The 273,171-nt window shown below is 29.4% G+C and overlaps 68 protein-coding genes across 95 annotated transcripts; 36 read left to right on the top strand and 32 right to left on the bottom strand.

Annotated features, from left to right (window-relative positions):
- Window positions 1–314: 314 nt before the first annotated feature.
- Window positions 315–3,623, top strand: krz (beta-arrestin protein kurtz). Of its 2 annotated transcripts, XM_047055031.2 has the most exons (9): window positions 315–1,297; window positions 1,424–1,454; window positions 1,544–1,604; window positions 1,690–1,970; window positions 2,025–2,288; window positions 2,366–2,523; window positions 2,614–2,757; window positions 2,849–3,073; window positions 3,164–3,623. In XM_047055031.2, the coding sequence occupies exons 1-9, from the start codon at window positions 1,212–1,214 to the stop codon at window positions 3,231–3,233; spliced, it is 1,320 nt and encodes a 439-aa protein (XP_046910987.2). In that variant the 5' UTR covers window positions 315–1,211; the 3' UTR covers window positions 3,234–3,623. The 2 variants fall into 2 exon arrangements, with proteins under 2 accessions (XP_046910987.2, XP_046910986.2); XM_047055030.2 differs by having other exon boundaries at window positions 316–1,297; window positions 2,366–2,757.
- Window positions 3,624–3,706: 83 nt separating this feature from the next.
- Window positions 3,707–5,989, top strand: WDR79 (Telomerase Cajal body protein 1 homolog). Its single transcript, XM_047055052.2, has 7 exons — window positions 3,707–3,999; window positions 4,301–4,389; window positions 4,527–4,741; window positions 4,882–5,078; window positions 5,158–5,405; window positions 5,536–5,746; window positions 5,839–5,989. The coding sequence occupies exons 1-6, from the start codon at window positions 3,781–3,783 to the stop codon at window positions 5,723–5,725; spliced, it is 1,158 nt and encodes a 385-aa protein (XP_046911008.2). The 5' UTR covers window positions 3,707–3,780; the 3' UTR covers window positions 5,726–5,746; window positions 5,839–5,989.
- Window positions 5,990–6,126: 137 nt separating this feature from the next.
- LOC124492192 (atrial natriuretic peptide receptor 1) lies at window positions 6,127–11,354 on the top strand. Its single transcript, XM_047055016.2, has 15 exons — window positions 6,127–7,250; window positions 7,412–7,931; window positions 8,003–8,152; window positions 8,211–8,614; window positions 8,678–8,798; window positions 8,863–8,944; window positions 9,016–9,121; window positions 9,194–9,253; window positions 9,331–9,408; window positions 9,478–10,084; window positions 10,156–10,486; window positions 10,552–10,744; window positions 10,804–11,002; window positions 11,072–11,146; window positions 11,206–11,354. The coding sequence occupies exons 1-15, from the start codon at window positions 6,966–6,968 to the stop codon at window positions 11,340–11,342; spliced, it is 3,348 nt and encodes a 1,115-aa protein (XP_046910972.2). The 5' UTR covers window positions 6,127–6,965; the 3' UTR covers window positions 11,343–11,354.
- A 16-nt stretch (window positions 11,355–11,370) lies between these two features.
- LOC124492208 (coiled-coil domain-containing protein R3HCC1L) lies at window positions 11,371–13,017 on the bottom strand. Its single transcript, XM_047055043.2, has 6 exons — window positions 12,942–13,017; window positions 12,747–12,842; window positions 12,019–12,672; window positions 11,785–11,954; window positions 11,580–11,726; window positions 11,371–11,522 (listed from the first exon to the last, which is right to left on the bottom strand). Exons 3-6 carry the CDS (start codon window positions 12,381–12,383, stop codon window positions 11,464–11,466), a joined length of 741 nt encoding a protein of 246 aa, XP_046910999.2. The 5' UTR covers window positions 12,384–12,672; window positions 12,747–12,842; window positions 12,942–13,017; the 3' UTR covers window positions 11,371–11,463.
- Window positions 13,018–13,075: 58 nt separating this feature from the next.
- Cypl (peptidyl-prolyl cis-trans isomerase-like 1 Cypl) lies at window positions 13,076–13,789 on the top strand. The gene is made up of 2 exons (XM_047055048.2): window positions 13,076–13,172; window positions 13,226–13,789. The coding sequence occupies exons 1-2, from the start codon at window positions 13,126–13,128 to the stop codon at window positions 13,674–13,676; spliced, it is 498 nt and encodes a 165-aa protein (XP_046911004.1). The 5' UTR covers window positions 13,076–13,125; the 3' UTR covers window positions 13,677–13,789.
- Window positions 13,790–13,912: 123 nt separating this feature from the next.
- On the top strand, window positions 13,913–18,131 carry LOC124492204 (uncharacterized). 3 transcript variants are annotated; one of them, XM_047055033.2, is made up of 8 exons: window positions 13,913–14,215; window positions 15,246–15,417; window positions 15,492–15,637; window positions 15,705–15,875; window positions 15,940–16,056; window positions 16,128–16,205; window positions 17,081–17,249; window positions 17,589–18,131. In XM_047055033.2, exons 1-8 carry the CDS (start codon window positions 14,054–14,056, stop codon window positions 17,666–17,668), a joined length of 1,095 nt encoding a protein of 364 aa, XP_046910989.2. In that variant the 5' UTR covers window positions 13,913–14,053; the 3' UTR covers window positions 17,669–18,131. The 3 variants fall into 3 exon arrangements, with proteins under 3 accessions (XP_046910989.2, XP_046910991.1, XP_046910990.1); XM_047055035.2 differs by having other exon boundaries at window positions 14,095–14,232; XM_047055034.2 differs by lacking the exon at window positions 13,913–14,215 and adding an exon at window positions 14,256–15,137.
- A 684-nt stretch (window positions 18,132–18,815) lies between these two features.
- Window positions 18,816–22,869, top strand: LOC124492196 (salivary peroxidase/catechol oxidase-like). Of its 2 annotated transcripts, XM_047055022.2 has the most exons (10): window positions 18,816–19,352; window positions 19,428–19,748; window positions 19,852–20,087; window positions 20,156–20,575; window positions 20,647–20,816; window positions 20,887–20,969; window positions 21,040–21,770; window positions 21,863–21,968; window positions 22,394–22,468; window positions 22,574–22,869. In XM_047055022.2, exons 1-9 carry the CDS (start codon window positions 19,240–19,242, stop codon window positions 22,461–22,463), a joined length of 2,250 nt encoding a protein of 749 aa, XP_046910978.2. In that variant the 5' UTR covers window positions 18,816–19,239; the 3' UTR covers window positions 22,464–22,468; window positions 22,574–22,869. The 2 variants fall into 2 exon arrangements, with proteins under 2 accessions (XP_046910978.2, XP_046910979.2); XM_047055023.2 differs by having other exon boundaries at window positions 22,394–22,869.
- A 121-nt stretch (window positions 22,870–22,990) lies between these two features.
- LOC124492195 (salivary peroxidase/catechol oxidase-like) lies at window positions 22,991–26,481 on the top strand. The gene is made up of 9 exons (XM_047055021.2): window positions 22,991–23,217; window positions 23,286–23,900; window positions 23,974–24,542; window positions 24,638–24,739; window positions 24,795–25,327; window positions 25,401–25,601; window positions 25,673–25,743; window positions 25,812–25,981; window positions 26,066–26,481. The coding sequence occupies exons 1-9, from the start codon at window positions 23,204–23,206 to the stop codon at window positions 26,233–26,235; spliced, it is 2,445 nt and encodes an 814-aa protein (XP_046910977.2). The 5' UTR covers window positions 22,991–23,203; the 3' UTR covers window positions 26,236–26,481.
- A 3,356-nt stretch (window positions 26,482–29,837) lies between these two features.
- Window positions 29,838–34,251, top strand: LOC124492193 (uncharacterized). Of its 2 annotated transcripts, XM_075733749.1 has the most exons (8): window positions 29,838–29,950; window positions 30,139–30,209; window positions 30,311–31,524; window positions 31,596–31,721; window positions 31,781–31,904; window positions 31,972–32,750; window positions 32,819–33,332; window positions 33,397–34,251. In XM_075733749.1, exons 3-8 carry the CDS (start codon window positions 30,349–30,351, stop codon window positions 34,086–34,088), a joined length of 3,411 nt encoding a protein of 1,136 aa, XP_075589864.1. In that variant the 5' UTR covers window positions 29,838–29,950; window positions 30,139–30,209; window positions 30,311–30,348; the 3' UTR covers window positions 34,089–34,251. The 2 variants fall into 2 exon arrangements, with proteins under 2 accessions (XP_075589864.1, XP_075589871.1); XM_075733756.1 differs by lacking the exon at window positions 29,838–29,950 and having other exon boundaries at window positions 30,081–30,209; window positions 30,336–31,524.
- Window positions 34,252–34,418: 167 nt separating this feature from the next.
- Gpat4 (Glycerol-3-phosphate acyltransferase 4) lies at window positions 34,419–36,863 on the bottom strand. Its single transcript, XM_047055027.2, has 6 exons — window positions 36,193–36,863; window positions 35,870–36,119; window positions 35,467–35,807; window positions 35,088–35,384; window positions 34,889–35,017; window positions 34,419–34,810 (listed from the first exon to the last, which is right to left on the bottom strand). The coding sequence occupies exons 1-6, from the start codon at window positions 36,532–36,534 to the stop codon at window positions 34,649–34,651; spliced, it is 1,521 nt and encodes a 506-aa protein (XP_046910983.2). The 5' UTR covers window positions 36,535–36,863; the 3' UTR covers window positions 34,419–34,648.
- A 154-nt stretch (window positions 36,864–37,017) lies between these two features.
- On the top strand, window positions 37,018–37,825 carry RpL23A (ribosomal protein L23A). Its single transcript, XM_047055047.2, has one exon. It carries the CDS (start codon window positions 37,117–37,119, stop codon window positions 37,729–37,731), a length of 615 nt encoding a protein of 204 aa, XP_046911003.2. The 5' UTR covers window positions 37,018–37,116; the 3' UTR covers window positions 37,732–37,825.
- Window positions 37,820–38,556, bottom strand: ATPsynE (ATP synthase, subunit E). The gene is made up of 4 exons (XM_047055053.2): window positions 38,377–38,556; window positions 38,255–38,309; window positions 38,077–38,178; window positions 37,820–38,005 (listed from the first exon to the last, which is right to left on the bottom strand). Exons 1-4 carry the CDS (start codon window positions 38,443–38,445, stop codon window positions 37,929–37,931), a joined length of 303 nt encoding a protein of 100 aa, XP_046911009.2. The 5' UTR covers window positions 38,446–38,556; the 3' UTR covers window positions 37,820–37,928.
- An 84-nt stretch (window positions 38,557–38,640) lies between these two features.
- On the top strand, window positions 38,641–40,309 carry IntS14 (integrator complex subunit 14). The gene has a single exon (XM_047055026.2). The coding sequence runs from the start codon at window positions 38,736–38,738 to the stop codon at window positions 40,296–40,298; it is 1,563 nt and encodes a 520-aa protein (XP_046910982.2). The 5' UTR covers window positions 38,641–38,735; the 3' UTR covers window positions 40,299–40,309.
- Window positions 40,303–43,240, bottom strand: Pi4KIIalpha (phosphatidylinositol 4-kinase II alpha). The gene is made up of 7 exons (XM_047055024.2): window positions 41,854–43,240; window positions 41,589–41,789; window positions 41,391–41,522; window positions 41,037–41,316; window positions 40,839–40,972; window positions 40,709–40,768; window positions 40,303–40,636 (listed from the first exon to the last, which is right to left on the bottom strand). The coding sequence occupies exons 1-7, from the start codon at window positions 42,640–42,642 to the stop codon at window positions 40,463–40,465; spliced, it is 1,770 nt and encodes a 589-aa protein (XP_046910980.2). The 5' UTR covers window positions 42,643–43,240; the 3' UTR covers window positions 40,303–40,462.
- Window positions 43,241–43,498: 258 nt separating this feature from the next.
- LOC124492194 (transcription elongation regulator 1) lies at window positions 43,499–46,674 on the top strand. 2 transcript variants are annotated; one of them, XR_012832392.1, is made up of 9 exons: window positions 43,499–43,691; window positions 43,750–43,875; window positions 43,948–44,184; window positions 44,255–44,450; window positions 44,525–44,779; window positions 44,838–44,994; window positions 45,079–45,438; window positions 45,505–46,503; window positions 46,599–46,674. XR_012832392.1 is itself a non-coding variant. In XM_047055019.2 (8 exons), the coding sequence occupies exons 1-8, from the start codon at window positions 43,499–43,501 to the stop codon at window positions 46,441–46,443; spliced, it is 2,463 nt and encodes an 820-aa protein (XP_046910975.2). In that variant the 3' UTR covers window positions 46,444–46,674. The 2 variants fall into 2 exon arrangements, 1 of the variants encoding a protein (XP_046910975.2); XM_047055019.2 differs by having other exon boundaries at window positions 45,505–46,674.
- Window positions 46,675–46,678: 4 nt separating this feature from the next.
- On the top strand, window positions 46,679–47,780 carry LOC124492207 (copper homeostasis protein cutC homolog). The gene is made up of 3 exons (XM_047055041.2): window positions 46,679–47,144; window positions 47,215–47,250; window positions 47,319–47,780. The coding sequence occupies exons 1-3, from the start codon at window positions 46,802–46,804 to the stop codon at window positions 47,690–47,692; spliced, it is 753 nt and encodes a 250-aa protein (XP_046910997.2). The 5' UTR covers window positions 46,679–46,801; the 3' UTR covers window positions 47,693–47,780.
- Window positions 47,670–48,680, bottom strand: LOC124492209 (oxaloacetate tautomerase FAHD1, mitochondrial). Its single transcript, XM_047055044.2, has 2 exons — window positions 48,331–48,680; window positions 47,670–48,260 (listed from the first exon to the last, which is right to left on the bottom strand). Exons 1-2 carry the CDS (start codon window positions 48,452–48,454, stop codon window positions 47,743–47,745), a joined length of 642 nt encoding a protein of 213 aa, XP_046911000.1. The 5' UTR covers window positions 48,455–48,680; the 3' UTR covers window positions 47,670–47,742.
- Window positions 48,681–48,804: 124 nt separating this feature from the next.
- On the top strand, window positions 48,805–50,499 carry LOC124492205 (cell growth-regulating nucleolar protein). The gene is made up of 3 exons (XM_047055039.2): window positions 48,805–49,037; window positions 49,122–49,236; window positions 49,319–50,499. The coding sequence occupies exons 1-3, from the start codon at window positions 48,919–48,921 to the stop codon at window positions 49,883–49,885; spliced, it is 801 nt and encodes a 266-aa protein (XP_046910995.2). The 5' UTR covers window positions 48,805–48,918; the 3' UTR covers window positions 49,886–50,499.
- On the bottom strand, window positions 49,830–50,554 carry mRpS11 (mitochondrial ribosomal protein S11). The gene has a single exon (XM_047055051.2). The coding sequence runs from the start codon at window positions 50,494–50,496 to the stop codon at window positions 49,930–49,932; it is 567 nt and encodes a 188-aa protein (XP_046911007.1). The 5' UTR covers window positions 50,497–50,554; the 3' UTR covers window positions 49,830–49,929.
- A 104-nt stretch (window positions 50,555–50,658) lies between these two features.
- Mct1 (Monocarboxylate transporter 1) lies at window positions 50,659–54,642 on the bottom strand. 2 transcript variants are annotated; one of them, XM_075733727.1, is made up of 8 exons: window positions 54,112–54,642; window positions 52,729–53,706; window positions 52,494–52,656; window positions 52,386–52,406; window positions 51,351–52,309; window positions 51,155–51,280; window positions 51,022–51,072; window positions 50,659–50,941 (listed from the first exon to the last, which is right to left on the bottom strand). In XM_075733727.1, exons 2-8 carry the CDS (start codon window positions 52,967–52,969, stop codon window positions 50,853–50,855), a joined length of 1,650 nt encoding a protein of 549 aa, XP_075589842.1. In that variant the 5' UTR covers window positions 52,970–53,706; window positions 54,112–54,642; the 3' UTR covers window positions 50,659–50,852. The 2 variants fall into 2 exon arrangements, with proteins under 2 accessions (XP_075589842.1, XP_046910981.2); XM_047055025.2 differs by having other exon boundaries at window positions 52,729–54,642.
- A 65-nt stretch (window positions 54,643–54,707) lies between these two features.
- Window positions 54,708–57,802, bottom strand: LOC124492190 (propionyl-CoA carboxylase alpha chain, mitochondrial-like). Its single transcript, XM_047055015.2, has 5 exons — window positions 57,325–57,802; window positions 57,174–57,254; window positions 55,371–57,116; window positions 55,151–55,291; window positions 54,708–55,052 (listed from the first exon to the last, which is right to left on the bottom strand). The coding sequence occupies exons 1-5, from the start codon at window positions 57,370–57,372 to the stop codon at window positions 54,906–54,908; spliced, it is 2,163 nt and encodes a 720-aa protein (XP_046910971.2). The 5' UTR covers window positions 57,373–57,802; the 3' UTR covers window positions 54,708–54,905.
- A 76-nt stretch (window positions 57,803–57,878) lies between these two features.
- Window positions 57,879–59,971, bottom strand: MetRS-m (Methionyl-tRNA synthetase, mitochondrial). The gene is given in 5 exon segments (XM_047055014.2): window positions 57,879–58,258; window positions 58,260–58,561; window positions 58,665–59,508; window positions 59,590–59,711; window positions 59,778–59,971. Coding segments are annotated over 5 exon segments (1,668 nt in total). The 5' UTR covers window positions 59,899–59,971; the 3' UTR covers window positions 57,879–57,979.
- Window positions 59,972–60,029: 58 nt separating this feature from the next.
- faf (ubiquitin carboxyl-terminal hydrolase-like faf) lies at window positions 60,030–69,835 on the bottom strand. Its single transcript, XM_047055013.2, has 13 exons — window positions 69,605–69,835; window positions 68,473–69,251; window positions 68,264–68,391; window positions 65,885–68,182; window positions 65,702–65,810; window positions 65,490–65,624; window positions 65,016–65,422; window positions 64,161–64,929; window positions 63,595–64,062; window positions 63,266–63,534; window positions 63,033–63,206; window positions 61,155–62,965; window positions 60,030–61,094 (listed from the first exon to the last, which is right to left on the bottom strand). The coding sequence occupies exons 2-13, from the start codon at window positions 69,229–69,231 to the stop codon at window positions 60,568–60,570; spliced, it is 7,854 nt and encodes a 2,617-aa protein (XP_046910969.2). The 5' UTR covers window positions 69,232–69,251; window positions 69,605–69,835; the 3' UTR covers window positions 60,030–60,567.
- Window positions 69,836–86,336: 16,501 nt separating this feature from the next.
- LOC124491450 (mitochondrial proton/calcium exchanger protein) lies at window positions 86,337–95,977 on the top strand. Its single transcript, XM_075733637.1, has 5 exons — window positions 86,337–87,457; window positions 93,924–94,219; window positions 94,293–94,433; window positions 94,494–95,672; window positions 95,747–95,977. Exons 1-5 carry the CDS (start codon window positions 86,569–86,571, stop codon window positions 95,963–95,965), a joined length of 2,724 nt encoding a protein of 907 aa, XP_075589752.1. The 5' UTR covers window positions 86,337–86,568; the 3' UTR covers window positions 95,966–95,977.
- On the top strand, window positions 89,384–91,950 carry LOC124491451 (uncharacterized). The gene is made up of 2 exons (XM_047054089.2): window positions 89,384–90,622; window positions 90,695–91,950. The coding sequence occupies exons 1-2, from the start codon at window positions 89,825–89,827 to the stop codon at window positions 91,868–91,870; spliced, it is 1,974 nt and encodes a 657-aa protein (XP_046910045.2). The 5' UTR covers window positions 89,384–89,824; the 3' UTR covers window positions 91,871–91,950.
- Window positions 91,904–93,025, bottom strand: LOC124491452 (2-aminoethanethiol dioxygenase). The gene is made up of 2 exons (XM_047054090.2): window positions 92,417–93,025; window positions 91,904–92,341 (listed from the first exon to the last, which is right to left on the bottom strand). The coding sequence occupies exons 1-2, from the start codon at window positions 92,880–92,882 to the stop codon at window positions 92,043–92,045; spliced, it is 765 nt and encodes a 254-aa protein (XP_046910046.2). The 5' UTR covers window positions 92,883–93,025; the 3' UTR covers window positions 91,904–92,042.
- Window positions 95,978–96,228: 251 nt separating the features above from the next.
- LOC124491686 (ectonucleoside triphosphate diphosphohydrolase 7) lies at window positions 96,229–99,060 on the bottom strand. Its single transcript, XM_075733667.1, has 2 exons — window positions 98,477–99,060; window positions 96,229–98,397 (listed from the first exon to the last, which is right to left on the bottom strand). Exons 1-2 carry the CDS (start codon window positions 98,491–98,493, stop codon window positions 96,369–96,371), a joined length of 2,046 nt encoding a protein of 681 aa, XP_075589782.1. The 5' UTR covers window positions 98,494–99,060; the 3' UTR covers window positions 96,229–96,368.
- Window positions 99,061–99,141: 81 nt separating this feature from the next.
- LOC124491413 (5-taurinomethyluridine-[tRNA] synthase subunit MTO1, mitochondrial) lies at window positions 99,142–101,728 on the top strand. Its single transcript, XM_047054046.2, is given in 2 exon segments — window positions 99,142–99,934; window positions 99,936–101,728. Coding segments are annotated over 2 exon segments (2,076 nt in total). The 5' UTR covers window positions 99,142–99,244; the 3' UTR covers window positions 101,322–101,728.
- A 279-nt stretch (window positions 101,729–102,007) lies between these two features.
- On the bottom strand, window positions 102,008–106,394 carry LOC124491685 (solute carrier family 2, facilitated glucose transporter member 1). The gene is given in 6 exon segments (XM_047054370.2): window positions 102,008–102,598; window positions 102,688–102,868; window positions 102,940–103,191; window positions 103,193–103,912; window positions 104,023–104,187; window positions 105,356–106,394. Coding segments are annotated over 6 exon segments (1,842 nt in total). The 5' UTR covers window positions 105,713–106,394; the 3' UTR covers window positions 102,008–102,431.
- A 2,507-nt stretch (window positions 106,395–108,901) lies between these two features.
- On the bottom strand, window positions 108,902–110,368 carry LOC124492222 (uncharacterized). Its single transcript, XM_047055057.2, has 3 exons — window positions 109,880–110,368; window positions 109,414–109,817; window positions 108,902–109,342 (listed from the first exon to the last, which is right to left on the bottom strand). Exons 1-3 carry the CDS (start codon window positions 110,251–110,253, stop codon window positions 109,101–109,103), a joined length of 1,020 nt encoding a protein of 339 aa, XP_046911013.2. The 5' UTR covers window positions 110,254–110,368; the 3' UTR covers window positions 108,902–109,100.
- A 62-nt stretch (window positions 110,369–110,430) lies between these two features.
- On the top strand, window positions 110,431–111,418 carry LOC124492223 (protein LZIC). Its single transcript, XM_047055058.2, has 4 exons — window positions 110,431–110,569; window positions 110,636–110,870; window positions 110,950–111,130; window positions 111,226–111,418. The coding sequence occupies exons 1-4, from the start codon at window positions 110,469–110,471 to the stop codon at window positions 111,258–111,260; spliced, it is 552 nt and encodes a 183-aa protein (XP_046911014.1). The 5' UTR covers window positions 110,431–110,468; the 3' UTR covers window positions 111,261–111,418.
- Window positions 111,419–111,669: 251 nt separating this feature from the next.
- bur (GMP synthase burgundy) lies at window positions 111,670–116,082 on the top strand. The gene is made up of 8 exons (XM_075733651.1): window positions 111,670–112,003; window positions 113,250–113,454; window positions 113,510–113,722; window positions 113,779–114,076; window positions 114,165–114,330; window positions 114,407–114,951; window positions 115,017–115,589; window positions 115,649–116,082. Exons 2-8 carry the CDS (start codon window positions 113,270–113,272, stop codon window positions 115,748–115,750), a joined length of 2,082 nt encoding a protein of 693 aa, XP_075589766.1. The 5' UTR covers window positions 111,670–112,003; window positions 113,250–113,269; the 3' UTR covers window positions 115,751–116,082.
- Window positions 116,056–122,511, bottom strand: LOC124492219 (fatty acyl-CoA reductase 1). Of its 3 annotated transcripts, none has more exons than XM_075733695.1 (7): window positions 122,337–122,511; window positions 118,231–118,567; window positions 117,985–118,160; window positions 117,156–117,917; window positions 116,966–117,095; window positions 116,775–116,902; window positions 116,056–116,706 (listed from the first exon to the last, which is right to left on the bottom strand). In XM_075733695.1, the coding sequence occupies exons 2-7, from the start codon at window positions 118,507–118,509 to the stop codon at window positions 116,385–116,387; spliced, it is 1,797 nt and encodes a 598-aa protein (XP_075589810.1). In that variant the 5' UTR covers window positions 118,510–118,567; window positions 122,337–122,511; the 3' UTR covers window positions 116,056–116,384. The 3 variants fall into 3 exon arrangements, with proteins under 3 accessions (XP_075589810.1, XP_046911011.2, XP_075589807.1); XM_047055055.2 differs by lacking the exon at window positions 122,337–122,511 and adding an exon at window positions 118,782–119,686; XM_075733692.1 differs by lacking the exon at window positions 122,337–122,511 and adding an exon at window positions 118,937–119,665.
- Window positions 122,512–122,931: 420 nt separating this feature from the next.
- RpS25 (ribosomal protein S25) lies at window positions 122,932–123,710 on the top strand. The gene is made up of 3 exons (XM_047055059.2): window positions 122,932–123,037; window positions 123,112–123,198; window positions 123,285–123,710. The coding sequence occupies exons 1-3, from the start codon at window positions 123,035–123,037 to the stop codon at window positions 123,603–123,605; spliced, it is 411 nt and encodes a 136-aa protein (XP_046911015.1). The 5' UTR covers window positions 122,932–123,034; the 3' UTR covers window positions 123,606–123,710.
- A 924-nt stretch (window positions 123,711–124,634) lies between these two features.
- LOC124492220 (uncharacterized) lies at window positions 124,635–129,194 on the top strand. The gene is made up of 6 exons (XM_047055056.2): window positions 124,635–126,857; window positions 126,935–127,790; window positions 127,889–128,122; window positions 128,195–128,382; window positions 128,467–128,591; window positions 128,645–129,194. Exons 1-6 carry the CDS (start codon window positions 126,805–126,807, stop codon window positions 128,890–128,892), a joined length of 1,704 nt encoding a protein of 567 aa, XP_046911012.2. The 5' UTR covers window positions 124,635–126,804; the 3' UTR covers window positions 128,893–129,194.
- A 62-nt stretch (window positions 129,195–129,256) lies between these two features.
- Cog7 (conserved oligomeric Golgi complex subunit 7) lies at window positions 129,257–131,984 on the top strand. Its single transcript, XM_047056246.2, has 2 exons — window positions 129,257–129,361; window positions 129,418–131,984. Exons 1-2 carry the CDS (start codon window positions 129,350–129,352, stop codon window positions 131,758–131,760), a joined length of 2,355 nt encoding a protein of 784 aa, XP_046912202.2. The 5' UTR covers window positions 129,257–129,349; the 3' UTR covers window positions 131,761–131,984.
- Window positions 131,750–140,517, bottom strand: Vps4 (vacuolar protein sorting 4). The gene is made up of 6 exons (XM_075733590.1): window positions 140,458–140,517; window positions 139,692–140,393; window positions 133,442–133,553; window positions 133,290–133,385; window positions 132,435–133,255; window positions 131,750–132,369 (listed from the first exon to the last, which is right to left on the bottom strand). Exons 2-6 carry the CDS (start codon window positions 140,382–140,384, stop codon window positions 132,127–132,129), a joined length of 1,965 nt encoding a protein of 654 aa, XP_075589705.1. The 5' UTR covers window positions 140,385–140,393; window positions 140,458–140,517; the 3' UTR covers window positions 131,750–132,126.
- On the top strand, window positions 133,662–135,924 carry LOC124491522 (uncharacterized). Its single transcript, XM_047054180.2, has 2 exons — window positions 133,662–134,953; window positions 135,026–135,924. Exons 1-2 carry the CDS (start codon window positions 134,909–134,911, stop codon window positions 135,749–135,751), a joined length of 771 nt encoding a protein of 256 aa, XP_046910136.2. The 5' UTR covers window positions 133,662–134,908; the 3' UTR covers window positions 135,752–135,924.
- On the bottom strand, window positions 135,885–138,060 carry LOC124491514 (uncharacterized). The gene is made up of 2 exons (XM_047054172.2): window positions 137,335–138,060; window positions 135,885–137,268 (listed from the first exon to the last, which is right to left on the bottom strand). The coding sequence occupies exons 1-2, from the start codon at window positions 137,743–137,745 to the stop codon at window positions 136,138–136,140; spliced, it is 1,542 nt and encodes a 513-aa protein (XP_046910128.2). The 5' UTR covers window positions 137,746–138,060; the 3' UTR covers window positions 135,885–136,137.
- On the top strand, window positions 138,050–139,524 carry LOC124491519 (leukocyte receptor cluster member 1 homolog). The gene has a single exon (XM_047054176.2). The coding sequence runs from the start codon at window positions 138,171–138,173 to the stop codon at window positions 139,035–139,037; it is 867 nt and encodes a 288-aa protein (XP_046910132.1). The 5' UTR covers window positions 138,050–138,170; the 3' UTR covers window positions 139,038–139,524.
- Window positions 140,518–140,579: 62 nt separating the features above from the next.
- Window positions 140,580–141,539, top strand: RpL27A (ribosomal protein L27A). The gene is made up of 4 exons (XM_047054183.2): window positions 140,580–140,687; window positions 140,753–140,892; window positions 140,957–141,137; window positions 141,358–141,539. The coding sequence occupies exons 1-4, from the start codon at window positions 140,685–140,687 to the stop codon at window positions 141,484–141,486; spliced, it is 453 nt and encodes a 150-aa protein (XP_046910139.1). The 5' UTR covers window positions 140,580–140,684; the 3' UTR covers window positions 141,487–141,539.
- On the bottom strand, window positions 141,509–141,976 carry Polr2L (DNA-directed RNA polymerases I, II, and III subunit Rpb10). Its single transcript, XM_075733623.1, has 2 exons — window positions 141,754–141,976; window positions 141,509–141,684 (listed from the first exon to the last, which is right to left on the bottom strand). The coding sequence occupies exons 1-2, from the start codon at window positions 141,846–141,848 to the stop codon at window positions 141,573–141,575; spliced, it is 207 nt and encodes a 68-aa protein (XP_075589738.1). The 5' UTR covers window positions 141,849–141,976; the 3' UTR covers window positions 141,509–141,572.
- Window positions 141,977–142,026: 50 nt separating this feature from the next.
- On the top strand, window positions 142,027–144,260 carry snRNP-U1-70K (small ribonucleoprotein particle U1 subunit 70K). Of its 2 annotated transcripts, XM_047054175.2 has the most exons (6): window positions 142,030–142,290; window positions 142,344–142,461; window positions 142,527–142,654; window positions 142,718–142,799; window positions 143,544–143,724; window positions 143,785–144,260. In XM_047054175.2, the coding sequence occupies exons 1-6, from the start codon at window positions 142,147–142,149 to the stop codon at window positions 144,125–144,127; spliced, it is 996 nt and encodes a 331-aa protein (XP_046910131.2). In that variant the 5' UTR covers window positions 142,030–142,146; the 3' UTR covers window positions 144,128–144,260. The 2 variants fall into 2 exon arrangements, with proteins under 2 accessions (XP_075589712.1, XP_046910131.2); XM_075733597.1 differs by having other exon boundaries at window positions 142,027–142,290; window positions 143,544–144,260.
- arr (low-density lipoprotein receptor-related protein 6) lies at window positions 144,191–150,949 on the bottom strand. Its single transcript, XM_047054169.2, has 6 exons — window positions 150,052–150,949; window positions 149,520–149,982; window positions 147,041–149,463; window positions 146,555–146,978; window positions 146,072–146,492; window positions 144,191–145,826 (listed from the first exon to the last, which is right to left on the bottom strand). Exons 1-6 carry the CDS (start codon window positions 150,281–150,283, stop codon window positions 144,339–144,341), a joined length of 5,451 nt encoding a protein of 1,816 aa, XP_046910125.2. The 5' UTR covers window positions 150,284–150,949; the 3' UTR covers window positions 144,191–144,338.
- Window positions 150,950–151,845: 896 nt separating this feature from the next.
- Window positions 151,846–168,507, top strand: LOC124491511 (unconventional myosin-IXb-like). Of its 3 annotated transcripts, none has more exons than XM_047054168.2 (14): window positions 151,846–152,823; window positions 157,221–157,917; window positions 157,979–158,149; window positions 158,231–159,695; window positions 159,765–159,855; window positions 160,030–160,383; window positions 161,782–162,400; window positions 163,768–164,230; window positions 164,301–165,881; window positions 165,944–166,377; window positions 166,451–167,391; window positions 167,463–167,586; window positions 167,646–167,752; window positions 167,814–168,507. In XM_047054168.2, exons 2-14 carry the CDS (start codon window positions 157,426–157,428, stop codon window positions 168,079–168,081), a joined length of 7,110 nt encoding a protein of 2,369 aa, XP_046910124.2. In that variant the 5' UTR covers window positions 151,846–152,823; window positions 157,221–157,425; the 3' UTR covers window positions 168,082–168,507. The 3 variants fall into 3 exon arrangements, with proteins under 3 accessions (XP_046910124.2, XP_075589651.1, XP_075589649.1); XM_075733534.1 differs by lacking the exon at window positions 151,846–152,823 and adding an exon at window positions 156,878–156,993; XM_075733536.1 differs by lacking the exon at window positions 160,030–160,383 and having other exon boundaries at window positions 151,848–152,823.
- Window positions 168,508–168,613: 106 nt separating this feature from the next.
- On the top strand, window positions 168,614–170,582 carry LOC124491526 (DNA-directed RNA polymerases I, II, and III subunit RPABC5-like). Its single transcript, XM_047054184.2, has 2 exons — window positions 168,614–168,812; window positions 168,877–170,582. Exons 1-2 carry the CDS (start codon window positions 168,694–168,696, stop codon window positions 168,998–169,000), a joined length of 243 nt encoding a protein of 80 aa, XP_046910140.1. The 5' UTR covers window positions 168,614–168,693; the 3' UTR covers window positions 169,001–170,582.
- Window positions 169,052–170,439, bottom strand: LOC124491524 (V-type proton ATPase 16 kDa proteolipid subunit c). The gene has a single exon (XM_047054182.2). The coding sequence runs from the start codon at window positions 170,437–170,439 to the stop codon at window positions 169,948–169,950; it is 492 nt and encodes a 163-aa protein (XP_046910138.1). The 3' UTR covers window positions 169,052–169,947.
- A 589-nt stretch (window positions 170,583–171,171) lies between the features above and the next one.
- Window positions 171,172–172,794, top strand: LOC124491520 (nitric oxide synthase-interacting protein). Its single transcript, XM_047054177.2, has 3 exons — window positions 171,172–171,459; window positions 171,546–172,055; window positions 172,116–172,794. Exons 1-3 carry the CDS (start codon window positions 171,284–171,286, stop codon window positions 172,291–172,293), a joined length of 864 nt encoding a protein of 287 aa, XP_046910133.2. The 5' UTR covers window positions 171,172–171,283; the 3' UTR covers window positions 172,294–172,794.
- Window positions 171,503–173,187, bottom strand: LOC124491521 (protein IMPACT). The gene has a single exon (XM_047054179.2). The coding sequence runs from the start codon at window positions 173,096–173,098 to the stop codon at window positions 172,307–172,309; it is 792 nt and encodes a 263-aa protein (XP_046910135.2). The 5' UTR covers window positions 173,099–173,187; the 3' UTR covers window positions 171,503–172,306.
- On the top strand, window positions 173,143–174,108 carry Mettl5 (Methyltransferase like 5). Its single transcript, XM_047054181.2, has one exon. The coding sequence runs from the start codon at window positions 173,250–173,252 to the stop codon at window positions 173,907–173,909; it is 660 nt and encodes a 219-aa protein (XP_046910137.2). The 5' UTR covers window positions 173,143–173,249; the 3' UTR covers window positions 173,910–174,108.
- Synd (protein kinase C and casein kinase substrate in neurons protein Synd) lies at window positions 173,911–182,342 on the bottom strand. Its single transcript, XM_075733544.1, has 8 exons — window positions 181,546–182,342; window positions 176,927–179,099; window positions 176,727–176,864; window positions 176,288–176,635; window positions 175,748–175,861; window positions 175,190–175,389; window positions 174,956–175,119; window positions 173,911–174,896 (listed from the first exon to the last, which is right to left on the bottom strand). Exons 2-8 carry the CDS (start codon window positions 177,338–177,340, stop codon window positions 174,775–174,777), a joined length of 1,500 nt encoding a protein of 499 aa, XP_075589659.1. The 5' UTR covers window positions 177,341–179,099; window positions 181,546–182,342; the 3' UTR covers window positions 173,911–174,774.
- A 1,600-nt stretch (window positions 182,343–183,942) lies between these two features.
- On the bottom strand, window positions 183,943–186,348 carry LOC124493021 (solute carrier family 35 member C2). Of its 2 annotated transcripts, XM_075733526.1 has the most exons (6): window positions 186,001–186,348; window positions 185,504–185,895; window positions 185,161–185,448; window positions 184,917–185,091; window positions 184,421–184,837; window positions 183,943–184,357 (listed from the first exon to the last, which is right to left on the bottom strand). In XM_075733526.1, exons 2-6 carry the CDS (start codon window positions 185,612–185,614, stop codon window positions 184,131–184,133), a joined length of 1,218 nt encoding a protein of 405 aa, XP_075589641.1. In that variant the 5' UTR covers window positions 185,615–185,895; window positions 186,001–186,348; the 3' UTR covers window positions 183,943–184,130. The 2 variants fall into 2 exon arrangements, with proteins under 2 accessions (XP_075589641.1, XP_046912015.2); XM_047056059.2 differs by having other exon boundaries at window positions 184,923–185,091; window positions 185,504–186,344.
- A 536-nt stretch (window positions 186,349–186,884) lies between these two features.
- Window positions 186,885–188,641, bottom strand: LOC124491682 (F-box only protein 8-like). Its single transcript, XM_047054367.2, has 3 exons — window positions 188,159–188,641; window positions 187,830–188,089; window positions 186,885–187,756 (listed from the first exon to the last, which is right to left on the bottom strand). Exons 1-3 carry the CDS (start codon window positions 188,238–188,240, stop codon window positions 187,088–187,090), a joined length of 1,011 nt encoding a protein of 336 aa, XP_046910323.2. The 5' UTR covers window positions 188,241–188,641; the 3' UTR covers window positions 186,885–187,087.
- Window positions 188,642–188,717: 76 nt separating this feature from the next.
- On the top strand, window positions 188,718–189,892 carry Snp (Snipper). The gene is made up of 4 exons (XM_047056223.2): window positions 188,718–188,816; window positions 188,891–189,116; window positions 189,179–189,470; window positions 189,534–189,892. Coding segments are annotated over exons 1-4 (801 nt in total). The 5' UTR covers window positions 188,718–188,814; the 3' UTR covers window positions 189,815–189,892.
- Window positions 189,885–192,198, top strand: LOC124493146 (uncharacterized). The gene is made up of 2 exons (XM_047056221.2): window positions 189,885–190,997; window positions 191,073–192,198. Exons 1-2 carry the CDS (start codon window positions 190,016–190,018, stop codon window positions 192,083–192,085), a joined length of 1,995 nt encoding a protein of 664 aa, XP_046912177.2. The 5' UTR covers window positions 189,885–190,015; the 3' UTR covers window positions 192,086–192,198.
- Window positions 192,008–194,022, bottom strand: Mocs1 (Molybdenum cofactor synthesis 1). Its single transcript, XM_047056222.2, has 3 exons — window positions 193,744–194,022; window positions 192,766–193,677; window positions 192,008–192,657 (listed from the first exon to the last, which is right to left on the bottom strand). Exons 1-3 carry the CDS (start codon window positions 193,958–193,960, stop codon window positions 192,137–192,139), a joined length of 1,650 nt encoding a protein of 549 aa, XP_046912178.1. The 5' UTR covers window positions 193,961–194,022; the 3' UTR covers window positions 192,008–192,136.
- A 115-nt stretch (window positions 194,023–194,137) lies between these two features.
- Window positions 194,138–195,618, bottom strand: tko (30S ribosomal protein S12 technical knockout). Its single transcript, XM_047056226.2, has 3 exons — window positions 195,393–195,618; window positions 194,529–195,329; window positions 194,138–194,461 (listed from the first exon to the last, which is right to left on the bottom strand). Exons 1-2 carry the CDS (start codon window positions 195,490–195,492, stop codon window positions 194,839–194,841), a joined length of 591 nt encoding a protein of 196 aa, XP_046912182.2. The 5' UTR covers window positions 195,493–195,618; the 3' UTR covers window positions 194,138–194,461; window positions 194,529–194,838.
- A 93-nt stretch (window positions 195,619–195,711) lies between these two features.
- On the top strand, window positions 195,712–197,160 carry TfIIA-S (general transcription factor IIA subunit 2). Its single transcript, XM_047055197.2, has 3 exons — window positions 195,712–195,982; window positions 196,041–196,145; window positions 196,214–197,160. Exons 1-3 carry the CDS (start codon window positions 195,911–195,913, stop codon window positions 196,373–196,375), a joined length of 339 nt encoding a protein of 112 aa, XP_046911153.1. The 5' UTR covers window positions 195,712–195,910; the 3' UTR covers window positions 196,376–197,160.
- RpS30 (ribosomal protein S30) lies at window positions 196,614–197,187 on the bottom strand. The gene has a single exon (XM_047055195.2). It carries the CDS (start codon window positions 197,089–197,091, stop codon window positions 196,693–196,695), a length of 399 nt encoding a protein of 132 aa, XP_046911151.1. The 5' UTR covers window positions 197,092–197,187; the 3' UTR covers window positions 196,614–196,692.
- A 101-nt stretch (window positions 197,188–197,288) lies between these two features.
- Nhe3 (Na[+]/H[+] hydrogen exchanger 3) lies at window positions 197,289–201,526 on the top strand. 2 transcript variants are annotated; one of them, XM_075733424.1, is made up of 6 exons: window positions 197,289–197,840; window positions 197,932–198,491; window positions 198,563–199,725; window positions 199,803–200,359; window positions 200,438–200,776; window positions 201,169–201,526. In XM_075733424.1, exons 2-6 carry the CDS (start codon window positions 198,133–198,135, stop codon window positions 201,280–201,282), a joined length of 2,532 nt encoding a protein of 843 aa, XP_075589539.1. In that variant the 5' UTR covers window positions 197,289–197,840; window positions 197,932–198,132; the 3' UTR covers window positions 201,283–201,526. The 2 variants fall into 2 exon arrangements, with proteins under 2 accessions (XP_075589539.1, XP_075589548.1); XM_075733433.1 differs by lacking the exon at window positions 201,169–201,526 and adding an exon at window positions 200,898–201,022 and having other exon boundaries at window positions 197,300–197,840.
- ND-B15 (NADH dehydrogenase (ubiquinone) B15 subunit) lies at window positions 201,462–202,222 on the bottom strand. The gene is made up of 3 exons (XM_047055196.2): window positions 202,023–202,222; window positions 201,794–201,937; window positions 201,462–201,733 (listed from the first exon to the last, which is right to left on the bottom strand). The coding sequence occupies exons 1-3, from the start codon at window positions 202,164–202,166 to the stop codon at window positions 201,665–201,667; spliced, it is 357 nt and encodes a 118-aa protein (XP_046911152.1). The 5' UTR covers window positions 202,167–202,222; the 3' UTR covers window positions 201,462–201,664.
- A 131-nt stretch (window positions 202,223–202,353) lies between these two features.
- Window positions 202,354–203,463, bottom strand: LOC124492326 (coiled-coil domain-containing protein 12). Its single transcript, XM_075733476.1, has 5 exons — window positions 203,217–203,463; window positions 203,062–203,138; window positions 202,923–202,987; window positions 202,712–202,823; window positions 202,354–202,569 (listed from the first exon to the last, which is right to left on the bottom strand). The coding sequence occupies exons 1-5, from the start codon at window positions 203,363–203,365 to the stop codon at window positions 202,463–202,465; spliced, it is 510 nt and encodes a 169-aa protein (XP_075589591.1). The 5' UTR covers window positions 203,366–203,463; the 3' UTR covers window positions 202,354–202,462.
- A 232-nt stretch (window positions 203,464–203,695) lies between these two features.
- Window positions 203,696–211,196, top strand: LOC124492324 (uncharacterized). Of its 9 annotated transcripts, none has more exons than XM_075733461.1 (11): window positions 203,698–203,997; window positions 204,089–204,341; window positions 204,508–205,437; window positions 205,665–206,066; window positions 206,126–206,998; window positions 207,135–207,632; window positions 207,721–208,479; window positions 208,552–209,447; window positions 209,514–209,657; window positions 209,730–209,897; window positions 209,980–211,196. In XM_075733461.1, the coding sequence occupies exons 6-11, from the start codon at window positions 207,413–207,415 to the stop codon at window positions 210,118–210,120; spliced, it is 2,328 nt and encodes a 775-aa protein (XP_075589576.1). In that variant the 5' UTR covers window positions 203,698–203,997; window positions 204,089–204,341; window positions 204,508–205,437; window positions 205,665–206,066; window positions 206,126–206,998; window positions 207,135–207,412; the 3' UTR covers window positions 210,121–211,196. The 9 variants fall into 9 exon arrangements, with proteins under 9 accessions (XP_075589561.1, XP_075589576.1, XP_075589555.1 ...); XM_075733440.1 differs by having other exon boundaries at window positions 207,135–207,641; XM_075733446.1 differs by lacking the exon at window positions 204,508–205,437 and having other exon boundaries at window positions 203,696–203,997; window positions 207,135–207,641.
- A 1,289-nt stretch (window positions 211,197–212,485) lies between these two features.
- Window positions 212,486–215,077, bottom strand: LOC124492330 (uncharacterized). Its single transcript, XM_075733418.1, has 4 exons — window positions 213,660–215,077; window positions 213,249–213,572; window positions 213,017–213,151; window positions 212,486–212,940 (listed from the first exon to the last, which is right to left on the bottom strand). The coding sequence occupies exons 1-4, from the start codon at window positions 214,899–214,901 to the stop codon at window positions 212,860–212,862; spliced, it is 1,782 nt and encodes a 593-aa protein (XP_075589533.1). The 5' UTR covers window positions 214,902–215,077; the 3' UTR covers window positions 212,486–212,859.
- Window positions 215,078–217,387: 2,310 nt separating this feature from the next.
- On the top strand, window positions 217,388–226,394 carry LOC124492325 (polypeptide N-acetylgalactosaminyltransferase 2). Of its 3 annotated transcripts, XR_012832052.1 has the most exons (10): window positions 217,388–218,332; window positions 218,551–218,985; window positions 219,638–220,469; window positions 222,722–223,357; window positions 223,427–223,602; window positions 223,773–223,860; window positions 224,381–224,478; window positions 224,560–225,073; window positions 225,248–225,486; window positions 225,578–226,394. XR_012832052.1 is itself a non-coding variant. In XM_075728498.1 (8 exons), the coding sequence occupies exons 2-8, from the start codon at window positions 220,218–220,220 to the stop codon at window positions 225,395–225,397; spliced, it is 1,914 nt and encodes a 637-aa protein (XP_075584613.1). In that variant the 5' UTR covers window positions 217,388–218,985; window positions 219,638–220,217; the 3' UTR covers window positions 225,398–226,315. The 3 variants fall into 3 exon arrangements, 1 of the variants encoding a protein (XP_075584613.1); XR_012832529.1 differs by having other exon boundaries at window positions 217,388–218,985; XM_075728498.1 differs by having other exon boundaries at window positions 217,388–218,985; window positions 225,248–226,315.
- A 2,632-nt stretch (window positions 226,395–229,026) lies between these two features.
- Window positions 229,027–234,515, top strand: LOC124492323 (follistatin-related protein 5). Its single transcript, XM_075733413.1, is given in 11 exon segments — window positions 229,027–229,645; window positions 230,003–230,238; window positions 230,406–230,518; window positions 230,595–231,109; window positions 231,283–231,377; window positions 231,451–231,559; window positions 231,625–231,912; window positions 231,978–232,177; window positions 232,179–232,347; window positions 232,418–233,834; window positions 233,898–234,515. Coding segments are annotated over 10 exon segments (3,225 nt in total). The 5' UTR covers window positions 229,027–229,645; window positions 230,003–230,073; the 3' UTR covers window positions 234,052–234,515.
- Window positions 234,516–238,799: 4,284 nt separating this feature from the next.
- Window positions 238,800–262,241, bottom strand: LOC124492016 (uncharacterized). Of its 4 annotated transcripts, XM_075733397.1 has the most exons (5): window positions 262,155–262,241; window positions 259,202–259,282; window positions 255,225–256,519; window positions 246,113–246,684; window positions 238,800–240,211 (listed from the first exon to the last, which is right to left on the bottom strand). In XM_075733397.1, exons 3-5 carry the CDS (start codon window positions 256,480–256,482, stop codon window positions 239,885–239,887), a joined length of 2,157 nt encoding a protein of 718 aa, XP_075589512.1. In that variant the 5' UTR covers window positions 256,483–256,519; window positions 259,202–259,282; window positions 262,155–262,241; the 3' UTR covers window positions 238,800–239,884. The 4 variants fall into 4 exon arrangements, with proteins under 4 accessions (XP_075589512.1, XP_075589508.1, XP_075589516.1 ...); XM_075733393.1 differs by lacking the exon at window positions 262,155–262,241 and having other exon boundaries at window positions 259,202–259,521; XM_075733401.1 differs by lacking the exons at window positions 259,202–259,282; window positions 262,155–262,241 and adding an exon at window positions 258,011–258,043.
- A 3,635-nt stretch (window positions 262,242–265,876) lies between these two features.
- On the bottom strand, window positions 265,877–267,213 carry LOC124491762 (uncharacterized). Its single transcript, XM_047054461.2, has 3 exons — window positions 266,590–267,213; window positions 266,197–266,479; window positions 265,877–266,141 (listed from the first exon to the last, which is right to left on the bottom strand). Exons 1-3 carry the CDS (start codon window positions 267,182–267,184, stop codon window positions 265,877–265,879), a joined length of 1,143 nt encoding a protein of 380 aa, XP_046910417.2. The 5' UTR covers window positions 267,185–267,213.
- Window positions 267,214–273,171: the final 5,958 nt, after the last annotated feature.

Raw genomic sequence — 273,171 nt, 5'->3', positions numbered from 1 at the left:
TGTCTGTGTGTGTGTGTATGTGTGTAAATGCGGCAGGTAGTAGCGGAAGAAATATAATATATGAATGAATGAATGAAAAAGTAGAACATTAATCAACTATTATATTGACTACTACTACCAATACAATAAATGTGGGTTGAACCTATATTTGTTGTAGAAGCAAAACTTGATTGATATAATGAAATGAAAGAACTTTGTGTGTGTGTGTGTGAATATTTTGGTGTTTTATATCATGCACACAATACAAGCCTGTTTGAGGTACCAAAAAAAAAAAAAAAAAAAAAAATGTATGTGTTGGTTGTAAAATTCGCTCTGCATCATCATCAACAACAACAACATCATCATCAACATCATCATCATCATCACAGGTCTCTTGAGTTCTGTCTTCAATCAAAAAAAAAAAGTTTTCATTCTTTTTTCAACAATCCTCTGTTCTGTGTTTTTTTTTTGTATATATAAGTTATAATTGATGTTCATCACCCATCATCATCAAAATTCTGAAGAATAATATTACTGAAAATTGTATGTGTGTGTGTGTATGTTCGTTACTGTGAAAACCCGGGATTAGTATTCTGAATTTCAAATAAATTCGAATATTGTGCAAAAAAAAAAAATTTTTTGTTCTTGTTTGAGTCATTGTTTTTCGATGATGACAGCTGATGATTTTAAATTAAAAGTGAATAATCTTCAATCATTTTCCAATTCCAATCATCATAAAATAATAAAGAAAATACTCTTATGATTCCAGTGATTCGTTATGTCTTATCGACAACCAAATTTCCCTGTAAATGTTGGATAATTTTCAATTAAATCCAATCGAATCAAATTAATTAATCGATTGATGATGATGATGATCTCAGCATTAATGGTTTTTTTCTTTTGCTTTAAAAAAATGAAAATTACCAGATTGTAATTGATTTTAAATCAATTTTCTTTTTTTGCAACAACCAATCGTCAATATAGACAAACATTCGATTTTTTCCTCTTTGCTACTGTATTTACCTGTGTTATTCCATTTTCAATCTTCATTATTTTCATCTCTTAAAAATGACATAATCATCATTTTCACAGGTGTTTTTTTGTATCAATCAAAAAAAAAATTCTAATTATATATCATTACATTATTTTCGACATAAGAGAGAATATCGTCGTTTATTCATCATAATCATCATATATACAATATACACCACATACAAATATATATTATTTAAATGGATAATAGTTCAAATAATAGCAATAATACTAACAATAATAATAATAACAATAATAATGAAGACAGTAAAAAACAGGGAACAAGGTAAGTTTGGACAAAATCTTTCTTTTTTTTCAATTTTGTTTTGTTTTGTTTCATTTTGATTTTCAATTGAATTGAATAATAATATCTAATCATTCATTATCATTATATCGTTTTATTATTATTCAGGGTGTTCAAAAAAAGTTCACCTAATGGAAAGGTAATAAATTTCATTTCATTTCGATTTTTTTCCTTATAAAAAATAATGGAAATAATTGTCTTTGTTTTTGTTGTTTTTATTGTCCATAGATTACTGTTTATCTCGGAAAAAGAGATTTTGTTGATCATCTGAGCCATATCGATCCTATTGGTATGAATTTTTTTTTGTTTGTAATTAAAATTTATCATTATTTTCTCTCTTTGTTTTTTTTTTGTTTTTGTTTCATTTTATAAAGACGGCGTTGTATTAGTCGATCCTGATTATATAAAGGAAAGAAAAGTATATGGCCATGTATTGGCTGCATTCCGTTATGGACGTGAAGATTTAGATGTACTTGGTTTAACGTTTCGTAAAGATCTCTTCCTTTCAGCTGAACAATTATATCCGCTTAAAAATGATAATACGACAACGACAACTACAACAACAACAACAACAACACCAGCAAGATCATTAACAAGGCTACAAGAAAGGCTGATCAAAAAATTGGGTTCCAATGCATATCCATTCTTTTTTGAGGTTTGTTTTTGTTATTTGTCTAATGAATAAATTACTCAATTATTCAAATTTTAGCTTCCACCACATTGTCCAGCATCGGTTACATTACAACCGGCACCTGGTGATACGGGTAAACCATGTGGTGTTGATTATGAACTTAAAGCATATGTTGCCGATTCAGTTAATGATAAACCACATAAACGTAATTCCGTTCGTTTAGCTATACGTAAAATTGTTTATGCACCAAGTAAACAAGGTGATCAACCTTGTATTGAAGTTAGTAAAGATTTTGTCATGTCTCCCAATAAATTACATCTTGAAGCATCGCTTGATAAAGAGGTTAGTTTTTTTTGTTAAATCATTGAAAAAATTTTCAATCTTATAATATTGATGAAATGAAATTAACTTTATTATAGCTATATCATCATGGTGAAGATATTGTCGTCAATGTTCATGTAGCGAATAATTCAAATCGAACTGTCAAGAAAATTAAAGTATCTGTTCGACAATTTGCCGACATATGCCTTTTCTCCACTGCTCAATATAAATGTACGGTGGCAGAAATTGAAAGCGAGTATGTGTTTTTTTTATTTATTGACAATTCTTTGAAATTCAACTCACTTTTTATTTATTTATTTTTGACATATATACATCATACCTACAGAGATGGATGTCCTGTTGGTCCTGGATTTACATTATCTAAAGTTTATAATTTAAAACCATTATTAGCTGAAAATAAAGATAAACGCGGATTGGCATTGGATGGCCAATTGAAACATGAAGATACTAATTTAGCCTCATCAACCATGTAAGTTATTTGATACTTTTTTCTCCTCTTTGTTTGTACATGTAAACAAAGCCATTAATTTATTTTTTTTTTATTATTTCTCATATTACAGAATAATCGATGCTTCTCAGAAAGAAAATCTTGGCATAATTGTACGATATAAAGTAAAAGTGAAATTAATCCTAGGTCCATTGGGTGGTGATGTCGTGGCCGAATTACCATTCATATTAATGCATCCGAAACCGGATGAACCGAAAATAAGCGAAACGGTGACCAATAATAGTAAAAAAACTGAAGATAACAGCAATACGAATAATGGACATTTAATTCAATTAGAGTATGTATACACAATTGTTTTCTTTTTGGATTTTTGATTACAGAAAAAAAGTCTAATTTTCATAAATTTTTTTCCCATCTAAATCTACAGAGAAGAGGAAGACAATGATGATATAATCTTTGAAGATTTCGCTCGATTACGTCTAAAAGGCAATACTTAATCACACATGGATTTTTTCTCGTATTTTACTTTTCTTTCCAATCGAACATTGAATCTTCCCGTTTTATTACACGAGTGTTTTTTTTGTGTGTGTGTGTGTTCTTGTTTGTAAATATACCTCTAAATCTTCGTTTTTTTATTATTTTAAAAAATCTCCCAGAAATCCAAAAAAAAACAAACAAACCATAAATCCAATCACAAATAGATGATCGACCAATTTGCATTTCATAGTCTTCTTTCCTTTGCCCATTTTTCTCAATACTTTCCCTCTATCCGCCCATGGACGATTTACAATGTGACGAAAATCGATATTATTTGGAATCTTTTTTTATTGAATAAACATGAAATGATGTTTTTTTTGTATAAAATAAAAATATATTTTTTTTCCAAATCTTAATTCGTTTTTTCTCATCAAATCTCATCAATTTTTACCGAATATGAACGGTATAGTTAAAATAGTATACCATAGCGTTTCTATCACGTGATTCTAATGTGGTTTTTTTCAAAAAATTCGTTTGACATAATAATAATTTTTTTTTTAAGAAAAAATGTCATCTTTTGATACAACACCAATATTGGTGAATAAAGCTGAAAAGAATTTCACAAAATCTGGCCGTTCATTTGGCAATTGTTTACGTGGATGTAAATGGGCACCAGATGGATCATGTATCTGTACGAATAGTGATGATCATCGTATTCGTATTTTTAATTTACCACAAAAATTTATCGATAATTTAGATAATATAATCGACGAACCAGAAGAATTGGTTAGTTAGTTATGAAAATTCATAATGATTCATTTTTATATTGTATAAAAATTCAAACATGATGTTCTAAAGGCGAATTTGATTATTAATTGAATCTTGATTCGAAATTCCGATTATTAGAATTCATAGGCTTTTCGAATCCAATAATAATCAAAACAACAATAAAAGATTCAATTATGAAAGGAATTTTTTTTTTCGTTCTGATCTCTTGATGATTGCAATCACAAAACAATTCAATCTTATTATTGTTCAATCAGAAACTAATTGATTTATTTATTTTTTTTTCATTTAATTTTCAAAGCTTTCTGTACTAGAATTGAAAGAATCACAGATAATTTATGATTATTGTTGGTATCCATACATGAATTCATTGGATTATGCTACATGTTTGTAAGTGTTTCTTATAAATATATTTATTTTTTTGTATGTTTATTATCATTATCAACAACAACATCAATTTTGTATGTATAAAACGAACAAATTGAATTATTTTTATTTTTTTTTATTTTTATTTTTTTGCTATTTAGTTTACTTTGCTGTAGTCGTGATGTGCCAATACATTTATGGGATGCATATACTGGTCGATTGTTTGCATCATATATAGCCGAAGATAATGTTTGTGAATTAGTATCGGCCCGTTCTGTATGTTTTATGGCTGATGGTAAAAAAATCTTAGCTGGATATGAAAAATTTATATGCATATTTGATTTATCTAGACCGGGTAAACATGGAAATTATATCTGTATGTATTATTCGATATTTATTTTGTTTGATGATGATGAAATATAATATCGATATAGAAGAATTTATTATTAATCAAATTTTTTTTTTGCCTAAATTGGAAACATTGAATTTCCATCTATATACAATAACAATTACAAGATGACATTCCTAAAGGAATTATTTCGTGTTTGTCATGCAATGATCAATTATTTGCAACCGGATCATTTAATCGATTGATTGGATTATATGATATCGATACTATGGAACATATTGCCACATTGAAAGGACATCATGGTGGCGTAACAAATTTACAATTATCACCCGATAATATGAGACTTTATAGTGGAGCAAGAAAGGTAACCTGAAAAAAACTGGAAATTCTTTTAGATGCCATATGTCAACATGATTTTTTTTCTGTATTTAAAATGTGAAAAGGATCAAGAAATACTTTGTTGGGATCTACGTAATTATGGAGAAATATTACATATTATTCGCCGTGATTGTCCAACTAATCAACGTATCTATTTTGATGTAAATTTTCAACATAACATATTGGCCACTGGTGATGATCAACAAGTTAGATTTTATAATCTATATCAACAATCAACACTCGATAGCGATAATAAAGTATTGAAACCATTTAATGAATTTCATTCACACAATAATCGTGTTAATGGTATTAGGTAAGTGTGTGTGTTTGTTTTGTTTTTTAATGATCATTGTGATTGTCATCATTTGCATGAATGACCATACCCAATATATAGATATAACTTAATAATAATGGATTGTTTGTATTTTTTTTTTATTTGCAAGTTTACATCCTTCATTACCATTATTGGCTACAACATCCGGTGAACGATGTTTACTCGATTTCAATGATGAAGAAGATATTATTTTTGATTATAAAAAAATCTATACATATGATAATAATATGAAATTTTGGTGGTTCAAAACATCCAATATCGATGATGATGACAAATTGGAAAAAAAATTAGTTGTTTGATCATATTATCCAATGATGATGGTATTTGTTTGATATTTTGAATACAAATTTTTTTTTGTTTACGACAACGACTACGATAATTTGTTTTCTCTTTATTTCACATTATTTGACAGGCGATAGAATTTGGACGGATATTGACAATGATGATGGCAATGGCGAATAACCGGGGATGAATTTTCGACAATATTTATTATACATACACACAAACACACATACATACATTCTATACAATATTTAGATAACTAAAGAAGAAAAAAAGAAAAATTTTAGCCAGATGAAAATGAGAAAAAGAGAAGAGAGAGAAAAAAAAATTCAATCCAGGATATTGAGAATAATATCAAACATTTATGGCTCATCATCATTATCATGATGATCATCAATTTACGAAACACAGAGATCAATCGATCGATCGATTGATCTATCTATCCTATTACTTGGACTAGCCAAAATCGAACCAACAACGTATGTGAATATTATTATATATATATATTATAATGAAGATTAAATGTTTGTTTACTTTTTATCATCATCATACGCTGTCATCAATATTGAACCAGGAAAGAGAATTTAATTATTCCCCATATATATATACACACAAGCACAAGCCAAACACACACACACACATAAAAGATCGATGAGAATGGAAAAAAAATTTTTTTTTTCAACAGAAAAAAAATGAACAAAATTGTTATTTGTTGCTGTAAACCACACCATCACCAATATAAAGCCCAGGAAAGGATACAAGACCAGCGACCAACAACAACAGCAGAAAAAAATATATATACCATGTCCATTCTCCATCGGATTTATATCCTTAAATGTATGTATGTGTGTGGCATTTTGTTGTTGTACATGCGGTAATTGTTGTTCAAGGAGAAATTCTTTCTCTTCATTCATTCATTCATTTCAATGGAAAAGATATAGGTGTAATATATCTATCTAACTGATTAGATTATCTAATAATAATAATATTCTGTGTGTGTGTGTATGTTTGCGTTTTTGAATATATTGCATCACATACCAATTGGTATATGCAGAGAGATGATATCCCGCCGTTTTTTTTTTTTTTTTGATCAGAATATATAACTTTTATATTGATGAAATTGATGCTGATTCTACGGATATTTTTTTTTTGTTGTTGTTCGTCCATTTCATCACACCATTCACCAATGGATTCATTTTCAAATATTGATCACTTTCTATGTGGTGATGGTGTTGTATATTTTGTGTACTACCATAAATGGTTTTGAATATAATGAATAAATTTCAAATTTTGATTACATCATCATCATCATTATTAATGTCTATCAACAAATATTTATATCATTTTGGTGATAAAATTATCATCACAATAGTGGCCATCATCATCATGATGATGATGGTAATATCGACAAAAATTGTTATTACAACAACAACACAAAATGATATTTCCACCTATAATGTTCTTGTATTGATGGTCGATAAAAGTCGTACAAATCGTTTTGATCTTGTCCATATTGGACCTGCAATCGACATTGCTATGAAAGTTTGTTCGTTAGTTATTATTATTCACATTTGTTTGTTTGTTTGTTTGTTTTTTTGGTTTTGTTATTATCAAATAAATCACAATTTTTTTTTGTCCATTAAATAAAATTGGTCATTTATTCAATTTTTTTTTCTCTTTATTCATTTTGTTTCAACACTTAGAAATGTCAATCAAAATATAAAATTTATTTAAATCTCACTAAAGAAATCTATCCAAATCAATGTAATGAAACGGCTGCATTGGGAAAAGCGTATGATGTTATATCGAATAATAAAATCATTGCATTGATCGGTCCAGCATGTAGTGATGATGTACAAGTTGTTGGTCGTTTAGCCGCCCATTTAGGAATACCAATATTAACCGGATTAGGTGATGTTATTAATGATGATCGTTCAGCATATAGTACATTGATACGAACATCATATGATTTACGTGATAAAGCACGTGCCATTTTAGCATTTATGGCACATCATAATTGGTATCATTTTGGTTTGATCTACCGTTATCAGGATATTTATTATTCAACATTAGCCGAAGAATTATTTTCGTTATTACAACGTAATCGTAGTGAATATAAAAATTTTGTTTGCACTTGTAAAGAATCTTATAATCGTGATCATAATAAAACGATTATAACGAATCTACGATTAGTGATGGAACGAATGCGTTCTTGTGCACGAAGTATGATGATTTGAATCTTTATTTTTTTTAAATTTTAAAATTTTAAAGTGAAATTTTTTGTTTTAAAATAGTTATCGTTATAATTGGTGGCGAAAAAGAGGTACGAAACATGATGTTGATTGCATATTCAATGAACATGACAAATGGTGATTATGCATTCATCTATACTGAATTGATTGAAAAAGAAGCCATCGGCAATACATCTTGGGCTGGTGGTAATGGTAAGTATGAACCAAGTGAGTTTTTTTTCCTCTGAATCTTACCACCATATTTTATCAGAATCCAAAGAAATCAAAGAAAAACTTAAATTTGCATATCAATCATTGTTGATATTAAGTCTAAATCAACCACCTGGTGAACATTACAAAAGTTTCAGTGATCAAGTTAAATATTTAGCATTGAAAGAATATAATTTTGAATATAATGAACAAATGGTCAACTATTTCACTGCATCATTTCATGATTCAGTTATATTATTATGTAAATCATTGCGTGAAAATCAACCATATTCAATCAATCAAAAATCATCAACAATTGTCGATTTACGTAAAAAAATATTAAAATCAATGAAAAATGTAACATTTTCCGGAATATCCGGCAATGTAACAATAGATCTTGAAGGTGATCGTATTGCAGATTATGCATTGCTTGATCAAACTGATCCGGAAACAGGTCTTTTTGAGGTAAAATTCAAACAAAAAAAATGAACAATCATTCTCTCAAACATGGTTTTTATTTTTAAAAAGGTTGCGTTAAGATATTATGGTGCAACGCAAACATATGAATCGATCAAAAAAATACATTGGCCAAATGGTAAAGTACCAAAAGATTTTCCTAAATGTGGATTCGATGGAGCCATATGTAAAAGTATGTCTGTGCTGTATTTACCATTTGAATGTAATTGATCATTTTTTTTTCACTTAAAAAAAAGGAATCACATTTCTTGGCATCACAATCGTTACAATCGTAACCGTCCTATTTATATTAATCTTACTTGTTGTATTTATTTTGAGGTAAACCAATTGATATGTATTTTGATAATTTATCATTTTCTTTATATTCTATCTTTGATTTCTAAATGAAGAAAAATCAAATATAAATTTGCCCTTGCCAATATGTCATGGAAAATCCGTTGGGATGAAATTGAACAGATCAATTTAGAAAGATCAAATTATGATTTTGATCATGAGGTTTGTTTGTGTGTGTGTGTGGGTATGAAATTTTATATCCATAATAATCATTTATATATCTCAATTTTTTAGGATATTGAATCCGATTCAATTAAAACGGCCATGGATTCTGTTGTCACCGGAATCTATAAGGTAGAAACAAAACAAAAAAAATTCAGTTTTAAACTTATCATACGATTGTAATTATTTTTATTATATTATACACATAGGGAAATCAAGTTGTCATCAAAAAATTACGTACAACTAAATTTGATTTATCCAAAGAAATACTGATTGAAGTGAAAATTGTAATTAATAGTTTTAGATTTGTTTTTTTTTTCTCTTACACTCACTCAAATTTCATAAATTCATTTCAGATGCGTGAAATATCACATGATAATTTGACAAGATTTTTTGGTATTTGCACCGAAAATTGTTTGGCCATTGTAACGGAATATTGTTCAAAAGGTTCACTTAGAGGATTATTGGCCAATTCATCATTGAATTTAGATTGGATTTTTCGTTGTTCAATTATAAATGATATCATTTCTGGAATGACTCATCTACATAATAGTGAACATATCTATCATGGACGATTACATTCAAATAATTGTCTAATTGATTCACGTTTCTGTGTGAAAATATCCGATTTTGGACTTAGAAAATTAAAAAATGATGCCGGTTTAATTTATTCATGTCAATCGGTGGATAATCTTACGGAAAGTATGCCAAATATTCATCTAAAATTATCACGTAAATGTCAATTAAATTGTTTGAAAGAAGAACGTAATGAAAATCTATTGTATTATGCACCGGAATTTTTTATACCATGTAAATGTAAAAAAAATCATTTCGATGCTTATTGTTTGCAAACAAATTCCGGTAGCCAAAAAGGTGATTTATATAGTTTTGGTATTATTCTTCAAGAAATTATCTTACGACAAGAACCATTCTATCCACATCATAAACGAATGCATCTATCTGGTATATTTTGTTGTAAATGTTCTTTACTTTAAATTTCAAATCACAATTATTTTTTTTTTTAATTTGTACAGAAATTATTAAACGATCAAAATTTGAAAACTTACGTCCAATAGTGCCGGTGGATGCCTGTGTGCCGGAACTATATTCACTCATGGTAAATTGTTGGTCAACAAATCCGGATGATAGACCGGATTTTCATATGATCAAAAGTGAAATGAAAAATCTAATGAAAACATTGAGCATCAATAATAATGTATCGATTAATTCAACATTAACCGAAAATCTATTGATTCGTATGGAACAATATGCAACCGATTTAGAAATGATTGTACGTCAACGTACCAATCAATTGGCTGAAGAGAAAAAGAAAACTGAAGAACTTTTATATCAAATATTACCAAAGTTTGTATAAATTTTTTTTCATTAATTTTCAACTTAATTTCTATTTTTTTTTCTTTTATCAAAAGGCCCGTTGCTGATCAATTAAAACGGGGCAAAATGTTTGAACCAAATTTTTTCGATTCTGTTACATTATTTTTCAGTGATATTGTTGGATTCACACATCTTAGCTCGAATAGTACACCTATGCAGGTGGTAGATTTTCTAAATGATCTCTATACATTTTTCGATTCCATTATATCCGATTATGATGTTTATAAGGTGAGTAAATCAGTTCATTCAATTTTTTCATCAGAATTCTTTATTCAATTTTTTTAAAGGTGGAAACTATTGGCGATTCTTATATGGTTGTATCTGGTTTACCAGAAAAAAATGGCATCGAACATGCACGGCAAATTTGTCGTATGGCATTGAAAATATTGGAAATGATGCCCAGTTTTGTTATTAAACATCGTCCTGAAGAGAAACTTAAGCTACGTATTGGAATCAATACCGGTCCTTGTTGTGCTGGTTGTGTTGGTTCGTGTTCTAATTTTTTTTTCTATGATTCAAAGATTCTAATTTTTTTTTATTATATCCACCATCCAGGAAATATAAGACCAAGATTTTGTCTATTTGGTGATGCCGTCAATACAGCATCACGTATGGAAAGCAATGGTGAACGTAAGTGGTGTTTATCATACAATGTTCACTAATTAAATATAAATATTATTCATTTTTAGCATTAAAAATTCATGTCAGTTCATCAACAAAATCAGTGCTGGAATTATTCGGCACATTCATATTGGAACCACGTGGTGAAATATTTATCAAAGGAAAAGGAAAAATGTTGACCTATTGGCTATTGGGTGAAAAATAATGATAATAAAATGATCTCATTGATTGATTGAATGATTTTTTTTAATTTAAAAAATAAAAATTCGTTATATTGAATATAATAATAATAATAACGATTACAATGAAAACATAAAAAACAATTTTCATGAAATATTATCATCATTCCAGATATTTTTCGCTTCTTTTGTTTTTTCTTTTCTTTCTGTGATGGTAAAAAAATTATATATTATTATTAAGATTATAACGACAAGATTATTACCTTTAGCTAATCGTAATTTTTCACGTTCAGCTTGCCGCTGTTTTGGATCGATTATATTTGCCTTGTTCAATCCTAATGCACCAATGACTAAACGTCGTGCAGTCATTGCCGATGTTTCGGGTCGTAATTTCCGTGTAACGCCGCTTTCTGTTGTGATTTTGAATTAGTGAAATAAAGATTTGTATATGTAATCAAGAGAATTTACCTTTCAATTTTTTTGCCTTTTGTTTAGATTCATTGGTTGCCTGGCCAAGTGGACGTACTTTCATGATTGGAAACATTTTGTTCATTGCTTCACATGCTTGAATATTCGATTGAAATGTAATCAAAGCATGTGTATCATCGACCCAATCAATTTCGAAATTTTTAAAATTGCTAAAATGAAAAAAAATTCAGATTATTATTATTATTAAATAATTCGTCATTGACTTTTATTTACTTGAAAGACAAACAATTTGTCAGATCCTTTGTCTTGAGATCAGGTGATATATCATAGATTTCCAATATATGAGAACTATCATCGAATTTCTGTGAAATATCTGTTGATGTGGATGTTTTTTCCGAAAATTTCGAATAATCCAATTCAGATTTATGTACATTTTCTGGTTTAATATTGATCGTTTCGAATTGATTATTCAAATCATTAATTAAATCACCATTATCATCATATAAATTATCCCATGACAAATCATCATTGTTGTCATCGGGCTGTGAGTAATCTTTTTCCTGTTGCATTCCACGATTATGATGTTGATGATGATAATGATGTGTAAGAAAATCTTCTAGATTTGGAAAATTTTTCATAGAATTTCTACTTTTTGGTGGCTGATATAAAGGTTTATCTGGACGTTTATGTTTCTTTTTTTCCTGAATTTTCTTCTGTTGTAAATCAGTGATTTGAGTAATAATCAAATTATTAATCGAATCATTTTGTCTATCTATAAATGATTTCAAATAAAGTATTGGCCTTCTTTTTTTATTCTGGCCAATCGACAATGTCGATAATTTATCACCATAGAATTGAGGCACAGATTCATGAATGAGAAAACGAAGTTTCGAAGGTAATGGTGGCAAGACAAGAATGAATTTTTGGCTTTGAAAAAAAAATCAATGAAAATGAGAAAAAAAAATTCGAAAACTAATAATCATAATCGAGGTTTTAAATACCTTTTTGGAAAAGATTGAGCAAAAAATGACTCAATATCTTTTCTTATTGTTTCGATAAAATCATATTCAATTTGGCTTGGCAACCTAGAACGAATTCTTGACCGATCCAGATTTACGAATTCAAATGTCAAAAGATTAAATAAAAAAGATATTATATAATCAGTTTAAATGATAAAAATTGTTTTTTCTATTTACAAATTACAAATCAAAATTGTACTTTGATAAGCACATGAAAAAAAAAATTTATTCCGATTTTGACATGATCGAATCGATTAGGTTAATATGGTCAAACATTGATATTTTTGATTTTTTTTTTGGTTACTGGCATTTGAAATTGAATTTTTTTTTTTTTTTTTGGATTTCAAAATTGACATTAAAAATGTATGATACTGAATCAAAACCATCGAAAGTACGCATCGAAACAAGGTAAATATTTATTAAACAAACTGAATATCGATTTGATTTTGAATCATCAATAGTTTAGGCACTTTTGATGTTGAACTGTATTGGAATGAAGCACCTAAAACATGTCAAAATTTTGCCGAATTAAGTCGCCGTGGATATTATGATGGTACAAAATTTCATCGTATCATTCCAGATTTCATCATTCAAGGTGGTGATCCAACAGCCACTGGTCGTGGTGGACAAAGTATTTATGGATCAACATTTGAAGATGAAATTGATCCATCATTAAAACATACTGGTGCTGGCATATTAAGCATGGCAAATGCTGGACCAAATACAAATGGTAGCCAGTTTTTCATAACATTAGCACCAGCACAACATTTGGATGGTAAACATACTATTTTTGGTCGTGTTTTTTCCAATCTTGATGTCGTACAAAAATTGGGTCGTATTCCAACCGATAAAAATGATTGTCCAATACAGAATGTTATGATCAAAAAAGCCAATATAATCATCGATGATTGATTAATTTATTTGTTTATACTATTCATCAAATTTTCCAATTCAAACAATAACTCAAGATTTTAACCACAAATATCATTTTTCTATCAATAAACATACCTATCATAAAATCTAAACGTTTCTTGTATTTTATTTTTGGATCACTACTCTTTTCACAACAATTCCATTAAAGATTACTGTCAAATTGTACTTTATATGACGATTTTTTTCTGTATATCTGTGTGCTCTATTATGGATAAGATAACAAATATTGAATCGAACGTTTATCCATTTTTTGATGGTGGTGTGTTTTTCTTATTTTCTTTTTTTTTCTTTCTTTTGCCATTTTTCTTTTGGCCAAAACAAAACAAGTAAAAACAATTTAAGCACGTGTGATAATCATGCCTTGTAATTATTCGAAAAATGATCATGATTATAATGCTGATGATGATGATGATGTAGATTTCGATGATGAAAATTTTGATGGCCATAATCGATTACGAAATTATTATTCACTTTCATTACTATACAATAGTCATCATCACCGTTTTCAATCGAAAAATGTTTGTCCAATTATTATGTAATTCTTTTAATTAATATTTTAAATTCGAACCCCCCAAAAAAAACTTTGTCTTTGTCCTTGATAATGAACCGAAAAAATGTTTCTCTCTTTTTAAAGGCAATAAAATGGTTCGGTTTCATCACCAGAAAAATATTTTCATTTCGCGTCGTTTCTCTATAGCCATATGTTATTTTTTTTGTTCATCGTGATCACTATCTCACTAATTTAATAATGAAATTAATCATCACATTGATTTGCATTGCTTTGAAGTTCGATTTATTCATCAATCATGATTCAGATTCAGATTTCAGATCTAAGATCTGTTCATAATCAAACGTCAACATAACGATATGTTTTTATATGTGTGAGTGGTGTGTGTGTTTATGATTCAAAATTGCGGGTGTCTAATCACCGCCATCAAATTTTTTTTCCTTGCTAATGATCATGATAATGATAAACTTGAGCCGAGAAAAAAAAATACATTCAGAAAAGTAGTGAGAGTGAGATTTTTGGCTATTTTCAAGTGTAGAAAAGCAAAACATAAAAAAAATCAATTTAAATGAACCACCAGATTAAGCCAAAAATAACGATAATAAGAAAATGAAATGAAATGAAATGAAAAAACGATTCGATCAATATTCGTATTTTATCCTTTGCATATTTTACCATTTCGGAACAATTTTCGTTTCTACTATACATTCAACAACAAAATATGGTTGTGTGTGTTTGTGAAATGATTCAAACAAAAATTTAGCCGGCCATTTTTGTTGTGCATCATTTCTGTTTTTTTTTTTATTATTATTAGCCCTTGCCTTTATTTGCCGTTTTTTTTTTGTTATTTTTAAAAAATTCTTTATTTTCGTTCATTTCCGATGATAATTATTGTACCTGATTCGATCATTATAAATCGTACAGGTGATATGGTATGATTATTGGTGATGGTGTTCTTTAAATGAATATATATTGATCATCAAATTTTTCGTTTTCTCTTCTTGCTAATCAATTTTGTTTTCATTTTTTTTTTCGTTTAGATGAAAAAGATATTTGGCTACAATACCTGGCAATGGCTTTATTTTCTAATAGCATCGGCACAATTGATAACAATATTTGTTCTCACATTACTCAATTTAAAAGAATTGATCGATCTCAAAGAATTAATGTCATCATCATTCGTGGTGAATGCAACCATTCTAATCATATGTGGTATTTTTTCAATGTTTAAATGATTCATTAATTGATTAATTTTTGAAATTTTTTTTCTTCTTTTCCCACTCAAGTAATATCGATTTCATTTTTGGCATGTGGAATTTTTGGATTCAAACAGAATGAAATTTGCCTATTCCTGTTGGCAATGTCATTATGTTGTTTTTATATTGCAATCGAATTTGCTTTCACTGTTCAATATAATTCTACAATCAAATTGGTATGATTTATTTGTTGCAAAAATTTCTTGAAATTAATAAAATTTTTTCTCGTTTTGTTTTACTCAGGCACGTCTATGTATAGCATTATCATTAACATCAATATTATTGATTTCATCAAAAACGGTTGCCATCTATTCAGAAGAATATTCAATCATTGGTGTATCACCAACATTGCTTTCAATGTATAAATTGCAATGTTTTTTTCTTGTTCTATTGAAATTTGATTTTCTTTGTGCGGTTAGTTGAGTTTTTTTTCTTAGAAAAAGGAATTCATTTATTTTTTTATTCTCATCATTTACAGGTTTCATTTGCATTGTTCAATATTGGTGTACCACGTGATGAACCTAGTTGGCAATTTATAGCCATGTCAATTTTCATTTTAATCTCAATCATTCATTGGATTATTGGCCGATATGCTGTATGTTTGTTTTTTGTTATTTTGCCTTTTTTTCCTCTAAAAATCATTTTTTTTCTTTTTTGATAATTCAGGTAATTAAAGAGATTCAATCGTTTCTACTCGTGTTTATAACTATTTCAACGTTATCATTATTATGGATTCCATTACAGGTAAATATGGTTGCTTTTCTTTTAAAACCCGCTGATATCTAAAAAAAAAATTCGAAAAAAACACTCATTAATAAGGTTTAGATTTAATTTGATTTTTGATTTTTATTATGATGATGATTATTATAAGTGAAGAGTTGATGACAATGAACATAGTGAAAATTTCATTTATCATTCATCCTTAGAAACCTTCAAAACCTTACAAATAAACATCAACAAAAAAAATTTTTTATATTTTACATAATGGCTATTAACCTTGGCTAAACAGCAGCAATGAAATCTTTTTTTTTCCTTTTGCATTTCATCAAATTATCTACGAAAAAAAAATAACTACGTTTGTAGATAATTTTGTTAATAATTATCATCTAATGGAATTGAATTGATCAATGAGAGATAGTTAGGAGAAAAAATTGAGGATTTAAACAAAACAAAACAAAAAATGTTACAAACAAACAACAATACCTAATATAACAAAATGATGATGATGTATAATAATGTGTGATGTAATCACCATCATCATCTGTCAAATCAATAAAGTTCAGACCTTCAATCAATCAAATAAAAAATGATCATCATCATCATCATCATCATCATCATCATTTTTAAATAAACAAACAAAAACAAAATATTTTCAAAGAAAAAAAAATCAAGACATTGATAATGATGATTAGATTGACGATAATTTTAATTACAAATTAGCTTTTATTTCGAATCAAGGTCTCACTAAATTCTTTGTTAAAAAAAAATAAAATAAAATATTCGAACGTGTGAGATGGGCACAACGAAAATTTTTTCGAAAAAAAACTTTTGACTATTTTTTTGTATATCGTTGTTATCTTTAAAATTTTTTTTGATTTATTTTTACACAAAAAATATAGCTTGTTACATTGGAAACCTGTTTCCGTTTTGATCATTGTATAAATTCAATACTATTATTATCATATGGTTCATTGGTTTCTGCATTAATATTGATTATTGTTCGTATATGGATGTTTATGCAATTGTTAAAAGTTTATAAAAATTTTGGATATGGATTAGCTGATTCAGGTAAGTTTTTCACTGTCTATGTGTTTTTCTATGTTTTTAACAAAAAAAAAAGCATGGATAATTCATTTTTTTGGCTTGTTTGTCTTGTGTTTTGTTAAATTTACATGTTTTTTGTTTGTTTGTAAATGTGTATATGTGTTGTGTTGACATTGGCATATATTTACCTTTTTATCCAATATATATTATATAACATTGATTGATTGATTGATTGATCATTTTGATCATCATCATCATGATGATATTATTATGTGTTTGCCTTGTTTTTGTTCTTTGAATTTTTTTTTCCATTTCCATCTTTGTTTTCTCTTTCTTTTCCCATTCTCCATCTTCAATTCATAGCATTTATTGGCCTCGTATCCGAAACGACACGATTATTGATGCGATCCTCGACCTATAGGCAATCAATCGATTGTTTGTAGATTAAAGAAAAAACAAAATAAAACAAAAAGAAAATAAAGAAGAAAATTTTTCAACCTTCCACACATTTTATATTACGTTTGATGATTGATTGATTGATTGATTTTGGCTTGATATCGAATCATGTATATCAAATGTTCTACTTAACAATTTCTCTTTTTGATTTGATTTTTTCCAATGACAAACGAAAGTGTGTAATTCGGATTCTACAATTAGAAAAAAAAAGAAAATCTAATGATCAATCGATTTTTTTGTGCATTAATCATCAATCAATTATGTTTATAACAGCCATAATTAAAAAAAAATCAACGAAATACTAACAACAACAACAACAACAACAAGACTGGACGAATTGACAATTTGTTTAACAAATGAAAGTTGAATGAATGTATTAAATGAAATTTGAATTTTTTTTTTGTTGTTGATTAAAAAAAATTTAGTTTTAAATAAATTCTTCTTCTGTTTTGTTTTTTGTTTTCTGTTTTTTGATTATATAATGTCCATGAATATCCGTGTTCAACAATGACAATGATGATGATGGGAATAATTTTTACCATCAACATCAATGTTATTTTTTTTTTTGGACACATATTATACAAGAGATATTATATACGAAATTATATAATTGTGTGTGTGTATGTGTGTGTCTTGTGGATAACAAAATGGAACCTTCAATGAAACAAAAATATAATAATATTTATATATGTGAGAATGTCCATGTGAATTTTGTTCAATGTCAATATAATTGTTGTGTTCGTTGATGATGATGATGATAATGTTTTCATTGAAGACAAATTAACATATTACATACCATCATCATTCTTTCATTCTCCCGTTTTACCATTACACATTACATTTACAAATGTAATAATATTTTTTTTCGTCAAGTTTCTTTTTTTTTTTTTTTTTGAAAGAAAAATGAAAGAAAATTTCTCTCGTACATTCGATATTGAAAATAAATAAATAAATAACAAAATAGTGATGGACAAGACAGAAAGAAAGCAAAGAAAAAAATCACCGTTTAATAATAAAATATAAGGTTTCATTTCTTCCTTCCGTTTGAAAATGTTTTTCTCTTCTTGAAAAATAGTTTTTTTCACAATTAAAATGCACACATCATTGTTCTCTTCATATATATTTTTTTTTGTCATTGTTGTTGTTGTTGTTGTTGATGTTTATAATAATTGTTAGCGGCGGTGGTGGTGGTGGTGGTGCTGGTGTGGTGGTCCATAATCATGATGATGATGATGATGATGATGATCATGACACACAAATGTGAAAAATCATCGAAACACACAAACATCTTTTCATTTCATTTTTTTTTGTTTTGTTTAAACTTATTCATCATCATCATCTTTGGAACAGAACGACGTGAAAATAAAAGGTTTTTCCCATTTTTTTTTTCGTTCATCAAACAACAAACAAAATATTTTTGGATCTTGTCACCTTTATTGTTTGTTTGTTTTTGTTTTTGCTTTTGTCGTCCATTTCATTCGGTCAAAAAAAAAACATTCGACAAACAAACCGACAACCAAATCGATTTTCGATTTATTCGAACGAAATCCAACATTATATGCAAAACATGATGGCTTGCCATCATCATCATCATCATCATCATCATCATGTTCTTCATTATAATTTTTGTTTAATTATTTTAATTTTCTTATTCCTAAATTTTTGCCATTGGTATGTGAACCGTTGTTCTGGAAAAAAATTGAATTTCATTTTTCGAATATTTTCGTTTTTCGTTTTTCTTTCTAGCCTATTATTTCGTGATATAGTAAAATTTCGCCATCCACAAGTGAATAATGCACCATTTGAAAATGATGAAAAATGTTCAAAATTAATCAACAGGATTAATGATACACATTTAAATAAAGCATTTGTTGAAGCATTATCCATACATGATCGTATCAGTAATCTTGAACATGATTTGGATCTCAAACATGTTGATACGATCAATACGACAACGATAACATCATTAGCTCGTCATATAATACCAGCTAAACATCAGCATGAAATTCTTGATCTACATCATGAACAACGGCCATATGAAGAAGCATCGAAAATTATTGCCAAAAAGTTTGTATCCAATAAGAACAAAAAAAAAAGAAAAAAAACTTTAAATTCAAATTTATTATAATCGAACTCTAAATATTGATTTTATTTTTCATCAAAATTATAGTTTTTCATTGAGCTTGGAAAAGATTCGTGATCTAAGCCATATCCATGCGACTAATCTAACCATAGACCATCATCATCATCATCATCGATCTAAAAGACAGGCATGTAAACCGCCGATTTTTTGCAATAGAAATCGTTTTCGTACTGCCGATGGAAGCTGTAATAATTTACGTAATCCACGTTGGGGAAAATCTTTTGAATGTGTGATTCGTTTATTGGATCCAGATTATTCTGATGGTTAGTGGAAAACCAAAATAATGATTGATTACAATTTTTTTTTCTGTTTTCTGTTTACCTAAAAAAAGGTATTTCCAAACCACGTTTATCGGCATCGGGTAATCCATTACCTAATGCACGAATGTTATCTGGCAGTATTCATCCACAAGAAGATGCACAGGGCAATTTTACACATATGTTAATGCAATATGGACAATTTTTAGATCATGATATTTCATTATCACCTGTAAATCGTTTAAATCGTGTCGGTATTAATTGTTGTCCACGGCCAACACATCCAGAATGTTTTCCAATCGAAGTATTTCCCAATGATATTGTATTCGGACGAGAAAATAAACGATGTTTGAATTTTGTCCGGTCAACATCTTGTTTAACCTGTCGTTTTGGACCACGATTACAATTGAATAAATTAACTTCATTTATTGATGCATCAAATATTTATGGAAATACATTGGAAGAGACAAGAAATTTACGAATATTCAATCGAGGTAATGAATTTTATGAATCATTATATTTACTTTTTTTTCATTCATTCATTCATTCATACAAATTGAATTAGGAATGCTTATGTTCGATACTGATCGACGTGATAATATGATTCTACCACAAAGTAATGATATAATCAATGATCAATGTTCAGAACCGCAAAAAAATTCCATTTGTTTTCGTGCCGGTGATAATACACGTGTTAATCAACATCCTGGATTATTGGTTTTACATACTGTTTGGGTATGTGAATGATTTATTAATCGATTGGAATAATTATTATTATTTTTTTCATTCAATTAAATTCACAAAGCTTCGACAACATAATCGTATTGCATCTATATTAGGTGAATTGAATCCAAATTGGAATGATGAAAGAATATTTCAGGAAACTAGGTAAAAAAAATAAAAATAAAAACATTAACTTGATTGAATGATTGATTCATTTTTTTTAAAAAATTTACAGACGTATTATTGGTGCACAAATGCAAATGATTACCTATAATGAATTTTTACCAATTGTTCTTGGAAAGAATGCAATGAATTTTTATAAATTAAATGTACTTCAAAATGGAGTCACAACATATGATTCGAATGTAAATCCATCAATAATCAGTGAATTTTCTAGTGCTGCATTTCGTTTTGGCCATAGTTTGATAAACGGAAGATTTACAATGATTGGTGCCGATAGTAGGCGATCAACATTTAGTTTGAAAGATAATTTTTTCTCACCAACACGATTACGTAATGGTGAATTGGATCAAATTGTTCGTGGTCTGGTGGGAAAAAGTGCACAACGTTTTGATCCATTCTGTCATTCAGATCTACGTAATCATTTGTATAAATCAAAAAATGAATTAAGTGGATCAGATTTACCGGCAATGAATATACAACGTGGTCGTGATCATGGTATACCTGGCTATGTACATTATCTACAATTATGTTTTGAAGATAAAATCACAACATTCGAACAGCTAGATCAATATATGCCAAAAGAACAACGGCAACGATTTCAACAGAATTATGAACAAGTTGAAGATATTGATCTATTCTCTGGTGGTATTTCTGAATTGCCATTAATCGATGGTGTTGTTGGGCCAACATTTGCCTGTATAATTGGCGTACAATTTAATCATCTAAAATATGGTGATCGTTATTATTTTGAACATGAAAATCAAGATGGATCATTTTCGAAAGGTAACAGATCATTGTTGTTTATATTACCAAGAAAATTTCATAATCATTCGATTTTCCTTTTTTTTTGTTTTTCCTTTTTTTCCTTTGAATAGAACAATTACAATCAATAAGACAAACATTATTTTCAAAGATAATTTGTGAAAATGGTGATGATTTTGAACGAATTCATCGAAAAGTTTTCTTGCTCAATAGTGAAAGGTAAGTAAAAAAAAAGATAGATAGACATATATCAATGATGCTATTTGGTTGTTTGGTTGGGCAAACTTTTTTTTTCATTGCTTGAAGATTTACTTCGTTTGTTCGTTTGTTATCTTGTGTGTGTGTGTGTGTGTGTATGTGTGGACATGCATTCAATTTTTTTTTTTGTTTTCATTTTTTCATCGTCATCGTCGTTTATCATCGATGAAAGCAATATATTAAAATGGGCTGAAAGGATGATGATGATGATGATGATGATGTGGATAAATATTTGCCTTTTCAAGCAAAATTAAATTTTTCATTTTTTTTCTATGTGCTTGTTATTGTTTCGCTTATTTAGCGTTTATTTACGTTTTTTTTCTTGTATTTCGAAACTTTTCGATAATTTTTTTTCATCATTTTTTTTCCCTTTTTCTAAATACAAGCAATCCTGATTTAAAAGTGCAATCATGCGAAAATATACCGGACATTGATCTAAGACCATGGAAAGAATAATGATGGTGATGATAAATCGATTAGATTCGATTAAATGTGATTGAATTTTATCCACTGTTGCTGATTATGTCTTTTTTTTTATTTGATGATTTACATGGTGGATCCAACAGACAGACAAACAAAAAACGAAACACCGCAATGAAAAAAAAATGATTGACCTAATGGCCAAAAATTATCATCAATCACCACTTTATTCTCCAAGAGACTTTTATTATTAGTTGCCGCTCTAAGTTATTATTATTGTTGTTGTTTTGTATAAAGATGGAACCACCACTTGATTTGTATTTTTCATTTTTGGATTTTTTTTTTCGTTTTGTTTTGTTTTTTTGTTTGTTTGTTTGTTTGTTTTAAATTATTATCATGATAATGATTTTGAAAATAATAAAGCATTTAATTTTTCTTTGTAGCAATGGGATTTCTGAAGAATTGATTGATTTCTTTTTTATCGATTTTTTTTATCGTTTCGATAATTAATTTTTGCTTATTCGGTAAATTTTTTTTTCTGTTGTTTTTGACTTATCAATTTCACAAGTATCCAGTGTGTGCGTGTGTGTAGGATTTTACAGGAAAAAAAACTTTTTTCGGTGTCGATATGGATTGTATGTTTTAGTTGTTATAGTTGATCTATTGGTGAAAATTATTTTTCTTGTTTCCTGTAAGAAATTCGGACGACGACGACAACAACGACCGACTGACTGACTGACTGATTGACTGACTGACCACTATCAACCTGGAAAAAAATGGCGACGAAAAGGTAAATTTTTCAAATTTGAATTTTTTTTTCACTTTTACAAATTATTTTTTTATTTCTCTTTTTAATAGAGTCTTCATTTTGAACTTAATAATAATCGTTGCCTGTATCCAATTCGAATCGATTCGAACACAATCTTCAATTGATTCAAGTCTAATATTGGATTCAGATGAATTTGAACGACGTTCTCTTGCGTATTTCGGCAATGGTAATGCAGATGATCAGATAATTGATCGTAACAAATTATCATCACCATCATCGATATTGTATCCAAAATTAAATAATTATAAAACAACAAAAAAATTAACAATGAAACCATTACATTATCCATTGACATCACCATATCAGGTGATGCCTGGTACATATCGAATGACCAATGATGATCAATATTATGGCTATAATAATAATAGTACATATAATGCTATTTCCATTTATTCAAGCTATTTAAATGGTGTTTATAATAATAATCCTAATTATTATGGTGTAAATAATAATTATTGTCAACAAACATATGGCTATGGTAAACATATAACACAAGCTGATTTATATCAAGCATTTGTATATGCAAATAATGCATTGAAAACAAGATATCCAGAATATTCAAATCAAAGTAATTATATTGATGTTGATCGTAAAGAAATTGAAGGTACAATGATGGAAATGGCTTCCGAATATTTTGCTAGATAGTAAGTTGGTTTTTCCCATTGTTGTTGTTGTTGTTGTTTATTTTATTCAAATTTTTTTTTTTGCATTGTTTAGCAAATGTCTCAGTAAATATCAATTGGCCATTTATTTACCAACTATTCCGGTTAGCAATCAATATTATTCAATGAACAAACAAGGTGATTTGTCTTGTTTACCATATTGGAATGAAAAATATCAATGCTATCCATATCGAACAAGTAAATATCGAACAATGGATGGATCATGCAATAATTTACGATCACCATATTGGGGACGATCATTCAGTTGTCATATACGTTTATTGCCACCAGATTATGGTGATGGTTTGAATGAATTTCGTTTATCCAAAACTGGCAATAGTTTACCGAATCCACGAACAATTTCCAATTATGTTACATCAAATCGTGATTTAAAAACCTATTATTCAACATTGATTGTTGCATGGGGACAATTTATCAATCATGATATAACAAATACTGGAAATTTTCGACCACAACAAAATCAAGATATTGATTGCTGCAAACGTCCTGATCAAAGATGTACAGCTATCATGATGGATACGGTTAATGATTTTATAGCAACAAATTTTCAAACCAAATGTATGAATTTTATACGTTCACAATCTTGTCCACTATGTAAAATGGGTAAGTTTCCTCTTTTTTTTTTGGCACAGTGAAAAAATGTGGATGATGCAACAAGTGATTATTGTAATCAAGAATCGTTTTTTGTAAATCAACAGGTCCACGTGAACAAATGAATACCGTTACTGCTTTTCTCGATGGTTCAACCATTTATGGATCAACAATGAAAATTTCCACTTCATTACGATCATTTCAAAAAGGTATTGATTCTTGATCTGATTTTTTCTGGCTTACAATAATTTTAAAATCCAATAGGACAATTACTTGCTATAGCTGATGCTAAAGGTAATCCAATTCTACCGTTTGATCCATCGGCACAGCCTTGTCAACCACAAACATCTGGACTAAAATGTTTTAAAGCCGGTGATAATCGTGTCAATCAACAACCATTGCTGATGACAATGCATACAATATGGCTTCGTAATCACAATAATCATGCCATACGATTAAGCCAGATCAACCCACAATGGAATGATGAAAAATTATTTCAAGAAGCACGACGAATAACAATAGCTGAAATTCAACATATAACTTATAATGAATATTTACCAATCATTCTTGGTCCATTATTAATGGATTATTATCGTTTATATTCCAAAACAAATTATGGTAATAGTTATTATGAAAGTTATACTGATCCATCTACATGGAATGAATTTATTGCCGCTGCTAGTCGTTATGGCCATTCACAGATTAAAAATCTTTATACATTGAATTCATTTACAAACAAAACGGCTTTCCCATTGAAAGATAGTTTTTTCGATCCAACCCTACATTACAGTGGTATGGTAAGTTTTCGGAAATTGAAAAATAATTTATAAAAATTTATTGTAATCTAAAAATCTTCTCTTTAACTGAAAGACTGAAGAAATAATGCGTGGATTAATCGGTGATCATTCGAATACAGTGGATCCATATTATAGTGATGTGGTAAAACAATTTATGATGAAAGAAAAAAGTCGACCACATGGTTTTGATTTGGTTGCATTCAACATACAACGTGGTAGAGATCATGGATTACCGGGCTATGTTTATTATCTAAAAGCTTGTTTTAATTATGATGTATGATGTAACAAATTTTATCAATTTCAGATTTGAATTTTAAACATTGTTTATTTTGTTGTTAAAAATAGGCAAAATCATGGCAAGATTTGGAGAAATTTATTCCACGTGAAACACTTTTTAAATTGCAACGGATTTATAGGTAAATGGAGGAAAAAAAATACTCATATTAGCTTGAACTAATTAATTTTTCTTTTTTTTTTAAATCAGCACAATCGAAGATATTGATCTTTATATTGCTGGTGTTTCTGAACGACATTTTATCGATGCAAATATTGGTCCAACATTTGGCTGTTTGGTTGGCATTCAATATTATCATTTGAAATTTGGTGATCGATATTTCTATGAACATGGTAATCAAAGTGGATCATTTCATTCGGGTATGTTTTGAATTGAAATTTTGTTTTCATTCAAAGTTTTCATTCATTCATTTTTTTCTTTCGTCACCAAACAACAATACATAGCTCAATTAGCCAATATTAAACAGGCGGCAACAATGTCACGTATAATTTGTCGTAATTCACGTTATCAACAATATGTACAAGCTAAACCATTCTATTATCCATCACGATTGAATGCACAGATTGATTGTCGAACATTCCCCGATATTGATTATATGCTTTGGAAAGAATAATGGATTGAAAACACAACACACCCACGCACAAACACACATACATATGATCTGAATCTTTTTCTGGGGAAAAAAAATTCTCAAAACAAAACGATGAAAACAGAAAAAAAACTTCCCAACTTTACAAAAAAAAAACAAAAACAAAAACAAAATCTTAATCGACAATTATATCGTGCTGATTAGAAGCACATAAACAAAACACTTCTATCTGCACTTAATTTATTTAAAAAAAAATTTTTGAATTGAAAATTATTTGTGTGTGTGTGTGTGTTTTTTTTTATTATAAACAAAACAAATGGAGTAGGTAAACAAAAGATTATTTCAATTTTCCGGTAAAAATTTAGAAATGAAACAATTTTTATGTTTCAGTGTGTGTGTGTGTGAATCATATCCCAAAAATATTTTCTATTATTATAAACATTTGATTGATATTTTTAGGATTTCCGATAAAAAAAAATTGGAAATTAATTTTTGTTGTTGTTGTTGTTGTTATTGTTGTTCTTCTTGGAAGAATGTACAACCGATATAGAGAAACTATTATTTTTATCTATGGACAAATACATTGTGTTTATTTATTGAAATGTTTTTTTTTATATATATAAATAGAGTATAACTGTGTAATTGTGTGTGTAATCATCATCACGATGACAAAATCATCATTACAATTAAACATAAAAAGAAATGTGTCAAACAGTAGTGGTACCTCAAAAAAAAAAAAAAAAATTGAAATCATAATCATCACGTATGATTATTTAACGGTGTGTGTGTGTGTGTGTGTGTGTGAATGTGGTGATAGTAATTGATGGGGAAAATGGTGAAAACAACAAAAAAAAAATTATTGCATAGAAAATCAAATTTAACGCGGTTTTTTTTTCAATTTTCAATTTTGTTGTTGGCCCATTCATTTCATTTCATTTCAATCATTCACACATTATCGTCATCATCATCATCATCATCGTCCGTCATACAACATTGATCTATATTTATTTATTTAGAATTTGAAATGTTTTCAGACTACTACGAAAAAAAACAAAAACAAAAACAAAATATCAATTAATCAATCAATCATGGAAAAAAAATATATGAGCAACAGGTGAATTAAAAATGAAAATGATGATTGAGCAAGAATGCCGGAAAAAATGTTAACTTCCATTATTTTGTCTCAATTTAAAAAATTACATTTACAAAAGCATGTCTGATCGATATAACTATGACTCATACCCGCATGCACACACACACACAATCAGACAGAATGAGGTTTACCTGAACAAACACACACACACATTTTTGAACCTTCAAAAAGCAACAAGTGCAAAAAACCAGAAATCAACTAAAATTAAAAACCAGTCAAAAGAAAAAAAAATGTTCTAATACAACAACAATGTTGATCATGATCATGGTCGTCGTCGTCGTCGTTGTTGTTGTTGTCGGCGTCGTGGTGACGCCGACATCGATGGTGATGACGATGATGATGATGACAGCAGCATCAACATCAACATCAATAAACAACAACGACGAAGACGACGGTAGTGGTTTGGTAGATTTAAAAAAAAAAACATTATAATACTTGCCTCCGGTTGATTTATTCACAGTCAATTTTGAATTGAATGGAATGGAATGAATGTTGATCATTTTGTATGCAAAAAAAATTTTTTTTTTTATATAATGAAAAATTGCATTGTTTGTTCAACACCGTGCTATAACGTGTTTCTGTTGTCATCGACGTTTTCTGTATTTAATAATATACTAAAATAAAATAAATTGCCATTCTAAGCATCGAATCACATCATCATCATCATCATTATTATCATTGTCATTGATAATTTCCATAGGCATAAGATTTTTTTTTATTTACTTATATTTACTGATTGATTGATTGTCAAACAAGCAAAAAAAAAAAACCATCGTGATCGTCGTGTGGATGGCACATGTGTGTGTGTGTTTTTGTATGTATTGAGCCATTACCGACATAACGTTGGCTGCCAATGAAATTTAAAAAAAAAAATTTTTTTTCTTAAATGAATTGAATTAGTGAAATCAATTGATTTTTTTTTTTTGGGGGAAGGGAGATGGCAGATTAATTCAATCTAATTAATGATAGTAAAAAAAAAGAGATTACCCAATGTAAAATGAAAAATCATTGCCATTTACATTTTTATATATTTATTTATGGATCTGTGATGTGATCATAATCATCATATATAATATATGATGATGATGATTATGGCCATTTATATCCAACATTCCAAATACATATATTCAACAAGTGTTATGTGTGTCTGTCTATGTGATAAATTCTTTATTTTCAACGTTTGACAAAAAAATAAAATATCGCCGTTTTTTTTATCTGTGTAACAAAAATTTTTATTATTTTTTTTTACAACAAAATAATAATTTTTTTTATTGTGATAATGTTTTACAAACTCACACCAACATTCTTTCTTTCTTTCTTTCAATCAAATCTCATATCAAGTTGACGAGACATTTTTTTTTCTTTTTTTTGTATTTATCTCTCTCTCTCTTTCTCTCACTATCAACGTTTTGTTTTGTGTTTGAATGGTGGATTTTATTAAAAAAAAATCCATCCAAAAATATGTGTGTGTGTGTGTGTTGTAAATAATAAATAATAAAGAAATTTCAACATTAAAATGTAAGAAATAGATCCATCCATCCATCCATATGGTAACTGTTCAATCCTGTTGTCTATGTGTGTGTGTGTGTGTGTCTTGTATTTGTAAAACAAAAGAAAATATTTGAAAAATCTCACTATTTCTCGCTCATACATCTAATCCGTTAACGTCATCTACATTAACATCCGGCTGTTTACTTGTATTTGTGAATCAATAAATCCGGACAACAAAAAACAAAACAGAACAAAAAAAAACAAAAAAAAGACGGAATAATCCGATACCAACAAAACAAAGACGTCTAACACCATCATCATTGAAAAAAAACGAATTCAAAGACAAACAAAACAAAACAAAAAAAAAATTATAAAATGTAGAAAAAACCAAAAAGTTCCTCCAATTATTATGAAAATCTTTTCCCAATGATTTTCGTTGTCGTCATTTTTTGGTTGTTGTTGTTGTTGTTGATCAATTAATAATTACTTAATGCTTTGACCGGAATGGAAATTTGTCAACAAGTGATGATTGAATATATAAATGACATACATAAATATGCCGGATCCATCAATCCATTTTGTTGTTGTAAAGAATTTGACATCATCATTGTTGATTTATAAAGAAAAAAACAAATTTTTTAACTTAATTTTTCATTCGTTTTACCATCATTCATCCACCGATCAATAACAACAACAACAAAACTACATTTGTTTTTTCTTCGAAACCTTATCGAATCATTTCGTCATATCCTCTTTTTTTTCATTGTTTTTATTCAAATGGCGTCATCTTTTCGTCGTTGTTGTTGTTGTTGTTTTTGTTTTTGATGAAGAAGAAGAAGAAGAAAAACCAAATTATTTAATTTTATTTTGATAATAGAAGAATTTAGAAGAAGAAGAATAATAAAATATGTCAACAACTAACATATGTGTGACATGATATTTTATCATTATGTATTTGTTGTGGATTTTTTTTTCTCTGTGTCCTTCTTCTTAAATATTGTATAAAACATTGAATGAAACATTATATTCAAATCAAATCAATCAATCCATCCATCAAACATTATCATTGCGTTTGTTTTCACTCTTTCTCTGTGTGTGAGTTAGTCTATAATATATCAAAATCAAAATTGATATTCGTTATTTATATACATAAAAGAAAAAACATACAAACACACAAACACACACATCATATCATCATCACAATCATATTGATCATCGAAAGAAATTTTTTTTTTTTTTTTTTTTGATAAATAAATTTGTCATTTTTTGTTTCATATTTGCAGCAAAGACAAAAAGAAAAACGTTGACTTTTGATAATAATTATCATCATCATCATCATCATCATTACAATTTGGTATGTGTTGAGTTTATTGTTGTTGTTGTTGTTGTATTTGTATTTGTATTATCATTTGATGATTATCAATAGAATGATCTTTTTGAATAATAATCAATTAGTTTTTTTTTCATTGGAAAAAAATAGTTAAATCACAATCATGATGGTTATACAACCAGATACCACTGATACGAATATCGTTAATCATAATCCATTATCATCATCAACATCAATATCATCGAATAATAATAATAATAATAATAATATTGAACAACGAACAACAACAAGAAATCACGAAACACGTTCATCATCATTAATATTAACAGATTCTTATGCAATGGCATTTTCAACAAAAATTACAACCCGTAATATTCCAACTCAACAACAACAACAACTACAACAACAATCAATGATGTTTCAGCAACAACAACATAATAATCAACTCAATAATCATCAACAGCAACAGCAGCAGCCGCTACAACAACAACGATATATTGATTATATGATTGGAATCATATTCGTTCAAGAAACTTTGATCACTGGTGATGATAGTCGAAGATTTCCAAATGAAATATGTTTAGGTACAATTTTATTATCTAAATATAATGATTGTACATATGTGGATTCTTTACGTAAAATTATTCAACAAGAATCTATATTTAAAATGGATGATGATTATGCATTTCTCACACCATTCGGTTGTACAATAACCGTTGAACAAGAATCACAAACATTAACCTATCATCTTATAACGGAAAAAAATACGATAAGATTTCGAAGGAAATATTGTCCAGATCGTTTTTCATTGATTGGATATTATTCTACGAATCGATCATCAATATTTATTGATTATATTTATGGTACTTATTATTTAGATTTAAAAACAATAAGAAAAATTATTGACGATAAATTGAAAGATATGAAACCGGTTAATGATATGAAACTATCGAATACTAATTATTATTTTCGACAAAATTCCGGTTGTATTATTAATCCAATCAATGAATCGAATATATTTTTAATTGAAATAGTTAATTGTTTAAATATTATGATTGAATTCGAGAAACAAATCGATATGGAAACAAGATATTATGCAGTTAATCAGGATCGACCGATAAAAAAATATATTGAAGATACAGTATCGACCAATATGGTTGATGGACGAACCGATTCTGTGTTGATTAAAAATCGGCCATCAAGATCATTGTTTCGACGTAAAACATCGAAAAGAAGAAAAGGACCACAGATTATGATTAGTTATGTACGACATGAAGCGGCCGATCATGCAATACAATTGAAAAAAACATTACTTGAATGTGGATTTTCAGTGTATCTGGTAAAATTTTTATTCTTTTTTTCTGTATTCATAAAATTTTTAATCAATCAATTAATTATACTCGAAAATAGGATGTTCATGAAATTCAAATGGGTAGTGATTGGCAAGATTCATTGAATTCTGCAGTACAGAATTGTAACTATTTTGTACCGTTAATCACACAGAATTATGGCCGTACACAATGGACGAATAGAGAGGTTGGTTTTTGTTGATAATCGTTTTTAAAAGTTTGTTTAAATCAAATCACCCATAATAGATAAAATTAGCCGATGTTAAACAAAAACATATCATTCCAATTAATTTTCTTGATTTATGGCCACCTGAATGTTTAGCAATACAATTTGCAACCACACAATACATTTCATGGAATCCACAATCAGGTATGATTTGATGAATTGTTTGTCGATTTTTTTTCCATTGCTTATTTAATCTTTATAATATTATTAGATGCAAATGATCCAAATAATCGTTATGATGGTAAAACATGGCCATCGGAAGCAATATATGGAGTAACAAAATTGATTAAAGAAAGAATTTATAAATTATCACAAAGAATACAATCTTCGGCTATTGACGATATAACGATAAATAATACTGATAATAATCGACAACAAACGAATAGAAAATTGATTGTAATTAGTGCACATCCGGAACAGCAACAAGCGTCGGCAAGAATTAAATCAATTCTATCAGACAAATATGATGTATGGTGTAGTAATGATTTTAAAGATTTTGATGTTGGCACAAAAACAGTGAACAAAGATAATACATCAACATCATTATCATCATCATCATCACCATATAGAAATCGATTTGATCAGGATCTGACGACAATTAGTGAGGAAAATTCCACGATAACACGACCAACACAAGATTATGCACGTCATATTGCTGAAAATTGTAAACAACGGCCAAAATCTGTACCGAATAATGATCGACTAGAGATAAATAAAAAAAAAGAATTAAGTCGTGTATTTTCCTATGGTGAAACAACACATCATTCATCATTTAGTCCAGATAAATTGGATCATTTACAATGTTTTCAGAGAAAAGTTTCACAATCATCATTAATTATTATATTATCATCAGAACAGTATTTTAAATCAAAAACATCTGAAGAACATGTTTATTATTGTGGACAACGATTAGCAACTATACATGTACAATATGATGATAGTCCATCACCGGTTTGGTTCACTAAATTAACTAGCCATGACCATCCATTGGTAAATTGAATAATTATTCAATTTTTTCAAAAAAAAAAATTAACCAATATTTTTTTTCTCTAATTCAGAAATATAAAAGCTCCACTTTTGATGACGATCTATTGAATCGAGTTAGTCGTACATTGGATCCAGATTGTAAAGAGATTAAATATTATGATCATATGATTAAATGTTTAGCAGATATGATGAAAAAAAATATGCCCGACCAGGAAACATGTGTATTTGTATTCGGTAGTACGAATACGGATAATCTTGATCCACGAACAAATCAAATATGTCAGGAAATTGGAAAAGAATTGGCTAAAATTGTAAAGAATATTAATATTATAACCAATGGTACATATGGTGCAGGTGATATTGTTGCACATACATTCTATCAGGAACGTTGTACAAATCAACAGACAACGCAAAAATCTATTGGTTCGGTATTTCATATTGTACCGGAAAGGCAAGATGATCTGGATGTTACACCGAAAAAAGTATCCTATGGACAAACAATATTTCTTGGTCAATCGACAAAAGAAAGAGATTCGGTTATTGCACGTATGTTAGATACAGCACTTTTGATTGGTGGCGATAAAGGTAGACAAACAAACAAAAAAATCTCTAGAATTCGATAACAATCAAAAAAATTCATTTCATTTAGACGCTGCAAGAGAAATCGAAGAATTCATTTGGAATGATCATTTTGTTATACCGATAAAATCGACTGGTGGTGCAGCTGGTGGTGAATTCGAAGTACCACAGAAGATGTTTACATGTCCAATCGGTGTGGATGAAAATCGTTGGGCCGTATTATCACAAACAGATGCAACACCACGTGATGTTGCAAAAGCTGTTGTTGATATTATATTTCAATTGAAAAAAGCCATCTATGAACATGCTAGTAGTAGACAAAAAGTAGATAATGCATTGATACAGAAAAGTTCTAGTGATCGTCAGGTAAAAATACGTTTAGCTAATCGAAAAAAATTAAATACCGGTTCAATGAATAGTAATGGAAGCAAAACGGATAATCGTGAAATGAATAATCCTATTATGGTATTCAGAAATAATAATCATGATCATCTTAATAATATTAATCATCAATTTTTTCATTTTGATGTATCATCAACACAATCATCAATGGAACAGCAACGATCATTACCAATATGGCCAAGATCAAATAGTTCAAGTGAAGATTCAAGTAATTCAAGCAATAGTGATTCTGGTGATAATGGTACTACTGGTAGTAGTGGTTTTGGTGGTGGTGGTGGTGGTCGTGTCGGTGATAATAAAATAAATGGTATACAAAAATTTTTGCAACAAATACGTAAACATTTTACGAAAAAAATATGAAAAAAAAATCAATCACACAACATAACATAAAAACGGGAAATGAAACAAAAATTCTTGTCATTTTTTTTCAATATTTATCATTCCTCATCACACTATTTATATATAGAAAAAAAATTTGATACATTCGATACACTTTAATAATAATATAATAACTTCGTTTATTTTTGTTTGTTTATTAAAGATGAAAAAATTATGAAAAGTTAAAATTGAAAAAAATAGTTTTTTCCTCTGTCAACAGATGACACACAATGCAATCCAATAATCAGTTCTTTATTTCGAATCGAATTCATTGGAAAAAAAAACTAAAAGATTGGGTAAAACCAATCGATACAAACAGCAAACAAATTACTAAATAATATCGTTTATTTGTCATCAAATCAAACAAAAAAACTCTATGAGGTCAATATGTTGTAAAAAAAACAACAATGAAAAAAAATGACAAACATTTGTTTTATGAATTTTCCGAATTAAAATGGAAAATTTTATCAAATGATTTTTACTCGTTTCTCGCCTCCATGGTTGAATAAAAGAGATCGTAATCATCATCATCATCATCATGACTATTTAATTTTTTTACTAAATTCTTCTCTTTGTTTTTCTCTCCATTCATCTTTAACATTAAAACGTTTCAATTGGCCATCCCATTGTAGATCGACAAGGCCACCACGTTTGGCTATTTCAGATTTAACACGATTGGCAAAATCAATGGCACTTTCTTCGGGCTATTGATTGAGAGTAGAGAAAAAATCATTGAAAAAATGAAAAATAATCAACAACAGTAACAAAACAAAAAAACCAACCTTTTTAGTCATCGGTGGTAAATACCAAACATCACAGACGATTGCCCAGCTAGTCATCATTAACATTAGATAATACATGTAGCCATGTTTACTGCTGTTCCAGAATGGATCACCAAAACGTGAATCATACTGTGTTCGAAGCAAAAAAATAAAAAAATTCTTTTAAATTAAAACCAATTTCAAATGACAATAAAAATACCTTAATGGCGACCGGATAAACAATGTTGGCAATTTCGAATGAACCTTTTTTAAACATCATCACAGCCGAATTATTAATACAAGTACCTTCGGGAAATATTAATATTGGTAGATTTTTTGGATCATTAATATACATATTTAGACGTTTGACAACCAATTGTTTGTCTTTGATTTCAAAACGATCAAACCAAATGTGATTTGATGCACGTTGTAATGCGCCTTGTAACATGCCAAGAAAGCCACCTTGTTTTTGGCCAACTAATGCATAACAATTATCGCATGCTAATACGGCTACATCCTAATAATAAATAAGGAAAAAATTTTAAATGAATGAATGAAAACATACACATACACACACACACACACGCCGACAAACATACAATTGGACTAGTATGATTGGCCACTGTAATACCACCTGGTTTGGCCATATTATGACGATCATGAAATGTAATAATACCCGAAAATGCACGTGAAATAATACGGAAACAAACAAGACTTGCATTACAATAGATTGTACGTTTAAAATCACTATCAGGCAGACAACCAATCAGACCAGTACATATGATCAAGAATAATACACTGATTATTGTAACAATAATTCTTGTTGGCCATAATATAAAATAACGAATAATACAACCAATACCCCATAATATTGTTAAACGTAATGATAGATGTGTATATTTTTTGTTCGTACGTGTGAGCAAATTCCATGATGGAAGTTCTAACATATAAGATGATGATTAAAATTAGTTATTATAATTCATTTTTAAATTCAAATTTTACCTTCAGTATCAAAACGTTTTGTTACTTCATCATCAACAATGGCCTGTATACCATTTTTAATCAAAAGACAAATATCATCCAAATGGAAATCTTTTTTCTCATAATCCATTAAATTATCGATCAATGTATCTTGTTCTTGTTGATCTTGTTGATCATCATCATCAACATCATCATTATCATCTTCGTTTATTGATTGATTAGTTAATTTTTTATTCTTTATCAATTCACTTTCAATTCTTTGTTTACCAAACTGCAATAAAAAAAAGAGAAAATAGAATTAATCATCAATAAATATTACAAAGAGTAGTGTAATACAAACATACATCGAATATTTTTAATAATAATTTTACATAAAGCTTACGAAAACCAACTGATATGCCCAATGAAGCCAATATCAAAGATATTAATAAACCAATGAAAAAATAATATAAAAAATTAAACATAAATGTTGTTTGATCAAAGTTGCCATCATCATATTCGTTATTATTATTATTATTATTGTTGCTGTTGATGATAACATTGTTCATGACTGTATGAAGATTAATGTTGACATTATTATCATCATCATTAGTGTTAATACCACCACCAACACCACCACCACCATCATCATCAGCAATATTAGCCACAAAAATATAATCCATAATGTTTTTCAAGAATTTTTTCATTTCTAAATTGATGATGAAAAATGAATTTATTTGATTTTTATTCTGAATGACGATAATGATGATGATGAAATGAATGAATCATTACGATTTTCCATTCGACGTTAGAATGAATGAAAATAAAAATTAGAACAATACAAATCTACAAAGTTTGATGAATTCTCATATTACAGAATGAAGAAACAAAATTTAATCGTTTTTTTTTAATCAATGATTTATGATTTATGATGATAATGATGATGACAATTGATATTTGTCGTTGAAAATCTTATAACGGTGTTGATACGCGTGTTGTTGACACAAATGGCTCAGGTATCATTCATCAATTATATATTTTTATTATAGTTTCCAATGGAATGTGGATATTTTTTTTCATAATATTGATTTTTATTTTCATAAATCGAAACTAGATGGCACTTGGTTCTTAAATCATTGCGCATGTTTATTTTAATTGATGTGGTTTTGTCACAGACACACACACACACACACGCTTTTCTCTTCACACGTTGTAGATATTCCTTTTCCGTCGTTTTCACTGTGTGTGTGTTTATTTGTGTATTGAAAAGCTAAAAATTACGATTCACAATGCCTCCAAAACCAAAAAAGCCGTCAGCTTCTGGTACTTCCGGAGCTCAAAGTTCATCAAAATCGGCACCATCAGCATCGAAACCAGCAAAAGCAGCTGCTCCAGCAAAGGTTGCTGCTGCTGCTAAGTCCGTACAACAAGTGAAAAAACCGAAAACACAATCGGTTGGAAAACCCGCATCGAAGCAATCTGCAAAAGTTAAAGCTTTGGATGTACAAAGTAAGGTGAAGAAAGGTAACTTCCAGAAAAGGACCAAAAAGATTCGAACAACGGCAACATTTCGACGGCCGAAAACCAAGATTTTGCCTCGTAATCCAAAATTTCAACGCTCTAGTGCACCGAAATTGAATGCATTCGATAAATTTTCTATCATCAAATATCCATTGACAACTGAATCGGCAATGAAAAAAATCGAAGACAATAATACATTGGTTTTCATTGTGAATCTAAAATCGAATAAACGTCAAATCAAGACGGCATTCAAATCATTATTCGATATTGATGTAGCCAAAGTGAATACATTGATACGACCGGATGGACAGAAAAAAGCCTATGTAAAATTGGCACCAGATTATGATGCATTGGATGTGGCCAATAAAATCGGTATCATATAAGGCGAATTAAATTGATGAACTTGATGTATTTTTTTGTGTTGTTGGCGGAAAATTGATTTATAATAAATAAATAAAAATTTTGAAAATTAAGAAATTATCAATTTCAATTAATTTGATTTATTCATTCTCTTTATTATTATTATTATTTAACACTAATTTGAAAATCAGACGACAATTCAATCATTAAATTCCATCATTTATACTGGTGGATATTGTTTATCAAAATCATCCGGTATTGGTACATTAATCTCTTTGGCCAATGTCAATAATTGTTCTGTTTGAACAAAAAAAGATTTTCAAAAATGATGAATGTGCTTTGGTAAGAAAAATATTCGAATATTTTACCTCGAGTTCGACGATTAGCCAATATACGTTGTTCTTCATCCCAGACGATTTTTTGTTCACGAAGTTTTATACGATGTAAACGTTCACGTTCGGCCAATGTACCTTAATGGATGGTTTAAAGGAAAAAAAACGAGATATTAAAGCAAAAAAAATTGATCATTTGAATCGAATAAATTACTTTGTCGTTTCATTCCATAGAAAACTCCGGCTATGAGAAGACTCCAACGGCAAAACTTTAATTTTAAAACAGAAAAAAAAATGAAATTGAAAATTCAAACATTAAAATAATTTCAAACATACTCGAATGAATGGTGAAACACGAATCGGTGATGGTAATTCCGATTTTGGTAATGTATAATCAACAGCCATTTTTTTTATTCCCAGAATCAAACAAAAATTTCAATTTGCAATGAAAAAAAAACTTGATGATTGAAAAGTCGAAACTAAAACACAATCAACCACCAACAAACTCATGTATTTACAAAATTGACCTTTACCAAAAAAAAAAAACAGGCAATCGATACTGAGCTATAACAATCGATTGTTAAAAATTTTTTTAAACTCTCTGGCTGATTCGATTCTTTTTTTTGGGAATCTAATTTTATTTTATTTTATTTTCAATTAATTTCAATTTTTTTTCCGTCATCGAATGTCACAGAATGCCCATCATAGTGTTGTTAGATAATTCATTTTCAATGAATCAAAATGTTTCATTTACATCATCAAAATCTGGATTTGTAATTGAACAAAATCATCTGTCAAGATTACAGCTAGCTCAACATGGATTAAGAATTTTATTTCAATTCATAAAGAATAATTGTAAATTTGAATCAACAGCATTGTTAACATATTCAAGAAGTTTTCAAATCATTTCTGAATTCACTCGTGATTATGATTTTCTTCTAAATTGTTTAACAAATATAAAAACAATTGATCGTTCTAATCTTATGCCAGCATTATTCAAAGCATCAAAAATGATTGGTGATAATTATAATTTGGATCTTTTTTATCATATAATTATTATAACGGATGGTATTGCATTATTACATACGAATACTTTTAATAAGAATATTTTCTCTCAATTCGATTTGAATGATGAATATGATCTGGAACAATGGAAACTTCCACCAAAATGTAAAGTTCATATCATATGCATAAATACATTGAATAATTTCAATGTACAAAATTCTTTGCAAACATTTCGAGAAATTTTATTGAAAAATTGTAAACAAAAACCATCAGATATTCAAGTGAATGTTTGTTATGATGGCGGACAAATATGGATACCCGATACGTTAACATTATCGCCATTATTGATTGAGGATTTATTCCATAAATTATGTTCAGAAAATTTTAAATCTTATTCTGGAAAAATCATCTGTGGTGAAATGTCCGGTTTGATTAGTCTTTATCCAAATTTACCATTAGATAATATTCCATCGAAAATGAAAGATCAACAATTTGATATTATTCGTATATGTGGCTTTTTGAATGCCGATGAAATGTTTGATTCACCATTTTTTACTCGACATTATGTCATATCTGTTGCTGAGAAGAATTTAGATGAAATGAAAAAATGGATTCGATTTTTAAATTTTAAATCCGATCAATTGGATGAAGATATCATACAAATGTTTGGTGAAGAAGGCCGACAACCATCGTTTGCCGTTTTATTACATGGAAGCTTTAAAATTGCAAATATGATTGCACTTTGTGAAATCGGTATCACTGGCCAATGGTATGGTATACTTCAATCGGTGACCGATAAGAAAAAATCCAATCTAATGTTATTCACATTATATCCGGGTACTAATCCGATACCATGGTTGGCAAATTTTCGAAATTTTTCATTATCATCAGAAATAATTACAACTGAAAATTCATCAAACAATAATAATAATAATAAAAGTAATTTGAAAAAGAATTCCAATCTAAATCCATGGCTTCAACCACAATCCATAATGAATGATGTACAAAAATTATTAAGATTTATAAAAAAATTACCCGATCGTTATGATCAATTATTATCGGAAATTAATCGTTTACAACGAGCGGCAATGGCATTGAAATTTTTTCAATTAATCGATGCATTAATACAATTGTTTGAATGTGAAGCACCACAAATGCCTAATTATCAACAACAGCCACAAGTACGTGAACAAGTGGAACAAATTCTACAATACATTCGACAGACAAAACAACAGATTCAACCAACGAATTGAACAATAACAATGCCTAAAATTTTTATTAAATTTTTTTTTTCGATTAAAAATCACAGTCATTGGTTTTACAAATGATTTTTTTTTTGTTTTTTTGTTTTGCTCAAATTCAAACATTCAGACATCCATAAATTTATATATAAAGACAGCTCTATAAAAAAAATATTTTAAAACGATGAAAAGAATGGTGTTTTTCGTTGAAAAGTTTGCGTAAAATTATCTTTCATCGTACGGAAACGTCCTTTAACGGCTATACGACTTTTTTCCATGATTATCGCCGGCATATTTATCAATTGTTGTGGTGTTTTTCGATCTTTTAATGCTTGAGTTAGATTTAGAATCTATGGATAAACAAGAATAAATAAATTAATTTATTTATATTATCAAAATTAAAATTCACAAAAAAAACAAACCTGTCCACGCATGACGGACATTTGTTTTTCATAAATATTTCGATCAAATCCTTTATCAGTCTATATTAAAGTGGATGAGAAGAAAAAAAAAAATTAAATCTTTGTGAAAAAAAAAATTTCAAAAACTTACAGAAAATAGATTCCATAATTCATCACATAATTCCTGTACAAAATTCATATCGGATAATTGTGTCAAAATTAATCGACAAATTTCTTCTGAAAATGGTTTCTTAGCAAACGATAACCATGCCCAATAATATGGATCTAAATTTTCAAATTATAATCATCATCGACAATTATTCTTCAAACAAACAAACAAAACACTTACATGCTCTCCATTCATCAGGATGTTTGAATGGAAATGCTAAACCATTATCGATGGCTGCAATTTTAATAAAAACTAATCGACCATCATCATCAAACTCTTGTTTCACAAGCCAATTATCATTTCCACGATCAGTGTTTCGTATGATATAATCTAGAACAACCAATTTTTCAAATTCAAGTTGAAAACTATCCAATACATTTTCATCAGAAAGTGTTTCAGCTTTTCTTATCCAGATACAAGCATCTTCATAATTTTCAACATATTTTTGTAATGATCCGACCTAATTTTGCGGATTGGTTGAAAAAAATGACATCAATTTTTTTTGTATAAACAAAAAGATTTCCTTTTACTTACTTTTGGTGGCAAACCAATCCGATTAAAATGTCGTCCAACTTTGGGAAATCTTTCTGTTACATTTTTTTTCGTTCGTGATTTAGCCCGATCAATTGCCGAATAATTGAATGTTTCACTGGCCAATTTTACAATCTAAACATGAGATTTGTAAAAAAAAATTAATTAAATAAAAATCAAGTGGGAATCAATGATATTTACCCTTGTTTTTGGAACAATATTGAGCTGCAATTTACGATCAACAATCCAGGCACCAGCTTCAGATAGATAGCCTTGATTAGGTACTAGACATGAACGACCAAAACAACAAGGACAACAAAGTTTATGCATCCATTTAGTCCATTTAGGATTTAATCGACCATATGGTTCTTCATCTTTCGGTTTAAAAACGCCAACAATTTTCTATTGGAAAATGAAAAAAAATCAATTAACAGATTATGATGAAAAAAAGATGACAAAAACCAACCGTTCCATCACGATTTTTAACGAAATAACTGCCACTAGATCCTTGAGAAATTCGTTTTGGTAGGAAACCATTTTCTATTGATTGTTCAACTTCACGTGTAATTTGATTAAATTCTTGATCATCAGGAAAAAAATTATTAATCACTTGTAAACTATCATTATCAAAACGTCGTAATAATGGTTGATTTTCATTATCCTGATTTGAACCATAAGATGTTGAATGAATCATTGAAATATTATGTTGTTGAAGATTCGATTGCTGTTGTCCAACAATGGATGATGATGTTGATGTTGAAACACATGCAACATCAGGTAATATTGTAGTTGTTGTTGTCGCTGCTGAACATTGTATCGTTGTTATACATCCATTACCAATTATACAATCACCATTTGGTATTATCAATGATTCATTATTATCCGTATGGTGATGATTACAATTTTGAACAATAACATCATCATCATCATTATTAGTTCGATCATCATCATTATCATCTTCATCATCATTGGGTATGGAAATTAAACGTTCAACCATACAACAGGAATTTAAATTTTGATTGTTTTGAATAGTAGCTGATGTCGATGATGAATCATTATGATTATGCAATAACGAATCTTCATTATTAGCTGCTGGCGTTGTTGTTGTTGTTGTTGATGATAATGGTTGTATTAATAAATTCGAATCATTCATATGATTGTTTTCATTATTATTATTTACAAGCTGTTGAACATTGTTCGAAGTTGTACGATTAGTATTATTATCATCATCATCATTATAAAGGTCGATATACATTGTTCCAACAATATATTAAAATATGAATGGAATGTTGGTTAAATAAAAATTACTTTGCTTTGTTACAATATTTAAAAAAAAAAATCTTTGGCTTTGAAATTCATACGTATAAAAGTGAAACATTACGATGGAAACGAGAACAAATATCAAAAACAGGCAATCGATTGATTGTTGTTTTTTTTCTGTTGTTATTTAGAGGACAATGTAAAAAAAAAATGAGGTGGTGGTATTTATTTGATGATGACGATAAAAGGCATCTGTTTATATTATCATCATCATTGATAATAAACATTGATTTTTTATCGACCACAGATTTACAATAATATATATGAGATATATTGTTGATGGATAAAAAATATATAAATTGCTCCTATTTCATGGCGGTTCAATTTGGTTATGTTGCAATTATTAAATGTTATTATTATATGATGAAAATGAAATGAAATGAAAAAATGATGATCACAATAATTATAGCAGCAAACAACAGCAGCAAATAGCAGAAGAAGAAGAAGCAGCAGCAATGTATAAAACGAATGCGTATCAAACACAAACTGAATATATTGTTGTTTAGGTTGATTCATCGCTGTCAATATAGAAATAATTTTTTTTTTTCATTATTGACGAGCATTAAAAGAATGAGATGATGAGAATTTACTCATTTTTTTATATTAATAATAATTTGTTTCAATTCTGTTTCAGAATTTTTCTCTCTTTTTTGATTTAGATATTTTTCTTTCATTATTTCATTATAAATTATCATCATTATCGGGTCCGTATCATTATTTGATTCTATAATCTAATTTTCAATTTTGTCATCATAAATTATTGGCGGTAGAAACAAAACAAAACAAAAAAAATGATCCAGAATGAATTAGCCGATACATGGGTGGAGACAAAAACCGAAAATGGTAAATGTTATTATTATAATGCTAAAACAAGAGAAACAACGTGGACAAAACCAGAGAATGGTACAATACTTACACAAGAACAACTTTTACAAAATGTATTGGCAAGTTCAACACAACAACAATTGAATCAAAATGATAAAGGTAATTGTATTGAAAAAACATGCTTTCCTTTATAAATTTATCTTTTATTATTGAACAGATAAACAAACCACTACTAAACCAATGGTACCGAATCCATTAATGCCACCGATTGGTATTACACCCGGATTGATGGCAACGAATCGATTTCCACCACCATTTGCTATACCTCCTATTCATCCAGCTGGTATGTTAAACTGTTATGATATTGATTCCCTCAAAATAAATGAATTGTCATTTTTTTGTTTGTTATCAAAAGGTTTTCCATTTGGTGCCCACCCATTAACGAATCCATGGATAAATCAATCACTACTTGCAACTACTACAGGTGTCGATCCATTAAAACAACAGCTCGTACTCAAGATTGACACAGAATTGCGTTTACAGGCAGCCGAATGGATTGAATATAAAACTCCTGACGGTAGAGTTTACTATTATAATACTAAATCACAAAAATCTGTATGGGAAAAACCAGAAATTCTGACTAAATTTGATGGTAAATGATCATTTTAAATATAATAGATTTAAAATAAGCTGAAATGTTTTGTTTTTTCCATTACAAACAGAGGCATTGGAGGAAGTGAAAAAGAATGAAGCGTCCAAACAAAATGATAATAAGTCTGAGGTAAGAACTACAACAACAAAAACAGAAAATAGCGGAGATACAAACATCACCAATCAACAACAACCACAACCGAAAAAGGAAGAAGTCAAGGATAAATCAAAACCCATTTCAAGTACGCCGATTGCGGGCACTCCATGGTAGGTTTCGGATTTTTTTTTTTTTTTTTTTTGATTCATAAAATTTCATAGCTAATCATTTTTTCCAAAATAAGGTGTGTGGTATGGACGGGAGATAATCGAGTTTTCTTCTATAATCCTAGCTCTAAAACATCATTATGGGATTGTCCACCCGAACTGAAAAATCGACCAGAAGTTGCCGAATTGACCAAGAGTCCGCCGAAGGAAAAGGATAAAGAATCATCTCAATCATCCCAAAATACTGGTAACAAACGATCTCTTGATGAACAGCAAAATGGTCATCATCCTCAACAGCAGCAACAACAAGAAGAAGTCAATAAAAAATCCAAGTAAGCATCTTCATCATTGATTCTGAATAAATAATTTACTAATCATAATTGCCAATAGATTGGAAAAATCGGATAAACAACCAGACAATGGTAAAGAGAAAAAAGATGGTGATAATAATAAAAACGAGGTTGAATCATTGGCGGAAAAACAACGTGAAACCTTACCAATAACTGAACGGATCGAAATGTTTAAAGCAATGTTATTGGAAAAAGAGGTAAAAACAATAAATTCGATTTCTATTTACACACAAACACATTATATTCTTCTATTATTTTTTTAAAAAAACAAAAAAAATTAGGTTTCGGCATTTTCAACATGGGAAAAAGAACTGCATAAAATTGTCTTCGATCAACGGTATTTATTGCTTACTTCAAAAGAGAGAAAACAAGTTTTTGAACAATTTATTAAAGAGCGTGCCGAAGAAGAACGAAAAGAAAAACGTCAGCGACAAAAATTATATCGAGAACAATATCGACAACTATTGGAACAGGCAAATCTTTCAACAAGAACTACTTATTTGGAATTTTCACATAAATATGGCAAAGATAGTCGATTTAAAAATATTGAAAAATCACGTGATCGAGAATCATCGTTTAGTGAATTTTTGGTTGACTTGAAACGTAAAGAACGTGCTGAAAAGGAAAAACAACGTGAAAAGGTAATTTGGATTTTTTTCATTGTTTTTTCATTTTCTAAAAATTTTGTATTTTGCAAAAAAAATTAGACAAAGGCAAATTTTCTTGAATTACTTAAAGAACAACAAAATCATATCAATGGAACGACTACATGGTCAGAAGTGAAGGAAAAAATTCGTAATGATTCAAGATATAAAGCAGTAGAAAGTAGTTCAATGAAGGAGATTATATTCAAAGAATTTGTCTCACGATTGGACAAGAATATAACAAATGTTGATGAAGAAATCAGTGAAAGTTTAAAGGAAAAAGAAAAACAGGAAAGAATCGAGGCGAGTCTACGTGAACGAGAAAAAGAGGTACATAGAGAATTGGCGGCACATTTTCGTGAACGTGATAAAGAACGTGAAAATCATTTACATCAGGAAAATGTTGAAAGTTTCAATGCACTACTTATTGATCTCATACGAAGTCCAAGTGTTAATTGGCGTGAAGCGAAAAGGATATTGAAAAAAGATCATCGATGGGAATTGGTCGAAATGCTTTCTCGTGATGAAATGGAACAATTATTCGAAAAACATGTTGCCAATTTAATCAAGAAAAAACGTGAAAAATTCCATACAATGTTGGACGAATTGAAAGATATAAATCTATCGACAACATGGAAAGAGGTTCGTCGTTTGATTAAAGATGATTCAAGATATCTAAAATTTTCGACAAGTGACCGAAAATGTGAACGTGAATATCATGAATATGTAAAAGAACGATTATCAACAGCAAAAAATAATTTCAAACAATTATTACAAGAAACAAAATTATTAACATATAAAACAAAACAATTGATTGAAGAATCTGAACAACATTTACAAGATATTATTAACGTTTTACAAAATGATAAACGATATTTAATACTAGATGATTTTGCTGATGATCGTCGACAAATATTGATCAATTATATAAGCGAGCTTCATCATCAGGGACCACCGAAACCGATTACGGCAATGGATCCACCAACAACAAGAAGAAAATGAACGATGATGTTTGAATGATTCTTCATATATTGGCTAGCATGATAATAATAATAATAATTTGTAATATATATTATCAATTATCAATATTAACTAATCATAATAACTCAATAATTTTTTTCTTTTTTTACATTTGAATATCAATGACGACTGATTAGGTGTGATTTTCAAAACACTTTGATAACTCAATTTTGCAGTACAACATAAAAAAAATTAATAAATCGATTGCAAAAATACCTTGGTTTCTAAGTTAAATTTTTTCAAAATAATTTTGTTTGAATGACGTGTGTGTGTGTATGTGCAAATATCTTCTGTTGCTCATTCCAGTTATATTGTAGCACATTCTATTATTTGATTGACCATGGCACCAAATATTATTGAAATTTGTGTTGATAATTTTGAATCAATTGAACAAGCTGTAAAAGGTGGTGCCCGTCGAATTGAATTATGTTCATCATTGAAAGAAGGAGGATTGACACCAAGTTTTGGTTTTTTTAAATACATAAAACAATCAATTACCAAAGAATTAATTGTATTTCCAATGATACGTCCACGTGGTGGTGATTTCCATTATTCACCGGAAGAATTGAAAATTATGGCCAATGATATTGAATGTTTGAAAAATAATGGAGCTGATGGATTTGTATTTGGTTGTCTTCGATCGGATGGTACTGTCGACATTGATGCAAATCGTTTCCTGTTGGGTAATAATTCTAATTGATTTAATGTTTTTTTTTTTTGAATGAACATTTTCTTTTGTTGACAAAAATTTAGACAAAGCTAAACCACTTCCATGTACATTTCATAGAGGTAAGATTCATATGATATGGTATTTTGGCCATGATGTAATCAAAAATTCAATCAATCCTAATCACTAGCATTCGATATGACTGTAAACATGGAACAATCATTGGAAGATGTCATTGGTTTAGGATTCAAACGAATATTGACTAGTGGCCAAGCATCGACAGCTGAAAAAGGTTTAGAAGTGATTCAAAAATTAGTTAAATTAGCCAATGGACGTATTATTATTATGCCCGGTTCTGGAATTAATCCCAACAATTTGGCTACAATATTGAAGACAACAAATGTCCAAGAATATCATTGTTCAGCATCGATTGTTTGTCATTCGAAAATGATTTATCGTAATAAATCGATCAGTATGGGAAAAGCTAATGATTCGGAATTTGAATGGAAAATTTGTGATTCAAATATAGTTAAACAGTTGATTCAGAATGCTTCACAGATTTGATTTATTTGATCAATTTTTTTAATATATTCAAATAAAATTATTCATTTCATTCATTCAATTTTGAATGAAGCTTTTGATATATCACCAATACCTATTTCGATAATGTCATTACTATTGACTGGACCAACACCATCGGGTGTGCCGGTTAGAATAAGATCACCAATTTCCAATGTAAAATATTGACTAATATAGCTGATAAGATGAGGTATTGTAAAAATCATATCGGAAGTGTTTCCTTTCTGTTTTAATTGGCCATTCACTTTACACCATATATCCAATGAATTTGCATTTGGAAGTGCTTCTTTTGGTATGAAATTTCCTACCGGACAACTAGTATCGAATCCTTTTGCTATTGACCATGGTTTACCTGAACTTTTTGCTTTTGATTGTAAATCTCTTGCCGTCATATCTAAGGCTATCACATAACCACCAATTAAATCTTCAGCTTCATTCTCATTGACAGATGATCCTTTACGTCCGATAACAACGCCCAATTCAACTTCATGATGAAGTTCTTGACAATTTTTCGGTATCCTAATCGAACCTTCATTGATCACATAAGCGGTTGCTATTTTCGGTATGCACAAATTGACACGATGTCAGATTATCAATACAAAAATAAATAATTTTAAACATACGAGGTTTTAAAAATACGATCGGTGTGGTTGGTAACGAATTTTTCATCTCTTTAACATGTAATTTATAATTTAGTCCAACACAGATGATTTTCTTACCAAATTCCGTAAATCTGGCTAGTCTCATTTTTTTCACGTAAATTATTTTAGTCTTTAAACGGAAAAAAATATGGAAATATATGAAATTCGAATTTTTCTTTTCGTCGTCGTCGGTGTTGTTGTTGTTGTTGTTGATAATCAAGGTCGTAAATAAAATATTGGCAACATCAAACAAACAAACAAACACAAAAAAAAAGATTTTTAGTGTGTTTTCTATGTATCCACCAATATTAACAATCAACAATGATTGATGTGTATTTTTTTTTCTCATCATATCACGTAGTTTGCTAATGTATTACTATCTTCACACACAAATAGAAGATTGTATTTCACTGCACACACTGCACACTGCAGCTGCAGTCACACAAGAACTTTCATCATATTAAATGCAGAACACGTGTGGCCACGTGATTTGTTGTCGTTTTTTTTCTTTGATTTCAAAATAATTTTCAATCATTTATACCGCGAAAGAAGAGAACAAAACCTTCAACAATGGTATTCTTTACATGTAATCAATGTGGTGATTCTTTGAAGAAGAATAAAGTAGATCAACATTTTCGAATATGTAACACCATCACTATTACTTGTATGGATTGTTTTAAAGATTTTAGGTAAACGGTATTTATTATTATATATTCATTAATATTCGAAAACATTTGTAATTCCAAATGTATTTATTTATCATTCATTTTTAGTTTGAATAATTACAATTCTCATAATGAATGTATAAGCGAAGATCAAAAATATGGTGGACCAAATAGTAAACAACAAGAATATAAAGGAAAAAATAAACAAAATGAATGGATTACGGTATGTTATAAATTTTTTTTTGCACTTCTGATATCCGATCGATCGATAATTTAATATTTTTGTTTTTTTCAATTCAATGTAGAAAATTAAATCTTTAGTTGAACAAAATTCCTATCCCAAAGAAATCAATTCCATTCTGAATTCATTGTTAAAATATGAGAATATTCCCAGGAAAAAGGCAAAATTTTTCAATTTCATTCGAAATTCTTTCCGAATTCGAAATGATAATTTGATCGATAAAATATGGAGTATTTTTGAAGAGGCAATTAAAAATCAAAATTCCAAAAATTCTAATGGCTCAACACGAAATGACCATTCAAATGGTGATCAAGAAAAACCAAAAAAAGATGATCAAATTGTTTCAACTGTCAACGAGCAACAAAAACAACATGATCAAACCTCAAATCAGTATGAATCTATGAATGGCAATATGGAAATTAAAAAATCAGAATTAAAAAAAATTGTAATCGATATTCTTGGCAAAAAAGGATCAATGTCGAAATTGAAATTGCAGAAAAAAGTTTTACGCAAATATCATAAAAATGACCATGATAAACAATGTGATTCTTTGATACTAAACAAATTAGACAAAATACTCGCAAAGAGAAAATTTATTAACGATAATGATGTAATTACATTGACAAATTAATTAATTAATTAAACAAAATAAAATTTTGCTTTTAAATTCAAAATTTATAAACTTCTTGCTGCCGGTGGTCTGGCTTTCGGATAATCAACAATGTATGTTGAATCGGTTATGGAAACAATATCAATACCGGCCAATTGTAGTCCTTTGAATGATGACATACGACCAGGACCAAGACCATTGATACATACACGACAGGTTTTATATCCCATTTTTAGAATAATTTTTCCAAATGATGTTCCCGTTACTTGGGCAGCAATATTTGTACCTTTACGACAGTTTTTAAAACCTTCACTACCACAAGCTCTACCGGTAATTGGCGTACCATCATGAGTGGTTAGCTGAAACAATGTATTATTCTTGGTTGATTTAATATGTATGATGGGCAATAATTTGAACGGAATATTATCGAACAATCGTTCTGGTGTATCAACAGCAGGAAATTCACAAATACGATTAAATCCAGTTGTTTCCACTTCTATCGAACGTTCACCATGTGCACCTTCATCTTTTTTCGGCATTGATTTTAACATAATCCGTTTATCTTCAGCTTTCCATAATAATCGACTTGTATGAATTGAACGTAGTTGATTTTGGAAAATTGAACGAATCATTTTTAAAATGATTTTTTTGTTTTGCTTTGAAAAGGGCAAAAAACGACAGCTGATTTGAAAATCGTGCTATCATCTTCTATGTGAATGACCCAGTCAAAAAAAAATTTAAAATTTAAAAAATTGACGACAAAAATGAATTTGAATGCAGAAAAAAAAATTAAAAATAAATCAAATTTATTGAAAAAACGAAAAAAAACAACTAATACATGAGAATCGGGATAATAATAGTGATAAAATTGTAAAATTTTACAACATTAATATTTTGTGTTTATTATCATCATCATTGAACGATGGTTGATTGAAATAATGAGATTTTTTTTCTGTTTTGTTTTTTTTTTGCAAATTATCACACCAAATTAATATAAAAATAATTTTTTCATCGATTTAAAATTATTACAAATCGGTATCAATATCAACATTAATCCACTGAATGTGACTAATGATCCTTTTTTTTGGAAAAAAAAATTTGAAATTTTGATTAGTGGTTTCAGTGTTGATTTTTTTTTCATATTCAATATCACTTACCGATTACATGAAAGCCAGTATCATAAGCTCCAGAAAGATCATAGATGAATCCTTGTTTTTATCGATTAAAAAAAAAAATAATCAATTAATCAATAGATTACAACAATTAATTTATGACGAAAAACAAACTTACCGATGAATAATGGTCCCAGAATAGAGGCCACTCCTTGAAATAAAAGTATCAATCCAAATGCGTTGGTCAATTTTTCCAAACTTAATAAATCAACTAATACGACCGAGGTGAGGCTTACATAGGTACCTATGGGTATTTTTTTCGAATGATAAAATGAAAAATTCGAATAAAAAGTTTATCATCATTCATCACATACCGCAAGTAATGCCAAAAAATGCACAAAAAATGGCTAATAATTTATACGTTGTTGCAAGGGTATTTGAAATAATAATTAATCCACAAAGTGTAACGGAAAATGTATACAACCAAAGACGATTAACAAATGAATGATCGGAAATATAACCAAAAACCAAACGGCTAATAGTACTAAAAAGGCCAATAATCGATGTGAAAAAACCTGTTTCTTGCGGCGATCCTATTCGATTATCAACGATCCAATCTTTCAGAAATATAAACGGTATATGATAGCCAATAGCTGTTAGAAAATTAGATATGGAGAATATGAGAAATACTTGATTTCTCATCAAACTTAGATCAATCATTTCGGATAGATTTTCTTTGATTTCATCGGGAAAATTTAATTTTTTAAACAGACAACAATCACTATCGGATTTTCGTTTTATTTTATCCATCCGTTGTTGTTGATGATGAATGGTGCTTAATTTTTGTTCAGATTTATGTATGTTCATTAGACTTCCACTGTAGAAAGAATCTTCTCGATATAAAAATCCAGGTGTGAATGAATGTGAACGTTGTTTGATGACATCATCACACTGTTCTCCGTTTATTGATTCTTCTTGATTCAAATGAATTTCCACTGAACTTTGTATGGATGAATCTTTTGGATTTTCCATACAAACTAACATTGATTTTGTCGATTCTTTTAATTCGATTGGATTTTCATCATCATTATTTATATTATGATGGTTGGCATCCGTTGTGATTTCGATCTTAATCGATGGCACCGGTTTAAACATTGCACCAAAAATTCCACAATTAATAAGTAATGCAGATATCACTAACATTGCTCCTTTCCATCCATATAAATTGATAATATATTCAATCAATGGACTCATTATGGCTGTACCGATTCCAGAACCACAAACAGCAATTCCAGTGGCAAATGCACGTCTTTTCTCGAAATATGATGTGACACTATTTATATCGGAATTAAATGTTTTTTTTTTCAATTTTTGACGCATAATACAATAACTATACAATCAATACTTACATTACAATTGCCGGTAAATACCTAAGCCGAAAAAAGCATTTGTTTTTTTTTGAGAGTAAAGAATAGATTTTTGTTTTTAAAGAAAAAAACCATTCTTTTAAATCTTACATTAGGCCAAAACCAACACCAGCACAGATGCCGATCGTACCATAAAGTGTGAATATGTTCGGAGCAAATGTACTGAGAAAGAATCCCAAACTGGCAAATATTGAGCCAGCAATTGTTACAGCACGACAACCAAATCTGATAGTTAATGCACTAGCAATCGGTCCTATTTGAATTATTGAAAAAAAAAAATTTGAATTTTTGTAATTTCAATTGTAACAAAAAAAAAAAAAATTACCAATACAATACGTCGTTCCATTCATAATGGAAACAACCATCGATGTGGCTGTTTTACTTTCACCAAAATGTTTGGCCAATTCATAATAGAATAGACCAAAACTGTAGATGATACCATCAGCAATAACGTGTATCATGAATGATCCAAATACGACCATCCAACCCCAGCCACCATCCGGACATGGTGGATATGATCGACGTGCCGATGATGATGATGATGATCGATCATTATTATTAGCCATTTTTTAACTTAAATTAGTCTTCTTTGTTAATTATTTTCGTTCGATAGTTTAACTCATTGCGTTCATAATCGAGATTTGAAACAACAACAAAAAAAACTCTTTCCTCTGAAAAAATGATGATCAAAGATTCTCAATCACTGATAAAAAAAACTGAGTTGAACTGAAACCTGAAAAAGTTAAATTTCATTCATATATGTTTCCAGCCCATTATTATTAATGTTATTATTATGAGAATCGAAAGAAATGTTCTTAGCAACAGCGAAAAAAATATGACGACGATGATGATAGATGATGGTTTGATGCAGTGAAACTATAAAAACGTTGTGATCATCATCATCATCATCATAATCATAATTTAGTTTGACAAATATTCATCAGCACACACACAGTGGTTAGGAAATTGTTTTTGATTTTGTTTTTGTTTTTTGTTTTTACATTTGCATGAAGTTTATTTTCAGAATTGAGAATTTCAAACACAAGAATAAAATAGTGAACACACAGAGAGAACACGAACGCACACATTAATTTATGTGAATGTTTTCAAAGAAATGTTGGCAATAATTTCACATCATCACATTTCAATTCAAAATTTAAATTCATTTTTTGTTTGTCATAGCAAAAGTAAAATACGTCACGTGTTTTTTTTTTGTTTGTTTATGTGTGTGTGTGTGAATTGTGATTGAAATATTCTGGTTTTTTGTTTTCTTATAACAATGTGAGAATCATCAACCTATTGTCTTCATTCATATGTGACAAAACAAAGTTGGCAATATAAAAAAAAAAATGTAAAACGATTCAAAATATTAAAAATAAAAAAAAATATCGACATTATATCATCATCATTATCATCACGAATTTCGTATGAAAAAAAAACGAATTGACATTGGCACCAGATCAATTCATTATATTTGGCTACAAATGATTAATGTTTATAATACACTAAGTACTAAAAAAAACCTAAACAAAACTAAAATTGACTAAAATTGTAAGCCCTTTGGCTACTAATCAAAATAAACAAACGAAAAAAAAAAAATATAATGCCAACTGCAAGTAATGAAAATTCTTCAAGACATTATGAAATAATATTCTTTTAACACACAGACACACACACACAAACACGATTAATTAATTAATTATAACACCTGAACTAATTTTTGAGAATCTTTTAATGATGAATAAAATGAAATCGAATACTCTAATGTAAAATGTCGGATATGTGGAATTGACGTTGAATGCACATGTACAAACACAGAAAAAGAATAAGAAAAAAAAAAAAATACTCACAATTGTAAAAAAAAGAATCCAGTATTGACATTATCATAGAATAATATGTATATAGATCATCATCATCATCAAAATCATCATCAATGTAATAGATTAACTCCGTCATATTCAATACAATATCAATGTAGAACAATAACAACAAAAGAAACAAGAATATTCTTTGCTGCGCATGAATCCACAATTCTTTATCATCATTATATAAGTGAGAAAAAAAACATACAATTATAGTATATATGGTTACCTTGAATGTGGCTGGCTGTTTACGATTATGATGACGATGATGATGATGATGTTTACCGGAACAAAATCGTCACTGTTGTTTACCCAAAAATACATATAAATACATAAACAGGCCAATATTTGTTTTTCGGATTTTTTCAAAAAAAAAAATGTTCATAAGTACTTGCGAAAAAAAAGATCAATATTGAATTAACACTTAACCTTCATCGATCAGTTTGAAGAGAAAATGAATTTTTTTTTATTTATTTATCAAGATTTCTCTCTTTTTGTTTGTTTTTCTATTCATGCAAAAAATAAACAATAACAAATAAATTTTTTTTTTTTTTGAAAAAAAGTAATTAAAAAAAATCAAAAATTTTTATGCAAAACATTTTATATCTTCTTTTATTTTCTTTTGGTTGCCCCTCTGATTCTATTCCAATTGTAATAAAATTTGTTCCCCTTCAACAGTGTCACCAATTTTGCAATTAATTTTGCAAACTTTACCGCTTGATTCAGCAATCATACTGTTTTGCATTTTCATTGCTTCGATTACACACAGTTCTTGGCCTTCATTTACCTATATATTTATTAGTAATTAATGATCAATTAATAAAAAAAATGAATTCAATTCAAACAAGATGTACATATATTATATATAAATTTTAATCGACTTACCATATCATCAATCTGTACGGCAATCGATTTAACAACACCAGGCATTGGTGATTTAATAATCTTACTAGCATCAATCTTTGGTTTAGGTGGAATCATTTGCAAATATTTATAGGATTTTTCATTCAAAACTCGAATGTTGAACTGTTTGAAATTGAATGAGAAAAGTAAAAAAAAAAATAAAATAAAATAAAATTTTTGCACCAAAATAAAAATCACTTACAATTGTTCCTTCAAATTGAATTTGGCAATATCCATCGTGACCAAAGGAAATCAATTGTACAGTGTAAATTTTTTCATTAATCTTAAAATCCAATGTTAATGATGCAAGTGAAAAGTTTGATGGAAGTTCTGCGATAAATTCTTCGCCAATATTAATTTTAAATTGATTAGAATTTTCATTAAATTCAATATCTGTTTTCATTACTTGTTGATCGGCAATATTCAGATTTTCACTTAGATCAACATATAATGTATGTTTTTTAATTGATTCTTCATCCAATGGAATGGTATCATTTTCAACATAATGTTTGGAACGATAATATTTTCGTAGAAACATTGATGCAGCAATTGCTACCAATGAATTTATACTTTCACTATTCATATGATTACCTTTGAATCCATCTGGATAGATTCGTGGTAAATATTTTGTATCAATATGACCATCAACAAAATTTGGTTCAGTAATTATATCGCGTAATAATGGAATATTGTGCGTTAAGCCACGTATAACATAATTATCCAATGATTTGGCCATTGTTGCTAATGCTTCATTACGATCTTTTCCATATGTTATTAGTTTACAGATTAATGGATCATAATAGATATTAATATCGCTTCCTTCGGTTACACCACTATCACATCGAACATTTTCGATGAATGTTGGTTCACGATAACGTGTTAATCGACCGATTGATGGTAGACCAAAATTTTTATATGGATTTTCCGCATAAACACGTGATTCGAATGCCCAACCACGTAATTCGATATCCTTTTGTGTATGTTTTAGTTTATGTCCTTTAGCTACACGTAACATTTGATGTACAATATCAATACCACAAGTATATTCAGTAATAGGATGTTCGACTTGTAGACGAGTATTCATTTCGAGAAAGTAAAAATGTTTATTCTTATCAACAAGAAATTCTACCGTTCCGGCTGAATCATATCCAACATTTTTGGCCAATGCTATTGCTTGTTCGCCCATTGCTTTTCGTAGAGATGGATCCAGAAAAGTACTTGGTGCTTCTTCAATTACTTTCTGATTTCTACGTTGAATCGAACATTCACGTTCGTTCAAATGGATTCCATTTCCATGTTTATCACATAAAACTTGTATTTCGATATGTCTAGGTTCTTCGATAAATTTTTCGATCAATAATCGATCATCATTGAAACTGGAAATTGCTTCATTCTTTGAAAAACGAAATCCTTCATATGCTTCTTGATCATTATAGGCCATTCGCATACCTTTACCGCCACCACCAGCTGAAGCTTTTATCATTACCGGATAACCGATTTCACGTGCTAATTGAACACAATGTTCAGCATCTTTGATAATGCCTTCAAAACCGGGTATTGTATTCACTTTGGCTTTATTAGCAATCAATTTACTTTCAATTTTATCACCCATTGCATGTACAGAATGTGAATTAGGACCGACAAACACGATGCCCATATCGTCTAATTTTTTGGCAAAATCTGTATTTTCCGATAAGAAACCATAACCAGGATGGACAGCTTCAGTGCCACTTTTTTTAATCACATCTAATATAGCATCAACATTTAGATAACTTTGTGAAGAAGGTGCTGGTCCAACACAATAAGCTTCATCTGCATGTTGAACATGAAGTGTCCGGGAATCGATTTCACTGTAAATGGCAACAGTTTTAATACCCATCGATTTACATGTTCGAATTACACGACATGCTATTTCACCACGATTGGCAATCAAAACTTTATTGAATCGCTAATAATTAAAAATAATTTAGTAGAAATGATATAGATATATAAACTAAATGCCTACCTCTTCATTTGAATCAAATTCATCAGCAAAATATAATGATTTGGTAGAAAATTTTCGTGAAAATATTAATCTTTTTGTATTCTGAAGTCACGGAAAAAAATTAAATTAATCAATAGTATTAATTTTTGATAAAATCAAAAAAAAATCTTACTATGTGAATGGAATAATTTAAAAAATGACGAGTATTAGATAGAAACATTGTTTTTTTTTAAATTTTCAATTTGGTATCGGTTCCCGATATTTTGTTATTATTATTATTGATTAAATCATCAATCGATTGATTAATATTTGTTGGCTATCAAAAATTTTATTAAATGAAAAATGCTTCGATTTTTTTTCTTGTTTTCAATACATGAATATAGCATAAACATTCATACCACAAGCAACATTGAACTAATATTAATATGGATAGAACCATGATCAACATGATTGGTGGCAATTATAAGTGGCAATAAATGAAGCGAATCTGAATGATGATGATGATGATGATGATGGTGATTTTCTTCAAGTTTCTATAATCAACATTGACTATAGATTATTAATAAAGATATATGTTCAAAAACACACATCTTTTTAGTAATGTAGAACTTGTTTGATGATGATGATGTGAGGTACAAATGTGCATTTGCACAAATTACACGCACAAGTTTATACGTCAATCGAATATATTTGAAAGCACAATTTTTATCATCAACTGCAAAAATATTATCATCATTCATTCATTTTAATGAGCTTCATAGTATACACATTGATAATAATGAGATAAAAAAAACAAGATGTCGAAAGTCAACAAGTCAATTTATAATTTAAATGAGTTTAGAGAAAATTATCAATTTTTCTGTTGAAATTCTATTTACATGCAGTTGTTGATGATGACTATACAGCTCATGTTGCGTCACATTCATTTCAGCTGATTTCCATAAACAGAATTCTGGCTGAATGTTTAGTTTACGAAATATTGATGTCGATATATTGGGTATGATTGGTTTCAATAAAATTGCTGCTATACGTATGGATTCTAATGATAGAAACAATAAACATTCGAGACGTTTTTGATTAATTTCATTATTAAGAATTTTTGGCAAATTCCCATGGACGAATAATGTTGAATAAACTATTTACAAGTCGAAGACCTGTCATCACATGTGCAATACCGATATGAAAATTTCCATCCGAATAAGCTTGATAACATTGTTTTGATAGATTTTGTATATAATCAATTGTTTCCATACTTTCGGGCAGAATTTCATTCATTTCATTCAATGAAATATTTTGAGGATAATATTGTTGTGGATTTAATTTGTTCGATGTACATCTATTCAACAGGTTACCAAATGTATCGGCCAATTCGGCATTTAAACATGTTTTCACTGCATCTATATTGAAATCTAAATTGAAAAGGTTCGATAAAAGAATATAATCACATTAGATTAGATAAGAAAAGCGAATAAATTTTCAATGAAATGAATAAATAAATAAATAAATTCATACTTGAATCTGAATGTGGTGTTCCTTCTTTCAGAAGAAAATAACGTATTCCATCAGCTGTAAATCGTTCGATACAATCAAAAGGATCGACAACATTGCCTAAACTTTTTGACATTTTTTGTCGATCATAAAGCCAATGTGAATGACAATAAACTAGATTCGGTGGCTGTAATCCAGCAGCAATCAAAAATGCTGGCCAATATATACAATGAAATTTGATGATATCTTTACCAATCACATGACAAGGTGGCCATACGGTAAGATCATGATTTGGATAGCCAGCCACCGTTAGATAATTGGTTAATGCATCGAACCAAACATAAATTAATTGACTATTATCATTCGGAACTTCGATACCCCAACATAAACGTGATTTAGATCTTGACACGGAAACATCCTTGAAATTTTTAATATTTCTTATATCAGCTTTAAGTGCTGTATGAAAATTCTGTGGTTTCATTATCAATCGATTATCGATCCAATCGATAACTTGATCTTGTAGTTGTGATAAACGAAAAACATAATTCTCTTCTTCATACCATTCAAGTTTATGTCCAGTTTCTATAGATATCTTTTCTCCAGCAGAATTTGTTCTTATAAGATTATCCGGTACGAATGCTTCATCATTTATGGAATAGTAACCACAATATTTGGATTTGTAAATAAATCCTTTTTCCACGAGTATATTCCATAAATTTGTCACAGATTTTTTATGCTGATTATCCGTAGTACGGATAAAATGTGTATGTGATGTACTGGCATCATCGAATAATTGACGAAATTTTGCCGATACTTGATCACAATATGTTGAAAGATCAGTGTTTTTTGATTGAGCTGATTTTTGTATCTGTACAAAGACCGAATAAACTTGAAATTTCATTTTTTTTGATTTTAAATTTTTTAAAGCAAAAATTTGCTCATCCATTACCTTAAGACCATGTTCATCGGTTCCAGTGGAAAAAATTGTAACCGCATCAGGATGACATAATCGAGTGAATCGATGTAATGCATCTGCATAGATTGTCGTGTAAAGATGACCAATATGAGGTACTAAAAAATTTATTTTCAACAAAAAAGAATCAATAAGAAATTTCACAAAAATTAATCATAAATTACCCGAATTAACATAGAAAATAGGTGTAGCATAAAATTTAGGCAATTCTATTGAACTAAAATAACGTGATGATATTCGCATCATCCATTTGGATGGAGAATTAGATAACAGCAGAATTCTCATGGTGTTATATTTAATCCAAGAGAATTAATTCTTCGCGGACCGGCGCTAGGTTTAATGATCATAAGGCAAACTCATCATATATCTAGTTTATACATTGCACGTAGTAAATAATATATTTTGATTGTGTATAAATTAGGAAAAAATCACAAAATTTTTAATTCACAATTTCACAATTTACATAAATTTAACGGGGAAAAAAACAAAAGGCAATTAAACATCATCATCATCATCATCATTATCACCATCAGATTTGATATAATTTCATAAACATTAATAGAAAATTATCTTTCTTTGTGAATCGGAAAAAATATATCTCTGTGTGTGTGTGTGTGTCAATGGAACGGGTGGGGTTTTTTTTTTGGTAAAAAATCATAAAATTAGAAAAAAAATACATTTATTAATTAAATCAACGTTATTTCGGTGAATGGTTCCATATCTATACCGATCGCCGAATCTTTTTAATTTGTTCAACGATATTATAAATTAACAGATTTGTAAATGTGAAACAGACAAAAACAGATTGAGGCAATGAATGTATGTGAATGAATAAGAAGTGAAAGATAAAGTTCGATAGATTTAAGCCAAAGAAAAAAAAAGATGAAATTTTTTTTTTATCCATTTACCATATCAAAACAACAACAAGAACAACAACAACAAAAAAATTTGAGATCATCCGGACGATATATCCATATTTTCTATTTGATCCGATAAAGGATTCTCATCAATGACAACATTTTCTTTTTCCGATTGTTGAATTTCAACAACCTTTTCAGAATTTTCAATGATGTTTACTTCCTCCTGTGTTGTTGGTGGTTGTTGTTGTTCATCCAATGATTCATTCATATGAAAATATGATTCAACTTCGTTCAATAATTTTTTAGTATCCATATTCAATGATGGCGATGATGATGTCGTTGATAATGATGGCCATTGTAGATTATTATAATCATTATTGGTATTATAATTAAACGTTTTATTTTTTGTTTCCATTTTTAATTTTTTAACCACTTCGAACCATTCAGTTTTGATAGGATCTTCATTGACAATACTGACAGCTCGATTCGAATGTTTCAATACGTATGATAATAATTCAAGACATTGATAGACTTTTTTCTCAAAATGTATCGAATGTGTTGTCAACATTTTTAGTAAACATTTTGTATGGTTATTCTCATAGTATGCAACAGATCGTTCTCCTATTATTGAAAATAAAACATATATATCAATTTGATTGAAAAAAATAAAACATCACTTACCAGTATGATTACCAAGAATGGCTACATGAATCCTAAAATGCTGGAAAGAATCTTCCATCATGAGAATATCACGTAATGATTGAAAATAAGGTTCCAATTCATATGTAGTATAAGTATTACTTAATTGTGAAAATAATTCTTCCAATGTATATAATGAAAATGGTTGATTTTCCCAGCAACAAAATTTGATCAATGCATCATTTTCATCCAATGAAATGGCTTCCATAATGATTTGTCGTAAATAGGATTTTTTCAAGTACAATTTTTCAATTATATCCCGTGGCATAGGCATTATATATTGATCATCATTATTTTGATCACACATAAATGGATTCAATATTGGTTGATAAGATTCAGGTAATTGTGGAATGATCACCGATGTTGGATCACAACTACGAACTAAATAGCTGACCACTTGATATAATCGATTATCGACAGTTTGATTATTTTTTGACATTGAAAAATTTCGTTCAATAGCAAATGTCATGAACAATGATGGTACAGATAACATTAATAAATGTCGTCGTTGATCAATGCCTAACAATGCATATGAATGGAATAATGTGAAATATTGTGATGATTGTCGTGAACAATCCGGTACATCTTTTTGTATGAATGATACCAATATTGACATTATTTCACTGACAAATGGATTGATGACATTTGATTCTGTGGCATCTTGTTGTTGATCCATTATGGAATAGCGTATTAAAAACATGACAAGTTTACCAAATGCATTACGAACATCAATCGATGGACATTGTAAAAGAAAATCACAAAGCAATTTATTTGCATTGTTCATCAAATGATTGGCGATAAACCAGGATCGTATGGAAGAATCGTGTTGTAGATATGGTATCAATGAATCATTCCAATCATTTGCATTGAATCGTAATGATTTTTTTGCCTTAAAACCGAATCTAATCAAAAATTTGGCAGCCATATTCAATGTTTCCATAATAATTCGATTCAATTTTTCCGGTGGAATATTTGAAAAATTCAAATTTTTTCCATTACAATCGATCAATATTTTTATGAAATGATAAAATTCTTCACTAAACAATGTTCGTTGATGAATAAACAAGGTATTCTGATGTTGAACATTTTTTTTTATTGCCAACGGTATTGTTGGCCGTTGATATGATTTCGGTTTTTGATCAACTTTTCGATAAACTAATATGAATGCATTCCACCAACGTTTCTGTACACGTTGTAATGTTTTCTTCAATAATTGATCATAATAATCGTTCATATATTCACCACCAAAACATTGATTACGCATCTCTTCATCTTGATCCAATTTACATTCACTTACATCTGTATCATCAAATCTATACCATTTCTTTTGGCCATCATTTGGTGTTTCATGTAGAATGAATGAATAATAATGGCCACCACTTGCCTGACCACTATGTACAACGATACCATTCAATTCATATTCCGTTATATCATTATATTCATCATTAATTAAATTTTCTTCAATAATTTCACCTTCTTTACGGGCTAATCCATTGACCGTATATGGTTCCATATCCAAATAGCGTGGAAATTCAAAATAATCATTAAATTTTATCGATACATCACGATCAAAATCATAGCCAAATCTTTTCAATTGAATAACCAAAATTTTTGGCAAACGTTTTATACATAAACGTTTAACAGTATTCACTTTACGATCACATTTTTCACATTTATAGGCATTGTCGCCTTCCAAAAGATCACCACGAACATATTGTTCCAATGAATCATTCAATGTGTGATGATTTCTGACATCAACATTCAATGTTGTAAATGGTTCTTCACGAAAATACCTGAAATGCAAAAACACAAATGCACATGCATTCAAATCGAATGAATCAATTAACCACTTTCACATACCTATGTGGACAATCTTTGCAAACTTTTTGATCAGAAAATGATCCACCGAATATAGACGTCATGATAGGCGGTTGATTCAGGCCTTTAAGTGCTTCATCAAGTATATCGAATAAACCGTTGAAAAATTCTAATGCATCTTGTTGTTCTTTTAAATGTATTTTACCGCCAAACAATCTAATAATGTTTCAATAGTAAAGGATTATACAAAATTGAAATTTTATAAATGAACTTACTTGAAATGTTCCCAGAATCCTTTCGGTACATAATATTGCACTTGACTTAGCAATAAATGACCAAATATGATTTGTATTTGTTGAAAAATTTCAATATTATAGGCTTTTACATCCACTTCTTGGCTTGATGAATTTATATTATTTTCCATATTGTTAAGTGGGGTGATAAAAAAATTATCCAAATCATTATTATTATTATCATAAAAATTGTATGGAGAATCGATTATCACAGATAATATTCCATTACGAACTTCTGGAATCATAAAAAGCTGAAAAAAATGAAAGTAAATTAAAATTAAAAATCCAAAAAAAGAAAAAACAATACAAACTTGTTGCAAAACTGAATTCATATAGCAAGTGGCACCAGCATTTTTCAGGCCAACAAAACCATTTTCCGGACGTATAGCAATGTTGGGAAAATAATCCCATGATGAAATGACCATCGTATTCATATATGATTCTAAATTTTGGCAAATAAATTCCAAATTCTCTAGACAGCCATCACAGAATGCAGCCAATAATTCATAAGCTGCGATCAATGATTGTGTACCGGGACAAACCGGATAGATATCAGCAATAAAAACATCAGAATTTTGTCGAAAAAGGCACAAAGATTTTGAGGCAGTAAATAAATATTGATCAAGCAAAATATGGACTAAACCACGTTCATCTTGGTCACCTAGTCCAATTTTACATTTTGATTCGTGTGAAAGAAATTTGGAGACCAATACTTTAGTGATGCATAAATTTCCTTCCAACAATGTTTCCTGACATTGACCATTAATAAAAAAATTTTCCTGAAAATGGAAACAAAATTATTGAAAATAAAAAATATTTTTCAAAAGAAAATTTTCAAGAAAATTTCAAAAAAAATTTTATGAAAAAAATTACTCACCTTAGGACATCTTAGTAAGTTATATTCATAATCAACATATCTATTGATGATTGGATATTGTATATCGACCGAAATAGTGGCACAAATCTCCAATAATTGACAACAAAATCGAAAAAATTGACCAGATGTTTGATGAAATTTGAGCAAATATTTTTGTAAATAATTGAAAATCAACTCCAAAATGGATGATGCAACATTCGAATGGGTGGACAAATTGATCATTGTGATGAATGAAAATTGATCTGCCATTGTCTTTCGTATGGTTTTGTTCGATGTGATTAAAAGAAGATCAATGAAAAATTTTTGCATATTGGCCGATTTTGATAGAAAATTCGAATATTGTGGTGCTAATATCAACATTAATGTTATGGTTTCCAATGCATGTTGACAAACATCAAACATTTCATCGGATTTATAATCACTACTATTAAAATTTTCATCTGAATAACTTTTGATAAAATATTCATGTAATTCATCAAGATTCTTTTGATAATCAATATTTATCCGTTGATCACCAGTGGCCATTAGCCAAGCGATTCGTAATAATGAATTAATATGTACATTTTGGGGCAGAAATTGTTTTGATAAAGGTGATTCTTTATGTAGAATCTGTGCCGTACTACTGGCTGCATTTTTCAATACAAAATCTTCATGACAATGACGAAGAATATCACGCAATGTATCGTGCAATCCATGTGAGTATTCATTGAGAAAACAAAATGTCAACAATGTAAATTTGCTTATCTTCAGGATTAGATGCATAGCTCGACTGTATGTGAAGAAACAAACAAAATCGATTAAAAGGATTTTTTTTTCGTTCACATGTTACAACACATAAAAATACACATTACTTACATTAGACAATAATTATCCATTGTATTTCGAAATTTTTCATCATGAATAAAATTCAAAATACGTAAACAATAACCACATTCAATGAATGATTTTTGAAAACGAGCCGATTCTTTATAAAAATTATCATCAAATGGTAGTATCAAGGCAAATATAATTTCCAACATGTAAACAGTTTTTGTTGGCGATGATAATAGTTCACGTTCAAAACATTCAAGTACATTTTCACCACCATTAATCTGATTTGGATCAAGAAATGTATCGATAATCATATTCATATAGAATTTATCTGGTGGCATTGATTGTAAAATTTCCAAACATTTTTCCCGTAATTGATCATGTTTCAATGACATTGCTAAATCGGATACATTGAATAGAAAATTTACATATCGACAATTTTCGGACATTATCTATAAAATAATTGAAAATAAAATGAAAATTATGAAAAAATAAATTTTTTTTTTTCAATTTTCTCACCACTCCGGGCAATGAACGTTCAAGTAATGGATCGACAGTTTCTGGCTGCATAAGTTTTTCAAATTTATTCGAAAATTCCATATCAGATGTCCAATTTATTGTGTTTGCTTGTTGCATGACTCGTACGGAAAAACACTATTCGTAGATTGTAAACAAAAGTGAAATTCACCATTACATATCACTATGTTTTTTTTGATATTTAAAACACTTACAAATCGTTTTTCCGTTGTAAGTTCGGCCACTTTTTTGAATTTAGATAGATCAAATTTTTCTACTGATTCATACATTTCAATTTCAACATTTTCATTACTCATATTGATTCTATGTTGGTATATGGAAAATAGAGTTAGTCAAAATGGAAATTTTTATAAAAATCTATGTCAAAAAAAACTTACTTTTCCAGAATTTTTTCTCGTACAAATAAAATTGATTCGTTCGTATGTGTTTGCAATATCAATTCATCAATATTACGATTATATGCCTGTGTCATGATCTTGATGACTAATTCCACTGATTTACCACGAAAACATTGTGACATTGGTAATATTAAACGTTTATTGCCATAATAATCATTATCACCTTTTCTTATATATTCACATAGTACCGATAATAGTCGTATCATTTTTGTTGATTCAACATTTATTTTTGGTTCATTTTCATCATGACCAATCACTGTAACAGTATCATAACTACATTTTAGTTGATCAAAACATATGTTAATAAAATCTTGATGTAATTCTAAACGTGATTCAATCAATTTAGGTCCAAAATTTGTAAAAAATTCTTTAAGTAAATTAATTGCTTTATTACAAGCCGCTTCATCCGATCCAAACAATATTAATTTCCATAAATAATCCAGGCCAATTAGATCAACATCATTTGTTAGATATGAAGAATTATGATAAATGAGCTTTTCTTGATTACAATTGATTATTTTGAAAAATTTTTCAAAACATTCAACACCATATATATCGATTAATGATGGATCAAATTTTGCTAAACTTGCATGTAAAAAGCCCAAAAAAACATGTGAATAATCATCATCAAGATAGAAATCAAATTCCATTAATAATGAAAACCATTGAAAACAAATTTGACGATCAGTAGGAAATATTGCTTGTATTGCTAAACAATTCCATAATTCAGTAGCCATTTCTTTAGATAATAAACATGTTCCTTCTTGAATGATGAAACGTAAAAATCCTAAACGTTCATGTAATTCTTGACGATGAGAAATTCGTCTACCATCTAGTGCAATATTCGCATCTAATTCATTAAGTTCAGATTTTTTCGAACGCATCCATTTCATATAATTGGACAGATTTCGAACCAACATGGACATCAATTCCAATTCACTATTCATTTTCGTAATAATATAATGTCGTGTTTCACGTTTAATACGTTGTTGTTGTTGTTGTTGAATTTCACAGCTAGCATAATATTGTTTTGAACAATGTTCCGGACAAAGTAAAAGAATTTCTCGTATATGTTTCATTGCAGTAATCACATTGTTTCCATGATTTGAATCGCCAATCTCATTCACACATCGTTCGATCCAATAGAATCGTTGACTATCTTTTTCAAATGTTTTACTATAATCAAGTATTTTCAAATGAGCACCAATAGCTTGATCAACAATTTCTATATCGATTTCATCATGATTATAGGCAATATTCCATAATAATGATAACATTTTATTTGCCATTGAACCATATTTATCATCTTCAGCTAATCGTCGCATTAGTTGTAATAATTTTTCACGTTCTTTTTTTGTTGCCGTAGACCAACTGGATTGAAAACAAACAAATAGATGATCAAGTTGATTAGGAGAAAAATGCCATGCAAGTTTGGCAATTAATTCATGAATATTTTTAACAATTATTTCATGTTTTCCAAGTTGTGAATTCCAAATACGATCCAAACAATCAAGTGTTAGACGATTTTCTTTCAATAGAAATCGAAATATATTGTCCAATTTTTCCACATATTGTGTATGATGAAGACAATCATTTAATATAATTTCGACAACATTATTATCGTATAGCCATTGTGCCGTTTCATCTGACGTAGCCAATAATTCAATAGATGATGAATCATTCGTTTGATTAATCAATGTATAGTTGTTGGTTGTTTTCTCTTCACAATAATTGTAATGTGAGATAATCTTGTTCAATTCATTCAATGCATTCATTTTTCCACTGAATGATGATAATTGTAATGTACGTAGAGTGAATTTTAGCCGTAAAAATTCAAATGATTTTGCCATCGCTGGTCTCGATAATTTTATGGCAAAATTTCTACATTTTTTCACAATAGATCCAATTATATCATCAATTTGAGTTGATGATTTGAGCTCATTTTTAAAATTTTCAACAGATAAATTATTAAAAAAATTAGCCACCAGCTGTATGATTGGAATGAAATATGATTCCAATATTTGTTTGGATAAAAATTCTAAACAATTTTCAAATGGCGTTAGATAGATAAAAATCAATGTAGACGATAATTGATTATCACTAAAATAGATAGATAAAAAATCGAAACCATCATTTTGGCCAAAATAATTAATTAATGCAATCAATAATGAATTTCGTGCACGTTGTTCATCATTTGTTGTTGTATATATTGGTCGCTGTTGAATGATTGAACCATAATGATTAAGAATATTTTCATCACAATCAAAAAATGAGATTCTTGTTTTTTGACAAATGAAGAAAAAAAAATTAAAAACAATAATTTAAAGAAAACAAATCCGAAACCATCATATTACATACCGGTTGGACGGCGTGAATATTTGTGATAACAATTCAAATTGTTTAAGATTATTTGTATTCGGTCTATTCAGGCACAAGATGATCAATCGTATCAATTTAAAATGAATGGTTACCACTGGTAATCCCTGCTAACACGCGTGTGACGTGAATAAATGTTAAATTAATCAATTACTTCATATCAAAACAAAACAAAAAAAAATCAGACTTACAGATTGATTCATAAATAAATTGGAATTATCTTGAAAAAATTTCTTATAAAAAATTAGAATCGTTTCATCGATGAAATGAAAACAGTTTGATTCCATTTCATATGAATTTGTTTGTAATAAATTTATTACTATATCCAATAATTGTTCAAATTTTTGATACGGCACAATCGATAATGGTAATGTCCATGTCATGTGGCAAAATTTTTCAATTCTAATCAAAAGATCTTCAGGAAATGTTTTGTATACAACATCAGAAGCAGAATTTTCATCCACCGTATTATTATCATTTGTATTCATCATCATCGTCATCGATGGATCACCATTATTTTCATTATTCACAATAGATTGATGATGACCATTTGATGGTTTACATTGTTGATCCAATATTATTATTTCATCATCATCATTATTGATTTGATTTGATGATGATTGCTGATGACTAGAATGAATGTTCATTTCATTTTGAACAGTTGTTTTAATGGCTTTTTGATTTGTATTATCTTCAATATCATCACTATTTTTTTTGGATCTAATTTCACATTCATTTATTTGCTGTGGTGGTGGTTGTTGTTGTTGTTGTTGTTGTTGCTGTTCGGTTTCACATTCCATTGTAGATGAATCATCATCATCATCATTACGATTATTGTCATTAGGATGATGATGATGTGTATTGTCAATATTTTCAGCTGTCGATGTCGATTCATTTTCAATTAATCGATCATCGACTAGATTATCCTCACCCGTTTTTAATATTTGCATCTGGTTTGATTAAATTGATTCTAAATAGGAATGGAGAAAAAAAAATATCGATATCGATTATTAATGATTGATGAGCACAAAAATGAAATATGGGAGTATCAAACACACACACACACACACATAGATAGATGAGAAGCAAAAAAAAAAAAATTTGAGCTGGTTGGCACTAATCGGAAAAAAAATCTAACCATTAGAACCAAAAACAAAACAAAAAACAGAAAAAAAAGTGAAAATTCAATTTTCGAAATGAGAAAAAAGAAATGTCAACACTATTTTCTCTTTTCTTTGTCATTCTCGATGATGAATGTGATTTTCATTTTTTTTGTTTTGTTTTGTTTCTCATTGATAAATAAAGAAAAATTTAATGTATCACCTTTTTTTTGAATGAAAAAATCGAATTATTTACACTACTATTGATCTCGATTAAATTGCAAGAAATTCTATTCATTCATTCACTTGTATATTGGAGAGAAAAAAAATGCTTTAGAAAAAAAAAATTGTTTCAAAATGATTCAAGCCATAGGGGGGAAAATAAACGCATTGGATAATAAGAATTTTTTTGTTTTGTTTTTCTTTTTTTTTCTCGTAAAAAAAAAAAAAAATTTCATCAGTATCACACACACAGCAGAGACATACACATCACACACACACACACATTTTGGAAATAGAAAAAATAATTTTTTGTTTTTGTCTCCAAAATATCACACACACACACACACACACACACACAAATTTTGATATAGGCTCCGCCTATATTTATACATGTTTAATTTCGCCGAATAAATCCATGAACTGTACATAAATGATATGATGATGATGATCTGATGAATCCTGTTTCCAATATGAATCCATAGATGTCGTTAGATATTCCATATTATTTTTTCCGGTGTCAAAATTTATTTTTTTTCTGGTTTGTTTGATTCGCATTCGAAAAATGAATTTTTTTTCTGTGCATAGAAATAAAAATGCAGGTGTCAATATCAAATAAATAAACTGATATGATATGATAATAATTGACCTGTGTGTGTGTTTTGGTTGTGGTAAACAATGGCCGAATCAATCAATCAAGTCACAATTGGAATGTTTCAAATATGTATATATATAGGGTAATTATTATTACCTTACCTTTTAAAGTAAACAAATTTTACTGTGTGTGTTTGTTGTTCAAAGAACAAAAAATTTTTTTATATACGTTACACCTGCAATCATGTGCTTGCGTTGGTCAGCTATTTGTGATTTTGTTTGTTTATTTTGTGTGTGTTATACAGTGTAAGTAAGAAGTCATTTGATCAGATGAAATGAAAAAAAATTCAATTTCAATTTCATTGACTTTATTTGATTGAAAATTTTCTTTTCTTCATATTTTTTTTTCGTGGACAAAAGAAAATATTATTGGTTACTTTGTTGTGTGGAGCTTGAATTCAATTGTCAATGAAAACAAAACAAAAAAAATATTGAAGAAATTTTTTCGCTTCAATTCTCATTTACACTTGTGTTTCAATTGATGATGATCGATTTGATCAATATTAATCTGATTAGATCATCATCATAATATTGATTGTTTGACATTTATTAGACCTTAGGTAAACAATAATGAAAAACCAAATTTGCTTTTACACTATAATCAATCAATATATATATATATTTATCACAGTGTATATAATATGATGAGGAGATATCATTAGATCCGATTAGGTTAGAATAGAATCTAATCGAATCATTGTTATAAATCATTCGAATCGAATGTTTGTTTGTCCGTGTGTGTGTGTGTGTATGTCGTATATATTTTTATTATTTGTTTACATGAAGTTAATCTTTCAAACTAAAAAAAAAAAAAAAAAATTGTCAACCTCGACAACGACGACAAGTTTATCACCATCAAAAATATATATGATATGTTGTCTTGTTTGGAATTTTTTTTGTTTTTTTTTTGATCGTTAAAGAAAAACGTAGTCACACACTTATTCTGTGTGTGTGTGTGTGTGTGTGTGTGTGTTCAATGTTTATTTACATATCTATTAATTCCAGGAGCAGCAGCATTCAAAAAAAAAAAAAAAAAAGAAATCCATCAATAAATATTATTCGATATTCAATAAATCCAAATGTGTGAATGATGCTGTGAATGAAAAGAAAAATTTTTCCATTTTTTTCCCCTCTGCTCAAATGAATGTTTGATCAATCAATGAATTATGAATAATAAGGTATGGATCATTCATCCTAATCCAATGATTATGTGTGTGTGTGTTTTTGTTTCTCACAAGATTTTTTTCGTGATTTTCTTTTTTTGATTCATTGAACAATCATCAGAAGAAAAAAAAATCTTAAAGATTCAATTCTTATGGTACCGATTCTTCAATCAACTTCAAATCAAAAATATACGACATTTGGATGAATATAAATAAATATATAAAATCAAATAAATCGACCAAAATATCGATATTACGGCCATCATGATAATGATGATGATGATGGCGAACCAAATAACGAACAGAAAATAATGAAAAAAAAGAGAATGAAAAAAAAGAACATGCTATTTGACACTTATGAGGCTCGATTAAATTGATTAATTACATACATACACACACACACACACACACACAAGCACATTATATACGATAAATTACCATGGCCATATAATACACAAAAAAAACCTTAAACCATCTGTTACAATGACGACGACGACGACGACTATGCGATGTCATACCATGTGCTACACCACACTATTGATTCGAATGATTTTTTTTCGTTCGTTCGTTCTTTTTTTTTGCTTCATCGTTGTTGTTTGATTTTCGATTCGTCCCTTTTTTTTCACCGTGTGCATTATTGGTAAACGAAATAAAAACCAAAAAATTCCTCGTTTTCCATCATCATCATCATCATCGTCGTCATCGTCGTCAACTTCGAAAACAACATGGTCATCATCATCATCATCATCATCATGAAAACCGAATGATTGAAAATGTAATCCTAATGGTAAGAAGAAAAAAAAACAAATTCAAGCCAAATATTGGCTGACCACCACAAATACACACACAAGTAATACATACCATTGTAACAAATGTTTCATTGATTGTAATTGATTCGAATTTTTTTTTCCATTTCGTTTAGATTTAAACATGAGTTTTTTTGATTTGATTTTTTGTTGTTGTTGTTGTTTCTTCAAATAACGAATCTGGAATGTAATGACCATCTAATCTCAAATGGCAATGGCAATAATAATGATGATGATGTTGATGATGAAAAATGTAAAAATCATAATGCCCGTATCCAAAAGTTATTAATAATAATAATGATGATTATTAACAAATTTTTTTTCAAAATAAAATAAAAATGATGATGATGATGATGATTATTGTAAATTGGAAGAAAACAAAAATTCGAATATTATATGGAGAATACGACATATTTGAATGGATTGGTTGATAATAATGAATTTTTTTTTTGTTCAAGCGGATTATATCATTCGAATTTTTTTTTTTTATCAATCTTCAAGTGTGTGTGGTATTTAATGATAATGATGATGATGATGATGATCAATGTCCAATATAATCATGAACATTGATCATGTTAGATTATCGTAGTGGTGATGTAGGGGAGGCATTAATCATTCTTATCTTGTGAATAAATCCTCGAACATATTAGTAGTGTATGCCGATACCCCGTACATACACTATTTTTTTGAAAATCAAAATGATAAAAAAAACGGCCATACCCCGCACACAGGTGCATTTTTTTTTGTGTAAAAACGTTAAATTGTTAACCCGCGGGATATTGACGCATAAATACGGTATCCATCCATATCATCATCATCATCATCATTTTGGTTTTTCCGAATAATTTCTTGGTAAGTAAATTTATGTGCGTGTGTATGGAATTTTCCTAAATTATTTCATTCAATTATGATCAAATCCCAGTGATGATGATGATGATGATGAACGAAGTAAATTAGTTTTTTTTTATACTTGGCTGCAGAATACGAAAAATTAAATACTTTTTTTTCGAAATTTTGACAAAATAAAAAAATTCAATTTGATTATTATTCTAATAATCAAGATTCATCATCGAACTCATATTCATTTGATTGGAAATTATTTTCTACAAAATAAACCAATAATAAAAATATTGAAAATAATTTCCAATCAATCTGATTTGATTGACTCTATATCAATTTTAATGATTCTAGATATATATATAGTGCAGATTATTATTATTATTAGAATTCATAAATTGAATTGCTCATTATGAACATACACATTGTGTAGTCAATATAATAATGTTCATCATCATCATCATTTATTTATTTATTTCATTTTGACTGTCTCAATAATAATCAAATATGGCTCCCATTTGGATCATCATCATCATCATCATCGATTGTTATTGCCACGAATACAGTGATAACTTGATTTTGGTGATGATACATGATATGAATTGATGTGTGGTTTTCGTTTCTATGTTCATTCAACCAACGTATCACTGTATTGATGAATATAATAATGGTTCAATCGAATGTAATGGTTCGATTTTTTTTTCTTCGTTCGTTCTTTATCCACGATGGAACAAAAAAACATCATTTGGTCTAAATACCAGTATTGTCCAAATTCAATTCAATTCAATTCGATTTTTTTATATTTATAAATTTAAAAAATTGTCAACAACATCGATTGTCATTGAAATTATTGATTTTCTCCACATGAATCCATGGTGAGTATTTTTTTTTTCATTTCATTTCATTTTATTCGACTACGGCATTACCGAATTACATGAATTCGAATGATATGATTCGAAAAATATGATGAAAATTCCAATCATTTCTTCTTCTCCATTTTTTTTCCTATGGTCATTTTATTTGTAATTCACATTTGTATAATTGATTATTATAATCGAATAAGTTTCATCTATTCTCAATTCTATTTCCAATTTTCTTTTCCTTTTTTGTTTTGATGTGAATTTAATCAAACTAAAAGCCATCATCATATATCAAATTGATTGACATCATGTTGGCTGATGGTTGATGTTTTTCTTTTGTTGAATGAATGAATTGAATGGTTTTTTGCTTTTCGGATATCAAGCAACAGCAGCAGCAGCAGCAATCGAAAAACAATAGAATAATGATAACGTTAATATTTTAATTGAATTTGACAATTTTTTTTTCTGTTTGCAACTAAATTGATTCAATCAATTCTATTAATTATTGATTATTCATGAATGTTTTTTTTTGTCGATTGATTGATTCTGAAACATTAAAAAAAAGAATCTGAAAAGCTTTTTTCGCACGGAATGAATCTGTGAAAACATTTACGATTATCATTATCATCATCATTAACATTGTTCATTGTTGACTACCATTATGGTTTCATGTTTGTTTTTTAAAAAGTGAAAAAACTTTTAAAAATTCATTCAATCGTATCATCAACATGGTGATAAAACATGAATTTACCCCTCTCGCTTTCTCGTCTGAACATTTACCCGGTTATATAATGATAATAATGAAAAAAGAATGTTGAATGATCCATTATCATCATTCATTTTAAATGTTTTTTTCTTTTTTTTTCCATTGCCATTCATCTCGATTTATATTTAGTGAAACTTTTTAAATGATAATCATTATTATCATCATCATTTAGAATAGAATGAACAAAATGGGTTATATGGTTCCAATTGTTTTTTTGTAGAATATTTTAACGAAACAAACAAAAAAAAACATTTTAGCCATTTGATGTCTTAATAATCATCATCATCATCATCATTGAAGTGGTAATGGTAATGGTGTGATGATATCATCATTATCATCGTGATCATGTGAATGATATATGATGACAATGAACACACACGTGTCCGATTTCAACAACAACAACAACTTTTTTTTTATTGAAAGAATTGGTATTTTTAAAACAAGTCGCGTGTTTTAAATTAAAATGTTTTCTTGTATGTTTATAGCCGTTTATTTAGCAATTGACCGCAAATGAAAAAAAAAAAATTTTTTTGCAAGTGTTCGAATGATTGGTGGTGGTGGTGGTGGTAAATTAACATTTCCTAATCTGGTATCATCATCCAGATCAATGAGAGTTTTTTTTTCTATCTGCCTGCCTTGATAAATACCTTTGATGACTTTGTAGTTGTTGTTGTTGTTTGTTTGGTTAGTCTGGAAATGAATGAATGAATGAATGAATGATAAAAAAAAATGATAATAAATTGAATTCAATTTATCATGATTTGTACAATATTGTTTGTTTGTTGATGGTCATTCGCTGGTGTTAGTGGTGGTAGATTTTCTTTTGTCATTAAAAACATTAAATAAAATGAAAATGAACAAAACCGATTCGAAAACACAGCAACAACGACGACAACAACAACAACAACAGCGTAGAAGATTGATTGCAAATAAATCCCCAAAAAAAAAGAAGAAGAAGAGAAAAAAATGAATGTGGCGACAAAATAAATTGGCCAACCAATTCAACTTGATGTAGAGGGACCAACGAGAGGACAAACAAACATGATATAACCGAAATGAGATTCTTTTCAATAATAATTCCCATTTGAGACCTGTGTGTGTGTATAAATCATTTTGGGAATTTATATATCCAGAAAAAAATGCTATAAACTTGAACAATTTAATTTGAACAACATTCAACATCATAAATGGGGCAAGAGAATTTTTTTTCGAACACGGTGGTGGTGAGGGGGTGGGAAATATCCAGAATTTGACCATATCATTGGTATGAAAGTTAATTTAATTTAATTCAATCGTTTTTTTCAATTACAAATGAATTCATTTTGAATTTAATCATTTTTTTGTTTGTTTGTTTGTTTGTTGTTGATGGCGACACAATGCCCAAAATTATCAACAACAAAAAAAGTCAATTCCATTTTGATGTCAAAATAATTGTCTCCATCTTTCAACTGGAACGGTATAGAATTATTTTCGTATCATTTTTTTTTGCTTTGTTTTTGGATCCATGAAATTAACATCATTTTAAATGAATAATGACATGTCGTGTGATGTGATGATGGTGATGGTGGAATAATGTTTTTTCATTTCAAGTGGAGATCGGCGGGAATGGGGGTGGTGAAAAAAGCGGACCCAATTCACAATCATCAAACTATATTCAATGGTAATCAAACAAACAAAATTGAAAAAAAAAAACGACGACGACGAACCGGACAGAACGAATAAAAGTTTTTTTTGTTTTGTTTGTGTGGAGAAAATCAAATCTCTATATATATATATATTGCTGCGTGCAATCATTCACATTCACATGCACACATCATCAAGATCTCTTTCTCTGCGTGTGTGCTAATCTAATTTAGCAACAACGAAAAAAGTTTGTTTTTCAAAGCGGCTATTAATGTGATGATAATAATTCCATTATTTTGTATTTGTATCGAATGATGTGTATAAATGGAAATGATGATGATGATGATGATGATGATGAAAAATTGAATTGATAAACGGAAATATAGCTGGGGACAGGAAAAAAAATGATAATTAAATTTACATATCAAACACATATAAGCAAAAAAAACAAACAAACAAACATTGAATTGATAATATTGAACAGAACAGAATCAGCAAAAAAAAAAAGATTCTTTGAGAGATTCAAAACAAGAATATTGTAATTTTTTTTTTGGTGCCCATAGATTATGAAACAGACAGATTTAAAAATACAAAGCAGCAGCAGTTTTTTTTGCTTTTGCTTTGTTTTTCTCTTTTTTTTCAAGTTTGACAATAATAATAATAACCCATCCAATTCGACATATCATATATGACAATGGAAAAAAATAAACCGTAGAAACTCATCATTTCCATCAGACTAATCTCCATTCACTGTCCCTGTCTGTCTCACTAATAAATAAGCAGAAACGAAACGAAAAAATTGAAAATAAAAATGACGCAGATGTGTCAGTGTTTTGGATCGGTGACTATCTTCTCGCTGATTGGCTTTACTGACTTGAATATGGATCAAATGATGATGATGATGACAGAAATTGATCAATTGAACAATTTTGAAAAAAAAGGTATTACCGAATCCAGAATTCATCATTATCCATAATCATTACATTGCTGATGTTGTTATTTTTTGTCGCTGAGATCGATTTTTTTTTCTCGCTTTTTTTGGTTCCAAAAAAAATCTGGAAACAAAAAATTGATATAGATAGATTTAATAGGATAAAAAGATCATCATCATCATCATCATCATCAGCATAATTGGTTTTCACAGTAAATCAGTCATTCAGTCACTTGGAATCTTTTTGTCCATAATCTCGGTGTGTCTGTGTTGAGTGTGTAATTTATTTCATTTTTTTTAAACCAAATATTTCCCCTCTAATCTCTTCATGATCATCAGATTTTTGAAAAATTTTTCTTTAATGCATCAAATGCGTGGTAGTTGAGAATTTTTGTTTTTGTTTTAATGGAAAATTAATTAAAACCATATATATAGGAATTTTAATGAAAACCAAACAAAGGTGTACATTGTATTGAGTGGAAGAGGTGTGTGTGTGTGTGTGAGTATCGATTGTATCGATGTTGTTGTTTTGTTTTTTCATCAAAATTAAATATAACGGTACAACAACAAAATATAAAAATGATGAATAACACACACATACACAATGAAAAGCTCGATAAAACCATATGGATTGTTAGAGATAAACGACAACGGCTACGACGAAAAACCATATTTTTTTTCGATACAAATTCTATGATTCTACGAATATGATTACCACACACACACTCACGGTATCTAATAATAATAATAACAATATTACCACCAGCTGTTACCCGAATATAATAACAATTTTTATGAAACGAAATGTGAATGAAAATAAAACAAAACAAAAAAAACAACGATACCGAAATGTTGTTTTGAAACAAACAAACAGACAAACAAACGAAAATTCTTTTCTCCATATCGGTTCGTTTTTTTTTTTGGATGTACAATATAAAAAAAAACTCAACATTGTCGTTGTTGTTGTAAATTGCATTTCTTTTTTTTTATAGAATTACAGAATTTCAATCGCAAAAAAAAACAATCAAATATTAGTTATAGAGAATCATCATCATCATCATTATCATTATTATTGTTATTAACGATGGAATCAATCAAATTTGATGGAAAATATCAATAGATTGCCTGATGTTGTCGAGGCAAACAAACAAAAAAAAAAGTTTTTCTCCATCGAACATAATTTCAATTTAATATATAATAATAAACATCAAACATGTACTGAATCCTTTCGTTTTTGATGATTGATTGATTGATTATTATTATTATTATTATTATTATTATTAGCAATCAAATTCATATACATCGTGCCTTGCGTTATTATTATTAGATCGTGAATGGCCTGAATGAATAAAGTTTTCCAGTATTGGCCATATAATTTGACCAGCAACAGCAGTTGTAAAGAATGTATTTAAACATCTGCTATCAATGGCAATTTTTTTTGTTTTGTTTTGTTTTGTTTTGTTTTTGTTTCTGTTTTCAAATAGTGTGATCATCATGGTAGTGAAATTGAAATTGAAATTAAATTCAATATAATAATGATGGTCGTTGGATTCAATGATGGGTGTGTGTGTGTGTGTGTGTGCCAAAGGAGTGGTAATTCTTCACTCTATTTTTGATTGATTATTTCTAAATGAATGAATGTGAAACGTCTTGAGATCTTTTTTTTTTTTACTTTTTATTATTCATTTTCAATCGATTTTTTTTCTTTTGTAACAGATTGTATCCAATGACTACCAATTGATGATGATGATGATGATGAGAATTTGGTTAGCTTTAGCTGTATATTAAATATGTTTAATATAATGATCGATAGACATTGTAACCAGCATACACACACACACACACACACACACACTTAAATATATAGGCAACAAGAAAATCAAATAATAATTCGAATATTAAGATTATCATTCATTATGATGATGATGATGATGATCAATGATCAATGATCAATGATCAATGATCAGTGATCAATGATCAATGATAAAATATTAATAAGTAATAAAATAACTGCCATCATATATAGGGTATATAAGATATAAGATCCAGGATATATAGCATGTGTGTGTGTACAGCGTGTTTGGCGCCATTGACTGTGATTGAATGGATTTTTTTTTTGATTGTTTGCCATTGCTGCTGCTGATGAAATTATTTTATCATTTATAAATGCTCACTGTGTGTGTGTGTGAGTGCGTAAATGTTTCATTTCAAATTGATTGATTTTGATTTTTTGGCACCGATCAATCGATTATTGTTATCGATTTCACATCATATCATCATCATCATCATCATAATTAACATTATTATTTGATAATGTTTAATCTATATTAAATCAATCGATTGATTTAAAATTTAAATTCTCAAATCTAAATAGAAAACAAAAAAAAACCCAATATACAACCAAATGAACCATATGGATCTCATCACCATAATCCATCCGGATTTTTTTATTTTTTATATTCCAAAATCTATATTCCGATATGTTGCTATAGACGTCATAATGGTTACGGGTTTTTTTTCTCTTTATTCAATTAAATTTTCTAGATTCTCAAATTCTATGCTGCCGCCGCCGCTGCTGCTGCTGCTGGCATGAATTTCATTCAAATATAAAACGAAATTGAAAAATCTGGTTTCATTCTATTTTTTTTTTTTTTTTGTTCCAAACGAGCTGTTACATCAGTTTTTTTTCAGTGGCAGAGAATTTTTTTTCCCATATATGCATATGTTGTTGTTGTTGTTGTTATTGTATGATTTCATTATTGCACACATTTGAATTGCATACATTTCATCATCATATATCTGAATGATGATGATGATGATGATTATATAACGTAAAATTTTGAATGTAAATTTTATTTCTATTTTCAAATTCAACTTTCATATTCTGATGAAATAAAAAACAATATCCGAAACATTTTGTTTCAGGCACGTTATTACACGAAATGTATCCAGAATTATGGCATGGTATATATAGACTGGTAAATTCTGCTCCGATATCTAAATAATGATGACGATGATATTAATAACGCTGAAATGAAACAAAAAATTTTTTTTGTTTCATTTTTGGGTTTATATATACAGTATATATATATAGATCATCATTGATTATGATGATCCATGTGATCCAATATTTAACCGTAGAGTTTATTTACATTTATCGGTTCATTTTTTCTTTCTTTTTCGATTGATCAAACATACACACACACAGTGGATGGTTACAATTTTTTTTTTCGTTGTCATTTTCTCAATATTTATCGGGTATATATATTTGTTTTTATTTGGAACGAAAAAACGGCATCATTTGAAATAGCGGCAATAGTGGTTGTTCCATCATCATCATCATCATCATCATGTATTATGTCATGATTCAATAGCTAATTTAACCGTAAAAGTTAACAAACATTGTGATCGGAAAAAAAGCTTAAAAGCAAAGAGAGAGAGAGAGAGAGAGAGAAAGTGAAAAGTGAAAACAACGACGATATAATAATGACGACGATAAAACGATTGGAGCGAATTTTATTGCACTCACATACACACACACTGAGTCTATGTGTCAAACTTGTCTTGTTTTCCAGATTCATTCATTCATTCATTCAGAATTGAATTGAATTAAATTGAATTTCAATTCAATTTTCTCGTAACATTTTCATCCATCGACAACAAAAAAAACCTTGTTCATATATATATATATATGATGTTATATTGAGCGTAAATGATGTTCATATTTTTGTTTTCCCTATTATTCGCCGTTCTGTTTTGTTGTTCATTTCATTTAGAATATATGAGAAATAAGTGATCCTGGAACATCGAATCAACTAACTAACCAACCAACCAAATAACAACAACAGCTCAGGCGCAAGGTTTTTTTTCCATCTTTTCACTTTACTTATAATAATAATGGTGATATATATCAGATGTCTATGTGTATGTGTGTGTGGATATAGTCGCCAATAAGGAGAAATAAAAAAAAAAGAAGGGAAAGACAGAAAAAGAAAAAAAATGAATAAATTTGAATAAATATGTTCAATATATACACACACACACACACAGAATGAGTGAGAGAGAATGGAACAAAAAAACTTGAACAAAAAAAATCATCATCATCATCATAATTCTGGATCGTTTGTCATTATTATTTTAATAATAATGACAACAACCATAAGGTCCTTGTGTTGTTTCCTTTTCACTATTTCCAAAAAAACTCATGTATTTTGTATTGTGTCAATCTTGCTGCTCAACTAGCACTCATTTTTCTCTAGCGTTCAATGTGTGGATAATTAAATGCCATTTAAACTTAATCGTAATATATACATTTTACGTGATATAATATACACACATTACTTAATGGAAATCAATATGTTTCAAACACACCCACACCCACCTACACATCCGGTTTAGAGTTTTCAGAACGACAGCAGCAGTATCGAATTAAAATTCAATTAATCTTTTGACTTTTTGTTTTCTATTTTTAATTGATTTTTTTTTTAGATATAAAAGACAAAAAGGACATTTAAATATTTTAGATTTTTTCACTGAAAAAGCTTCTATTTCTGAGTTTTTTTTTAGATAATGAAAATGTATGTTTGGATGAAAAATAAACTCCTTTCAGACATCATCATCATCATCATCATCGTCATCATCATCGTCACCGTCATCATATTCTTTGAGAATCATGGATGATGATAATGATGATGATGACGATGATGATGGAACCATTAACGAGAATTCACTTAAAAAAAGGCGGCAATTCTTAATGGAAGATTCATTTGGGTCAGCCGTTTAATGTGTATATAGGCGCGATGCATTTGAGTATTCGAATTTTTTTTCATATGTGCGTGTGCATGTGTTATATGGCAAAATGATTGGTCGAATTTATATATTTTTTTTCAAAATAAAATTACCAAACGACCCTACCCGCGTTTTTTTTGTGTGTGTGTACCGAAAAATTGTTTTTTTTTTACTCCATCAAAGAATCCATTTTTATTCCATCATCATCATCATCATTGAAAATAGAATTTTTTTTTCTTTGAAAACAAGTTGATTCAGCAGAATAACATTTGTTTCAAAAAAAAAAATTTTTGTTAATGATAATGATCGCGAGGCCTTGTGCAAAAATAGGGTGAAAAGTTGGAGCTGATGCCAATACAGCGGAAAGGGGGAAGGCAGCGCGAGGCCTTGTTAAGGCACCTGATTATGATGATGATCATCATCATTATGAAACAATGAAATGAAAAAAACAAACAGTGTTTCAAAAATAAGAGAAAAGTTACAACAAAAATTACATCACCATCATGATCATTTTCTTGTGTTGTTTTCAATCAAGTGAAATTTGTCGATAAAAGGTCAACAAAAAAAAACTAAGGTCATATTAATATCATCTATCTATCTGCATACCTACCTACCTGCCAACAACAACAACAGCAACAACAAACAACTTGGTTTTATGACCCAAACAACGATATATTTGGTATATTATCAATCGATCGATTGATTAATCAATCAATAAATATTAACCTACACATGTATGTAATAATAAAGGTATGTATAAAAGCCATAAATAATGTTTTTTTTTCTACATTTTCTTGTTCATCATCATCATCATCTTGATGTGGTTTATTATTATTGATTTTATTGTTTACATTTGTGGCGCTTTAACACCCCCCATCAAAAGAAATAAAATAAAATTCGATTCCATTGATTAACGTAGTGGTAGTAGTAGTAGTAGTATATGTTTCGATTACGTAACTTTTATTCCAACATATATATAATAATAATAATTACCTGACAAAAATGAGAAAAAATTTTGAAAACGAAACGACATTTAGATTTATTTGAAATTGATTTGATTATTGTTTGTTCGTTTTGTATTCAAATCAAAAAAACAACAACAACAGCAACATGAAAAGACATTGAATGAAATTTAAAATTTTAAAATCCCCGTGTTGATATATATGACAACAATCGTTTGACCCGTGTGAGTATTCATTCTAATCGTCATCATTATTACCGGTATTTATTCATTTCATTTCATTCATTCAAAATAGTTGTCAATTATCCGTCATCAAATTCAACATAATGTGTTTTTTTTTGTGTGTGTTTGTGTATAAATGAATGAATAAATGAATGGTAAGTGTATTGAAATCATATTTATGACACCACCATTTTATTATACACACAACAAGCAAATGATTTTCTTTCATTTTTGTGTTTATTTGATACAATTAACACATGCATACACAATGAAACACTGTCATCGTATTATTATTTTTTTTTTTCGCTGCTTGATGATTGTTATTCACAAATCGATCACACACACACACACGATTGAATTATTTTTGTATGGAGGGTTTCTCATTATTATTATTTTATTTGGGTGAAATTTAAACGGTTTTTTCTATTTCTCTCTCATATTCATGCAATTTCGGATATTTTGACTTTTGACATTTATTTTTCTAATACGGTTTTATTCAATTTCATTCATTTAAAATGATATGGCCATGTCATTTGACATTTTTCGCTGTTGTTGCTGTTGTTGTTGTTGCTGTTATTGTTATTTCAAAATGACAAAAGGACACGGCTATTACCATCGAAACGACAACAACAACAACAACAGCAACCAAAAAAACTTATTCAAAAATGTGAAAAGACCGGTCATCTTTTGAAGCAAAAATATCGTTCATTCATTCAATCATTCATTCAGATCATTTGAAATTTATTGAAAAAAAAAATTTTTTTTCCTCTTCATAAATTTTCAACATTAATCGTTGATAATAATAATGTCCAAATAGCTTGACATTTATAAGCGGTTTATATATTTGATGATGATGATGATTATAAAGGAAACGAGAATTGCCATGTTATCATTATTGTGTGTTTTCAACCAATAAAAAAAAAACTTGAAAAGAAAATTTTTTTTCCGTTTTGTGCAATTGGTCTTGTGTACTAAATATATATATATGAATTTTCATTTCAATAATAATAGAATATCTTGTTTGTTCATCAATTTATCGATTGAATATCATGAAATTCTGAAATTTGAAATTGAGAACATATATATATCCTTTATTATAGCTCTTTTTTTCTCTCTATGAAAGATCTGTGTTCATTTATTGATACAATACATTGATTGCTACTGCTACTACAGATTAGGTTTTTTTTTGTTAGCTGCTTAAATGGCCATAGAATGTAATTTTTTTTTCATTCATTCATTTTACACACTCACTAAATGGTAACAATAATCATCATCATCATCATAATCAATGATCAACTCAACGAACCAAAAATGAACACGAATACACACACACACACACACATTCGAATGAATTGACAATATCATGAATGAATGAACAGGAAAAAAAAAATTGTTTCACGCTTTTTATTTTCTATCCACCAATTCAATTTTGAATCTTTATTTCCTTACCAGAAAACAACAACAACAACAACAGCACCCGGACAATATATACAACATTTCATTGTTCGGGTTGTTTTCTCGTTGATTAAAAAAAAACCCCATATAGAAAGGGAGAGAGAGAGAGCGAGTGAGTGAACATATCGAAAGTCGAGTGGCTTTTTTTCCGTTTGCTTCTGGTTTAATTTGTTCAAGCAAGTGTGTTATGACGGAAATATATTATATATATAAAAGGCCAATTTGTCGTCAAATGATGATGATAAAAATCGATTCGTTATATATATATGACGACGATGATATACATTTAGCAATGATATCGAACTTCTAATAGTTTTTGGAATTGAATTGGAATTGTGATAAATAAAGCATCGACAACAACAACAACAACAAAAAAAATCGTAACGAATCAATTTGTTGGAATGGTTTTTTTCCTCTATCTCTCTCTCATTCATCTCTTTCCAAAATGGTTCATCATCACTGATGATTATCATCATCATCATCATCACTGATGATCAGTGTGATCATTCACTTGAGATTTGAGTTTTTGTCTCTCTTTCTCTCTCTCTCATTCAACCCCTACGCCAATTCAAGTAGGAAAAAAAAGTTTCCAAACAAAAAAAAAATTCATTCATTTTTATTATTATTTACCAGAAAGAAAGAAAAAAAACAGAAAAGAAAAGAGAGAAACATTATTTGGTTGTAACAAACAAGCAAAAAAACATTGCATTTAGTTTATATTGATTGTCATGATCGAAATGAATCACGCATCATCTGTATATCATTGCTGCATGTTTGTGTTTTTGTGTGTAGAAATATTTTTTTTTATAAACATTTATATTACACACACACACACACATCATAGTGATGAGAAGGCGGAGTTTTATTTACAAAAATAAAAGTATAAAAATAACCTCCGGTAGGCTGAACCTTTTTTTTATTTGATGATTATGATGATGAGAATATTGCTTTGAAATGTATGAAAACACACACATAGAATATTAAATTGGCTGCAAGAAAAAGGCGTTAACTAGAAAAATGTTTGAGAAAAAAATGAACAAAAAAAAGGAGGTACCCAGAACAACAACAACAATAAAAAAAACACACACACACATTCACATCATTATCCACGTTGATTCAATTGATAATATAAACGCTTCATCATCGTCATCATCATCATCATCATTATTTTCATTCTTATTTTCCTTTTTTTTGTTTTGTTTGATAAAATAATAACCTTACTGTTTTATTCTGTGTGTGTGTATTGTGTGTGTAATGATGATAAAATTGAAAATGTCCTTAAATTTGTTTTATCTTAAAAATATTTGCTTCTTGTTTTCCACCATCACCATCACCACCACTATCACCAGCACCACTACAAGAATTTTAACTGATTGAATGAATATGTTTTCGAATATATACAACATCTTTGATTATATCGACAGATATTAATACTACTGCTATTACTGTTACTACTACTACGACGACGACGACGACGACCAACGATGATGATGATGATGATCATCATCATCATCATCATTAAGATGTTATTGATGATGACGATGAATATCATTCTTGTATGATTCATATCATAACATCATCATCATCATCATCATCAAAATCATTTTATCGTGTGTGTGTGTGTGTGTGTTCAAGTGAAACAAAATGAACATTTTTATTTTTCGTTTGTTGTTGACCAAATGAATTATTTCGATTTGAATTTTGAATGAAATTTTCAATTCTTTCATATTATTCTATGAATGTGTTCTGGTGTGTGTATCCCATTTATAGATTCAATTTTTTTTGCACTCAATTGATTTTACATTCAAAATTATTGTCTGTTTGTGCATCGAGTAGGTCTGTGTGTTGAATTTAATTAAATTATTATTCTTTTTTTGGTCAAATTATTGTCATTGATTTAAGATGCTTGAATTGCATCAATCTTCATCATCATCACCATCTTCTTCGTCTTCTTCGTCGTCATCATCTTCATCGTTATCATTATCACCACATTCATCATTACGTTCATTGTCATCGTCATCATCAAATTCTTCTAGTCCAAATATCAATAGTCAATCATATCCAACAACAACAACAATAACAACAGCAACAAATGCCAATGGTCGATTTGATCCATTATTTTCAATGAAACATTTAACTAATTTACATGATGTTGCCGTAGCGGCTGTAGCCGCTGTTAATGGTAAACATTCACAACAAATTACGATTCCAAATTCACATTATCATACACATCATTCATTGAATAATTTTCTTACACAGACAACGCCCCCGTCATTATCATCATCATCATCAGCGGCAATGTCTGATTTATCTAAATTAACATTAACAAATCAACAATCAACAATGGCTACATTGAATTCATCATTATCGATTGATGATAATTGTAGTAATAATAATAATAATAATAATGGTGTTGGTAGTAGTAGTATTTATCATCCACAACAACATCATCTAAATTCAAATATTCATCATAATCATTCAGCTATTTTAAATCATCATTCCAATAATAATAATAATAAATTGTCAACAAATCAATCACCATCATCATCTGATGGTCAATCAATGATTAATTCAACGACAACATCGGTGACAGCAACAATAACAACTACGACAACGTCATCATCATCCTCATCATCTTCATCATCATCATCAGGAACATCACATTTTATTAATGATATTCTCAATAGGCCAGCTAATTTAATTGCCAATAATTCATCATCATCATTGACGACGATGAATAATACGGCGACAACAACAGCAATATCAAATACAGCTAATAATTCACCTGGAACAATATCAACATCATCGACAACATTTAATAATGCACTATCAGTGTCGAGTTCATTACAGAAATTTCCATTGTCCGCTAATAATGTTTGTTTTAATGCAGCGGCTGCAGCTGCTGCTGCCGCAGCCGTTGCTGCAAATGGTTTTGGCAATGGTGGTGTCAATAGCGGTGGTAATAAAATCAATCCATTAAATGATCCATTATCTGGTCGTCATATTTATTGGCCAACTGCTATGGTACAGAATTCAAATTTATGGCGTGAACGTTTTGCTAATGCAGGTATATTTGAATTTATTAATTGTTTTTTTAAATTTCAAATTTAATCAATTTTTTTTGCTTTACAATTTAACAGTATCTCAATCCTGTACGGATAAAGATGGTAAAAAGAAACATACACGTCCAACATTTTCCGGCCATCAAATTTATGTATTGGAAAAAACATTTGAACAAACTAAATATCTGGCCGGTCCGGAACGAGCAAAATTAGCCTATGCATTAGGAATGTCCGAAAGTCAGGTTAAAGTAAGTGACACATTGCACAGCAGGCAGGCAGGCAGGCAATAGATCAAAACCATATTTTCATTCTTCATAGATTTTTTTTATCATTCCATTCATAGTTAATTTGATTACCCGTTAGATGGCGACTGCTTATGAGTAAAAAAAAATTTTCTAATTTTCGAATCCACTTTTTTTAAAAAATTTTTTAGGTTTGGTTCCAAAACCGTAGAACAAAATGGCGAAAAAGGTATGAATTTTTTTTTTTTGACATTGAGTTTTTTATCTTTATTTCCATTCATATTAGACATGCGGCCGAATTAGCAACAGCAAAGAAAAAAAATGCAGCTAATATGGCTGCAAATGGCCGTACAGCATTATCATCACCAACAGAAGATGATGATGATAATGATGATGATTATTCATCCGATGATGATGAAGAAATAATTGAAACAAATAAAATGCTCAAAACAACATCAACATCTAATGGTAAACGACAAAGTTTTTTTGCTGCCAGTTGAATAATAATCGAACGCTAATTACATTCTCGTGCAATAAATAATGAAAATGATGAAAACAACGAAAAATAGGATCGAAAATATTTTTCTATTCATGGAGCGCTTCCATACATATACAACAAAATCGTCAATACAGAATTCATTTTGTGTAAACTTGTAAAATAATTTTTATTTATTATTATCACAATAATCACAGTAACCAAAAACGAAAAAAAAATGGCAATTGATGTGGTGTAACCAAAAAAACAAAGACAAAGACAAAATTTCATTTCATTTCATTCCATAATCATGTATCATACATACAAATCATACATCCTGAATATTCATCCAATGTGTTTGTGTGTGTGTGTTTATTCTCAATTGAAAATGACGAATTTCGATTTTTTTTTCTCACATCATAAAATCGAATGCTTTTGTATAGCCAGCCAGATTAATATTATTCATCAAATGAAACAACAACAACAACAAAAATCAATAGATCAGATCTTATAATATCAGATTCGATAGAATTCAATAAAAAAAAATGAAATTTTTACATTGATGACAAAAAAAAGAGTGTATCAACGGTTTGTTCCATTTATATATATTTCAATTGTTTATGAGAAAAAAAAACTTGTTTCTTTTCCCATCATGCAGCTAACTAAAAAGATAAGTAGTGAGATTTTATCCATCCAGATGTTTATCCATTTCTTAATGATGAAATTTACTGGGAAACTAGTTTTTTTTTTCTTTTGATGTCCGGTGACAATAAACATCATCATCATCATAATCATCACTTCTTTTTCGCGTTTTTTTTTCTTTTCTCTCTCTTTCTCTAACGCTGTTGGCTATTTTTAGTCGATTTTGATGAAAATAGGAAAAAAATTAGCATCAAAGTTTTCAACGACAACAACAACAACAACAACAACTGTATCCATTTATGCTTTTTTTTTGTAGAAAAAAAATGAGATTCAAAAAAAAAAATCCTTTTTTTTCTAACGAAAAGAAAGTGAGAAAAAGATTGTTATGATATCGTTTTTTTTTTTGACAGGAATGGAAATTAGGACATGATGCCTGTGTATATGGATACTAAATCCATACATAGATTGTTGTGTTTTGTTGTTCTTTTTTTCTGGGTTCACATTTCACATGCACCGTCCTTGTTTGACAACGACCATCATCACGATTTTGGATTCTCCAAAATCCAAAAAAAAAAAAAAATAATAATAATGACAACACAATGTGATGGATAACAATAATTTTGTTCAAATAAAAAAAAACTTTTTTTGTCCGATCGTTGTAGTTGTTGTCGTCGTCACCATTGAATAAGGACAAACATTTTTTTTGTCTTGTTTTGTTTTGTTTTCATCCACTAAATATGGATGATCATCGTTGCCTCCATGGCCGAAATTCTACCATTGAATTTGTATTATTATTTCTTATCATCATCATCATTATTACAACAAATCAAATCGATTTGGCCATTGCAACTAATAATGATCAATCAACAACAACGCCGACAACATTTATAAATAGTTTAATTGCACGTTTTCAATCCAACGGTATACGTGGTTATGTATTGTTCACAGAAAATGGTACATCAACATCAATATCGACGAAAATTTTCGATAATGGATCAAATAATGAAACTTATAGCTGGAAAGTATATAATGCTGGCTATATGATCGATAATAATGATTGTAATGTTCGTAATAATATCTATTTAAGTTTTGATCTAACATTATTGATGGGTTCAATAGAACCAATCAGACAGAATATATTCAATGTACATTTGAATTTTGTTACCGGTGAACATTCATTTCTTGGTAAAACATTAGTATTAAAAGGTAATGATAGTGGCCGTATGTCATGTGCAATAATACTTCCATTTGAAAATAAATCAACATTTATTGCATATTTTCGTACAAATATTCATGGTATTGTTTATTTTCTACAAAGTGGTAATCTATTCAGTATTGTATCAAGTTTACATCATTTATCACCATTGATTAAAACATCATTATATGATTGGAATATTGTATCAATGATCGATAATCATCGATCAACATTGAAAACAACAATGAAAAATGATGAAAAAAATTTTGATTCTTATTATAAAAATGAAATACAAAGTTGTAATTCAAGTATGGATAATTTACAGCCATTACTTCAAAGTGTAAGTGTTATTATTATGATTTTGAATTTAATTTATTCAATTTTTTTTTCGCTCTTCCACTGATAATAATAGATGGAAACAAATCAGATTAGTGTTTCAAGTGAATCATCCACATTAAATAGCCGTAGCTATATAAATCTATTGAATGTACCGAATTTAACATCATCATCATCATCATCATCATCATCAACAAATCTATATATAATACTACGTAATAATGATCAAAACATTGCCTGTGCACCTATACATCAATTATATCCACGGAAAACAGTTGCAAAATTTAATGAACCTGATTATCTAATTGGACAGGTAATGTTTAGCCAAGAAAGTCCAATCGATCCAACATTAGTGGATATTGAATTGAAAACCAATAAATATGGCTATAGTTATGGTATTGATGAATTGCCATCAATTTCACGTGCAGCTGAAGCACATAAAACCTGTCCAAATATCAATAATATTATCTATAATCCAACAAATATTAGTCCATTTTCTGTACCGATCGAAGGATTAGGTACAAGTGATCAATATGCTATTGGAGATTTAAGTGGAAAATATGGTACATTATTACAGAAATCGGATGAAAAAATCAGTACAGTTGATTTTAATCTACCATTATTTGGACCAGAAAGTGTAGTGGGCCGAGCATTAGTATTCTATGCACCAAATGGAACAACAGTTGCATGTGCTAATCTAGAATTAGTCGATGTTGATATGACCGTTTCATTTGCTACATTCGATAAACCGATACAAGGACAGATTATTTTTAAACAGCCAAAAAATCGTTGTAATGAAGATACATCTATTTATTTTGAAATTTCACGTTCCAATGATAATGATACAATTACACATAATCATGAATGGAATATACATCGCAGTCCAATATTCACCGATAATAGTTGGAGTACATCGGATTGTAGTAAAACGGATGAAATATTTAATCCATATAATAAAACAATGGACACCATTTATCGTCGTGATTGTAATGGAAAAAATTTGATTGCCTGTATTATTGGTGATATGTCGAAAAAATTGTCAACAATTGAAATTGTACCATATAAAATCAATGAAAATGGTGATGTTAATCTGAAAAAATATTATTTCATCGACATTCATTTACCGTTATGTGGACCAAACAGTATAATTGGTAAATCGATACAGATTAATAAAAATAATTTCGATCAACAATCATTGGCATGTACGAATATTGTACTGTTTGAAAGTGATGATGATCAGGATTATTCTTGAAGAGAAAAAAAAACAAATTCAAATTCTAATCTAGTATTTTAAATTATGTGTGTCAATAAAATAATTCAGATAAAAAAAAATTTTTTTTGTTGTTCACTATTTTATTTGTTCAAATTTTTCAAAAAAAAAAAAAAAAAAAAAAAAACAAAAACAACAAAACAAAACAATTTGATTAGACCAGTTGAATGTTTGGACCACGATAGATTAACGTATCACAGTAATAATCTCGACTATCCAATGTTCGTAATAGCCATGTAACATTTTTATTCAATCGATCATCGAAAACTGTATCGACAAATAAATAGAAATAGCTATGAGTATATTCCGTATATGGTGGTGATATAATATCGGCCATTATTGCCGAATTTGTTATTGGTCGAATTTCGTGTATATTACTATCAAATGGTGTTAATGTTCCAACATTATAATCATCACTGGTAATTATATCTTCACCAACATAGATGACTGGAACTAGAGAAAAAAAACAAAACAGCGACAATAAGTTTATTATTATTGAAAAAAAAATTCAATTAATCTAATACTTACCCAAACAATGATGATCTAATTCGGATACTTTGTTCAGAATTTCATTTGGAGCACATAGATTATCAAGAATAGTATAGCTTTTAATCGAAATACTGCCATAAACACATTTAATGAAACCATGCATACCAGGATGATCATGTAATGGTATTAGTGATGTTTGTTTACGAAAACCAAAAATTGTTAATGAAAAAAATTGATTCTGAAATATCGATGTATAGGTAATCGGTGCCGATGATGATGATGGTAGTGTTGTTTGTAATTCATTGTTCATAAGGTTCGATGATGGCAAAAATAATTCATCGAGATCATAGTGAATATCATTCAATGTAATTTGTGAAAATAATTTTTTCAATGTCACGACATTCGTTTCATCCAATACGGCCGTTGATTTTTGGCCATTTTTTCGAAGAAATGATGAGAAAATGTTTTGCGATAATTTACATACATTCTGTACGATAGTTGTCATTGTTTTCTACCTATAGATCAATTATGATCATAACGAATTTAGGTTATACATTATCGCTGTCATAAAATTGCAAAACGCGATTCGACCAGAAATTTTTTTTTTGATGACGTGACGATCAGCTGTTTGTTTTTTCACGGCCAAACACACGTTGTCTATGGATGACGATGATGATGATGATGATGATATCAATAAATCTTGAAAATCAGCTGCCAAGTTTTTCGGATGAATATAATAATCGAGTGTTGCATAACACAATGATAATACAACCTTTATTGTCGTCATTCACCTCGATCACGGACAAATAATTTCTTCTCTTTTTTTTTATGTGGCTGTTGGATACATCACACACACACACATACAAATATACCGGACATACTTTGTTCATCAATCATTTATTCGAAATAAAAAACCGGCAAAAAAATAATCATTTTTGATTGCATCATTTTTTTTATTCGCATCCATAAATCATCACGTGTACATCGTGACCAGACCAATGTCATTGTTGTTATCGTTATTTGTTTGTTATCGTTTGTATTCATATAAAATGAGCTCGAGATTTATTCAATAGTTTTTTTTTTGTTTCTTTTCATTGCGAATCGAATTTTTATTTTTTCATTCATTCATTCATTATCACAACAACAACAACGAAACAAATTGACCATTTCAATAAAATGCTTATGCATAATCTATATGGATTACCTAGATTTATATCAATGAATCCATTAATACAACGATCATCACGGATGATATTTCATCCAAATTCAAATCAGATATTTATCTATAATCATACTACTTATAGATTTTATCGTAATCAATTCCTAAATCCACATCATTCGGCATTTGTACCATATGATAATGATGATGATAATAGAAGAAGAGAAAAACGTTTGAAAATTCAATTGAATCATCTAATGATAATCAATCGCCATTTACATATAAATCGTCCATTATATGACCTAAAAGATTCATCAAAAGTGGAACAAACGGTTAAAGCATTACGAGAATCAAAAGTAAAAGAACCACAAAAAGCTGTTCAAATTGAACCAAAACGAAGTCTAGGCAAAAGAATATGGGATGAAATTGTTCATTATTATCATGGATTTCGTCTATTAATTATCGATATTGGTATCGCTTCAAGATTGATATGGAAAATATTGAATGGTAATAGTCTATCACGACGTGAATATCGACAATTAGTACGTACATCATCCGATGTGTTTCGTTTAGCACCGTTTTCCGTATTTATAATCATACCATTCATGGAACTTTTATTACCTGTTTTCCTGAAATTTTTTCCAAATATGCTTCCATCAACATTTCAAACGGCTTCATCACGAGTATGTTTTTTTTGTTGTTGTTGTTATTATTCTTTGAAAAATTGACTTTTTTTTGATCATTATTGATATATAGGAAGTAAAAGTCAAACAAGAACTTAAACTTAAATTAGACATGGCAAAATTTCTACAGACAACATTGGACGAGATGACACTTCAAGCACGTGGTGAATCACATTCGAATCGAGCGAAAGAATTTAAGCAATTTTTTGATAATGTAAGTAATGAAAAATTATTGAAAAATTATCTACAATTTTTTCTTTTATCCCGTGGTCAGATTAGAAAATCCGGTGAACAAGCATCAAATGATGATATATTAAGATTTTCCAAACTATTCGAAGATGAAATTACATTGGATTCATTATCCAGGCCTCAGCTAGTAGCCTTATGTCGTTTATTAGAATTACAACCAATTGGTACCAGTAATTTTCTTTTATTTCAACTTCGAATGCGTTTACGAAGCCTTAAAGCTGATGATCAAATGATCGCTCGTGAAGGAATCGAAAGTCTGACTGTTTCGGAATTACAACAGGCATGCCGTTCACGTGGTATGCGTGCACTTGGTATTTCTGAAGATAGACTTCGATTTCAGCTAAGTCAGTGGTTGGAATTGAGTTTGAATGAAAAAATTCCCAATTCATTACTATTACTATCTCGTGTGTTATATTTACCGGAAAATATACCAGCCACCGATCAATTGAAAGCTACCATACAGGCATTACCTGAAGGTGTTGGAACCGAAACACGATATAAAATTGGTGAAACTGAAGGTAAAATCGATAATCGTACCAAGATTGAATTATTGAAACAGGAAGAGGAAGCAATCAAACGTGAAAATGAAGAAGAAAGACTAAAGAAACAAGTTGAACCTGCTATTGAAAAAGAAATGATCAAAGAACAAGTTATTGATAAAATTTTCGAAACAGTCAGTGGTGGTAGTAGTGGTGAACCACCAAAAGTGGAACCGGTACTATCAAAAGAAGACATAGAATCAATTGAAACGGCATTGGAAAATTTGGCAAAAGAGAAAAAAGTTTTAATGTTGGAAAAAGAAGAACTTGATGAAATCAAAGAAGAATTAGATGATTATAAAGAAGATTTAATTGAATTCAAAGATATTGCTCAACAAACTGGCGATATAATACGTTTGAAAGAAAGTAAAGCAGCAAGACGTTTACGAAAACGAATGGATAAAATGGTGGGTAAAATGGATAAAGTTTTCGATAGCCTAGAGTCAAAGAAGAAAAAATTGGAAACAGCAATCAATCAATTGGAAAAAGAAGGAAAAGATATTGATCAGGTGAAAAAGGATGTTGTAAGCATTAATGAATTATTACAAACGATACGGCCATTTACCGATGTATCGGATGATACAAAATCCAAACGAATACTTGAAGTATTGGATAATTTGGATATCAATCATGATGGTCTAATCGAATTGGAACACGTCTTTAAGGTTTGTAAAAAAAACATTAACATTTAATGACCAACTCTTAATTTATTTATTTCATCCAAATGAAAAAAAACCAGGTCATTGAATTAATCGGACGAGAAAATGTACAATTAACACCAAAGCAGATCAAAGAGATTATTAAACTATTGATCCAAGAGGAACAATTAAACATTGAAGAAAAGAAAAAGAAACAATTGAAAAATGATACAAACATTGAATCATCAACGGTACCACCACCACCACAACAACAACAGCAATCGCAACAGATGAAAAGCAATGAAAAATCTTCATTTTGATCGAAAAGAAAAGCAACAGAAAACAACAATAATAATCTTTAGGGCATCCGAGTTTATTGATTATTAAAAATTTTTTTTAATAATTCATTTTGTTTTTGTTTTTGTTTTTTTTTTTTTTTTGGGAGGGGGATGGTGATAATGACCAAATCGACTAGTAAAACACAACATGAATACCTGATTGGAGTATACAAACATGCAAACACACACATTATTTATATGTTGAAATGGGAAAAATGCAGAAATAAAAATAACAAAAAAAAAAATTTTAAGAAAAAGAATTTGTTATTCCTATATATTAGTCACATACACATACTTTATATATAAATATTTTTTTTCAAATTTAAATTATTAAAAAAAAAATTCAATTCATTATTGTTTTTGTTGTTTTTGTTCATTTATTGATTTATCCAAAATCAATAAACACCTGTTGTTGTTGTTGTTGAAGTTGTTGTTGATGCTGTTGTTGCTGTTTACGATATGATTTATCATTGTTATTATTATTACCACCATGAAAATCATTATGATCATCATCTTGATATAATGGATATGTTTCCTGTATTAATTCTTCATTGGATGGATAGAAATTTTTTCCCATTTGATTATAATTATTATTATTATTATGATTACTACTACCACCACCGACATTCAACATTGATTGTAAACGATGAAGATAGATACAAATGCAGAATATAACGGCCAACATACATAATGTGAATAATAAATATTGAATATAAAGATTGGTTGATTCATGTGGATTAACAACATGTTCACTCATAACACCATGCTGTTGATCTAATGTACGTAATGGAAAAAATCTTGTACGAAATATTAATGCACCTAATGTCCATTGTACTGGTTCATCATTGATCATTGATACTGAACGAAATTGTTGATAATTCGTTGGCATACGAAATCCATTATGTAATATTGAATAAATCCATGATGATTTAAAACATTGATATAATAAACGTTTAAAATCAGCATTTGGATAAAGTTTTCGTTTATAACGATCTTGTGTTACTAACCAACTGGTTGAACAATATTTTCCAGATGATTTAGCAAAACTATCTGGATTATACGGGCCACCCATATGAAATATGTCGTTCATTGAATACCAGAATTCTGAAAGTCCATAAAAATCCGTTCCAATGAATGGTACAGTAATATTTTTCAATTCTTCAAATGGACATGTATTATTATCTAGACACCAATGAATACCATCGATATTGATCATATGACGAAGTTTTTCCACACAACGTTCAAATTCTCCACTACCTTTAAGATGATATAAATATTGTGTAGATGATAATGTTGATGTATGACTAGGATTTGTAGTATTGATCGTTTCAGAACTATCGATCGATAAACATGGATCAAATAGTATCGTTTCTCTGGTTGTCAAACTACTATTATGGTATTGTAGATTTGTTGATTGTTCGTTAATTAGATAATCGACATAATTTTTACGTGCAGCATTTGCACCTAATGTTAAAAATGTTGTAACAAATAATCGATATTGATGATTAATATCATGTTCATGGCAGCCAAGATTTACTTCAAATATTTTACTGGCAAATTTTTCCTTTGAAAAACGTGATTTCAATTGATTATATTGTGAATTGGTTGTTATTTCGAATGCAATCTGAATGCTTGCACCACCCATTTCAATCATACTGACAGTATTCATACGTTTCCATTGTTTATCATCATTCTCGATTGTAATCGATGGACCTTTTTCAATTGTATGATCAAAACGACCAATCATGTAGTTTAATGCAATCCAAGAATAAAGACCTTCTTCTTTACCGGTGATAACGGCCACACTATTTTCTGTGAATAAAAATGAAAATTTTTTCGGTATTTCTTGACGTAGATTATCCAGAATTGAATTTTGTGTTTTTGTATCCAATAAACGCATTCCAGCCGTAGCCAATATATAAAGTGGTGTTTCTTTATGTTTTTCCTTTGGAATATGTTCGGCAGCAAATTCCAACAATGGTGTTATATAAAATGATGCTGATGATGTATTCAAGGCACATGAAGATAATCCAGGTGTTATTGAATGATAAACATCATGTCCTAATTGATCACGTAACATACGAATTTTGAGCAATTGTCTCATATCACCAGAATGTGGTGGCCATACATAAATATAAACACGGCTACCACTTGAACCAGCATCAATCATCACAGCATATTGTAATTTATTTTTCATTGAATCAAGATTATCATCAAAATGATTTATAGATGATAACCATAATGATGATGATAATGATGATTGATCAGATAATAGTGATGATGATGATGACGTTGACGATGACAATGATGAATGATGGACATTTTTAATGAAATAAAAAATAAATAACAAAACAATTATCATCAACAATAATCGTATGTGGCGATAATTTTGTCGTTTATAAAATTCATAAAATCTATTTAAAAATGATGAAAAATTTCGAATAAACATTATTCAATTCAACAACAACAACAACAATAAAAAGTCACACTTACCTAAGTTGAAATAACATTTAGGAACCAAATAATAACAATAACAATGAATTTAATTAAATCAACAAGTATATGGGGAAAAAGTGAAAATCAAAACAATGAAATTAATGTTTCCGGTGTATGCGTGGCTATAAAATTTTTTCCATGTTTTTTTTAAAAATATGAATGGTGTGTGTATATTTGGATCAAAACACAAGAAATCTACTATAAAGTAACGAAAATTTCCGAATAGAAAAAACTGAATTGATTTTCTATTGTTGTTGTTGTTGTTTGTTGTAAAGGTGAATCATAAAAACAACAACAAAATTTCTTGACAGGATTTGTTTCCATTTACAGATGTGTTTATAAATGCTCAATTTAATTCATTTCGATTATGGGAATGATGATGATGATGATGATGATGGAGCAACAATTTTGATTGACGAATTCTATTTTCTTTCAATTAATAAGTGTTTTTTTTGTCTAATTCAAGGCTGTTGTTTTTTGCTTATATTTTTGTGATTTTAAAACACGTATAGTTATAGTTAATTCACAAAAATAAAACCACCCACATCAATAGAAAATATATTGCTACCTTGAATGTGTTTAGTATGTTTGTTGTTGATGCAAGTTGGAAAATATCGAATCAATTATCGATAGTGTCGTTCATTTGTTGTAGAAATTTGTCCATTTGATTTTCATATTCCACATTTTTCTGAATTTTTCCATAAATTGTGGCCGATGATGATGAAGTTTAAATTTTATGAATAAAATCATTCTAGTGCATGGAAAATGTTCATCACAAGATATTTTTGGAAAAATGCAGCTTTTCAATATAAAAAACGAATCAATTCGTTTACAAATTGTTTCGTGTTTCGTAAATGTCATGATTTAAGTGGTAAAATTAAACCCGATTACGATGTGATTGTTGTTGGTGGTGGTCATGCTGGTGTTGAAGCTGCAGCAGCTGCATCTCGAATGAAATGTAAGACTTTATTGGTAACGCATAAATTCGAAACAATCGGTGAGATGAGCTGTAATCCAGCTTTCGGTGGTATTGGCAAAGGACAATTAATTCGTGAAATAGATGCTCTTGATGGCCTTTGTGCTCGAATCTGTGATAAATCTGGCATTCAATACAAAGTTTTAAATCGCAGTAAAGGTCCGGCCGTATGGGGATATCGTGCTCAGATTGATCGTAAACTTTTCAAACATCATATGCAAAAAGAAATTCGACAGACACCTAATCTGACCGTTCATTGTGCTTCGATCGAAGATCTTTTGCTCGAGAAATCAAATGATGAAAAATTCATTTGCAAAGGCATCGTCACTAATGATGGAAAACAATTAACTAGTTATTCGGTCGTCATTTGTACCGGTACGTTTTTACGTGGAGAAATCAATATCGGGCTCGAACATTATCCAGCTGGAAGATTAGGTGATAAACCGGCCATTGGTCTTGCCCAGACATTCGAAAATCATATTGGATTTCCGAATGGGCAGACTCAAAACAGGCACGCCACCTAGAATCGATCGAGATACGATTGATTTCAACGGATTAGAAAAAACATTTGGTGATAATCCTCCATTACCATTTTCATTTCTAAATTCATCCGTATGGATCAGACCTGAAGATCAATACTGTACATGGCTTACGTTCACTAACGATAAAGTAGCCGATATTGTAATGAAAAATATCCATTTAAGCCGACATGTTCGTGAAGAAGTTCGTGGGCCTCGTTATTGTCCTTCCATTGAATCGAAAGTTTTGAAATTCACTAATCGTTCACATCAAATATGGCTTGAGCCTGAAGGATTGGATACTAATGTTATCTATCCAAATGGAATTTCCTGTACACTACCCGAAGATGTACAACGAAATTTGATTCATTCGATTGAAGGTCTACAAAACGCTACAATGCTTAAACCAGGATATGGTGTTGAATATGATTATGTTGATCCAAGACAAATACGGCCATCATTAGAAACGAAAAAAGTGGATAATCTTTTTCTTGCCGGACAAATTAATGGAACTACTGGTTATGAAGAGGCTGCATCACAAGGCATTATAGCCGGTATAAATGCTGCACTTAAAGCTCGTCGAACAAATAATCAAAATTTGCCTACAGAATTTGTTGTCAATCGTACGGAAGCATATATCGGTGTATTAATCGATGATTTAACATCTTTAGGCACCAATGAACCATATCGAATGTTTACTAGTCGTGCTGAATTTCGTCTATATCTAAGGCCAGATAATGCCGATATTCGTTTGACGGAACGTGGCCATCACGTTGGATGTGTTTCCAAACAACGATACGAAAAATTCATTCAAACTCGTGATATATTAGAGAATGCAAAACAATTTCTACAATCACATCGATATTCAATGATTAAATGGGCGAATATTCTGAATCTAAATAATAACCAGACAACCAGTACAAAAGTCAAAGATGGTCTGGAAATGTTATCAATTTTTAATTTATGTAATTTCAAAAAATTCTATTCAATATTCCCGAATGAATTATTTCAAATTAATTCTGATCCAATTCTCGTGCAAAGATTAACATCCGAAGCATTTTATTGTCGTGATATTATCGAACAGAAAAGTCTAATGGATACCGTACGGCGTGAAGAATCAACACGAATAGCTGAAAATATTGATTATTATAATGATAGTCTTAATCTATCGGCTGAAGTTCAAGAAATTCTTTCCGAATATCGGCCAACAACAATTGGTGCAGCAACCAGAATTCCTGGTGTAACACCAGCTGCCATTGTGAAACTTTTATTTTTCTTACGTCGACAACAACAAGATGATCAAAATTATTTACAACCATCTTTCAATCATCATCATCAAATCGTTTAATCTATTCGTTAATCTTGTTATTATTTTTTTTTTAATTATAAAATTATTATTATTATTGCACCGGATTTCATCATTGATGACGTGTGAAATTGTTTCACGAATTACAACATAATCGTTGATTGTCATTCATCAAAGCAATTCAAAAATTGTTTTAATTCAATTTATTCTGATCATATATTTAAAAATGAATAAAAAAAATGGATTAAACGAAAACGAACACATATAAACAAGTATATTGTCACACGAGATTAATATCACACAAATCATCATCATCATCATGTTTACAACTTATCAACATTGACATTGTTTCTACATTGTTTTTTTTTCGCCATTTGATCCCAACTTATCATAAATTTTTAAAAATTAATCTTTTTATATTTATTTATATAAATAAATTTATTTTTAACTGATTAATCCTTGTGAAGAAACAAAAAAAAAATATCCTCATTTGGCACAAGGATCAATTTGCCTGTTAATTTTATATATTGCCAGAATCGATATATGGCAATATCGTTTTTTTTCCTGTTGATTATTATCATTAGAAAAATGAAAACATTTTTTGTGTCTAATAAATTTTTTTTTCATGATTTAACCAATGGTTCAACAAGTGGTTACACAGAGAAATAAAAAAACAAATTCAGGTCAACAACCACACTAACAACAATTAGTAAAATCGATACAAATTGATCGGAAAAGTGAATATTATATTTATTAATAATTTTAATATAAAATAAAAAAAATCCATAAAAAAACAAATGATAATCAATGAGAATGGAACATGAATGTACAAGATAAACGAAAGAATGAAAAAAAAAACTTATAAAAATCCATGCGATTTGTTGAAAAACATGAAAAATGAATGAATTCACACATGCACTTTGTGTGTGTGCGTTATTACATATTTAAATTTAAAATGAGAATAGGAAAAATAGATAAAAAAAAATAGCGAAGAGAAAAAAATTCATTTCATGTACGTAGTAGTAATTCGATTATATCGATTGATCTTTCTTTTTTTCTTTTTTTTTTCTTTTTTTTGGTTTTGAATGATCATGTATATATATCAAGGAAATCATTTATCGTGAATAATCAAAGTTCAATGTACCGTCTACGTCATTCGGATATAGAATTTTCCAATGGTTTTTTTCCAATTTCATCAGATTGATCATCAGCTTTTGGTACCATGGATATGATGAATATGAATAAAAGAACATCGAATGCAAGAAATATGAAAAATACAAATTGATTAATCTGGATGACCAGCAATGGAAAAGCGAATGCTGAATTTCAATGAAACAGGAGGAAAAAAAATTCAATTTAAAATTGAGAAAACAAAAATTATTAAAAAAAAAAAAAAAAAAATACTAACCGACTAGAAAATTGCAAAACCAATTGACAAACACACCGATACTCAAACCGGTACTCATTGCCGCTCTATCAAACATTTGTCCACCAATCATGAATGGAATCGGACCTTGACCAATGGCAAACATGAAAACGTAGAAAAACATCATGGCTATGGTCACATAGTTGAGCCATTGAAATTGATCCTGAAAATGGTGGTGAAATTGAAATAAACTTTTTTTGTTTAGATTTTTTAAATAAAAAAAAATTTCCTTACATTAAATGACATTGAGATCGGAAGAATCAACAGTCCTATTATGGTACCGACAGTGCTGACCAATAGCATTGTACGTGAAGAAAATGATTTCAATAAACGTGATGCTAGAATTGCACATAATGTATTCAACAATGAACAACCGATACTTCCATATTGACTTTGTATTTGACTTAGACCGACACCATGAAATGTATTTGTAGAATAATAGAAAACAGCATTGATACCGACTAATTGTTGTCCAGCATGTAATAAGGCAAACGATTAATAAACTTTTACGAAATTGTGATTGTTTAAATAATTGTAATAATGAATTATTGCCACTGCCTTCTTCACATTTTTGTTCACGTCGTAGATTAGCCAAATCATCAGCTACTTCCATTGGTGATTTACGTATTTGTTCTAACACACGTATGGCTGAATCTTCACGTTTTTTAATGACAAACAAATATACCGGCGATTCTGGCATAAAAAACAGGCCAATCAATCCAACAGTGATAAACATTGCATTGACAAAGAATAATAATTGCCATGATCGAGCTGTACCAAGAATGCTTTCTAAACCCATGATTTGTGCAAAACATAGACCACCATTTAGGCCCATCACATGTAATGTGCCTAATAATGATGAACAACTTTTTGGTGATATTTCCATCAGATACATTGGTACAATACTGGATGCAATTCCTGTATGGAAACCGGCAACTAAACGACCGGCCATAAACATAGGAACGTTTGTCATATATTTGGAACCCCATGTTAAACACATGGCTATTAAACCGATCATAATGTTTAGAAATATGACACCACGTCTACCGAATAGATTAGCTAGATAGCCAGTGATGATCGATGTAATCATTGCACCAATGATTAGTACTGAAACTGCTAATGACCATATTAATTCAATTTGATTCGAATCCAATGGATCCACAATACGATTATGATTTAAAGTATTGTTGAAAAATGTTTTAAAAATCTTTAGAGAAAAAGAAAACATAAAAACATGAAAAGAAAAAAAGTTTGAAAAAAATTTTCATAAGCAAAAGAAAAAAAAATAATTAAAAAACTAAATACTGAAACACTTACTTGTTCAGGAAGATTCACTACACCAATATTATAACCGGAAGCAAATGAATTAGTGAAAAAAACGACAAAAGCACCGATAAAAACTTTAACAGTAATACCAGATGTTGTTTGATTATTATAATCATCAATAGTAGTTAATGGTTCTTTATATTGTCGATCATTATCCTTAAATCGTAAATAATCAATAAATAAACGTGTAAACATTGTATTATTATTATTATTATTATTGAATAAATATTTAAAACAATTATGTATTAAAATATATAATAATGATAATAAACGGAACAGAATATTCATTAAATATATAAAAGCCTAAACGATTCTTCAATAAATGAAATGAGAAAAAAAATCAATGCACTTTATCTACTTATAAATAATATAATAATGGAAAAAACGTAATGAATTTGTAAATTCCTATTCTCTCCCTAATCTCTGCCAGGACGAGGTTATTTTGTGTTGAGATGGCTTTTTTTTGTTTGTTTGACACTATTTAGAGCTTTAATTTTTTTGTTTGTTTGTTTTAACTTGTTATTTGTATGAGTTGTATGAATGAATATGAGTGAGTTTGAATATATATATTTGTGAGTTTATGGGGAGAAAAAGTCAGAGAGCGAGAGAGAGATGGAGAGAAAAATTCGCCAAAAAAAAAAAAAAAAAACAACAAGCTAATTATTGATGCTCATCATCATCATTTTATGACAGTGATGTAGAGTGTATTTTATCTGCCAAACGTTTACAGTTGGCGGTTAGTTGTTAGTCGATCTCGGGGGTTATTTTATTTCATTTCATTTTTTTGTGTGTGCACATGTGTGTGTGTGTATTCAAGTTAAATAAATAAAGAGAGTGTGGAGAAAAAAAAAGTTGCAAGTTCATTGTATGATTGATTCGGTGATTATTTGTAATGGAAAATTTTCTATCAATTTGAAAATTTTTGTCATTTGTTTATTTTATTGTTTCGTTTCTATATGCTCTACTATTTATATGATTTATGTGTGATGTGATTCAATGATGATGATGATGATGATTTCTAGTTTTTTTTTTGTTCCATTTATTCTGTAGCTGTATTGAATTGAAATTACATCATCATGTAGTTTAAGGTGTAAGTATGAAAATCAAAAAATGATTCTTAGTGTATTTACTGTATGTGTGTGTGTGTGTGTAGATGTGTGCAAACATCCGACCGGATCTATAAGTGATGAACTTGAAAATTATTGAAATTTCTTCGTTCATCACATCATAATCTAATAATTAAAAAAAAATTGACTCGTCTGTATATATATAGTGTGATTGTTTTTTTTTCAAATCATTGATAAATTTTTTTCTTTTCACTTACCGATATGATAATATTCAATGATGATGATGATTTATCATTAGATACTAAAGTGGATGATGATGAAGAAGTTGTCGTATTTAGCAGATAATTTGATTTAATCATCATTTTTGGATATTGATAATTTTGATGGCATGAATGATTATTATGATTATTATTATCATCATTCAAATTATGAATAATGGATGAATATTGTTGCCGTTTTGATTGTGATAATTTATTTTTTGTTGTTGTTATATTGATATTTTCATTCAAATGATCATCATTATTGCCATTACTTGATAGGCTACCATTATTGGATAATTCTTCTTTTAATGGTGAAAATTTACTTATACCAATGGAATGTTTAGATTGAAACATTTTTTTTTTCGTTCTTTGTTCGTGTGTGTGTGTGTTTTTTTTGGTGATACAAAAAAAAATTTTTTCTTTCAACTTGTTTGATGTGGAAAATATGATTCAAATGACAATAATAATAACGAAAATGAAAAATTAAATGCCATTAACAGGTGTCAAAATTTGGTGGAAAATTTTTTTTTTTCAGCCAAAAAAAAGTGGTCAGCTTTCTCTCTTTTCGCTGTTGTTGTTGGTTGTTGGTTGTTGTTGTACTGGAAAATCTTGAATTTCTAGAATTGATTCGGTATTGAATTTTTCGTTGGATTTAATTTTGATGCAAAATTTAAATTTTTTTTTTGTTTGATTCAAATTGAATAATGGTCGGGCAATAATTGATGTGATGATCGATGGTATATATATAATTTTCAACAATGATGATGGATTAAATTTTTTTGGCTTTGAAAATGATTTTTGTCATTTTCATTTGTATTGTCGATCGATTGATTTGGTGTTTTTATATGAATTATATCCAATTTACATGAAATGCTTCTGATGTGATGATCATCATTGCAAAGAGCATTGCAAAAACCACGCGCATCTTTTTTTTTTTATTTAGAAATAATAAAATAAATATAGAAATAGAAAAAAAAATTATTATCCTAAAAACCAGGATGCTGTAACCAAAAACGTGTGTGTGTGTGTGTGTGTGTATTGTCACAATTAAAATGTGTGGATCACACTTATAAAAGTAGTCGTAGTAGTTGTGACATGTTTATTGATTAAAATATTAATATTAATCAAATTGATAATCATCATCATCATCAGCATCATCAAGAAGAAAAATCGTCAGATTAAATGATGAAATGATGAATACGGTCTTTCATTATTTTAATCATCATCAACGGGCACATCATTATCATCATCATCATTCGGATAATATTACAAAAGTAATGAAAAAAAAAAATGATAATAATTTTGTACAGAACATTTAGCATATAAATACATTGTGTTCGATTAATTCAACCATCAGAAAATAAATCGGTTATGAACCCGAATTAATTGCAATATGTAACAATCCATTTTGGTACACGATAAAATATGTTCAAAGTTTTGAGAATGAAAATTGACAAAACAAAAAAAAAATACGAACAATCGATAGATCGATCATGTGAAGCTAAATTATATTATCTATATATCTGTATTGCATATTAAATGCAATGTTATTGAATTGAACAAAAAAAGAAAAAGGACCAAATGGTCCGAATTGAAATTAATTGCTTGAATAATTGATATCAAATTTCGATCATCAATAATTTGTGATTGATAACTACAAAAATGAATGAATGAATGAATGACTGACTGAATCATGAATAATATGATCTTTCTTGTGACGGGGTGGTAGTTTCACAGTAGTTTGCATAAAGTAAACAATCTTAGATTAGAAATCCGGTGCATGTATTCATTGCATGATTAGCCTGGTCATTTGATCGATTTTTTTTTTCATTGATTGATTGATTGATAAATTTTTTTTTTATTCTTAATCATCAATAATTATGAATAAGAAAGTGAAAAAAAACTTATTTTTAGAATATTTTCATTTGAAATGATAATAAATAAAAAGTTCAGTGGAATTGCACTACAGTGATGAATTTTATGTAGAAAACCCATCCTTCCTTTTCCTTTCCTGGGTCAGCGATTTTTTTGTTTTTGTTTTAATTAAGAATCCATACACTAGCCATTGATCGTTAATTGTCAGTCAATGTCAATCAATTAATCGATTAATCGATAAAACAAAAGAGACAAAAAATGGCTACAGATTTGTGGTTTTTATGTTTAAGATGACCTTGTTCCGATTTTTGTTGTTTTTTTTCCGATGATTTCAATGTTTTTTTTTTGTTTTCATAATCTTATTGACAATTAAAAAAAATTTTTTTTTTTTGGATTTGAACATTCTTCTGGATCAAGATCTCAATTTATTTTTTTTTGTTTTGTTTTATATGTATATCACTTATCAATACCACTTAGGAGATCATAATCATCATCGTCAATTTTTACAAACAAACAAACAAAAAAAAAATGAAAATGAAAAGATCTGAAAAAATTGAGGTCACCATATAGGTATGGTGGTCGAATGATCGGGTAATTAATAAATTATTATTACTATATACATCGGGTATCACAAGGATACCGGAGAAAACCCAAATTACATAAAGTCCAATGAATGTGTTTGTGTTTGTGTGTGTTTGCATGTGTGACGATAAACTACACGGGTATTTTCCACATATCTATGATCGAATCATCTCGAAATGTCCAACAAACAAACAAACAAATAGCAAATATTGTTGGACATTTTCTTAAAATATTTAATGTTTGTCTGTTTAATGTTTAGTTTATTTGTGAATAGAATTTGCTAGAATGTTGGCATTTTTTTTCTATTTGAATACAAAAATTTTTGGAATTTTTATTTCACGGCAACATGACCAGAAAAAAAACAATGAGGTCATGTCTTTGTTTTCGAAATTGATTTTATGGATAAAATTTTTTTTTCCCAAATTTTCAAAACAAAATATATGATGATGATTTGCAATGTAGTGAAGTAAACATTCGATTAGTATCGATAATTCGTTCATCAACCGAAATGTCACTGTATTCCATCCGTATATGAATATGGAATAATCAAAAAAAAAAAAAAAATTTTTTTTGATTACAAAAATATTGTCCTTCCGAATTGGTGAATGGAGCGAACCAAAAAAATGAGGATGATTAGATTCGTTTTTTGTTGTTGTTGTTGTTGTTGAATACCACCAACCAAATGAATAAACGATTTTTTTTTGGCGAATCTAATCGAATCAATCGATCATCGAAAAAATCAGTTCATTGAATCAAAATTACATTGAAATATTATATATGATAGAAACAGAAAGACAAAGCCGAAGAACAAAGTTTAGTATCCAGTGTACCCAGACAAAAGTAATAATAACGAAATGTAAAAATGAATATTTAGACAAAAAAAAAAACAAACAAATCAACGAAGAAAAAAAAATGTGCCACGAATCGAATTAAATCAAATCAAAGTTGATCATCGATCATCATGACTTTTTTTTGTCGATGAATACTCAATTGCTAATGATTTATGTGCAATTCATATCTATCTATATTTATATTGGTCACATGTTTTTTTTTGATATTCATACAACAACAACAAGATGATGATTATCACACATAAATTGGATTCAATTTTAATTATTTGAAATAGGGAAGCCAATTTTTTGTTTTATTTGAAAAAGAAAAATATATTAAAACAAGACAAAAATTGTCGAACAAGCAAACAAAACAAAAAAAAAATTCACAACAAACCGGAGTGAACAAAAATTTTTTTTGTTTGTTTGATTTAAACAAGACAATACTATCCAGTCTATCGACATAATGTTGCATCAATTTGTTTCAATGTCGATGCAATAAGCATCAATTTTTTTCGATACATTTGATCCATTGCAATTGGATTTCTTTCAAGATAAACGGTAGATAATTTAGGCAGTTTAGCTAACACCTGAACATTATGCCAATCATCGATTTGATTATCATTACACCAAAGTTCTTCCAGTTCTGTTAAATGTTCAATATTTTCAAATCGTTTAATTTGATTACCAGCTAAATCTATTTTTGTGAAAAAAAATAAAGATTAAAAATACGGGTAAACAACAAAGATAAATAGTACAAATACAAACCAAGCGTATCGATCATTAAATTTTTATCTAGATTTTCAATCTTGCCAATACCATTATGACTAAGATAAAGTTGTTGCAATTTTTCCAAACAATCTAATCCTTCGATCTTGGTTATACGATTCGATTGTATGCTCAACAATGTTAATGATTTCAGATGATCAAGATTTTCCAATTTGGCCACCTTATTTTTTCCAAGAAATAGATTTTCTAATTTTATTAAATTTTCAATATTTTCAATTCTTCTTATACGATTTGCACCCAATTCTAATGTCTCCAAATTGATTAAAGTGTTTAGATTTTCTATTTTTTCAATTTGATTATTGACCAGAAATAATTTTTTCAAATTAACCAACGTATCAATACCTTCGATTCGTTTAAGTCGATTGAATGAAAGATCAAGAACTCTGTAATCGTAAGTGGAAAAAAAATTAAAACAAATTTCAATGGTTTTTTATTGGACACTTACTCTAAATTTATGAGATTAGTTAGATTTTCAATTTTTTCAATTTGATTATCATACAATTCAAGTTCACGAAGAGTAATAAGCTGAATGAAACCTTCGATTTTTGTTATCAAATTATTTCGTAGGCCAAGAAATTCAGTTTTCGTAAGTATATCGAAATTTTTAGTGGTAGCTATTCGACAATGAGTAAATTCTAATTCTGTTGAATCAATATCCAATGCTATTGGTTCATAATCATCTTGTTCATCAGAATCTTCATATTTTTCATATCGTTTTATAATCAAATAGGTTTTACCATCATTTTGTGTTTTATTAGGATCAATGATTGTAGGATCTTCATCGGTTGTCGAATTATCATTATTAGCTTCGTTTGACATTTTTATAAATAAAAAGATAATAAAATCCAAATTTTTGTTGAAATATAAAAAAAAATATATCGAATTGATTGATGCCCAATATAAGCCCAAAATGATAAATTTCGAAAAACTTTTTTTTCATTTCCAAAAGTGTATATTTCTGGGAAATTTTTTTATCCATAACAAGCGATTATTCTTGTCGCCACCAATCGTCGTAATCATCGAAATCTTCCGAAATGAATACAAGAGGACAAGCAGAAACTAGTCAACTTAGAGCTAATCTTGAATGTCAACTAGATCGTTTGGTTGCACAGTTAGCCGATCTTGAAGCTTGCAAGTAAGTTTTGTTTTCATTGTTTGATTTTTTGATTTAATTTTGGTAACATTCTAATCCAAAAAATAGAAATGATCTCGATATCGATGAATATGAAGAAACGAAAAAAGAAACTATTGAACAATTACAAGAATTTAATGAATCATTAGCTAAAATGAAAAAAGGTGACATCACCTTGATCGATGAGATTAGTTCATTTCAATTGGCCATACAGGCAGCTATTAGTGATGCATTTCGTACACCAGAAATTATTCGATTATTTGCCAAAAAACAGCCCACACAATTAAGACTTAAGCTATCGGAAGTATGTTATCCAAATTATATGTACAGGTTTTGTTTTCGAGGCCAACATTTTTTTAATTTAAAATTCGTAATTTTATCAGATTGAACGTGATTATAAAATTGGTACATTATCAAAAGAATCGTATGATTTACAGAAAACCGAAATTCTGGCTGCTTTACAAAGATTAGGCGATCAACTTTCAAACGATGAAAAGCTTTTTCTCCAGAATAATACCAGTGATTCATTGAGAGAATTTAGCCGGATACAGCAACAAGAAACTGGTATGGAAAATGTCAATTTTTTTTTTATAAAAAAAAGTGTACTTTGAAATCTAATTTTGATTTCATTTTCTTCTTTTTTTTTCTTCACTTAACAGTTTCTGAACAAAATTTATCGAAGATTTTGAAATGAAATCATTTTGATGCCATCATTTTTACTTTTTTTTATTTCTTTATCTTACATTTATTTATTTTTTTTTTACTATTATTATCTTTTCAGTTTGTATTTAGGGCTTTTGCCAGCTTAATTTCATTTTATTATTATATTTTGATAAAAGAAAAATATTTACTTTAAACATATCATCATCATATCTATCTATCTTTTATATATCTTGGAGTGTGATAGGAGGAGAATTTTTTTTTTTTTTTTTGGATCATCCAATAACAAAAACATTCGATATGATGAATTCAAAGATGATCATGTCATAATGTCATCATCATTTTTTTTTATACCATAATAATCAATCAAATGACAAAGAAAGAATGTGGTAGCATATATATGCAAATGATCAAAACGTGATTAACGTGGTTCTATCTTATCTTATCTTTTCTTAAGTGAACAAATGAATGATTGAAGGACCAACATGATCATTTTTTAGATCAGGAACACACACACACACACACACTCAGTATCACAGAAGCATATGAATCCCTTGATTTTATCTATAAATGATCGGATATAATCGAAAAAAATTTCAAGTTTTTTGTTTGTTTGATATATCGATTTTTTTTCATTCATTCATTCATTTTCGATTGATCATTCTTGGTGGTCGTATACAATCATTTTGTCGTTTTCTTCATATACACACAGAAAAATAGTCATCATTTTATAATATTAGGAAATTTTTAAAAAATTTTTTTTTCATATTTTACAAGGTGAGTAATTTAAAAAAATTTTTTTTTTAATTAAAATTAAAAATCTTTTATAAATTATAAATTCGATAACGTTTTTTATGAATAAAACATTCATGTCGAGCTACCAAAAAAAATTGTGTGTGTGTGTGTGTGTGTGTCTTTGCCCAATAAACTATACACATTTAGAAGTGGCATGTAACTAAAGGCGAGGCGTGTGTGTGTGTGTTGTATATGTGTGCCTTCTGCTTCGGCTTTTTTTTTCACTTGGCTAATATAATTCTTTCGGGTAAATTAGTTTAGTAATAATAATAAGTTCATTTTATTTTCCATTCGATCAAATATTCATTTGGATTTTAATTGAATTTTTTTTTTCAATTTTAAAAATTCTGTGTATACATTCACTGTTAAATGTTGATGATGATGATAATAATAATCAATATCGTTCGATGATATATAATTCAAATCGTCGATAATATGATAATTGTTTGTGTCAATGTCAATCATCGTGTCTTTTGTCTTCAATAGAAAAATAATCATCATCATCAGTTTTATATTTGTTGTGAATACGATAATTCAACATTTTTCAAACCGATATTGCCGCTATCGACAATTTATTTGACCATTCTTTTAAAATTCATTCATGACAGCTGTTTTTTCATTCTTTCGAAAAAAAACTTTAAACACAAAATTCTATTATATCCAATTTTTAATCTTCTTAGGTGAAAATTAGATTCTTTCTATAATTCAGTTAACCACACACACTATTTTGTTTGTCGATGTTCTTGGCAAGAAAACAAACAACCAACATACAATATCATCCATTTAAAAAGACATAGTTGCGACTATACGATTCTGTAAAAGAAAAATATTTCAACTGATTATCAACCACCAAAGAATTGATCATAAAATCATCTCTTGTCATGTTAATATTTTCACCATTCTAATGTGATAGTCGATTATTAAAATTAACATCATTAAACCATCTGTTTGAAAGGAGAGAGAAAGTGAGTGAAAGAAAAATTTTGTTTCAAACAGTCAATTTGTACAGAGAAAAAAAAGAAAACAAATGGCTTTTTCTTGATTATTGTAATTTTTTCTTCTTAAAATTTGAATCATTATTATTTTGAATGCAATATCATTCATTCATACATTTTTATTCATCAAATTTATAAATTTAGAATTCAATTTTTTTCTGGTTTATTACACAATTTATAATTAATATTATTATATTTTATACTCACAATAAACACACAAAAACAAAACAAAGAATAAATCTATCCGAAAAAAATGTCCTCAACAAATGGATCAACATTCAAAACGAATGGTCAGCTTCATGATGAAAAAATCGCCATTCTTGATTGTGGTGCTCAATATGGAAAATTGATTGATAGAAAAGTTCGTGAATTAAATGTCGAATCAGATATACTTCCTTTGCAAACACCGGCTAAAGTTTTGTTGGAAAAACATTACAAGTAAGTCGTTGATGAATAAAAATATCTAACAAATTTGATATAATTATTATTACAGAGCTATAATAATTTCTGGTGGACCAGGATCCGTATTCTCCGATCAAGCTTTGCCTTATGATCCTGAAATTTTTCGTATTGGATTACCCGTATTGGGTATCTGTTATGGAATGCAAATGCTGAACAAAGAATTTGGAGGTTCAGTCATAAGAAAAGATTCACGTGAAGATGGACAATTTACCATTTCTGTGGATAATACTAATGCATTGTTTAGGTAGTGTTTGTTTTTTTTCTTGTTGATTATTAATGTCTTATGTCTAATCTATAAAGTAATCTGGCACCAAAACAAGATGTCCTATTGACACATGGTGATTCGATATCGGTGGTGGCCAAAGATTTTAAAGTGATAGCTACTTCCAATAATATCATTGTGGCAATCTCCAACGATATGTTGAAACTTTATGGTGTTCAATTCCATCCTGAAGTAACACTTTCCACTAATGGTAACGCTATGTTGAAGAATTTTCTCTACAACATTACCGGCTTGAAAGGAACATTCACAATGCGATCAAGAGAATCTGAATGTATTGAATACATTCGTAAAGTTGTCGGTAATAATAAAGTTCTGGTATGTTTCCGGTGCATGTTTTGTTTTTTTTTTGCTCAATAATGTTCTCGTATATAAATTTATATTGTTGTTTTTTCTACATTTTCAGAATCTTGTTAGTGGAGGTGTTGATTCATCCGTATGTGCAGCGTTACTTCGTAAAGCGCTAAATCCAGATCAAGTGATTGCAATTCATATTGACAATGGATTTATGCGCAAAAACGAAAGTCGCCTTGTAGAAGAATCGCTTAATAAAGTTGGCCTTGATTTGAAAAGTAAATAAATTCACCATACTTGTTGTTTTGTTTTGTTTTGATATCTATATTTTTGTTTGTTCATCTCTCTTTTTAGTCATTAATGCTGCATTAAATTTCTACAATGCCACCACAGTGATTTCATTGTCAAAAGAAGAGCCTGACAAGAAATACGTCACCAAACCATTGTGTCTAGTTACATCACCTGAAGAAAAGAGAAAAATCATTGGCGATACATTTATTAGGCTAGCTGATGATATTATTCGTGATCTAAAACTAGATCCGAACGAAGTTCTTCTTGGACAAGGAACATTGAGGCCTGATCTAATTGAAAGTGCATCTTCATTGGCCAGTTCAAAAGCGGATGCCATAAAAACTCATCATAATGATACCGAATTGGTTAGAAAGCTACGCGATGAAGGTCGTGTAGTTGAACCATTAAAAGATTTTCATAAAGATGAAGTTCGTGTACTTGGTCGGGATTTGGGCCTGCCAGATGAGCTGGTCCATCGTCATCCATTTCCTGGACCTGGTTTGGCTGTTCGTATATTGTGTGCCGATGAGCCTTATATGGAAAAGGATTATTCGGAAACATCGGTCCTTCTCAAAGTGATCGTCAGCTATGCCACCTCTTTACAAAGGGTATGTTTTTAAAAATTTCTTAATAGACTGTGTCATTATTTGTTAATTGTTTTTGTCAATCACAGAAACATTCGATGATAGGTAAAATTCATAGTAGCTGTGAGGAAGATGATCGTGAATTTTTAGAAAAATTTTCCACCAAATATAAATTTGTGGCCAGTTTATTACCAATTAAATCGGTCGGTGTTCAAGGTGACTGCCGTTCATATAGTTATGTCGTTGGTTTATCTGAAGATGCACCATCAAATGAAAACGAAGCGACCATATCGGATAAATTTCAACAATTGGCACGGCTGGCAAAATTGATACCTCGTATTTGTCATAATGTGAATCGTGTTTGTTATATATTCGGCGAATCGGTCAAATCTCCAGTGGTGAACATTACTCAGACAACATTGACGCCAACTGTGATCGCTCAGTTACGTGAAGCGGACCACGTAGCTAATACCATAATGTTTGCACATAACATGGGCCATAAAGTTTCGCAAATGCCAGTTATACTTATACCGATACATTTTGATCGTGAAGTTATAACAAGACAGCAATCCTATCAACGTTCAGTAGTCATACGAACTTTTCTAACTGAAGATTTTATGACTGGCGTTCCCGTTATTCCAAATAAACAAATACCATTCGCCGTAAGCATAAATTATATTGCTATCAATTTCAATAATTTTTCTAATCATTTTATAAATAGGTGTTTAATGAAATGGCCGAAACTATCAAACAGATACCTGGTATTTCACGTGTTCTATACGATCTGACACCGAAACCGCCCGGAACAACCGAATGGGAATAGATTGGTCCAAATTTGTCACCCTACAAATCATATAAGGACAAACAATTTTGACAACAATTCGTGAAGATGATTTTGATAATGTTTTTTTTTCTATTGAAAAAAAAATCTAATTATAAAGAAAATATATAAAAAATACTTGTCATTTTGTCATATATTGTCTTATTTGTCATACTATGTCATGATAAAACTAAGAGACCATTTTATTATAATAATAATGAATGAATGAATGAATATATAGGATACTGAAGTTTGCATTTTTCCCATCGTTCCCTCCAAAACAATAAATGAAGAAAAAAACTATACGATTTAATAAATTTTTTTTTTAATTTAAATAGATATATAGTTAAAAATAATAGATTTTTCTCGATAGATATCAAAAAAAACCAACAATTGCAATCAATGCATCCAAGGTCAACAATAACAACAACAACAACAACAACAATTAATAATAGTAATAACGAATAACGATTTTTAACGGGAAAAATTATTTATAACTTATATAGTGATGATGTGGTGGATTAATAATAAAAATGTGATGGCTAGAAAGTAGTTGTAAAATATAAATTTGTATTGTATTTGTATATATGTGTATGTATTGTGAATGTAGTAAATGTAGGTCTGTGTTTAGTTATTTTCAAGTAGTGATCGATGAGATTGGTAAACCAATATATGATGCCAATAATGTCCAAATTGATGATTGTCGGGATTGTGATGATGGTATTGTTGTTAATGAAATGATTGGTGTGATATTCATTGATGATGATTCTTCTATAATTGGAGATGATTGAAAATTTAGATTATGTTGTTGTTGTTGTTGTACAATAAATTCGAATGGCCAAATAATAGTTATGATTGATGATAGCCATTCAAGGGAAATAAATGATGTACTTGTGGCCAATATAAATGGAATAATCATTGCAATAAATAGATAGAGAAATTTCTGTGCGTAATAGATTCTATTCAATAAATGTAAAATAATATAAATGAAAATGCTAGAAAGACAATAGATGATGATAGTTCAAACCTTTTTAAATTTTTTCTCGCTTTTGGTAACATTGAATCTTCTTCTTTTAAAATAAATTTCCGTATTCCAATAACATAATCCTCCCAATATGACAACCAATTAAGATTTCGGACATCAAAATGAAATTCCTTTTAAAAATTATCATCATCATAATCAGTCAATCAATCAAAATTTTTTTTTATGTATTTTACCTTTTGATCAATGCCTTGAAGTTCTTGAGACAAGGCAATCACATTTGTGGAGCTGAAATCCCATCCACGTGTGGTAAAATATTCAAGAGCTTCAATTGCTCGATGAAGTTTTTGATAGATTCGAATCAGCCTATATTAGAATCAAACAATCAATCATTAAAATAGTCATATTCTTGGTTCTACAACATACATTGGTTTTTGCAGGCATAATAAACGAATACCATCGAATAGATAAGCCGGTATTATATGACCGAATACACCACAAATTCGGTTATAAGTTCGCGATTCTTTGAATGTTCCACCTGGATATCGAAACACATTAGCACTGGGATATTTCAATAACAATGGAAAAACAATCCTTTCTATGTCTTTCCATTTCAATGTGTTTAACGTCCCCGAAGTACAATTATAAATTTGAATATTTTTTGGTCTTCGCACTGCAGTGTACCATGCAACGGCTATCATTAGATTGATTACCATATCCACTGGGATTATATCGGCACAAGCCTTTGAATCATACAACATGGTTCGCAATAATCCTTTACCCGATGCCAATACCATTCCAGTTGGTCCATTGATATTGTCCACCCAACCGGGATATGGTTCACGCCAAGCAGCAGTAACTATAGATGGCCGCACAATAGCAACTGGAAGTGAACCTTTCTCATTCAATAGCAAGGTTTCGGCTAACGCTTTCGTATATGTATAAGTATTAGGTCGATTACCTAACAATTGAGGAGTTACGGCGGCCAGCGTTTCATCATCCATCCATTCATTAAGTTCGATTATTTTCTGATATGGCACAGTTATTGGATAAAATTGTTCACCAACATCATGACGGTCACAATTCGAGTAAGCTGTAGACACGTGAACAAATGCTTCCAATTTTTTCATTTTACGACAAAGTTCCAACATGTGTCTCGTACCCAATGCATTGAAATTGATAGAAGTTCTGAATGATGATGAGGTTGAAAAAAATTATTAAATTGTTTTTTTTTTTTTTTGAATAATTAACAAACCTCATTGGCTCATCAAATTTAACGGTGGCAGCCGAATGAAAAACAATGGAAACTTCTTGGCTTAATAATTCAATGTTAGCATTGGAAATACCTAAACCGGGTAATACGATGTCACCAGGAATGACGACCACTTTATTCAACAGGTTAGCATTCATTTCACGAACTCTATCGAAAATCTGATAAACAATAAAGTTTAAGTATTCCCGATACATTATTGAGAAAAATGATGGAAAAAAATTGACAAACCTTTGATCGGATAAGTTCATCCAATCGGTCACAAGGATCGACATTTTTCTTCGTACGAAGAAGAATATAAATTGACTTTACATCAGGACATGAACGAAGTAATTTTTCTACCAAAACTTTACCCATAAATCCAGAGGCACCGGTAATAAAAATCGATTTTCCCGCATAAAATGATGAAATCAACGAATCACCAATCGAATTCAGTTCACCCAATGATGTATGCATCTCTTGTGCATTAGCATCAATGACATTACGATGATCTTCATTCATTGTCTTCATTTTGTTAATTTTATTAATTTTTCAAGCAGCCACTATAAAATGGTTATTTGATAATTTCCTATATATATATAGAGAAAAAGATAACACAAACGGAAGGATTAAAATTTGTAAAAAACACAACAAAAATAATAAAAAAAAATATATGGGGATAATCGTTGAAATAATACGCAGACAAACACAAACAAACACAGAAACTTCATCGTGGGACAGGAATGGATATTTTTTTTTTTTAATAATAAATGGACCAAATAAAATTTTTGTCGCTAATTTACATTGACAATGTAATGTAAACTATTATTATTTGCAACACCGGATCACAATTTGGCTGAATGAAATGTGAATGATCCAAATAAAGAATTTTCGATGTGATTGTTATTGGAAAAAAAACAATAAATATTATGAAATGGGGCTAAAATCAAATATGAACCGATGATGATGATGATGATTTTGAATATAATAAAAAAAATGGTGCATGTGTGTCGATGTCGTCACTATATGCATCGGTTACAATCACAAAATTTGTTGTTTAACAATATAAACTTTTTTTTTCTTTGTTGTTGCAAAATAAAAATATTAAACTTGAATTCAATTCAATGAATATTGGTGACATGCGACAATCACACCATTACACACCAATGATGATTAATTGATTGATTGATCAATCGCGATCGATTGATCGTTGATCACATACAACAACACCAACAAAAACAACAAATTATGGCCATGATGATTATGATGGTGGCAAAGTCATGACTAAAAACAACAAACAACAAATAAACATTCAAACAAACAAACAAAAAAATCTAACGACAACGACGACTACAACCACAATGACTAAAAATTAAAAAAATGATGATCACTTATTATGGGATTTAAAATTTAGAAAAAAAAAATAATTTTCTTTTGTTAAAAAACAAAAAATACGGAAAACTTAAAGGGCAATATATGAATGACAAAAAAAAAACAAACAAACAAATAAACAAATTCAATTTGAAATTTGAAACAAGCGTAACAACAAAATCAAAGATATGATGATCAAGATCATCATCGTCATCATAACCACCTTCACAACAGCTTCATCTTATAATCATCATCATCATAGGCATAAAAATGACTATAACATTGACATTGAATATCAAACTCATGTATGTGTGTGTTCAATTGAATGACTAACGGTGATCTAGAGTCCTAGCTAGACATTTGATATACAGACACACACACACATGGCTGCAACATTAGAAAATCATACCACTTTGTGATTTTTGAAACAAAAAATCATCATCAATATCATCGTCATCATTTATAGAGAAGAGAAAAAAAAATTCATATATATCAAAAAAAAAAAAGAAAATTAGAAAGAAAAAAAGTAAAAAAAAAAATTTTTTTTCTATATTTTATATGTTCCAGAAAAAAATATCAAACTGAAACTGAAACAAAATTGTACAGGCATCAAAAATGGCTTCTTCACTGCCTGACATTATTGTTATTATTATTATGATTATTGTCAAAATGTATTCATAATTGTCGTCAAAATTATGTTGTTGTTATTATTATTGTAGACAATGAAAAGACAAGAAATCATACAACAACAACAACAAATTGTTATTGTATCCTGTCTCATACATATTATTATTGAGAAATTTTTCATTTGGAATAATTTCAATGATAATAGTTGAATAGAGAAATCAAAAAGGATATGATGTACAAACTAAAAATATTATTATTATTCAAATGAAAAATGTAAATTTTTGAAATGATCATCACCATATGTGGTCATCAATAATGATGATGATAATGTCCGAAAAAAACTAGTTTATCATCAGACAGAACAACGGATAAAAAAAACAACAACGAAAATCAAGGCCATCGATTATTGTGATTGGAAAAAAATCAAGTTCAAGCACACGGCGTGTACGTGAGAAAAAAATTGGAACAATCAAAAAAAAGGGAGAAATAAGTAAAACAAAAAATTTCATAAATTAAATTCAGGGACGATGAAAACATTGTATAATTCAAACATGATACCTTTTTTGGGGCAATCGTTATCTTTATATTAAAAAAAATATCAAAATATCTGTGTTAATAGGTTGGCTTGATCTTTGTGTGTTGTTGTTGTGCTTCAAACTCTGAAAGATCAAAAAGTAACGGTTCCATAGAAAAATAACTTTAACGAATGAAAGTCAATCAAGTTGATTTGATTGAATTGAAACAATAATTTGATAAACCTTTTTTTTGGTTTTCCATTTTCTCAATTCATCAGTAAATTTCGAGGTCATCATCGTGCCTAGTCGATCTTGTTGTTTTTTGTTTGTTTTTTTTCAATAATTTTTGATGGTCATAGTTAATGTGAATCGATCGATGTATATATTTATAATAATTTGTTGTTTTTTATTATTTATTATTTGTAAACAAAAACAGAAAATGAATGCGGAAGAGTTTTTCATTATTATTATTATTATGTTGTTGTTGTTGTTGTTGAAAGAAATAAATATCAAAATAATTTTTATATATCACTTGAACATTGACTTGAACTTGAAAGTCACAAAAAGAAAAACGAAAAATGAAAACAAGTAAGGAAAAAAGTAATGAATTCATTGATTCAAAAAAAGTTTTTTTTTCAATGTTAATGATTTTCATTTCATTTCATTTTTTGTTTTTGTTTTTGGGAACATTTCCAATTTTCATAAAAAAAGATGTTATCTTGAATCTAATTTTTGTCTGCAATAAAAAAAAACTTTTTCTGACCTCATAGAACCACCACTTTCATCATTTTTAGATGGTTGAAAGTGGAAAAAAGAGAGAAAACAAAAATGAAAACGAAGAAGAAGAAAAAAACCGTGTCGGACATTTAGTGTTGTAAATACACACACACATGTGCACAGACACAGACATTGGCATACTTGGAAAATTTGGATTCACAAAAAAAGATTTTTGATTTGGATCACGGAAGTTCACATTGGACGGACACGAGCGTTAGCTAGCGCGAGCATCAAACAAGTTGATGACCTTTTACATTATTTTTTTCTATTCGTTCATATTTGGGTACAAAGAAAAAAAATGAAATGATAATAAAAAAAAAACAAAGGTCAGAACTAATTTTATGTTCAAACAAAACAAAACAAAAAAATCCCGAAACGGATCGAATGATCAAAAAATAAAAATAAAATAAAACATTCGAATCGAATCTTTGTTGTTGTGTTGTTGTTGTTGTTGATATTATTATTACATATTTGCAAATTTTAATTCAATTTTCAATTTTGTTTTTCTTGTTTCATCTATCAATTTGATTGCATGAATGAATGAATTATACGTGTCAGGATGTCAGTTAGTAGGTCACACAAGCTGCACCTGTACAATCGAAAAATTTGAGCCGGTATTATTATTGACGTGATTTTTTTTATGCAGAAGAAAAAAATGAAAGATACATATCAATTCATGTTTCAAATTCATTTATGAATGAATGAATGAAACCGGATTGTGTGAAGAAAGTAAAAAAGAAAAATCTGTTCACAATTATATGGGCTCAAGGTCGTTGATTATTTTCGTTGATGTCACATTATGATGATGGAAATAAATTTAAAAATTTTGATCCTGAATTAGATATGATGATCGTGATCAAACACAATTTAGAAAAAAAATTGAGAAAGGGAAATTTCAATAAATTTTTGCTTTTTTTTCTTGAGAGAAGAAAACGAGAGAACGAAAAAATCATGAACCGTAAAACGGAATCTTTCTTTTATTTAAAAAAAACACACACACACAATTAAACACAAACAATTGGTAATTTAAAATTATATGAAATGAATATTGAATGAGCTTGTACTTACCGGGTTAAATTATTTCTGGACTATTAAAAGGTTATCCGGTCTGAGAAAAAAAAACCATTCAACGTTTTGTTGATGAATGAATTTTCAATCAATCTGATCGATGATGATGTTGCTGATCGGGAATCCTTTTTTCAAGTTCATTTATTTTTGGATTTGCCGGAAAAAATGTCGTCATTGCCAAAAAAAAAAAAAAAAAAAAAAAATGATTGGTGATAAAACACAGAAATAACAAAAATGTACATGAACAAAAAAATGTCGATTCATTACCACAATTAAAGGAGTATAATATAATTATAGATGCAAAAACTTTCTCTCTACCTGTCTCTCTCTTTTTCTCTTCATAAAATTCTATCGACATTATTGGATATAATAAACAAAAATTATGTCAATAATTATGGAACCAAAAAAAAAAAAATGATGCTCGTCCAATCATTCGAATAAATAGACAGAAAAAAAGAATATTTAAAGAAATTTACCTATACTGCCATCTGTTGTTGTTACAAGCTAATTTTTGAGAAATATTTCTGTAAAAAAATAATAATTTTCCAAAAAAAAAGTTTCCAAGAAAAAAATAAATTGTGAGCGGCGTCTGCTGCATGTACATTTTTTTTTTCAATTGTGTGTTTTTTATGCAGCGTGTTCAAATAATTCTTCTTCCTTTTCTGCTACAACGTTTTGTGTGACAACGCTTGAACAACATGGTATGTTTTCTAATTTCTGACTTTTTTTCAATTTTTTTTGGCCCAAATTAATTTTTTTTAATTAATAATTTTAGCCACCCAAACAAGATAAAGGAAAAAAAGATCCCAAAGGTGGGAAATCCAAAAAAGAAGGATCAGGAGGTGGAAAAGCCAAAAAGAAGGTATGTTGTGATGATTGTTTTGATTTTTGAAAAATTAAATTTGTTTTTTTTTGTTTGATTTTTTTTTTAAATCTCTAACCAAGTAGAAGTGGTCCAAAGGAAAAGTTCGTGACAAGTTGAACAATTTGGTTCTATTTGACAAGGCTACATATGATAAATTTGTGAAAGAAGTTCCATCATATAAATTGATAACACCAAGTTTAGTATCCGAACGTCTTAAAGTTCGTGCATCATTGGCTAAACGTGCATTAAGTGAATTACATGGTAAAGGTCTTATTCGTTTGATTGAAAAACATCATTCGCAAATGATTTTCACCCGTAATACAAAAGCTGATGATGCTGCCGATGTTGAAGAGGTTGAAGAACAACCAACCACCAAGGGCAGAAAAGGCAAACAAAAGGCCTAAGGAAAGATGTCACATTATCATTTGTCCTGTAAAAAAAATGGATTGATTGATTTTTTTTTCCAACTAAAATAAATAAAGATTTTTTTCCAAAAAAAAAAAACAAAAGCTTTTTTTTTGATCATTTGTTTTTTTTTAGCTGAAAAGAACATTTCTTAAGATTTCTTTTATTACGTAAAGCAAATTTTTCAAGAAAATATTCTTAACATATATAAGATTTTAATACAATTGACGTTCACTGGTCAGCTCTATAGTTCTTAGATATAAATAAATAAACATGGTTATTATTATCATTTCCAGTAACTCATGAGTATTTTTTAAATTATTAATGACCATGTAAATAAATGAAATAAAAAAAAATTATTTCATCACTTCATAGAAGAATACATTCTTTGTTCCAATTCTATAAGAATTATAAGAATTGAATCGATATTTGTGTATAAGTCCGCGTGTGTGTGTATGTGTGTGTGATATACAATGTTTTTTTTCCTAAACATTTTAATTTGTTTTTTTTTTGAAGAATCTCTCATTGGATGAAATAAATTCTTCCGCAAATAGAATTTTTCATTATGTTTTTTTTTTGTTTGTTTCTAAAGGTTTTTATTTGCTTTTTTTGAATGCCATCAGAATCCTATTTTCTTATACGACATTTATGTTTCTAAAACAATTCTGTAAGCTCTATATTTCGACAACTAGCAAAGAAAAAAGTCTCGAATCTCAGCATACATACATACACACACACACACACACACACTCATACACCGAGAATAATGCATACAGAATGTGGAAGAGACCTAGAAAAAAAAGAGTCTATTATATAGAAGAATATTCTGTTCACATTTTGTGTGTATAGATTTTGTTTGGGTTGAATCGAATCGAATGAATGGATGAATGAATTCGAATGAATATGTTAAAATGAATAGATCATTCATTCAAATATTCTATGATGATGGTTGGTTTGTTTGTTTTCATTATTATTATTATTTGAGCTCACCAACCAGCCAACCAGCCAACCAACCACCACCACCACCACCACCAACGACAAAAAACATAATCATAATCTTTGATTATATATCGCATATATAAGAAAATATCAAATCATCATGGGATGCGGCTAAAATAAAAAACAAAAAAAAAGTTTTTTTTATCCGATTCTGAATATAATAAATCCAGTTAGTGTGTGTGTGTGTGTGTGTCGGTGGCATCATTTGATTCTGCATGCTGAGTTCATTCTATTATTAATTGATGCAAAAAAAAACATCCACCAAGTGAATGAATAAATCGATGGAAAAAAATGATATTCTTGATTAGAGTGTTTTTGTTGTTTTTGTTGTTGTTTGGTTATTTGTCTGTGAAAATTTTCTCGGAAATTTTTCAATTGTTTTTCATTCGATTAATTTGAAAATTCCCATTTCATTTGTTTTTCATCATCATCATCATGTGATGATTTTATTTTTTTTTGTTTGAAAAATTTTTCTTATCTGTTCCCTCTCAAAAAAATGGACAAACATGATTAATCTTAATTAGAAACGAAAAGTTTTTCTTTTTTTTCTGATCAACAAAGATATTGAAACAGCAAACGGCCAAAATAAAAATGAAACAAAATTTAATGTTCGACCTCAAATGAAATGTTGAACACACTTATAAAAGCTCAAAAACAAGTTCATCTAATTGGATCACTCGATTCATTCGAAACAATTTGTTCGGGTCAAATCATAATCATCATTTTGTATTATAAACAACAACATCTTCATCATCATCATCATCATCATTTAATGACCCTTCTTTTCAAATGAAAACGAAAACAAAAAAAAAATTATCAAGCCATCCAATGCGATTGGTTCTATGATTGATCAAAAATTGATCTATTAAATTGTTTATAATTATCGTATATGAATAAATTATATACAGTCACAATGACAACAACAACGACGACGACGACAACAACAACAACAAGTAGCAGCCATCGACAATGATAATGTTGATGATCTTGATCATACAAACATACATATACACACGCACACATCAATGCCATTGATGATGGATAATCAATCAATCTAATCGTTGAATTCAAAATCATGAAAAATTGAGAAAAAAAATTTTTTTTTAGTAACGAAAAATGAAAATATTTTCTCAACCAAACAAACAAAAAAAACGTTCGAATTTTCATTATTCTTTTTCGGTTTTTTTTAACAAATCATCTCCATCTTCTATGTTCGTTGGTGTGTGATAAATTCATAAAGTCATGATGTATCATCACAACCACAGCATACATTTATAAACATAAAGAGAAATTGTGAAACAAAAAAAAAATATATATTGATGCAGCTGAATATATGACGTCGACATCATTATCATCATCATCGTCGACAATAACAACATTTATTCGTTCATCGCTGTGTTCGTTTTTTGTAATTTGTATACATTCAACGAATACCAACTTGTTGATGGTCATTTTTTTTCAAAAAAAAAATCCAATTCTCATTAATAATCATCAATAGACCAGAATTCATAATTTATTTTCCAAGTTTTTTTTGTGATTCGATAATGAACGAATCGAATCTTTTTTTTACTATCTAGTCGTTTGTTTGTTTGTTTGTTTTTTGTGTTTGTGCAATACTATGGTGTGAATTAGGCAAAGAATTTCCGAGTTTAGGAAAGAATTTTCTAAATTTAAAACATTCATTCATCATCTTTTGGTTTTACGTGCTTTTTCTTTTTTTTCCTATGAATTCTGATTCTCTTTTATTCTTGCACATCTTTGACATCATCATCATCGTCATCATCATCATCGTGGTTGTTGTTGAATGTCTATACTCATTGTAAGGTTGATGATGATTTTCCTCATATTTTAAAATGACTTTTGCCATTCATCTTCTTCTTTTTTCATACAAACATAATGATGAGGATTCTTTATGAATAAAATATAGAATTTTTTTTTCAAGATTTATTCAAAAACACACACCAAGACACAAATACTAAAATACAAATGATGCTTTGATATGTTTTTTTTCCCATAATCTTCAATGCAAATTTTATTCATGTGTTTGTGTGTGTGTGTGTGTGTGATATCTGAATCAATTGTTTTTTGAATCCTGGATTTCCTGGGTTTCTTTTCGTTTTTTTTTCGTGTCTTGTATTTGATTCCAACAAATATTTTTGAAATTTTTTTTTCACTTGAAGAAAAAACATTTCTAAAAAAATGGGAAACACATGTGCATCAATTAAAAAATCTTCAAAACAATCACAACAAAGGTAAATGTTAATAAATTGATCATTATTGATGATGGAAATTTCAATTTGTTTGTTCAATTTTTTTTCGAAAATTCTAGCGAAAGAAAAGTTTCAGCTGAAAGTATACCGTATGGAACTGAACAGGCAGGTGAAACAACAACAACAACTACCGCAACTGCAACGTCAACAACACAAACTGCCACGAAAATTACCACAAGCACAATATCAACAACAACAACTAAAACCACAACCACCACTGCCAATGCTCAAGTCCATAAAGATACTCAACCAGTAAATCAATCAGTAGAAATTCGTCCTAATAATGAAATTCTGGATAAGACGACCAATATTGGTACAATAGCACCAGTAACAACAACAACAGCCAATACGATAACAGCACCATCACCTGATCCTATATCATTATCACCAATACCAACTGCCTCAACACCATCACCATATTCATCAAGTAGATATTCATCAATGAGTGGTGGCCATCAATCGTATACGAACATATCGCCAATAAGCGGACACATCGATCTAAGTCAATATTCGGAATCAATACGTGCCGATTCATTTACACAATTATTTCATCTTCGATGTGATCAAACAACAACATTGAATAAAGAACAAATTGGTTTAGAAGATTTCTATCTGATTGCATTAAGTACAGAATCTGATGAGATTGTTGTATGGAATATTTATCAACAGAAACCAACACGTACATTGAAAAGTATACCAAAGCCAAGAGCTATACGAATGGTTGATCAATTATGTACGGTTGTATTATGTAATCGTGAACTAACTTTATATGATCTCAATAAGGCAAAATTGATTACTAAGCTCAAGGGTGTGATGAATCAAAAAATGCCATACTATGGTCTTCATAATAGTAAATATGTCGTAGCATTATCACGTAATCGAATGTATGTCAACATGATTAATCTTGATACAGGGGTGAGTATTATTATTATTATGAAAAAGAAAAAAAAACATTTAATGACTATAATTTATCTTTTATTCTCTGTCTTTATCTTTATTGTACTGTATTTTAGGATTTGGAAACGACATTTAAAGCTGGTGAAGATCGATTCCTAAATAGTCTACTTACCTCAGCGAATGGAAAAATATGTGTATGTGGTGATGAAACACAGAAACCATTTCCCTTATTAGTTTGGGATCTATCCAATCGAAAATTACTGTATGATTTGCGAATACCACATCATGAATTCATTACTAGGTTATCCGCTATCAGTGATGATGGCCATTATGTTGTATCCGTATGTCAGGTATGATTCATTACCTAACTTGATAATTTAAATTTGAAATTTTATTCATTGATTTTCGTTGTTTTTCAATAGGAATGTAATACTTCGGCAACAAATTTTCTAATAGTCTATGATCTCCAAAGTGGTACATTATTTAAAAAATGGAAACCCGAACATGATTCAGTATCTGTTGCAATTTCTACTCAATGCGGTGGATGTGTTATAAATGGCACTAAAAATAACGATGTACTAGTCTGGGATCTTTCCACCGGTAATATTAAGTAAGTGTGAATCAGAATGAATGAATTGATCAATTATCATTAATATTTTTTTTAACATAATAAACAAACAAACAAAAAAACTAGATACACATTGTCAGGCCATACTGCACCACCGGATCTATTGGATCCAGCACCAAAATCCAATGTATTTCTTTCTTATAATTCTAGTCGCCAAGATACACAATTAAGAATTTGGTCGCTTGAAAACGGTAATTAATAAATAACATTTTCCATTCAAAATTGATTAATATTTCAATATTAGGTAATTGTCTGTGGACATTTACACCGGATAAAGATATTAGTTGCTGTACACTTACACCGAACGGCATGGGAATCGTTTATGGATATGTGGGTGAAAAAAATCTACATCTAGCCATAAATGAAGATCCAAATAAAAGCGACGATGATAATACAAAAACAAATCAATTATACATTGAAGAAATGTGTTCAAAAATTATTCCTTATGGTGACAAAGAACTTGATGGCCATGAAATTGATCTCAATTCTTAATACATACACACACACACACGACACTATTCATAATTATTTCTTTTTGATTCCCCATACACACACAAACACAAAATCATTATGACGAAATCCAATTTTTTCCCTTTTTTTTGTAAATTTGTGTGATTTTTTTTCCGCTGGCGGAAATATATTATATATTATTATTATTACTGTCATTATTTAGAAGATTATTTAAAAAATTCGAATCGATGATCATTCATATTTATAATGTTAAAAAAAATCAACACCATTATCATCCAAAAAATTATTGAAATAAATTCATTATTCGATTATTTGATTTTATATAATTTTTATACTTTTCCAATGGTTCGAATCTACCGCCATTATCGCGATACAATCGATTTTCTTTTTTCGTTATACATGATCATGTTTTTTTTTGATGAGACACATAAACGATAAAAATATTCCATGAACCGGTGTTTTTTTTTAACATCAAACAATGGATAATATCGTAAGTTTTATTTATTTATAAATTGTTTTTTTTAAATTAAATTTAAAAATTTCAAGGATTTTTCTGCCTTCTCAAAAGATGCATTCGATCCGGTTGTATGGCTTAATTCGATATTTTCATCAACCGATCATAATGATAATGATAATGATTCATCAACCGTTATGGACAAAAAATCGATAGCCAACAATCTTGTCTTTAAATTACAGCTCATGGTGGAAGAGACAAATCATTCATTGCAGGAAATCTCACAACGTATGTCATTATCGATGCCAAAAGTGATGGATGAAGCTGATGCTTTGAATCAAGAAGTGAAAGAACTTCGTGATCAAATTGTTGATGTTCGTACGAAATTAATCTGTTCAGAACAACAACATGCTGATGTACTTGAATCGTTGATGAAAATGGATAACGCTAAACGACAGCTTCAAGATTTATATCAAGCATTACAAGAAGCTAATAATTGGTCCGTTTTATCCATGGATGTTGATGAGGTTTTCGAAACCGGTGATATTGAACAAATATCAATGAAAATTTCAAGTATGCAAAAAAGTTTAGAATTACTATCTTTAAGTAGTTCGGATGGTAGCCAGCTAACGGATAAAATAGAAATAATGGAAAATCTGAAAGATAGATTTGAAAAACTTGTTGAACCAATGTTAATGGATGCATTTGCAAAATCATCCGAATCATCGATTGAATTTTTTTCCAATCTATTCAAAGAATTTCGACGATCAGATCGATTAATTAAATATTATCATTCATGTTTACGTGATGAATTATTGAAAGAATGGTCTACACAAGTTAAATTGGATAGCGAAGGTACCGTATTGGATAAATTAAATTTTCTTTATGATCGAATCAATATGATATGGAAAATTCAGATGAATTTCTGTATGAAAGTTATCTATCCAGAAGATTTTGGAATGTCTTTACAAATTCTTTGTGATATTTTCACCGATATAATCATGTCTCTTCAACCACCGATCGATACATTTATTCATCAATTTTTACATCAAACAAATGGTCAACGATTATATCGACAAAAATCATTGATTGAATTGAAACAATTTACGAATAGTTTTGTTAGAAATCTTGAACAAAATATTTGCTCTCAATATTCAGCCGATGAAGAACATATGAATGAATCACACACGAACAAAATTAAATCATTGGACATTTTTCTTCGAACCATTTATCAACCATTTGCCAAGCTAAACGAATCATTTGTATTGTATGAAAAAGAACGAATGGATGATGAATTCGATAATATGCATGCAGAATACGAAGATTTAATCAATAGTCATTGTGTATTGAAATTATTTTCATTAGTTCGTGATTCATATAAACTTTATTCCGAATATGTTGAAACATATCCATTGTTGATTGTTGAAGATGTTATCGAAGATTTGTTGTTGAAATATCTCAATTCTACGAGCAATAAAAAACAATGGCTACTACCTGACATTGATGACACGAAAAAAACAAACACTACATCGATTCAGCCAAATTGGTCTTGTTTACAAAAAACATTATTCAAATTTCAAACATACGGTGATTTTGTCAATCAATTTCATGGATTTCTACAACAAATTCATTCCAATTTTCTGGAATATCAAAAAAATTACCATCAACAACAGCAACGACAATCACATGTGATAAGTCCATTTCGTCGATATGATTTATTCATATTGAATCTAGATTACAACACTGAATTTCGTGATCGTATAGAGAATTTTATTCAAACACCATCAACACTTATGAATCAGGTGCTCAATGAATGTATCGATCTGATCAAAATTAATGCAAAAGATATTGATCAAGCAATGTTCAATTATGTACAGATTCAATTGAACAATTTTGATATTTTTATTGAAAAATCTCTAGCCGAACATGATACCGTCGACAATATTGAATTGGATGAATCGACAACATATACACCAAACGAATATGTAACTCAAATTGGACAATATCTGCTGTTGTTGCCTCAACATCTAGAACCGTTCAATTTAAATGAAAATTCATCATTCAAAGTAGCTCTACAATATTGTACAGATATTTTTCGATCTTCACCAAATGAATCGATAGCTCCTACTGAATTGTTATTAGAATTTGTTCAACGAAAAACAATACAATCATTTTTGGATCATATTCAAAATATATCGATGACAATCAAATCAAAACGTATTGGTAAATTACCCGTTAGGATTCGTAAACAAATAGCCATCGATGTTTCTTATTTATTAGCCGTGTGTGAAGATCTTGGCCTCATTAATCCACCTGAAGCTGTCATTTGTATACGAATATTAAATCAACAACCAGAATTTGAATGGTCCGTATTGAAAAAAGAAAATCCAATTTATCAAAAATTAATCATAACATTGGAAGATATTTTGGCATGATTGAATTGAGACAAGTTTTGTTTTTATTGAGAAGGAAAAGTGGGGAAACAATAATTGGTAAAAACAAATAACAAATTTTTTTTTTAAATGAGTGTATGTTTACGTGAATGTTATGAGTGTGTGTGCAACTTGTCAAAAGATTTGTCAATATATTTTGTACTTATTAATGATGATTTTTAAAAATAAAAGTTTTAATCAACTAAATTCACAATCAAAAACAAAAATGAAGAATCAATGAAGCGGCGGAGGCGGCGACGACGACAACAATAAAAGGTATTATTATTATTAGTAAGTTTTTTCGATTTTTTTTCATTAAAAAATAAATCAATAAAATTTTATTATCGACTAAAACATGGGATTAATTAATTAACCTTCTTGACCGAAATCTTGCATAAAGTCTTGTAATTTATCAAGATCTGCTTCATTTACCGTTGGTTTAGCATTAGCCAATGATTTCAACATGTCAGACATTGATACAAGTGGTTCCAACAATTTATCGCTGGCTACATCAGTCCATGACATTTTTATAGCACCAGATTCTTCCGGTAGGCACGGTGTTAGAAGGTCGTTGACAATTTCGTTTGGATTCCTAGGGTTAGGTCCTCGACACTATAGTAAAAGGATAAAAAATGATTAATGATTCATTATCAAACCTAAAATTATGGAATACTAACTCTTTTAAAATGAGTGGCGCTTTGGACTTTACGAACAGGTTGCATCAAGGCATCACGAACAAGAACAGAAATATCGGCACCTGAAAACCTTTCAGTACGATCTGCTAATGCTCTTAGGTCTTGTTCGGACAATGAATTAGGAGTATCTCCAATATTCATCTTTAACATAACGTATCGTGCCTCTTCATCGGGCAATGGTATATAGATACGTTTTTCGAAACGTCTTCGAATGGCCGAATCAAGAACCCATGGTATATTAGTGGCTCCCAATACCAATATATTTTCCATGTCTTTACCGACACCTTGCATTTGAATAAGGAATTCGGTTTTTATACGACGTGCAGATTCAGATTCATTGTCAGAACGTGATGAACATAATGAATCAATTTCATCGATGAAAATAATACTAGGTTTATTTTCACGGGCTAATTCAAAAAGATTTTTGACCAATTTTTCCGATTCACCAAGCCATTTTGATACAAGATTTGAGGAGGAAACCGAAATGAAAGTCGAATTGCTAGCTTCAGTGGCGACAGCTTTAGCCAGATAAGATTTACCAGTACCAGGTGGTCCAAACAATAGGATGCCTTTCCATGGTTTACGTTTACCAGTGAATAGATTAGGAAATCTAATTGGCAATATCACAGCCTCTTTTAATGCTTCTTTAGCCATCTTTAAGCCAGCAACATCATCCCATCGTATGTTTGGTTTTTCAATGACCATTGCGCCTTCCAATTGAGCCATCAATTTTTTCTTCTCCTTATCCTCTTCTTTATCATCATCTTCATCTGAGTCATCTTTGGTTTTTGTACCATTTGTTGGATTATCTTTGACAGGTTTACTTTTCGATTTTTTATTCTTTAATATAATCATTCAATTTTTCTGCACGTTCAATGTATTGGAAAACTTTTTGTCGAATACTATCTTTGGCTTTATCTGTTTGAGCTTCATCTGTAATGGAAAACGATAAAAAAAACATTGACATGACACACTGGCAATGGACTTACATTTAATTGCATGCATAAAATATTCACATGCATGTTTGTATAATCGAAGTGCCTCTTCATAATTCTTGGCTTTATCTTCTTCTGTTGCTTGGGTCACCAGATCAATCGCTTTCTACATTTTTTTTTTTGTTCAATCAAGATTTATATAATGAAAAATAAATTGAATGAAAATGATAAAAATAATAATTTCAATTACCTGCAAAGTGGTCATAGCGTTCAATAATGAAAATGTTGATATTTTAAGAATTGAAAATAATCGTTTTAATTATTTTTAATGAATCAATTCAGAATACAACATCATCATTCAACAACAGAAAGACAATAACAATTGATTTCATAAAAAAAAACTTGCTCACAATAATACATTCAAATAGTACGTTACATCAGATAAACTTGACATTTTTAGATGCAATAAACTTAACATCATCATCATCATCATCATTAACAGAAAAAAATAATGAAGCCAATGATGGTCCGAAAATCTAAAAAGTATCAATTCCGGATTCTAATTGTCACAATAATAATAATACTTTGTTTATGGTGAGTTATCCAAAAGTTTTTTTTTGCATGTATAAGATCCAATAATTAAAGAAATCATCAAAATTTATAGAAATAAAAGTGAAAAAAATAAAGCAAAAGAAAATTATGTGTTGTTGTTTATATTGTGATGGTATGTGTGTATTTAAATGCGTTGTTGAATTTACGCATACAAATGTGGTGAAATTAATGCATGAGGTTAGCAAATGAATGGGTGTTTGTTTGTATTTCTGTATTGTTTTATGTGCATGTGGGTGTGCTTCACGATGTTGAAGAAATATTTTTATTTGAAAACGGTACATTCAAACAAACAAACAATCGATAGATTCGTCCTATTCGATTATCTATGTTGTATTTATACATATGTGTGTCTATCTACCCTAAAATCGTGACTATAGATATTTTTTCCCATAAAGTAATATAACGGCTATAACCCGCACTAATTAACTAAATTACTGTATGATGTATGACTATTTTTCAACTTTTTTTTCGTATAAGAACGTCTTATAGTCGTGATTTTAGGGTAATATCTCAAGCAATACACATACACACACATATTTAGTTGGCAGCAATCATCATATTTCCAATAAATATATTATTATTCACAATTTATATATCGTGTCGAACGAAAGAAAAATAAATTGATAATTTTTCGTTTTGCATCCTGTATTCATCATTATCATTATTCATATAATTATTTCATTCACCTGGTTTTGTGATATTTATAATCAAAATAGCTTTATTCAAGAAGAAATTCTAATGAAAAATTTTTCTGGATCTTCAGATGAGAGTATTGAATATTGAACGGTATTTTGAATGTAATTTTTTTAAACAAAATACAAAATGTTCTGCATCTAAAAATTGTTTAGAATTTTCTAAACTTTTTATATCACATTTATTTTGAGAAAAAACATTCAATTTTTTAAAAAAATGACCGACGATGTTTGTGAATCATGGGAAGATGTCGATGTCGATGTAAGTTTTTTTTGTTGCTCAATTAAAACCTGTAAAATTTTTCATTTTTTTATTGATTTATTATATTCGTAGAAAATTGTGATCAAACCCAATAAAAAGCCAACCTATTCGAGTATATTGGCAGCAAATACTAAAAATGAAATCGATTCAGGTGTTGGTACTTCTGCCACGGTTGCTACTGGCAATGTTACTTTTGCTGATAATTTTGAATCGCCTTTGAGCGTCAATAATCAAAACTTAAATGGCGAATCATCATCATCTTCTTCATTTCGAATCATACAACGTGTGTCCAACAATATCGATGATAATGATACAGATTCTCCATTCACAAATCAACCGAAAATTATCCTTGAAGATGATAATACTCGTACAAAATTTGTTAAAGGTTTACGTATATTGAATAGGCCAAATAAGAATTCTGATTCTGGAAAAAATGAGACCAAATCAAATGAAGCAGAAAATATACATGAAAAATTAAAGAAAAGTTTCAAAGAAAAACAAGCAGAATATGCTAAAGCAAGGCTGCGGATTCTGGGCGAAGTAATGCCCGATGAAGATTTAGTGTTCAACATGACTGCAGCGATAAATCTGAACAATAGCAGCGAACAAAATCAACAAACAACACAGCCAACAATGATGTCGGACGTTTTCAGCAATAATAACAATAATAATAAACAGCCATTATTGAATTTGATTCGTACAAATAATGACAATGATAATGAACGAATTATTCGACAACCATTAGGACCAGATGGTACTCGAGGTTTTCATCATCATCATCATCATGAAAAACAATAGAGAAAAAAGGGCTGAACGATTATATCGATTATATTTTGAGTGATTTTTTTTTTTGTATTTCTAAAAAAAAATTGAAATTTAAAATTCAAATCTATACTATATTATTTTTACTTATATCTAATTCACAAATATATTTTTTATTAATTAAATGATTTTATTATTATTATTATCAATCAACCACATTTTAAATTCGAAAAAAAATTGAAATAAAAAACAAAGAAATGAAAAATGTAATCTATTTGGCAGCAGCAAAAAAAAAAAAAAACATCGAGTTCAAATCTAAATTATACAATCACAGATATTTGTTGGATTATTCAATGATGATGATGATGATTTACGGTCGATATAATATAAGTAATTAAAGCTAAAAATATGGCTAACAAACACTAAACTTCATCATCATCGTCATCATCATTATTACCATTTTCGAATGTTTCATTCGATTTTTTTTCATCATCATCATCATCATTGTTATTGTTATTGTCCGTTTTTTCTTCACCATTCCCTTCATCTTGACTAATTGAATCATCGTGAACTTTTGCAATACTTTCTGAGGTATTATTATTATTTGTAGCTATATTATTTGTTGATGCAACAATGTTTGTAGTGGACGAACCAAGTCCAGTTGATTCAAAATCTAAATCATCGCTAAAAAATTGTCCAGGTTTTATACGATCATCAAATGAATCTTCTTCTTCCACATCTTCGGGTAGATAATCCATATAACGATGTTTATGGCTATTTGTAAAAGTATTCAATGTATCATTGAGTTCAGATTGTTGCATTATACTACTACTATGGCTAATTTTCAATGTATCGCAATCATCGTTTGTCGTTGCATTGGTTTTCGATAATGACGATGCCAATGGAAAATCTTTGTTCATTTGGAAAATTTCATCCTCATCTAACATGACTACTTGTGAGAAACGTTTTTTGTTCATAATTCTTTTGTCAAATAGTCTCTCATGATGACGGAATACGATTTTTGAATTTGATGAAAATTTTCCTAGGCTATGAATTTGATCGATATCATAATGTTTTTTCTGCTGATGTTGTTGTTGTGGTTGCACCATTGTGTATGAATGATGTGATTGAGCATTATGATGATGTTGATTCTCGGAATCACTACTGGAAGATTCAATATTTGATGGAATTGTCGTTTGATTTGTAGATGATTTAGCAATCAAATTATGGATTTTTCGTCGATGTTTTTTCCGATAATCAACACGACGATCTGAATTATATTGAATAGGATTATGTGTTGTCGGTTTTTTCCGATTATTAACTGCTGTATCATCTTCATATCGATACATATAACGCGATAATTCTTCATTCAAAAAATTCACTTCATTACCCAAACGTATTCGTTTCTCTTCGGATGTTTTTAGCTGATGTTCAAGTTTATTCATTCGAGAACGAAGTTGTTTCACTTCATCTCTTAATTTATTTTTTTCATCTCTTGTTATCCGCCATTTATTTCGCCAATACTCGGTACAATCACTCCAAAAACTTATTGACTGTTAGAGAGAAATATCAAAATTTCAAATTAATAAACAATAAATCATCAAAAATAAAAAGAAAACCTTTTCCATTTGAAACATTTGTTTTTTCGATTCCAACGCTTCTTTTTTGTAGGAATTCATCTCTTCAAAACCACGATTAGGATCTATGGCTCGATGTTTCACACCAGATGATGTTGTATGACTTTCAATCTGATTCTTTAGATTCGATATATACAGCTGTGAAAAATCATGATTTAAACTATGACTGTTTCGTTGTTCTTGTACAAGTTTTTTCAGATGTGGATCTTTCATTGGTACATTCATATGATTTATTGGCACATTGCTATGATGATTAGTGTTGTTGTTGTTTAGGCCATAATTTGGCGGTTTTATATGATTCACTATGATTGCATCCGATGCAAAATTAAAACCATCATTGTTAGATAATGTTGGTGCTGCATGTGATAAACGTTTTTCTTTGTTGCTTATCATTGTTTTTTTTTTGGTTAGGTAGTATTTACTTATGGATTAATACATGATTGATGAAAGGTTTTAAAATAATAAATAATTAAATTAAATTAAATACAAATGGAGATCATCTAGTCATCATTATCATCATTTTTTTGGCACATAAATGATTGATTATTGAAATTTTTGGTATGAAATGAAAACAAAAACAAAATATTTTCATCGGATAAGAAATATAGAATAATTATTAAAAATCAATTTGGCTCAAAAGATTCAAAGTAAAAAAAACCTGGCTCAATATGGATTGTAAATTTTATTCTTCCACAAACATTACAGGTATCGATATGGAACAATCGATACTTTGAAATAGGTCATCGTTTTATAATGATGAAATGTGTGTGTTGTGTTATTTTAATTTTCTCAGATGATGATATATTATTGTTTTGAAAATGAATATCTTGCCACATAAATCCTGGCATGTTCGTACCAAGAAAAATATTGCCCGTGTTCGTCGTGATGAGGAAAAAGCACGACTTGAAGAAGAAGAACTTCAACGACGAATTAGTTTGGCTGAACATGAAGCTCGAATTGATCATCTAAAACATAAACATGGTATTGAAACTAATGATAATAAACGAAAAAATGATACAAATACATCAGAAAAGTTTGATCTATTCAAAGATTTCAAAGATAAAATTTCTGAAGATTCAGGAAAAAAAGAAGAGAAAAAAGCTGAACAAGAAAAATGGGAAGTTCGAACCGGAATATTTAGCTATCTGGATGGCCGATATAAACATGAAAAAAATGCCAACGATGAATGGTATCTAAAATCACATGAAGAACGTATGAATATCAATGCCAAAAATGATGATACGATTAAAAATGCCAAAGATGAACGTAATAAACGAATGAATGATCCATTGGAAAATATGAAAAGCTATTTGTCAGTGATGAAAAAGAATGAAACATTCAACATGAATGAAGTTACCCATCCACCAAAAATCATTAAAGACGAGGACATAGATCTAGTGAGCTCAAATCATAAAAGAAAGAATAAAAAACGTAAAAAGCGTAAACATCGCCATTCATCATCATCATCATCATCTGATTCGGATTCAGATAATCAATGTAAAAAAATTTTATTACAAAAACTTCGAGCTGAACGTTTGGATCGTGAACGAAGAGAACGTGATCGTGCAATACAATTGATTCAAGGACCGTCGTCGTCTTCATCACGTTCCATAGCGAACAGTGATTTAAAGCAGAAATATAATTCACAATTCAATCCTCATTTAGCGAAGCAAAATTTTACTTGAAGAAATTATCATCCAATATTAATAATTTAATAAGAAAGTTGAAACAATTCAAAATGGAACACCAAAAATGGATCAAAGTTTTTTGTTTTTACCAAATGAAAATGAAGTATTGGCATTTGATGTCATTAGATTGTTGTTGTTGTTGCTGCTGTTGCCACCAAAATTGAACATTGAACTAGTAAACGATGTTGTTGGTTGTGGTTGTTGGCTGAAATTGGTAATGGTTGGCATTGCTGACGAAACGGGTGTTTGATGAACACCTGCCATATTGATTAAAATATTATTTGATTTGGCCAAAAATGGTGTCGGTCCATATGGATCGCTTGATGTTAGACGTTGTTGTTGTTGTTGTTGATTACGATTTGACATTTCTATATTATTACGATTAATCAATGCAATATCATTGCTTGAATCATTCGCTGCTTTTACACGTAATTTATTGGCATATTCATGTATTAAATAAACTTTCGATGCTAATGCAACAAAATTTTCATGTTGTTTTCGAATAATTTGATTGATTTCATCGGCCGTATATTGTTGTCGATCATTTGTCAATGCACAATGAGATTTTAATGTTTGAATTTGTTCAGAATATTCGGCCATTTGTTTCTTACAATTATCCAAAACTTCCATAAAATATTGATGTGTCTTGGCGTTGATGAAATTATTTTGTGCAATAACTTCGGCCGAATTAGATAATGGTAAATCAAGTCTTGAAATACGATATACCAATTCACCATTAGATAATAGATTATTCGTATCTTTTTTAAGAAATTCGATTGCTTTAGCATTCTTTTGTAATTGGATATCGATTTTGTTCATTTTAACTTTAAGTTCATCTTCAATGGTCGTACCGATCTCGAGTATTGAATCTTTATAGAAATGTCCATGTGCATTTTCATCGTGGATTTGTTTCTGTTTCTCTAGAAATTTTTTCATATTCTCAACAAGTGGGATGATTTCTGGTGGAACCAATTGGTCACGATATGATTTATTCTTGGCCACATTATCACCAACGTATTTTCCATTACTTGATGGAAGTGGTGCACCACCCAATCCAATCGAAGTTGTTGTCGATGTTGTTGCTACAGTTGTGGATGTCGATGCCGGAGTATTCAATGTTAATGTCAATGTTGGCTGTTGTGGCTGTATTGGACCACCGAATGTTCGTTTATTATTATTATTCGTAAAAGAATTGGCCGAATTAAACATTCCAAAACCTGTAACAGCAGCAGCTGTTGGTTGTTGTTGTGGCTGTTGGATTGTTCCAAATCCAGTGCTTGTTGCACCGAATGTCGGTGCGATGCCAAAGCCAGTGTTTGTTCCAGTCGTTTGTGAGGAAAACATTTTTAATCACTGATTGATTATGCAAATACAACGATATAAATTTTTTGTTAAAAGAATTTTTCATTCAAAATACCTGAAATGAAACAAATGAAAATTTTGAGCTTCAAGTTGTAGCAATGCGCATGTTCGTATTATAGTGTATATGAATGGCACATGAAAACTTGACATGTGCCTTCTCTCTCTCTCACACACACTCACACTTTACAGTTCAATGCTGTGCTTTGCTGTGCTGTTTTTCGTGTGTGGCAATTGAGTGTTCCTTTTTCCGCTTAACATTGTGTGTGTGACTTGTAAAAAAAAATGGTAAAAAATTTTTTATTTGGTTCCAAATTTTAATTTTTAATCAATTTTTTTACTAATTTATGTAGCCAACCAGATTTACTAAAACACGTAAACTTCGTGGCCATGTTTCACATGGTCATGGTCGTATTGGAAAACATCGTAAACATCCAGGTGGTCGTGGTAATGCTGGTGGTCTCACTCATCATCGAATCAATTTCGATAAATAGTAAGTTTTTGCTTCGTTCTTTGATTTTGAATTTAATCCCTATATTTTTCATCAATTAATCTAGCCATCCTGGTTACTTTGGCAAAGTTGGTATGAGGAATTTTCATGTGAAAAAGAATACATTGAAACATTATTGTCCAACTATAAATGTGGAAAATTTATGGTCATTATTGGGCAATGAAGCACGTGAACATTATGCTAAAGAAAAAAGTGGTAAAGCACCAGTGGTAAACCTTGTTAAACATGTAAGTTTTTTTTATATTTGATTCTGTAATTTTTTTCTTTGTTTTTGCCTCCGTGTTACCTGTTAATCGTTTTAAAACCAATGATTTTTGGGTGTCAAAAGGGGCATATATTAAAATATTCATGGCTTATTTTCGTATTAATTTTTTCAATACTTGACCATTTTAAATTGATCACAAGTTTTGAATGACATTTTTTTTATTCTTTTTAAATTTTCATTAGGGTTATTTCAAAGTTTTGGGCAAAGGAATTCTACCACAACAGCCAATCATTGTCAAGGCACGTTTTTTCAGTAAAAATGCAGAACAAAAAATTAAAGCTGTTGGTGGTGCTTGTATTTTGACTGCTTAAAAAATTTAAAATTTTAAAAAAATGAATAAAAAAGTTTTTTTTATTTAAAAAAATGTGTATTTTTATTTGATAAAATTAAATTAAAATTAAGATTTCTCTACAGGAGCATAATTGAGTAATTTTTCAATAAGATCAACATGACCAAGTAACATTCGACGGCAACAATATCGTTTCAGGCCAAGTGCATCCAAAGCATCGCTGATTGAAAATTGAATGAAAATTTGTAAGTTTTTTTCAAATTTATCATCATTATATCCAACATCTTACCCTTCAGTGTATTCGGCTTGAAGTAGATTAAGATATGGTTCCCATTTATTTCCAATTACTTTACCACAAGTGAAACAACGAATTGGGATGATCATTTTTTTATATGTATATATTCTTGATTTTAATCAAAATAAAACTATACCAAAAACTTTTTTTTTGTTGATTTTCGAATATAAAAATTGACTCAATTGACATGTGAGTGATGAAGACCATCAACAACAAAAAAAATGGCGTATAGTGTTTATGAATAATACACGCACTCTGTGTCTCTGAGCATGCATTGGTTTTTTTTTTTTGGTTTGGATCTTTGTTCGATGATCAAACAAAATTCATAATTTGTTTACTTGAAAATCTCATTATATTTGTTGAAAATCGATATAAAGAATAATATTGATGACAGCATTTTTACCACCAAATCTTTTGGCATTATTTGCGCCAAGAGATCCAATTCCATATATACCGCCGGTAACCAAATTAAATCATGAAAAGAAAACACATGGCTATTTTGGTGTCGGACAATATCTTCATCTTTTTGAGGTATATATGTGATTTTTTTGATTAATAATGATTTATAATTTAAAATAAAATAGGATCCAAAAGATACACCACCCGCTGTAAAAATTGAAACAAGAGAAGAACGATTGGAACGTAAACAACGTGAAAAACTGGAAAGAGCTGCTTATATTCGTGAACAGGGAATAGCTTTATGTATGTAAAATTATCGAAATTCATTATTTATTCAACTATTTTTTTTCTAATTGATTATTAAACAGGGGATCCAAGTAATAATCAATATGCTACGAATGATCCATATAAAACGCTGTTTGTGGCCCGTATCAATTCCGATACATCGGAATCACGTCTTCGAAAAGAATTCGAAGTATATGGTCCAATAAAAAAAGTTTGTTCAATTTCATTTTTTACTTTCATGTGATTAATACATTTTATTTTTCTTTTAATGCAGGTAATGTTAATACATGACAAAATATCAGGAAAACCTAGAGGCTATGCTTTTATTGAGTTTGAAAATGAAAGGGATATGCATTGTAAGTATTTGACGTAATTTGATGTTCGAGCTATTCTATCAAACAATCAATCATCTTTCATACAATGAATTGAGTTGCATAAATCAAAGAATCAAAGCAAATTGAAATTGAATACAGATGTAAGAAAGGTAACAAAAAAAACAGTAAGCTAAAATGAATGATTTAGTAGGTAAGCATTGTTCGCATTTTATCGAAAAAGCAAAAACAATTTCCGAAACGACCGAACATACAACTTTTGTAAGTACATTTACTTGTTCCAGAATCGGTCGATTTGACTTCGGACTTGATTCCATCTCCTACCATCTTATACTTGATTGTGGTAAGATGGGGTAAGATCGTTTCCGTTTAAACCGCAAAAAAAACTCAAAACCGTTTGCATGTTTCGATCCGGTTATTATATATTATTATTATTACATATAGATCCTTATTTTTCGAAATCATTCATGTGATTTGGATATTACCGTAAGTTGTGAGGTAAATGTGAAAAAAAATAATTTATGAAAAAAAATGAATTTTGCCACAATGGTCAGGTTTCTTTTACATTCGTTTGATGGATAGAAAATGAAACGGTGAGATATAAAAAAAAATATCAGATGTTAGGTGGTCAGGTATTGCTTCATATATGGAGAATCGCAATCGATCTCCAATTTGATTTCTTATGTTTTTTTGTTTGTGTTTGTTTTTTTATTGGGGGTAAGTGTTTATGATTTTGTGTCTATCCTGCCAATTTTGCAAAAAATATAGCTGCTTATAAACATGCGGATGGTAAAAAAATCGAAGGACGTCGTGTATTAGTTGATGTTGAACGTGGCCGTACGGTTAAAGGATGGTTACCACGACGATTAGGTGGCGGTTTGGGCGATAGTCGTAGTTCAATGAAATCTTCAAATGATTACCGTAGCGGTGGTGATGATCGAGATGAAAAGTATGTATTTTTTATGGAAATTTTTATACAATTAATTTATTCTGTTTTTGTCCACGTTAGAAATTCTTTACGCGATCGTCGCAATGAACGAGATAGAGATCGACCAATGAGACGAAGTAGAAGTCGTGAACGTGATCGTAATCGTCGTGATCGATCTGATCGTCGTGAACGAAGTCGTGATCGTGAACGTGACCGCAATAGTGGTGGACGTAACCATCATCGAGATCATAATAGTAAAAGCCATCATCGTGATCGTGAACGCGATAGAGATCGTAAACGTGATCGTCATGGCAGTAGTCGATCACCTGATAGCCGTAAACGTAACCGTTATAATAATGAGTTATTATCAACAAATAATGGTAGCACGGATAAATATTCAGATTCATATAAACAATCACCGTAAAAATTCATTCATTCATTTATTTTAAGATTATTATTCTATTATTATTATAAAAAATTATCATCCTTTTTCTTCATTCATTTAGACAAAAAAAAAATTTTTTTTTTTATTTCGAAAATAAATTAAAAAATGTTCAACAGAATATTTACATACAAATAATAAAAAAAATGATGATGATTATTTACATGATGAAATTTGATTTTTTTTTTACCATTCATTCATAATCTTGAACTGGTGATGGTGGTGGTGGATATGGATTACAATAGCTACGTTCAGTAACCGGTGATGGTGGACAACTTGGATCGGAAAAATAACGCGGTGTTGGTGGTGGTGGTTTATAGTCATATTCATCATCCATTTCTGTTTGATTATTATCATAATATACATATTTGATTGTGGATGGTTCAATATCTTCATAAACATCTGTACTACATGGTGTTGGTGGTGGACCACGATTCGATAATTTATTATTCCATTTGTTCTTGTTTTTATTGGTTTTTTTACGATTTTTACTACCACTACTATTAGCGAACATGTTGTTTTTAATATTACGACCTTGTCGTGGTCGAGCAACGAATAATGAGGATGATAATGTTGAACATTGTGAACGTTGTGTTGCCGGACTAGGCGGTGGATTGATTGCTTGCTGTGCATATGCTGCAATATTTGCCGATGAACTTGTACTTGATGCACCGGTAACATTGCGTTCAATCAATGATTCAGTTTGTGTCAATATAATCGATGATGATGGATTCATTGATGTCATATTGTTGTTCATGTTTGATGAGCCAACACCACCAAGTATATTGTTCAAATGTTCGGTTGGTAGTGTATCCATACCATTCGATATTGTTGTCGTAGTCGTTGTCATTGTATTACAATCAAGTTTACCAACGGTGCCATTTAGATTATTATTTGTGGTATTAATGAATCCATTCAATTGATGTTTTTTATGTGGATTACGATTATTATTGTTGATGATAATATTTCCACGATCAGTAGTGGTTGTTGATCCAGGCAATGAATAACGTTCAGTCATTAACATATCGTTCACACCATTTCCAACATCTTTATCATCATTATGGTTAGAATTATTGTAGCGGCGACATTGATAATATGAATAGATGAAAACGATGATGGCGAAAATCACGATCAAAAAAATAAAACGCAGATTTGGAATAGGATTAGATGTGGATATTTTGTTGCCAATATTGTTCATGTTATTGGCAAGATCATGGCAACGATCCGAATGTTCATCTTCACCATCTAAACAATCTTGTTTTCCATCACATAGCTGTTGTTTAGTGATACAATTATTACTATTGCAACGGAATTCATATTCATGATTACAGCAGATTTCATCGAAACCACCGGCACAATCATTAATTCCATCACATAGTTGGCGTTTTTCCAGACAAAACAAATTATCATGATTGTAGCAAATTGTTTGATTTGTAGCACAAATCGGACAATCCATTTCGTCCGATGTGTCGGGACATTCTGAGATTCCATTACAACGTAACGATCCTGGAATACATTTTCCCGTATGACATTGATATTCACCAGTTTTACATTCAATAACATCAATACAATCTCGGGCGGTCTCACCATCCGATAACATTAGACCTTGTGGACAGGTACAATTAAATGAACTGGAATAATTCGATACGAAACAAAAATGTGAACATCCACCATTTTCTCTCTGTAATCAAAAAACAAAAACAAAAAAATGTTAATCGGGGAACGAAAGTTAGGCAAACATTTGACTTTAAAGACAAAACTTCAGAAACCGATTTTTTCGCAATTTCTTTTGGAAGAACATAGGCTTTATGATTGAGAAAAAGAAATTCTCCTTTCCGAGTGAGAAGAGAGAAAAATGTTCAAACAAGGCTCTTATGAATGTTGCTTCCGAATGTTTTGTTAATTAGATTACAAAAAAAAACTTACGCTACAAAATAAATCCGATGAATATTTTGACATTTGTGGTACGGCTATTATATCAGTCAACGTATGATCTTTGATGAATATGGTTTGTTTATTTTTTCCTTCATTCAGATCTAATGGTAATTTCATTACAGATTTCTTATCTCTTTCAATCCAGAATAAATATCGATCATAAGCGGCCATAGCGATTGGATAAAGATTATCTTCACTATACAACACTTGACGTGAATAACCTTCCAGATTACTGCATTCGATTTGATTCATCAACGAAACAAACCAAATTAGTATATCCAATTCTTGATCAACTGCTATGGCTGTCACTTCAAATCGAAGATCTTTAATTACAGTAGTTTTTTTCATTGACGGTATAAATGATATTCGACGGATTTGTGGATATGCAATATTATTGGTCCAAAATAGAATGCTGTTTATGAGAGAAAAAAATAATGTTTTTACAATGAATTAAGATTTTTTTTCTTCACATACTTTGTTCTCTGATGATAGGCCAATAAACGTGGTCGGTCCTGTGTGGCTGGATTATGATGAACTGTACCGACCATAATTGGTTTTCCAATAATACGTGTTGCATTGATAGAATTAGTAATATTACATGTCCAGAATAGGATTCTTGCATATGGATCTATAACCAAATCTATTGGTTGCACGGATTGATGTGGATATAGTAATGTTTCGATCGGATATAGACCACTAGCATTAGTACGTTTAATTGATTTACCATCAATCCAATAAACAAAATGATCAAATTGATCAAATGCTAATGTTCGAACATTTTTAAGATTGTGTATAGGCAATATGATGTCTTGAAAATCTCCGGATGTTGTTGTCTTTGGATCAAACAAGAATCTCATGATTAAATTTTTCTGGCTGAATAGAAGAAATTTTTCTGGAGCTATAAATGGAATCAAAGAAAAAAAATGATCAATCAATAAAACATTCGGATAAAATACATACGTAAACATCGTTTAAAATCATGTGTATCCAGCGTATAATGTGATGCACAGCTACAATAAGGATCTTGATGTCGATGTTTTTGCGTGGTTTTTGTTTTAATAAAACATAAATGTTCACATTTATTATTCTTATCGGAACACATATTCCAGCCTTTATGAATGCTAACATCGTAGATTGATAAATGATTTGCAGCCGAGAATAGATCATCTTTTAGCCATATATTTTGTTGAAAATATTCTTCATGACTTTTGTTCACAAATTCTAATGTTTTCGAATCTGGACTAAGAAAATATACGAAATTTTCATCAATAGCCATGCTAATAGGTTTGATAGGAACGGTGAAATCCAAAGTAATGGATGATCTTCCAGTGCCATTATAATATGAAGACATGATTTTATCCAAACTAATCCAAAACAATCTTTTTGCATAAAAATCAATCGTTAGACCGGTAGCTCTTCCAACAGAATCAACAATATTTTTTCGTTTGTTTCCATCAAGAAATGATGACACTATACGACCATTATTGGACCAATCACTCCAAAATAAATGGCTATCAATTGGATCCACAACCAATGAATTTGGTTGTCGTGAACGATCATAAAATAGTATACGACGAAAAAATCCATTTGATTTGGCCACTTCGATACGTCGGAATTCAACATCCACCCAATAAAGATTTTCACTGATCCAATCAATGGCCAAATTGACTGGGCTACCAAGTCCAGTTTGAACAATTGCTTCAGATTTTGATCCATTGATCAATGATCGGTAAATTATTCGATTCCTATTATGGGTCCAATATATGTGATTGCCGCCAATGTCAACATCAAATGATGAAGCCCAATGCATATCATTGATGGGCAAAGGAATTTTCTTTTTTTCTCTAAAAGAAATTTTTGTCGTATCATTATGGCGAAGCACAAAAAAATATAATTCAGATTTGCTACAAGTTTGTCCATCTTCATTCAATTCGAATCCATCCGAACAGGCACAAACAAATCGCTGATGAGGACGATTGAAACAGAAATGTGAACAATTTCCGTTATGTGGTGCACTGCATGCATTTGTTTCGGTAAATTGTTTTCCCACTGCTTTGAGGCCCATCAAATCGGGCAAATTTTCAATGATTATCGAATGGCCATGACCAGTCATTTTATGTACACGTTCAATTGTTCGCAATGTCCAATCTGTCCAATAAATCCATTCATCGATCATAGAAAAACCAAACATATGCGAACGATCAAATGATGCAATGGTTTTTCTATCGGATCCATCGAAACGTGCCATTTCTATAGTTTTCTCTTTAGCATCACACCAATAAATGTGTGATAATTCAAAATCAATAGCAAGACCATTTGGCCAGGTCAGAGATGAATTTATAATAGCAATTCGATCCGATCCATCCAATGAAGCTCGTTCAACTTTTGGTGTTTGACCCCAATCTGTCCAAAACATTAGACCTTCGTATGGATGTACGGCAATGGCACGTGGTTGATCAATATTTTCATTGATTAGAATTTTTCGAAAAGAACCATCTAGTCGTGCCACTTCGATGCGGTCGATGGTCGTATCTGTCCAATAGATATTTCGAGCAACCCAATCGATGGCCAAACCATCTGTATGCATTATTTCCGACGATATAATCGTTTCTTGATGAGATCCATTTAAGGTGGACCATTTGATCGTACGTAAGTCATCATCGGTCCAATAAACTTTACCTTCTACTGGATCATAATCCAATGTGATTGTGTTTTTCATGTTACGTATGGGCAACACAACAGGCGTATAATCAGCCGTATCCAATGAAATTATTCGAATATCGAATCGACGTGCTAATAGCAAAAATTTCTGTGCATTTGAATGACATGTTCGATTATCTGATTTCAAGATGACACCGGTCGGACAAGCACAAGAATAATGCGATGGATTAGCTGACGATAATAAACATAAATGTGAACAACCACCATTATTTCGATCACATGGATTGAAAGATTTTGGCTGCCTTGATGAACTAAACACTGTAATGCCAATCGGTGATAGCCGTAATTCGGGATTCAGATTCGGCGTACTAACAATACCGGTATCCATATCAAAATAATAGAGACCATTTCGATGGATTCGATTATTTTGCATATCATTCGATACCTCAGTCCAATACAACATATTATTGTTCATAGTTAATGCAAATATATTCGATACATTTGACACGATTTTCTTTAGATTTTTTCCATCAAAATCACATGAAGCAATGTAACCGTATTTTGCATCACCAAAATACAGCCGTTTCGATTCATAATCAACAGTTAATGCATTTGGCCAATAAATATCTTTGTTGATGACAATCACTCTGGTCGATTCATCACCATCCATTGAAATTTTTTCGATTTTTGGTTCTTGTCCCCAATCAGACCAGAACATGAAACTGTAAAAAATTCATGAGAGAATGAGCAACAATGAAATGAATACAAAAAAACTTACCCTTCACTTGGAACCAAAACAATTGTACGCGGTGTATCCATATTTTTCCACACCAAAACTGTTCGTTGTGTACCATCATAATTACTGACTACTAAATTATTGATTTCTGAATCAACCCAATAAAGTTTTTTCGTTATCCAATCACATGCTAATGATTCAGGTGATTCAATACCAGTATTGGCTACATCGAATACATGATGACGATCGATTAGATTTAAACTTTTAATAGCTTCAAAACCACGATCAGTCCAGAATAGTAGATTCTGTTCATAATCAAAATCAATGGCAATTGCATCTTCCAATTGATCAATGAGTATGGTAGCATCATATATTTTTTTATTATTATAATGATGATGATAATGTGAAATATTTCTATTGAATGCTAATTCATCTAATTTTCTTATATCTTTACGATTAGCGACTATTATTGATTGAGAACAATTTACAGGATATGTACAGAAAACTAGAAAAATCGATGATGAAAATTATTAAACAATAAATTAGATATAGTTGTAACAATCAACAAACTTACAATTTATCAACCATAAAATTGCAATAAATAGTATGAAACACTTGTGATAATATGGAATAACATTTCGATTGGTAAATGGATCCAAAATGGTTATATCATCAATGTTTTGTTGATATTTGATGGTTTGAATTGTTGTTGTTGTTGATGTTGTTGTTTTTGAATACAAAAAGTTGACATTTTTCTTTGACATGATTTTTTCTTCTGTTGGTTTTTTGTTAAAAAAAAAATTCATTGATTCAAGACATGACAATGATGAGTATGTACGATCGATGATGATGATGTTAGCTACCAATGGAATTCTTGGAAAAAGTTGGACATTATATGGGCAATGAGATCAGATTTTAAAAAAAAACATGTTGCATTAAAAGTAAAAGTAAGGAAAATTGAACACCATCATTCGAGAGAGTATATATAGCATCAATAAATAAATTTTATGCGATCAAAATGATACGATCGAACGATACACACATTTATACACACATGACAAGAGTAATCACCAAGAAACTATACTTAAAGCGGGATTAATATGGCAACAACCCAAATGGACAAATGGCTACAAAATATTTTTTTTTTTTTTTTTTGGTAAAAGCCCGATACAATTTTAGCCGCTACGACACACGATGATTGTTGTTGTTGTTGTTGTTGGTATACACATACACACTAGTTTTCCTATAACCAAAAAAAAAAGAAACCATGGTTTTTGATCAACAATCACATTTCTCAACAACGACGACGACGAACTCATGGATAAACAAGAATCAACAAAAAAAAATGTAAGCCTTGTCTGTATTCTTGAAACTTTCAACAAGTATTAGCCATGCCATACACCATAGAAAAAAAAATAGTGCAGACATGATCGTTCCATCATCATCGATATATATCGTCCAATAGTGTGTAATAGTGGTGGTGGTGGTGGTGGTGGCGGCAGTACATAATGGTTAGTCTTATTTTTCAAGGGTCCATTTATAAATCTGATATATGTTGGGTAGCTCAACAACTTTTTTTTTTTTTTTTATTCCAAACTTAAGATTTTTCTTTTAGGGGTTCTTCGATATCGAGAATGTCGAGCACGAAACGTGCGCAACGTGCGCGCGAGACAAAAAAAATCTTTACATTTTTTTCTTTATACACACGAAAGTTTTCATCACCAATCAACAATCTTCTTGTATACAAAAGGCGGGCAAAAATGATTACAATCGATTAATCATGTCAAACGATCGACAAGATAATCATCATCATCATCATCATGTACAAAGAATTGGGCTTGTTAAAATTAAAAAAAAAATTACCATTCAGTAAAATTCATATCTTTGTTCGTTTGTAAACCGGCTCGAAATAAAAATCCAGAATTAATGACAGGAATTGACACTAGATTTCGCTCAATATGATTCATATGGTTGTAAGATGAAAAAAAATTCGAATTTCCCACCAAATTTCAAAGTTCCTGTTTTGTTTTATTTCATTCGATTATCTGCAGATGAAAGATCTAGACCTGGCTAATAAATTATGATTCACAATAAACATACAAATATGAATCATACAAAAATTTATTACTTGTTGCTGCTCATCATCACTCATTTTCTTCTTGGAAATCAATTCCGTTTCATTTATATGGTATTCATTATTGGAAATAAAAAGAAAATACAGTCATATTCGCTGTTTTAATGACAATGATCACTTGCGTAACTATTGTGTTATAACCAAATTATTACTGTAGTAGCAATAATAAAGCAACAAAAAGTCATATTCAGCCAGCTTGGATCGTGAATGAATTGAGTGAGAAACGAACGAGAGAGAAAATCAAAATTGTAGTAGCAGTAGTAGCAGCAGCAAAGCCTGTTACGCTAGATTGTTGTTGAATATATGTTACCGTATTATCACGTCATAAACTCAGTGAATATAAGAGTACTACACTATCTATGGTAGTATCTTTTTTTTGAATATTATCTTGATATCCGGTATAACTCGTTGAGAGTGATTTTTAAATTCGTGAAAACAAGGTAAATTTGATTCGATTTTCAAGTTTCATTCACACACATACAGCCAATATAGGAGTTGTTGATGATGATGATGATCAAATGACTACATTGGTGGTGGTGTTGTTGTTGTTGTTTTATGTATTTGATGATAAAGTCTTCGAAACGAGCGTGTATGTGTGTTTGCTATGTATTGTGCACAGTGTGAGTATTTTTGTGAGAACCAGCCAACCAAGCCAATATTCTTCTTCTGTACATCACAACCGACAAAAAAAAAACATCAACATCAACAATATATCTGTTCAAAGTAAAAAAAAAAAAAATTCATTACACACACACACACAAACACACACCATAAGAACCCGAAATTATTGCCATCAAATCTAAAACACTGACACATCAACACTGTGGATAATTAAAAAAAAACGGTTTGTTATTTATTCAATAAATTTTTTATCCACTAAAACAATTGACAATGAAAATCTGGTGATAACAAACAAAAAAACAAACAACATCGAACACATGAATGAATTTTAAATGAATTTCGATTTTGTTTTTGTTTTTTTGTTGAAACTTACCGGAAAATTTTCATCAATCTCATTTTGGAATTCGAATTCTCAAACCTATTGATCTTTGAATTAATTTTTATTTATTTAAACAAAAAAAAAATCTGATCATCATCATCATAATCATCGACATAAATCTGAATCATTGATAATAATTTTTTTCTTGCTCTTATTGATCTTCAAACTTTATTTGGACACATATCTGTTTCATCATTATTATCTACCAAGTGGTAAGTTTCTTTTTTTTTGATAAATGAATCGAATGTAAGAACCAAATAACTGTGTGTGTGTGTGTATTGTGTTTCTAAATGTTTGGATTTAGTTGAATTCGAATGTCAAAAAAAGCAATTTTCGTTTGATTTTTTCTTTTCGCCATTTTTTTGACATGTTTAAAATGTTTTGTTTAGTAGATTCTGTATTATGAACTAGATAGAAAAGAAATAAGGAATCTGAAGAAAAAGATCTCTATAATGAGAAATCTGTCAAATTGTCAATTGCAAAAAAATTTACCTAAAATAAAAACAATCGAATTTTTGTTGTTGTTGATTTTTTTTTTCGTTCAAGCGGAAATTTTTTTATGTTCAACAAGTGTGTGTGTGTGTGTTTAATGTCACCATCCAACATTGTGTTCTCTCTCTCTCTCTTCATCTTATCATCATCAGTGGATTTTATTTTGATGCTATGAATGATGATCAGAATGATAATCACAACACAACAATCAACAAGGCTGATCTAATGATTTTGACCTGAATATCACCCCCTTTTTTTTACTAGCAATAACGGTGATTATTTTTTTTTTCTTTCGATTTCGATCAATATTCAATCAGAATTTTGTTTTTTTTTTTTTGACTATTGATTTTTACATGTGTGTGTGTGTGTGTTTATTGTCCAAAAATACACACATCACAGATTGACACTTGTTGAACATACAGAATGAAAGACAAATCAAACACATCGATTTATTTTTGTTTTCTGTCATTTCATCATCTTCCTATTTCACACTTTTTTTCCATTATTATGTGATAAATAATAATGTGAGGGAGTGAACAAGAAAAAAATTATAATTTGTAAAGTTTGTCCGGCCATTTTTTTTGTATTATTTGTCTCTGTAAAAAAACCACCACAACAACATGAACAAATATTTGTTGTATTTGACAAATTTGACCTTTTTTTCTATAGACCATATGATATACTATTTATTATTTTATATATTTGTGTATAATTATAATCCATTAATCATTTTATTGCATGGTAGAAAAGAAAAAAAGATGTTTTTTTTTTGGTTTTGGTTAGTTTCGTTTCATATACATGCAAACAAACACATTAGCGTCGTTATTATTATTATTATCACATCATGATTCAATTGGCATATGTGTGTGTGTGTGTGTTTATGAGAAATGAAGAAAAATTCTTCCAAGAAAAACAACAACAACATACAAATAAACAAACAAAACGTTAAGAATTTCATATGTACAAATTTTTCTTGTCGAATTATAACATGCACACACAAACAAACATCATCTGAATTCATCCATACTAAATGGCATATGATTTTCTTTTTTTTGATAGTTGCAAATGAGTGATATTATTATGAAAAAAATAATAATAAAACTATTTTAAGATTACAGGCCATGGTTGTTGATGATGGTGACTGCGGTGGGGAGGCGGGGGGACAAAGAGGGTTGTTTTTTTTTATTATTATGATGATGATGATGATGATTTGAATATTCCATTACCACACATATACATGGTTTGTGGATGGAGATGGTGAAGGCGTTTTTGTTTTATTCATGATGATGATGATGATAGTTGTATATACCCCATATAGTTCTAGTGCATATATTATATTCATATTAGAAAAATTGAATTTTGAATAAAAATGTGATGAATGAAAGATATATGATGATGATGATCTATATTTAGATAGAACATCATCATCATCATCATCATCTATACAGATAATTTCTATTTCTAAACACTACCATGATGATGATAATAATGATAACGATAATCACACATAACATGTGACATTAGATTGTCAAGTTTTGTGAAACAATGTTCGAATTCGAACAATTTTTTTTTGTTGACAACTATTTTCACTTGACTTGGTGGCCACCAGAATTCTACACATTTGGATCAAATTTTTTTAAATGGTTGGTATTTTTTTTCCTGTCACGTATGCCGTATCATATGATCATGAGAATTTTGATCATTTAATGCCGTTGTATCGTTTACAAATCATCATGTTACAATTTTTTTTTTTGGGTGTCAATACATTACATTATTTCCGATGCAATGATAATCCGTTATGTATGTGTGTGTGTGTGAATTTAATATCATCATGATTATGTAATCTTACATCTAATGTACATAGAACGCAAATTTGATTCCCGCCAATCGATCACATATTGTGTTGAACAAAAAATTTTTGTCGGAAATATCGAAATTTTTTTCCCAGCCATCGTAACTATTATTTTCATCAATCACATTTTGGGTGATGATGATGACGATAATATGATCGTCGTATATTGATAAATGTAGAAAAAAATTTACAAGCTTCATTTTGGTTTTTTTCTGGTTAAATTTTGATTGATTGATTATTTATCTGTTCAATTTGATTAAATATATAAATCTCTGGGTACGTAGTACGTAATAATATCGTCATCATCATTCGGGTCCTAAATCATACAAAAACACACACACAACACTAATATAATCGAATAAAAAAAAATTTTGTATTAATAGGCCAAGGATTTGTGTGCGTCATTAAATCATCATAAAATAGTGATGATGATGGGTGGTGTTGGATTATCCCCATTTATTAATCCATATGGTCTGAAATCCATTAGTATCGAATAATTTTTTTGTTTTATTTCACCAAACTCGGGAATTTTCATTTCAAGTTTTTTTTAAATTATTTTTCCAATGTCTGGCAAATTTTTTTTCTGATTTAATTGAGTCATAGAAAAAAAAATTATAACTAGATCTAATTTAAGAAACAAATTTTCAAAAATTTTCACTTTTCTTAAATTCCAATTATTTCTATCGTCGTCGTCGTCGTCATTATTATTTTGGCTGTTTTTTAATAAAATCAATCGATCGATTGTTATTGTTTTTACATGTTTGTTGTTTGATCGAATTTCCATTTTTTCTCTAATTAATATTGCAATTTATTGGAAAAAAATAGCTTGTGTGTGTTTGTTTGTTTCGAATGTTTGTTTTGTTCATTTTTTATTTTCTTGAGTAATAATGGATGTGAATAATAAATGTTCAATTTGTAATTATCTGGCCATATGTCAAATATTATTATATTCATCAATATTATTGTTTGGCATAATCATTGGTCTATTAGTTATTATATGTTTACGTGCATTATATCTAGCATTTTATGAAAATTTTATTGATAATAATGATGATGATATTGGTTGTGGTGGCGGTGGCGGTGGTGTTAATTTATTTTCAGCTATTGTTGGTAATAATGATAATAACAAACAACAACAACAACAACAACAGCAACAACAAAATTATAAACGTCGTAGATATTTTCATATGATCAGTCCAGATACATCATCATCATCATCATCGATTATTAGTGGATTGGAATCATCATCATCAGTTGGACCACCATCACAACACGAATATGAACAGCAACAAAAACAACAACAACAGAAGCAGCAGCAACAGAATTCTGATTTAAAAGAATTGAAAAATATTGAAAAAATTTCTCATAATAAACAACAATGATGATGATGATGATGAATATGAATAATTTTTCATTTGAAAAACAAAAATCTTGAAAGGATATAAAATAATAACATAATCTATGAATTAATTCTCAACCAGACATTTTTTTTTTGTTTTGTTTTGTTTTTCATTTATACCTGTTGCTTTTTGCTTTTTTTTAAATATGTCTGCAATCTTTGTCTGTCTGTTTTTGTTGTGTGTATGTGCATCTTCTTTTCTAATCGAATCGAATCGTTATCACATTCATACACCAAAACAGGCAATCCGACAAATGAGGCAATGAAAGAGTGATAGAGAGAGAGAGAGATTCGAAAACTACAATCTTGTTTTGAATGTGCATGTTTTGATATATGATGATGCTTCTGCCACATTAAACCAAGCAAATAAGATGATGATGATGAAAGAGGTTTTTTTTACATTTCTAAACAAAAAAAAAATCTTGAATTTACCGAATATACTCGAACATTATTATTTTTGTGTGTGTGTGTGTGTTTGTGTTTATGTGAAACGTTATCAAATGTTTATTTGTTGATGATGTGCTGCTTTGAGTATTCCTCGTCTGTTCCAAATAATGAATCATCAAACAATCATACACACACACACACACATGTACATTTGATATGACATGAAATTTTTGTTGTCAGTTGATGATTGTGGTGAGAAGGAGGATTTTTTTTTTTGAAAGAATTTTGTTTTTTTTTTATTTTGACGATGATGTTCAAACAAACAACCATCATGAAATAATAACAAATAAAAAAAAAGATCTGATTCTGTGTTTAAATTTGGCTAAACTTTCGATGGAATTTGATATTTAAAATTTTATATATATTTTCGATTTTATTTAATCCTGGATTTTTTGTCTTTTTTTTCTTTCGTTTTTTAGATCTTTTTAGGATTTTTTCTTATGATGATGATGATGGTATAATGGTATCACAAGTTATCAAATTGCACACATCGAAACACATGATACATACAAAATGACTTGATACAATCGAAAATCAAAGTGAACATTTTTTTTTTTGACCCCTCATATCTGGTGAAACATTAAACCAACACAAGTAAAAAAAAAAAGAAAAGAAAATAATAGAATGGGTGATAATAGAAAACAACGATACGTTCTACAAGTACATGTTGGTTCATATAGCCGTCTATATGAAGCATTATCTATCGAAGCTGAAAAGAACACTACGGCACGTGAAATTGTCGATTGTATTTGTGAAAAATTAGGCCTTACCGATGGTACCGATGTATATGAATTGGCCGAAGTAATCGGTAACCAGGGTGGACAAGATTGTAAAGAACGTCGTATAGGTCCAAATGAATGTCCAATTGCATTGAAATTATTATGGCCAAAAAAAAGTGATAAAGGAACATTAGCTGGTGGCCATGTTGATTATAAATTCTGTTTACGACGAAAATGGATGGGCAATCTATGGCCATTATCCATGACCGATTCAAATGATTCTCAATTGATACGTGATTATTTTCTACGTTTTCTTTATCAGCCACGAAATTCTGAATATCCAGATCTGTGCCAATTACCCGATCTTACTGAACAAACACTTTTGGATAACCTTAAGGTAAATTTTAATTCGTTTGTCATGTTGTTGTTCTTTAGCTAAGTTTTTTTTTTATACATAGGCTCGATTCGAAAAAAATCACATCTATACATATGTTGGATCGATACTTATTGCAGTAAATCCATTCACATTTTATCCAATTTATAATCCAAAATATGTTCAATTATATCAAAATCGTCGATTGGGCGATTTACCACCACATATTTTTGCTATTGCAGATGCTGCCTATCAGGTATTAATCGATTCATAACCACCTGTTGTTATAATTTATTTATTGATAAAATTAATTACTTTTTCTATTTTCCACATACAGTCAATGTTACGAAAACGGACCAATCAATGTATTGTGATAAGTGGTGAATCAGGTTCGGGTAAAACTGAATCTACCAATCTATTGTTACATCATTTGACAGCGCTATCGCAAAAAGGTACACATGGTACTGGTGTTGAACAAACGATTCTTGGCGCTGGACCCGTATTGGAAGCGTTTGGTAATGCTAAAACAAAATTCAATAATAATTCATCAAGATTTGGAAAATTCATTCAAGTTAATTATAAAGAAAATGGTGCCGTTCATGGAGCATTAGTGCAGAAATATCTGTTAGAAAAATCACGAATCGTATCGCAAGTAAAAAGTGAACGAAATTATCATGTGTTCTATTATTTACTCGATGGCCTATCAACCGAAGATAAAGAAAAATTATATCTAACTAGACCTCAAGATTATTTCTACTTAAATCAATCCAAATGTTATACACTTGAAGGTGTCGATGAACGTCATGAATTTTTTCGTCTCACACAATCAATGGAAATGGTTGGATTTAGTCGTCATAAACAATTTCTATGTTTTAGTGTACTTTCAGCTGTCCTGCATCTGGGCAATGTTCAATTTTCGAAAAAATCAACTTATCATTCAGATGAAACTGTTATGATCAAAAATCCCGAAGTGGTGACAATTATTTCTAAATTGTTAAATGTTAAAGAAGAGACATTGACCGCTGCACTTACCTGTAAACGAACGAAAGCAGCAAAGGGTGAAATGTTGGTCATAAATTATAAACTACCAGATGCTATAGCCACTCGAGATGCAATGGCCAAATGTCTGTATGGTGTATTATTCGATTGGATCGTTATGCAAGTTAATCATGCATTATTATCGAAAAAAGATACTCGTGATCATAAAGGAAACAGTATCGGTGTATTGGACATTTTTGGTTTCGAAGATTTTGGTGATCATAATAATTTCGAACAATTCTGCATCAATTATGCCAATGAACGGCTACAGTATTATTTTAATTCACATGTATTCAAATATGAACAAGAAGAATATCAACGTGAAGGAATTAGTTGGCGAAATATTGATTTCAATGATAATACTGAATGTTTAGGATTGATTGAAGATAAACCAGATGGTCTTTTATATCTATTGGATGATCAGTGCAATTTTCCTTGTGGTAGTAATGAAACAATATTACAGAAATTTATTTATCATCATAATTCAAATCCATTGTTCGAAGTACCGCCTTGTCGTGGTTCGGCATTCACTATTAAACATTATGCCGGTAAAGTTAAATATCAGATACGTGATTTTCGTGAAAAAAATCTCGATCTCATGCGTCCAGATATTGTGGCCGTACTGAAAGTATCGAAAATGGCTTTCGTACGTGAACTGGTCTGTTCTGATCCATTAGCATTATTTAGATGGCATATTCTTAAAGCTTTTTTTAAAGCTTATTTTCATTTTACAAAATTACGTGAAATATCCAAAATGAAACGAGGTTTGTCACATTGCAATGAAACAAAGTTTTATATTCTGATTTGACGTTTTTTTTTCATTCAACCTATAGGATTATCCGGTACTTATTTAGTTAAAGAATATGCCAATGCCAATCAACGAAGAAGTAGTGGTGGTGCACAACAGCAAAATAATCAATTAAGGTATGTGATTCTTGGTTTTGATCAGGAATTTTTTTTTTTGGGAATTTTTCTTTTGGTTTTGGGAAAACATTCAGTGTGATGGGGGGAGATGGGTTATTTAGTTAGTGATATTTCGGGCTATTGAAAAAAAATTATTGAATTCTAATAACGTTTCCATGTTGTATATGTATATAGTTTAATCGACAAAGGCTGCAGTATTGTTTATCAAAGTAAAATTGCCGGTAATAATAATAATTCTATACACCAATCAAATGTTTTAAATGAATCGAAAGCCAAATATTCTGATATCGCTAAACGGCTTTCATCATCGTCATCATCATCATCAAATTTTCATCATCATAATTATAGTGCATTTTTGGCCAACAGCCGTTGTAAACCGACATCATCTTCAGCAGCAATTATTGTACCTTCACATTGTACATCATCATCCATTTCATCTTCATCATTATCGTGTCCATTTCATGGTACACAAGCACATCTTTGTTCTTCTGAAGCACGTGTATTATCGCGTGCAAATAAAATTCTAATGTATGTGTGTTTGATGTCATCATCAATCCAAAATCGATATCGATTTTATTTGAGTTCATTCATTTCATTTTCATTTAATAATCCATGTTGATGATTTCATTTTTAATCAACATCATCATCATCACTCATCTTCATTATCAATCAATCAGCATAATCGATTTTAATTAGATTGTCAGTCTATCTAGAAACATATAAACAATAGTTAATAACACTTGTATCTGCATGTATTATATATTTAATTTAATTAGTTTTCAATAATCTCAAAACAAGAAAAAAGATTACGTTCTCGTAATTTGTCTTGTTTATTTAAAAAAAAATTTTCTTATATTGAGCTTCATATAGTGTGTGAAAACAACGAAAATGAAATGCCATCATCATTTTCTCTTGCCCCATATTATATATTTATATGTTTATGAGAATGACATTTGTCGATGATTTGTTGTTGTTGTTTTATATCTATCGTGAGATGATATTTTTTTTTTTTTTTTGATAATCAATGATTTATTAGTTGAATAGTTGGTAGTAGTTTCATCTTTTTTTTGTTGTTAAAATATTCATCATCATGATATAATAATAATAATAAAATTATAAATCTTAATATCCATCATCATGTAATAACAAGTGTATAAGGATATATCACTGATTCATGATGAATGGATAGATACATCAATTCCCGGTTTTATATAACCTGAATGAAAGGAGAAAAAAAAATAAATCCTTGCTTTCTCCTTCAGTGTGTGTGTGTGTGTGCATATTTTTTATATTTATTTATTATTGTTCATCATTCATTCAACAATATGTGGCATATTATAATGTCTTTTTTGTCAATTTTCTGTTATTGTTGTTGTTGTTGAAAAGGATACATATGGAGATTTTTTTTCTTTGCTTATGTTACTTTATATGGGGATGATGATGATGATGATTGGGGCATCTCTTTCATTGACAATACTCGTGTGGTGATATACACGGCATTTTCCTTTTTCATTTATTTTTTTTCTCTGATTCAACCATAATAATTTTTGTTTTCCATACATTTGATATTGAGATTTTGAGTTTTATTTTTTCATTATGATGAGTTTTTGAATGAATAAATGAAATGAAATGTTCAATGCTCCATCATCTTCATCATCATCATGATTTTGATGTATGGTATCCCTTTTTTGAAATGGAAATGATTGAACATTGAATTGAACATTTGTTGTTGTTGTTGTTGCTGTCGATTGTGGACAATATAATCATCAAAACACTTTATTTCCCCATTTTTTGTTTTTGTTTTCACATTCATCTACTCGTTGTTTTACCCTCTCCCCTTTTCAAGTGGTGATTCCGTTTCCGCATATTTATTTTTTTTTTACTTTAAAATAATTGAAATCCGTGTATTTTTTTTGAAAATGACAGGAAAAAGAAATACTCATCATCATCATCCGCTTATTCATGGCAGAAAAAGAATGGATTTGAAAAATCTATACGTAATTTTAAATTATTGAAACAGCTATTAGGTCCACCAGTTACAACGATCAATTCACCTGGTTTGACATCTGCAAAAGAAAGACCTGTTTCATTGTCAAGAACGGTGGCCCGAAAACAAACACAAACCGTAACACATCAATTTCAACAATCATTACAACAATTAATGGACACATTGAGCCATGCGAATCCATTTTTTGTTCGTTGTATTAAATCGAATGCAGATAAGATGCCAAATCATTTTGATGATCGACTAGTGTTGCAACAGCTTCGTTATACTGGAATGTTAGAAACGGTTCGAATACGACAATCTGGATATTCTGTACGTTTAACATTCGATGAATTCATTCAACATTATCGAATATTATTGCCGAAAGGATTATTATCATCCAAAATGGATGTACAGAAATTTTTACTCAACATGAAATTACCATCTGCAATGTATCAGATTGGCAAAACAAAAGTGTTTATGCGTGAAAGTGAAAAATTAGCCCTAGATGAACGATTACATGAAGAGATATTACGACGTATTATTAATCTTCAACGATGGGTAAGTTTGGATTTTTTCAATTTTTTTTTCTTTTTATATCAATCAACCATTATTATCACATACATACGAGGGTTGAAAATCCTAAATTTAGGTCACATTAAGTTGATTGGCCAAAAATGAGATGAGAGATGATGGATTTTTTTTTCTTTAGTTGATGACAAAAACAAAGAAAGAAAAATAGAGAAATTTCTTTAAGATAGAATTGAAATGAATCGTCTACGTGTGTGTGTGTATGTTGTTGATGATTTGATAAATATTGTCATCATCATAATCACCACCATCACCATCAAGTAATTAGTTACGCTAACCAACATTATTATCATTGCTGTTGTTGTTGTTGTTGCTGCTGCGGCTGCTGCTGTCGATGTTGAATTGAAAAGCCCCACATAAGTAAATAAAATATAAATCATACATATATTATTATTATGAATTGAACGCTACTAACCAACAAATATACAAAAACAAACGAGAAAAAAAAATCGGCCAACAATTTTTTTTAACTCTTTGGTGATGATGATGATGATGATCATGAGTTTTTTAGAATTGATCAAGATTTAAAATGCTATAGCGAAAGAGATAGATTGTTTGATCATCATCATCATTGTTTTGATGTCTCTTTAGTGTTTTTTTTTTTTTGATATTTAAAACTAAAAAATCTCTTCATTCATATTGTGAATTTAATTCGTGGATATTTTCTTTTTGTGACAGGAAAATTGATTGTTAGTCTATTTATGTGTTTGTGCGTGTGTGTGTGTGTCTTATTATTATTTTGTTTGATGACAATTTTTTTTCTTACACTACATAATAATGGGTGCCTTTAGCTTGTTATTATAGATTTACTTTGAAAATAAATTTTTTCAATAATAATTTTCAACAAAGTGGTGTGCATTATTTTTTATTTTTTTTATTCTATTGAATATTTTTGAATGATCGTTTTTACACAAACACAGAAGATTTTAACCATAAAAATATACAACACGCACACACACACTTATTGGGTTAACGAACTTGTCTTTATTTAATTTTTTTTTTAAACGTGACATACATGTGTATGTATGCGTATTGCATCCAATGTTTACAGGAAGAATATGTGTATTTTCAATATAAAAGATTCTTTGAGAACTTTGTTTTTGTTTGTTTGTTTGTTTGTTTTTTTTGGCAAATACCAGAATCGGGAAGAGAATGAATGAATTTAATTGCTTCCGCGTGTTCTGTTCTTTTGAATTTTGAATGAAAGCTGTTCATTTATTAATTGGTTTTTTGTTTGATATAAATTTTTGAAAAAAATCCATTATTATCATCTTATTCTCTCTTTTTTTTATTGTTGTTCATGGCTTTTAATCATCTATATATATATGAATTTCTAGGTACGAACATGGATCTGTCGAAAACGATTCAACGAAATGCGAAATGCGGCGGTCATCGTGCAGACATTTGTCCGTCGTTTTATTGCACAAAAACGTTTAAAACGTTTGAAAATGATTGCTCAATATGAGAATTGGGCAGCGAATGCAATACAGAAACATTGGCGTGCATATCAAACACGAAAGTGGTTTACAAATCTACGAAAATCAATCGTAAAATTTCAGGCCTGTTGTCGTGGTCATATTTTTCGTAAAACTAATCGTATGAACGATATTATCGAAGAATGTGCACGTGCTAGAGAACGAGCACAGAAAAAAACGGAATTAGAAATACCAGAATCGAATCGACATTCATCATCGGTCAATAACAGTAATAATAAAATGTCTAACGTTTCAGTTTTGATACGAACAACACCACCAACAACAAATTCATCGTCATCATCATCATCATTGGCAACGATTAAAGGTAAGCTTTATTATTGTTTCATCTGTTTTATTGATGAAAATATAAACAAATTCGGTAAATTTATATTTAGATGGTAGTGACGTTTCGACAGCTTCGACAACATACACAAATGTTCATCATCATCAACAACATCAAAATGAAATAGTCATTCATAATATTCTCTCCAATAAGTCGGATACTACAAATCAGGATGCAAATCTAATCATTCCTGTTAATGTGATAAATCGTCCGGCTGCTACAGCAAATGTTGGTGTTGGTGGTGATGAAGAATTTTCATCATCATCATCAGTGATTGACGTCGATGATGTTGTTACAATTACTGGTAATATTAATGATGATCTTGTTGATCTTGATGATGATTTTGAAAATGGTGATAATCAACGTGTACGATTGAATCGTAAACGTAATATTCCGATACGAAAAACATCATTTAAACGTAAAGCAAATAATCATAAATCATTATCAGATGAAAAACTATTGATGACGACATCTGCATCATCATCGATGATGACAACTACAACTACAGCTTCGTCATTATCAACATCAACATTAGAATCATCATCCGCGACTGCAACACTGATACCGACAACAACAAGTATATCGAATCTAACAATAACTGATCATAATTTCAATCATCAACAGCAACATCGACAATTGACAAAATTATCCAGTGATTCTAAAGTGCTCGGGCTTGCCGGTTCTAATTCTTCGTTTGTTTCTTCCGGTTATCTAACTAATAGTGATAGTGCATCAAGTATACAAAAACTTCGTATTGGTAGTGTCAATAGTAATAACAGTGAACAACAACAATACATTACTTCCATAACAAGCATTGGTTCCGATAATGTACAGTCACAACATCCTTCATCATCAACAACAACATTGGCGACTACGACTTTTCCATATTCGATCAATGTAACATCGGCCAATCAAATAGTAGCTCCCAATGTTTCGAATCGAACGGCAACGACGACAAAACAACAAACATCATTTGATGAATCTCAATCATCGGCCATATCATCATCATCATCAACAACATCGGGACCCATTCAAAAAGCAAAAGCTACATTTCGAAACATTATGGGTAAATCCTCAAGTAATTCAGAGATTAATAAACGTTTGTTGAAACAAACAATGTCGGTAAAAGCAGGAATGGAATTTGAATCGGCAAACAACCTTAACGAACAAATGAATCAAACATATAATCTTTTAAATAGTAAAAGTTTGTCAAACAATGATTTAGGAATGAAAATAAATGAAATGCCTATTATATCGAAAAATTCAACTAGTCAAAGTGATATGCATTCACAATTGAATTCGATATTTTCTTCTTCTATGAATATGCCAACACCATATACATTTCAGCATCATCATCCGCAACAGCAACAACAATTGAAAGCTAAAGATGAAAACTTTACACTTCTTTCACGGCATTCGATCCATGATGAAAGTAGTTTTAAATCTGGTGAAATTTGTGCCATTTGTGAGAATCCAATTTTGGTTCAACAACCATTGCAGCAATCGAATCAACCACAAATTCATTTAAAATGTTCAGAATGTAAACAATTGTTTCATAAGAAATGTATTCATCTTAGCTCGGATATTCCTTGTATCAAAGAAGGTTCAAACATAAGCTCTTCCGTACTTGGAGGTATTTTGTAATTTACACTTTTGTAATTTTCATTGTATCTAAAATTTTCTCTGTTGTTGTAGCATTTAATCCACCACGGCCGCCAAGAAGTAAGCAGAAAAAGTCAAAAATTACTAGTGGAAAAAGTCTTGATTCATCAACCAAAGAGAATCAATCATTAACATCATCATCATCGAAAGTTACGCCATTTGCTGCACCAGCTAAACAATCAGTTAGAGTCAAACAATTTATCGATCCACATGATGTTCTTATCACCGATCTAGATGAACTAACCTCAATGGATAAATTCATTTCGAAAAAGATTCGTGATATGGATGATAATATTCTGTTCAAAAAGAAAACAATTAATGAACCAAAAGAATGTATGGTCGATATTGTGTTCAAGTTAGCGTTGAAAGAATTCAAAAATAATTTGATTTCCACTTATTCGGTGACACATCAAGATGGAATGGTGGTTCGATTGACCTATAAGGATCTGATTGACCATTTTGCACAGGTATTTTATTAATCATCTATTGTCTGAATGTCCTATTGTTATGAATTAACCAAATTTCTTTTACCTATTTTAGATTTTATTAAATGTCTGTGAAATAGAAAATACATTTAAATCATTTCCCGTGATTCTTGGCGTGAATGCTTTTCGCGGTTATATGGATGAATTACGTAATATGCATAATACGAAAATTAATAAAGAAGAAAGAATTAATGGACCAACTTTCAAGAAATCTAATAAACGTAAACAAAGTAAAAAACGTGCTCGTAACAAGAAAGAAGATGATGTTTATAAAACATATGAACATGAATTCTACATTTCAACGGCCAACATTTATACGGTATGCGAAGTTTGTGATTCATATGTTTGGATGATGGAAAGGATATTCATATGTCGACGTTGTAAACTTGCTTGTCATAAAAAATGTTTCGATAAAGTGGCTTCCACCTGTGGTAACAATAATAAATCCTCTAATAAATTAATCTTTGGATCACCAATTTCGGCACTCGTTACGGAAGAATGTCGTATACCATTAGTTGTTGAACATTTGATTGCAAAAATCGAACTAAAAGGCTTGTATGCCGAAGGAATTTATCGTAAATCGGCTAGGCTAACAAGCATAAATGAATTGAAACAGATGTTTGATGCACAACGTTTGGATATTGATTTAGACCATTATAGCGTTCATGTTCTTGCCGGTTGTTTGAAATTATTTTTCCGTGAAATGCCCGAACCGCTAATGACCTATGAACTTTATGATGATTTCTTATGGGCCACTACAGTTACCGATCCTATTGAACGAAATCAAATAATATTCAATCATATCAGTAAACTACCAAAGCCAAACTATGATCTCCTTGAACGTCTGACATTTCATTTAGCACGTGTGGCACGCCAAGAATCGGCCAATCGTATGAACGCAAATTCATTGGCCATTGTATTTGCTCCTTGTATATTACGAACAAACAAATCGATGCAGATGCAAGATAAATTGAATGATATCAGTAAACAGACAATGTAAAAATTTTTATTTTTTTTTCATTTTTAATCACTATTAATATGAATAATTCTTTTCCCTTTGAACACAGTTGCATTGAAAGTATCATTAGCGAACAAATGCGACAGATATCTGACACACTTAACGATATTGATATATTGGATACTGCCTGTCATACGGCCTCATCTCGTTTATCTTCGATTCGACATTCCAAGGTAAATTACAATAAATGCAAAATAATTTATTTATTTGAAAATTAATTATTTTCACTTAGATGAACATGCATCGTGATGCAACATCGGTTGTACGTGCACATTCGAATGTCGATGATGATGAAGAAGAATACCTGACACAACAGATTTCCGAATTGATTACCGAAAAGTATGATTTATCTATTTTGACATAATACTATTTTTAACTCATATTTTATACAATTTTTTAGGAACCATTTGACTACTATATTACCGACATTTAGAATCGCTTCGGCATGTTCAGATGAAGATATTCTTTCTTCAAATGAAAATGAAGAAATGGCCAATACTAATGCCAGTTCAGATGAATGTCTTAATTCTACTGTCATCAATAATGATAATGCTAAAACAGGACAAACATTGAATACTATGAAAACCTTGAAAAACACTGGTGAAATTGTCAATTCTAATAAATTATCAACGACGAATCTAACAAAAACCAAAGATGAAATTCGTTAATTACTCAAAACTCTGTTCTGCTTTCATCTAACAGTTATGAATTTGACAAACACTTGATTTGTCAGGAAAAAAACTTTTGTTTTTTGTTTGGTTATTTAGACTGAAATTGAAATCAATCATGAATTGAAAAAACTTGAGTTGTAATTAATCATTATTCTATTATTAGAATCCATTTGTTTTGTCTGTGTTTACACACTAAATTAATCATCATCCTTATAGTTTCACAAGATGTTTTAATTTTTTTTTATTCATAATTATATTTTTTATAACTTTGTAAATCGATTCATCTGTTTTTTTTTGTAAAGAAAAAAAAATCGAAGCCAAGCTTTTCTCATTATTTCTTTTTCATTTGTTCTTTTTTTTCTCTCAAATCTGTCTGTGAAAAAAAAATAATAAAATACAGATGGTACCCTACTTACTAACAAATTTGGCTAAATTTTTTTTTGGCAATTTGAAATCTTTTTCATCGACAAAAAAAGTCGAAATTGTCATAAAAGATTGGATACGTCCTTTATGGATATTTCCAATTTTCACCTGTGATGCTATTTTCTTTCAAGTTTCATTTTATTTTATTTTTTTTTTGAAATTTTTATCATTCTAAATCCTAAAAAAATGCTCTTTCCTGTTCGATGTTGGACCTGTGGCAAAGTAATTGGACATCTTTGGAATGAATACAATGAACGACTTCAAATAGCCAAAGTTTCCAATGATAATCTTGAAAATGGATTAGAGTATGTGATCAAATTTTATTTTTTTCAAATTCAAATGATGAAATACATTTCTTACACTTTTTAGACCATTATTCAAGGAATTGGGATTAAAACGATTCTGTTGTCATACAATGTTCCTGTCTCATTATGAAACATATGAAGATGCGATTAAAATGGGCTTTCCAGAAGATTATAGTAATATGACATAATACCCATATCAATCATTGTTTTTTTTGTGAAACTGAAAACGAATCACACACCAAATGATAATTTTTATTTAATTCAAAATTTTTTTTTGTCAATTTGAATGTTTTTTTTGATGAATCTGGAATAAAATGTTTATTATTATGATACATAACAAAATTTCTTGATTATTCATTATAATTAAAATGAAATTAGCATAACATAATTTTTGTTTTTGATCAAATCATTTTTTTGGAAAAGAAAAACATTAACCTATGACTTTCGTTTTATTTTGTTGTTGTTGTTGTTGTTGTTGCTTACCACACAAACACAACCAATACAATGCAATGTCTATGTGTTTATGTATGTGATGTGAAACGTAAATATAAACAAATTTTTTTACACAAAAAAAATCAAAGAAAAAAAATGAATATCAATAACATGGAGAAAAGATTCGAGGGAAAAAAACGGCAAAACCTGCAATATTTTTTTTTCTTTGGGATGGAATGATTGTTGTGTGAAAAAAAACGATGTTCTGTTCTTCAAACATTTGGTTATAATTATTAGATGAATATGGTGATGTTCAAAAACGTTGATAAATTAAATTTTGTTTTTTACAATCAAAACAAATTTTAAAACGTGGATTGATTTTAGAGTTTTGGCGAGTGGGCGTTTTCGGTTATTTTTTTTCTGTTTTCTGTATGCGCAGGAATTTTTAGCTGAATGTAACTAAGCAAACCATTGTTTTTGAGATTGAATTTTCACCTTTTGATCAAATAGAATAAATTTGTGTGTGTGTGTGTGTGTGTGTATGGAGAGAGATAATGAAGAATCAATCGGGAATTGTGATAAAGAGATTAAGTGAATAATCATGAGTTGCAAAGAAAAAAAACGATGATAATGATGGTGTGATCGTGAAATTAAAATTTGATGATGATTCAATTGTGAATAAATGAAAGATATTACTTGAATTTTAGTTTTTGGTCGCCAAAACCAATGCAACAATCAAACCGTAAAGACCCAAGACTTCAGCAAAAATAAGAATAAGGATCATACCAACAAAAAGACGTGGCTGTTGTGCTGTACCACGAACACCAGCATCACCAACAATACCAATGGCAAAACCAGCTGCCAAGCCGGAAAGGCCTACGGAAAGACCAGCACCAAGATGCAAGAAACCTTTGTATAGATGATAACCACCACTTTCAAGACCACCTTCACCAATATTGTTGGCTAGGATGGCGGCCACAACCAAACCATAAATGGCAATAATACCAGCCATGACCACAGGAATAATTGATTTCATAATAAGTTCAGGTCTCATGACAGCCATGGCTGCGATACCGGTCCCAGATTTTGCCGTACCATATGCAGCACCAAACGAACTAAATACGATAGCCGATGCGGCACCGAGTACACCGAAAAATGGTGCATAAACTGGTGATAATTCAGCTTCATTAGACATTATTAATTATATTTTTTGTTTTGTTTGGTTTGGTTTGTGAATATAAACGAATGTTAAGAAGAATCGATGATGATGATGATGATGGAATTTTGAAAAATCAAATGTCGTCGTAGTCGTCAAATTGAACTGTTGAAAAATTCTAGATGGTAAAAAATCAAAAATATCAATGGCAAATATGTGAAAAGAGATATGTTATAATAATGGTGAAAAAAAAACAAGAAAAATACAAGAGGCGTAACTGGCCAATCCTTACCTAGCCGATAGCGGTCGTAGCAATGATGAATCCTTCGATTAATAATAATATATGACTATTACCATAAAAATGATGAGGATTTTGTTTTTTTTGAGGAGCCAAAATGCTTCTATATTGGAGATAAGACTATAGAAATATAAAATGTACGTAGTAGAGAGTAATATATAGTCACCAAAAAAAAACCAAATTGAAACCATGCACAGAGATAAAAAAAATTGGAGCTTTTCACTATTGGGCGAGTGAGTAAGTGAGTGGTGGTGGCGGTGGATAGAGGATGCAATTTCATTCGGGTTCAAAAAAAAGCGACTACCAACAACAACAACAACAGTAGTACAATAGCATTAAAGTGGTGGCGTTTCAATCTGCCTGATGATGATGATTATTATCATGATGATGATGACGACGACGTCTAAATACTCTCTTTCTCTTTCTCAAACGCCTATATATTTTTTTGGATTTTTCGATGAACGCAGGTCTGGTTTTTTTTTCTCTGGCCATGATGATGTCACTCATAAATAATAGGACATAAACAATCGGTGTTTTTGTTTGTTTATCATCATCGATTTTTAAATTTAAATTCACAAAAAAAAAATGACACGACATGCAAAAAATAATACAGCATCATCAGTATATTCATATCATGAACGGCAACGTGATAATCAATCAAGTGGTTATGGAACACAGCATAAACGATTGAATAAAGATTCTGTAAAAGATTTTAATGCTTGTAATCTAAGTTTACAACCATGCCGTAATCCGGTTTTAACGTAAATATATTTTCAGATCCGAGATCTAGAGAGAGGATGAAAACAGACATTCATTAATTTTTTTAATTATCCGTTGTTATCAACAGCCCAGATGGTTATCTATATGATAAAGAAGCGATTCTTGAATACATTATTCGTCAAAAAGCAAAAATAATGCGTAATATAAAACGATATGAAAAAGAAAAACAAAAAGATGAACAACGATTAAAGGAATCAATGGAAAAAGATGATGAAACAAAAACGAAAAAATTTTCTGACCATGAAACAATGAAAGTATTGAGTGGTAATAATGATGATGAACAACAACAAGCCAGTACATCATCATCAATATCCAATATGAATAATGGAAATGATAAACAATTGCCCAGTTTTTGGATACCAAATCTTACGCCATCAACCGAAGATCGAACAAAAAAACCAGATACTATTGTTCGATGTCCAATGAGCGGAAAAGCATTGAAATCAAATCGTTTGATTGAAGTGAAATTCACACCGGTCGATCCGAAATGCATTAATCCATATCGAGCAACGTATAAATGTGCCGTTTCTGGTGATATTTTAACAAATTCTTCACGATGTGTTGTACTAAAAACTTCGTAAGTTTTTCTGAATATTAATCTTATGATGATTATCTGTCTGTTCATTCATTCATTCAGTGGTTCTGTTGTTACCGAAGAATGTTTGGAAAAAATAATCAAAAAAGATATGATTGATCCGATCAATGATAAACCATTGAAAGAATCGGATATTATTCCACTTCAAAGAGGTGGTACTGGCTATTCAAGTGCCAATGAATTAGAAGCTAAACTTCATCGACCTGTAATGAGTGCTTAAGAATTCAATTTATTTATTTATTGCCAATATTATGTTTAACCAATAATTCTTTGGCCACATTTTGTATATGACGAAATCGATCCACACCTAATAATGTTCCACCGAACCATCGTGAAACTATAACTAAAACATTTTTGGCATCCATATTTTCTAATAATTTCAATAATCGTGATCCTGCATGCGTTTCACCATCATCATCATAATCTTGATCCAATTTATTGGCACGTTCCGGATCGATAATTCGATAAGCATAAATATTATGCGTTGCTTCATCAATCTTTTTATTCGTTTTCAATTGTACTAAAACATTTTTCACCTTTGTCAATGATTCCACAAAAGCTAAATGTGCTTGAAATGTACTTTTTCGATCGGTTATTGGTGATCCATGATATATCATAATCTTGGCAGGTTCGATATTCTCATTCATTTGTAAAATTTCATTAGATTCTTCGATTTTTTCAAATGATATTTTTTCATTAATAAATTGTTTCAATTTTTCAATGATCATATACAATACATTCTCTCCTAGATGTTCATCACAGATTGTATCGATATCATCGATGAGCATAGATTTATCTTCACGAGACATCCATGGTGCTGAAATTGTTATCATGGGTTTTGCTTCACTGGGATATTTTTGTGGTAATCGAAATTCTATAGTTGATGGATGAATTTTATCTGGATCGTTTTCAGAGAATATTCTTAACGAAAAGGTGGAAGTGTCGAGATTTTCTACTTTCCAATCATCACCATAAATGGCTGAAAGTGCCATAATTTCATCGTTTTTCATTTCCTCATTATCCATTTTCGAATCAATCAATGCAAATTACGAAATGTAAATTTTTCGATTACAATCGATAGTTTGAATCGATGATGATGATGATGTATGATTTGCGATAGTGCATGTACACAGTCTGGTTGGTTAATTTTGAATTTTTAAATTTATTTTCCAAATCATGAAACTCGTTCAATTGGAAATGTTATTGGAAACCATTGATGGTTTCGACAATCCAAAAATACAGCTTGAACAATATGAAACCGGCCATCATATTGGTGCACGTATGTTATTCACGATGAATTCCTATGATGATATCGAAGATAAAATGATACTTGATTTGGGAACTGGATGTGGTCGTCTTGGATTATCTTGTGCTTGTCTTAATGCTGCATTTGTACTCGGTGTGGATATTGATCCGGATGCTATTGAAAAATGTGTCGCTAATCGTAAATGTCTGCAAGAAGATGAAGAGCCTAATTTTCTAAATAATTTCGACACGATGTGTGCCGATGTTTGTGATAACTCCATATGGTCACGATTCATGAACAATACATTGTTTGATGTTGTCATAATGAATCCACCATTTGGTACGAAAAATAACAAAGGTATCGATATGATGTTCTTACGAAGAGCATTAGAATTATCATCCGGTACTGTTTATAGCTTACATAAAACCTCGACACGTGATCATGTTCTTCGAAAAGCACATGATTTCGGTGCCAAAGGAAAAGTTCTGGCCAAACTACGATATGATCTACCATGTACTTATAAATTTCATCAAAAACATACAAAAGATATTGAAGTAGATTTTTTTCGATTCGAAAAATTAAATCATTGACTTGTTGTTGTATATAATAACACCAATTATTATTATTTTATTATTAATATTAATATTGTTACATTTGACATAAAAACATTTGTTTCTTCTTTTTTTGTTTACCACCATCATCATGTACAAAGTACAAATGAATGAAAAAATGTGAATAAATAAAGCACTGGGGGATGAAAAAAATGAAATTTGCTACAAAATATCCCAAGTATTTTGTATTGTCTTGTTTTTGTTTTGTGCGAAAAAAGAATTCAATAATTTTCGAAACTTTCTTTTTTCTTGTTTTGTTTTTTGGACTAACAAAAAATGGCTGAACATCTGGAATATGTTGAATTTTGTTTGTTATTCAATGATGTTGAAATCACATCACAATCATTGAATTATTTATGCGTTTTTTTCAAAACAAAACAAAATTTGAATTTACGAGAATATAATCATAGGAACGTATTATTATTTGACATAGTTTGTAGATCTCATCATCAGCATATAACATTTTTGTTGTTGTTGTTGTTGTTGTCTGAAAGATAATTTTTTTTTCATGTGTTTGTTTGTGTGTGTTAGTTATTATTATTTATAAAATGTGTATATAAATGAAATGTAAAACAAAACAAAAAAAAAACAATTCAGCCTTCCATTGTCAGTCGATTTTTGTTGTTGTTGTTGTTAACTTTGATTCAATAAATTAAATTCTTTTCTTATTTTTTTTTTTTTTTTTTGATTGATTGATTGATTGATTGCAAATTGTGTGTATGTGAGTGAATGTTTGTGAATGAATGATGATATTAATCAAAATTAATAAAAATGATCATGATAGTTGAGGAAGAATTGCGGGAAAAAAGAGAGCGAGAGAGCGGATATACTTTTATATTTTGAGCTACGAGGCATTAGTTGAAAGAACTTCGATATAATTGGCTGGATAAAGACCAACACGGCCATCTTTTCGGCCTTTACACCATCCTTGATCATCTTCATCTTCCAATTTTTCAAATATATCACCTTTATAAAGTAGATAAAATGAAGAAAAAAAATCGAAAAAAAATAAATTCATTAAATACCTTGTTTGAATGATAATTCATCCGATTCAGCACCTTCATAATCATAAAGAGCTTTGACCAGTACACCCGGTTCACCATTATCTACTAATGCTTCTGTGGAATAATCTTCCCAATCTTCATGATCATCTTCAAATGGATTTTCTGGATCATTTTTACCGTTTGTTCTGGATGGATGGATGTACATTGAAATAGATAAAATCAATGAAAAAATAAATAAATAAATAGAACACATACGTGTTTATCCTTTTGGCAGTAGTGTTATTATTATTATTGTTCAGATTTCCATTATTATTGCATGATTGATCAATTTTATTATTATCGGAATAATATTCAGTCTGATAGTTGGATAGTACAACATTGTCACCATTATTATATCCATTGTTTATGTTTTTTTTATCCTTTTTCGATATGCTAGCTAATTCATGATTGTATTCCTATTATTTGTGGATGAGGGTGGTGAAAAAGAAAAGGTGGAAGAAAAACAAAATTAAATCAAACAACAGATTCAATCAATTTGATGAAGAAATCAGATGAAAAAAGAAATTAATGAAGGAAAAAAATCGATTATATAAGACAGTCACCAAAAAAAAAAACACCGAAAAGTTAGTCAAGTGAAATAAAATAAAATAAAATAGAAATTAAAAACAATTGGAAAAAGATGTTAATGAAATACAAATGAATATAGAAGGCTATAGAAAGAGAGAAAAAAATAAAAGAAACAAAACGGAAATAAAGCAGACCCGAACATATTGACACAAATAGGTAACAACAAAATAAAATTGGTCACATTACAGGTAATTCTTCGGTCAATTTATGTTGATTAACCAATGTGATTCCATTCTCCGATATCGTTGTTGCGGTCGTCGTTTTCTTTTTGATTATTTCACGAAATTCTTCACAATATTCCTGGAATGAATGAATAATTTTTTTGTTGATGTTGTTGTTGTTTTGAATCAGGAAATTGAAATAAAAAACAATAGAAAAAAAACGTAATGGTAACCAAACATTCAATTGTTTTTGATTTGGTGTAGATATTGCATCGGTGAATGTCAATAGACAAAATAAATAACCACATGATCATCATCAACGAACGAGGTAATATCATAAATATCAGAATTACGAATGCGACACACACACACACACAGATACGATAAACAAAAAAAAGATGATGATAAAAGATAACGAAAACGAACATTCAATTTGAAATATAAAATATATACATGCAAAAAAAAACAAAAAATATTAGAAAAACGACAAGCACATTCAGACATTCACACATGTGTGAAAATTGATTTTAGCTGAAAAAAAATAAAAAAAAAACAATTTACTCACCTCAAATTGAGGCCAATTCATGGCCATACCAACACCATAAGTGTTTGACCAATATTTCAAATCTTTTGATGCATCGGCATTCTGTATCGTATGCCTAAACTCTTCATAGATGGTCGCTAATTCAGGCATATTTGGTAGATTAAGGCAATTATGAATGGTGAATAGAATTTCTTTGAAAAATTTCAATCTTTTATCTTCAAATTCTTGGCAACGATCAAAAACGGCTTCCATATCTTCAATATATCTGGAATTAGTGTTACTTATCTCTTTCAATGATTGTTCATATTTTTCACGCGTTTTTTGTACCTCATCTTTTGCTTTTTGTGCACGATCTTGTAATTTTTTTACCTAATACAAACAAGTATAAAACAAAAATGAAAATTATCAATCAATCAATGACACAATGTCAATTATTGCAACCAGGATTCAATATAAATACCTGATCTGGAGATAATGATGTATCACCAGATGCATTTCTTTCTTGATTAGTTATTGAACGTTCATTTTTACAAGCATTAAAATAATCTTGTTTACATTTGTTGACTTTGCTCAATAATTTGGCCCATGGTTTTTGTGCCTATATGTAATAATTATCAATTAAATTAATTAAATATAATCCACAAAAATGTAACAACTTACTTTTTTAAACGCCTCATCAAATTCTTTTTTTTCTTTTATATGCATTACATTTTTATGATAATTATCTTTTTGCCAATTTCTTATTTTGGCTATGGCATCTTTTTCTAGATCATTTTTAATTTTCATATGTAAATCATAACGTTTTTCAGCTTCACCAAGTACACCTTTCCATGCTGATTCGGTTGTACCATATTCAGGTCCTTTAACAATAATTTCTTCCCATTTTTTTGCCCATTGTCGAAGATTTTTTCCATATGCATATTCAATTTCAGAACGTTCTTTTACCAATGTCATTAAATCATTACATAGTTTATGACCATCTTCAGTACGTTTTGTAGTTTTTTTATAATTTCCTGGTTCCCAAAAACTATCGGACGTTGCCGATGGTATTGCTTCGTCGCTATGATGCGACATTTTTGTTGTTGTTGTTGTTGTTGTTGTTGTCGATGAAGATTTTCTTTTTAAACACAAACACTTGTTATCTGATTATTATGATGAGGAAAAGAAAAAAAAATTAAATCCCATGCAAAGCAGCACACGTAAAAATAGTCACAGACAAATCTTAAGGATAACAGCAATGGAAAAATTTGAAGGAAGATTTAATTTTGAAAAATGAAAATCCAGAAAAAAAATTTTCTTTCTGTTTTTAACATACACACAGAAATTTTTGAATCATTCGAGAGTTAAGTTGGATTGATTGATTGATTTTTTCGTATCGGTATCATTGAACATTTATAATTCACAAAACAACAACAACAACAACAACACCGAACGACAGGATAAAACTAGTTCTGATGATGATGATGATGATGATCAGTTGTTGAAGGAAAATTGAATCGATGTTTTCGAGATACAAGAAAAAAAAACAGTTAACTGGCGTTAATCGTTTGGTTGAAATAGCCAAAAAATTTTTTTCAAATTGATTATCATTGGCGATCGATTCAGAATGAGATGAGATAATTGGTAAATTTTTCTAGATGGACAAAAAAAAGAATTTTTTGTCAAGTCAAATGAAAAAATTATTTCTTAAAGATGATAAATCACTTGATGATTGATCTACTACTGCTGCTGCTGCTGCTGATGATGATGATGATGGCCAAAATGATAATTATACACATACATACACCGCAAATTAAATGATAAAAATAAAAATGTTGTACTGTACACCTGTTGTGTTGTGTGTGACTTTCAAGATCGGCAGGTTGTTTTGTAAAAAAAAAAAAAAAAATTTATTGATGGCGTATATTTTTTGATGTTGGTTGTTTTTCTTTTTTCAATTTTGATTATAAGAAATTATCATTTTGTTATAAATCGTGAAAGACAATAAAATTTTTTTTTTCTTTTGTTGAAAAAAAATATCGAGGTAAAGATTTCAATTTTATATAATAGATCAGCACTATGAATAAATTTTGGTTTTGCTGTTTGTTGTTGTTGTTATATTTGCGTTTTTTCAATTTTCTTTCATTCGTCTGTCTGTCTGTTTGTTTATATGGACAAATAATTCATTTGGAAATTTTCAATTTTAGAAAAAAAAATCACAATAGCTTAAATTTCAGGAATTTCATTTTATTTTCACTTCGTACTCCTACACACACAAACACCAACATCAAAAAAAAAAGAAAGAAAGAAATAATTGTAAACACGCACACTTTGAAAAAAAAGGGAGGGGATGAACATAGATATATTATATATTATATAATGTTTGATGATTAAAAAGAAAAATCGTAGAAGAATATCTATATCCAAGAAAAAAAAATCACAAAATTCAAACGAATAATAAATCGAAAAATGAAAGGGAAAAAAAACCAGGACCCGATCAACGAAAAAAAAAAAATTGGAAAAAAGAAACCAATCGAAAAAAAATACACTTTGTAAACAACAACATATATGAAATGAAATGAAATGATGATGAGTGATAGTGGTCCAAAGAGTTTCATATACAATGGAAGAAGCTGTTTTGCTTGCTGTTTTGTTCATCATCATCATCATAATCGGTTGTTGTTGTGGTGGTGGTGGTGGTGTTTTTGAAAAACAGCCAGAAAAAATTGTCATAGTAGCACAGGTTGCACAAACACAGAAACTCATCTATATAGATGAAATTATTATTTCCCGATAAAAAAAAATGATATCCAGATAAAGATGGATGTATAAGTTTTTTTGGTTGACAGGAAAACTATTTTTTTTTTTAATATACATGTGCAATATATATGTGTAAAGTGAGAATTGAATAAATGAAAAGATCAAAAAAAAAAAAAAAAAAAAAAATTTTCTTAATAAAAAGAGAAGTCAAAAAAAAAAAAAAAGTATACATTGAAGTAGAAGTTATATATTTGTGATGATACACATCCACGTAATATTGTCATAGTAGCAGTAGTAGCAGTAGTGGTAGTAGTAGTAGTAGTATTATCTAATGTTTGATAAAGTGCGTGTGTGTGTGTGTATGATTTTTTTTTTTTATTTAATAATATATAAAAACAAGTTAGGCGCCAATTGATGACTGTGTATATGTTGTGTCTCTCATCATCATCATCATCATTGTTTTCAATACTTTTTCTGAATGATGATGATGATGATGATTATTTGATGTAATATAATAGATGTGTGTGTGTGTGTGTGTGTGTGTGTGTGTGTGTGTGTGATGTATTGGTGTTGAATGAATTGTATGAATGGAATGTGTATATTTATTTGGGACAATAATGTGAAAAAAGAGAGAAAAAGAGAAAGATCAAAAAAAAAAAAACATGACATTGAATAATGATGCTATTGACCAATTGATTTTTAGAATTTATTTAGTCCATGAATAAATCATCAATTTGTCATTTGTGTGTGTGTGTGTGTGTATAGATGTCATTTTGGATTTTTTTTCACTTAATAAAATAAAAAAAAATCAGATTTATAATGGCAGTGATTTACAAGTGTGTGTGTGTGTGTGTGTCTGTGTCTGTGTTACCCCGTTCACATACTGATGATGATGATGACGATGGTAACATCTAATAATCTTATCTTATGGATAAAAAACGAGAAAAGAAGAAAAAAAAATGTCAACAAAATCTGATAAAGAAATATCTAAAATGTGGATCAAATAGAAAAAAAATTTGGCCACAACAACTCGTGATACCATTCCATTCCATTGCATGTCTTATTATTGGTTAATCATAAGAAATTTTTTAAATGTCCCGTTTTTTTTGCACCAAGCAACCAACCAGTGATGCAGGAATGGGTTAAAAAAAAAATTTCATGATCTCTCTCTCTCTGTGTGTGTGTGTGTGTGTGTGTATGCGGGTGTAAACTAAAAATATCGGGGGATTATAATTCTTTTGATGATGATCGAGAAACAAAAAAAAAAAATTGGTTACACACACACACACACACACACACACTTGACACACTATATAAATTTCCCCAAATTTAACCCATAACGACACCGGTTTGACTTTGTTTAGTATAGTAAAAAAAAACAAAATTGCTCGATCATACCTGCAAATTGATTTGAACAAAAATGAATGAATGGAATTTTTTTTTCATTTTAATCACCGGATTTTATATAAAATGCACTCATCATCATCATCATCATCATCATCATCATCGTCGTCGGTATTTATAAAATTGTCACATACTCAAATACACAACATTGACTGACTGACTGATTGATTGATCGCCTTATAGAATGAATATATATATATATATATGACACCTTAATCTTTGAGACATTGAGACAAACATTTTTTTTTCTTTCTACTTTCTTATCATCGTTATGGTTTTGTACCTGGACGTAGGTAAAAAAAAAACTCAATCATCAAATGCCAGGGGCAAACATATATATATAGCTTTGGTCAAATTCATTTTTCATTTTCGTTGATCCTCTATAATTCCATTATTATTACGTATTCTTGTGATATATGTGTATATTCTACACTGTAGAATATCAAGAATCCAAATATCATCTATTGATACGATAGGGAATAGGGTGTAGGATATTTTTATTTATTTTACGATGGTGGATGTGTGTGTGTGTGTCGTTTTTTTTCACCAAAAAAAAAGCATACGCCTATGGATTTTTTCGTTTGCCCGGATGATGATGATGATCTAATTATGGTTGTTTATGACGAAAAAAATATGAATTGAAAGTGAAACAGAACAGAAAAAAAATCTTCATGTCCCTGGTTTCATATATATATGAATCATTTTTTTCGGATATTTGCACTTGAAAATGTTTGTCATTTCGAATTCTCAATGTCTTTCTCTCTCTCTCTCTCTCTCTCTCGAGAATAATGATTGATCACACAAACACATGGAGCAAAATTTTTTCTGTCGATTTTCTTTTCACCCAAATCTTAATGGTTGTTTGTTCAACAAAAAAAAAACAACAACGAAACCTTTTTTTCTGCAGGCAAAAACAAAAACCAAAATTTTGAAGATTCATTCAGATCACATTGTCGATAATTAATAAACCGATGTGTATGATAGTCTAGTGATGATGATAATGATGATGATGATCAATTTTTCGTTCTTATTAATAAAAAAAAATATGTGGGCCATGGCACGAATTAGTATCGTTAATTAAATATAAATAAATAGACAAGTGATGGTAAGCGAACAAATTAATATATAAATCAAACCTTAATAGATATAGCCTTGAATTTTACAATATTATTATAACCAGATAATTGCCAATTCGGTTATTTATCAATTGGTGTCTTTTGGTGGTTGGTGTTTTTGTTGTTGTTGTTGTTCACATTGAATGATCGATGATCGGATGGTACAAAATGATGATTTCTTTTGATTTTCTTTTCCATTTTGTTTTAATTCAATTGTCAAATTTTTTGTTTTCATAAAATGAAAAAGAGTTTCTTTCTAGTTCAATTCAATCAATCTATAGTTTAATTTTTTTTTATTGTTGTTTTTCAATTTCTTCGAGTTTTTTTTCTGCTTTTTTGATGGTTGAAATCTGACAAAACAAAATGAAAAAAATAGATAAAATGAAAAAAAGGCATATTGTCTGAAGGGTTGAGGGCGGTAGTCATGTGTACACACACACACACACCGTGAAAACAATAATTTGATTTTCAATTTAGAGAGAGAAAAACAAAGAAATAGACGATGAGATTTCATTCTACAACTGCCGTTATTATCATTTTAATTGAATTTCTGTGATCATTTTCTGTGTGTGTGTGTGACTAAAGTCAAGTACACACTTTGATTTAAGCGTGATTCGAATTTTTTTTTTTTAAAAAAAAAAAAAAAATTCTAAAATTGACACGGAAACAATATCTGTGATGATGATTATGATGATGATGAACTAAAAATATCAACAAACGAAACAAAACAAAAAAAAAAAGATTTTCAAGACCATTGTTTTCGTTTTTAAATCATTTTGATCCACAAATATACATTTTTTCCATCATCATCATCATTTGGTCTGTCATTCGAAAAAAAAAATTTATCTATCGATTCATTTGTTTGAAAAAAAAGAGGAGGAAAAAAAATGTAAAGAAAAAAAATTTTTTTCTCCATGGATAAAAACTGAAGACTAGAGGAAAAAACGATAACGACGACGACGATGATGATGATGATGAAAAAATTGTTATATGATGAAACCGAAATGATCCATTTTGATGGTTGTAATGTTGTGTCGATGATGATAATGATAATATATATATATGGTGACCATATCATCATCATCATCTTTTTTTCTGTTTCTCACTAACTTTCTCTCTCTCTCAATCGATTTATCATGATGATGATTATTATTAGTGTGTCATTTGAAGAAAGAAAAAAAAATCGAACGAAAATAACTTTTTTGTTTGTTTGTTTGTCTGTTTGAAACTTTCAAATCTTCGGTTTTTTTTCAAAAAAAAAAAAGTAAAAACTTTCTAATCGCAATGATGATGATGATTATGATGATGATAGTAATTTAAAAATCATCATCATCTGATGATGATGATATATGTCTGATTTGATTAAAATCAATTAAAACAAGGTAGACATATAAATTTCATACAGGAAATGATTGAAAAATGGTGATAAACAAATATTTTGGTCGATACAAAAAAAAACAAAATTTGCAACAACGAAAAAACGACAGATATTCGATTAGAAGAAGATTCGAATAAACGTTCGAATAGACATCTGATTTGACATTTGATGATGCTAATAATAAACAACAAAATAACAATGTGGAAAAGAAGAAAAGAAAAGAAAAAATCCTGTTGTGAACAACATTGAATTGTATTGTGTCGTCGTGGTGGTGGTCACCAAGTAGTATATACTTTACATCATTCATTGATTTTTTTTCGGGTTTATGATGCTCTATCTGTTTTGTTTGTTTGTTTCTAATGTTCAATTGTTGTTGTTGTTGTTGTTGTTAGTTGGTTGGTTGGTTGTATTTATCAATAAATGGATTTTTATTTGTATGATTTACTCAATGACCAACTGACTGTTTTGTAATTCTTTTCTTTGTATACAATTGATTGTATGTCCGTATGTTGGTATGTATTGGACATTATTATTTTTTTTTTTTTTTTTGTTCATGTTCAATTCAGAAATACCGAAACAAACAAATCAAACGCACAAACAGATGATTGGTAATGAATAAGCAAAACTAGCATTTATATATATATTGATTGATTTCATTTCAATTTAGAAACAAACAATGAAGAAAAAAACGATGACCTGGTTAATCGCCTCCATTATGATGATGATGATGATGATTATATTGGAGAGCATTATGGCTAAAAAGAAAACAAAAATCCTTGGCATGGATTTTTTTATAGACAAAAAAACTATTCATTCACACAAATTTGTAGTGTATAAAATGTCCATTTACGGAAACATACATGGATGGCCCTGATGATGATGATGATGATGATGATGTATCTTATAGATACATCTTAAAATGGTAACAAATGATGTAATCTCGGTGGATTATTCAATTTAACAACAACAACAACAACAAATTCCAACGTCTTAATTATCGCGTGTCTGATTTACAATTGAGAAAAAAACAGCATGGATAATAAAGAATGAATAAAATTTCATTTATTTTTAAATAAAGAAAAAAAAACAAAGAAAATCTCTGTGTATAAAAAAAAATTGGTAAATAAAAAAATCCATATCAATATAATACTTTCGTATATTCAAGACATTTGATTAAATATGAAACGTGGATTTCAATCTGTTGATGTTTTTTTTCTCTTTCTCTCTCTCAGATGGATTTGGCCCCAAAAATTAGATTGTCACTGGAATCATTATTATTATTATTGTTCTTCTTGTTACCACCACAGGCAATTTTTGGAACAATATCAAAATGAATAATATCACTATTATTATCATCACCACCACCACCATTACTACCACCAAGCAATCGTTTTGATTCAATTGATTTATCATCTTTGTTGATGAATAATGTATTTTTTAACGATGAATCTATAGCTATAAATGATGAAAATTTCTTAATTTCTATATAGAAGAATTAATTAATTATGAATGAATTACCTGAATATGAATCCATCACTTTAAGCATAACATGAATAATAATGCCCATTAAACAAATGATTAATCCTATAAAGTTGGTTAAACTCATTTGATCACCATTAAAATTTACGGCTAAATATAATGTAAAAATTTCCTTGAATATACCGGCCATTGATAATGTTAAACTAGATGTATATGTTAACAATAGATATTCAGAAAATTCCATTAAAAATGCTAGAAATGAACCAATCATTATTAGATGCCAAAAATCTGGTATCATTTCCAATGTGGGAAAATCATTTTTATTCAATGTAACAGGATGATGATGATTAATATAATGTATGGCTGGTAATAATTCGAAAATTAATGCCAATGGTAATAGACCAATAATCATCCATGGTTGTATATGATACATCATATCGATTGGATGGCTTAATGCTATAATAAATAAATATAAATAAATTGAATTTAAATTTAAATTTTTTAAAAAAAAAACATCGAAAAAAAATCAACTAACACATACAACTTTCTTTACGTTGCATCAATTTCTGTGATAATGTCCATCGAAGGCCGCTAAGCATCGATGCACTAAGTACAAGTAAAAATCCATTCAATTGAAATTGTGTTGACTTATAGGTAAACATAAAGAGACCAATTGATATCAAGGATACGATGACGATTAACGATAATCGCTGGTAGGAAAAAAAGGAAATGAAATAATAAATTTCAATGATCAAACAATTAATTAATTGATAATTTACCTTTTTTTCGAGGTCTAATAATAATGCAAATGCAAGTATAAATATGATACATGTTGACTTAGTCATTGTATACAATGAGATCGTTATGAATTCAAAACTCCAATTGGAAAATCCAATATCCAATGCTGAAGCAATGCCTGGTAATGATATTCGACGAACATTATCTTTCCAATGTAAAGTAATTCTTGTTATGCCAGTTGTTTGTCGATATATCAAACGAAATAATGATGCCAACAAGAATTTGATGATCAAATGACAAACAACAATAATCAATGGATAATGGAAACGCTGTAAGAAGAATTGCATTTACAATCCATATACAAATTAATAATAATCAACTTACTTTGATAAACCATTTCTGATAGAATGTGATTCCAATTGAAAATGAATAATAAATCAAAATTAATCCAATCGTCCGTGTTATGATGAAGAATTGTCGTTCCCAATGTGACATTGTTACATTCGTAGTCGATGTTGTTGTTGTTGTCGTTGTTGTTGTCTTTTTCGATGTAATAACAAAATCAGAGAATTTTTCAAATATTTAGTGATTAAAATCAAACATTCGTTTCCTTTTTACACACATACACACACACACACAAACGCAAAACAACAACCGATTATTGAAAAATTATATATATTGATTTTATTGCCGTTGTTTTTCAGTCAACACACACACAAACACACACATCACCATCACAAATGTAAATATTAAGAAATGTTGGCAACAACAGGACTCTAAAAAAAAATCGCCAACCAACCAAAATGAAAGAAAAAAAAATGATAAGATTACACAATTGGTATATAGCAATAGAAAAAAAATTGGCAAACATTAGCAAATACTCGATTATTATATCGAGATTTAATCAAATTGGATTCATTCATTCATTCAATCGAATCAGTGAATTTATTTGATGAATATGATGATGATGATGATGATTTTTTTTTCTCATTGTTGTCGTTCACAAAAACCAAAAAACAATGGCTGTCCACCACCACCGCCAATACATGGACGACAGATGTTTTTTTTTCTGTTTTGTTTATTCACATTCAAAATTTGTGACAACATGGCACGTTTTCATTATCATTATCATCACAACAACAACAACAACAAAAAAATTATAGCTACCAACACCATACACGTTTCGGTGGTTGATAGCCAAATAGTTTCATTTTTTTGTGTTTGTGTTTATTTGTGTTTGATTATTTTGCAAACAATTTAGCCAAATAAGCAAGAAAAAATTTTTATTAGAGAAAAAAAAATCTTCAGCATGCGCATTGATATTATATTCGTAATTTGTGTGAATGAATTAACGTTATAACGTGTATTCATTCACGTTTTTTTTGCTTGTTTGTTTGTTTTGATTTTTTTTTCGTGGAACTCACAGTGTGTGTGTGTATGATAATATATTGAAGGTTATATAAAAGGGGAAATTGAAATTTCAGAATGAAAAAAAAAATTCGAACAACAATCGACAGGATGAATCTAATTTATTTTATTTAGATAATAAATGATTTCATTTGATTTGAAATACTAGATGCTCTTTTGCTAAACACACACACACACACAAAAAAATATAAATAAACAGGACACAAACATATGTGTGCTTGACCTTTACGTAATTTCAATTTTATAATTGTGATAATGATGTGTTTGTAATAGGAACCTGTTCGGTTAAATGTCGAAAAAGAGAAACAAAAAAAAAAGAGTAAAATCTGTGTGATCCGATAACAAAATTTTTTATTATTATTATCATCAATTGATTAGAAAAAACTAAATCATGAGAATGAATATGTTTTTTTTTTCATTAAAAAAATACATTAATATTGCGTAATGCATGGGTTATGTGTTTGTCTGTGTGTGTGTGTGTATGTGTGTGACTAGATTTTTTTTAGTTCAATAATAATTGGATTGGATTTATATCACTAATCAATGAATCATATGAAAACGAGGTTGTTGATGTTGTTGCTGCTGCTGCTGATGATGATGATGGTGGTGGTGGTGATGGTGATATGGGTGGATGTTTTCAAATGAATGACCCAATGATAATGATGATGATTTTTGTACCATATGATTATGATCATGACCACCATGAGCTATATGACCACGAAGATAAACATCATCATAAAGATGGCCATAGAATTCATCATCTTGTACACGTAATGCACGACGAACATTACGTATAAATTCACGTTTAGACATTTTGTTCTTAATCTGTGGATTATATAGATCAGCTGAAAGCATAATCAATGAAAAACAAAGAACATAAATCGTTTCCGATGTATGAATTATTGGTCGATTCGATGTGATTGGTTGATTACATTGAACATATCGGAAAGCAAATTTCTCGACAATTTTATGTAAATAATGATCATAACGACTTGGTACTTCTAATACAGAAAAATAATGCCGTAATGCATCCGAAAGGGTTTGATTGGAAAAATCAAATAAATTGATTAAATGATCAAGAACATCGAGATCTGATTGTATATAACGACGAATCTGTGTACGATCTAATGGTTTTGCACGAAAAAATAATTTAGCAATTTCACCGGGATCATCTTCGATAAGGTTATTTTTGAAAAAATAATTCATCCCCTATATTTTACGATGAAAATGAAAAAAAAACCAATCAAAAAATGGAAAAATCAATGTTTTTTTTTTGGTTTACCAGATGACAATCAGCATTGAACGTAACGGTAGCTTCATCCAATGTTAGATATAATTTGTGATAGGAAAAATTTAATGGTTTTTCCTTACGAAAATATATTGATGTATATGGCCATTCAGAATGACATAATGATTGCCATAGTAGATCATCACGTCCTAATTCATTCCAAACACAAGCAGCTAAACAAAGTTCAGTTGCATTTAAATTTTTCAATACATTTAAACTTAATTCTGGTGGCCATGATGCTAAATCAGGAAGTTCTAAAAAAAGGAGAAAAATTGAAATTTTTAAAAAACATTCAAATGTAACAGAAAAAAATAAATTCTTACTATCTAATTCATGATGATTTTCATTTTTTGTTGATGTATGATTATTAAAACTATTCGAAATGCTTCGCAATGTTTGTCCCATTGATTGAATTTGTCGATAGATATATTATAATTTAACAGAAAAAAAACTCAACAATAAAATCTGGTAATAAATAAATTAACTTAAAATGATGATTGAACACAATGCTGATAACCAATGGTTCGCAATGAACAATATCAATCCACCATAACGATAACAATGATGATGATGATGATGATGATGATTCTAATCAACTCAAATCAACTTGTTGTTGTTGCTGTTTTCGTAATGATAATCACCATTGGTAATAATAATTGATCAATTTGATTGTTTTAAAGTTAATTTTTCTTCTTTTTTTTCTGGCTAAATCAATAATTTTCCATAACAATTGCATGCATGTATCAAATACATATTGAGATTCAGAGAGAGAGAGAGAGAAAAAGAAAAATGAGAAAGAGAGAGTGGCATATCATGATGATGATGATGATACCAAATCACCGAGTATTCGAATAAACATAGAATTCTTTTCTCTAACGCCATCTTGATTCTATAAATTCAATTAATATGAGAATCATATGTGTGTTTGTTTATTTTGAATATTTTTTGGTTACAGAAAATTTTTCATTTTTTTTATCAAATGTAAGAATAATTTAATATCTATCTTTTAAAATTTCATTGGTTGATTAATTGATTTCTATCATTATTATTGAAAGGAATAATGTTATCAATACAATTTTCAGACAATTTAATCACCGATCTATTGATGTGAAATGGAAAATGAATGGAATGATTAAAATGGATCAATTATCACGAATGTTTTACGAATCATTTCGGTTGTTCCATACTGTTGGTGGTGGTGAACAACAAACTATTCAACAAACGTGGCCAAAAGAACAACAACAACAAAATTTTGATTATTTTCTTATTCTAGATTTTGAGGTAAATGAAATTTTTTCCCTTTTTTGAAGTGTTCAAATAATAAAGTTAATGAATTTTCATAGGCAACATGCGATAGACCACAATTAACACCGATGGAAATAATTGAATTTCCAGTGCTGAAATTTGATTGTAGAACATATGAAATTGTCGACACATTTCATCGTTATGTACGACCAACTGTTCATCCAAATCTTACATCATTCTGCATTGAATTGACTGGTATCGTACAAGATATGGTTGATGATTCCGATAGATTTTCAAAAGTTTTTAAGGATTTTCAAAAATGGTTATTGGAAACCCGATTAATCAATGATAATCAAGCACCAATTTCAAGATTTACATTCATTACATGTGGTAAGCTGATTCAAAAATGTTCATCACAAAGTGTATAAAATTTTATTATTTTATTATGTTCAGGTGATTGGGATCTGAAAAAAATATTTCCAACACAATGTAAGATATGTAATTTTGATGTACCACCATATATGAAATCATGGATAAATGTGAAAAAATCATTTGTCGATCATACGAATGAATGGCCCAAAAGTCAATCATTCATGTTGGATCGTTTAGAAATCCAACCAATTGGCCGTGCTCATTCCGGTATTGATGATTGTCATAATTTAGCACAAATCGTAAGACATTTAGCAACGCAAGGTTATATTTTTTGTAATAATTCTCGATTAAAATCAGAATGAATTGATTTATTTTTAGGAATTTAAATTGGAAAAAAAATTCAATAAAAAAAACATCCAAAAAGCCATTTTGGGTCGAAATAGTTACAGTTGTTTTTTTCTTAATCAAATTTCAAACGAAAACATTCGAAACGTGTTTCAATTGTTGATGTATTAATAATAAAAATAATAATAATTAATCATCAAGTTTTTTAGATTCAGAAAATGAACATGATTAATCCAATTATGGCCAGTACACCGGTACAGCAATCAAAATGTCGAAAATCTAACGGTGAAAATGTTATTGATAATCATGAAAAAATTGTCAAATCTTCACCATCGCAATATTTGACTCTTGAAGATGTGTTCAATGAATATCCATTGGAAAAAAATTCTATAATAGTTTCGATTTTTGCCATAATTCAGTCATATGATCCGGAAAAAGGAGTATTAATTGTTATGGATGAAACGAGAAAAGATTTTGCCATCAAATTCATCCGGCCAATTATTCATACAAGACCTCAATGTGTTTCTGTTAATCAATCCCCTCGTCTTCCCACTCGTACTGGTGATATTATTCGAATTAATAAACTATTTTTACATGAAGATTTCACCAGAACTTGTAACGTTTTCGAGGACATAGTCATTTTTGAATCATTCAAAGATGAAATTTTCAATCCATTCTTCGTAGACCAGAATGGACCAGAATTTACCGATGAAGATCGCAATAAAGTTACAGTGCTTACACATTTGAATGTTGCTTTTTTGTTGGAGGCCAATGTTCGATCTACAAGAACAAAATATCAGTATTTAGTTGATACAGCATTTCAGGTATTGTGTAAATTTAAATACGATAATCGTATTATTCTTGCCTGCTGGAATGGCTGTCCATTCGAAGATTATCCATGTATGCAATTGATTAAAGTCAGACAAATCATTGATACATTGAATGGAAGTGAATCAAAACCAAATGTTTATAGTGAAGAATTTATTCGAAAAATTTACGACCAACATGGAATTGTATTCATTTCTGTATATGGAATTCATCGTGTTGTTGCTACTGCTCTGAAACCGTTAGATTTTATCGTCGTTTATAATTTGTTAATCAAATCTGATAATTTTTATTATGCTAAACATTCATTTATTATTTTTGATGGTCTCAATTATGGTCGTTGTATTCGTTTGGTTGATGAAAATTCAGAATTAGGTAAGTTTAATTTGGCCAAAAAAAAATCTGAATTTTAATCTTTATCTTTTTTTTGGTTTATTCATCTAAAAAAAGCGATTGCATTGAAAACACAAATCGAAAAGAAATGTGTACTAGGAGAAACTCTTGATCAAGAAAATCGGCTCGATCATTCATTATCACAAATAATTGAAATTTCTAGCGATAATATCGACCAAGAATGTTCACCGGCCAAACGGAAGAAGCACAATGGAAATACTGATCAACAGAGCTTAACATCATTTTATTTTTCAAATACATTGGATGATTCAATACTTGGATCCGATATCAATAATGTACCATGTCCACATTATGAATATACAAAATATCAAAAAGAAATTATTTATCGTCATTTTTATTCACAAAAAAATGTTCGTTCATCATTTATTCGTTTGAATTCATTCGCCGAGCTTATTGAACGTGAAAAAGCAGAAAATCAATTTTTTCTTATCGATGCTAAATTTCATAGTTTAACATTATATAGTCAAGATTGTTATAACATTTTTGAATCAATGTCTTCACTTCGTAAATATGCTTGCCTGGTTTTTTGCATTGAAAATGGATGTGAATATCGTGATTCATTTGAATCATTTCTAATGAAATCTTCTGATTGGTTGACCGAAAAAGATCAACAATTAGTATGTATCAATCATGAATCGTCAAACAATGCAAATACTGCCTCATCAAGTAATATGGAGTGTTTAAAATGTCCAAAATGTCATAAACAAAACATAATTCTATGTTTGGATTTCATCATTATATTACAAGACTATGATAATGGTTTAATTTTATCACGATTGACCGGAATCGATGCAAACGTATTTTTCAATTGTTCAACATATGAACTTTGTCAAGGAGCATCATCACCATTATTGGAACAAATTGCTGCCTTTTTTAAACACACTTTTCATATGACTAATGAACAAACAGAATGTTCAAGAAAAATTACATGGACATTGACTATGAATGATTATGAAACAACCGAACAAAGTGAATTTCACGTGATTGACGTTTCCATAATGAATCAGGATTTTTCTTGTGGAATATCAACAAAAAATACAACAATTTAAGATAACCAACTTTTGTTTTTTCTTAAAGATAATGATGATAATGTATTTTAATTATACACGATTAAAATCACCGGATTTTCCACCAGTTTTAGCCATTAGGCAACAATCTCTAATTACAATTGATTTGTTCAATGCTTTACACATATCATAAATGGTTAATGAAGCAATCGAAACGGCCATTAATGCTTCCATTTCGACACCGGTTTTCCATGTTGTTTCACAGATGCTTTCGACAATGATTTCTTCATTTGAATAATCCAAATGAAATTGTACATCAACCCGGTCTAATGGACATTGATGGCATAATGGTATTAGATTACTAGTGGATTTTGCTGCCATTATTCCGGCAATTTTAGCCACTGTCAATACATTTCCTTTACCGATTTGATTGTATTCAATTTTATTCATAACATCGCTGCCGATTTCGATTCGTGCACGTGCACGTGCTATTCTTCGTGTAGAAGACTTTTCACCTACATTTACCATTTTAACTTGTCCATCATTTGGATCAATGTGAGTGAAATTTTTATCATTCGAAGACGACGATAATGTGGAAAGAAATTTTCGTTGATCTTTTTTTGGTTTTGTTTTGAACAGTATAATTTAATTTAACGAAAACAAAATAAAATAAGAAAACAAAATAACAGCAAAATAAATAACGGATTTTTAAAATCACCCACCTATCAATATCATTGGCCGATTGGTATTATCTTTGGCAATGTTCAATGCACCGGAATGTTGTTTTTTCTTTCGTTTCACGGCTTCACGTATCAATACATCGATTTCGTCATCATTTAAACCATTATGAATGGCTTGTTTCAATGATAATTCATCCTTACCAAATAGACAAACTTTTAAATGTCCATCAGCTGTTAAACGTACACGATTACAACCGGCGCAGAATGCATTGGTCATTGAATTAATGAATCCAATTGTACCGACATAGCCTTGAACTTGATATAATACAGCTGTATCATGTATTGTACGTAATGGAAGACGTTCAACATTGAATCGTGATTGAATTCGATTGATTAATTGTTTGAAACTAATCATTTTATCTGGATGCCAACGATTACCATCGAATGGCATATATTCAATGAAACGAATTTCTAAATTAGAATCTTTAGTCAACTGGATAAAATCTTCAATTTCATCATCATTAAGGCCTTGTATGGGTACAAAATTAATTTTAACCGAATCATAATCATCACGTAAAGCTGCTTCAATTGATTTGATTACTTTGGCAAGACCATTTCGACGTGTAATTAATTGAAATCGATCAGAATTCAATGTATCTAAACTAATATTCACAGAATCAAGACCAGCCTGGCGAAGCATTGAACTATAACGTGCGAATAGAATTCCATTGGTTGTGATGGAAATTTTTTCCAATCCATTTGATTTTAATTTCGAAACATTCTGTATGATATCGATAATATCATTACGAATTAATGGTTCACCACCGGTAAAACGAATTTTTTTCGTACCAAATCGATGAACAAATAAATTTGCCATACGATAAATTTCTTCATTATTCAAGAGATTAGATTTAGGTGAAAGTTGTACACCTTCTTCGGGCATACAATAAAGACCTATATAAATAGTGAAATTTTTCATTTACCAAAAAAAAATCAGAAAAAAACTCAAAAGTATCTTACAACGAAGATTACATCTTTCCGTTAATGAAATTCGAAGATAATCATGACGACGTCCAAATGTATCCAATAATGGTTGAAAATTAGCATCATTGTTTGTTTTTGGTTTTTGTTTCGTTAATGATGATAATGATGCTGATGATGATGATGATAATGACCGATGAAGAATCAAAGATTCTTTGGTCACATATTTCAATGATGTACGAAAAGGCGTCATCATTTTATAAATATATCAATCACATCGATGATCTCGAAACACAGACATATGTACACAGCGACTGTGACAATAGAAATCGTGATTTTTATCAAATCAATGATTTCATTGATCACAAGATATTTGGGCTTTTAAAAACCAAAAAAAAAAAAAAAAAAGAAAAGACTAGGTAAACTCGATGTGTGAATAGGAAAAAAAATTATTCCATTTATTTTCAAATTATTTGATCATTATTTTCGTTTTTATAATGATAAAAATATTCCTATCAAAAAAAAAAATGCCTAACGTAATCTTCTGGCTTCACGTTCCGATTCCAATAGGGTAAGAATATCACCCTCACGAACTGGTCCTTTAACATTTCGTATGATTGAACGATATGATTCATCCAAAAATTCTACACGAACTTGTGTACATTGTCCTTGTGAGCCAGTACGACCCAAAACTTTTGATACTTTAGCCAAACGAATTTTATCCATGTTCATTCAATTTAAATTGTTTGTTTTGTGACTATAAAAATGTATAGAATAACTTGATCATAGCATTAACAGAATTATTGGGAAAAAAATTTACTTACTTTGGTTTCAAAAATTTGGAATAATTTCAAGAAACAAAATAATGAAAAAACAAATACAATGCCAGCACACGTTTAGAAATATAAAGAAAAAGAACGAAAGAAAAAACGTGTACTCGCGGAAGTATTGTTGGCAACTAGAAAACCATTCATAAACAATGTGTATATAGTTGAATTAAAAAACAAAAAAAATTTGCAATTTTCAAATTAAATGATTTTTTTTTATTTACAAAATAAACATTAAACAATTCATCTATTGATTGCTAACAATAATAAATATAAACATCAACATTATTTTTTTGTAGATGATGATCTATTTATTTTTAGTAACATGAGCACAATCATATGCACCACGAATGACACGAATCTTCAAACCGGGAACATCACGTACCCGTTTCTTTTGTACTAAAACAACACTATGTTCTTGTAGATTATGTCCTTCACCTGGTACAAATGCTGTAACCTCTTTGCCATTTGATAATCGTAATAGTACACATTTACGATTAGCTGAATTTGGTTTTTTTGGCTTACGAATCAATGTTTTCAACACTACACCACGCATCTGTTGTCGATTATCTAATGGATGTCGTCGTACATGTCTTTCTTTAGGTCCAGCTTTATGAATACGTAATAGAAATCGTTCTTCTTCCCAATCTTCTCGTGTACCAACAAATGGATGCGAATGAATTTCAACAAATTTTTGCTGTCCCTGATTCGATGCTGTGTTTACGGACGTTGTTTTCTGACCATGAAAAGATTCGATCATTAATGAACGTTTTATAAGTTCAAACCTGTTTGTTATTACTGTAAAATGTGTTTATTTAAAATGGTTGCATCATTTAAAATGACAAAATCAAAGATACATACAATTTAGATTCGATTCTGGAAAATGATTCAAACTTGAACATTTTGGAAGAAAAAATTTCGAGCCAATCACACTAAAACCATTCCATAATGATCGAAACATGATGTTATAATTTGAATTCAATATTTATGTGAGTAATATCCCAACAATCGATGGATAATTTTTTCCAGTTGAAAAAAAAATTGATGCAAAGAATCTCGAATTAAAGTGAAAAAAAAATCACATGTAAAAATTTGATATAACGTTTTTTATGAACGTATCGTGGATTTTTTTTTCATTGTTTTTATGCATTTCATTGCGATCATCATTTCGTTTGTTTTGTTTTGTTTTTTTTTTATATGTGACAAAATAAATCAACAGCAAATTGTTGAATTTTTTTTCGCTTCTCATTATCAAAACGAAAACAAACAATGCAATAGATATTACTGTAAAATTAGTTCTGAAATTTTTAAAACAAATTTTCTATAGAAAATAATTATAATTTCTATATTCAAATCAATTTTGTTTTAACGATTCAAAAATGAGTTATCAATTATATCGAAATACCACGATTGGTAATACATTACAAGAAACATTGGATGAATTTGTTCAGGTAATTGGATTGTTGAATTGATTCTAATTTTTTTTTGCTAATTTTCATACTAATTCAGTCTGGACAGGTTAGCCCTCAATTGGCCCAAAAGGTTTTATTACATTTTGATAAAGCCATTAATGCTGCATTTTCTACTCGTGTTAGATCTCGATTAACATTTAAGGTAAGTTGTTTCGATTTTTTTTCTCCCATTCTCATTAAATTTAAAAAATTTTTTGAAAAAAAAATCAGGCAGGACATTTAAAAACATATCGTTATTGTGATAATGTATGGACAATTGTATTGAAAGATGCTGAATTTCGTGAAACAACAGAATTGATTAAAATCGATAAGGTTAAAATTGTCGCTTGTGATGGTAAAAATACACAACAACAACAATCAAAAGAAGATTAATTTCTTCTACTACTACTTCGTTAACAAGTGGGGGAAACAAAAAATTCAAAATGGATGAATTGCATTTTGAATGGCAATGATTCCATCACTTGAAAAAAAATTTGTCTATCTTTCAACCTTTTTTTCTTATGCAAATCACATTCGATGTGTATGTATTCAAAATGCTGTAAAATTTACAAAAAAAAATTTCATTTTTGTTCTCAAATTTCATTAAATATTAAAACACAATCATAATACGTTTTTGTTTTTTTTTGATTAAAAAATTTTTTTATTCAATCAATTTTTGAAGAAAAAAAGAAAATGACAATCATTTTTAATTAGGCATTAGCATTAGGTCCACGTTTACGTCCTGGAACACGTACAGCATTGACAAATCGTCGATTATATTGTAAACGACGTTTAGCACGACCAGTAGGTTTCTTTTTCTTTTCTTGTTTATCAACTTTAGGTGTTTGTGCACGTACTTTACCGGCACGAGCCAATGAACCATGAACTTTACCACCCAATAATCGTAGATTTAATTCAATATTCGTACCATTTGTCAAACAATCGACAATACGTTCATCATCATCCAATGCATGTCCATTATGATAGAGGATTTGTTCTTCAGCTGGAATCTGATGAAGTTGTTCAATTTTTTGTTTCAATCCATAAACAAAATCATCATTGGAACATTCGACCACATGGGTACCTTGATGGCGGATGAAAATTTGCATTTTGATATCAAAATTTGAAACAAAAAAGGGAAAAAAACAAATTCGAATTCACACACACGAGTCACAACAAACACAGCGAAAGAAAGACGGAAGTTTAGCTTTGCGTGTGTGTGTGAGCATGTTTGCTCACTATTTCAACCCATTTATAAAACTATTTTAACAAATCGATTACTTATCGCCATCTATTGTAACAAATTAGAAGTAAACATATTTTTTTTTTCTCATGAATTATTTCGTTGTCGTCGTCGTCGTCGTCGTCGTCGTTGTTTTTGTTTCTATATATCTCATATTTTTTTTCGGCAAAAATATCTCATGATCCAAAAGCACAATATTAAATTGGTTTTTGGTGCATACGGCTTTGATCTTGTTTTTGTTGTTGTTGTTGTTGTTGTTCATGTGTGTATGCTTCACCATTTTTTTTCTATAATTTTCTTCAACAACAACAAGGCACCGTTTTTTTTTATTGTCGTCGTCAACAACAAGAAAAATTTTTTTTTTTTTTTATTTCGTTCCCCCTTTTTGATTCACAATATAAAAAAAATTGTAGTCGCGTCATCGTTTGGCAAACACCAATACATATTGTCATTGTCATCTGATGTAAATAATGTAAATTTCAACACTTTGATGATTCATTGATTGATTGATTATAGTACGAAATATAGATAGATTATTATATAATTATCATCATCATAATCAAATACGCTGATTGTTTATTGTGATAATAAAAATATTTCTTGTTATTATTATTGGTAAGTTATCAATTTGTTTTTTTTTTTTTTTTTTTGACAATATGTTTATTTTCCCGTTCGATTCGTTTTTTTTCTCGCCATTTCTAAATAGTTATTTCAATTTATTTTGTGGTATTTCATCTCTTTTTCTCTCTATCTCTATCACTAACTAACTCATCAACAAACGTCGTAAATAAAAAATGTTACAAATTTGTCATAATAAAACTATTCGAAAGTGATATATTTGAATGTGTCGAATGTATAATTTATTCGTGATCATCTTTAAACAAAAACAACAAAACAAAACAAAAAAATGAAATTCAACATTATGCCATTTTCAAGATCAATAACAACAACAAGATCATGGCTACGATATGTTCATCATTTATTCATTCTAATCATTGGTTTTATTATTGGTGTACAAACATCAGAATTTTTAGTCATACGACAAGATCAAAAAGCACGTGAAATACATCGTTTAGATTCATTGAATTTATTATCATATGTAACCATTATGATCATTATTGTTTGTACCGTATGGTTATTCAAACATAAACGTGTTCGATTTTTGCATGATTTCTTTCATGAAACTGGTCTGGCCATTATTTATGGATTAATTGTTGGTGCAATAATTCGTTATAGTGGTTCGGATACAAAAGTTTCACAATTAAGGTTAGATATAAAAAAAAATTTTTAACAAACTCATGATCGCTTGAATCTATTTTTTTTCCTAAAAAAAACAGAGTCAGTCCAAAAGATGAAACAGTGAATTTAACTTCGGATGCACCACCCGATATGTTATGGATAACATTTGATGTGCCGAAATTTGTATGGAATTTACCACTTCATTATAAAATAACCATGAGTAATGAAACCAGCTCGACTGAACAACGATCATATGCATATGTATTTAAAGGAGAATTATTCAATCCAAAAACCGATTCAACAATGCCACAGAATCAACATTTCTCTGAAAAAGCAACATTTGATCCGGAAATATTTTTCAATCTTATATTACCGGTTATTGTATTCAATGCCGGATATTCGTTGAAGAAGAAATCTTTCTTTCGAAATTTAGGCGCCATTATTGTATATGCATTTATTGGAACGACAATCTCATGTTTTGTTGTCGGTCTAGTTCTTTATATGGTCAAATATTTGATGCCAATCACTATGAAAGAATTCAATTTTACTGATTGTCTTTATTTTGGTGCTATCATTTCAGCTACTGATCCTGTAACCGTTTTGGCTATATTTACCGATCTACGTGTTGATGTCAAATTGAATGCATTAGTTTTTGGTGAATCAATTTTTAATGATGTTGTTTCTATTGTATTGGCCAGTTTGATTGAAAAATTCAAGGAACATATTTCATCCGGATTTTTCTTTGCAATATCAAATGCTGCAACATATTTCTTAAACATATTCTTCTTTTCATTGATACAAGGTGCATTTTTTGGTTGCATTACAGCATTGCTTACGAAACATACACGTCTTTATGATCATCCATTATTGGAAAGTTCACTATTCTTATTGATGTCTTATGCAAGTTTTCTTCTTGCTGAAGTTCTTGAATTATCTGGTATTGTTTCCGTATTATTCTGTGGAATATGTCAAGCACATTATACGTATAATAATTTAAGTCAAGAATCAAGAATACGAACAAAATCATTATTTGCTATGGCTAATTTTATTGCCGAAAATTTTATATTTGCTTATATTGGTGTTTCAATGTTTACATTTCCACAACATTTATGGAACACAGGATTCATATTGACCACATTTGTTGCTATAATAATAGGACGTGCTCTCAATATATATCCATTGAGCTATCTATTGAATTTAGGCCGTACGAACAAAATTCCTACCGAATTTCAACATATTCTATTCTTTTCTGGCCTACGAGGTTGGTGTTTGATTTTTCTCATTTTTTTTTATTTTTTTTCTGAAAATTAATGTAATGATCCATTACTTTTCCCACAGGTGCAATGGCATTCGCATTGGCCATTCGAAATACATTGACAGCACCACGTCGTTTAATGTTGACGGCAACATCGATGATTTCAATAATTTCAATTATATTCTGTGGCTGTACCATACAACCATTATTGCATTATTTTCAAATATCAACCAATGTTGATGAATCTCATCCTAATGATGATGTTCAAGGAACATCTAATAGTCAACAACAACAACCATCATCACAAGGTTTTAATGGTCTTCGTCAAAGATCTGGATCATTTTCTAGTGAATTGATTACACCGACTGATGATATATCAATTTCTAATCATAATCAAATAACAAATAATCGAAATCATATGGATCATCAAAATGCATATGAAAAAGCATGGCTAGTACGTAAATGGTATAATTTCGATGTAAATTTCATGAAACCATTATTAACACATTCACGGCCATCATTGATGGAAACGATGCCGCAATTTTGTTTACCAATATCTCGTTTATTAACATCGACACAACAATTAAATGATAAAGATGAATTTCTAGGAACTGAAACCACTCATTCAGATAATCAAAAGGTTTAATTTAATTCCTTATTTAAACATTTCATACTGGTATCAATTGAATTTATTGTTTTTTCATTCAAATATGTTTAGATGGATATAATGTTTTTGAATAATGAATTACATCAGAATCATGAGGAAACAAAATTAGATCCATATTCACAACGAAGAAATTATTTTGATTATAATCAATTACAAAGTAACAACAATAATAATAATAATAATACGAGTAACGGTAACAACAATAATCTTTTTACTAATAATAATTCTATACCAACTACTACGACGGTAGCTGAAATCATTCCAAAAACATTGAATGTTCAACAAAAACAATCACCATCGTCGTCATCATCATCAGCAACAACAATGAATAAAAATCGAAATAAATCTCCCATAAATTCAACGAATCGAATTTCATTCACAGATTCTTCGGTGCGTATATAATTTCACATAGTTAAATTATTATTATATTTTTGCATCAAAAAAAAAAATTCAATTCCTTATCCTCATTCAATTTATATCAATATTTAATTTTCATTTTGTTTTTTTTTAGTCACGAAAATTTTTATTTGACGATGATAATGATTTCATTTCGTAGACGAATTATACATAGACGATGTTATTATATCATATATATTATATTTATTAATAATAGAAAATTGGTGATATTTTTATCAATTTGTTTGTTTGTTTGTTTGTTTGTTTATTTGTTCCTTCTTCTGCTTGCTTGCTTGCTTGATTGATTGGTTGTTTCAATATTTTATATATATCAAGATTTGCAAGAAAAAAAAATTCAAATTGAATAAAAATTTATTCCCACATAGGATAATGTTATTATGTCGACAATGGAAATGACCAGTTCTTTGGTCACAACAACGACAACGGCAACAAGTGTTGTATTGAATCCAGAACCATTATTGAAACATCTTCGAAAATAAATCACACACCTATACACACACACACACACACACATTCATTGCTAAGTCATTAATTGTTTCTCGGAATAATTTTATTTTTATTTTTATTTTTTTAATTTTTTTTTTTTTTTTGATCATTTGTTTTCCTTGTCCTTGTTGCTCTGTTATACATAAATATTGCATTTATTCAATGATTTCTATTTCTATATATTTAAAAAATTTTATTTTTGAAAAAAAAAACAAAAATAAAAACTTATTCAAGAAATTAGTGAGAAAGAAAAAAAGTTTGATTTAATCAATTTATAATTGATCACACCAACATATGATACATCATTATTTAATGGCTAAACATGGCAAGAAAATAGGCTAAATTGTTTTATTATGTATTTTTTTTAAATTTTATTTAAATTCTTCGAAATTCTCGTCTTTCATATGGAATTGCACCAGTACGGCAATCAGCATTAACTTCTTGCTACAAGAAAAAAAATAAATAGAATTTAGAATAATCCATATAAATTTGTTTTACACTAACCATGTAACCAGTTAAACGATAAGCCATTAAAACAATTGGTATGTATGAAACAAAACTCCATTTCCAGAATCCTCTCCAATTTGGTTTCCAATGTTCATAAATTGATGCACGCATAGCCGAATATCGACTAATGGCAGGATCGAGCTATCAATGGTTATCGGATCAATTTTTTTTTTGTTTAAATTAGAAATGATAAGAAATTAATGTGAATGACAAAATAAAAATTTACCAATTCAATATGTTGTTGCATACGATATGGATTGTAATTGATTCGATTAAATTCCTGTTGAAGTCGATGACGAATCTCTCGACGTTTCATAATTTTTTCAATTTCTTCGGGACTTTCCCAATATTGTTTTTTTCCGTCGGCCATTTTTTCTTTGTTTGTTTGCAAAAAGAAAATTATAATATACAAAAAAAAATTCTTATACAAAAATCAGATCTTCAGCCGATCATCCAAAACACAATTCAATGACACAATCAGGTGACGAGCGAAACTATCGATTATGCCCCCCCCCCAAAAAAAAAAATTCGAATGGAATTGAAAAAAAATTTGATTTGTCATTGAATTTTTCTTTTTATTTTCAGGGAATTCAAATGAATTTATTTTTTTAATTTATATACATCGAAAATGAATATGAATAGGAAAAAATTCAATGGTTTTACCCATCAATCGTCAATATCATCATCGGCTAAATCTATATTTCGATTAGCTGATTCCAGATCTTCAGTTGCTTGATCAAGATCTTCAATTTTACTCGATTTTAATCGGATTCCTAGTTTTTTTTTGACAAATGAAATAAAAAAAAACAAAAACAAATCAATAACAATGACAAGCTAAAATTTATGGATGGCAAAAAAAAGTCTTATGATTTTTGTGACCGCCATCAACAACAACAACAACAACAAAAAACATACTGATTAATTCAGCAATGGCAATCTGTGTTTTTCTTTCCAGTTTATCCAATTTTTTCGCTATATTCCTTTTTAGATCCCAATCAATTTTTTTCGGTGCCAACTTTGTCAAATCCTATTGTTGTTTGTTTGTTTCAAAAAAACAGAAAAGATAAACAACAATGACAGGTAAAAAAAAAAGTTTGAAATCAATTGTATTAAATGATAAACTTACAATGTCATCAACAAGTGCATCATTTGATTTGGCAATTTCCAATTCATCTGTTAATTGATCTTTGACTATTTATTTTTACCAAATGGAAAGAAAAATTCAATCAATCAATGTTTTCTAGAATCTAGATCAATAATCATACCATTTTCAGGTCTTGCTTTTGGCAATGAATTTTCCTTTAAACTTTCATCAGATGGATTATAATTACGAAATTTTGGTCTATTTTGACAATGTAGAAAATTAACAATGATTAACAGGGTGAAAAATTTTTCAAAAACAATAAAAAAAAAAATTTACTTGGGCAATTGTATCGAATTTTTTGCATTCGATTCTGATTGATTTGTTTCGGAATTTTTACGTTTATTTCGTAGTTCATCAAGACGTTGTTTACGTTTCAATGCTTCCTCTTCCATCGATCCAATCATTGATTCTTCTGTATCAGACATTATTCAGAATTTTTTTTTCCAGACAAAAACTAAATTCAAACTTTTTTTCAAAAAAAAAAAAAAAAATAAAACACCAAAATCATTTAATAATCGTGAGTGATATAATTCATAGAGTACGTAACACAATGATGAAATAACCAAAAAAAAAAGAAAAAATTCAATGTTTTTACCTTTGAACTTTTAACCACACACAAACACACAAGTAAAAAAAAGCGGGACCATGACCTTGTATTGAATATCAACAAGCCGGCCAATTAATTTGTTTTTGGTCAATTTTTTAATTCAAATTTGATAAATCGCTATTTATATATATAAAAAGTGGAAATGGTCATCATTATTGCGCGCGCGTTCGATGAGTTTATACACACACTAAATTAAGTTGTTCGTGTGTTGTTTATGTTTTCATCTTGCAAAAAAAATTTTTTTTATTTTCAATGAATTTTTCTCCAATATATTTGGCTCGATTTGGAATTTTCATTATGTGTGTGTGTTGTTGTTGTTGCTATTGAAAGTGTTTTTCTTTCTTTTTGTTTGCATACTATATAGATTTGTCCTTGTCCAGTATTTTCTAGGATTCGGTTTTTTTTCGAAACGAACAAAAGCATCAAGGAATTCAAAGTATATTAAATTTTGTAAGTGAATTGATTTGATTTACATTAACAACATGCAATAAACAACATTTTTTTTTGACGTATTTTTTTTATCATCACGACGATTATCCAGCCAACCGGTATTATTATTTGTTGGTTTATTATTATTTTAATTAACCAACAACAAAAAAAAATTATTCATTCCATTATCAACGTCATCATCATCATCATCATCATCATTGTTATTATTGCAGAAAATTATCGTATTCAATGACAAGGATTTAATTTATTTTTATCATCAACTTATTATCAAAACTTGTCAATTTTTATTTTGTCCTTTAATTTTATCAATAATCGCTGGCTATAATTCTTTTTTTTTTCTTTAGGTAAGTTTGATGATACCGGTTCTTTGAAAATGAAAATAATTCAAACACACACACACACATCCACTTTCATTTGTTGTGCATTACAATATTGTATATGTGTTTATTTTGTCTGTTTGCCAATTTGGCATCGAAATAATATATTTTCAAAAAATTTTTTTTTCATTAGTTTCCGGATTTGTGCAAAAAAAATGCCAAAACTTTAACAAAGTATCAAACAAACAAAAAAATGTTTTGTCTATGGACCTAGCGTTTTACGTTGGTTACAAAATTCATAATAAAACTTCAACTTGAATTGGCCATTTTTATTTTCTCATAACAAATCTACATTAAGCTTGATTAATGAACACATTTGTTTATTTGTTTTCAATACTGAATATCCCTGAATATATTCGAATTTCATGGCTAAACATTCCTATCATATGTTCATCATCATCGCCATCGTCATCGTCATTGATTCATTCATTCAATACAAACACACACAAACCACATACCAGACACATATAAAACGTACATTTTTTTTTATATTTAAATTTTATCATTTAACCTTTCCTCTTGTTGCAACATCATCATTTATCTAAGAATAGAAACTAAATGATGATGATGATGCTTGTATCCAATGATTTAGTAGTAGTAGTAGTAGTTGTTACCATAATTAGTTGCTTCGTGATGATGATGATGTATTCGTAAACTCTGCTGTTTGCATTTTTTTTTTTTGTTGATGTTGCTAGTGTTATTGTTATTTTTATGGCATTTTTTTATAACAATTGCGATTTGTGTGTATATATATAAACACAATACATCGATTTTTCTATTCTATCTCTCATTACATTCGATTCGAATGAACCGGCATTAAAAAGTTGTTATAGTCATATATTATTATAGTTTGTTTGTTTTTGTCTTTTGTTTTTTTTTCATTCGATTGATGTTTTCCGATCAATTGATTCAATGATTCATAAACATATCGAATCGTGTAATGAGTAATAATAATAACGAATATGCAAATCAAAAATCAATCAATCGAATTGATTTTCATAGGTTTTTTTTTTACCCATGGTTTTCCAAAAACTCACCACCACAACACTCGATGTATTAAAAGGTTTGATTATTTTTTTTGTTTTCAGTGTCATTGATCTATTCCGTTTTTTTGTCGGTTTGTCGGTTTTTTTTTATTGTTCACTGGTCACATTGCATGGTGATACAATGATACTGAGGTCATAATCATCATTATGATTATTATCATTTTGATTTTTTTTGTGTGTGTTTCGATTCATTGATTATTATGATTTTTTTTTTATTGATGTTTTCTTTTTTTTTCATTTACAGATTTATCAATCAACCGTAAACCGTGTTTAGTGTCAACTAGAAACGATTAAATTATTAATATATTTATTAAACGCCCTCGGATTTTTACATTTTTTTTAATTCGTCCGCCCATCTATATTTTGTGTTTATAAACCGATAATAGTTTTTTTTTGTTTAGTGAAAATTTCAAAAAGTAAAATCCAACAACAAACACATAAAATTTCATCACATAATAAATATATATTGAAAATCGGTTCAAAATGTAAACTAATCGAATGTTTTTCTGATTAATTTCTGGCCTATACTATGTCAAAATAGTTGGGGCCTATTTTGCCAAATGATAATTTTAATTCAAAAAAAAAATTACATTTTTTGGTTCATCTTTGTGGTGGTATTTGAATAAATGACCAGAACAAAAGCGAGGTATGTAAAATTTTGATTATTTCAAAAACAAATTTTTCATTTTAATTCATTTGTTTCAGGTTAAACAGTTGGCATATATATTCGTGTGTTTTGTTTGACATTTAAAAAAAATCTGGATAATTGAATTTGGTTTTTAGACTAAATTTTCTCATTGAAAATTTAAAATTCATTCATTCGACCACCATAGACATTCTTCAATACAGAGTATTCATTTCTATTCATCTACAGTGAGACTATCTATAGCTTGAAAACAAAAATAAAACACAAGTGGTAATCATGGTTTCATCATCTTCATTGAAATTTCAATATCGACAACAACAACAATATATTGATGATAAATTTAAAAGTTATAATAATCATCATCATCATGGAATCATCATTATGATTAATAATCAAAAATTTTGTTCATCACAAATTGTTGATCCAATATCAAAATATGGCGCAAAAACATTAACATTTCTTTATCATGGGTGTATAAATTTGATGCTTATTCTGTTATTAGTGACTAAACATAAACCTTTATTATAACAGCAACAACAACAACAATAATAACAACAACAACAACAAAACTACAAAAGTGTGATGTTTATTTTTTTTTTGTAATAACAGTGTTGTGTTGTCTGTGTGTGTGTCACACACGAAGCAAGTATAAAAAAAAGTGCTCTTCCGTTTTCTTTGTTTTTTTTTGTTGTTGTTGTTTGTTTGTGTTTTATAGAATAATTTTTATATTTTTTTGCAATCTTGGCGGCTAAATTGATTTTGAAATCAAATATTTATCATCATCATCATTATTCGTTTTTTTTCTGCATTTAATCGTCATCAAAGGAAAAAAAATTTGATTATTTATCAATCACTTTGACCATATAACGTCGTTATAATATTATCATTTGGTGTTTTGAATATCTGGTTTCAAGATATTTCACACGTCCAGAGTAAGTGTGTGTGTGTGTGTGTGTATGGTATTTACATTTGCTTTTTTATAGTATTTCATCATCGAAATTTATCTTGTACTTTTTTTCTGTTGTTGTTGTTTTTTTTTGTTGTGTATTTTCTATCGATTACTAATAGGTTTTAATCTTCTGATCTTGGCCTGGTTTTTCTTTACCATCGTCGTCATCATAATCATCATCATAATTATAATAACTGATATTGAGTCATCTCAGATTGGTTTCTCAAAATTTTTTTTTCTCAAAAACAAAATAAAAATAAAGAATTTACCATTGAAAATAAAGAAAAAAAAATAATTTATTTTCCATAAAATTTGATTGTGAATTCATATTAAATTCGAATATATAAAACTATCAACAAACAACAAATATAAAAAAAACAACGAAAAACAGAATCAAATGGCGGCTGCTATTAAACGTCAACAATCGAGACGACGTCTTGCCGCAATAACATTTTTATCGAATATTTCATTGGATGGTTCACATCGTGATACTAATCTTGGTGTTATATTCAATTTGAATCTGCATCATCATCATCATCATCATAATCATCATGATGAATATTCATCAGCAAATGAAACAAATGGACAATTACAACAACACCAACATCAACAATCCAGTAATTTTTGTAATATCAATATCAAAAATTTTAATTTATTTCAGTTTTTTTAATAAAAATAATTTTTTTTCTTCAAAATCATACCTAGGTAATGATGACAATAATAAAGTCTTTAGTGATGGCGGTGGTGACAGAATATTTGCATCCAAATCCAATACAATCGATGTATCGGAAAAAGAAAATATCAACTGGAATGTATCATCATCAATTGATTCAACGGCCACACAAATAATGAATGTTGATAATGATCATCATCAACATCAACATCAACATCATAATTTGTATAAAAATAATAATCGTTCATTAAGTATTGATGAAACCGATTCTATACGCAATTTTGGTAATCAAAAGTATTCGTATTCAATAAATTCCGTTGCATCTTCATTTTCATCGGATAATTCATCACCTGGAATTAATGTTAACAATAATAATAATAATAATGTTAATGTTAATATTAATAATCAATTATCTAACCATAATCATGTTGAACCACATTCAGCTGATATAGTATTACCATGTTCATCATTATCATCATCATCGAATAAAAATGGTGGCAACGAACAAATCTGTTTTGGTTGTACACGATGTATAACAACAGTGGCGACAACCAACAACAATCGAATTCATTGTTCAACAATGTTATCTCGTTCGATTGAAGAAACATCATCAGCATCACATCAACACAATCAACGTCGTTTAATTAAAACAACAGAATTGAGTACAGCTAGTACGGGAAGCACAAAAAGTAGTTTAAATGATTCATCAGAGAATGAGAATAATGAAATGAATAACACAAATGGTGGCGGCAAACATTGTAAAATTAATTATGGTAGCATGGAAAATTTAGGTAATGTTTGAATGAATTAATTTTTAAAAAAATTTTTTTTTTCTCATAAAAATGTTTTTCCTCAACATATAGGAATGAAATTTACTGGTAACCTAAATCGTATACGTACAACATCATTTGGTTCACATAAATCCATTAGTTCAACATCTCATCATCGTCTTTGTAATCGGCCATATCATGATGCGACATGTTGTGTGAATAAAAAAAATCCACACGATCTTTCTACTGGTAGAAATTATGTATTTATTACAACGAAAACAAGACAACCAGTATCGGTATTTTCATCTATACCGATTAATAATAAACGTAATTCTCATCATTATCATTCATCGCGAACGGATTCAATATCTACGACAAAAGAACATCATAGTTTTAATTCAAGTAGTAAACGTAGTACAAGACATATTTCAGGTAGTCGTCAATTATCAACAATTACTGATGGTGAATCATGTAATTTATTAATGGGTGTTATTGATGAACAATTGGGTTTAGATACTATTGAAGAAGAAATTTCATTCAGTCCTTTACTCGGACCGAATAATAAGAAATTCAAACCGAATAACATATCTGAAGCGATTGCTTTTAACAATTCGATTGTAATGAATCGTTGTTTAGCAGCATCATCAACATCTACATCATCAAGAAACAATCATCATTACGATTCATTTGGTACAACGACTACACTGACGACCAATGGAATGACAAGTCCAATGATATTGGGAACAAGTCCAATTAATTCAAATAATTGCATCAATAATCACAATAATAATAATAATGATCAGGGATCAAGCTTGCCAAATACGCCGGAATTTCCTTTGAAAATTGATTATTCAACCGTAAATTGGCCTTATTTTGCAACAGCTTCACCACAATGTTTGAAAGAATTAGTCTATCATCCTAATTTGTTGGATGATCCGGAATTGATTGCTGGAAAGCATTCCACATTATTGGCATTTCCATCGTTTGTGGTATGTTTTTTTTTATTCCATTCCCGGATGTTCATTTGTGTTGATATAATAATTTTTATTCTTTAGACTTCAATCATTGATTATGTGAAACCACAAGATCTGAAAAAAGAATTGAATGATAAATTTCGTGAACGATTTCCGCATATACAATTAACATTGAGCAAATTAAGATCAATCAAAAAGGAGATGTGTAAAATTGCCCGAAATGAGGTATTTGGCGAAATGTTATTTTTTTGAATTTTTTTTTCTCATAACTTTTTCTTTCTTGTTATCAATTCATAGTGTGGATTAGATTTTCTAACAATCGCACAGGCATATGTTTATTTTGAGAAATTAATCCTAAAATTGCTGATCACCAAACAGAATCGTAAATTATGTGCCGGAGCTTGTTTAGTGTTGTCGGCCAAATTGAATGATGTCAAAGGAGCCGATTTAAAACTTTTGATCGAGGTTAGTTTTTTTTGTTGTGTGTTTAATATCATTCATTTTGATGTCAAAAATTGTTTTTTGTTCTTATTAATATGCAATTTAGAAAATTGAATCTGGTTTTCGATTGAATCGTAAAGAATTGCTGAATACAGAATTTGGTGTTTTGGTTGCTTTGGAATTTTGTTTACTATTACCAACATGGCAAATTCAACCACATTATCAACGATTAATGTATGAATCTTGATGATATGATGATTTTTATAAACAAAAACAAAATCAATCATCAATCATTGTTGGATTACCGTCAATAGAATTTAATTTGTTAATCTGTCAAGCATTTGTCACGCACAAACACACACACACACACAGACATACAGACAAGCAATGAGAAAAAAAAGAACATTTATATTTCCATGTTATTAATGTTTAACAAACAAATTTTATTTCTTTAACATTTCATTTTCATTTTCATTTTCAATTCCAAGAAAAAAACATTTCGTTACAACAGCAACAGCAACAACAAGACACGAAGAATTTGAAATATTCACAATTTTTCTTCTGAGAAAACAATTCATCATTTCAAGCAAAACAAACAATCATCGTCATAAATATCTACTTTGATCAGCAAAATAGAAAAAAAACTAAAACAAAAAAAATCCTCCTTTTAAAACTTTTTTTATTTTCATTTGATTTCAACACACTTTAATTCTCGATTCATTCAATCGATTTTTTTTTTGCTGATTCCGTTGAATTTTTTATTTTTTTTGAATCTGAATTCTGTATTCAGCAACGATTTACCTTTATTATATTTATTTATTATTCGTCGTATATCTGTCTTATCATTGATTTTGTGATTGCCCATAGCACTCACCATACACACACACACACACACACACACAAAACAAATAACACAAAAATCTCTATTCTATCTCTACGGAACATATTTTTGACCTGATTGAATTTGTTGTTGATTTGATTTATTTTTTTTCTGTCTTTCTCGATGTTTGTATGTGTGTTTGTGTGTGTCACCTTGTAACTTTTTCTTATTTTTTTTCTACGAGGAAAAAAAATGTGTCAATGATTCATTGATGAAAACTTTTATCCAGTGTTATTTTTGGCTTGTTATTTTATTTATTTTTTTTTTATTTTTTGTTTTTTTTTCGTTACTTAAAATTATATAGTCTAGGCTTTCAATTTATTCATTCATTCATTCATTCATTTCACTATCTATTTGCTATTGTCCGAAATGTAAGACAACGACACATACACACACACACAAATCTAAACAGAATATAAAAATAAAGCTACAAACTTTTCAAGTCTTTTCTCATTGACATTTTCTTCGGGTTTTTCATTCATTCATTCAAGATTGGCAAGAATCGACCACGACACAATCATTCTAATTGAATTATATTTTTTTTTTCATTGGTCGACCAATCAAACTGGAGAACGAGTGGAACGAAAAAAAAAAAATAGAAATGCTAATTCATCAGAATCGATATTGGAGAGTCATTTTTTTTCTTCATTTTTGGCCATAACTAAAAATCTTGAAAATGGGAAAAAAAACTTTTTTTTCCTGTTCGTTCTTTTTTCCCAATAATTTGAAGTGTCCACTTATTCTTGGGGGCCAATAATAATAATAATATCTTATGGTTGTTGTAGTTGTAGAATAATTGAGGATATGATTTGATTTATGGATGGATCGTTGTCATTGATCTTTTTTTTCATTACATTCGATGGTCATTGATGATGATGATGATGATGCTTTAAATTCTCATGAGAATGGCAATCGAAATGTTTGGTTTGTTTCTGTGCAGATTGGTCGATCCACAAATGTTGTGTGTTTATTCGAATATTTTCTTTCGTTTTATTTCTTTCGTTTTTTTATCACTTTAATTGCCATTTAGAAAAACAAAGCGAAAAAATTAAATGAACAGAAAAAAAAGATTTCATTTCCAATTTTGTTTTTTATTGTCATCATGGTAAGAAAAAGAAGAAAAAAAGATTTCATCGTTTTTTTTTCTTTAGTTTCAATACACGTAATGGCAAATTATCATTGCCATCAATCCGTTCATCCATCTACCCACTACCTATCATCTACCGTCAATATAATCATCATTTAAACAACTTTATTATTGACTATTGTGTTGGTGGTGGTTGTGTGTCTTGAATTAATTTCTTTGTTCTTTATTTTTTTTTTTTTATTTTGTCGGTCAGCTTTTTTTTAGTTTTATTTCTGATGTGTTTGTGTTTTTAATTAGCTTTTGTTTCGATATTTGTGCATTGTGTGTGTGTGTGTGTTATATATATGTGTGGTCATTAAATAGAAAAGCAACCAACAATTCTTAAATGTGTGACCACCATATAATGGCCACCATTCTTTTGTTTTCGTTAAGCAACAAAAAAAAATTCTCAGATGTGCCCAGTATTTTTAATTAAGGGTCAAAACGAAGAATTTGTGTCGATAATGGGTAGTTGTGTGTGTGTGTGTGTGTGTGTGTTTGGAACTATCAAAGAAAAACAACAATTTAATCAACGGGAGAAAAAAAACTAGGAAACGATCATTTTTTTTTATTATTATTTACTCAAATGGAACAATCATCATCATCATCATTGAAATGAATGAATGTTTTTTTTTGTATAAACAACGCGCGCATTTGACCTCTATTTCAAAAAAATTTTTTTCAATTCTTTTTTTTATTTTCATCATCAAAATAAAAAAAAATAACAACAACAACAGAATTATAACACATAATACAAGCACACAACACATTAATGATGATTGTTGATATATTTTGTTGTTGGTGATTGGGGTGGTGGTGGGTAGTATATATATTCATTCAGGAATTTTTGATTTCCTTCCGTCCATGTCTTTAGTCGTCTGATCCATATATGTGTGTGTGTGTGTCATTCATTAAAAAAAAATAAAAGAATTTCGGACCAGCAAAGTAAAGTACCACCACCAGCACCACTACCACCACATTTAAACCAAACGAAACATGTTGAGTAAATCATCATTATAATTACGAGCTAATTCATTGACAATTGACAATAGATTTTTAGTCTAAATTTTTTTTTTCGGATTGAGAAATGAGAAACATATTAGAATATAATATAATCAACTCCAACACACAACTTACCCATAATTTTAAATGATTAAATTTTTTTCTATCCAAATGATAATCAGATTGATCATATTTAGCACGAAGAAAATTTCCACGACGATCATAGAAATTTGTACGTAAATGTTCAGTACGTTTATTCAAATCTTCAACCTACAGAAAAAAAAATACAAATTAGTTATTTATATGATAATTAATTTAATGTGAAATCTTCATTAATTCATTCATGAAAATAAACAAACAAACAAACCTCATTAAATAACATCTGGAATGTATTCTCACGTGTAATTGGATTAAGAAAATTTTCAATATTAAATTTATCATTATTTGATGATGATGATTCTGACATCTCTTCTTTTTGTTTTGGATCCATTGTTGATAATGTTGTCAAAAAATTAATCTTTTTCACATCACCTAATGTTGTTGTCATTTGTTGATGATGATGTTGTTGTTGTTGTTGTTGTTTGGCAATTTTTTTCTTCAATAATCGTTTATTTTGCATTGCAATCAACGATTTAATTATACTACCATATGAATGTTTTAATGTATTTACACCAGAATTTAGTTCATTTATCTATTGAAATAATTAAAAACGAAAACAAAAAAAAATGATAATTAGAATGAGAAAAAACGTGTGTTTGTTTGTTTGTTTTTTTTTCACCTCATCATTTAATGATTCAAATTCAACTTTTGTAATCCTTTCACTAGTACCAATGGTAGGGCTACAGCCTTTTTTCGGTTTCAATTGTTGATTAATAGTTGGTTTAGTTGATTCCAATTGTTCAGATTCGGCTGTTTTCACTTTTATTGTTGTTGTTGTTGTTGTATTGTTGCTTTTTTCTTTCTTTTTACTTGTAGAAACATCATTATCATCATCAGAATCATTTTGTGATTGATCTGAACCAACATCTTCTGTTGATGATGATGCATCATCATCATCATCATCGTCATTATCATTACCATTGGATTCATTAGCTTGTGTTGTTTGTGATTCATTTTCTTGTTCAGATTCATTGCCATGTTTTTCATCATCATTTTTACTCGCTTCATCATCATCATTTTCTTCGTCCTGTTTCTTTTTCTTATCAGATTTTTTTGATTTTTCTTCAACTTTTTCCGTAACCGGTGTGGGTGGTGGTGGTGGTGGTGTCGGCGGTGTTGGTGGTGTGGATTCTTGTTTTGTTGTTGTTGTTGTCGCTGTTGCGATTGTTTCTTCTGTCGTTTTCGGAGGTGTTGGTGGCGTTGCTGTTGATGTTGACATTTCTTTTGCATCATCATAATCAGAAGATGGTTGTTCAATACCGGATGATTCTTCAGATGATTTCGGCGGTTGTTGCTGTTGCTGCTGTTGTTGTTTAGTTTGTGCCGATTGATCTTTCGGTACTTTTGTTGATTTATCTTTTTTACTACTTTTACCACTTTTATTTGTAATTTCTTGTGGTGGTGTTGGTGGTGGTGCTGGTTTTCCTTCAGATTTTTGTTTAACCGTTGTTGTTTCAATAGGTTTAGCTGATCCTGATGATTTTTCCACAGTATCCTGTTGTTTTGTTGATACCATTTTAGGTTTTGGTTTATCCGGTTTTTTCTTTTTTATACTTTCTGTTTTTGATTTCTTATAACTTTTATCTTTTCGATTCTTGATAGAAGCACTATCTTTGGATTTTTTTGTCGAAAAATTTTGTTGATGCTGTTGCTGTTGCTGCTGTTGTTGTTGTTTAATTGTTTTATATTTATCATTATCTTGTTTCGAGTTTTTTGTGCTTTGTTTTTTACTCATATCCGGTTTTGTTGCTGCCGCTACAGTAGTTGTTGCTGTTGGTTGTGTTTTTTTCTTCAAACTTTTATCGGCAACATTTTTTGTATTTCTAGCCATTTTGTTTTTTGTTGAATTCTTATTATTCATAATAATTTTTTTTTTGTTTTTGTTTTCTTTTTCAAATTGAAAATTTTTTTGTTAAAATTATCTTTTGTATTTTCCCGATGATTGTTGATTGCTGGGAAACGAAACGAAACGATGAGCACACACACACAAGGTTGAACAGCAAGTTTTTTTGTATATATGTGGACAGGAATAGGAAAAAAAGGCGACTAGAGAAATAAAACGAACAAAAAAAAATTTAATTTTTTCACTCAAACAAAAAAAAAATAACCAAAACAAGAATCGTTAAAAGTTTACCGTTCAATGTTTTTTAAATAAATTTTCCCATACAATTGTTTTCCGCGTATTCTTATCGAATTATTTTTTTTCTTGTCTTAATCTTATTATTATTATATTGCTGTTGTTGTCGACAATTTCCAAGTTTCGAATTTCATGAAATATATGTCACACGATGATGTTGATGATGATGAATATTTCATTGCCATTGCCATTGCCATCATCATCATTGTAAATCATTTAACGATGATGATGATGAATGTATCATGAAAATTATTCACAAGTGTGTGCGATGTGTTGCCATGTCCATCATCATCATCATCATCATCATGATCTGGTGTGAGAGAAAAATAGAAAAGAATTTTATCTTTAGAAATAAATAAAATCAAATCAAAAAAGAATGGGTAATACCGTCATCATTGTTTTCTATTATATATTTTTTTTGGTTCATTTTAGGCACCCAAAAATAACATTTCTATTCACATGAGATTATTTTGCATTATAGAATGAAAAAATTCGGTCGTCTGGTTTCATCATCATCATCATCATAAAAAAATATAAATGAAATAATACAATGATAAATTTCTCAAGTGTGACAACAACAAAAACAACAACAACAACAACGATGACAACAACAACAACATTCAAGATTTATGGAATCCGATAATGATTTTGATTGTTATTGTTGTTATTATTATTATTGAATTTGAATTTGATTTCACCTCACGAATGATAAAAATTGTTTTAAAATTTGGCATTGTTTTTTTTTTCATATACAACCAAACTAATAAGTTATCTTCATCTTTGAACAGCCCCTTTTGTTAAAATGACAATTCGAATTTTATAAAGAAAAAAATTCCTTTATTTATCCCTCACAAGTTTTCATCATCATCATCATCATCATCATTTTATAGTTATTATTTAAATACATCTTCGAGATGATGAACGTTGAAACTTGTTTGTTTGTTGCATAAATAATAATCATATGGTGATGATGATGATGATGATGATGAACAATTCATGACCTATTCATATATATACGCGAAATATAATTATTCACAATGTGTATTTTTTTTTGATACAGACGCAACGTAATATATGTCATTATAATTATCAGTTTTTTTTAAAAGAATTATAACAAAAAAATCACAAGTGACAATCATAAACACCAGCGAAAAAATGGGTGATGATGACGGTTATTATTATTATTATGGTAATGATAATCTCTCATATTATGTGGGTGAAAAATTCATATTGTCTCGACGACTACGAGGCTATTTGACCTTTGAATATATTGAAAGAATGCTGTGCTTCGTCTGGTTTCGAAAAAAGTTTTTTTCCATTATTTACTTTTGAAAGAAAATTAATGCGAAAGCCAAAAAAAAGAGGATCAATTCAATTGATACATTCGATTGTCTATGATTGGGGAACTAAAAAAAAAATGGCGCCATTTACATCATTCACGTCGAGCGATCGAACGTAAGTTTTTTTCCCGTGGTGTGAAACAAATTGAACCGATTCGGACATTAATGTTTTTTCCTTATTTTTCGGTTATTGTTTGATGACTGCCACTGCTGCTCTTTGATTTGGTCAACTTTTTTTCACTCCCTTTTAAGTTGGACGACCATGATGATGATGATGACCACTAAACATTTAAAGGCAAAAACCTGAAAATTATCCATCCAGAGGGTGATTTGGCCACAGCAGCAACATCAGCAGCAGGGGTATTTTGTTGAAACGATCATTGCCGTTTTTCTTCTCTTTATAATTGTTCGGGTTTTTTTTTTATTTTTCATTTACAGAAGAAGAAAAATTTTCTCTTTTCCTAACTGGCTTTTTTTATCATCATTTGGCATGAACGTTTTTTTACTAAAAAGATGAACACCAAGTGTTGATGGTGAATTTTTCAAGGGTTATACCGATATATGTTAAGCGTTCAATGTCGTTGCCATTGAATCGTTGTGGAGAATACATACATACCTACCTCACTCTTTTTCTCTCTCTCTCTATCTTTCTCTCATTGACTGATACCCGGTACTCCGGTTATCAAGTTTATTTTTTATTATTTTGCTATCACCATTCTGTATATCTTCAAGTAAGTTAAATGCTGTATGTTCAAGTCCTTATCTCATTTTTTCTTTATTTATTCATGCACCTTTTCTTTTTTTTTTGACCAAAATAGGCAATGGATTCCATCTAGAACAGACAGAAAATATTGATGATCACTCCGTGTGTGTGTGTGTGTCTGTGTATCAATGTTATTTTTTTCTGGATTTTAAATCCGATTGTACCAAATGGTAATTTATTCCAGAAATCTCAAGTTTTTCAACAAAAAATAAATTCAAATTCAAATAATCATTCGACAGCTTAATAAGTGTTGCCAGATTACCAAAAACGATTTCTCTATATATACATTCTTAGTTTCTATGGGCGCCAAATAATGTTCCAGAAACTATGAGAAAAAAATGGAGCCCATAGTGTCTACCAAAATGGAAGTGGTATCCAATTGAATTCCATACTGCTGCCACTATTTTGTTTTGATTCTGCAATGCACATCATCATCATCATCAACAACAACAACAGCAACAACATCAAAACAAAACCAGAAAAAAATTATTGAAAAAAATTGATCAAACATTTTTTATTGTTATTTTTTTTCAAACCTCTGATTTCAATTGATAATAATCATCGATCTTTGATTATCTATAAAAAAAAGTTTAACCTTATTATTATTGTGGTAGTTGTGGCCATCATCATCATCATCATCATCATCCATTGTTCTATGATTATATCAAAGACGATTGAAGAAAAAAAAAAGAAATCTGATAAAGTCAAAACCAAAAACAAAACAAAAAGATATATGTGTGTGTGTGTGTGTTTATGATGGTCGATCTAAAACATTGATAAACATTGAATTTTGATGATAATAATGATGATCGATCTAGAACGAAGCCAAAACAATAACAATAGCAACAACTATTGAAGAAAACTGGTCATCAATTGACCATCATTTGCTCATCATCATCATCATCTTCATCATTAAATTCAAGAATCAATTTTAAACACATTGTTTGTTCACCAATGAACAATTCAATTCAATTCAATTCGAACGTTTGATCAATCTATCGATAGTTTTAACCAACTTGAATATATATGCAAATGCTAACAAATATATCAAAGTAAATTTTTAAATAATGCCTATTCACCGATTGATTCATCAATTTTAATCAATTTTGTTCGTGTGTGTGTGTGTTTGAATGACTAAATTATCGAAATTGGATTTATTTGACCAAAAAAAAAAAATCCATGAACAACAGCAACCCAATTTTTTCTACTAAAAATTTTAAACTTATTGTTTCGAAATTTTTTTTTTTTTTTTTTTTTTGATTCTTTCAAGCTTCATTCAAGCTTTCAACCGTATTTCCTGTATTTAGTATTTATATATCTCAAGTAAAGATAAAACAAAGAAAAATGCTCATCATTATCATCTTAAACTAATAGCTGTAATAATTCAATGAATGGATGAAAACGTTCCATAATGATAATCACCATATAATAATCACATAGTGAAGCCAATAATAATAATAATTGTGCTTTGCTTTGCTTTTTTTTCTACAACAAACGAACAAGAAAAAAAAGAAGAAAATTACATCCAATGTGCCTCTGCAAAATAAAAACAAAACTGAAGAATAGAAAAACTAATGTATAGCAATCAACGTGGATAATAACGAGGATTTGTTTGTTTCATGGTTGAGATTTTTCCTGTAAAAAAAAAGAAGAAAAAAATTCCTAATAATAATCAATTGATCATTTTTTGGTTGCTTGGATTTCAGTATGTATAATATCTCTCTCTCTTTGATAAAAAAAAGACAAAATGAAAACAATCATCATCATCTATCTATATATATGATATATGCTCTAAATTATTTTTGCAGCAAAAAAAATATGGCTTAGTTTTCTTTTCTTTTTTTTTCTGGATTCAATCAATCAATTTTAGTATTTAACACACACACAGTAAATTTGTTTGTTTGACTTTCTTTGTGTATATGACGATTTATGGTTACCTCGATAATGTTTTTTATCATTTTTTATTTGTTACCATTTCGATTTTGGTTATCATTTGCCGTTTCCTGCCCTACCATTTGGTTTGATAACTAAATAAAACACATGTGATGATTTTTGATGTGATGTGCTAGATACACCCCAAACAATAATAATAACATAACATATATATTATGCTAATTAATATTGTTAATAACAACAAAATATCGATAATTATAAGGTGAATTTGATTTTTGATTTTCAAAAGAAGAAGAAGTAAAAAAAGTCAAGTCAAGCATGGTAATAACTATAGTTATAGTTATTGATGATGACAATAATTTAAATGACAACAAAATATACAAATTTGCAAACGAAATTTTTTTTTTTTTTTTTTGACATTTTAATTGACATTATTTTTTTGTTGTTGTTGTTGTTTTTTTTAGTCAAAAACGGATCCATCATCATTATCATCATCAGTGAAGAACGAAGCAATTTTTTTTCATAGTTAAGAATACAACGATGAGGACTATGATGATGATTTAATTGTTCTGTGCGCCTAAATCATTATCAACTTTATCATCATCTTCACCATCATATGATCCATTTTAACATTTTTTTGATTCACCGTTATTCATTCATTTGTTTGTCAACTGAACAATTGATGATGACATTTTAACCAAAAAAAAACTTAATCATCATCATCATCATCATTATTTGAATAATGACAGTCCTGGTTTGCCAAAAAAAACAACAAAAAACTTCATTGTCATCATCATGAAATAATAATGACAAAACGAAAAAAAGGTTGAAAACCGATTCTAATCTTGGACCATCGAGAAACATCAAGAAGAAATTATAGTGCCAAAAAAAAAATAGAAAAAAATTTCCACTTTTTTTCAAAGCTCAATTTTTTTTGTACGGTTGTTTGTCTAATCAAAACGAAGAAAAAAAAGAAAGAAATTTACTTGCTGCTGTGGGTTTGCCCGTCTCATTAATCAAATTTAATTTTCATTACCATCGAAAATGTTGAAAATGTTGAATCGTTTTAAATTATTATTGATTGCATCATTAATTTGGTTAACAATATTTTCATTAATTTATAAAATTAATAACCAAAATAATAATGATGACGATAATAATAATAATGGATCAAAACATTTATCATCATCATCATCACAGCAATTATTACGATCAAAATTTTCTCGTATCAATGAATTTTCTGGATCTTGGAATACGATCCACAACGAACAACAACAACAACAATATGCGTTCAAAGTAAGTGATGGAATTTTGTTTTTTTGTTTTTGTTTTTGTTGAAAATTTTCATTAGAATTTAATTTTAAAATTCAGAATTCTTTATAACGAGAAAAAAATACAACAAATTCAGACATAGCACCCATCGTCATCTGTTATAAAGTGAATGAGAGAAAAAAGAAATGAGAAAAAAATGGACACCAACAAAAAAAAACAAGCAATCCATAACAAATCAATCGAAATCAATCAATTAGTTGTGTGTGTGTGTGTATGTGGAGGCCAATGTACATTATTAGCCTATATATCTATCTCTTTATGTTTCATTGACTTTTGTGTTTTTGAGTTTACCCCCTTTCATGCTTGAATAGTATAGCAGAAATGATCGATCGATTCGTTTTGGTTTTGGTTAATCATTATGATGATGATCATCATCATCATCATCATCAGTGATGAAAAGTTTTCCTTTATTCTTTTTATAATAATAAAAAATACTGTTTTTTTTCACCATCATCATCATCATCATCATCATGAATTAACGTTATCATCGATGAATGAAACGAAAAAAATGAAAATGTTGTGGTCATCAATTTTTTTCTTCATTCATTTTTTTTCTGGCCTGATGTTTTGTTGTATAATTGTCTTTTTTTACTGATCATTTCTTTATTTATTTCACGAATGAATGTATGTGTGTGTGTGTGTTTCTTATTTATGGAAATTTTTTTCCTTTTTCGCTTCGTTTGGCTATCGTTTCCTGGGTTTTTGTTTTGGCTCGAATCGTTTTTCTTTTTGATGATTATTATTCTTGGTTGCTATGTTCATATTTCAATCAAGTTTGATAGTGATATTGGTTTTTTGTGTGTGCATGTGTGTGTGTGTGTCAGATTTCCCAGAAGAATTTCACTTGGTGGTCCCAAAAAAAAAAAATAAAAAAAATACTGCTGCAGTTCAATAAAAAGAATGAGATAAAAAAAACAATAGAACAAACGAAAAATGATTTATCATTTTTTCCAATTAATTTCATTTCCATTTCCATTTCCATAGCCGTTATCATTATTTCATTTTTTCTTTTTAAAGCTTCTTATAAGAATCATTTTTTTTCCCCGGTGCACATATAATAAAGCCGATCATTGTATCAAACATTTATTGTGTTGTGTTGTGTAGCCCCATCACGAATATCACCAATGATGAGAATATATATATATAAATGGTCATTATTATCATTTGATTGAAAGATCTAATCACACTAAACTGTTCATTCAGACCATTTTTTTGTTGTGTATGAAATATTCATATTGATGGTATACCGATAATGGTTTGTGTTCAATACTTTAATTGTGACCTGTATGTGTGTGTGGAACAAGTAGAAAAAGATATTTAACCCCGAATGATGGTGGCGGGAAAAAATGTGATTCATTTATAATAAATGATTTTTTTTTATTGTTTAAGTTTTATTCTGATAGATCAAGAAACTCAAATGACTTGAAGCAGTAGTTTTTTTCTCGATTCAGACAGTCGAATCAACCAAAAAAAACCATCCATTAATTTTTTTTCCATTCGATCCCTTAAAAAATTTTCAAGGTGTATGTTCAAACCAACTGTTTTCAGAAGATTACATCTTTGTTCAATTGACTATTTTTTTTTGTTGTTGTTCTGTTCTGTTCTTGATAAGAGTTGGGAGCGTCAAATCTTTTTTTTTCTTCTCTCGTTCATCCAATTTAGCATCATCGTTTTTTTTTCTTTGGTCATCATCCTCTGTATGGAAATGTTGTTTACTTGTGATTTGAATATGAACACACATTCGTGACAAGGAATCATGGAAAAACGGGATTTTAGTTTTTTTTTGTTTCGTTGTTTTGTTGAATAATTTTTTTTTCTATTTTGATTCTTCCCAAAATGATTAAATCAATTCATTTTTTGAAATTATAATTTGTTTTCAGTTACTATTTTAACCCAGATTTATCTGTACTTTGATAGAAATGTCAGACAATTTTTTTTCTTCTTCATAATCATCATCATAATCATAACAATAAATGTCTAGGACTTAATCTGGATGATGGAAAAAAAATCCCGAATTGAAAGGAAAAAAACAGGTTGAAAACCTTTTTTTGGGTTTACCGTTTTTTGTCTCTCGTTTATTGCCTTTTTTGACCTTTTTTCTAGTTCGTCATTCATTGCTGCCCACGTTGTTTATTTTATTTTTTTTTTTTTTTTTTTTTTTTTTTGATAATTGAATGATTTAATTTGTTTTTTTTCATTTTTATTTTCATGAAAAGGATTACAGTGTTCATCAACAACAAATGAATGATAGCTTAACAACGGCAACAACAACAACAACGATGACCAACCTAAATTTTCAGATATCAAAATCAGAATTTCTACCACAACAAGCTAAAACATATCAAAATCTTGGCTCTGAATTTGATCTTGTTGATTATCTGATGAAAAATGCAATCAAAGCTAATATGGATCCATATTTAAAAAATAAATTCAATCAAAAAGCAAGTGATTCATTATCACCGGATCGTTCAATAATCGATACAAGACATTATCATTGTCAAAGTAAACATTATAATATTGATGAATTACCACCGACATCGATTATAATTACCTATCATAATGAAGCAAGATCAACATTATTACGCACAATTGTTTCCGTATTTAATCGTTCACCATCAAGATTAATAACGGAAATTATATTAGTCGATGATCATAGTGATGATCCATGTGATGGCCGTGAATTGGAGAAAATACCGAAAGTACGTTTGATACGTAATGAAAAACGTGAAGGTTTAGTACGATCCAGAATACGTGGTGCCGATGCTGCTCGTGGACCGATATTAACATTTTTAGATAGTCATTGTGAATGTAATCAACAATGGTTAGAACCATTGTTGGAACGTGTTAAACAGGTGATTTTCTTTTGTTTTGATTTTTTTTCAAATTCAAATTCTTATTAATTACATAACATACGTTCGCAGAATCCATTACTAGTCGTATCGCCTGTGATAGATGTGATAGCATTAGATGATTTTCGTTATATTGCTGCATCAATGGATCTTCGTGGTGGTTTCGATTGGAATCTAGTATTTAAATGGGAAATATTACCTCCAGCTATTCATCAGAAACGTTTACTGGATCAAACAGCACCAATAAAGTGAGTTTATTCAAAAATGAATGAATTGTTGCCATGTCATGTATATTTGTTGTCCAAAAGAAAAAAACAAAATTCCTTTGTGTTTGATTAATTGCTATTCTTTTTATTCTCTTTGGCATCATGAATTTTCATTTTCTGTTTGTTCATTCATTTATATCGTCCATTACAAGAACACCAATGATTGCCGGCGGCCTATTTTCCATAAATAAAACTACATTTGAATATTATGGAAAATATGATCCACAAATGAATATTTGGGTAAGTATAATAAATTTTATATATGTCATCATATTTATCTTGCATGCATGTTTTTTATCATTATTGTCATTTTATTGCCATTGTTATATTGTCTTTTGTCGTTTAAATTGGAATATTATTACATGTAATTGTAATAAACGAATCAAACATGTAGATTTTTGAATGGATGAATGATTTTTTTTTTGTTAATTTCGAAAAAGAAAACATGATGATTATGATGATTTTCCGGAAGGGTTAAATTTTTTTTTTTTTGTTAATTTAAATGAATTCATTCTTGTGTGAATCAATTTGACGAATGAATTTTTGAGACAAAATTGAAGAGAAATTCATTCATTAAATAAAAACAATTTTCTTTTTGAGAAAAACTTGAAGAAAAAATTTTTAAATTTATTCCAAATTAATATTCATAGTCACACACACACTTACATGAAGTTTTGTATACATTTTGAATTGAAAAAATGTTTAAATTATTCATAACGATCAATTTGAATTTCTCTCTTCCCCTCATCGTTTGATAAAGGGTGGTGAAAATCTAGAGATATCCTTTCGAATGTGGTTATGTGCCGATGGTCTTGAAATCATACCCTGTAGCCATGTTGGTCATGTTTTTCGTAAACAGTAAGTTGTGTTCCAGGAAAAAAAATTGATTGTAAATTATTCCATCCACTTTTATATACACCACAATACATTGAAACATAGACATCCATATGATTTTCCCGGTGGTAGTGGTGTTGTATTCGTACATAATACACGTCGAGCAGCTGAAGTTTGGATGGATGAATATAAAAAATTTTATTATAATGCAAATCCACCAGCACAATATGTATCATTTGGTGATATTAGTGAACGAAAAGCTTTAAGACAAAAATTGCATTGTAAATCATTTGATTGGTATATGAAAAATGTTTATCCAGAATTAAAAATGCCCGATGGCGGAATGAATATAATGAATGGACCAGACGACGATAATACATTATCATTGGATAAACATGGTGCCCTAAGACAAATTGATCAATGTCTAGATACAATGGGTGAAACGAAGAATTTTGATCATTTATCATTATATCAATGTCATGGACAAGGTGCAAATCAAGATTGGTCATTCACTATTGATCATCTAATAAAACATGATAATCATCTTTGTATTACTGTTACCGGATTTGAACCATCAAGATCGATAATACTTTCTGAATGTATTGGTGATGATACTCAGGTAAGTTTTTGGCCGTCTTCCTCATACTTTTGTGTGTATGTGTGTGTGTGCTAACAAGATTTACTGTGAAAAATTGCATAAATCTTTCATTGAAAATTCAAGAGAAAAATTTTCATAATAATCACATTGAAATATATTCTGACTCTTTTTATCTTTTTTTTTCCTTTTTTCTAGAAATGGGTCTGGGCATTTGATCGTCATATAAAATTATTATCACATAATCTTTGTTTAGATTCACGTTTTGTACGACAAACGGGTATTATTGTTGATCAATGTAATGCTGGTAGTTCAACACAACAATGGCGATTTGATCAACCTTCATAATAATAATAATAATCATCATCATCATCATCTTTTTTTTTGTTCAATGAATTGCAAATTTTTATTCATTCATTGCTCACATCATCACACACGTATGTTATTATTATCACACACACACACACACACACACACTCATCACAATTGGTCAATCATCATTTTCACCTTTTTTTTCATCTTAAATAGGTTTTTGGTCATTTTGCTGACCGAATATATTTATTGTTTGGCGGCTGTCGATGATGTTTGATGCATCATCATCATCATCATCATCACCATGTACATAGTACTTATACTTGAAAAAAGTTTTTTTTATACATTTTTTTCCCTTTGATTTACACATGACAAATGTGTTCTATTCTGTTTTTTTTTGTTGAAAGCTTTATTCATCACAACGATCACGATGTCATGTCATGTCATGTCATCATCATTATATAATCATCATCTCTAGTCTGAAAATTTTTTTTGTTTCTTTTGTTGAAAAAAGTCAAACATGATTTAGCTGCAATATATCGTAAAGATATGCCCAATGTGTGATGACAAGCAAGTAGTCAAAAATCATTATCATCAATGGATATAAATGGCAAAATGTAAAAGACTTACTTAATCATTATCATCATCATCAATCGACGAAACGATTTCACTATCATTCTTGACGATCCGGTTGAATAAACACATACATTTCTCTTCTTTTTTTTTGTTGGAAAGAAAAATTCTTTAAATCAACAAGAGAAAAAAAAAGATTCTTTTTTTTCCCAATCATCAGGAAAAAATGATGACATGAAATTACATGTTGTTAGCAATAGATAAAAAAAACAAAGTGAAATTTTCATTTGTCACTTTGTTGTTGTGTATATTCACTTTTGCTTGTTAAATAGATTGCATTTTCTTCTTTTGTATATAAAGTGAATCTTGATAATTTTTACCTTTTATGGAAAACATTTTTTTTTCTTTTGTAAATTTTGCTTTTGAAAAAAAAAAAAAATGAAAATTACTCGACAAAAAAGAATTTTTTTTTCTTCAAAATCCTGATTCTTAAACAGATCGAAATATATCGATTATTTGTGGATTCAGAAGAATTCTGGACAAAAAATTGTAATGTGTATTGGATGGATAATAATAGCCGCACATTGCATTAACAATTATTATTCTCTGGCTATTTATACACATTACGGTTATTATGATTATGATGATGATGATGATGATTATGATGGTCATCCATTATCTTTAAATCGATGAAAATTTTCCATCTCGTAAAAAACAATCTACAGAATAGCTTCGGCTTAATCTTTCTTTTATAATAATGGGAAAATTGTCCAAAAAAAAAAGTTTACCAAAAAAAAAAATCGTTTTCTTTCGTTTTCAATCCTCATCTCATCGTTCAATAAAAACTGTATACGGAATCGTTCGTTATTCTTTGTTTTTTTTTTATTTTTGGAATTTTTCTTTCTTTCTGCCTCGTTCATAGGCCTGTCAGAATTGTTTTATTCTTTTTTCCTCATTCTTGAGTTATGGTTTTTTCTTTGTTCATTTCATTCGTCTCCTATCGTCATCATCAACACGAATTTTCTTTCAATTTTTTTTTTCGTTCACTTTGAAGAACAGAAAAAAAATATATATTTGACACCATAAAATATACAAGGATTCTGGACATGAGTTTTTTTTTTGCTTTTTTTCGATTGTTGAGAAATAACCAAGTTTTCAAGACATTCTTGCACTATACAACATAAACACACACACACTACACATCCCAATTTGACATCTATTGTTTTACCACCAAAGTGAAAACCAAACCAAACATTGTTAAAATCCATTGAATGATTCGTGCTGATCTGAAACAAAAGAACGAAACTATAAAAAGACGAACAACGTTTGTTTGAAATTAAAATTGAAGTGTTCCTGAAAAAAAAAGTATCTGATATTGGCTAGATTCAATGATTTCGTTTTTTTTCTGGCTCGATGATGAAAAAAAAAAATAAAATAAAATCATCTTATCAAAAAGGAAAACACATAAAGTTGAAATAGAATTGAAGATGAAATGAAAACAGAAAACAAAAACCAGAATGATTTTGTCTATTGTCTATTTTTTTTTGTATTTGTTTTCCTAACATACACACAGTAAACAAACATAAAACAACAGCAAACAAGATAGAGATTTGTCTATTTGTAAATGTGTGTGTGTGTGTGTGTGGGAGAGAGAGAGAGAGAGCTGCCTGAAAGAAATGTAATCATTTTTTTTTCTTTTTTTTCTGATGGCCAGAATAAAACCATGCAAAGAATATTCCATCATTGAATCTTTTTTTTTCAAATTCAAACAAACTAGAATCTATTTTTTCCGTTTTACAAATACATCATCATCATCATCGTCATCATCATCTTTCATATTGAGTAGGGGTGGAAAAATTCTGAGAGAAAGAAAACTTTTACATTCAATGTTGAATAACGGAAAAAATAAAATTTTTTTTTATTATTTTATTTCTGGCAAAACTGAAAAAAGGCTGTACCCCGATTCTGTTATTGAAAAACATACATACACACACACACACACACACACACCAAGAGGCCAAATCGATCCATCCGTTTTTCATTCAAAAAAAAAACTGGAAAAATAAATTCTGACTAATAACACACACACACACACCAATATGATGATTCTATATTCTGTAAAAAGTGAGCCAACAACAACAACAGAAAACATCTACTAAACTAAATGCTTATTAAATGAATGCCCTGTTTCAACCATTCAATAATAATAATAATAATGATGATAGAAATAATGACATCCGTTAACAATTTTCTTTTTTTTTTTTGCTATTTCTTCTGGATTTCCTGTTTTTTTTTTTTTTTGCTTCTTTCTACTGACTAGAATTTTTTTTTTTATTGCTTACCAATTGAAACCTAATTTGGTTTTGGGAATTTTTTTTTTTTTTTGAAAAATTCGCCGTCGTAGTCACTCATCATTCATTCATTCATTCAATCGATCAGTTTTCAATACCCACCGCCATCCACTTATTATTACGATGGACCCAATAATAACCAAGTCAGCCAATCGTTTCGACTATTGATCATTCACTATCTAGTGCTATAATTTTATTTTTTATTTCCAGAATGATGGAGGCGAGAGAATTTGATAAATTTCATTAAGAAAAGAGGAAAATGGATTCAAAACGAACACACACACGCTCATATATAGCATGTTTGAACTATGCAAAGAAAAAAATGATCCACTATATAATAAAGTCTTGGAACTTTTATCCAAAACAAAACAAAACAGAAAAAAAAACAAAAATTCGATTGAATTTGATGAAGATCATCATGTCCAATGTTCTCATTATATAGAAATGAACCGAGGAGAAAAATAAATTGAATCCAAGAATTGGACGCCTATTTTTTTCTCATCAAGTCTTTTCACTGTTTGATGGCGAATAAAATCCAGATTGCTTGTGTAGTGGTTGTTTTGCATGGAAAAACTAATGCTACTACCCTGTTGGAACTTTTTGGGAAAAAAAATCCATTTCGATTCCGTTGGAATCATGGTACCACCACCACCACTGTTTTTGTCATAGTAGCTAGAAATCGATGGCTCCCAAAACAAACGTTCCAAAATAAAAATAAAAAGAAAAGAAAAGTATCATAGTTAAGTATCACATATCGAATCCAGTATTGGTATTTCTTGGATCATCATCATCAATGAGAATTGGTCGGTTGTTGTTGTTGTTGAGTGCAAAAATTCATATCAAACAAAATTTGAATAAAAAATAATTTTTCATTTTTTGTTCTCCATTGTGACAAAAGATTCTGTTTTTGTTTTTTTTAAACAAAAAATCAACAACTGATGACTTTATTATTGTCAATAATAAAACTCGTCATATTTCACAATCATTTATTATTATATGATGATGATTGTTTTTTTTTGGATTGTGTTCCAAAAAAAAAAAAATGAAATAAAATAAAAAATCAACGAACCGAATGACATAATCATCATCATCATCATAGTAGATTGTGTTACCATTGTTGTCGTCATTTGAAATTCTTATTTTTTTTGCAGTTCTTTTTTTTCATTCTCTGTTTTTTCTGTGTGTATGAGAATATTGTCGACCATAATAATAATAATTAATTATTCTTGATCAAAATTGATTTCTTTTATACAATACAAAAGAGAAAGATTCTGTCATCTTATCTGTCATTATTCTCTCTCTGTCTTGTGTGTGTGTGTGTGTGTGTGCGTGGATCAAGCGACGACAACAATTGTTTTGGGTAAGAATTCTATTTATCCAGAATCGACATCTTTCAAAAAGAAATTTTTTTTTTCTTTGTAACATAATTGATTAGATTAGATTCTAGCTATATATATAAAGAGTGAATCATTCATTTGTTGTTGTTGTTGTTGCTGTGTTACATATTTTTGTTTTCAATTTGGATCATTTGGATCAATTTCATACATTAGCCTTAATTATTATTATTATATAACGGGTTTTTTTTTGTTGTTCGGTTACCATAGAAACTTTTTATATTTCATTTTTCTTTGATATGAACTTGAACAATTTCAAAAGTTTTTCTTTGTTGTTGTTCAATTCAAACCAATTGATTTGTTTTTCTATGTTGGTCAGTCAGATTTCGTGTGTTATTAGTGCCATCAAATAACCACCACCATCATTATCATCATCATCATCACATTTTCAAAAATGAAACAAACCACCATTCATCATCATCATCATCATCATCATACAAAGCATCATCATCATTCAAAAATAACGACAACAACAACCATTTCATTATTTAATTTCTTCATTCATCTACTATTAATATCATTCACTTTATTATTATTAATAGGATTAACCGAATCAAAGGTCAGTATTTTTCTTTTCAATTGATTATCATCTTCTTTTTTTATTGGTCAGAACGATACAATCAGAATTTTTTCATTCACATATTCAATTATATTTGTTGTTGTTTTCTATTTTATAAATATCACAAAACAAAACAAAAAACTACAAAACATATGATCACACAATAGACGCATCATCGAAGATTCAGTTGTTCAGCACAACAAACCGAAAGATGTCCAATACATAAACATAAAATCTGTGGATCGGATGGAAAATTATATCCATCACGTTGTCATTTGAGGTTTGTTGTTGTTATTCATCATCATCACTATTTCTATTTTCTATATTTAATCGTTTTTTTTTCAACAAACACACAGGCGTGCTGCGTGTGATACAAACACATTGATTCGACCGGCTCATCCTGATCAATGTTTAAGAGATGAAGAAAACGATAATAATAATAATAATAATGATGATAACGATAATAATGAAAATAGTAAAATTTTTCACTTAAATAATAATGATGATAATAATATCAGAAGCCATAATAATAATAATGATGATAATAATGATTTAGATGTGGAAATTGATTCTTTATCATCATCATCATCATATGCTACAGCGGCTAGTAGTAGCAGCCAAAGCACAAATAACATCATTGATGATTCATCGATAAATTCAATTAAACGATATGATCATCAGAAGCAGCAGCATCATCATCATCATAATCATCATCAAAAGAATGCTGATAACAACAATGATGAAAATGGAGATGATGATGACGATAACGATAACAATGATGATAATGGTGATGATGATGTTGATGATGATGATGAAGTTGAATGTCGACCTAAACAATATGATCTAATGAAGGAAAAAATATTGGAAAAAAGTATGTATCGAACAAACAAACAAACAAACAAAAAAAAATTCATTTTTTCTCACTTCAATGATTTTGATTTTTTTTTTCGCTAATAATAATAATTTTCTTGCCTATTTCGACTGATGTTGTTTTTTTTTGTTGTTGGTGGTGTATTATCTTTTTCATCTTTTTTCGATAAATAGTAAATGATGTATCATTATTATTTACAAGATTGGATGAAAATTCTGATGGCCAGATTACATTGAATGAATTATGGAAACATTCAATGATTTATAAGGTATATAATGATAATATAATATTAAAATTGCCATGAACAAAGAATTGTTAATCGTTTTTCTTTCGAATTTTAGTCACCAGATTCTGTATGTCTTCTCACAGATCTAATGCAACATGAAGATGTTGATGATGATGATAAACTTGATTATACAGAATTTCAAGCTGCATTCAATAAATTGTTTAGTAAGTAATCTCTTTTTTCATCAATTGCTGATATTAAATCTTTTTATATAAAAAAAAAACCATAGGCGTATCAATGGTTACATTGGATGAAAGTTTAGCCATCAATAAGATTGAAGCACATCTAGGTGATAATGTTGAAATTCGTTGCGATATAAATGGTGAACCACAGAAACCGGCCATTAAATGGTATCGTCATGGTGTCGATTTGGCCACATTAAATTTACCATATATTAAGGTTTTCAATGATGGATCACTTTATCTAACGGATTTGAAATTATCGTTTTCTGGTAATTATTCCTGTCAAGCGGTTAATAATCCAACGGTCAAACAGACACATATTGTTGATGTAATCGGTATGTTTATCAAATATTTAGATTTATTTATTCATTTTTTATGATTCAAATTACAAAAATTATAGTCGATCCAATTGTTGAAGTATCACCAAGATTTCAATGGACACCTATTGGTGGCGTAGCAAGTTTTGAATGTCGTTTCGAGACATTTGAAGATGATTTTACGGTCCATTGGTTTAAAAATGATGAACAATTGATTGATGGACCAAAAGTGACCATTATAAATAATGGTACATTATTACAAGTGGCTGCATTAGAACAAATTCGATACGGGTGCATATACATGTCGTATAACACATAAAAATGGTGCATTTGGACAAAGTGTTGCATCATTATTAGTGCAAGATGAATCGGTAGAATCATCAGCAGATATTTATGATTCACATCCACAACGTTTATGGATTTTTCATGCCAATGGATTGACCATTTATGAAGGTAAATCGATTGATTTATTGATTTATTTTCCGGTTGAATTAATGTCTTTGATCTCTATCTAATATAAAAGGTATCTGTGGTCAAACTATTCATGAAATTGATGCAAGAGATATAATCTATCAAAATAGTTTAACACTTTGTGGTAATGGTTATAATAATAATGATCAATCATCCTCATCATCATCAACAACAATGATACAATGTGATTGGAGTGAAGATATTGTACAATTAAATGGTTTAATCTATATTGCTCAACCAAATCTAAATCGTATACTTGTTTTACATGAATTACAATTATCTATTGTTCAGGTGATTGCCACCGATCCTCAACCAAGACGCCTTCGTATTGTAGAATCATCCGAAATGGGAAAAGATCCACAGATATGGGTTCTTTGTGATGGCAATAATAATAATAATGATTATAATTATTATAATAATGATGAACAACGATCATCGAATATACCAAAAGATTTGATTGAATCTGAATGGAAAGATTTGGGTGATTATTCTGTTTCCTCATCCTCATCGGTTGGCAGTAAATTTGATTATCTGAACGAAAAATATCGAAAAAATCGTAAAACTATTCAAGTTATTCGATTAATGCATGATGCAGGTAGTTCACCATTATCCTCATCACCGGGAAAACAATCATCATCGCAGCAACAACAATCACCACAGGTTCAATCTTTAATGCATCATCATATTGATGTCATACATTTACAACCGGTTGATGGTCATTTTGATTTGGTATATGATTTTTTCATTCCTGAACATTATGAATCGATATTCAAAAATGAATATAATAAACGTATGAAAAAGGTCATGCATGATTCACCATATGCATATGCAACGCATTGGGAAGAACGGTCATTGATAAAAATTTCAATCAATCAATTGGAATATATACATTCGATACGATTGAATGATTGTCAACCGATTGCTGCATCAATAATTACCAGGAAAGCTGGTGGATTATTGGCCGTACAATGCCAGACACCGATCACACATCAATTGAATGGGCAATTAATTTTAGATCAAGTTACTGATGCAATATTATTGCATAATTCACATTTGAATGCACATAAAAGTTATCTATCACCGGATCATCGTTATCTGGTTAGTATATATCATGATTTTGCTAATTCAACACAATGTCAACATGATGAAACTGGAACAACAACATTATGTCCATCACAGTATCGATCATCTTCATCATCATCGAGAAAAACAACAAGAACCACAAATACTAATACAATGGCAACAAATACAAGTACAATTATTGTACAGAAGATTAATGATAATGGAATTGAATTTATGTATGATGTTCGTACATCATTGGATATTGTAAATTGTTTGTTTGTATGGAAAAATGGTAACTATGATCTGATATTAGCATCGGCAACACCGAATCGTGAAGATCTACTTTATTTGTCATTGATTGATGGCCATGTGGAATTAATCTCAGGAATAGGAAGACCAACTGAAGGGTAAGTCGATTCAAAATGCGTAATCATAAAATCGATTCATATTGATTTTTTTTCTATATTTAGTTATCATCGTGGAATGGCATTATCGGAAAAAAATCGGATCCTATCAATCACTGCCACTGAATCGGTATATACTGTAGATCTTGTTACTAATCGTATCCTATGTGAATCAAACAAACATTTTCAAAAACCTAAAACAATGATCTGGACAAATTGAAAAAACAAATTTTAAATGATAGACAAATTGATTGTTTGTTTCATCAAGCATTGAATATTCATAACAACAATGATGATCATGATCACAGCAAAGCCTTAGTAAATCATTGTCATTTTTATTCCGAATAACAAATTGGGAATATATTCTTTGGAGGCAGCAGAGCAAAATATCGATCTTGGAAAAATTTTAATCATAAAAACAAAATTATGTAATTCTCTCAGTATTTCATCATTCACCATTATCATCATCATTTTCTTCTAATTCTTTTTCGGATTTATTTCCATCATCATCCATTATTTCATAATAATATGTAAAACAATTATTATTATTTACAACAGTTATTCTCCCCATTCCTTGGTTTTTATTTTGCTTCTAATTAATATGATTACTGATGATATTATAAACCATAATATTAATAATAATAATTATCAGAATAATAATAAAAAATCTTTTTCACAAAAAAAGGTGAAATTATCATCAAAATCATAGTTCTTTTCTATGTTAAAAGATGGCCGCACTTCTTAAAATTCAAATCAATTTGTTTTTTTTGTTTACTGGCGTTAAGATCGCCATCTTTTAGCTAGGAATAGAAATATTCGCGATTTTCTTCTGTTTTGTTCCATAAAAAAAAAATTGAAGTTCATGAATCAAGTTTATTTGTACTATTTATTTACATTTTAAAGGTTAATTATATCCATTGTAATGGCAATATATTAGGTATATATGATAATGATGATCATCATCATCATCATTAATTTTCGTGATCTATCTCCGACAATTTTGTCAAGCGGAAACCATTAAACATAATTATTTTTTAGTGACAATGATAACCAAAAAAACGATTGTTGAAGATGTTAAATGGTCCATGCAACATGGACAACTTTAAATCGGTTTTTTTTATGAATCATTACGCATACACACGCATACAAACACAGAGAAAGACAAATTTTCTGGTACAATTTTACTAGTTGCAAATAATGCAAAAATAACAACAATATGAATATAAATCAATCAATTCGAATAAAACAACATGATGATGATGATGATGATGATCAAATTCAAAGATATCAATCAAAATTGCAACTTTTTTTTCATTTTCACTGGTTACGTTACGCTTCAAATGTGACAATGTTCAATCAATCAAACATTGACATTGACATTTGTTATTTGGTTATACAAACACCATACAATGATTCGAAAACAATTTGTAATTAAATTTATCAAAAAAAAAAAAAAAAAAAAATTTTTTTTTCGTGAATGTTAACATGTATATAATTGAGAAAAAAACGAACATTTGATTCTATTCGATGTTCATTTTCAAACCAAAACAAAAGTATTGATACAAACAAAATAATGTTGTGGTGGTCGATGACTTTTTACTTGAAATAATAATGAAAATTATTTTTCCATATCAAAAAAATCATGTTCAAAATTCAACCAGAAATGAATCGTCATCATTATCATCATCATCATCAATGTCATTAATGGTCAGGATTAAAGATTTAAAATTTTGGAAAAATTTTTCATCATTAGATTATCGATTATTCATATTTATCAGTGTCATATTGATTTTCGTTATGATTTATTCGTTAACCGTATATACAATAATGGCAGATTTTTTTGATAATGAACAAAATCAAGGTTATGATGATAATCAACAAGCAGGATTCGATGATCAACAACCATTTGTCACTAATATGATGGAAATGGAAAATTATAATGAACAAGAATTACGTCGAAAAGAACGTAAACGTACGAAACGAAAAAAACGGCGTGAAAAAAAACAAAAATTAAAACGTAAAAAGAAAGCAAAAAAAATGAAGGTGAAGAAAAAACGGAAAAAATTAAAAAAAGCATTGACAGATTTTCGTCGATTATATTATGGTGAAAAAGTTTTGCAGAAACAAGATCTTCCTGAAACAACATCAACAACTACAGGTGAACCATCCAAAACATGGATTGAACATTTTATTGATCATATTTCGAATACACCATTGGAAGAAGATGATGATGATGGTGATGATACTGATGGTGATACTACAGTGGAAAAAACTGAAAGTACAGAATCGGATGAAGAAGAAACGCCAAAGGAAAAGAAGAAAAAATCTAAATCACCCACTATAGATAAAAGTGTTGAATTAATGATGAAAATGTTTGAGGAATTTGTAACAAAACAACAACAACAACAAAAAGGATCATTAACTAGAATGACAAAAAAAATTTTTGGTGATTATCAAACACCAAATTTAAATTATAAAGGTGAACAAGATACTTTGAATGTGCTTCAAAAAGAATTTCATTCACCAGATAAACAACAACAACAACAACAACAACAGCCACAATTTTGGCAACCACAGCCATTGTCAAAAAGGCAGAAAATAATTATAAATTTTGTGCCATATGATCCTAGTAAACACCAACAACAACAACAACTACAACAAAAACAACCATCATCACCATCATTATCACCATCATCATCATTAAAAGTAAAGATAACATCCGAACAAGGAATAGCAACACAAGTTGGTAATGTAGTGGCTGAAGCAATGAGATATAATCTGAAAAAGATAGAGAATCTTTATCCATATCGAAAGTCAAGAAAAAAAATGATAAACAAAAATTGACAACAACAACTGGAAAAAGTCTGAATGAATGATGACAATAATTATAGTCAAAAATAACTTTTTTTTTTGAATAATCAAGTAGCAATAAAAAAAAATCAAATGAAATTCAATGACCACTACTAATCAATCATCATCAGTGATCTGATTTTTCTGTTTGTTTTTCATTTCGGAAAAAAAACAAACGTGATTTGAATTCATTACACAAATACAGACAGATTACGCACACCTTGACCATTTCTCATACTAATTGTCAGAGAAATGAGAAAAAAAAACATTCAAGAATCAAAATATTCTGAACAAAATCATCAAAATATGGATATCAAATGATGATTATTCTCATTTCGAATGAATTAGTTGATCCATCATCAAAAGTGGTGGTGGTGTTTGGTATATATATGCAAATGTGATTATTATTTAAATGTTTTAGAATCAAATCAGAGTGAGTGAGTGAGTGAGAAAGAAAGAAAATCAAAACATCCGGTTCAGTGAACAAAACAAAACCATCAAATAAAAATGATGATTTTTTGGCAGGGAAAAAAAAAATGTTTTTGATTACGAATAGAGCCATATATGATTATGATTATGGATTTCATGACGCCTAATTCGTTTTGGTTCATGTGTTTCATGGTTTGATTTTTGTTTTTGGTTAGTAGAAAAGAAATCAATTCGCTTAATATTCAAATAATTTTTTCTCTCAGTTTGTGTGTGTATGGATGACATAATCATCGTGCAAAATTTGAAACATCAAACTCCCACTCAACAATCTGGATTTCATGTTCGGTTTTCAGGTAAAAGTAATTAAATCGTCAAAAAAAAGAAGAATGAAAAAAACAACGTAGGTACAACTTTTTTTTTTGGTTGCGAAACAAAAACAAAAATTGATTATTATATGTTGTCTTGAATGTTGATGAATCAAATGAATGGCTAAAAGTTTTTTCTCTCTCTCCACACAGTAAATTTTACAAACAGTAGATAGATGGTAGATGGTAAAAGTTGAATTTATGGGTAATTAAATTTAACAAACGAACTGTTTTTTTTTCATTTTATTTTATTTTCAGGAAAAAACAAAAATAAAACTAAACTAAACTAAACTTAACTTGAATGAAAATCAATTTCGACAAGTTATGTGGTCATGATTTAGTTTAGTTTAGTTTTTTTTCTTTTCTGAGTTTAGGTTGAATGAATGAATAATCATCCAATGATGATGATGATTATCATATGACAATGTCGACGAACCTCGAGTGAAAAATGAAAGAAACGATGAATCATTAGACGTCAAATTAATTTCATATTTCACACTTCTTTTTTCAAATTTTTTTTTGTTTTTGTTTTTTATAAAAATGCAGATAGAAACATTTTCTTTTTTTTTTTTTGGTTTTTTCACCAAAATTAAAATGAAATGATTATGGTGATATATTTATATATATGTAACTTTTTTTTTCTTTGCATGGAATGTGGATGATTTTTTTTTTTTTTGTTTCGGTTGAGTAAACAGAATATTTTCCACATACTACATTGTACATTTTGTTCTATAAATCACATGAAATGGATAATAATAATGATTATTATTGTTGATTGTTGATGATGAGTATTGTTTTTAATAATTAATGATCAGTGGTTTTTTTTTCGTTGTTGTTGTTGTTGTCCGCTTTTCAATACATATCGTTTCTATTACTGAACTGATCATTATCGAATCTGTTGGTTTTGAACCATTCATGCACGATAATAGTCAACATGAAAAAAACTTCCTATTTGAAAACATTGAACGGAAATGGATAATTATTTTCTTCGTTTGTTTTTTTTTGCTGCTAATAATCATCATTTGTTTTCATTCATAAGATGATCTATGTAGATAAATTATGAACGTGGCCATAAAGTTTTTGTTGTTCAGATGTTTATTTGTTTGTTTTGTTTTGTTTTGTATGCAATAAATTGAACAATTATTCAATTGATGCACACATTCTTCAGATGATTGAAATAGTTTAAATTCCTGGTGCGCACACAAACAAACAAAAAAACCGACAAGGAATGTGAAGAATTTGAAAAATTTTTTTTTCCGGATACCATCTTATGAACAGGTGGTGGTCAAGATATGATGCCATTAAAAATTCACAAATGACGTATGTTTATGAATTATTTTTACTTATTATTTATTCAATAAAACAAACAAAAAAAATTTTTTTTTTTTGAATTTAAACGAGAAAATGGAAAAATAAATTTTGGTTGGTAAAGGGGAAAATGATCATATTTGTTGCAAATTTTTTTTTTGAAAGACCGTCGTAGTGAACATTTGTAATACAAAATGTGTGATGTCCTTAGTGAATTTTAATTTTTTGTTTTTTTTGGAAGTAATTTTGTGAACAGCGAAAAAAATTAGATTAGATATGTGAGATCATTTCTGTGAAATGCTGTGAATATTCGTTCATTGAGTGTGTGTGTTTGTTTCGGTTTCAGTTTTTTTTTCTTTTGTGTTCGGTGGCAATAACTGGTGGCTGTTTGTGTGTGTGTGTGGGTGGGTGTGAATTACATAATTATATTATTATAATTAAGTATCAATATATAAACCAAAAAAAAAAAAAAAGAAGAGATCGATTATTATGATGAGCAATTGATATTTAAAAAAAAATTAATAAATCATTTGAAATACAATGTGTAAACGGTAGCGAAAGCCGGGTTTAAGCGTTATGGAAAGCAAAAATGAATGATTATATATGGAATAAATAAAGAAAAAAAAACTGAAAAAAAACCTTGATGAAAATGAGCAAAAAAAAAATGAAGCTAAATCTAAACTTACAACTATTATTGATTATTATCATATGTGTTGATAATGTATTTACTATATATATAATATAACCAAAAATTAAATTTGTATTTGAAATTAACAAAATGAATTTGAGCAAAATGGTGTTCGTGTTGTTTTTTATCGATGATTTTTTATTGTTTGTGTTTGTGTGTGTCTTAAAGGTTATAAGGTCACTTATTATATAAGTTGATGATGATTGCATAATAATGATGATATGATAATGAATGAAAAAGATAGAGAGAAAAAAAAATTTATATCAACCAAAAAATTATTATAGAACTATATTATTGATGATAATGATGATTAGAATAATAAACTAAATGAAATTTGTAGAGTGAAAAATTTCAACTCTTTTGCCAGAATTTTTTTGTTGTTGTTGTTGTTGTTTTGCTAAAGGAATTTAATATCAGCAAAATTTCATTTCATCATTTCCATCATCATTCAATGTGGTGGCAGAATTTTGTGTTGATGATGATGATGGTGATTGATTCAATGATGATCCGGTATAAAAAATGGAATTATTTATTGTAAAAATCGATGACGTTGGATCAATTTGATTGGTGGAATTTTCTGCAGATGACGATGATGATGATGATGATGATGTAAATGTCAATAATTCCAACATTAAACGAATAATATTGATGGCAATATTATTTGGCTGCTGTTGTTGATTATTGACTGATCCATCTGTTTGGCTACGAGTCATCTGGGCCAAATTTATTGATCGTTGAATCTATGTGTGTGTGTGGATAGAAAAAAATGCAAAAAAAAGAAGAAAAATTAGTCTGGAACAAAGTTCAAAATCATGATGCAAAACGCATAATTTAAAATGGATCAAATGACAAAATGATCAATAAAATATATATATATGCAAAGATTATTTTGAGTAATTCTGGTCTCTCACTATAGAATGAATACTATCTGTGGTCTGTTTGAACAAAACAAACAAATAAACAAACGAACCAAAAAAAAAAAACAAGTAAAGTGTGCCAGACTTGTATTTGTGTATGTATGGACCACGTGCACGAATTTCGATTTATTCTAACAAAAAAAAAGAAGATAAGCTTTATATCATCAACATTTGAGTAGAAAAGAGATAGAAAAACCAGATGATCATTATTGATCTAAACAAGTGGTAGTGGTCATATCGAATTTCATTATTTGTAACCAAGAAAAAAAAATTGCAACTATTTTTTTTTCTGGTGACAAAATACTGATGATGATGATGAAAAATTGGCCAAAAAAAAAGAAAAAATGTCTAGAACATAATTTTTGTATTTTTCTTTTCGGTCAAAGTTCAAATGATAAAATCTCTGTATTTTTTTTTGTTTTGTTTGTTTGCCTGAATTGAACAATTTAAATTGAAATATAAATCGATCAATCGATTAAATTATTATTGCTACAAAAAAAAAGTTTCTTTTTTTTCTAGTTGCGTGTTTTTGTGTGTGTGTGTGTGTGTGATCAATCAGAATTTGCTTTTCAACAACAACAAAAAAAAACACATTAAACATCCGTATGCATATCGATGAATGATCATTTGATCAAAAAAAAAACAAAACAAAACAAACTGATTGTTTATTTTTATTGAATTTTCAATTTACCATTCTCTATGCTCACAATGTACGAATCATAAAGAGAATAAAAATAAAAAAAATGATAAAAAGAAACAAAAAAAAAAGAAACAGTGGACACAGAGGTCACACACACACACACTAAAAATGAACTGAAAATCTTTCACAATTTTTTTTTCATCCTCTCTTTTTTTCATTGACTGACCATCAATAAATAGCAAAAAAAAAAAAGATGAGGGAGTAATAAGTAGAGAAGAATGAAATAAATAGAAAAAAAAATCATTGACATTCATCATCATTCAAAATGATGCACAATCGACAATCGTTTCGATTCTCAATCAAGTCATTCATTCACTCACTCACTCACTCTCAGTCAATCATATTATTCAGTTCATTCTGATTTCATTCAAAAGCAGCAGCCTGACTTAGTTGGTTGGTTGTATGTTGTAAGCAATGTTATTACTATTCCCGGGACCAGAAAAGGCAAGCAACAACAACAACAACAAAAAAAAATAAAAAAAAATTAAAACTACAAAGATTGAAGAAGATGAATATAAAAAAAAAGAAAAAAAATGAAGGAAAAAAAATCCCGGACAAATCGAATGGACGAAAAAAAAAACTAACGAATAAACGAAAAATGGACACAATCATCACTCAGCATCTTTCATTCATTCACTCATACACAAACTAAACAGCATCAGGAATCAAATCATATGCATTATATTCACCCAGAAGCCCAATATACACACACACAAGCATTGATTTTTTTTTTGTTTAATACCCTAAAACGAATAATAATTATATTCCAATGATGATTATGATGATCGAGAGAGAGAGAGAGAGAGGGCTATAACTGTTTACTGTGTTGTTCATAGAAAATGTTCTAAACATCAATTCAAATTCGAATGATAAGCAAAAAAAAAGAGATAATGTGTTGACCTAAAAGACTTTACTATACAACCAAAATCATATGATCATGATGATGATCAACCATCATGATGATAGTGGCCATGTATTTGGATTTGCAAACACATAATAGAGACAATGGATAATTTGTGTTATCCACCTAACAACTAACAGCAAAAAAAAGGTAAATATTACGATATAACAAAACAACATGATGATGATCTTGATCATCAACAAAAACTGGTATCAAAAATAAAAAATAAAAAATCAGATCGAATCAAATCAAATCGAATTTGATCTGTTCAATGTTATTAAAAAAAATAGGCACCATAGACGCCATCATCATCATTCTGATGATAATATAATAACATGGATGGGTATGATAATCATCATCATCATCAACGCCAATGGTTATGTGATAATCATCATTCAAGTGTTAGCTGTATAGATGATGTGTCTGTGTGTGTGTGTGAGGCAAATTGTGAATATTGGTTACAAAATATAAACACACATACACTATACACAAAAGGTCAAAAGGGTATGTCCCCTCTCTCACTCTCACATCTCATCATCATCATCATCATCATCGTGAAGATACGAAGCATATAGATATCAAGATCATCATCATCATTATTATTATTTGAAGATAATTTTCAAATACACACACACACACAAACAACTAGTCATCATTTTAGGCAACTTGAACAAATGATGATTTTCTTTTTTCTTATTTATTCTTTAAATAATAATAATTCTGATCCATTATTGATGATGATGATCATTTGTTATATTTGTTGTTGTTGAAAATAAATTATTGTTGATGTAGATTTTACCTTCATTCAATTGTAATCTATGAATTCTCTATTCTCATGATGATGATAATAATGGTAATGTGAAAATAAAAAAAAACAACAACAACAACAACAAACAACAACCACAGATCGCTTCTGATATTGATTTTTTTTCTTAATGCCGGGGTTAATTGTGAGGGTGTTGTTGTTGTTGTTGTTGTTATACAAAAACATGATATTTTTTTCGTGTAGCATCAATAATTTTGTACATGATGATGATGATGATGATTTTTCAAATGATAAAACTAATTAAAAAAAACACTAATTCAGTTAGCATCTTTTTAAGATGCTTCTGATCATCATCATCAATCAACCATAATGTTCATGTTGTAGTTTTTTTTGTGACCTATGACACAAGATGCAAGTTTTTTCTTCGTTGCATGCACGTTGTTGAAGAAATCCGGCTTCTAATTCTATTAAATTTAGCACATAATTTGTGACCAGTATGATTCAACAAACAAACACACACACACATACACGAGTAAAGAGGCGAAAAAGAAGAAAAAAATGGAAACGAAATTTGTTTCGCTTAATATCAACTACCTTCCTTCGATACTTTTATTCGGGACCCGAAAAAAAAAGAAAATTTCATGACAGAGACCAGCTGATTGCTAAATAATGATTTTTTTCTCCTTCCTACCTATAGTCAACCTCTACATATCGACCAAACAAAATCAAACGATCAATCGATGCCAAATAAAAAGCACAAGAAAAACATTCCCACGCAATATTAAAAGTTTAGCATTCGAAAAAATTCAACGATCCAAAAAAAAGTAAAGCAGAAAATAAAATCAATCGTTTGTAACGGATTTTTTCCACTCTCGCTCTTTCCCAGTCCAATCTTTGATTTTTTCCCCTTCTTTTGATCTTTTATATGTATTGTTGGAGATGTGACAAACAAACACATTTTACTAAAGTAATAATAGCTAAAAGATTTTCATTTGAAATTGAAATTTGGAAAAAAAAAACGAGAGCGAAAGTTCATAGCTATGAAAATGAATTGAATATAAAAATGATTGCACGAGAGCATATGGCTATTGTTGTTGTTGGCTGTTGTTATTGTGATGTATATCAAATACTGTATATATTGGTATTGTTGATTTCACTAATAGTTTTGGGTCACAGTTGTCATCTATGTATTGTATGTATGTATGTTTGTTATCATGATAGAAATGAACCGTATTTTTATACACCGCTGTTTATAAGGACAATTTTTTTTCTGAATATTATCTTGACCTACAGGTCAGGCGCAGATTACAAGAGACCCATCATTCAACATCGATAGCAATATTGGAAAGTTTTCATAAGCATCACCATCAGCTAGTATTTTTTTTTTATTACCAGAAAAAAATATGATGATGATGATGATGACGAAACAAACACATCTAGATCTAACTAGTATTAAATGTTTCATGATCTATTCCAATATATAAAGATGAAAGGTTAAGTTATAATAATGGGAAAAATGCCATTATAAATAAAGAGAGAAAAAAATGTGCCCTTCACCCAGATTTTCATTGATGATGAGGGTTAAAAAAAAATAAAATCCCGGACAAAAATATAACGGTATGTTTGGTAAAATATTTTCATCAAATAAACATCATCATCATCATCACCGTTATTATTATAAGCATCCATTGGAATGTAAAAATTCCCGGTGAAAAGATGTTTTTATTATAAAGTCTGCACGTGTAAAATAATTTTCCTTTCTCTCTCTCTCTCTTTATTTTTTCCCGGATCTTAGCCCAAATAATCAACTACCGATTGTATACGCACGCATACACATTCAAAATCAAAAAAAAGGTCATGTCTATTGTATTTTTTTTTTTTTTTTTTTATTCGATCCAGGTTTTTTGATGATGTTGTTGGTGGCAAAAAAAACCGCTGTTAAATATATGGGCCATCTATATATTTATTTGACTGAACAGAAAAAAAAGAAAGATAAAAACAAAATTATCATTCAAAACACACAAAATGACACATACAAAAGCATATCGGTAACATAAATGGACAACAAATATCATAACAAACAAACAAACAAAAAAAATGTAAACATAAAAAGATTGTATTTTCTGGTATATAAAAATATATATTGGGTAAATAGAAAATATTTGTCTTTTTTTTTGGAAACTACCATGTACATACATTTGGATTTGGCTAAAATTTTCAATGTTGTTGTTGTTGTTGTTGTTGATGAAATGATGAAGAAAGAGAGAGAAAACGAATACAAATATTGATATCACACACACACAAAGACAAGAAAAAAAACCATAAACCAACCAACCATCAACAAATCTTTCGAGACACAAGAACGAGGCTAACAAATTGAAATCCAATCAAGATCATCATCATCATCATCATCATCTTTCTATTAGAATAGAAAAAGAACTTATATAACTCTTGATAGAAGATGGAAAAATGGTGTTTTTGCCAGCGTGAAGATTTTTTTTTTTTGCCTGAAATCAAAAAAAAAATGATGGAAGCAGAAAAAAAAGCTTTATGGGACAATCACAGTAGCGTTAATCAAGAGAGAGAAAGAGAGAGGACGACACATCCACGAAAAAAAATACATGATGGATGAGTAGTGATGATCATGATCACCATCATGATGATGATGATATTTATTCTGATAAAAAAAAAATTTTGAAGGAAAAAAAACCTCAAACAACACAAGCTACGATGATTCAATAATGATGGAGGCTATTCAAGTGTACAAGATTTGTGTGTATGTAGCTTTTTTTCAGTCATTATATTCAATCAGATTTTACGGTTAGATTTTTTTTTATTGTTGTTGTTGTTGTTGTTGAAAATCTTTATAGAATTTTTTTTTTCAGCTAAAGCTGACATTAATCATAACATCGAATGAAAATGGCCAATGAAATTATCACATCTTCATGATCATGATGATGATCATGAAAACCGAGATGTGTTGGCAGCATATGAAAATTGTAAATAAAAAAAATTTTTTTTTTTTGACAGCTAGATATAATGGTAAATGGATTGATGTAAGATACGGTAGATTACCATCAGCCATAATCCATCATAATATTCAATGTGTGTGTGTGTGTACGTATGTCTGGTGTAAATTTATCGTTGGCTAAAATGAATTCATTTTAGCTGTCGAATTGTCGAAAAAAAAATTGAGAATAATTTCTTAATGTTTTAGGCGTAGGAGTTTAGGATGTGTTTATCCACATCCACACACACACACACACACACGCCCGAAACAATAATCGTTTTTTTTTAAATTTTCTTTACAAAAATTGAATAATAAAATAATTTTGTTTTTTTTTCACCATCACTAACCTGTAACATATGAAATTCATATGAAATTTGCCGTAATTCTCGACCAATTTCTGTGATTGTTTCCTGATCAATTGGTAATGAAACGGACATTGTTCGTCGTTCATTTGAATGATGATGATGATTATGACTAAAAGAATCGTTTCCACCATTTTCATGATGATAAGGCACTTCATGGAAAGAGAGTAATGTATTGCGTTGATGATGTTCATTGTTTGAACGATTAGCAGCTAATCTTGGTGTCAAAACAACATCCGGCAATGGAGTAATTGTTTTTTTTGTGTTTACAACAACATCATTATCATTATCATTATTATTATGTTGACGATGATGATAATCAAGACATTGGCCACAAGAATTTGTACGACGATCCATTAATGGTACAAGATCAACATCCATTGATGATGGACAATTATCATCATTATTTAATGATGAAGATGAATCATTAACAATAATTTGTTCATTAAATTCATTTGTATTCATTGATTGTTCCATAATTGGTTCCATTATTCGAAATGTTTGTTCTTCATGATCATCAACATGATGTTCATCAAGACTCATTGGAAATATTAAATCTAATTCGGAAAAAAAACCGGAAAAAAAAGTTAATTATCAAAAACAGAAAATAATTATCAACACACTATATATCATCATAGATGAAAAAAATAGACAAAAAAAGGCTGGTTCTTTTCTGGCTACATATATATATGACGCCTAATCTGATGATGATGATGATGATAAAACTATCTATAGATATATAAAAATAGCGGTAGCGCTATAATGGACACATGTTATGTTGCGTAGAAAAACATAAATACCATATACATACATTCAGGTTGGACACAAATAGGCAGGCAAGCAGCCAGCCAGCCAGCCAGTTCATTTTATTCATTCCAGACATTCCAAAGTGAATGGAAAAAAATGCAGTTGGTTGGCGTTTTTTTTTCTTCTTCTATCTACTAACCATCATCATCATCATCATCATCATCATCGTAATGGAATGTATTCGCGCACATACATTCATAAACGAAGGCGTCGTTTGTGATGTATATATATACTCTTTGTAATATATAAAAATCAGTATTTTAGAGGGAAGAAACAATTTTTTCCGGCTACTTCAATCATTCATGGATTGGGTTGGAATGTTAGCATGTGTTAGTGAGTGTGTGTGCTTGAATGGACGTTGGTCATTCATATGTACAGCTATGTTTTTTTTTCTTTTGTTATTTTTCAACTAATGAATCAAATGGCTCCACCTTTTACTTATGGCGCCATTGGTCATTCTGACCAATGATCATATGTATCATGTGAGTGTGGCTTCCAGAAAAAAAAATAAAAATAGAAATTTATTTTAAATTTAAAAAAATGAAAAAAAATTCACATTAAAATTAGCACCATAAGAATATGTTTTTTTGTTTTGTTTCGGTCGAATGATTTCGATGTCATCATCGTGTGATTCATGATAAATACACATTGTCTGGTGGTCACACGAACAGAAAACACACCAACCATAATCGATATATTCACACTTTTCATTCTTGGACTTTTTTTCACATACACACGAGATAACGAAATAATGAAACACATTCATAATAATGATTTGATGGCCAATTATTAAAAAAAATAGTGAATAAAGAATCACAAAACTGAAAAAACATCATCAGTTAAATGGAGAACGAGAAAGAAAAAAAAAGAAACCTGTCATTTGATGATGATGATGATTATAATGACAATCGATATTACAAAAAGATAAAAGTAATAGAAAAAAAAATAAATCGAATTGAACAAAAGTGTAGGATGATTTTGGATGACGATGATCATCATCATCATCAAGATTTGATCATCGTGATGATGGCCATAGTGATCATCATCATCATCATCATTATAAACGATACAAACACACACACACACAGACACGATATATTTGGATATGTTAGATGTTCGAAACAATAATTTTTTTGTTGTTGTTGTTGTTGTTATTATTGCATTTACGCTATACACACACACACACATACACTACTACTGGTTACTAGATATTATTATTATCATATTTTTTTATTTATTTCATTTCACTTTATGAATATAATGATGTAACGATGATGTGATGACCTTTGGCCCTCTCTATCTCTTTTTTTTATTTGGTTGCCTATCAAATGTTGTTGTTGTTGTTGTTTAAAAAAAAGAAATGAAAAAAAAATCGACGACCTTTTTTTGCTGGTGATGGTGGTGGTCAATCATCATTTACACAACACATCACTACTTATATAGCACACTTTTATGATTTGATCAGGGACCAGAAAAAAAAACAAAAAAAAACTAAATGATGAATGGGATGAAATAGTAGCGTTTCATATGAATACAGAATTAGAATAGGCTATACACACACACAAACGACAACCTCATGACAACTTTTTTTTTCGTTTTCCAATTCTCCATCATCGTCATCATCATTTTTCTGTTGTTTGTTCTTTTTTTTTCGCTGCTGTTGCTGCTGCTGCTGTGTGTGTGTGTGTGTGTATTTGAAGAAAGATAGGAAGGAGAAGTAAAAAAAAAATACAGTGAAAATTTATATATTTTGATGATAAACAAAAAAAAAATTATACATATACGACAGGTCGGTCAAATGACCGATGAAAATGTCAAGCAATTATCGTTTACGTTTACGTTGTTTAGGTTGTTGTCGTTGTTTTCTGTACTGGAAAAAAAGGGAAAAAAGTTTACAATTTTTTTTTTTTTTTTTTTTGACGATAATGTGTCATGCGATCATAGTCTTTTTTTTCTTCTTTTTGTTTGTTTGATTTTTTTTTTTTTTTGCTCAAACTTTGAATAAAATTGAGTTTGATGTAGTAAAGAAACAAACGGTCAATATCTCATCATTTATATGATGCAAAAAAAAACTAATTCAATTTTCAGTTGGTTTACACACACACAAACACACACACATAATCATATCTGAAAAACTGGATTTTGTTTTTTTTTTTTTTTTTTTGATTCTTGCCCTTCATGTCAAAAACATTTCCTTCTTATTTTCCTAATTCTATTCTGATGAAAATCATCATCAAACAATCTTTCAATCTTTCTAGATTTTTTTTTTCATTTAGTAGTAGAGAAAAGAACAAGAAAAAAAACTCAACTTCAACTGGCTATGTGTACCCATCATCATCATCATCATCATCAATATTGAACACACAGATAAAGATGATGATGATGGTAGGACACCTGAAAAAAAAAGATTTTAATATACGTTTATGTCAGTGTATGAGTAAGAATACACGATATCGATGATGCTATACGCGATTACTATGGAAAAGAAAATAATATCTCGTAAATAATAATGATGATGGAATAATGACCATCGTTTGTCTTTTTTTTTCTCTTCTATGGCTGCCAGTGGTGAAAGGGAGAGAGAGAGAGAGAAAGAAAATTGACAAATTAAATTGAAGCCAAAGAAAAAAAACCAAGATTATAGCCCAGAAAAAAAGTGTAAAAGCTAAACACATTATATAATAAAAAAAATATGGATTCTAATATCTTAATAGCAATGATGATGATGATGATGATGATGCAGTGGATGAGGATATCTTTTTAAGTAAAAAAAAAAAATTTAATTGCACATCATTCACACTTTACAAAGCCGTACATCATCATCATTGTGAATATGAAAAATTCAAAAATTAATGCAATTAAGACATTAAATCATATATATTCAAGAGAAAAAAAGGTATCGTTGTTTTTTTTTGTTGGATTAAAAAAAATCAATTGTATGTGTGTGTGTGTTGCGTGTGTCATCATTGTCCAATGTCAAATGGGTTATTGACCGTCTAGAGTTTATGTTTTTTTTTCTTCTGATTTTGAAGCAAAAGAAAAAAAAAACGATTCTCACATCTAAAATCATCATACGCGATAAGCGATGTGATCAAATCAAATCAAATTAAACAACAGCGACGACACCACCACCACCACAAGAGATTGATCTGTTAGGTTTTTTTTTATTTCTAAAAAAAACAACAAAAAAAATATTGATAAATATTCAGCACTGACATATAACATACATTACTAAGCAAGTTAAATCAATGTGCTTCAAATAATCATCATCATCATCATTTTTGTTAAAATTAATTATTTGTCAATTAGTCTTCATCGTTAACTATCCGTATTTCTGATAACATCCAATCATCATCATCATCATCATCATCTTTAGCATCAGCAATCAGTTTTCTCTTCATTCAATGATGATGATGATTGGTGGAAAAAAAAACAAAATTACGATTCGTTTCACTAGACACACTCACTCACACACACACACACACACACACAAACATCATCGTTTGATTTGACGAAACGATTATTATGTAATAATGATGAAGGTACAGAAAAAAAGTCAGGAAAACACTCAAAGCATCATCATCATCATCAATCGATATAAATCGAATGTCAACACACACACACACACACACAACATGACCTGACAAAAAAAAAGACAAATCTAATAGGCTTTTCATCATCATCATGTTGTTTAAATATAACAAAATTTTAGTTTTTCGTTTTCTTCTTCTTCTTCTTCTTGGCTATATGATTTGTACAAGTGTAAAAGAAAAAAAAAATTTACTAACCAATGGAATCGACCTTTGGCGACCTGTGAATGAAATTTTGTGTAAATAACAAACAAACAGAAAAAAAACCATCAACGAAAAAAAATAAACGATCAAAAACCATTAGTATTCATGTGAACATTATGGGTAAATTTTCGCTCTCTCTCTCTCTCTCTCTCTCTATCTTTTTTTGTTTTGTTTCGGGTGTTTTATTGATAATGTCGATGTAAGAAAAAAAAATATATATCTTTCTTTCAATGTCTCGTGTAAGACACGAGTCATTTCAACATTCATCGATAATCAAATTTTGTATTTGTATGTGTATGTGTCTGGTCACGAGTCATCATCATCATCATCATCATGTCAATACACATAAACACAATATATATACAAAATAGGATGTGAATCGAATCGACCAAATTTAAAAATAAAAATCCTAAAAATCATAAAAAAAATAAGAAATATTCTTCAATCACAGAATGAAAAATTCAAAGAATAAAAAATTCAAACAAATAATAATCATAATGTTCAATAATGGTAAATGAATGGAAGAAAAAATCGTGACAAAATACCCAAAAAGAGATGATAAACATTATTATCACACATTATTTTTTCTTTTTTTTTCGGTCATATCAAAACACCTACATGATGATGGTCATATATCTTTCTAAGAGATTCAGAAAGAATCAACACCTTTTTCGTTGTTGTTGTTGTTGTTGAAATCTAATCATTTCAATTGATCTGATCAACAACAACCGATACATATATATGCATCGTGTAAACACACGCAAACAATCGATTAATCAGAAAAAAAAATACAAAATAATATATTAAATGAATGATTTGAAATTCATTGGAATTGACTACAATGATGACAAAAATAGCAACAACATTTCCTATAATGAATCCAATGAATTCAATGAATCATAAAAAAACCCTATTATTAAAATGAAATCATCATTTAAAATTCATCATCATCATCATCTAGGAAGATAAGCATCGTACAAAAAAAAAATTTTCTCCTTTTTTCTGCATCACAAGCTTTATTCCATATATATATATATATACCAACACAATAAGGATTGTCATATTTCATGTATTTTTTTTTTCGTTTCGTTTCGTTTCTTTGATGATTACTATCATTAAAATTTATGAAATTTGATAGTGTTTGGTTTTTTTTTCTTTCTCAACTCAGCTCATCATCACATTTGTCGATAAAGATGAACGAATGAACGAATGAATGGCAGAAAAAAAAACTGAAATGACCATTTCGTTTCTGTTTTTTTTTTTAAACATATGGACATTATTTTTTTGAGAGAGATAGAGAAAGAGAGAGAGAGAGCAATAACCACACACACACACACACACACCCAAAACCGAAAATCATCATTGGAAAGACAGTAGTTGAATTTTTTCCAATGTTTTCTTTCATTTTTTTAAATTTATTTATTTATTTATTTTCTTACTTGTTTGCGTCATCCGAAACGAACCGAAAAAAAATGATGAAGAGAAAAAATTCAAAACTAAACGCATCCATTTTTATTTTTGTTTTTGTTTGTTTGTAGTCTAGATGATGTGTTTTGAGACAATTGTATGCAAACAAGCATAAACATTTTGAAATTTCATGATCATCATCATCATCAACACATAGAATGTTTTTTCTTTCAAAATAAAAGTTTACAAATAGAAAAAAAAACAAAAACACAAATTCAATAAGAAAATTCATTGGCCGCACACACACACACAGAGAAACATCATTGATGGTGATGCATGATAAGCTGGATTTTAAAAAGTGATTTTTTTTCTCCTAGCTAAAGAACAAAAAGAAAAAAAAGGTCCAGATAAATTCTAAAAATAGCAGAAAAAATGGCTCCCAAAAAAATGAGAGAATTTCTTGTTGAATGATGTAATATTGATGCAATGAATAGGAAAAAAAATTTTTACAAGTTAAAAAAAACAACAACAATTTAGTCATCATGATAATGTGGTCGACAGAAAAAAAAATAATGTCATCATTCATATCGGATTTCAATATTTAGGTTTCATATATATTCAATTTCATTATCATCATCATCAAGCCCAGACAAAGACATTATTATTATTAAATGTAATTTATAATTATCAAATATTTTTTGTTTGTGTAAATTTTTCTCACATGGAAACATCTTTTTTTTCAACAACAAAAAAAAATCCACAACAACCATAAACGGTACCAAATTAACTAAATTAAAAGTGGCAATTATCATCATCATCATCATCATCCATGCAGAATACTACTTGTTTACCTTTTTTTTTATTTAGCTAAATTAATGTGTGTGTGTGTTTGTATGTGTGCACCCAAAACTAAACTAAATGAAAGAAATTAGATTTGCCTCAAGGTTGGTTATTATGATGATGATTATTATTATAAACACTAATGTTTTGATGATGATGTATACAGATCGATATAATATAATTATCACAAACACTATCATCATCATCATCATCATCATCAATAACCAATCAGATGTGATCGGTCAATCAATCAATCAATCAATCAATCAAAATCAAATAATCAATCAATAGATAATTATTTATAATTATTATAATGGCGCCCAGGAAACTTTTTTTTCACCATTCATCTTCCAGTATAATTTTAGAAGAAAAAAAAATTATTTAACATCTTTGTATCTATACGTCGTTTATTGAATATATTTATGTGATGATTAAACACTGTGTGTATACCGTTCATCTTGTATTATTTTTTTGTTTTTTTTTCCATTTTATTTTCAAGCCCGGTCTCTCTCTCATTGAATAACTGTCAGTAATTTCATTCAAGTTTGTCAGTGTGTGTAATATATTGAACACCAAAATCACGAACAATTGCCCTTTAGGGCTCTCTCTCTTTTTCTTGTGTGATTACACCATCATCATCATCATCATCATCATCACTGTTCTCTTTCATTGATGGTCAATGGTAGCCAATGAAAAAAAAAAATATTGATCCCGGGAAACTTTTTTTTTCTCTATTGCTACTCTCCGTATTAAATGACCTTTGACATGTTAAACATACATACACACACACACACATGTTGCTTACATATTACAGTTTTTTTTCATTTTAGTTCTCCCTTCTCTCTTATACTATCACCATAATCATCATCATCATCATCAAATAGTATATTTGTCGATGTGATATGTATTTTTTTGAGCCTGGATATTTTTTTTCATCTCAAGGTCAGTGTTAAAGAAAACCCGAGCTTACCAACACCAATCAACCGAACGACCTAACAACCAACCAACCAACCAACCAACTAATCAATGACATAAAATTGTATATAAGATAACCGTTGAAGGGAAATAAATACTAATATACATTTTCATCAAAAAAAAAACATAGGAAGGAGCCATTGCTCTTTTATTTGATTTTAGATTTTCTATAATCGAAAAAATAAATAAATAACACGTTCGATTCATCATTACATATGTGTGTGTGTGTGTGATTGAGAAAGATTTCCTCAAAACCATTAAATCAAAAAAAAAAAAAAAAATAGATGGACAGATAATATAACTATTATGAGATTGTGAAATAAAGGTCAACAACAACGGTTTTTTTTATATTGATCAAATCTTCAAGGATTCAAAATAAAAAAAAAGAAGAGTTTAGCTAAAAAATAATGGTCATCATTCTTATCTATCAATATTTAGATAGTTAATATGGGTACATATCAAATTGACCTAGTTTATTACATAGCATTATATTTGACAGCTCCATTCTTTTTTTTTCTAGTGCTAGTAGCATCGCTTGTTCAATATATCTGGCCAATATGACACCTACTATCTACCTACCTACCTACCTACCTACCTACCTACCTACCTACCAACTGTATTACGATTATGGTAAAATTTTAGTTGCTGTCCAGGATTTTTTTTATTTCTATCACTAGTTATCATATCAGTACGTACCGAGTGTGTATTCAAATTTAAAAGCAGATCAACAATAGTGGACAATTGTCAATCAACAATAACAAAAATATTGAAAGAAAAAATCAATACATGGCTATAGCTACTCTATTAATATGTAGGGTGAACAAAAAAAAGTATATCTGAAAAAAAGCGTGAGAAAGTGTGTCCGGTGATAACCAATGTTGACCTTAACAGGTGGTCAACACAACACAATACAATATATTCTGGTATCCATATAGAAATGGTCAATATCCCAATTTTTGGCCCTTCTATTAACACAATAGGCTTTACAAATAATCATCATAACAACAAAAATGAATGAAATAACGATGTTGACCGATGTATGCTAAAAAAGGGTCCTTACTGTAAACAAGTTATTATGTGTATGTGTATGTGTACATGGTCAGCGTGTTATGTAGCACGCGAAAAGAGAGTAGACGTTATCAGTACGTTTTTTTACGCTATGCTTTTTCAAATAGTAAATATAACTGAATTTTGAATGAAAATTTGGCCCACAAAGGTAGTCAGGTATATACGGAGAGATAATGATAAAACATGAAAAAAAATGTTGCACTTACTTTCATCATTTTCCTCATCCATCTCTGGTAATGGTGTTAACAAACGTCGAGATTCATACAATATTTGATTCGGTGATTGATGTCCAAAACGAAATGAGAATCCTGATGGCATTCTCAATGTTGATGGTGTTGAACAATGACATTCAGAATGATCACGATAATCTTGAATCATTGATAGAGAAAGTTGAAATCGTGAACCAAATCGATGTCGTTGATAATCATTATTATCATTGAGCAATCGTGGAGCCATTCGATGAAAATAAGGCATTCGACGGCTATCCGGAAGACTGAATTCTTGTTCATTTTGTTCGGCCATAAAATGGCTTGCACTTGTACCATCAAAAAAATCACTCAAATCATCATTATTATCCAATAATGGTGATGAACGATAACGATTACGGGCACCAGGAATTGGAATCGGTTCACTTGAACAACGACTTGTACTTGAACTTGTTGTGCTTAAATTTGGCTCACGATAACTGTGATCAATTTGTACTTGATTTTCATCATCAACATTATTGTTATCTTGAATTTCATTATTATCGTACATTATTCCCATTGAACAGCTTGGTCGTATCGGTTGATGCCATTCTCGTGCCATTATCCGTTCCGGTTGTGAATCATCATTTTCATTATCAAGAAAAACTTCATCATCACCAAAATCATCAAAAGAAAAATATTGATTCTCAGCATTCGGATAATTCGGATCATTGTTATTAATTTCCATTTCATTTTGAATTAAACGATTTTCTCGTCGTTGTATGGCAAGATTGAATGCTTGTTGACGTTGTGAAAAATGATTCATTAATGATGATGATGAATCAATCTGTCCATTGGCCATATTTTCAACAGTGGCAGGTGAATGAATCGGTGTAAAATGTTGATCAATAGAAATTAATTCATCATCAATACCTTCATAATCTTCTTGTACAATCGGATTCAATAATCTATTTGTAGCCATAATACTATTGTTGTTGTTATTTGTCAATATTGTATTTGGTACGGATTCAGTGCCAAATTGAAATGAATAATTTGAAAATGGTGATATTTCATAACCACTATCAAAACTGAATGCCGATGCAAGTATTGGACGAGGACGAATAGGTGTCGATGTTGATGTAGTGTTGGCCATTCCTGTTGTCGTTGAAATCATAATCGAATCAATCGATTGAATCGATACCGTATCGGATAATTTATTCGAATCTTCACAATTAGAGCAAGAATCAACAATTTCATTTGCATTCGTATTAGTATTCATTTTTAAAATTCAACGTACATTAATTATCAATAATGGTCTATGTTATTAGTATTGACAATGAAAAAAAAAATGAAAAAAAAACCAATTAGAATCAAACAACAACAACAAAAAACAAACGATTATAGCTTTTATACAACCAACAACAAGGATAACAAAAAAAACATACCACACTTCAATTAACGACTTTTTCGTTCACTAAAATATATTCTTTTCAATTTTATCGATTTCATTCAATTTATTATTATCAGGAAAAAAATATAAAAAATCAAATGCAATACACATAGTGATCAGTGTAACAGGTTTATTCACCAAATCATATCAAATGACTACTGAATTCAAACAACAACAACAACGATAAAGACGATCACCAAAAGAATAAAGATCTAAGACCAAGATTAGAAACGATCATAGATTTGACCATGAATGATGATGATGATGATGATGATCACTAAACACAAATAGACACACACACACACAAAAAAGAACATAAAATGAACCCAAGCAGGAAAAATAGAATGAATCTCAACAAGTGTGTGTGTGTGTGTGTGTGTGTATTTACAAACGTTGCATTTGTGTAAAGGAAAAAAAAGACCATTTTTTTTTCTTTGAAAAACAAAATCATCATTGAATCGATCATCATGATTATTGAAATGAAGAGAAACCGCCAAGGTCCAAGGACAATGCCGTAAACAAAGAATCAAGTGAGAGTAAAAAAACGTAACATTTTCGTTTTTTCAACTTTTTTTTATGACTAATCAATGACCTTAGGGTAAGGTTCACTTTATTGTTATGGACACCTGTTAGGGGGGTCTCTCTTACTGTATTTGTGTATTTCTATTATTTTGGGACTTGTTGTTGCAGTTTATTTGACAGTATTTGTGAGTGTGTGTGTGTGTGTGTAGAATTATATTGGTTTTTCTGTGGCGTCAACGGCGGATGAAGGTCGAATTGAATTGCATTCATACAATGTAAATCCAAAATTATCAATAATCTATTATTATTATTCGTATTTTTTTTTCTTGCTGAATAAGAAAAAAAAGTTCATAATGATCTTTGAACATAAAGTCCAAATGAGAATGAGACAACAGTAACAACAACACCAGCAAATAAAAACCATATGGTTTTATCAAAACCCAGATAAACCGTTAGGCACTACAAATGAACAAACAAACCACCAAAAAAAAATAATAAAATGTCTGTCATATTTTTGTTTCAAGCCAACAAAAAAAAATTGAAATACGATAAGCTTTTGTTAATGAGTTTTGATGATAATAGTATTTGGTGGTTATTATTAATTTGTTTGCTCATTTTTTTTTTTTTTTTTTTGGTTTTGGTTTTGTTTAAAAAATAGAAATAACGACGATAACGGCAGCCATGAACGGCAATAGTGTTAGTGTGTGTATGTATGTATCTATCTTGTTTGTTATCATCATTTAAAAGCATCAAAAGATGAACGAATTGGTTATATTTGATGTTGTTCGATATATATTTTAGATGATGATGATGATAAGCTGACAAGATATATTACCAAAATTCAATGCAATAATTCAATATAATAAATCACATTATATGTAGTGGTATATGAATATATGTTGTTGGTGGTGGTGGTGTTAAAAATTGTTACTGAGGAATATGATGATGAAAATAAAAACCACTGAAAAAAAAATGGTGACTTAAAACACAAGAGTCAATAGTCAATTATCAATTTTTCAATCTATAAACAACATGGCGAGAAAAAAAAGTGAAAGGATTTCGGTGATGAATAAATGGAAAAATAAATAGAGAAAAAAATACGGTAGCGGTAATTGAATCAAGGTAATAATAAACTTAAGCCATCGTCTACTACTACTACTACTGCTGCTGCTATATAATTCATTATTATCCACCGTTTAATAATGTTGATGCAAAAAAAAGCGGATGATTTTTTTTTTAAACTTGTTTGATTTTCAAATCGATGATGATTTATTTGCTTCAATTGGTTGTTTGTTTTTTTTTTTTTTTTTTGACATAAAAAGAATCAACAACAAAAATTCTATTCGTGAATAAACTGAATCTAAAGCCAGAATTTAGAATTATGTAAAGTGTGGCTGCCACACGATGATAATCAAATCGCATACATATAAAAATATAAACACATACAGAATTTTACCATTTTGAATGTGTAGCAAAAACAAAAAAAAAGAATAAAAATTTTTTTTTCCTGCATTCATAATCATCATCAACATCATCGTTATTATTCCATTCTAATTCTACACACATATACAGTGATGATGGGCGGTTGGGTGCTTTCTATGTGGAATTAGAATCGAATGTACGAGAAAAATTTCGAACGTTTTGTGATTCGAACAAACGTATTCAGTATACACACACACACACACACACACCGAACAAAGACAACAACAACAACAAAAAAAAGTGAAAAAGAATTTTCTTTTTTTTTATTGCTATATTTTTTCATGTCGTGTTTTTTTTTTTGTTCTCAACAGCAAAAGTGTTTGTGATTCTGTTTTCTGGCAACGAGCCTAAAAAGATTGTTGCTAACAACGTGTAACACACACACACACACACACACACAGTCGAGCATACAAGATTATACAAATTGAAACATTAGCCAAAAAAAAAAATGAAATTACCGCTTTTTGTTATCTTTGAATCAAGCTTGATTTTTTTTGAAAATTTTTAAATTAAAATAATGATGATTGAACAAAACAAGACTTACCGAAAATTATAAATTACAAAAAAATTTGTGTTGCCAAATCGAGACCAGAGAAGAAAAATCAAATGCAATTGATGACGAAATCTTCAGGAAATTGATTACGAAAACAAAAAAATTTTTTTCAACTTAATTTCAGTACATTTTCTTCATAAAAAAGTTTTCATTTAATGGACCAAAAAAAAAAAAAAAAATTTTTTTTTGTCGTTGGAACAAGTCGATCTTAAAATAAACAGAGTAATAATACAAAAAGCACACCACCACCAGGAACTAGTTATCAATAAACCACGCGTCAGGAAAGCCAAATATCGAATGACTTCGTCAGTATTTGTTGGTACATCTCTTTAATATATATATATATATGATGATGATGATACACACACACAGCTATCCAATTCGGTGTCCATCAGCCTCTTCTATTTTTTTTTTTTTTTTTTTTTTTTGCATGAACAGAATGAATTTTTTTTTTTTTTTGTTATTTAAACTGTTATAATTTCGCGCTACCAAATTTTCAACACATTTCTATGCTGATATCAATTATTCATAGACATTATATATACATATATTGATGACCATGTGGTAGTAGCATATATATATATATTATGGTAATTTTAATGTATGACGAGAGAGAGAGAGAAAAAAAAATAGAGAAGATCAACCCAAAATAGGCGTGGGCAATACAAAATTCTGCTGACGGTATTAAAAGGCGGTATTTTTTTATTTTTTTTTTTTTTTTTTTTTTTAATTTTTTTGTTTTCTGCTAATTGCGTCATACATCGAATGAAATCCATACACACACACACACACACACCAGGAAAAAAAATCGTATTGAAAACGTAATATTGGAGACGAGATAACTAAAAAAAAAACAAACAAAATGACCAATGAATTTATGAATTGATATTTCTTTTTTCTTTTTTTTTTTTTTTGGTTGTAGTGGACATAATTGGTGGTAAAATTATGACTCATAGTTTTTGGCTCCAGGGTTTCAATTTTTGTCCAATCTGGATTGTAATAACAATGCATTGTTAAAACGAGGACTTTATTGTTGTTTTTTTTTGGTTTACATGATATACAATGTTCAAGGACAAGCCAAATAATGAATGGTCACTTTGATCGGTTTGAATGATAAAGTTTTTCAATTTAATCTTTTTTGTTTTTGTTTTGAAAGATTTTTTTTTTCACTTACTAATTGGTGGTCGCAAAAAAAAGTAAGCAAAAAATGGCGATTGACAAAATGTCAAAAAAAAGGCTAAAGTTCAACCATTAACCGATAGATGACGTTATTTTGGAACAATTTTGGAACCAGCAAACCAAAAAAAAAAAAAAACCAACAAACAACAACAACGAAAAAACAAAAAACCGTTCATTTCACATATTGAGTCTGGTGTTCATTCATTCATTCATTCAAAAAAATAAACGGAAATTAATTAAAATGGAATGAAAAAAACGCATCAAACAAAACAGGAAGTAAATACATTCCAAAGGACAGAATGGACAAGCCTGTTGGCTATATTTTCAACAACAACAACAACGAAAAAACAGAAAGAAAGAATTAATTAAAATGATCCAGAACAAATAAATAAATGAAAAAAAAAGGATCACCATTGCATAAGTCACGTGTGTGTGTGTGTGTGTGCGTTGGTGGTGTGCACAAATGTGAAATTGAATGAAAAAAAAGGATTCGAGATTAAAATTTATTTTTTTTTTAATTTCTGGTCAATTTTAATTAAAAAAAATTTTTTTCAATAATGATAATGCCAACAACAACAACAATAACATTGGAAAATGGCCTGAAAACTTTTTTTTTAATTCTGTTGTCATTTGCATTCCAAAGAATTTTTTTTCTGTTTTTTTTTATGGTCCAAAAATGATAAAAATACACAAACAACTACCTGGAATATGTAATTAAAATGCAATCAATTCGGACAATGATGATGAGAAACAGAGTGGAAAAAAAAAGAATCTCACGATCAAATTCTGGATCCATGAAAAAAAATAGTGATTGAAACAATCAATGTGATTCCATTATGGTGGAAATGAAAATGAAAATACAACTTTCATCATCATCATTCAACCGCAACAGAATAAAAAACACAATAAATGACAATGACGATGGGTTTCCCTACTCAATATATACGCACACACACACACACACACAGAAGTAATTAATTTGCATATATTGATCTATTGATTGTTTTTGATTTTTCTAGTTTATTTTTCACAAATGATGTATCATGTTTCCAATTTTTTTTTTTTTTTTTTTTTTTTGATGATAAATTGATGCGCATGTGTGTGTGTGAATTATGGATGATTGATAATTAATTGTATTTTGACAATGAAAATAGTGAGACGCTTTTGCAAGGATTAGTGGTTGTGGTCATCATCATCGTCATTAACAACGAAAATGTCATGTATTCGAATTATAATTACCATCACCACCACCACCACCACCATCATCATTATTATTATTATCATCAACAGTTAACCATCAAACATTGAAAATAGAAAACATGCACGCGTCACCACTCAATCTTTCTATCGAATGACCACCACACCATCAACACAATAATGATAATAATTATTTTTGAATTTTTTTTTCTGTAACCCAGTGATGACTAATTAGCGGAAATTTTCACATCGAAAAAAAAAATATTCACAAATGCAATGAAATGGGGTATGGAATGAAAACAAACAAACAAACAAACAAAAACCACGAAAGGATTTTCGTATTGAGAAAAGAAAATTGGAGAACACAAATGGAAACAATTAATCATAAATTGTGTCGTTATGGTGGTATACACACACACACACACACACACACACACACGACCTTTGCTAACAAAGTTTTTTTTGGTTTTTGGATGTTAAAATCAAAAACAATGATCGATCGACAATATTCGAAGAATCGTCGACACACGTCGATTGTTGGCGTGACCAATGGTCAAAACACACCTACCATCTAATAATGGTTGACCACCATGTTGTTGTAATTCATCATTATATGAGTGTGTGTGTGTGTGTGTGTGTGTGTTTGTAAAAAAATTGTTTATTTCTTGGATTTGTTGTTGTTGTTGTTGATAAATGATGATAAACGATGATAAAGATGGTAAAAATGCACCAAATAAAAAAACATGAAAACATTCTACCACCACAACAACAACAACAACAACAACAACAACAACAGCAACCACCACCTCTTTTAAAAAACAACTGTATTCATTTAATTTTTCTTTTCTTAGCATTTTTTTATTTTTTCTCGCTCCTTCATCTTCGTCTTCGTCTTTATCATCACCAGAAAAAAAATTGAGCTTTATAATAAACGAGTTAAAGTAAACAAGCAAGCAAAAAAAAAAATTGGCTGTGGTGGTTGTTGTTGGTGTTTAGTGTTTAATGATGATGTGGTAGAGGTATGTGTCATGAATACGATGATGAATGTGATGTAACCAAAAAAAAAGTCAAAGGGTTATTCAATAAACAAGTAACTAACACACATCAAGCAAACACAAACAAACAAACGATGAAAATTTCTTGTGATTCATTCGATTGGCATTTGTACTCTATACAACTAGGAAAAAAACAACAACAACAAACCGAAATTTAAATCCATTAGGATCCATCTCATTCATTCATTTCATAATGTGACATTCAATGAATGAATGAATGAATGAATGAATGGGATCTCAAAAATAATTAAAACAAATTCATTTCAAGTCGAGTGATAATTATTTGTATATATTCTCGACAACAACAACAACAACAACAAAAAAACAAGTCAATAAATGTTTGTCAGGTTGTTTGGTTTTGGTTGGTTTGTTGTTTATTTGCAATTTTATTTCATTTCAATTTTGTTTTTCGTTAGACTCGTTTAGGATTCATTTATTCATTCAGCCATTTTTTTGTTCTGTGCAATGAAAATAAAAACATCCATTAGAACAACGAATGGAAATGAATGAGGATAAACATCTATTCATTCAAACTAGCTATGGAAACGGGTCAAAGTTCATATACCGATCAATCACATATATGAACACGTCTCGAAGGCAAAAAAAAATAGGGTTGAATCTAAATACCAACATGACATCATCTACACATCATCATCATTCATGACAATAACAAACAAACAAATAAACAAACAAAAAAAAAACACTGACAGAAAATGAAATGAAATGAAGAAAAAAAAATATAAAAATTCAATTACCTTGAAATTCTCTCTCTCTCTCTCTCTCTCTCATATTCATTTTCAAAACCAGTATTTTTCAACAACCAACAACAACAACAACAACAACAACAGAATATTTAAATGTGTCACACACCATGTGACATATTCATTCGAAGGATAATTTCATTTCAACAAATAAATGAATGATGAATGAGTGATGGAAAATAAAAATAAAAAATGCTGGATCGCATTTAGCATCCAAGTAAAAAAAAAAAATCCAAATTACATCATCAATGGATGATGACAGCGACGACGAATGACAATGGAGAAAATGGAAATGATAAAAAAAAACGTTTTAAATTAATTATCTCTCTCTTTCACTCTCTCTGGAATCATAATCATTTTCCATTAGAGATTGTCATTGATGATGATGATGATGTGATCGGGTTAATTATCGGGTCAAAAAAAAATAAAAAATAATAACAACGAACAAATTGAAATTGAAATTGAAATAAACTTCATCACACACACACAAGCAAAGAGTTGAGAATTGAAATGAAACCCGATTCGTACACAGTGTTATATATATATGACAATAGTAATAAGATTATCTTTGCATTCAAACACACACACACACACACACACAATGATAATGATCAGATAAACAGAAAACATTTTGAATGTAATGGCCTAAAGACACATAAATACATCATCATCATCATCATCATAATCATTATTTTTCATCAGCTGTCAATAATATAAATAATTTAAAGTTTTCAATTGTCTGTGTGCATGTGTGTTTATTCATTTGATATTTATCGATCAAATCAATACACGATACCTTGATCGATTAATATACATTGTTTTTGTGTTGTGTTGTGTTGTGTTTATCACTACATCATTATCAAATGAACGAAAAAAGGAATCAAAACACCTAAATCGTTAATGGTAAGTTAATCTGAATTTAATTTGATGGATAGATTTTAATCTAAAACAAACCAAAAAAAAAAAACAAATTACAGGGCGTCAACACAGGATCTTCACCAAATAGAAAAAAAACTGCTGCACTGTATAAATATCATTGTATATCAAGCCGGTAATGATCAAATTTTTTTTTTCTCTCTTTCTCTCTCGACAATCGTTCAACTGGTCAACGATTTCGTGATTCCAACAAGTTGTGTTAGTTGATAAGTAGAATAATAATTATTTATCGATATAAAATATTCCCTGTGAATACAGGATCATCAGATGATTATGATGATGATAATATACCATAAAAGGTAGTTGGATGATGTTTGAATAAATTTTCATTGACAATTGACAACAACAACCACAACATCATAATCATCCATGTTTGTTTGTTTATTCAATCCTGATGTTAGAAACAAAAAAAAACGAAACAACGAAACATCTTTTTTTGACCTTTAAGAAATATGAAAGATCATGCATTTGGTGGCCATGATGATGATGATGAACCAGATTCATTTACAACACCAGCAACAACAACAGTTTGCAATCAATTTTTTTTCTGTTCAGCAAAAAAAAAACAAAATTTCAATTTAATCGCGCGTTTTGTAACCACACACACAACCATCATCATCATCATCATCATCATCATCAGAGAATCACCAATGAGAAAATGGAAAAAAAACCTCTGGACAATGGTAAAGTGATGATGATGATGTTTTTTATACCCAGCGGGTAAAAGTTTTCATAAAAATTTAGTTAAATTTATGTTATTCTTTTTTTTCTTGTTTAAAAAAACAAAATCTTTATATATTCAATCAAGATGATGGCCAGCAAAAGATGCAAATTACATTCAATCTGTGGTGATAATCGAAATTTTCTTTGCTGTTTTTTTTTTGTTGTTCAATATTTGATCATTATTTTTTTCGGTGATTGATTTTGTTTTTCTTTTTCAGTTTTTCTGTTTTTTTTTTTTTTTTTTTTTTTTGTTACAAATTTTCAAATCACATCATCATCATACGCGGAAGAAAGAAAATGAGATTTAGATTATGTTCTTTTTTTGGATGATGAAAAGAAAAAAAAAGGTAGCACCTAGGTGATGTGTATTCAAATACTTAGATACCTGTACCTGTACCAGTGTGTGTGTGTGTGTGTGCATAAGATTTAATTAGATGTATTGACAGTGATGACGCATCAACATCAGCAACGCAACACAACATACAACAAATTATCCGTAAACTTTTCCGTATTTTTCAATGTTTGATGGTATTGGTGATTGGTGATGCTCGTCTTGTCTATCAATTTTTTTTTTGTTTCAATCTAATAATAACCAACCATTCTACAAGGTTGAATCATCATCATCATCATGATGTAGATGTTGGTCTTATTGGCACAATGTGGATGTCATGGAAAAAAAAATGAAACGATGATTTATTTCAATTCAATTTTGAATTGAAAAGACAAGAGTTGTTGATTTATATTTGTTGGTCATTTTTTTTCACGTGTCCATTTCATTTCATTTCATTTATTTATTCAATTTTCATATAAATTAATCACAAAACCCGGAACATGTTTTTACCACGAAAATTATTAATAGCAGCAGCATTACTTTTATTAGTGGCGGTAACAGAATCTTTTTTGGCAGCAATTTTTCTTGAAATCATATGTGAACGAAACAATAATAATGGTGATGATGTGGATGACAATAATAACTTTGAATCCAAATCTGGTAATGATAATTTTATCTGTCGATTTCGATCAATTATTTGATTGATTATTGATTGTATTCGATGACCAATATACAGAATGATTGACAGGCTAATGATGAAAATCAATTAATGATGAATCAAAAAATTTTTTCCCTACTACTTACTCATAACATGTATCGATCCAAATGGAAATAATAAAAACTTTGAATCGATTGCTAATTTTTATTCCACACATATGTTCAAGATGGCCATGATCATCATCATTATTACAATGTTTTTCCACAACAAATTCAACCAATGAACGCCAAATATTTTCCATCAATTCCATATCGGTAATGGATGAACAGCGTTCAAATTCAATAATCCATGCACCACCATTTAGATTGAATGAATCTTCCCATTTTGGACGAATTAATTCCCGAAAAATGGAATAATCACTTGGAATGACTAGTTATTGATTTGTTGTTGATTGAGTGTGGGAGAAAAAACCGAGAAAACAACAATGGAAATTAATTTGAAAATTTTAAATTTTTTTTTTCGTTTTTTTTCATATATACCAATATCTGATAATGGAATTAATTGATCCAATAACCACAATAATCGTTGTCGACCATTAAATGGTCGTCCTAATGTTTGTAGACCATAATCCCATTCAATATACCATTGATCAGATTTCCAATACCAGAATTGCCAATAATGATTACATGATGATGATGATGATGATGAAACACTCTGTTGATCACTTTGGCCATTGTTGTTATGATTATCATTAATAAAATCACCACCTATATTTACAACTGATAAAGATTTGTCTTTTTTGCCATCATCGTCATCAACATTACCGTTAGAATTGTTTGAAATGTATGAAATTTCATCAGAAATTGATCGAATTAATTGATGTAATGAATCTAGATCATTATTATTATTATTATCGATGGTATATAATCGATTATTATTATTCAGATTTGCACGAATCATATTCATTGTATCCGAATCTATTATCATATTGAATTTTTTCATTATAAATGATTGTAATTGATCAAATGTATCATTCAGTACTTGTTTCAATAGTTTTTCAATATTAACAATCTGATCATCATCATGGTCATCAATCAAAGAAGAAATGGCTACTTTTCGACAGTTTTCATTCATAATAATATATTGAATTCAATGATTTAGAAGCAAACACCAGAACAAAAATGGAAAAAAATTTCACAATTGTATAAATGAAATTCGATATAAACAATCGATTTTTATACAAACTCACCAAACAACAACAACAAACAGCAACAATCATCGATCAATCAATCAATTTTCAAGAGAGAATTATAATTTTCATGAAATTCAATTAAAGAAAAGAATAAAAATTTACTAATTAGATTATGGTCAATGCAAGAATCGAGAATCGATTTACAAAGGGAAAAAATCTTTTTTTTTTTTGACCATCCAAAAAACCAATTTCCAATTTCCATTCCAGATTCAGATTACATGATATACAATGTTTGTTGTTGGATTTGTTTATATCAACACAGGTTTCCGGGAATGTTTATCCACGAACCACACACACACACACACACACACACACACACACACACACACACAAACACACACACACACACAAACACACACACACACACAAACACACACACACACACAAACACACAGAAAGATTGTTTGACCTTGTTGTGTATGCGAACACGTGGGCAATTATAAATGAATGATGATGATTTTTGGGGCCAAAAAAAAAGTGCAAAAAAACCTGGTAGCACAAGTGTATTATATATGCACACACAGAAACAAGGTTCGACCATAAACAACCAAAAAAAAATCCATATGGTAAATAATCATAAATGAAAAAATGGCCAAAATGAATTATTATTATTACAATGAAGATTATATGGCTTTTTTTTGTTGCTGGTGCACCAAAAAAAAGGATGATAATGAAAAGTGAATGTAAAATAAGAAACCCAACAAGCAAGCGAAAAAATGATATTTGGGTAAACAAAAAAAAAAATTTTTTTTTCCATTTCAGATCAATAATAATGGATAATAGATGTAAAGTGACAAGATAAACATCGGGCGGAAGATTTGTTCATTTTTTTTGTTTGTTTGTTTGTTTATTTGCCTATTTGCCCGTTTTTGTTTGTTCCAGATATGATTATTATTATGGAACATGGAACAGCAAACAGAGATTAAACATTGGCAGTAGTGTAGTTTTCGCCGTGTTTGTGTGTGTGCATTATTCTGATGATTATATGAATTATGTAAAAAAAAGCCTTAATTATTACCTTTGATCTTTATGTTTGTATAACATTTCAAATCATCATGTTGTTCAATATCATCATCAACATGTCATAATGAAAATGGACAACAATATTGAACATCTGGACATTGAATGTGTTTTTGGTGTCTATATTGTATATACAGTAGAAAAAAAATCACTGGATTTAAAATTTAATTGTGAAAGATTAAAGTTTTTCTATTTTCACAGCTTTAAATTATTGGCGCCATTCATACATGTGTGTATTTTTGCCAATAAATTCTATATTGCTATTGAGAGAGAAACAGAAAATGACATTCAATTTATTATTCATACACTAGGGCCATTGTCAAAAACAAAAGACACAAATGATTTACTACCCACTGGATATTATTATTATTATGACTTATGGACTACTATGGTGTGTGTGTGTGTGTGTGTGTGTGTAGACATACATGGTAGCGACGGTATTCTATAGATACCAATATGAACAATACTGATGATGATGATTATGTCCCAAATGATTTTGGATTTATGATATATGTGAAATGTATGTATAATTAATTAAAAGCTTATGGAAATAAACAGCGACAAAAACTTGTTTGTTTGTTTGTCTGTTTTTTTGTTTTGTTTTGGTCAACACTATGGTGAGTATGTGTCACACACTATGCACACATATATTGTTTGACCTGTCCGGTCAATCAAAACGATCAAAATGTAAACTGTCCACTTTCTAACGGATAAGAGTGAAGTTAATAATAGTTAGTTAGTTTTTTTTTAGGTAGCTAGAGATGTTTTTTTTTTTTTTTTTTTTGGTGTGGCATACGAAAAAAAACAAATTCAAGATCAATTATGTCATAGTCATGTCATGTCATGTACATTACTGTTATATTCATGGGTGTCTGTGTGTGTGTGTGTTGAAAATAAATTTCACCATTCTTTAGAACAACAACAGAACAAAAAAATTGATATAAATCAACACGTCAAACCATCTGGTCATCTGATTCATCCATTTGATTTCCATCACCAGTATCACCGTAACAGTGGCTGACCATTGGTCACACACACACATACATTTAATCAAAGTTGCCATCCAAAAAAAAAAGATTTATTAGCAGCACCCACATACGCACAGCAGCTAATTTTTTGTTTTGTTTTGTTTTTTTTTTTGTTACATCATGCTTAGTGGAAGCCATATCGAAATGTTGCAGCTGATGAAACATGTGTAACACAACAGTTTTTTTTTCATTCATTTCATTTTCACATTCAAAATTTCAGTAGAAAATAAATAAAAGAAAAAATCCAAGAATGTGTCACACACACACACACACACTGACCAATGTCCATTAGCAGTGACACATTTTGTAATGGAAAATAAATTATATAAATTGGATTTTGATTCGAAAAAATCAGATAATGATGAAAATCGATCTTGGTGCCATTCGTAAGTAAATGAAACCAATCATCAATTGTTTTACAATTCAATATCATCATCATAATCGAATGAATGAATCAATCAATCAATCATCGATCTAAAACAAATTGTAAACGAAAGAGGAAAAAAATTCGTTTGATATGATAAGAGAAGCCAGAATTATTATAATTAACCTGACAAAAAAAAATCAAATTCAAATCCCGAATGATGATGATGATGTTGGGCATCATGATGAAAATGGACAATGTTTAAAAATAAAAACTGAAACGAGCAATTTATTTCCAATCACCTCACCGTTTTCATCATCATCATCTGAATTGCCCGGGTGTTTTTTTTTTGTTGTTGTTCGAAAGCAAGGAAAATAAGAAAAACTTGATTAATTGATATTACCATCGATGATGATGGTGAATTGTGGAAGAAAAAAAAAGTGTTAGCATCATGTGTTTGACATCACCACATATATCCATCCACAATAGATAATTATATATCGTATAAAAAAAGGTGAACGATCAAAGATCGGTGAAGATCAAGCAGTCATCATCATCATCATCATCATAAGGTCATCAGAGGGATGTTTGCTACTGCTGTGATGATGATGATGATGATCTTTAGATCATTGAACACAGGTCATATAGTCATTAACAGACAATTAATCTATCTATATATTAGTTGATGTCGATGGTGGTGGTGGTGTTGGTGGTGATGTCGATATCAACAAACAAACAAACAAACAAATAAACAACGCCTAAATTTTTAATTAAAATTTTTCCAACATCAACAACCAAAATTGTATTGGGAGCTATTACTAAATCACATTTTAATGGTGTTATGAATTGTATCAAATCGGTAACGATAACGATAATGATAAACATGCACACACACACACACATTATTGATTTATTGGATAAAAAAATAAATTAATTAATCGATCGGACAATTGATTTTACATTTATTTTTTCTTCGGCCATTGTTGTAAAAAAATAAAAATAAAAAACTAGCCTGACCACTGCTTTTTCATAGACAACAACAACAACAACAACGAGCTTTTCGGCATATGTATGTAGATGTGGATTATATAAAATGCATAAATCATCATTGTAAGAGTTAGAAAAATGAAGCAAAAAATTATTGATCTATTTGTTTGTTTGAAAGAAACCTTCTTTTTCTCTTTTTTTTTATTTTTTACGTTCAAAGAATGCCGAACACACACACACACGTGATGAGTATAGTGGATATTTTCATTTTTCGTTGTTGAAACAAATGAAAGTGCAAAACTAAAAAAAAAATGCAAATGATAAGATGATGATGGAATGTAATATGAATTAGGGTCTTATTTTTATTTTATTTTATTTACCACCCAGAAGTCATATTAATCGGACAAAAGAAATGACCATCATGTTGTTTTTTTTTGTTGTGGCATTAAAGTCATAAATGTTCAAAAAAAGAAAACAGTGTCATTTTTCGGCTTTTCTTTTCTTCTGATTTTTTTCTGATTCTCATATTATGATGTTCTGTACTTGGGTTTTTTTTTCTTTTGTCCGTAAATTCGTAAATCACACAGAAAAAAGTGATGACTCATCGATTGACTTGGACTTGGATTATTCATCGTCTTGAAATTCATTGCGAAACAAACAACAAAAAATATAGAGCCAAAAATCGATTGATCACACACACACGCACACAAAGTTGACCTTGTTTGTTTGTGATCAAAAAAAAAAAATCCAAAAAGAAGAAAAAATTTAAAATGACCATCGTGTAGAAAAAAAAACTGACACTATAAAAATTTCTCAACGAAATGAATGAATGAATGATGAATGAAACTTCAAAGCCAAGCTGTTGTTGTTGTTGTTGTTTGGTGTTTGGTGTTTGTTTGTAGGTCCGAAGAAACATACACACACAAATAAAATAGAGAGAGAGAGAAAGAAAAGGAAAAAAAATACCAAAATCGACACTATATGTTTGGTGTTTTCCATATTGGTTTTCATATTGTTTGTTTGTCGGTATTTTTGGTTTATTTTTTTTTCATTTGAAAAAAATAAATGAAACAAAACATGAATGTCATCTGCTGGTGGACATATTTCGAATTAAAATGCAGTTAGACAAGTGCAATACACATTTCGATTGATTGATTTATTGAAAATTTATTTATTTTTTGAAGTACCGACATCTATTATTTCCATTGATAACATTATTACCACTTGAATGGTTAACCTGAATTTTTTTTTATTTCAATTACGAAAATCATATTTTCAAAACAAAACAAAACAAAAAAAACACGCACTTGAAAAACTTTATCATTCATCAATCATATAATATATAATAAATCTTGAATGAAAATCAAATATATTAATCTCAAAATTCACTTGTTCCATCAACGCACACACACACACACTTCAGAATCGGTCAATTCATTGTTGGAACAAAAACCAGAATCCAGAAAAAAAAGTAAATCAAATGCTATCATTATATCATCATCATCATCATCATCATCGTCTCTGTCATTGCACACAAACACATGTCATCACCTTGTTGTTGTAGTTTAAAAATTCAATTGTTTTCCACTGATACATAACATAAGAATCATATTTATAATATATATGGATGATAAGAGATGTTTTTTTTTCATTCATTCATCAAGTGCAATCATTGAAAACAAACATTCACAACAATTGTTTATATAATTGGCACACTCACACACACACACAGAATTACAACAGGAAAGGTGTGTGTGTGTTTACAATCAACCAAGCAGAAATAAAAATAAAAAAAAAAAAATTGACCAATAGTTCAATGATGACACATTGATGATAATCATGATGATGATGATGACAGATGTCCCCAATAAATATTATGAAAATGACACATGTTTTATTCTGTATCGTCTAGTTTGTTCCAGTTTTTTTTTTGTTTGAACGAGTTACATTCATAAATGATGATGATTATTACAGATTGTGTATGATTGAATTCAAGTTGATGATTACATTTAAAAATTCAATTACATTTTTGAACAAGAAGAAAAAATTTACATTAATCAATTTTTTTCCAAACAAAATGAAGAAAAAAAAATACAAACAAAATCAATCTATAGTCACGCAATGATCTAATGATGAAAATTCATAAATTAAATTGAATTGAATTGAATTGAATTGTCAATGGGAAACAAACCCTTTTTTTATTCTAAACTTTTCATAAACCAAAAATGATACCAAATGGTAATATTTCTGAATCGCATATATATATATAAAAGGATTGACAAGTGACAACAACAAAATTAAATTTAGACATCACCAGAAGCTAATAATGGTGAAAAAAGAGATAGAAAAACCGTGTCCTTCCATTTTTGTTATTGTTGTTGTTGTTGTTGTTGTTGTTGACGTTGTTGCATCGATGATCGATCATTTCTAAAAACGAGACGGTATTCATCTGTTCCATTTTAGTTGAATT

The sequence above is a fragment of the Dermatophagoides farinae genome, chromosome 1 (assembly GCF_024713945.1).
Source record: "Dermatophagoides farinae isolate YC_2012a chromosome 1, ASM2471394v1, whole genome shotgun sequence".
Lineage (NCBI taxonomy): Eukaryota > Metazoa > Arthropoda > Arachnida > Sarcoptiformes > Pyroglyphidae > Dermatophagoides > Dermatophagoides farinae.
This window is presented reverse-complemented; position numbering and strand designations above follow the sequence as displayed.

Bases quoted from the DNA above. Each gene is read 5' to 3' on its own strand.
- krz (XM_047055030.2), top strand. From the start codon at position 1,212: ATGGATAATAGTTCAAATAATAGCAATAATACTAACAATAATAATAAT. The intron at 1,455-1,543 runs GTAATAAATTTC...TATTGTCCATAG, and splicing joins AAAGTTCACCTAATGGAAAG to ATTACTGTTTATCTCGGAAA. The intron at 2,758-2,848 runs GTAAGTTATTTG...CTCATATTACAG, and splicing joins AATTTAGCCTCATCAACCAT to AATAATCGATGCTTCTCAGA.
- WDR79 (XM_047055052.2), top strand. From the start codon at position 3,781: ATGTCATCTTTTGATACAACACCAATATTGGTGAATAAAGCTGAAAAG. The intron at 4,390-4,526 runs GTAAGTGTTTCT...TTTGCTATTTAG, and splicing joins TTGGATTATGCTACATGTTT to TTTACTTTGCTGTAGTCGTG. The intron at 4,742-4,881 runs GTATGTATTATT...AACAATTACAAG, and splicing joins TAAACATGGAAATTATATCT to ATGACATTCCTAAAGGAATT.
- LOC124492192 (XM_047055016.2), top strand. From the start codon at position 6,966: ATGGTTTTGAATATAATGAATAAATTTCAAATTTTGATTACATCATCA. The intron at 8,153-8,210 runs GTAAGTATGAAC...ATATTTTATCAG, and splicing joins ATCTTGGGCTGGTGGTAATG to AATCCAAAGAAATCAAAGAA. The intron at 9,254-9,330 runs GTAGAAACAAAA...TTATACACATAG, and splicing joins TTGTCACCGGAATCTATAAG to GGAAATCAAGTTGTCATCAA.
- LOC124492208 (XM_047055043.2), bottom strand. From the start codon at position 12,383: ATGAAAAATTTTCCAAATCTAGAAGATTTTCTTACACATCATTATCAT. The intron at 11,727-11,784 runs GTAAATTCTCTT...AAATCACAACAG, and splicing joins AAAGGCAAAAAAATTGAAAG to AAAGCGGCGTTACACGGAAA. The intron at 11,523-11,579 runs GTAATAATCTTG...TTACCATCACAG, and splicing joins AAAATTACGATTAGCTAAAG to AAAGAAAAGAAAAAACAAAA.
- Cypl (XM_047055048.2), top strand. From the start codon at position 13,126: ATGTATGATACTGAATCAAAACCATCGAAAGTACGCATCGAAACAAG. The intron at 13,173-13,225 runs GTAAATATTTAT...AATCATCAATAG, and splicing joins AAAGTACGCATCGAAACAAG to TTTAGGCACTTTTGATGTTG.
- LOC124492204 (XM_047055033.2), top strand. From the start codon at position 14,054: ATGCCTTGTAATTATTCGAAAAATGATCATGATTATAATGCTGATGAT. The intron at 15,638-15,704 runs GTATGATTTATT...TGTTTTACTCAG, and splicing joins ATAATTCTACAATCAAATTG to GCACGTCTATGTATAGCATT. The intron at 15,876-15,939 runs GTTAGTTGAGTT...CATCATTTACAG, and splicing joins AATTTGATTTTCTTTGTGCG to GTTTCATTTGCATTGTTCAA.
- LOC124492196 (XM_047055022.2), top strand. From the start codon at position 19,240: ATGCAAAACATGATGGCTTGCCATCATCATCATCATCATCATCATCAT. The intron at 20,576-20,646 runs GTAATGAATTTT...AAATTGAATTAG, and splicing joins TTTACGAATATTCAATCGAG to GAATGCTTATGTTCGATACT. The intron at 21,771-21,862 runs GTAACAGATCAT...TCCTTTGAATAG, and splicing joins AGATGGATCATTTTCGAAAG to AACAATTACAATCAATAAGA.
- LOC124492195 (XM_047055021.2), top strand. The intron at 24,740-24,794 runs GTATTGATTCTT...AAAATCCAATAG, and splicing joins ATTACGATCATTTCAAAAAG to GACAATTACTTGCTATAGCT. The intron at 25,744-25,811 runs GTAAATGGAGGA...TTTTTAAATCAG, and splicing joins AAATTGCAACGGATTTATAG to CACAATCGAAGATATTGATC.
- LOC124492193 (XM_075733749.1), top strand. From the start codon at position 30,349: ATGATGGTTATACAACCAGATACCACTGATACGAATATCGTTAATCAT. The intron at 31,905-31,971 runs GTATGATTTGAT...TAATATTATTAG, and splicing joins TTCATGGAATCCACAATCAG to ATGCAAATGATCCAAATAAT. The intron at 32,751-32,818 runs GTAAATTGAATA...TCTCTAATTCAG, and splicing joins CTAGCCATGACCATCCATTG to AAATATAAAAGCTCCACTTT.
- Gpat4 (XM_047055027.2), bottom strand. From the start codon at position 36,534: ATGAAAAAATTCTTGAAAAACATTATGGATTATATTTTTGTGGCTAAT. The intron at 35,385-35,466 runs GTATGTTTGTCG...ATTTATTATTAG, and splicing joins CCAATCATACTAGTCCAATT to GATGTAGCCGTATTAGCATG. The intron at 34,811-34,888 runs GTTGGTTTTTTT...CTCAATCAATAG, and splicing joins TACCACCGATGACTAAAAAG to CCCGAAGAAAGTGCCATTGA.
- RpL23A (XM_047055047.2), top strand. From the start codon at position 37,117: ATGCCTCCAAAACCAAAAAAGCCGTCAGCTTCTGGTACTTCCGGAGCT.
- ATPsynE (XM_047055053.2), bottom strand. From the start codon at position 38,445: ATGGCTGTTGATTATACATTACCAAAATCGGAATTACCATCACCGATT. The intron at 38,310-38,376 runs GTATGTTTGAAA...TTAAAATTAAAG, and splicing joins GTGTTTCACCATTCATTCGA to TTTTGCCGTTGGAGTCTTCT. The intron at 38,179-38,254 runs GTAATTTATTCG...CCATCCATTAAG, and splicing joins CTATGGAATGAAACGACAAA to GTACATTGGCCGAACGTGAA.
- IntS14 (XM_047055026.2), top strand. From the start codon at position 38,736: ATGCCCATCATAGTGTTGTTAGATAATTCATTTTCAATGAATCAAAAT.
- Pi4KIIalpha (XM_047055024.2), bottom strand. From the start codon at position 42,642: ATGTATATCGACCTTTATAATGATGATGATGATAATAATACTAATCGT. The intron at 41,523-41,588 runs GTAAATATCATT...TCTCATGTTTAG, and splicing joins ATATTGTTCCAAAAACAAGG to ATTGTAAAATTGGCCAGTGA. The intron at 40,973-41,036 runs GTAAGTGTTTTG...TTGAAAATTTAG, and splicing joins TCCTGATGAATGGAGAGCAT to ATCCATATTATTGGGCATGG.
- LOC124492194 (XM_047055019.2), top strand. From the start codon at position 43,499: ATGATCCAGAATGAATTAGCCGATACATGGGTGGAGACAAAAACCGAA. The intron at 43,692-43,749 runs GTAATTGTATTG...ATTATTGAACAG, and splicing joins ATTGAATCAAAATGATAAAG to ATAAACAAACCACTACTAAA. The intron at 44,995-45,078 runs GTAAAAACAATA...AAAAAAAATTAG, and splicing joins CAATGTTATTGGAAAAAGAG to GTTTCGGCATTTTCAACATG.
- LOC124492207 (XM_047055041.2), top strand. From the start codon at position 46,802: ATGGCACCAAATATTATTGAAATTTGTGTTGATAATTTTGAATCAATT. The intron at 47,145-47,214 runs GTAATAATTCTA...ACAAAAATTTAG, and splicing joins TGCAAATCGTTTCCTGTTGG to ACAAAGCTAAACCACTTCCA. The intron at 47,251-47,318 runs GTAAGATTCATA...CCTAATCACTAG, and splicing joins TCCATGTACATTTCATAGAG to CATTCGATATGACTGTAAAC.
- LOC124492209 (XM_047055044.2), bottom strand. From the start codon at position 48,454: ATGAGACTAGCCAGATTTACGGAATTTGGTAAGAAAATCATCTGTGTT. The intron at 48,261-48,330 runs GTATGTTTAAAA...TACCGAAAATAG, and splicing joins GATCGTATTTTTAAAACCTC to CAACCGCTTATGTGATCAAT.
- LOC124492205 (XM_047055039.2), top strand. From the start codon at position 48,919: ATGGTATTCTTTACATGTAATCAATGTGGTGATTCTTTGAAGAAGAAT. The intron at 49,038-49,121 runs GTAAACGGTATT...ATTCATTTTTAG, and splicing joins GATTGTTTTAAAGATTTTAG to TTTGAATAATTACAATTCTC. The intron at 49,237-49,318 runs GTATGTTATAAA...AATTCAATGTAG, and splicing joins AACAAAATGAATGGATTACG to AAAATTAAATCTTTAGTTGA.
- mRpS11 (XM_047055051.2), bottom strand. From the start codon at position 50,496: ATGATTCGTTCAATTTTCCAAAATCAACTACGTTCAATTCATACAAGT.
- Mct1 (XM_047055025.2), bottom strand. From the start codon at position 52,969: ATGGCTAATAATAATGATCGATCATCATCATCATCATCGGCACGTCGA. The intron at 52,310-52,385 runs GTAAGTATTGAT...CGATATAAATAG, and splicing joins TATTTACCGGCAATTGTAAT to TGTCACATCATATTTCGAGA. The intron at 51,281-51,350 runs GTATGTGATGAA...AAATACCCATAG, and splicing joins ATTTTTTGGCATTACTTGCG to GTACCTATGTAAGCCTCACC.
- LOC124492190 (XM_047055015.2), bottom strand. From the start codon at position 57,372: ATGTTTCTATCTAATACTCGTCATTTTTTAAATTATTCCATTCACATA. The intron at 57,117-57,173 runs GTAGGCATTTAG...TTTAATTATTAG, and splicing joins AATTTGATTCAAATGAAGAG to CGATTCAATAAAGTTTTGAT. The intron at 55,292-55,370 runs GTAAGTGATTTT...AATTTCAAACAG, and splicing joins TTCAATTTGAAGGAACAATT to TTCAACATTCGAGTTTTGAA.
- faf (XM_047055013.2), bottom strand. From the start codon at position 69,231: ATGCAAATATTAAAAACGGGTGAGGATAATCTAGTCGATGATCGATTA. The intron at 65,625-65,701 runs GTAAGTGTTTTA...ATCTACGAATAG, and splicing joins TTACAACGGAAAAACGATTT to TGTTTTTCCGTACGAGTCAT. The intron at 64,930-65,015 runs GTAAGTAATGTG...CTTCACATACAG, and splicing joins ATGGATAATTATTGTCTAAT to TCGAGCTATGCATCTAATCC.
- LOC124491450 (XM_075733637.1), top strand. From the start codon at position 86,569: ATGCTTGAATTGCATCAATCTTCATCATCATCACCATCTTCTTCGTCT. The intron at 94,220-94,292 runs GTATGTTTTTTT...ATTGATATATAG, and splicing joins TTCAAACGGCTTCATCACGA to GAAGTAAAAGTCAAACAAGA. The intron at 95,673-95,746 runs GTTTGTAAAAAA...AAAAAAAACCAG, and splicing joins AATTGGAACACGTCTTTAAG to GTCATTGAATTAATCGGACG.
- LOC124491451 (XM_047054089.2), top strand. From the start codon at position 89,825: ATGGATGATCATCGTTGCCTCCATGGCCGAAATTCTACCATTGAATTT. The intron at 90,623-90,694 runs GTAAGTGTTATT...TGATAATAATAG, and splicing joins TACAGCCATTACTTCAAAGT to ATGGAAACAAATCAGATTAG.
- LOC124491452 (XM_047054090.2), bottom strand. From the start codon at position 92,882: ATGACAACTATCGTACAGAATGTATGTAAATTATCGCAAAACATTTTC. The intron at 92,342-92,416 runs GTAAGTATTAGA...TTTTTTCTCTAG, and splicing joins ATTAGATCATCATTGTTTGG to TTCCAGTCATCTATGTTGGT.
- LOC124492222 (XM_047055057.2), bottom strand. From the start codon at position 110,253: ATGTCAAACGAAGCTAATAATGATAATTCGACAACCGATGAAGATCCT. The intron at 109,818-109,879 runs GTAAGTGTCCAA...TTACGATTACAG, and splicing joins ACTAATCTCATAAATTTAGA to AGTTCTTGATCTTTCATTCA. The intron at 109,343-109,413 runs GTTTGTATTTGT...TCACAAAAATAG, and splicing joins TTTAATGATCGATACGCTTG to ATTTAGCTGGTAATCAAATT.
- LOC124492223 (XM_047055058.2), top strand. From the start codon at position 110,469: ATGAATACAAGAGGACAAGCAGAAACTAGTCAACTTAGAGCTAATCTT. The intron at 110,871-110,949 runs GTATGTTATCCA...TAATTTTATCAG, and splicing joins TAAGACTTAAGCTATCGGAA to ATTGAACGTGATTATAAAAT. The intron at 111,131-111,225 runs GTATGGAAAATG...TTCACTTAACAG, and splicing joins GATACAGCAACAAGAAACTG to TTTCTGAACAAAATTTATCG.
- bur (XM_075733651.1), top strand. From the start codon at position 113,270: ATGTCCTCAACAAATGGATCAACATTCAAAACGAATGGTCAGCTTCAT. The intron at 114,331-114,406 runs GTAAATAAATTC...CTCTCTTTTTAG, and splicing joins AGTTGGCCTTGATTTGAAAA to TCATTAATGCTGCATTAAAT. The intron at 115,590-115,648 runs GTAAGCATAAAT...TTTTATAAATAG, and splicing joins ATAAACAAATACCATTCGCC to GTGTTTAATGAAATGGCCGA.
- LOC124492219 (XM_075733695.1), bottom strand. From the start codon at position 118,509: ATGAAGACAATGAATGAAGATCATCGTAATGTCATTGATGCTAATGCA. The intron at 118,161-118,230 runs GTTTGTCAATTT...ATTGTTTATCAG, and splicing joins ATGAACTTATCCGATCAAAG to ATTTTCGATAGAGTTCGTGA. The intron at 117,096-117,155 runs GTATGTTGTAGA...ATTCTAATATAG, and splicing joins TTATGCCTGCAAAAACCAAT to GCTGATTCGAATCTATCAAA.
- RpS25 (XM_047055059.2), top strand. The intron at 123,199-123,284 runs GTATGTTGTGAT...CTAACCAAGTAG, and splicing joins GTGGAAAAGCCAAAAAGAAG to AAGTGGTCCAAAGGAAAAGT.
- LOC124492220 (XM_047055056.2), top strand. From the start codon at position 126,805: ATGGGAAACACATGTGCATCAATTAAAAAATCTTCAAAACAATCACAA. The intron at 128,123-128,194 runs GTATGATTCATT...GTTTTTCAATAG, and splicing joins ATGTTGTATCCGTATGTCAG to GAATGTAATACTTCGGCAAC. The intron at 128,592-128,644 runs GTAATTAATAAA...TTTCAATATTAG, and splicing joins AATTTGGTCGCTTGAAAACG to GTAATTGTCTGTGGACATTT.
- LOC124491522 (XM_047054180.2), top strand. From the start codon at position 134,909: ATGACCGACGATGTTTGTGAATCATGGGAAGATGTCGATGTCGAT. The intron at 134,954-135,025 runs GTAAGTTTTTTT...TTATATTCGTAG, and splicing joins GGGAAGATGTCGATGTCGAT to AAAATTGTGATCAAACCCAA.
- LOC124491514 (XM_047054172.2), bottom strand. From the start codon at position 137,745: ATGATAAGCAACAAAGAAAAACGTTTATCACATGCAGCACCAACATTA. The intron at 137,269-137,334 runs GTTTTCTTTTTA...TCTCTCTAACAG, and splicing joins AAATGTTTCAAATGGAAAAG to TCAATAAGTTTTTGGAGTGA.
- LOC124491519 (XM_047054176.2), top strand. From the start codon at position 138,171: ATGAATATCTTGCCACATAAATCCTGGCATGTTCGTACCAAGAAAAAT.
- Vps4 (XM_075733590.1), bottom strand. From the start codon at position 140,384: ATGTTTTCCTCACAAACGACTGGAACAAACACTGGCTTTGGCATCGCA. The intron at 133,554-139,691 runs GCCAAGACACAT...AAAAAAATGTAG, and splicing joins CACAAAATAATTTCATCAAC to AAAGCGATTGATCTGGTGAC. The intron at 133,386-133,441 runs GTAAGTCCATTG...TTTCCATTACAG, and splicing joins TTTTATGCATGCAATTAAAT to ATGAAGCTCAAACAGATAAA.
- RpL27A (XM_047054183.2), top strand. The intron at 140,893-140,956 runs GTAAGTTTTTGC...CAATTAATCTAG, and splicing joins CGAATCAATTTCGATAAATA to CCATCCTGGTTACTTTGGCA. The intron at 141,138-141,357 runs GTAAGTTTTTTT...AATTTTCATTAG, and splicing joins TGGTAAACCTTGTTAAACAT to GGTTATTTCAAAGTTTTGGG.
- Polr2L (XM_075733623.1), bottom strand. From the start codon at position 141,848: ATGATCATCCCAATTCGTTGTTTCACTTGTGGTAAAGTAATTGGAAAT. The intron at 141,685-141,753 runs GTAAGATGTTGG...ATTTTCAATCAG, and splicing joins CAAGCCGAATACACTGAAGG to CGATGCTTTGGATGCACTTG.
- snRNP-U1-70K (XM_075733597.1), top strand. From the start codon at position 142,147: ATGACAGCATTTTTACCACCAAATCTTTTGGCATTATTTGCGCCAAGA. The intron at 142,291-142,343 runs GTATATATGTGA...AAAATAAAATAG, and splicing joins AATATCTTCATCTTTTTGAG to GATCCAAAAGATACACCACC. The intron at 142,655-142,717 runs GTTTGTTCAATT...CTTTTAATGCAG, and splicing joins TATATGGTCCAATAAAAAAA to GTAATGTTAATACATGACAA.
- arr (XM_047054169.2), bottom strand. From the start codon at position 150,283: ATGAATTTTTTTTTTAACAAAAAACCAACAGAAGAAAAAATCATGTCA. The intron at 149,464-149,519 runs GTAAGTTTTTTT...AATTTTTTACAG, and splicing joins GTTTTGGTTCCAAGTGAAGG to TTTCATGTTCTGGTCTGATT. The intron at 146,493-146,554 runs GTATGTGAAGAA...TCTCATAAACAG, and splicing joins GCCTATCATCAGAGAACAAA to CATTCTATTTTGGACCAATA.
- LOC124491511 (XM_047054168.2), top strand. From the start codon at position 157,426: ATGGGTGATAATAGAAAACAACGATACGTTCTACAAGTACATGTTGGT. The intron at 166,378-166,450 runs GTATTTTATTAA...TACCTATTTTAG, and splicing joins TGATTGACCATTTTGCACAG to ATTTTATTAAATGTCTGTGA. The intron at 167,392-167,462 runs GTAAAAATTTTT...CTTTGAACACAG, and splicing joins GATATCAGTAAACAGACAAT to TTGCATTGAAAGTATCATTA.
- LOC124491526 (XM_047054184.2), top strand. From the start codon at position 168,694: ATGCTCTTTCCTGTTCGATGTTGGACCTGTGGCAAAGTAATTGGACAT. The intron at 168,813-168,876 runs GTATGTGATCAA...TACACTTTTTAG, and splicing joins AATCTTGAAAATGGATTAGA to ACCATTATTCAAGGAATTGG.
- LOC124491524 (XM_047054182.2), bottom strand. From the start codon at position 170,439: ATGTCTAATGAAGCTGAATTATCACCAGTTTATGCACCATTTTTCGGT.
- LOC124491520 (XM_047054177.2), top strand. From the start codon at position 171,284: ATGACACGACATGCAAAAAATAATACAGCATCATCAGTATATTCATAT. The intron at 171,460-171,545 runs GTAAATATATTT...TGTTATCAACAG, and splicing joins TGCCGTAATCCGGTTTTAAC to CCCAGATGGTTATCTATATG. The intron at 172,056-172,115 runs GTAAGTTTTTCT...TCATTCATTCAG, and splicing joins TGTGTTGTACTAAAAACTTC to TGGTTCTGTTGTTACCGAAG.
- LOC124491521 (XM_047054179.2), bottom strand. From the start codon at position 173,098: ATGGATAATGAGGAAATGAAAAACGATGAAATTATGGCACTTTCAGCC.
- Mettl5 (XM_047054181.2), top strand. From the start codon at position 173,250: ATGAAACTCGTTCAATTGGAAATGTTATTGGAAACCATTGATGGTTTC.
- Synd (XM_075733544.1), bottom strand. From the start codon at position 177,340: ATGTCGCATCATAGCGACGAAGCAATACCATCGGCAACGTCCGATAGT. The intron at 176,865-176,926 runs GTAAGTTGTTAC...TATTACATATAG, and splicing joins TTGATGAGGCGTTTAAAAAA to GCACAAAAACCATGGGCCAA. The intron at 176,636-176,726 runs GTATTTATATTG...TGTTTGTATTAG, and splicing joins CATCATTATCTCCAGATCAG to GTAAAAAAATTACAAGATCG.
- LOC124493021 (XM_075733526.1), bottom strand. From the start codon at position 185,614: ATGTCACATTGGGAACGACAATTCTTCATCATAACACGGACGATTGGA. The intron at 185,449-185,503 runs GTAAGTTGATTA...TTCTTCTTACAG, and splicing joins ATCAGAAATGGTTTATCAAA to CGTTTCCATTATCCATTGAT. The intron at 185,092-185,160 runs GTAAATTATCAA...TTTTCCTACCAG, and splicing joins TATTAGACCTCGAAAAAAAG to CGATTATCGTTAATCGTCAT.
- LOC124491682 (XM_047054367.2), bottom strand. From the start codon at position 188,240: ATGGGACAAACATTGCGAAGCATTTCGAATAGTTTTAATAATCATACA. The intron at 188,090-188,158 runs GTAAGAATTTAT...TCCTTTTTTTAG, and splicing joins AAATCATCATGAATTAGATA to AACTTCCTGATTTAGCATCA. The intron at 187,757-187,829 runs GTAAACCAAAAA...CGTAAAATATAG, and splicing joins TCAATGCTGATTGTCATCTG to GGGATGAATTATTTTTTCAA.
- Snp (XM_047056223.2), top strand. The intron at 189,117-189,178 runs GTAAATGAAATT...GAATTTTCATAG, and splicing joins TTCTTATTCTAGATTTTGAG to GCAACATGCGATAGACCACA. The intron at 189,471-189,533 runs GTAAGCTGATTC...TATTATGTTCAG, and splicing joins ATTTACATTCATTACATGTG to GTGATTGGGATCTGAAAAAA.
- LOC124493146 (XM_047056221.2), top strand. From the start codon at position 190,016: ATGAACATGATTAATCCAATTATGGCCAGTACACCGGTACAGCAATCA. The intron at 190,998-191,072 runs GTAAGTTTAATT...ATCTAAAAAAAG, and splicing joins TGATGAAAATTCAGAATTAG to CGATTGCATTGAAAACACAA.
- Mocs1 (XM_047056222.2), bottom strand. From the start codon at position 193,960: ATGATGACGCCTTTTCGTACATCATTGAAATATGTGACCAAAGAATCT. The intron at 193,678-193,743 runs GTAAGATACTTT...CTATTTATATAG, and splicing joins GGAAAGATGTAATCTTCGTT to GTCTTTATTGTATGCCCGAA. The intron at 192,658-192,765 runs GTGGGTGATTTT...AACCAAAAAAAG, and splicing joins TCGGCCAATGATATTGATAG to ATCAACGAAAATTTCTTTCC.
- tko (XM_047056226.2), bottom strand. From the start codon at position 195,492: ATGTTTCGATCATTATGGAATGGTTTTAGTGTGATTGGCTCGAAATTT. The intron at 195,330-195,392 runs GTATGTATCTTT...CACATTTTACAG, and splicing joins TCCAGAATCGAATCTAAATT to TAATAACAAACAGGTTTGAA.
- TfIIA-S (XM_047055197.2), top strand. From the start codon at position 195,911: ATGAGTTATCAATTATATCGAAATACCACGATTGGTAATACATTACAA. The intron at 195,983-196,040 runs GTAATTGGATTG...ATACTAATTCAG, and splicing joins CATTGGATGAATTTGTTCAG to TCTGGACAGGTTAGCCCTCA. The intron at 196,146-196,213 runs GTAAGTTGTTTC...AAAAAAAATCAG, and splicing joins GATCTCGATTAACATTTAAG to GCAGGACATTTAAAAACATA.
- RpS30 (XM_047055195.2), bottom strand. From the start codon at position 197,091: ATGCAAATTTTCATCCGCCATCAAGGTACCCATGTGGTCGAATGTTCC.
- Nhe3 (XM_075733424.1), top strand. From the start codon at position 198,133: ATGAAATTCAACATTATGCCATTTTCAAGATCAATAACAACAACAAGA. The intron at 199,726-199,802 runs GTTGGTGTTTGA...CTTTTCCCACAG, and splicing joins ATTCTTTTCTGGCCTACGAG to GTGCAATGGCATTCGCATTG. The intron at 200,777-201,168 runs GTGCGTATATAA...ATTCCCACATAG, and splicing joins TTTCATTCACAGATTCTTCG to GATAATGTTATTATGTCGAC.
- ND-B15 (XM_047055196.2), bottom strand. From the start codon at position 202,166: ATGGCCGACGGAAAAAAACAATATTGGGAAAGTCCCGAAGAAATTGAA. The intron at 201,938-202,022 runs GTAAATTTTTAT...AACCATTGATAG, and splicing joins TGCAACAACATATTGAATTG to CTCGATCCTGCCATTAGTCG. The intron at 201,734-201,793 runs GTTAGTGTAAAA...TTTTTCTTGTAG, and splicing joins ATCGTTTAACTGGTTACATG to CAAGAAGTTAATGCTGATTG.
- LOC124492326 (XM_075733476.1), bottom strand. From the start codon at position 203,365: ATGTCTGATACAGAAGAATCAATGATTGGATCGATGGAAGAGGAAGCA. The intron at 203,139-203,216 runs GTAAATTTTTTT...TTGTCAAAATAG, and splicing joins AATTCGATACAATTGCCCAA to ACCAAAATTTCGTAATTATA. The intron at 202,988-203,061 runs GTATGATTATTG...AAAAATAAATAG, and splicing joins AAAAGCAAGACCTGAAAATG to TCAAAGATCAATTAACAGAT.
- LOC124492324 (XM_075733446.1), top strand. From the start codon at position 207,413: ATGGCGGCTGCTATTAAACGTCAACAATCGAGACGACGTCTTGCCGCA. The intron at 207,642-207,720 runs GTAATATCAATA...AATCATACCTAG, and splicing joins TCAACAATCCAGTAATTTTT to GTAATGATGACAATAATAAA. The intron at 209,898-209,979 runs GTTAGTTTTTTT...TATGCAATTTAG, and splicing joins ATTTAAAACTTTTGATCGAG to AAAATTGAATCTGGTTTTCG.
- LOC124492330 (XM_075733418.1), bottom strand. From the start codon at position 214,901: ATGAATAATAAGAATTCAACAAAAAACAAAATGGCTAGAAATACAAAA. The intron at 213,573-213,659 runs GTGAAAAAAAAA...TTATTTCAATAG, and splicing joins TTGAATCATTAAATGATGAG to ATAAATGAACTAAATTCTGG. The intron at 213,152-213,248 runs GTTTGTTTGTTT...TTTTTTCTGTAG, and splicing joins TCCAGATGTTATTTAATGAG to GTTGAAGATTTGAATAAACG.
- LOC124492325 (XM_075728498.1), top strand. From the start codon at position 220,218: ATGTTGAAAATGTTGAATCGTTTTAAATTATTATTGATTGCATCATTA. The intron at 220,470-222,721 runs GTAAGTGATGGA...TTTCATGAAAAG, and splicing joins AACAACAATATGCGTTCAAA to GATTACAGTGTTCATCAACA. The intron at 223,603-223,772 runs GTGAGTTTATTC...GTCCATTACAAG, and splicing joins GATCAAACAGCACCAATAAA to AACACCAATGATTGCCGGCG.
- LOC124492016 (XM_075733397.1), bottom strand. From the start codon at position 256,482: ATGAATACTAATACGAATGCAAATGAAATTGTTGATTCTTGCTCTAAT. The intron at 246,685-255,224 runs GTAAGTGCAACA...TTTCCGAATTAG, and splicing joins GGATGAGGAAAATGATGAAA to ATTTAATATTTCCAATGAGT. The intron at 240,212-246,112 runs GTTAGTGATGGT...ACACACACATAG, and splicing joins ATGAATTTCATATGTTACAG to ATTCAACGATCAATAAATTT.
- LOC124491762 (XM_047054461.2), bottom strand. From the start codon at position 267,184: ATGAATGAAAACTGTCGAAAAGTAGCCATTTCTTCTTTGATTGATGAC. The intron at 266,480-266,589 runs GTATATATGAAA...ATCAATAACTAG, and splicing joins AATTCCATTATCAGATATTG to TCATTCCAAGTGATTATTCC. The intron at 266,142-266,196 runs GTAAGTAGTAGG...TTTCATCATTAG, and splicing joins TGGATCGATACATGTTATGA to CCTGTCAATCATTCTGTATA.